At 40.4% G+C, this 288,358-nt stretch overlaps 1 protein-coding gene across 8 annotated transcripts; it reads right to left on the bottom strand.

Annotated features, from left to right (window-relative positions):
* Positions 1–61,191: 61,191 nt before the first annotated feature.
* LOC126277663 (serine/threonine-protein phosphatase 6 regulatory subunit 3) lies at positions 61,192–235,462 on the bottom strand. Of its 8 annotated transcripts, none has more exons than XM_049977377.1 (21): positions 235,005–235,328; positions 221,333–221,417; positions 218,022–218,101; positions 193,363–193,633; positions 175,932–176,102; positions 166,726–166,904; positions 164,265–164,378; positions 163,507–163,663; positions 159,486–159,638; positions 145,724–145,855; positions 145,554–145,618; positions 124,315–124,510; positions 119,609–119,698; positions 116,790–116,887; positions 108,658–108,804; positions 87,824–87,930; positions 85,665–85,982; positions 75,986–76,082; positions 75,809–75,889; positions 73,007–73,249; positions 61,192–63,670 (listed from the first exon to the last, which is right to left on the bottom strand). In XM_049977377.1, the coding sequence occupies exons 2-21, from the start codon at positions 221,390–221,392 to the stop codon at positions 63,607–63,609; spliced, it is 2,823 nt and encodes a 940-aa protein (XP_049833334.1). In that variant the 5' UTR covers positions 221,393–221,417; positions 235,005–235,328; the 3' UTR covers positions 61,192–63,606. The 8 variants fall into 8 exon arrangements, with proteins under 8 accessions (XP_049833334.1, XP_049833333.1, XP_049833335.1 ...); XM_049977376.1 differs by having other exon boundaries at positions 75,803–75,889; positions 235,005–235,301; XM_049977378.1 differs by having other exon boundaries at positions 75,803–75,889; positions 175,932–176,069; positions 235,005–235,284.
* Positions 235,463–288,358: the final 52,896 nt, after the last annotated feature.

Raw genomic sequence — 288,358 nt, 5'->3', positions numbered from 1 at the left:
CTTTCGTAAATTTGGCGCTGAAGGAAAAACATCGCATGACACAGCAAGCAACTGAAGGCACGTGACCGATTTCCGAACGTTAGTTGCACGCAGTAGTACTTCCTCATTTTAGTTGGTTGGTTGGTTTAAAGATTAAAGGGACGAAACTGCAAAGGTCATCGGTCCCCTCATTTTAGTCACTCCGGAGCCAACTATACAGGGTGTTACAAAAAGGTACGGCCAAACTTTCAGGAAACATTCCTCACACACAAAGAAAGAAAATATGTTATGTGGACATGTGTCCGGAAACGCTTACTTTCCATGCTAGAGCTCATTTTATTACTTCTCTTCAAATCACATTAATAATGGAATGGAAACACACAACAACAGAACGTACCAGCGTTACTTCAAACACTTTGTTACAGGAAATGTTCAAAATGTCCTCCGTTAGCGAGGATACATGCTTCCACCCTCCGTCGCATGGAATCCCTGGTGCGCTGATGCAGCCCTGGAGAATGGCGTATTTTATCACAGCCGTCCACAATACGAGCACGAAGAATCTCTACGTTTGGTACCGGGGTTGCGTAGACAAGAGCTTTCAAATGCCCCCATAAATGAAAGTCAAGAGGGTTGAGGTCAGGAGAGCGTGGAGGCCATGGAATTGGTCCGCCTCTACCAATCCATCGGTCACCGAATCTGTTGTTGAGAAGCGTACGAACACTTCGACTGAAATGTGCAGGAGCTCCATCGTGCATGAACCGCATGTTGTGTCGTACTTGCAAAGGCACAAGTTCTAGCAGCACAGGTAGAATATCCCGTATGAAATCATCATAACGTGCTCAATTGAGCGTAGGTGGAAGAAAATGGGGCCCAATCAAGACATCACCAACAATGCCTACCTAAACGTTCACAGAAAATCTGTGTTGATGACGTGATTGCACAATTGCGTGCGGATTCACGTCAGCCCACACATGTTAATTGTGAAAATTTACAATTTGATCACGTTGGAATGAAGCCTCATCCGTAAAGAGAACATTTGCACTGAAATGAGGATTGACACATTGTTGGATGAACCATTCGCAGAAGTGTTCCCGTGGAGGCCAATCAGCTGCTGATAGTGCCTGCACACGCTGTACATGGTACGGAAACAACTGGTTCTCTCGTAGCACTCTCCATACAGTGACGTGGTCAACGTTAGCTTGTACAGCAGCAACTTCTCTGACGCTGACATTAGGGTTATCGTCAACTGCACGAAGAATTGCCTCGTCCATTGCAGGTGTCCTCGTCGTTCTAGGTCTTTCCCAGTCACGAGTCATAGGCTCGAATGTTCCGTGCTCCCAAAGACGCCGATCAATTGATTCGAACGTCTTCCTGTCGGGACATCTTCGTTCTGGAAATCTGTCCCGATACAAACGTACCGCGCCACGGCTATTGCCCCATGCTAATGCATACATCAAATGGGCATCTGCCAACTCCGCATTTGTAAACATTGCACTGACTGCAAAACCACGTTCGTGATGAACACTAACCTGTTGATGCTACGTACTGATGTGCTTGATGCTAGTACTGTAGAGCAATGAGTCGCATGTCAACACAAGTACCGAAGTCAACATTACCTTCCTTCAATTGGGCCAACTGGCGGTGAATCGAGGAAGTACAGTACAAACTGATAAAACTAAAATGAGCTCTAAAATGGAAATTAAGCGTTTCCGGACACATGTCCACATAACATCTTTTCTTTATTTGTGTGTGAGGAATGTTTCCTGAAAGTTTGGCAGCACCTTTTTGTAACACCCTGTATATACGGGCCCTGTAACGAACTTGTGACGTCACACTAGTCGGCTTGTCCGCCACACTTCGCGAACATTCGGCCCACGTGCAGGGCCTACGAAAAATCAATATTGAACTAAAAAGCTTCCCACCGAAAGTCTTAATTTTGTCCTGTGCTACCGAGAACTTTCATGCATTTAAACACGCAGTCAAGAATTACTAAACTCATCTGAAGTAGTTACTAGCTCCCTGTCGGAGACGGCTGCTGGCACACGTGCTGTGACGTGACGTGACGTGACGTGACGTGAGCGCCACGGCCTTCCTGTCTCGCGGGCGTCGAGTCGGTCGTAAACAATGACTTCCGAAAGTGCAGCGGATAATAGTAGAGTGCGGCACAGCAGGGAGCGCTGAACGACGTGTCCCGGCGTCCCCGCATGGAGGTAAAAATAAGAAGAGTTGTTATGGCGTCACAAACTTGAAGCCCACTCAAGTGAAGGTCCGCCATGTTAGCTACCCCAAAACATTTGCTTCTGGTGGTTTGATTCCGTGTAGTCGTGCAGTGTTTTGATAAAAAATGCCGGCTTGCGTCGCTTACGGGTGAACTTATCGTTCTGATTGTAGTCTAAAGTTTAAACAAATCACATTTCATTCGTAAGTGGACTTATCTAAGCCCTATTTTCTTATATATACCCTAAATTCTGATGCACTGTGAAGTTTTACAGTATGGTTTTATTTCTGTGATTTGACTTTAGATTTCCTGTCAATCCAACGCAAAGAGCTCTCTGGAGTTGAGCAGTACACTTGGTTTTGATTGTTTGGTTATTCCCAAGTAACTGAAAAGTCCTGGCAAGAAATATCCTGGAAATGGAGACAAATGTTTTAAAACGCAATAATTTAATATAAGAGTAATGTAACTATACGTAGTTAATTAAATCTTCAGTAAAATGTGTGGAACACCTGTTGCAGTGGTTAAATTATAAGTACTTAAAGGATTACCTATTTATTAAAGCAAAGTTCCCTATCTAAGTCCAGGCTATTTAGATCATTACATTAATCACTGTGATGTCGTGTTACCCTGTAAATTGCTCTTATTTGCCACGTTGAATATCACTTGGTAAGTGCAATTTAAAAACAAAGCAGATGTGTAAACTACAATGGGGATGACAATCTTAAATTCAGTTCTTTTCCTTCGTAATTTAACGAATCTTTCACTTTGTTGAAATGACAGCTGGCTTGTTTATATCGTCCCTGCATATATCTAAGGGACACCAAAGGAAATAAGATAAATTTCTGGCAAACTTCAACATTTAAAATTTGCATTTAACTTGAAAATGCAACGAATACAAATGGGTGCCTCTAAACTACCAATCATTGCTTTTGGAGTTCTCGCTTTGTCAATTATCGTCACAAACACAATGAAAGTGAATAGAAATGGATTGCGAAAGCACGCTTTTTCATAGCACATACTTGTCTCCTCGCTTATTAGAAGTGTACAAACAAAAAGGAATTACAGTACTGTGGCCAGAAGCGTCACATTTTCGTGTCATATTACTGTATCGAATACGCATTTAAGACCAGAAAAAGTTTGAAGTTGCGTTCCTTATGCTGTGTTGTTCACTAAAACAGTGAAATACTTACTATATAAAACAAATATCGCGTGAACACGACAGAAATAACGAACCAGAAGCAATTGTAAACACTCGTCTGCTAATGTTTTGGGGGATCCAAGATGGCGGCAGACCCCGCCCATTAGCTTCAAAACAACGTGCAGCATAATTCTGTAGCGCCATCTCCCCTTATTCTACCTCCATGCGTCCCTGTGTATAATGTATATCTTCGGCGTGACCCCTACTGTGTATTCTAACATCCGTGAGGGTGACTAATGTCTTGTCCGGAGAGTTTAAGCTCCAACGTTTTCGGGTTCTGTGTTCTGTACCTGCAACACAGAACACTTGTCTGAAGGCCGCCGACGTTCCGCCAGGTTCGATATCGGCGGGATACAAAGGAACACAGCCTCCGCGGCGCGAACGCCGCCGGCCAGACAGGCCTTGGCCGGCTACCGTCGCGGCGGCACGTGCCGTGCAGCGGCGAGCGACGAGCGCACTGAATCGCCGTTGATTGCGACCGCCTCGCGCGTCTCCAGATGCCACGCCGTCCGCGCGCAGCGCCCATTATTCACCCCTACTGTGGCCTTCACTCGAAGGTTTGCCGTGCCGTGTGTTCGCCGCTTCCGCTCGTGGCTATTTTGCGGCGAGGTCAGCTTGTCACGTGTGGCAGAAAATGAAAGCAGTTGACATTCTTTTCTTGCGGTGTATAGGTGCGCCATAACTACACGTGCACTCAGGCGCGGATCTGAGGGGGGAAAAGGGGGGCGGGGCTTACAACCGCCCCCTAACAGCAGTACCCATTTCAGTAGAAGCCTTTATATTTCTGCGTACACTGCTATTTATACAAGCTGGTTTTTCCACCGTGTACAAACTCTAGGGACTGATCGATGAGAAGATACGGAACATAGAAGGTACAAGTCATGGGCGTACCCAGTGAGGGGCGGGAGGGAGGGGGGGGGGAGGGAACAGCTCCCCCCGAACTCGTTCGCGCAAATCCGAGAGTATTTTTTTCGTCTTCGGCACGTTACTGTCGGCAAATCCTAGAAGATTATTACTGAATTAAAAAGTTGTATTTTTAAACAAGTGCATTCTTATATTTAAAATGTTTATTGAAAGTAGTTTTTCACTAGTTTACTGTTTTATTTAATAAGAAGTCTTGTATGTTGTCTCGAGTCCTGTTTCCTGAGACTAGTATGACCTGACCCCCACCCCCTCCCCCCTAGTTCAGATCCTGGGTACGCCCTTGATATAAGTCATACTTCGTTACAGAGACTGTGGAATTATACATGCTGTACCAAGCAGCCACACGACATAAAAGTTTTCTGGGTATGGTACCGCGTCATAATGTAAAAAACTACTGCTGCTGGAGAAAAACCAACGTTTCGGCCACGGTTGCGGTGGCCTTCTTCTGGGTCACCAGTAGACCCAGAAGAAGGCCGCTGCAAAAGTGGTCGAAACGTTGGTTTTTCTCCAGCAGCAGTAGTTTTTTTACATTATGACGCGGTACCATACCCAGAAAACTTTATGTCGACTGGCTCTGGCCGCGGAAGCCTTCTGGGTCACCGGTAGACCCAGAAGAAGGCCGCTTCAACCGTGGCCGAAACGTTGGTTTTCCTCCAGCGGCAGTAGTTTTTTACATTATGACGCGGTACCATACCCAGAAAACTTTTACGTCGACTGGTTCTGGCCGCGGAAGCCTACGCAATTATACAAGCAGCCACAGTTACTGTGTGCTTGGTTTCCGCCGAGAGGATGGTACTTTTCTTCATACGACATGCCTTAGCGCTCTCTCTTTCCATAGTAATTGGTAATGTGTCCGATTCACTACCCTTGCTGACTCACCTTGTAGTGTATGTGATACACAATGTTTCCGTTTTCGAATCGAGACCTTGTCGACATGGTGTTTATTTAAGGAAAATGGCAAGGGGCTGCGGGCATCAAGATTGTATCAGGAAACCTATTCCCGCCGACAACAACCACAGCATTAAATGTTTGCAGTAGTGTTTCGCCGTTTGTATAAGACAGGGTCGTTTGAGGAAGCAGGACGCCATGAAGGACGTGCTTGAAATGCTCGTACACCAGACTTGGAGGAAAATGTGATTAACACTGTGGAAGGTGAGTGCCGTGTCAGTACCAGGCAGTTGGCACCGGTTTCGTCAACAGGTAGCCATGATTCCGGGATTTGTGTCCTCCTGTTCACAGATGTGGCCACCTTTAAGCCGAGTTATATCTTCAACTTCCATAACATTCATCTGTGGGATACTGTCCAGAACCCCTACGGTATGGTGACAGAGTATCATCAGCATCGGTGCAACCGAAATGTGTGGTGCCGAGATAATTGCCGACCGTATTTTGGGACCAGTCGTCCTTCCACGTCGACTATCAGGCCGGAACTATGGGCGTTTCTTGCGGATGACTTTGCCTCCCCTGCTGGAAGAAGTGCCATTGATGATTTGAAGGGTTATGTGGCTGCTACATGATGGTGACCCAGCAAACTTCGCCTTCAACGTTCGGACGCATCTCAGTTGTAACTTCCCTGGTCGTTGGACAGGACGAGAGTGTCCAGTTGCATGGCCTGCTAGTTCATCGGATCTCAACCCGTGCGATGTCTGTTTATAGAGCCATCTCAAAAGTACCGTGCATGCAGAGCCCGTTCCAGATGTGGAGATACTGAGCAGCGTATTCATGCTGCCTTTGACAGTGTTCGGATGCAGCTTGGCCGATGTGAAAGCGTGAGACATAATATGCTACCGTATGTACACGCATGCGTTGAGGCACGTGAAAACTATTTTCAACAGATACTGTAACTGTGGATGCATAGTACAGCGCGTATTAGACCGCAGTCTCTGTAACAATGTATGATTGAATAAATGATCTCTAGCATGGGAACCATGCATTTCCGGACGTAAGTTCATAAAACCTCTTTTGTTCCATATCCTCACGCAGAAGTAACGGTCTGATTCTCCAAAATCAGAGGATGTGTAGAACAGTGGAATCATAACTAGTCCAAGCATTATGGAGAAGTGATTAACCACAGGCAGTTTACGGTTTCCCTTGAGGTTAAACATTGATCTGTGTTCTTCCTCATTCAGAATTCATGGCCTTCTGAATTCTTCTTATTGTGATTTCAAATTGTGTACTCTTTCTTGCATGACGTTTTGTGACGTTTCGTATTTTGTGGCCAAATGCTCTATAGAACCCCTCTTTTTTCTCCTGTTTTTGTAGTCTTGCAATGTCAAAATCGAGGACATGTTGGGGCTGCAATTCACTCAACAGCCTAGATCACATAAAATATTTTTTTTATTTAAGACAACCGGTTTCAACAGAGTTTGCTATCATCTTGAGGGCTTAAACAACTTTTTGTTGTGAAACGCATAAATTTTACATTGAACCTCACGCCATGTTGTTATGTAGATAAAAATCAGTACATTGTAAAAGGTTTGTCACAAATAAAATATTTACAAACATAAAGCATCTTGTGCAAAATGTCATGCCCATATAATACAGGGTGTTTCAAAAATGACCGATATATTTGAAACGGCAATACAAACTAAACGAGCAGCGATAGAAATACACCGTTTGTTGCAATATGCTTGGGACAACAGTACATTTTCAGGCAGACAAACTTTCGAAATTACAGTAGTTATAATTGTCAACAACAGATGGCGCTGCGGTCTGGGAAACTCTATAGTACGACATTTTCCACATATCCACCATGCGTAGCAATAATATGGCGTAGTCTCTGAATGAAGTTACCCGAAACCTTTGACAACGTGTCTGGCGGAATGGCTTCACATACAGATGAGATGTACCGCTTCAGCTGTTCAATTGTTTCTGGATTCTGGCGGTACACCTGGTCTTTCAAGTGTCCCCACAGAAAGAAGTCACAGGGGTTCATGTCTGGCGAATAGGGAGGCCAATCCACGCCGCCTCCTGTATGTTTCGGATAGCCCAAAGCAATCACACGATCATCGAAATATTCATTCAGGAAATTAAAGACGTCGGCCGTGCGATGTGGCCGGGCACCATCTTGCATAAACCACGAGTTGTTCGCAGTGTCGTCTAAGGCAGTTTGTACCGCCACAAATTCACTAAGAATGTCCAGATAGCGTGATGCAGTAATCGTTTCGGATCTGAAAAATGGGCCAATGATTCCTTTGGAAGAAATGGCGGCCCAGACCAGTACTTTTTGAGGATGCAGGGACGATGGGACTGCAACATGGGGCTTTTCGGTTCCCCATATGAGCCAGTTCTGTTTATTGACGAAGCCGTCCAGGTAAGAATAAGCTTCGTCAGTAAACCAAATGCTGCCCACATGCATATCGCCGTCATCAATCCTGTGCACTATATCGTTAGCGAATGTCTCTCGTGCAGCAATGGTAGCGGCGCTGAGGGGTTGCCGCGTTTGAATTTTGTATGGATAGAGGTGTAAACTCTGGCGCATGAGACGATACGTGGACGTTGGCGTCGTTTGGACCGCAGCTGCAACACGGCGAACGGAAACCCGAGGCCGCTGTTGGATGACTTGCTGCACTAGCTGCGCTTTGCCCTCTGTGGTTGCCATACGCGGTCGCCCTACCTTTCCAGCACGTTCATCCGTCACGTTCCCAGTCCGTTGAAATTTTTCAAACAGATCCTTTATTGTATCGCTTTTCGGTCCTTTGGTTACATTAAACCTCCGTTGAAAACTTCGTCTTATTGCAACAACACTGTGTTCTAGGCGGTGGAATTCCAACACCAGAAAAATCCTCTGTTCTAAGGAATAAACCATGTTGTCCACAGCACACTTGCACGTTGTGAACAACACACGCTTACAGCAGAAAGACGAAGTACAGAATGGCGCACCCACAGACTGCATTGTCTTCTATATCTTTCACATCAATAGATAGTGGCACATCTGTTTACCTAATCTGGACATATCCACATGACAACTTGGCGTGATGTTCAACGTAAAATGAGCACGTTTCACAGCAAAGTTGACGATAAGACAAAGAATGCAAGTTACTTGTAATTCTGTGAGCTGTTGGTCAATAACACCGTGTTGTACTTACTTGTGTATGGGAGATAAAGGTTACACAATGGCAGAGTCCGGGACACAGGGTGTTTCTGAGTGAGAGGCAGTGCAGTTATTACTAGATAAGGTGGCGCAGCTGATATCTCATAAGACAAAGTTACTGTTGCAAAATTCCAATGCAGTTAGCATTAGCACATCAGTCAAAGCACCAGATATACCTAGATGCCGCCAATTCAATCTAGCCCTTTTCTGGTCGATCGACTGAGGATTTAGCATCTTACTTTGAGAACCCAAAATCGTTGACAGAGATGAGAGGTAGTTTGGATAATCAGTCGTTACAAATGATGAAGGTACGAATGGTAGGAGAGGCAAAAACTTTTCTTATGTGTATGGAGGAGTTGAGAACTGCACAGAAATTTGACCAAGTGAAGAAAGGCCACCTATGACAGTATAAGAAACCAGACAGGGCAAGGTACAACTTTTTTCTGCGGGCAGTCACAAAAAGGCATGGGAGACAGTGGAAAGTTTTCCATATGGGATACTTACAATTAACCTGCAATCGTATTAATATAATCTAGCCCTTTTCTGATAGATCAACTGAGGATGTAGTGACTTTCTTTGAGGACCTAAAATCGTCAGCAGAGATGGGAGGTTGGTCGGATGGTTATTTGTTGCAAGTAACGGAGTTATACGTTGCATAAATTTAATATGGAAATGTATGAGTTATAGGACAGTTATGAGGCGATTAATACTATACTTCAGGGAGCTGAGTATATGACACTAGATGGTTCGCTAAGAGGCTAGTCACTCGATATGTCAAGAAGGGTTCTGATAGGTATCCTAAAAGACATGTACTCTGCTGCCAGATTGGCAACAGAATTTGAAGAGATTGATATGGCAGTGGGAGTACAGAATAAGCACAGAGTGCTCTCCACTAATGCAAAATGCTATATGTGTGGATGAGCGGGGTATGTCCAAAGGCAGTCTCAGTGGGGTAGATAAGGAGGATACCAACATTGCGGTGGTGGAAGAGACAGGGACAGACAAGTTAGAAATCATTTCGGAGCTGCATGATCAGTTGCTTCCTTGGATTATTTCCCATACAAATAGCACCAAAAATACCTAATTCTGTATATTGAGCTGAGAATTTCTTTCTCTATTGTGGAATCGTTATTCTAAGACTAATTGAGTTGTCGCAACATGTAAGCCACAGGATGTTCTTCACCGTTCAACAAATGACTCAAAAAACTCCGAACTCTTGATTGATTTGTAAGGCTGACAAGGTGGGCATTGATTCTGAGTGACTTTTATTATTCAGTTGTGTATAAGCCAGGAAAGAAGCACAGAAACATGGATAGTTGATGCAGGAAGGTTGTAGTAGTACAGCAAATGTATGAGTCACGTCCTGGATAAGTGGCTGACAGTGCAAACAGTTAATGCCGACTGCAAGCTGTAGAAGATACAACCACTGTTCAGAACATGCAACAGCTTGTTATATTAATCAGGTTGGGGCTGTACATGGTAGTGTTGGCTGAGGTCAAGGGACACATACTGCAGGAAGCACATCGTCACTTGCTATGAAGGCAGGGTGGTTGGGGGATAACGAACGAGAGGGTAGCACAAAGGTGTGGTGGAAGGGGAGGACGGTAGATGTAGACCAATATGTGAAGAATTCTTTGCAGTGTGGGCAACAAGCAGACATGAACCATAGGTTAGTACCATTTCAAAAATTAGAAGAATTTTAAATGAGATGAATGGGTATTTTAGGTCCACTCAACCAGACTCCTGCGGGAAACGGTTTTGTTTTAACGATTATTGATCACTTCTCATGTTACGTGGAAATAGTCACCACCCCAAATCAGCAAGCCACTGTGATGGCACAAGTCAGGGCTGTCAACTGGTTCTCAAATTTGGTATAGCCGAAGAAATGATCACGGACCAAGGTACAAATTTCACGCTGGATGTGATGAAACAACTATGTCATTTGCTATAGGTTCGAAAGTTAATGGTTAGTCTACTGCACCCAAAGACTAATGGTACGACAGAATAGGTGCTCTGTACTACTGGTATCATGCTGAGTTACTGTGTGAACTCTCACAATAATGACTGGGATACATGTCATTTGTTGTAGCAGCTTAGAGCTTGCAGATTCACACTACTACTGGCCTATCCCCATATGAGGTGGTCTATGGAATGAAGATGCCGTCACGATTTAATATGCTTCGATAAAAAATCGGCAAGGACAGAGGACAAGTTCGCAATTTCGTCAAAACATTAAGAGAAATATGGAGGTGTGTGAAGAAAGCAAATATGAAGCCCTGGAACAGCAAGAGGCAATAGTAAAATGCATAGGGGAATTACCACATGGTAAGGTAGGGCAGTGGATAATGTTGTCAAGGCTTTATACCCCAAAGGGTAAGACAAAAAGATTTGTTACAATGTACCAGGGTCTGCACCAAGTGATACACATTATGTTACGCCAATATTAAGCTACAGCTGCTAACGAGAACGACGATGGTTCATTTAGATGCCTACGACTATTCCAGGGCACTACAGTTTTTCATTTGTGCAGAGAGAAGAAGTAAAAGAAGTAAGCAGAAGAGTGAGCGTGAGGACGTTGCACGGCCCATACAAGACATACCGTATGGATGGAGGTGTTTATTTTGTGTATGGTACTGTAACTGCGGAGTTAGTTAACTTTAGTATATTACATATAGTTATCAGAAGTAGTATTTTGTTGTGAGATTGTGCATGGAGTAAATTTTGTGTAACACAGACTTTTAATTTATATCTACATGGTTACTCTGCAAGTTACAATTAAGTGTCTGGCAGAGGGTTCATCGAACCATCTTTAAGCTGAGTCTCTACTGTTTCACTCTAGAATAGCACGTGGGAAAAACGAACACTTAAATCTTTCTGTGCGAGTTTTGATTTTCTTATTTTATATGATAATCATTTCTTCCTGTATAGGTGAGCGCCATCAAAATTTTTTCACATTCTGAAGAGAAAGATGGTGATTGAAATTTCTTGAGAGCATGCTGCCGTAGCGAGAAACACCTTTGTTTTAACGACTGCGACGTCAGTGTGTATATCCTGTTTGTGGCACTGTCTCCCTTATTTCGCCATAATACAAAAACGCTTCCCTTCTGCGAACTTTTTCGATGTCCTCCGTCAGTCCTATCTGGTGCGGATCTCGCAACTCACTGCCATACTTCAGAAGAGGGTAGACAAACGTAGAGTAGGCAGAATAAAATTTTCACTCTGCAGCAGAGTGTGCGCCAATATGAAACTTCCTGGTGGATTAAAACTGTGTTCCGTACGGAGATTCGAACTCGGGACCTTCGCCTTTCGCAGAAAAGTGTTCCACCGAATGAGCTGCCCAAGAATCACGACCCTTCCTCGGAGCTTTACTCCCGCCAGTGCCTCGTCTCCTACCTTCCAAACTTCAAAGAAGCTCTCCTGCGAAACTTGCAAAACTAGCACATCTGGAAGAAAGGGAATTTTGGAGACATGGCTTAGCCACAGCCTGAGGGATGTTTCCAGAATGAAATTTTCACACTGCCACGAAGTGTGCGCTTGAATGAAACTTCCTGGCAGAATAAAAGTGTGTGCCGAACTGAAACTCGAACTTGGGACCTTTGCCTTTCACGGTTTAGTGCTCTAATGGTAGAGCATTTTCCTGCAGAATGCAAAGGTCCAGAATTCGAATCTCGAACCGGAACACAGTTGTTTTAACCTGCTAGGAAGTTCCGTAGTGTAAGCAGTCTCTTTAGTAGACCAGTTACACCTTCTAAGTACTCTGCCAATAAATCGTAGTCTTTGGTTTGCTTTCTCCACAACATTATCTATGTGTGTTCCCTAAGCATTTAATTGAGTTAACAGCCTTTAGATTCGCGTGATTTACCACATAACCTATATTTAGTAGATTAGTTTTAGAACTCATGCGGGTGACTCCATACTTTTCATTATTTAGAGTAAAGTGCTACTTTTCGCACCATTCAGATATGGTGTGTACATCACTTTGCAATTGGTTTTAATCGTCGACACCGAGGGTCTCCGCTTCTAAGTTACTCATGTATGCAGTTGTTCTTGTTTCGAATACGGGAATATTTACTTCGCCTTCTTTTCTGAAGGAATTTCGGAAAACCGTGTTTAGTAACTTTGCTTTAGTGGCATTGTTGTCAATAAAATCACCATTGTTATGGCGCGATGAGGATATTAATCGCGTCTCGCCACTGGAGTATTTTGCATACAACCAGAATATCTTTGGGCTTGCTGCTAGATTTCGAGACAGTTTCGTTGTGCAATGTTAAATGCGCCTCGCATTGAAGTCCGTACTAAATTTCGACTTACAACGCCTCTTCCTCCTGATGATTTGGTTTGATTTGTACTTGGCCTCGGCTAAGACTCGGCGACAGTCGGTAGAGTGTTGAGATCGTTATCAATTTACGAAGACGACGCTGCACAAAATAACAGTGCTGAACCGAAAAGTCGACGTGCGTGAGATATTTACTTCACCAAGAATCGTAATTAATCGTTCGTATTCTATGTTTAACTGATTAATGATGAAATATTAATGATAAAACCAATACAGTCACATCCACAACAAATTCCCTACAAGCTGGTCGATGCACGACTTGGCACGAGAGGGTGTTTTACTGCACAATATCAGTCACTTCTTAAACGAGCCTTCAAAAGAAAACATTCCCAGGTGTGGGGGGGGGGGGGGGGATTTAAATTACATGCTTCGGACCTATCACTGAAGTCCTATAAACCACTGGCTATTATGAATGAAAATTGTCTATCAGTGTTCGTTGCCTAAATCACTGTCTAAGTAATGTTTAGTTCAATTTTCTAGTTAAATGTTCACTTAATTCTAGTAGGTAAAAGTCCTCTGTTCGAATTCTATTGCCGTGATATTTGAAGTCAGAAGATCGTATTACTGCGTCATAATAGATCGCAATTATTCAATCTCAAAAACAATCTAAGCGTGCCTACATGTACGAGCATTCAAATATATTACCTGCTTTGGCTAACTCTCGTAACGTAGTGACAATGCATTGAATTATACTTAGTCATTACTCACGATTCTCAAAGAGTACTCACACGGAGTATTCTTTGGGATCGTTGGTTCTACTTTGCGAATGTTAATTTATGCTAATTTTGCGATTTATTATGATTTTGATTTTAATTTTACTGAAATTTAATCTTTCTTTCGTAGATTGCCAAATTGTCAAGTCTTAGATTCCTGATTCAATTGCTTGTTATTGTCCTAATAATAGTGATAAATGGAACTTCATTCGCTTATTCACTTTTCTGGGAATTTGGGGCTTGGGGGAAATCTTTGGGGTATTGGGAGCTAATTTTTCATTTTCATTTCTCGTCCGAGGAAGTGGCATTACATCCGCTCCCCGGACGATTATCAGCGCATTCCCTTTTGCATGCACAAGAGGGTGCTCTGATTATCGGACAAGCAGTGGTACTAGTTGCCTCCTCATGGCCAAATACATTATATGACATAACAAAATAATATTTGTACAAAATTTTAAAATATCGGGCCTAACAATACACTCTGGCGGCGCAACCTGCTACAAGTGCACGATGTGCAGCGTTACGATTCCGGTTACTTTTGAGACCCCCTCGTATATTGCATTGTAAAGATAATATGGTTTATATTATGGCATGGCTAGAGAGGATGACTGTGTGTCCTATCGTGAGGGACGTATAGATTGAGCAGATTGATAACGACAAGAATATGAGATAGAGTTTTTAAGTGGAAAATTGTATGCACTATAGATATTGTCAGAGACAGCAAAGGACCTTGAAGAGCAGTTGAACGGAATGGACAATGTCTTGACAGGAGGATATAAAGATGAACATCAACAAAAGCAAAACGAGGATAATGGAATGTAGTCGAATTAAGTCGGTTGATGCTGCGGGAAATAGATCAGGAAATGAGACACTAAGTGGAAAAGGAGTTTTGCTATTTGGGGAGCAAAATAACTGATGGTAGTCGAAGTGGAGAGAATATAAAATGTAGACTTGCAATGGCGAGGAAAGCGTTCTGAAGAAGAGAAATTTGTTAACATCGCGTATAGATTTAAGCGTCAGGAAGTCGTTTCTGAAAGTATTTATATAATGAGGAGGTACTGAATAGAATTGGGGAGAAGAGGAGTTTGTGGCACAACTTGACTAGAAGAAGGGATCGGTTGGTAGGACATGTTCTGAGACATCAAGGGATCACCAATTTAGTATTGGAGGGCAGCGTGGAGGATAAAAATCGTGGTGGAGACACGGCATGCAAAATAAAGACCTGTGTCCAGACCTGTTGTCCCGTCATTTCGCCCCACCATCTTGCATGAAGTCATGCGCTGTGCACGTCAGTACACGTTAGTACAGGTCAGTGCACATTAGTGCAGGTTAGTACACGTTAGCCCGTCAACGTGGGTCAGTAAGGGGGCGTGATGCTGGGTTGAGGATCGTGGTGGAGACTTTAACTATTTGATTCCAAGTCTAGATGGGTGTGGAATTGGTGAAAATTGATTCCAAGTCCTTGGTTAAATGAAGACGATCATGTGACAAATGCAGCAGCGAATAGGAGTGCAGCATTCTAGTAGTGGGGGGTGCTATGTCATGAATGAACATCTTGCTGATCGTGGGAAAATGTGGAACTTTTCATTTGATAACTGAATACTGAAACTGAAAATTCACTTATTGAATATGATTAAAATTGAAATGGAATTAAGTACTTAGGTAATTGATAGGTTAGATTACGATGTGGGTGTTAGTTTAGTTAGCATATGTACAATGTGTGTATGGAGGTGGCGGCCAAGGGTGTTTGATGCAAGCGGTCGGACGCCCGCAGGCCGGTGGCGCAGTGTGAGAGAGAGCGGATGATCTTGTGTCATCAACCGACGTAACAGTAGCGTCCTCTTTTGGCCACGATATGTACTAAACTAGTTGGGCTCTGGAGCTCGCAGTGAACACACTGTACACGGCCATCTATAATATCGGAACTTGTGTCAACACCCGATGTCGCGGTGGCGTCCTCTGGTGGCACCGATATGAATTACGCCAGTTGGAGTCCAGACCCAGTGGAGAACACACCTGCTTGATATTGGTTAAATAATAAAGACAAGTCCCTTTCCCGACCATTATCGTACTGGAATTTGAACTTTGCGCCATTTTTCTTGGGGTGTGTGTTAGGTTAGTGGAGGTAGGCCAAGTGTCCTATCTTCCCGTGATTTTCTTTGCTTAGTAGAGATAACCGAGGTGTGACGCATTATCATGTCGGAATTTGAACTTCCCGCCATTTTTCTTGGGTTGGGGGCTAGGTCAGTGGAGGTAGCCCGATTGACCTTTTTCGCGCCAAAATTCAAACTTCCCGCCAAAATCCGCCATCTTGATTGACATCATCGCCGCCATCTTGGATGACGTTATTCCCGCCATCTTGGATGACGTCGTCGCCGCCATCTTGGATAATATTACTTTGGCCTGGTATGCACGTTGTTCCAATACTATCGGGAAAATTAGGAAGGCTCCACATCATACAGGTACTACATTCTGAAGGAGATCTGTGTCTCTCAGGGTGCATCTGTGTCTATCACCCAAACAATCGATCATCGTTATTTCATACCATCCAACAGAGAATCAAAAACTACAAACTATAAAAGCTCCGCTAACTTCGTCTGACAGAGAACTCGATAAGATTTTTACTCTCCTCCCATATAAGAAGGCAAATACCGTCTTCATACCAAAATCGATCGTATGTGGTGATTCTACAAAATATACAGGTATTGATCCATTGGAACAAGTGGCTAGTGATCAAAGTAGCTTGCATAGACCAGTGTAAAGTTTCATCACCTGTATTGTAGGAGAACCTTATCCCACAGACTATCATTCGGAAGAGATGATCCCTGTTTTGTTGTTTGATACATTGTTTCTCTCTGCTGTAACACAGTTTGTACACTACCATATATATTGTTTTTTCCGCCACAGTCTGAGGTCTTTGTAAGGTTCTAAACTGACATCAATACGTTTCGATCCACTGGCTTTCACAGAAAACTGGATATAGCACAGTGTAAATCATGCTGCTGCTACTCCAACAAATACACACTGGGTGATTGAAATACAAGCCAGTCGCAACATAAAGAAACTGGAAGAGTTTTGGGGCACCGTGGGGCAATTCCAAGGTGCTGTCCAAAGGTGATTGACGGCCTCTACATTGAAACTCATCTTTCACAGTGACGGGATACCTAATGGCTTGGTGTTCCGTTTCGATTGATTCATCATATTGCAGCCATGTACACGATCGCCGTTTCGGTAGTAGCTGCCCCCCAGAAGGTGCTTCCCCTGCACCAAGACTCTTTCTCCATCACAAACAAGCAATGTCATTCAATCAGCAGTGTACCAGTGGACGGATGGGATGCAAAGGACACAACCAATGTACTGTAATACACTTCTGGCCATTAAAATTGCTATACCACGAAGATGACGTGCTACAACGCGAAATTTAACCGACAGGAAGAAGATGCTGTGATATGCAAATGATTAGCTTTTCAGAGCATTCACACAAGGTTGGCGCCGGTGGCGACACCTACAACGTGCTGACATGAGAAAAGTTTCCAACCGATTTCTCATACACAAACAGCAGTTGACGGCGTTTCCTGGTGAAACGTTGTTGTGATGCCTCGTGTAAGGAGGAGAAATGCGTACCATCACGTTTCCGACTTTGATAAAGGTCGGATTGTAGCCTATAACGATTGCGGTTTATCGTATCAAGACACTGCTGCTCGCGTTGGTCGAGATTCAATGACTGTTAGCAGACTATGGAATCGGTGGGTTCAGGATGGTAATACGGAACGCCGTGCCGGATCCCAACGGCCTCGTATCACTAGCAGTCGAGATGACAGGCATCTTATCTGCATGACTGTAACGGATCGTGCAGCCACGTCTCGATCCCTGAGTCAACAGATGGGGACGTTTGCAAGACAACAACCATCTGCACGAACAGTTCAACGACGTTTGTAGCAGCATGGACTATTAGCTCGGAGACCATGGCTGCAGTTACCCTTGACGCTGCATCACAGACAGGAGCGCCTGCGATGGTGTACTCAACGATGAACCTGGGTGCACGAATGGCAAAACGTCATTTTTTCGGATGAATGTAGGTTCTGTTTACAGCATCATGATGGTCGCATCCGTTTTTGGCGACATCGCGGTGAACGCATATTGGAAGCGTGTATTCGTCATCGCCATACGGCATGTCACCCGGCGTGATGGTATGGGGTGCCACTGGTTACACGTCTCGGTCACCTCGTGTCCGCATTGACGACACTTTGAACAGTGGACGTTACATTTCAGACGTATTACGACCCGTGGCTCTACCCTTCATTCGATCCGAGCGAATTCCTACATTTCAGCAGAATAATGCACGACCGCATGTTGCAGGTCCTGTACGGGCCTATCTGGATACAGAAAATGTTCGACTGCTGCCCTGACCAGCACATTCTTCAGATCTCTCGCCAACTGTAAACGTCTGGTCAATGGTGGCCGAGCAACTGGCTCGTCACAATACGCCAGTCACTACTTCGATGAACTATGATATCATGTTGAGGCTGCATGGGAGCTGTACCTGTACACGCCATCCAAGCTCTGTTTGACTCAATGCCCAGGCGTATCAAGGCCGATATTACGGCCAGAGGTGGTTGTTCTGGGTGCTGATTTCTCAGGATCTGTGCATCCAAGTTGCGTGAAAATGTAATCACTTGTCAGTTCTTGTATAATTTATTTGTCCAATGAATACACATTTATTATCTGCATTTCTTCTTGGTGTAGAAATTTTAATGGCCAGTAGTGTAGTAAGCTTCACAGTTGATATTGCGACCAATTTTTTCCAGTTTTACCAGTTTTTTACAACACCGACTAGTGACATGGCAGCATGCTTCCCAGTTTCTGTATCATCACTAAACTGCACCTCCACTACTTTGCGAGTACCATTGCAAGTGTAGATAGGTGACTGTGTAGTGCGACCAGTCATTGTTAATTCTCGAACATATACATAAAAAGTATACTAGACAGTGATCTATACATTTCTAGCACTTTGATTATGGTGCATAATTTACGATCTTTCCCCTGTGCAAATGGAGTTCACAGAGCATTCTCGGATTCTTAGGACAAAGTTAGAGACTGAAAGATCTCCTCGCGTTGTCTTTAATCAACGCTCCCTGCAGCACTGTCACCGATTTAACCTGCAGCTCACCAGAAGTAGGCCGCTACATTCTGCATCTCACGAAGGAATAAAGCGAGCTGAGTCCATAACAGCTGTTCCACACACATCCAAGAGCATAAGATTTCTCCAGATGTAAGCCTGTTGAGGAGATTGGTTCAAAATGGTTCAAATGGCTCTGAGCACTATGGGACTTAACATCTGAGGTCATCAGTCCCGTATAACTTAGAACTACTTAAACCTAACTAATCTAAGGACATAACACACATCCATGCCCGAGGCAGGATTCTAACCTGCGACCGTAGAGGTCGCGCGGTTCCAGACTGAAGCGCCTAGAACCGCTCGGCCACATCGGCCGGCTGTCGAGGAGATTGGCACCCCTTATCTGTGTATAGTAGATATGAAATTGTTGTGATGATATAGCAGATGTATAAGAAGAAAAAACGGGTGGTTTTTATGCATGACGGAGCTCCAGATGGACGGAGATTGAAGCGTTTTATGTAAATCAACTGAGCTATCAATTCTAACGCATTGTTCTCCTGTCTGGGGTCAGTACCAAGGACGCATTGGTAAGAGAGAACATAAACACATACAATCCTAAGGCTACACGTTTCTGCACTTAAAACATGTTATAATGTTAGATTGTTGCAGTTTCCGACCTATCAGTCATGTGGACTCCAACGCTGCTCTATCCCAGTGTAAGAAATATATTTCCAGCGCATGACATACATTCTCCTTGTAGGTTTCTTTACGACGAAGAATGGTGACAAACAGTAAAACGAAAAATCAAATTCCTTAAAACATCGAATATCTGTAATTCATGCACAATATAACTTTCCAGAGGTGTATAGCGCCCACTTTTCACATCCGATAATGGTTTACACTGAAGCGCCAAGGAGATATGTAAACAGGCAGAATACGAGGCTGCGATCAGCAACGCCTATATAAGACAACAAGTTTCTGGCACAGTTGTTAGATCACATACTGCTGCTACAACGGCAGGTTATCAAGATTTAAGTGACTTTGAACATGGTGTTATAATTGTTACAGGATTGATGGGACGCAGCATCTCCAAAGTTGCGATGAAATAGGGATTTTCCCATATGACCATTTCACGAGTGTACCGTGAATATCAGGAATCCGGTAAAACATCAAATCTGCGACACCGCTGCGGCCAGAGGAAGATCATGCAAGAAAGGGACCAAAGGCGGTTGAAGAGAATCGTTCAACGTGACTGAGGTGCAACCCTTCTGGAAACTGCTGCAGATTTCAATGCTGGGCCATCAACAAGTGTCAGCGTGTGGGCTTTTGGAGCCGAAGGCCCACTCGTGTATCCTTGATGACTGCTTGACACAAAGCTTAACACCTTGCTTGGTCCCAACAATACCGACGTTAGACTGTTGATGACTGGAAACATGTTGCCAAGGTCAGACGAGTCTCGTTTCAAATTTTGTCCAGCGGGTGGACATGTACGGGTATGGAGACAACCTTATGAATTCATGGACCCTGCATGTCAGCAGGGGACTGTTCAAGCTGGTGAAAGCTCTGTAACGGTGAGGAGCGTGTACAGTTGGGGTGATATGGGACTCCTGATACATCTAGATACGACAGGTGACACGTACGTAATCATCCTGTCTGATCACCTGCATCCATTAACGTCCGTTGCGCATTCCGACAGACTTAGGAAATTCCAACAGGGCATCACACGCGTCCAGAATCGCTGCAGGGTGGCTCCCGGAACACTCTTTTGAGTTTGAACACTCCCGCTGGCCATCAGACTCCCCAGACATGAACATTGCAATGGTGCTGTTCAGAAGAGATTTCCACCTCGACATTTACATTTGCATCCATAATCCGCAACCCACCCGACGGTGTGTGGCGGAGGGTACCCTGAATACCTCTATCGGTTCTCCCTTCTATTCCAGTCTCGTATTGTTCGTGGAAAGAAAGATTGTCGATATGCCTCTGTGTGGGCTCTAATCTCTCTGATTTTATCCTCATGGTCTCTTCTCGAGATATACGTAGGAGGGTGCAATATACTGCTTGACTCCTCAGTGAAGGTATGTTCTCGAAACTTCAACAAAAGCCCGTACCGAGCTACTGAGCGTCTCTCCTGCAGAGTCTTCCACTGGAATTTATCTATCATCACCGTAACGCTTTCGCGATTCCTAATTGATCCTGTAACGAATCGCGCTGCTCTCCGGTGGATGTTCTCTATCTCTGCTATCAATCCATCTGGTACAGATCCCACACTGGTGAGCAATATTCAAGCAGTGGGTGAACAAGTGTACTGTAACCTACTTCCTTTGTTTTCGGATTGCATTTCCTTGGGATTCTTCCAATGAATCTCAGTCTGGCATCTGCTTTACCGACGATCAACTTTATATGATCATTCCATTTTAAATCACTCCTAATCCCTTCTCCCAGATACTTCATGGAATTAACTGCTTCCAGTTGGTGATCTGCTATATTGTAGCTAAATGATAAAGGATCTTTCTATCTATGTATTCGCAGCACATTATACTTGTCTACATTGAGATTCAATTGCCAATCCCTGCACCATGCGTCATTTCGTTGCAGATCCTCCTGCATTTCAGTACAATTTTCCATTGTTACCTCTCTTTATACTACAGCATCATCCGCAAAAAACCTCAGTGAACTTCCGATGTTATCCACAAGGTCATTTATGTATATTGTGAATAGCAACGGTCCTACGACACTCCCCTGCGGCACACCTGAAATCACTCTTACTTCGGAAGACTTCTCTCCATTGAGAATGACATGCTGCGTTCTGTTATCTAGGAACTCTTCAATCCAATCACACAATTGGTCTGATAATCCGTATGCTCTTACTTTGTTCATTAGACGACTGTGGGGAATTGTATCGAACGCCTTGCGGAAGTAAAGAAACACGGCATCTACCTGGGAACCCGTGTCTATGGCCCTCTGAGTCTCGTGGACGAACAGCGCGAGCTGAGTTTCACACGATCGTGCTCTTATGGATTTATGGACAGCCCTGCAGGATTCATGGTACCTGTCCCCTCCAGCACTACTTCAGACATTAAACGAGTCCATGCCATGTCGTGTTACAGCACTTCTGCGTGTTCGCGGGGCCCTACACTAGTTTCTTTGGCTCTTCATTGTATCTAAAATGATCGTTAGTAACGGAGAATGCCTCTTACAAAGAAAGAGACAAACGCATAACAGCGGTGTTTGACATGTGAAATTACATATCATGCCGCCACTAACTCTGTAAACAGGACATCTGTCAAGCAGATGTATACACGGGGGGTGCTGTACCTCACAAACACCTGTGGCTAACTTAGAATTATGCAGTTATGAAACTGAAGACTCGATTTTGTGCCCCAGGGAAGTGGAGCACATCGCATAAATCTTCGTTAATAAAAAGAATGTTTCAAAACTATATGGACATGTTTCATCACTCATGAGATGGAAGTCTTTTGATGGCACAAAACACGCAGTTGTATACGAGACGAACGCAGGTGATATCACACAGCTCATGCACCCAAACAGAAGAACGGAAAAAATGGTCAAATGATCTGCAACAAAATATTCCCCTCTCTCTCGAATGATTCCTCAGTCTACCATTAAATCCTTCCTCGTTACTACTCCATCTCAACCGATCACTCCGTGCTTTCTTCGTCATCCTTTAATGCAGATGCAAGTAAATTTAGAGGCAGATTGTTCTCTTTTTTCCAGGAAAGCATGAAAGACAGCAGTCAACCCTCGTGTATCACTATTATCTCAATAGACATACTGTAAAATGATGACTCGACGAAAAATAAAAAAAATTATTGTTTCCATTCAACGTTTCCTCGTGTTCCTCTTGCCGACGCATACCCGTTTCCACGTACGAGAATTGTTCTGCACCAAGCAGCGGACATGGAAGCACTCCCTCAATTCTCTCTCATTTCGGAGTATTTTCCCTCAATTTAGCTGGCCGCTGTGGCCGAGCGGTTCTAGGCACTACAGTACGGAACCACGCAGCTCCTACGGTCGCAGGTTCGAATCCTACCTCGGGCATGGATGTTTGTGATGGCCTCAGATGTTAAGTCCCATAGTGCTTAGAGCCATTTGAACCATTTGAACCCTCAATTTATACGTATTTTCCATCACTTTCCGTAGTTTTATCGATTTTATGTCACTTCTACCGACGCAATCATGACATAACTTCTCGTTCTGTATTCTAAAATTGCTTGTAAGTGTAGTACAGCTGCCAACACCTACCGCAAATGCACTATTTTTCTGGTCAGGCGGCATAGTATAGCTCTGTACTCGAACGCATCCAGTCATCACCAACCACATATTCTACAGTTGCAGTGCGTTTACTCTGTTTTGTGTATGTCTTTGTCTAAGCATGTGTTGCGGACGGCTCCCAGGACCCGATCCTTCCGCTGGTGGACCCAGCTTCGAACACAGAATACATCCCCAAACGTGACCCGTGGTTGGTCCACCTACGAGCCCTATCCCAGATGTGACGTGTTGTAGATCTGCCTCTGAAAATCACTCTAGACATAACGCACAGCAGATTCACCTTCAAACCCAATCCCAGATGTGGTATATTATGGATCTGCATCCCAACATCGCTCCGGATATATACGTGGTGGACCCACACTCGAAAGCTAACTGGGTCTTCTTTGGGCCATGGAAGCCTTCTGCGACACATGCACAGGCAAAGCCACAAGAAAAAAAACGCACTGCAAATGTAGAATTTGTGATTGAAGGTGACTAGATACATTCGAGTACAGTGCTATACTATGCCACCCGACCAGAAAAATAGTAGATTTGCGGTAGGTGTTGGGAACTCTACTACATTTACAAGCAATTTTAACATACAGAACGAGAAGTGATGTCATGATTGCGTCGGTAGAAGTGACATAAGATCGATAAAATTACGAAAAGTGATGAATAATACATATAAATTGAGGGAAAATACTCCGAAATGGGGGGAAATTGAGAGAGTGCTTCCATGTCTGCTGCTTGGTGCAGAACAATTCTTGTACAATGAAAGAGCATGCGACGGCAAGAGGAATACGAGGAAACGTTGACATGGAAGCACCGGGAACCAGGGAAACAGTCATTTTTTTCGTCGCGGCAACATTCTACTGCATGTCTATTGAGGCAATAGTCTTTGATGCTTTCCTGTAAGAAAGAGAACAATCTGCCTCTAAACTTACTTGTATCTGTGACTGATTGGTTGAGATGGAGTTGTAACGAGGTAGTATGTAATGGTAGACTGATGATGCACGAGAGAGTGAGAGGGAAATGTTCCTGCAGCTCATTTGACCATTTCTTCCATAGTTCTGTTGGGGTGCATCAGTTGTGTGACATCGCCTGCATTCGTCTCGTATACAACTGCATGTTCTGTGTGTGCTGTCTACTCGCGATCATTAACAAAAAATGGTTCAAATGGCTCTGAGCACTATGGGACTTAACATCTATGGTCATCAGTCCCCTAGAACTTAGAACTACTAGACTTAACTAACCTAAGGACAGCACACAACACCCAGTCATTACGCGATCATTAACAGCAAACCTCTAAGTCATCGGAGGACTTCCATCTCACGAGTGATGAAACATGTCCATCCTGTTTCGACTCATTCCTCTAGGCGGACGAAGAGTTATGCTATGTACACCTTTCCCCTGCTGCATCTTGGGCATAAAATCGAGTCTACGGTGATTCTAAGTTAGCGACAGGTGTTTGTGAGGTACTGTATTCCCCGTGCACACACCTGCTTGACAGATATCCTGTTTACGGATTTAGTGGCGGCATGACGCGTAATTTCACGTGTACAGGCATTCTATGTTACTAATGATCATTTTATATAGGATTGATGGGAGCATTATAAAATTTATGTGATCGAATGTGAACAGTGGGCGCTATACATCTCTGGAAAGCTATACTGTGCATGGCAGAATCCCAACTGATAGCGAACTCTGACATTTAGCCATGAACAGTGATGCATAGTTCCTTTCGACACATCGAAATTAAACACATAACCAGTTTGTAGTTGCCATACACTTCTTTATTACGAACATAGACACAGATCTTTCAAAACTTACTCAAGCAATATTCACTGTTGTTGTTGTTGTCTTCAGTCCTGAGACTGGCTTGATGCAGCTCTCCATGCTACTCTATCCTGTGCAAGCTGCTTCATCTCCCAGTACCTACTGCAACCTACAGCCTTCTGAATCTGCTTAATGTACTCATCTCTCGGTCTCCCTCTACGATTTTTACCCTCCACGCTGCCCTCCAATGCTAAATTTGTGATCCCTTGATGCCTCAAAACATGTCCTACCAACCGATCCCTTCTTCTAGTCAAGTTGTGCCACAAACTTCTCTTCTCCCCAATCCTATTCAATACCTCCTCATTAGTTACGTGATCTATCCACCTTATCTTCAGTATTCTTCTGTAGCACCACACTTCGAAAGCTTCTATTCTCTTCTTGTCCAAAATAGTTATCGTCCATGTTTCACTTCCATACATGGCTACACTCCAAACAAATACTTTCAGAAACGACTTCCTGATACATAAATCTATATTCGATGTTAACAAATTTCTCTTCTTCAGAAACGCTTTCCTTGCCATTGCCAGTCTACATTTTATATCCTCTCTACTTCGACCATCATCAGTTATTTTACTTCCTAAATAGCAAAACTCCTTTACTACTTTAAGTGTCTCACTTCCTAATCTAATTCCCTCAGCAACACCCGATTTAATTTGACTACATTCCATTACCCTCGTTTTGCTTTTGTTAATGTTCATCTTATATCCTCCTTTCAAGACACTGTCCATTCCGTTCAACTGCTCTTCCAAGTCCTTTGCCGTCTGTGACAGAATTACAATGTCATCGGCGAACCTCAAAGTTTTTACTTCGTCTCCATGAATTTTAATACCTACCCCAAATTTTTCTTTTGTTTCCTTTACTGCTTGCTCAATATACATATTGAATAACATCGGGGAGAGGCTACAACCCTGTCTCACTCCTTTCCCAACCACTGCTTCCCTTTCATGCCCCTCGACTCTTATTACTGCCATCTGGTTTCTGTACAAATTATAAATAGCCTTTCGCTCCCTGTATTTTACCCCTGCCACCTTTAGAATTTGAAAAAGAGTATTCCAGTCAACATTGTCAAAAGCTTTCTCTAAGTCTACAAATGCTAGAAACGTAGGTTTGCCTTTTCTTAATCTTTCTTCTAAGATAAGTCGTAAGGTCAGTATTGCCTCACGTGTTCCAACATTTCGACGGAATCCAAACTGATCCTCCCCGAGGTCTGCATCTACCAGTTTTTCCATTCGTCTGTAAAGAATTCGCGTTAGTATTTTGCAGCCGTGGCTTATTAAACTGATAGTTCGGTAATTTTCACATCTGTCAGCACCTGCTTTCTTTGGGATTGGAATTATTATATTCTTCTTGAAGTCTGAGGGTATTTCGCCTGTCTCATACATCTTGCTCACCAGCTGGTAGAGTTTTGTCGTGACTGGCTCTCCCAAGGCCGTCAGTAGTTCTAATGGAATGTTGTCTACTCCGGGGGCCTTGTTTCGACTCAGGTCTTTCAGTGCTCTGTCAAACTCTTCACGCAGTATCGTATCTCCCATTTCGTCTTCATCTACATCCTCTTCTATTTCCATAATATTGTCCTCAAGTAAATCGCCCTTGTATAAACCTTCTATATACTCCTTCCACCTTTCTGCCTTCCCTTCTTTAATCAAAACAATGTTCATAAAACCCCATTAATAAAATTTAACTGACATAACTGAAGACTTAATGACTTACATAGGAACTGGCTTCCATATCAAATTCTAAAACTGCTTCCAAGGACTGATTTTAATCAATTGTAACAAAGTATTATCAGATTAATGCACTCGACTAAGCTTCCCTTTAATAATACTCACAGGTACGAGGTTCACATACATAATACTAGCATATTAAATAGACTTAACATGGAGCAATTACATTTTTTTTTTTTACGTTGGAAATTAGTGATGGAAGCGAGCAGCCCGAAAGGTGCTACCAGATAGAGAAGATTCACGGACAAGAAGGTAAAATGGAGCTATACTCAACTTTGGGCTCCAATTAAGCTTCCAGAAAACCACAACGCTCCACCGGAAAGATGGAATTTCAGGACACTAACAACGTAACGACAGACACCGATCCAGGTCCTTAAATTTCGCCGGCCGCTCTGGCCGAGCTATTCTAGGCGCTTCAGTCTGGAACCCCGCGACCGCTACGGTCGCAGGTTCGAATCCTGCATCGGGCATGGATCTTTGTGATGTCCTTAGGTTAGTTAGGTTTAAGTCGTTCTAATTTCTAGGGGACTGATGACCTCAGATGTTAAGTCCCATAGTGGTCAGAGCCATTTTGAACCTTAAATTTCCCTGTTTCACCGTGATACCCCGATCCGAGTTTGCTCGAATCGACCACTGCCAGTTATCTGAAACATAAAGACGTTAGCGGCAGACAACATCCTGACGCATCAGATAGACAAACATATCTGACCAACTGGTTACAAATAAACCTTTAATTATACACAGCACCAATGAACCCAAGTCTGACTAACCTAGATGAGCACTTGCCCAGTAACGGATCTTAAAATTTGATTAGCCATTTATATAGAACAAAGAAATAAATTAATAACACAGGAACAGGAAATAGGTAAATTATTTCGGCCGGCTCTTGAACGCCAGGCACAGACTTATGTACTATTTAGCATGACCTCTAGCTACGCATTAAGCACGGCTTCATGTCTATTGGTTGTGCGTAGTCACTCCCTTAAATACCATCAACATATCAGGAGCCACGACCAAGTACAGTGACAAATAACTGAAACAACCAAGATAGTTTTCAGTGCACTCGGGTATTCAATTAACGTGAACAGAACCTCCCACAAAACAATTCGAGGACTCCAGTTCGTTCAATTAAAGTAACATGTAACAGGTGCGAAGGAGATCTGTTCTTCAAATCTCCAGGAAATCCCAGTCACCATCGGCAGTGGATCTGCATTCAAACGGCGAAACACGCCGCAACAGCTGCCGACGCTCCTTCGTCATACCGACTCGGTCACTTGCCAGCACCACACGTCACTGTAGCTCACAGAGCTGATACCCGAACGCAAGCCCCTGCGGGTCGCGCGTGCCGCAGTTAAATAGCCATCCGCCGAAGAAGACAAGCAGGCATCGAAAATCGACTCATAAGGATCGGGATGACGATCGATGGAGACTGGCGCCAGCAGCGCACCAGCTCAAACAGCTTATTGCTACCGACTGGATCGTGGTTTATGTATGTCATGTTTAGTGCTTCTCAATACATCGCAATACCCACCCTTTGTCTTGGAGTGGTATTTGATGTTGTCTCTATTCTATCATACAGTGGAACCTTCTTCTCTCCTTCCGAATGTAGCGGAGAGAACCAGTTTAGGAATCCTGAAGTACTGTTGAAAACCCCAATGCGTTTCCGATAGTTGTATTGCGCGCACGCATGTGTTCAGGTGTGGGTCTCTCCCCCGGCCGGTGCGGATGGGTGCTATCCCCGTAGACAGCGAATGACGCGCGCCTCGCGATCGCTAGTTTGTGTGACCGGTAGGATTTGTTTATCACCAGTTAAATTTTATTAATGGGGTTTTATGAACATTGTTTTGATTAGTTAATATTGTAGTGGAGGAGGGTGTTTGTGCTCTCAAATACTGGTTCGTACAAGACCTCGGATATATTTAGTGCTCGATGTATTTGTGGCGGAAATTTCATTAGTTGTATTGCATAATGTGATACTCAAACGTTGAAATTATGTTTTATTATGAAGAAGAATCATTGTAAGGTGGAGGTGAGTGTTTTACGCGACCTATTTAACTGCTACAAATTACTAAACAATTAAACTGAAAGGGTAATGCGAAAGGGTTATTTCACTCTGTCTTTGATATCGAAATTGTATCAGCTCTCTCTTTGTCTCCAGCATTAGCCAACAGCAACACTGTGTTCTGAGGAGAAATGCAAACCTCCGTCTGAATGTTTCGGGACGTTGGTTCACGCAGACAATCAGGGAGTGGCCTCTTGAGAAAGACATAGACAGGAAGTGAATATGGAATTCCCTGATCAACAGAATGTCGCCGCTTGATGCTTTGTTTGGAGGAGACGAGATCAAAGGAGGCCGATATGTAGTCCGTGGTCGGTGGTATTTAGTAAAGTGATCTGTAATTAGGACATTGAGCGGTTTTGACCTTCGTTGCGGTGCCCTGACTATAGGGAGATCCCAAACGACGGCTACTACACCGCACTCCATTCCATTCATAGTCTGTAAACCACATTTGCAGCGTTTAACTATCAGTGCAATATGGCTGTTGTATGTTTCTCGATATGTACAAAATAGTTTGCCGCTGAGATTCTAGTAATTTGTCCATCTGCAGAAAGTGATGGTGGGTTTCGAAATATGTCATGAACTTTTAGATACGTAATTGTTCTGATTTTCCCGTCTGCGCTTAGACACAAGCGTGAGTCGTAAAGTGAGGAAAATAAATAATAGAGCCTTAACATCCCTGACTCTGGCAGGAAATATAAACTATTCCAACTCAGTGTTTCCAAGCGCAATCAGATAAAAAGCGACGCAACTGTTCAAATATTCCATAATGGTATCGATTTCCTGACAAATTCTTTAAATAAACTGTACTCCATACACCATCTTGTATCCTGTAAGTTGCTTAAATAAACAGCATTCCAGTCAATTTCCCGACAAATTCTTTAACTAAGTAAATAAACTATATTCCAAACACCGCCTTCTATCGCACAAATCGTTTAAATAAACAATATTCCATACACTGCAGTCGATTTCCCGACAAATTCTTTAAAGAAATAAATGAACTATATTCCAAACACCGCTTTGTAGCGCGTAAATTGTTTCAGCAGTTGTATTATGTGAGGCGGAGGTCGGTTAAAGGGACCAATTATTAATTTATTCTGGTTGTCAAGTGTAATCTCTAGCCGTACTAACTCGCAGTAACTATCTACTTCAATTTCACAACAAAGTAAACTACTGCTGACAGCAATAAACACTCCACCGGCAACTGTATTTAGTCTATCTTTTCTGAACACGCTTAACGTATTTCCGGCTTTAGCCACCTTTCGTTACCTATAACGATTTCAAATACGGTGCTTTGTATTAGCGCTTGGAGCTCTGGTTCTTTACAACACAGCAATAGATAGATACAATAGATAGCTACAATATTTTAATATGTGGGAAATATAATCAGTGATATCGCACCTTTGCGAGCGTGGGACGAGAACCATTGTAGTTCCGGTTTTCAGGTTGCTGTACACCACTAACAAGGATGAAGAATGTACTGTCCCGCAGTGGGGATACTCGGACAAGAGGACGTTAATATCCAAAACAAAACACATTTTATTCGCAAGTTTCAGTAGGTAAAAGTTTGTCATTGCACGAAAAGCAAACACGTTCAAAATGGAGTTGACAAAAGCTCCTTTTCAGGAAAATTGTAACCGAACAAAGTAGTCTATTTCAATTATTGCAGTTAATTAATGCTTGGATCACTACTCTGAATACGAATCACTGACCGGTAGACAGTCTATTAGTGAAGACATCCATTAAAAAATTAAGTCTGTTCAACGAAATAGTGTTTTCCTCGGCGTATAAGTAAAAGACTGAGATACAGTACACAGACAAAAATTAAAGTAAGCATTTAAAATGCCTTTGTAAACTTAAAAGTCGCCAGACAATCTCAGACAAGTCTGCCGATCAGTTTGGACAAATCACGCAAAGGTGAGGTACTGTACTTCCAGCGGAACGGCGCTCTGGTAGAGCGGGCTGATGAAGAGCGGGCAGCGCTGTGTCTGGCAGTGATCGGCTGCATGGTCGGCGGGCATCAGGAAGCTGACTGCGACCAAGCTGACTCCAGAGCCACGGGCGAGGTCTTAAATATGCTGGCGGCCGATGCATACAGGATTCCTATTGGCAGCGCAATGTGTGTGCTGAAGTACAATGTAGTCCAGTATCGTCCACCAAGAAGTCAGCGGTGTGCGCATCCTCGCTGAGTGACCTCTGGCGCTGAAGGAGCCATCTGTCACGATCCATCGGACTTTGCCAAAAGCTCTCCTGCAGTCACTGACCTGCTGCAGGAGTCAAGTGGTAGGCCACCCGCTATGCTGTTTCGGCAGTGTGGCGTCGGGGCATAACTGCGGCACACCAGCGGGGATTCTAGTCGTGGCAGTGCTTCACCTCTGCCGAGGACAGAATAGGGGCACTGCAGGGTCAGCACCTGGAGAGCAGATAACTTTTTACAGACAAAAAGGCGTGGTGATCACCAGCCATCGATCGATACTGAAACTAGTTGTTAACATAGGGAAAATGAAGAATGAGGTGAGAAGACTGGAGGCAAAGATGGGAAGTAAAGAGCCAAGGTGACCTCAGAAAAGTTTTGGAGGAGAATGACAAATTGCATAAGTCCTACAAGCAACTACAGGAGCAAATGCAGCAAGCAATAGCTGTGATGCCATGTACTTTACAACGACACAAAAGTGATTGGTTAAATGCTGGGGGAAGGATCTTGAAAACTGTGTTCAGGGCTGCTGATGACGATGACACCAGGGAGATGATTGTGACCATAGAAAGAGTGAAGGAAATAGCGAAAGGTAGTAAGGCAGTGGTAGAGAAGCATACCACACAGTTGGGCTTGGAGCACGAGGTACTGAATAATATGCACATATTATGGAAATTGACAACTAAGATAATGGCATCAGTTGACACCAAGAATAGGGATCTAGGATTTATGCTGACTTGAGTGGACGAGAATTATCACTGGCCCTATTAGATCTACTCCTCCATGCAGTGGTTACCTGTCTTGACAATACTGCTCCACAAGATCTAAGGAGGAAAGTGGCTAAGATAAACTTGCTCAAGAAGACCCACATTTCACAATTCCCTTGTACAATGTCTCACAATATCCACCAACAACTCGTCTGCAATCTCATAAACCTCCTTAACTTGATCCAGAAATTAACTGTTCGTTTTATGTGACCTCCAAGTGGAGTCAATGCAGGAATGTACATCCACGCAGCAATGCTCACCTAGTTCAAGACCCAACAACGAAGGTTGAAGGATTCCAACTACTGCACCAAACCTGGTCGAGGCTGCACTGCACTAGGACAGGTCAAAGGAGGTGTGGTTACACCTTGAAGAAGTGAGGTTTCTATCCATCTGCTGATTGTGAAGTGAAGAAGCAAACAATGGAACATATTCGACAGTTGACAGTGATCTGAATAATCTACTTCAAGTGACTCCAAGTGCTCTGAACTGATTGTCACATTTGGACATTTTCATTTAGTTGTAGATACTTTTGTGTACTTGTGCCTGATGATAAATAAATAAAATAATTCTAACACAGTGGCATGCATGTAACACAGCATGCCTTCATATACCTAAGAAGGCTAATGAGAAATTGACTGAGACATTTTCAAACTCATTTAGTTGCTGACATTATGGCGTGCGTGGAAGTAATGAAAATAATTAACTGCTTTTAAGTTTTAGGCAAATAATTTAAAGCCAACCCATCGATAATAACATTTCTTTGTGAATTTACATTCGAATTCCATTTAATTTGTTTTATAACAAAGGAAACAATGTATGATATATCATACAATATGAAGTTTACTGTCTGCTATGGAGATGATATAAAAAAGTCTTTAATAGGGTTCTCCAACAGACAGAGAAGATGGTGACAAGGATGATTCCGAAAGTGATGAATATGAAGTAGCGGATTTCATTAAATTACATATGCGAGCATTATTTCAAAAAGCTGAATGATCAACGGAATATCCTGAATGTTTATGAAGAAAGTGCAGAAAATACTAACAAGAGAAACAATACTATACTTGCCACAATACCACGTTCTTCAAATCTAGTCAATCATAGAAATCTGAAAGATAAAACAGTTACAGATGAGAGACAAAGTTAATTCAGTGACCCTTTTGATTTTAAATATAGAACCAACATCAACTTTTGTCCAAAAATTACAGGAAAATAATGCTGCACCTATCGATTTATTCAAAATGGTTTTAGACCATGACATGACAATACATTTGTAAAGAAAGTGTTAAGTATTCAGCAACGAAAGGCTATACAGATTTTTAACTTTCAATAGATGAGTTATACACAGTGTCCACGAGGTTAGCCGAGAGCGCTAATGCGCTGTTTCCTGGACTCGGGTAGGCGCGCCTGCCCCGGATCGAATACGCCCAGCGGATTACCGACGTCGCCCGGTGCGCCGGCCAGCCTGGATGTGGTTTTATGGCAATTTTCCACATCCCACTAGGTGAGTTCCGGGCTGGTCCTCACGTTCTACCTCAGGTATGACTCACAGACATCTGAACACGTTCGCACTATTCCCTGGATTACAGAAGACGCAGACAGCTGGGGTACACTAATTTGGGATGGCGGCAGGAAGGGCATCAGGGCCACCCCTTAAAATTAACCTTGCCAAATCCGATCCTAACCCTGCGAAACCGTAGGACAAGTCACCAGCAAAAGAAGAAGACAAATTATACACAGTAAATCCTCGATAATTCGAGATAATTGGGACCAAGTAAAGCTCGAATTTGGGAAAACTCGAATTACAGGAAGAGTGACAATTCCAGAGACCTTTTATTTAAAACTAGATTCAGAGCTTAATGTTCACAGTATTACTATAGTAAACAAAGCTATTTCATTAGCTAACGTATTACAAAGTTTGTTTTAGGAATAATGCCTAGTAGAAACTCAGATATTTATTATAAATACAGAGTAAACAATAAATAAATACCCTTACTAGTCTTTTCATGATCAATAAATTTTGATGTTTTTTTTAAATTTTTTTAGAACAAAAGCACGACGCTTTAGTGGAGTATCAGTGCTCTACTTTGATTCTGTTTCGTCGACAGTCACTTACTGTTAAATTTGCCCATGTCCAACTGAGTGGTGGCTCATAAGAGGAGGCAAGAGAGGCTGGGCCTCCTCACTTCTCTGTGGCAGAAGTAGATGTAGAAGTAGCAGCAGCAGTATGTGTATAATTGTTCTTATAGTAAACTTTTGCCAGCGAGAGCGAAAGACGTTAGTTTATGCTATTTCTTCTAAACCGTCAGCATAAGAGAGCAAGCCAAAGTGCGAAAGCTTAACCCTAACCTACTGCAGCCAGAGGCGCGAATCACACAGTGAAGCCACTACACACATGCCAGGTCGCCTGCAAAACTTGGTTGCCGTGATAACCTGGCGTAACAACTATGAACAGAAGAGGGGGCGTGTGCTTTGGTGGCATGGGAGGCCAGAAGCTTGGTACCGCCTCTCTAGGTTTGTCTTACGTTAGTTGTTCTGTGTGCAGTGAACATGGATGAAGCCTAACCTTATACAAGGACTGATGTAGTGCTTTCTAGTGAGAACATTGTTACTTCCTTGGGTGAGCTTTCGTTTTCAATGGGATGAGAAAGTGAACGACATGAAATTTTGCAGAGAAGAGATGTAACATGGGCGCTACACCTTCTTCAGGAAGACAATTTCAAAACACGTGCATTCCGAAGTTCATGGTATGACTAGCACAAGTAACTAATGAAGGAGAATTTGGTCTGCTCGCCATGTTTGCTCTTAGGCACAATAAAAGCTGCACGATCTGCTGAGTGTTTCGACTATCTGAGGAATCTGTCTACAGGTTTACCACGGTATGCTTCTTCTACAGATCATCTAACCGGTATTATTTGATGTACAGAAGTATGTGAGCAAGCGTTTAGTATTTCAGAACTACTTAATGAAGACCACAAATTGATGAAAATCAGGCACATCAGTGCACTGAAAGCTAACAGTGACATCATGAAAATCCTAACTGATGTCGCACGCCTTTTGTATAAGCAGGAGCTAACTTTCACAGGTCACGACGAGACATAAGACTCCCTGAATCTGGAAATTTTAAAATCATTTTTTAACTTTCGGTTAACAGTGAAGATGATTTGAAAGCAAGCTGGAATAAAATGACCTATTTCCAAGGATTTTCAAGAACTGTACAAAACGAACTGATTGAATGTATAAATGAGGAGATAAGTTTGGTAGAACCTCATTTTAGGCCTGTATTGTGGACGAAGCAACATTCACAATGCTCGTATTGTAAGACTAACAGACTCCAACGCCGACATTCAACAAGATCTTGGTTTTCATGATGTTAGAGAAGCTAGAGACCTGCTGCGCTTTATTCACCGTGCTAAGTGGCGTGTTTCGGAATTGGAATATTAAGAATAAACTGGTGATCCAAACCTACGATGGTGCTTCCATTCTGGCGGGAGAATTAAATGGCCTGCAAACTAAGGTCCATAAAATTTTCCTGCAGGTCGCTTAAGTTTAGTTTTGCAGCAGGACTGTTCTTGTGTAATACCAGTATCTAAGTGTTTTTTTATCCACATTTCAAGGGTATTCCTGCTGTCTTCTACCAGTCTTCCAAACGCACAGCAATTGTCGACGATGTTGTTGGCAAACCCATTCCTTCGAGCAGAGAAACGAGATCGAATTGTAACGCCAGAATAATATCTGCAATTCACGAAAACAGCCCGGGGCTAACTGAGGTTTTAAATGAGGTAATTGACAGTCCAGACTCTAGTGCAACGACCACAGGAGAAGTCTGCGGGTTTCAGAAATAGCCTCCAACACTTGTTTTTCTTCTCTCTGTTTTTCAAAATATGTTTAAAAACTGAACTGCTTTTCATCATTCTCCAGAAAAACCAATGATGCACAGTTTTGTTACAAATCTTACATAGGAAACTCAAGAAATGAAGTTAAATTGATCGACTTTTTAAATTTCACGAAACGCTCGACTTGTTCACAACCCAAAGCTTCCATGAACACAGCTGAAATGATAGATGAATTGATGTCAAAATACAAAAAGGTTTACTTCGACTTATTCGATATTATATATAACACAGCTGAAAGCAAGACCTTCACATCGTGATAAACTGATCTTTCGTAAGTTAGACGATTCCGTCCAGTGTTTCCCTGTAGACGGTTTGGATTCTTAATGACGCATCCTTAAGTCGCTCTCTCTTACGTGTAGAACTGGGGACCGTATTTTGCTCCCAGTATAAAAAAACATTTCACGTTACCAGTTTGGAGGACATTATCAAAATAATGATTGAGAATGAAACGAACCACATTCTTGAATAAGCTTCCAAACTATTTCATCTAATAGCCACCATTCCTGCAACAAGTGTTTCAGATGAAAGGAGACTTTCTTGTCTTAAACGAGTAAAAACGTAATTGAGGAACAGCATGGCCATCGATCGTTTATCAGCTCTTGATTGTACTTCAGCTGAAAACCCAGTACTGCGAATACTTGAAAGCCGAGAGACATGGTACAGAGACGTTATCGAAAGATTCGACAAGAAGAAGGATCATTGAGGTAACTTGTTTTACAAGTAACAATGCTCCGATGCTCAATCTACAAGTTCGTTTGTACGAAGGCAACTGCAGTTTGACACAGGGGAAGACTATTGACTGAAAAGATTAAGGAAACCTACTGTCATATCCACATTTCGCAAAGAAAATGGCTCAATGACGGCTGGATCGACGGGGTCATCAGAATATCTGCCAACTGCTCTACTTCCAGATGATAACACTAACGCAGATACTGAGATACATGCACAACTTAAAAGTGAACAACAGGAAAGTATAAGATAATCAGATGTTGGTGATATCTTTCGCTCAAGACGTTGCGATCACAGTTTCCAAGTTCGAAACTGGAAAAGCACCTGTTCCTGATGGCGTTCACCCTGAGGGCGTGCAGATGGTAGGTCCACTGACAGTGCCACATTTGACATCATTAGTAACCGAGGCGTTGCGAACAGGAAGCAGTCCTGTGATACGGAAAACAGCTAGAGCAGTTGTGATTAAAAAGGGATAGGATAAAGATCCGGCGTCACCAAAAAGCTGTAGACCTACTTCCTTATGAAACGTCTTGGCCAAAGTTCGAAAGTGTCTGCTCTGTGACCAGCAGGCGCAAGGGGAGCTCTTGGGTCTCAACCAGTGTCAATATGGATTCAGAAAAGGGAAGTCTATAGACGATGCTGTTAACAGAGCTCTTCATATTGTAGAAATTTCGACAGCCAAGTACGAAACCGAGTTCATAATTGACATTGCAGATGCATTCGATGATCTTTGGTGGCCTACAATGTATGCACGCTAAGAGATCTCAGTGTCCGCAAATGTCTGTGTCGGAGCTTTGTAGATTATTGCAGGCAGATGTTAACGTCCAGTGGATTGCGGGGTAGAGCACTGTAATTAAAAGGGTTGCCAAGGGCTGTCCTCAAGGGTCTGTAAGTGGTCCATTGTTCTGGGATCTTATTATTGAACCCATATTTACACCTTTTGGAGGGGACAGATCCTATTGAAGGTGCTCTTGTGCAGAGTCCACGCAGCATACCGTGGCTGGTAGATGCGCAGTCATCAGAGTATGTGTCGGGAGAGCGGTAGTGGGGGTTACAGGCAGACACTGTGAGTGTAGGGGAAATGCCGAGCGCTGGAGGTGAAGCGCCATTGTAAACTGAATCCTATACTCACATTTTTTGCAAATATTAAATGGCGCCTCTCCACACCCACACTTGCATAATGACTGTTCACAAACTTCTACTGCCACCTATACATTGGTTTGTATCTAAAACGAATTACACTGAAAATGCAGTGATGTCTTTTGGCTTGGCTTGTTAACCGTTTGTAACTTTCAGAGAAGCATCACGAGTGACTAATTTTGAGTAAAATCTACACATTTCTCTTGTTACCATGTTAAAATTTACTTCTTTTACCAAACACAGCGGCGTTTACACGATCTCACCTCACTAAAATGTTGCGCAGAGGCAATTACGAGAGAATTCTGAACCGTGTTTTGTTAAATGAGGATCTGAGGAAAAGTAAGGCCAATAGATTATGAAAAAACACACAATCGGTAAAAAATAAACATGTAATGTCTTTACTCATGGTGTTCCAAAACCCATAGCAGTTCTTGTTTCACCGTCTGCCGATGGTCCCTAAAAATTACATTGTTTCATCGAAAATGTCTGTAGTTAGTGAAATAACAAGATAGATAATGAAGTTTTTCATAGTAACAAAATGGCAAAATACTCTTTATGTTCTTTCATTTGCCAAAATCTCATTTTGATATCTCAAAACATTCATGAAATATGAGGAATGTTTTGGATATTTCACTTGGGCTTTATCGCTGGCGTGGCACGATTGCAAATGAGGGTGCTACATCAGATCAGTTTACTCGAGATTGTTGACAAATAGAAACCTGTACACAAGTCCAACCAAAAATTTAGTATCTTAGCTAAATTTCATACGCAGCACCACATGCATCGAAAACAAAACCATAGGGAGCTCTATTTTTCATTTCAATTTTTTCTTATTTCACGATTGCTTACTTCCATGTAAGTATTAAAAATAACTATGGCTGTTAACAAAATGATGGGCACATCATCATAATCCTGACACATGAAGCTGTAAGAAATGCGAAAAAAATTGTTTTTACCGAATAGTTCTGTAAAATCGTCTGAGAATAGTAGCAGGGCGTGTGCCTTAATTCTGTCATCGCCAACCAGACGGAAGGTGGCAAACATGTAATGAACTCGCTCAGAGCTTTGGACGAAAACTGGTTACAGCACATTGGCCATGTTATCTTATTCGGCCTCTACACAGATTACATCCTAGAAGTTGTGTCTGTAGAATCACGAGCGAGACTTCAGGATAAGATTTTCATTATGTGATCAAAAGAATCCGGACACCTGGCTGAAAATGACTTATAAGTTCGGGGCGCTCTCCATCGGTAATGCCGGAACTCAGTATAGCGTTGGCTCACCATTAGCTCTGATGACAGCTTCCACTCTCGCAGGCATACGTTCAATCAGGCGAGACCTGGCATGAGGTCTGCCTTCTAAAACATCCCACAGGTGTTCTACAGGATTCACGTCAGGACTCTGTGCAGGTCAGTCCATTACAGGGATATTATTGTCGTGTAACCATTCCACCACAGGCCGTGCATTGCGAACAGGTGCTCGATCGTGTTGAAAGATGCAATCGCCATCTGTGAATTGCTCTTCCCAGTGGGAAGCAAGAAGGTGCTTAAAACATCAATGTAGGCCTGTGCTCTGGTAGTGCCACGCAAAACAACAAGGGTGCAAGCCCCCTCCATGAAAACACGACCACACCATAACACCACCACCTCCGAGTTTTACTGTTGGCACTACACACACTGGCAGATGACGTTCACTGGGCATTCGCCATATCAACACCATGCCATCGGATTGCCACATTGTGAACCGTGATTCGTCACTCCAAGCAACGTTTTTCCATTGTTCAATCGTCCAATGTTTATAGTCCTTACACCAAGCAAGGTGTCGTTTGGCATTTACTAGCGTGATGTGTGGCTTATGAACAGTCGCTCGACCATGAAATCCAAGTTTTCTCACATCCTGCGTAACTGTCATAGTACTTGCAGTGGATCCTGATGCAGTTTGGAATTCCTATGTGTTGGTCTGGATAGATGTCTGCCTATTACACATTACGATTCTCTTCAACTGTCAGCTGTCTCTGTCAGTCAACAGACGAGGTCGGCCTGTACGCTTTTGTGCTGTACGTGTCCCTTCATGTTTTCATTTCACTTGTTGTTGTTGTGGTGGTCTTCAGTTCTGAGACTGGTTTGATGCAGGTCTCCATACTACTCTATCCTGTGCAAGCCTCTTCATGTCCCAGTACCCACTGGAACCTACATCCTTCTGAATCTGCGTAGTGTAGTCATCTCTTGGTCTCCCTCTACGATTTTTACCCTCCACGCTGCCCTCCAATACTAAATTGGTGATCCCTTGATGCATCAGAACATGTCCTACCAACCGATCCCTTCTGCTGGTCAAGTTGTGCCACAAACTTCTCTTCTCCCCAATCCTATTCAGTACTTCCTCATTAGTTATGTGATCTACCCATCTAATCTTCAGCATTCTTCTGTAGCACCACATTTTGAAAGCTTCTATTCTCTTCTTGTCCAAACTGTTTATCGTCCATGTTTCACTTCCATACATGGCTACACTCCTTACAAATACATTTCACTATCAAATCGGAAACAGTGGGCCTAAGGATGTTTAGGTGTGTGGAAATCTCACGTACAGACATATGACACAAGTTACACCCAATCACTTGATCACGTTCGAAGTCCATGAGTTCCGCAGAGCGTCCTATTCTGCTCTCTCACGATGTCTAATGGCTACTGAGGTCGCTGATATGAAGTACTTGGCAGTAGGTGGCAGCATAATGCACCTAATATGAAAAACGTATGTTTTGGGGGGTGTTCGGATACTTTTGATCACATAGTGTATGGTGCGGTGCTTGCTCAGATGCAGCATTGGTGCAGGTGTAACGAACTGACTATAGCTGTTTATAAAACAACATACATACATCTGAAGGAAAGACTTTCTCTTGATAGAAATCCCTCTCTGAGGCTTGAAGGAATCCCTGTAAAATGCAACACTGTTTGTAGGTATTTAGACATTCTCCTAGACAAGAAAAGATACTTTCTAGAATACGTACAATCTGTTACTCAGAAAACAGCTAAAATTATGCATAAGATTGCCCATGCTGGCACTGATGACTAATAAATTACAGCTGCAAGTGGTTCGGCCATATCAAAGAGCTCTCTTCAACACCATTTCGGACTTCGCTGCAAATGTCTGGGCGCAGCGCCTTCTAATAGACATCTACAAAACAGTACTGCGATGAATTCATCTAAGTGTAACCTCCCCTCACTTATCGACCTTAATGACAGTGAAAAATTAAACCTCGTGTACCTAATGAAAATTTGGGAAAAGCAATCGCCACCAAAGTTAATCTGTCGGTAAAGAGGGAGGAAAGGGTTACATCTAAATGAAAGGAAAAATGCAGATGAAATTGGTGGAAATTAATTTTGAGAAAAGGATAAAATTAATAAAGAAAGTAAAGGTGCGGTCACCATGTTAACAATGAACTAGCAGTAATTCGATATTTGAGATTTGGGGAAGATTACGGTCGCCAGTCCTATGGACAATAACTGTAGTAACTGAAAGAGAAAGGTTATTGCACATATAATTAGCACTAAAAGCGTGGCAACTGAAGGTTGACACGTGCTGTGTGAAAACTGAATTTTTGCCAGAAGTAATAAATTTCGCTACACTCTGAATTAATTTAGCAAAAGAATTAATAAAACTGGAAAATTGAAAGTTAATTTAGTGACTGAAATTAATAGTGAACTTTGTTCCTGAAGTACATCGAAATTCAGTAAAATACGGTTAGTGTTGGGCTGCCTCAACAATCATTTCAAATGCTACTTGAATCTACTCAATTTAGAAATAAGAGATTTAACTTTGAACTTCAATTAAATGATTCTGAACAATTAACAATAGTAAAATTTAGTATGTACCAAGCTGAGCTGCAGTCACAGGTAAGCTAAAATATGGTAACAAAACTCGCACTCTTAATTTGTGCTTGTGTAATCTAAATACTGCAGCCGGCTATGAATACTTTAACTGAACTTTGAAATTAAAGCAGTGAAAAGGAATGATATTACTTTAATGCTGGCGTATGAATTTCAACGACACTCGGGTTCATTCCGGAAAAGGAAGGGACGCTGCTTGGTAATGGAATTGGGACAATGAGCAACAAAGGTTCATGCTACGTTGCTGTAATTTTGTGATTTGAACAGTTTGAAAAGCTGAGGTCTACCATACAGTTCTAAAACTTTACGTGCTTCCAGTCTTCCTTGTTGGTTGATTGGAGGTTTGAAGTCGTCGATCGAGGAGGTGGCGACACTCACTCATTGTCGGCCGTCGCTGTTGCAGAAGCTGGATGTTGGCGCGCCTTCTTCTCGACACGGTCACCAGGCGAAACGGGCTCTTGATGTGCACAGCTAATGCTTCCCGTCCGCGACACCGTGTCAGAAAGTATCGTAGCAAGTCGAGCGCAATTACAAGCTTCCCAACCCCGAACGCGCGGCAACTCGCGGGAGCGTCACACAACACACCTGCTTCACCGCCCTACTCCCACCAGACTCTCTCTGCTCTGCTCGCGCTCCACGCGGCAAAGTTAACACTCCCAAAGATCCTAAACACTTTGGTTCTCCACACGACCTATCGATGTATGAGGAGGGGGAGGAGTAACAACCTCGTTAAAAAGCCTGGATCCATCTGGCTCCGGATGGTAGTACCCTGCTAGGCCCCCTGCCTATGGTTACAAGTGAAACCCAACCAATGGGCTCGAAGGCGAAAGAGGAAGTGCCTAGTGGGGTGAACCATGAACAAAATATCGAATTTCAGACTAACAATCCGATCTCACCTTGGAATTACGTTCCTTACTTTGTGTGAAACGCAGTTTCAATTGCAGTATAGAAATTCCGCAAAATGAATGCACTATCCCATCCTCAAGTGGCTATTTCGCAAAAGAGCACAATGGAAAACGTGGATATGAAATTAGTAAGGAATGGTGAATCTGATTATGATCATTACCTGTATCAAATCAAACTACTACCTAATAACGAACAAAGAAAGTCACGAAGGTTAATAAAATATAATACAGACAGACTTACTATAAAAAAGAATCAATTAAAAACCATCAAGACGAAATTCAAGTGGCTAAACATGGCAACTGGTAAGAAATATCCAAAGCAATTAATAATGCCGTAAAGAAAACATTTGGGTCAATAAAAAATAAAAGGAAAATATAGTGTAATGAAATATGCAAAGAAACCTAGCACATGGGGCTAAAAATGCCCAAAGAAAATTGAAGATTACGACCAATTTAAACAACAAAGAAAGGAAACAGACAGGTTAATCAGAAATACCTATCAAAAGTTTGAAAAGCAGAACCTTTTGAAACTAGACAAAAACTTTGTAAAAGATTATACCTATGTTTTTTATCAGACTTTCAAGAACAAAGTAAAGGAGTACCAACCCCAAATGTCTGTTTCAAAAATGAAAAAGGCAAAATTGGGTTAAGCTATATTGTGAAATACTAGCAAGATATTTTCATCAGCTTCTGAACTGTCCTGAACCAAGTCATAAATTGGAATTCCCAGGTACTAATGAAAATCTGGAAGAAGATTTACCACCAACTACAGAAGAAACTGATGAAGTAATTAAAACCCTCAAAAACAGCAAAGCTATTGGAGAAGATTCTATTACAGCTGAACATCTGAAGTGGTCCTTGGCAAACACAGCAAAGCAGCTAAATTTACTCTCTGAAGAAATATGGAAATCAGAAAAAAATCCAGAGGACCTTTCCTTGATACACTCCACAAGAAAGATAATAAACAGGATGAAATCAATTATGAGGAATTTCTTTACTGGCAGTAGTGTATAAGGTATTTTCCAAGATTTTATTAAGCAGAACAGAAACAACACTAGACAGTCATTTAGGTGAATATAAGGTGGTTTTAGGAAAGGAGGGTCATGCTCAGAACAAATATTTAAACTGAAGTCAGTAATTCGCCGCCGATTACTTAATTCACAGGACACTGTAGTTAGGTTTGTGGATTTGAAAAAGGCTTTTCATTCTGTTGACAGATGACCTATAGATAAAATAATTCGAGAATTTGGCGTAAAGTCTAAACTCGGAAACATAATCTTTGAAACACTTGCAGATACTGTCCGTAAAGTAAAATTTATGGGAGAAATTTCACAGTCTTTCAGGTGAATGACAAGGAGCCGGCCTCTCTCCAATTCTATTTAATTGTGTGTTAGAGAAAACACTGAGAATTTGGAACGAGAGGCTTATTGAACTCAACAACTCATTTATAAGATTAGGAAGACAAAACAAAAAGATTGAAATCAACTGTCTTGCATTTGCAGATGATTTTGCTATACTTTCCGAAAATGTGGCATCTGCTATAATACAAATAAATTTCCTAGAAGAAATAGCCAGCTCTGCTTAAGAATTTCTACAGAAAAACAACATCTGCAACAAATGTTAAGAATGTTCCAAAATTCCTTAAAACATATAAAGAATATAAAAAAATGCAATATCTAAGGGAGATAATCCACGAAAATGTTTTGGAAAAATCTGCTATAAAGGAAACATTACATGAAATGGGGAGAGCATATGGTGTCACCAAAGACCTCTACAATAAAAGGTGCCTATCCATAAATGCAAAAATAAAGCATTACAGCACAGCAGTGAAGCCAAAATGCCTATATGGAAGTGAATGCCTGACATTAAACTATAATTTAAATAAATTAGAACTACTGGAAAGGCAAATTATAAGGAAAATATTAGGGCCACAAAACACAGAAGAAGGTTGGAAGCTACAAGATAATACTGAAATATGCCAAAACACAGAAAATATTTCAAACATAATGAGAAAAAGAAGACATGTTTTTCAGACATCTTTTTCGAATGCGAGACATTAGATTAAGTAATAAGATATTCAAATATTTGTGGGATAAGAAATCCACAACAAGAAGGATCAATGAAATAAAAAAGGATTTAGAAAGAAACAGTATAAAAGCAGAAGATATATACAGTAGAGAAGCCTTTTGGGGAAAAGTATTAAAAATAAAAGGATTACAGGGCACAGTAACTAAAAAGACTGGCTGAAAATTGTCTAATGACAGAAAGAAGAAATACAGTGAACAGATGAAAGCATACTGGAAGAAAAGAAAAGAACAAAGAATGGAGACCTCAAATTGGGATGTGGTCCTCAGATGGCTTGTTCACAATAAGATAATAATAATAATAATAATAATAATAATAATGACACTCATTTTTATTTACAAATAAGATCAATTCAATTTCAACCTGTTGTTGGGTTCAGGTCATATATATTCAATAATAATTGTGTTGTACAATGATTTATATTTCCTATATATTAATAAATTTTGTTAGCAGCAATTACTTGTAATACAAATGTAGAAATAAAACAGAAAATTGAAAATAAGATTCAATAAAAAAAACATAAAACGAATTAAGTCAAGTTACAAGTGAGAAACTTACAGCTTACATGACTAGTTATGTTACTGGCAGCTACGGAATAACTCCAGATTTCCCAATTAATTACATGCGTATCTACTCCTAAACCTATTATTGCTACACTATTCTTCATTGCCCACACTGTTATGTGCATGCCTTGGCAATCCTCAAGTCTACTCATACTTGTGTGGGTGGCCATATCATTCTTTCCTTTCTTTCTTTCCTTCCTTTTTTAAAAAAAATGTTTCTTATATATTAAGAGACCAAACAGAATACTAATAATTGTCTTGTTCCTACTACCATGGCAATGATTAGATTTGAAGTTACACGTAGATTTTTCACATCTCAATGATACTTCAGACACAGATTCATCTGATGAAGTGTATAAAGTGAGTCCACTGGTTGGCATTTAAATAAGAAGTTCAAAGAATTTTCTGACTATATGGGTTCCATTTTCTCTTTGGGTGAGGCTACAGGTGACATTTTAGGAAGCAGTTTATTAGAAGCAAACCTATCACATTTGGTTTCAGATAATGGCTGTACAAAGCCTAACAGCTACCTAGTAAAGTTCTCGCCCTAAATAGTAAAAGGTGATACTTCTGGATGCATGATTCGAGGCACTTCAGTCACTCGAAAAGTTTCACATAACTTTTGTACCAATAGAAAGCTGCATTTTTCTTGACAATCTGCTTCCATTTTTTATCTCTGTCAGATTCTGGGTTGGATCATAACTTATTTGTTACCGGTACAGTAAGGCAGAATTACAGAAAAAATCGTCCTAAAAAAATTGCCAAAACTCAACATGGTTCCCTTTGGGCAGTACAGACTTCAGATCAAAAAGATTATTCATCTGAGATGGAATGATAAGACATACATTACAATTGGTATAAAAATGCCAGAAGAAGATGTTACAAGTCTAACCCACATACAGTGCCAATGCTGGAGTAGAAAAGATAGAACCCAGATCAGAATTATGCAGCCAACTATCATTTACCATTGTAACTATGGTATGGTTATATCATGGTATTGTAGGGCGACGGGTAAAAGTTACTAATTTGTTTGTTCGCCGTTTTTCTCACGCAAGCCTGGCAACTAATTCTGTGGTTAGCCAGAAAGCGAAGGGAAACATAATGACCTTAGTTTCCAGTCTGCACGGCCACATTCTGGTCCAGCCCACTGAAAGAAAAGTTTCTATCCTCCTATTTTTTGCGGGATCAGGACTGTAATTTTAAATATAAGTATAAACTTACAATCCAAATTGTATTGCGTAAAGTTTCTCATATACAACACTTGGAAATTCACTACTTTCAATTGAAAGCAAGTCTTTCTATTCTAACAGCCCATTTAGCAGTTCAGAGGCGACCTCTACGGTACGTTCCTACCAGATTATCTTTCGCCCTGACACAAATTACTCAATGAAAGTTTGCAATAAATGTTCAAAATTAATGCTCGCCATAAAAATGGAAAAAAAGCCACCACTTGCCACGCGGAATTGTAATTCTCACGGACGGCACACTAACAGTTACTCTGGCGAATTCTAAGCGATCCAGGACGGTGTAAAGTCCTTGCGAGTTCACTATCCGTTTCTACCGCAAAATACGCGATTTGTCACCGTTCGGCTCTGACGTCATCCGAGGCAGAGCGCGATCCGATGTTTGACAGACGTGGACATTACAGTAGGTGAATGCGAAGTGCACCTTTCTACTGTCTCTCGGGCTGTATTTATTTATATAAGTGCCGGAGCAGATGGCGAGGGAACATCTGTTGTCTACGGCTATTGCTTACTGCAGCAGCCTCCGAACGACCGCTTTGTCGGGCATATAACCTTTAATAACATGGTTACAAATTAACTAAAGAACGGTAGATCGTTACCTCCGAACCATATCTTTACTAGAACTTATGTTAGCAGTTACTAACACTGCAACTCTCAAATCTGGTATAGCCCTATCACTTGGTATGTTTTATCATCCACTTTAACCAAAATTCATCATAAAATCACAGGTATTTAATCTACAACAATTGAGTACATTTTAGTTGCAAAATTAGTTTTTACTTAATTACTCAAAAACTATAAGAGGTAGCTTAACGTGGTCTTTCAGTTATTATTTTGGGGGTGAACTGAAGCATAAAACAAATTTTCATCTTTCTGAGTCTATTATTAAGCGCCTATGATTTTTCCTAAAAATGTGGATATCCGGCGTTAAGTTTTGTTAAATGGTTTTGAAAACCTGCACTACCTATTTATGAGCTCTGACTGCACCTTCTGGCCATATTCTGGCTTTCTACATTCATCAGCGCCTCTTATTTTTCTCTTAAACGGCATTTTTACGTAATCTTTTAAGTCTAGAACATAAAGACTTGGTATTTGGAACATTATAACATTAAACTATATTTTAACAAAGTTTTAAACATAAATTTTAATTTTTTATTTCATACTTAATTGTGATGCAATACGTGCGCGCTACGCGCAGACGCATTAAGGTGACGTCGCGCTACTAGCAGTGAACTAACTGGGGCTGTTAGTCCCGACACACCCGCTTCCCGCTGTTATCTCACACACGATATAGCGCTTGGCTTACTTTAGTATGGTATCTCTTTGATCAGCATCAAGGTCGCAACAGAATTCGATACTGATCAAGAGTGGTCGCCCTACTTCAGGTTCTCCCTAAAATGGTGCAAAGGCGCAACATGTAGTTATTGTACAGTAACTGTTCATCAGGAATTTCCTACTTTCATTTCGTTCGAAGATGGCATGTCTGACAGGTCTGAAGATAGCGACACCAAAGGCTGTAACCTGAGAGGACCTGATCGGGTACTTCAGTTACTCCATTATGATGGAGGGAAGCGCCCTGTTGCACAGAGTATGCTCAACACTGGCGAATTTGTTAAATTCCATTGAGTTAAGAACAAAGTAGGGTTACATCCTACCGAATGTTTTGCTACGTACCACACTTTAGATCTAATCTAAATTATAACACAGCGATATCATAAGAAAAATTTAGTTTTTAAGTTGCACACATTATACCAATTTCTACATTTAAATGTTCATATTGTATGAGAAATAGTTGTAAGTAAGCTATATATTGTTTCTTCCATGTTCACTACAACACTATACTTTATTGCCCACTGAACAATATATGAAATACAATCGTCAAGGGCCTAAATAGAATGTGATTTTCAAAATAAGAATCGATACCATCGTTGTCACTGAAAAAAGTTACAGAATAAAATATTACGAAAAATTAGGAAAACGTATATGTGGCTATTAGTGGGTTAACACAGCTGTCATAAATTTTTGTAATTTAGTCATAACCAGATAGAAGACCTGTTTTTCAACGTAAATAATTGAACTGCTCGGGGGAACACAATGGTAAGCGTCACCGATATGTATTTTGCGGTAGATGGCTAATGACACCACCTGTGGGATGCACAGTGCAGTTAACTTAATAGTAGATCCAAATTCACTCAACAGATGTCAGGGAGGAGCTTAATGGTAAGCGCCACTGTCCATTTGTTGCGGAAACGTAATGGTAAGTGACAGAGAGAATGGCGGCAAGTAAAAACATATCTGAGATTATGGCAACAGTGAATATGGCAGAAGACGAGGAACATACTTCCAATGGTACTAATATCTTCAAGAGGGATCCAGAATACATTCCTAACGATTCAGATGACTCAGAGGTATGTTATTATGTAAATATACTGTCTTTAGTACGTTTCACGAACATAATGCTAAGTGCATGTACATACCATTATGTTCCTGAAGTATAATTGAAAATTAAGTTCGCCGACAAGTACAAGATGTGTACAGTCCAGATCAATGGTGCGAGATCATCAAGAAGTTGGCTTGTGTATAATATGAAAAGAGAGAATTTCTATCAAATACGACATTCTAAAGACGCGTTTGTCTTCAGAAAGAAGACAGTTGATGATCGAGATGTCAACCTAAGAAAAATATGTATGTGGAAGGTGACCTCCGAATATCCATCATCTTTATTCGTCAGCGAGACATTCTGTCATGACATTTGGCAAGAAGTAAACTTCAGGAAACGTGGAAGGCAAGGACCAGTAAGGACCAGTTCCTACTCTTCGACTTAAATACAATGGGCCAAGGATTATTGAAAAGAAGAAAGTTGCTGACGTCCTGTCGCTCCTAAACTACATACCGCCTGTCCACGTTGGATTTTCCCTGTCACTAAAGCCAACAGGCAACAGTTTTAGATGAAAGAGGCATTAGTAATGGGAGTGATGAATGATTTTGCAGTTTCAGTAAAGTGTTGAAGATTTACTCTAAAATTTAATATGTAATGTTCTATCACTATGTGTTGTTAATGGTATATGGTAATGTAATAATTTTTGTGTATTTCATTTGTTTTAGTCAGTTCTGATTTTCATTTATGTCTGTATAGTAGAAGATAGATTTTAGAATCACTACAGGATAAAAGGTCTGTTCAAAAAAATTATTCAGATTTGCAGATCAATTGAAACTTTAGATGCACTGCATCTCGAAACTGTGATTTTGGCGCTTACCATTTTGTTCCCCCAAGCAGCTCAATTATCAAAATACTTGTGAACTGTGCAACATAATGGATTTACTTGACAGTGTGCACCACACTACATACCGTCTGTCCACCATTAGGATATTCACGTCCACATATTGTCATTATGACACAATTCAAGTGTGAGAGGATGATGCAGTGTCTTCCTGAAACTACAGAGTACCATAGACGGTCGAACTTACGTTCACTAAAAGTGGGTTCTTGTATCATTTGCAGCAGGCAGCTCTGGCTGGGGTCCCATTACATCATGTGTAATGATCTCCCACACAAGAATACAGCCATGATTGCCTCAACATGCCCTTGAAGCAAGAGAGATGCACCGCCTTATATGGCCTGAAATGTCTTCCACTAACATTTATCAATGTACACCATGGCTTGTCAGTTCGAACTACCTGCTTCATCCAAACTATAATTCCAGTATTACTGCACCCTTTTCTACTCTTTATGACATTGTGAGCATAAGTATACGTTTGGGGCAGTGGCCACTTTTAATGAAAAAAAAATATTTATTATGTAAAAATGAGAATGGATGACTAAATGGGGAAGAAATGGCTTTAAATATTTATGTTATTTACTCTTTCAGTACGAACTTTGTTGTAGAACCCCTTATTTACGTGTGGTAATAAACATTCATTTAGACAGAATTAAGCACATTTAAAATTACGTGAACCTTAGCAACCCTCTCATGCTGATAAATTCAAACTAACTGCTTAATAACATTTATTTGAAACTTATTTGAATTAATTTTTTTTACGTATTTCGGCCTTGACACACATTTTCTAGATGCAGTGGATTTTTAAATATTTACTGAATTCTTTCCCGGCGTCAGCTATGGAACACAAGACTGTCTCTGTTAGAATAAAATGGTTAAATATTGCCAAGCCGACCTGAACGTTTTATTATCATTGACAAAACACACTTCACTATACGTTTAAGTTATTTGCTTTAGAAATGGAAGGAACAAACAGATTAACAACTTCAACGTTAATTATCCGCCTATGAATGCACAAATGAAAAACCAGTAATAAATTCAGTCAGCCTCAGGATCGCTGTAAAATAAAAATATTTCATAATTCACTGCTAATTTTACCTGCTCCCGATTTACGGGTTTGGTTAATTTTATAGTGGAACAATTTTTTAAATGGGCCGCCGCTGCAAATCGTTCCGTCGCGGCACAGCCCAGCAACACCAACGATAATCGCTAAAAGTGCTGAAAATTCTTTAAAGAAATATTATAGATGACATGGGCAAGCTAATTTACATTAGTAATACACAATTTTGATACATTATCATGTATTTAGACCATAACAATAATTAAAATTACACATCTTTATAATTTCTCCTCTAATGGCGGCTGAAGATAGATACAGACAAACGAAGTCCTACTCATTCATATAAGGCTACATCACAGGTTCCTCTCTATCTCTCTCTCTCTCAGCTCTCGAGGAAGACGACAAAGAATGCACATTATGTAGCGCTATTTATATTATTGCTGATTGTGAATGTCTCTTTGTTATCTTGTTGTTGTTGTTGTTGTCTTCAGTCCTGAGACTGGTTTGATGCAGCTCTCCATGCTACTCTATCCTGTGCAAGCTGCTTCGTCTCCCAGTACCTACTGCAACCTACATCCTTCTGAATCTGCTTAGTGTACTCATCTCTCGGTCTCCCTCTACGATTTTTACCCTCCACGCTGCCCTCCAATGCTAAATTTGTGATCCCTTGATGCCTCAAAACATGTCCTACCAACCGATCCCTTCTTCTAGTCAAGTTGTGCCACAAACTTCTCTTCTCCCCAATCCTATTCAATACCTCCTCATTAGTTACGTGATCTATCCACCTTATCTTCAGTATTCTTCTGTAGCACCACATTTCGAAATCTTCTATTCTCTTCTTGTCCGAACTAGTTATCGTCCATGTTTCACTTCCATACATGGCTACACTCCAAACAAATACTTTCATAAACGACTTCCTGATACATAAATCTATATTCGATGTTAACAAATTTCTCTTCTTCAGAAACGCTTTCCTTGCCATTGCCAGTCTACATTTTATATCCTCTCTACTTCGACCATCATCAGTTATTTTACTTCCTAAATAGCAAAACTCCTTTACTACTTTAAGTGTCTCATTTCCTAATCTAATTCCCTCAGCATCACCCGATTTAATTTGACTACATTCCATTATCCTCATTTTGCTTTTGTTAATGTTCATCTTATATCCTCCTTTCAAGACATTTTCCATTCCGTTCAACTGCTCTTCCAAGTCCTTTGCCGTCTCTGACAGAATTACAATGTCATCGGCGAACCTCAAAGTTTTTACTTCGCCTCCATGGATTTTAATACCTACCCCAAATTTTTCTTTTGTTTCCTTTACTGCTTGCTCAATATACAGATTGAATAACATCGGGGAGAGGCTACAACCCTGTCTCACTCCTTTCCCAACCACTGCTTCCCTTTCATGCCCCTCGACTCTTATGACTGCCATCTGGTTTCTGTACAAATTATAAATAGCCTTTTGCTCCCTGTATTTTACCCCTGCCACCTTTGGAATTTGAAAAAAGAGTATTCCAGTCAACATTGTCAAAAGCTTTCTCTAAGTCTACAAATGCTAGAAACGTAGGTTTGCCTATTCTTAATCTTTCTTCTAAGATAAGTTGTAAGGTCAGTATTGCCTCATGTGTTCCAACATTTCGACGGAATCCAAACTGATCCTCCCCGACGTCTGCATCTACCAGTTTTTCCATTCGTCTGTAAAGAATTCGCGTTAGTATTTTGCAGCCGTGGCTTATTAAACTGATAGTTCGGTAATTTTCACATCTGTCAACACCTGCTTTCTTTGGGATTAGAATTATTATATTCTTCTTGAAGTCTGAGGGTATTTCGCCTGTCTCATACATCTTGCTCACCAGATGGTAGAGTTTTGTCAGGACTGGTTGTCCCAAGGCCGTCAGTAGTTCTAATGGAATGTTGTCTACTCTGGGGGCCTTGTTTCGGGTCAGGTCTTTCAGTGCTCTGTCAAACTCTTCACGCAGTATTGTATCTCCCATTTCGTCTTCATCTACATCCTCTTCCATTTCCATAATATTGTCCTCAAGTACATCACCCTTGTATAAACCTTCTATATACTCCTTCCACCTTTCTGCCTTCCCTTCTTTGCTTAGAACTGGGCTGCCATCTGAGCTCTTGATATTCATACACGTGGTTCTCTTCTCTCCAAAGGTCTCTTTAATTTTCCTGTAGGCAGTATCTATCTTACCCCTAGTGAGATAAGCTTCTACATCCTTACATTTGTCCTCTAGCCATCCCTGTTTAGCCATTTTGCACTTCCTGTCGATCTCATTTTTGAGACGTTTGTATTCCTTTTTGCCTGCTTCATTTACTGCATTTTTATATTTTCTCCTTTCATCAATTAAATTCAATATTTCTTCTGTTACCCAAGGATTTCCAGCAGCCCTCGTCTTTGTACCTACTTTATCCTCTGCTGCCTTCACTACTACATCCTTCAGAGCTACCCATTCTTCTTCTACTGTATTTCTTTCCCCTATTCCTGTCAATTGTTCCCTTATGCTCTCCCTGAAACTCTGTACAACCTCTGGTTCTTTCAGTTTATCCAGGTCCCATCTCCTTAATTTCTCACATTTTTGCAGTTTCTTCGGTTTTAATCTACAGGTCATAACCAATAGATTGTGGTCAGAGTCCACATCTGCCCCTGGAAATGTCTTACAATTTAAAACCTGGTTCCTAAATCTCTGTCTTACCATTATATAATCTATCTGATACCTTTTAGTATCTCCAGGGTTCTTCCACGTATACAACCTTCTTTCATGATTCTTAAACCAAGTGTTAGCTATGATTAAGTTGTGCTCTGTGCAAAATTCTACTAGGCAGCTTCCTCTTTCATTTCTTAGCCCCACTCCATATTCACCTACTATGTTTCCTTCTCTCCCTTTTCCTACACTCGAATTCCAGTCACCCATTACTATTAAATTTTCGTCTCCCTTCACTACCTGAATAATTTCTTTTATTTCATCATACATTTCTTCAATTTCTTCATCATCTGCAGAGCTAGTTGGCATATAAACTTGTACTACTGTAGTAGGTGTGGGCTTCGTATCTATCTTGGCCACAATAATGCGTTCACTATGCTGTTTGTAGTAGCTTACCCTCATTCCTATTTTCCTATTCATTATTAAACCTACTCCTGCATTACCCCTATTTGATTTTGTGTTTATAATCCTGTAGTCACCTGACCAGAAGTCTTGTTCCTCATGCCACTGAACTTCACTAATTCCCACTATATCTAACTTTAACCTATCCATTTCCCTTTTTAAATTTTCTAACCTACCTGCCCGATTAAGGGATCTGACATTCCACGCTCCGATCCGTAGAACGCCAGTTTTCTTTCTCCTGATAACGACATCCTCCTGAGTAGTCCCCGCCCGGAGATCCGAATGGGGGACTATTTTACCTCCGGAATATTTTACCCAAGAGGATGCCATCATCATTTAATCATACAGTAAAGCTGCATGTCCTCGGGAAAAATTACGGCTGTAGTTTCCCCTTGCTTTCAGCCGTTCGCAGTACCAGCACAGCAAGGCCGTTTTGGTTAATGTTGCAAGGCCAGATCAGTCAATCATCCAGACTGTTGCCCCTGCAACTACTGAAAAGGCTGCTGCCCCTCTTCAGGAACCACACGTTTGTCTGGCCTCTCAACAGATACCCCTCCATTGTGGTTGCACCTATGGTACGGCCATCTGTATCGCTGAGGCACGCAAGCCTCCCCACCAATGGCAAGGTCCATGGTTCATGGGGGGTTTTTGTTATCTTACAACATTATTTTCCTCTGTGGCTATATTTTACATTTTTTCATCGCAGATATTAACATATTTCGTAATTGCATTATGAGTATAGAAATATTACAATCATAAATACATCGAGAATGTTATTACAGAAAATATTACAATAATAACCAACGTCCTTGACACAAAATTAAATAACATTTTTTGTTAAACAATTACAGTACATACGAATTGCTTCATAGAGGCGTACATAGTACAATTAAATGTAATTTCATTTTATTAACAGTGTGTGTGCTGCCAGGGAACGTTACACACTGTATGGTCTGTATGTTGCCCCTGTGTTTTTGTCCAGTACTGAACTGGTTATAGATCTGTAGGATTCAAGTTCATCATTATGGGACTACAATCTGTGATTGTCAATGTATACCACTGTCAACAATACATTTTTGCCCATGTCTGCAATACTGCAAGCACGTGCGCACGCGCACACACACACACACACACACACACACACACACACACACACACACACACTAGTCCATAATAATTGAGTTCATTGATTTTGAAGAAAGTTGTCATACCATTAAGGACACAGTTTAGGGGCAAAAAAGGTCATGCTCACATATGCCACACCAAATAGCTCCTTAGCAGCACAAAACGTCTGTTTACTGCAAGAAAGGAAAAAAGGACATAAAATAACGTATGCCCACAACAAAATTATTAGACACACAACCCAGTCTTGAACAGGACAAGGATGGTGAAGTTCTTCCCAATGGAAAAATTCCAGAATTTTCTCTGAGTGATTTATTTGGTGCAACTATGGAAAACAGTCCTGGATAGCCAGATGAAAATTTGAACCCTTCTCCTTCTGATTTTTAGTCCACTGCCTTGACAGTTTCGCTCAGTCTTTCATTGCAGTAAGAATAGTCAGATATACAATGCAGACTACAAGGTTTTTTCATATACTGCTTGCTCTTTTGATGCCTGTAAATGAAAAGGAAAGGAAGGGACAAATAGTATTATTTCAAAAGAGAGAAAAGCCCACTTTGGAATGAATAGCATGACAGAAAATTATGTACAGGACAGCATGGAATCAGCACGGATCATAAGAAGTACCAATATCTAAGCAGTGAAGAGGAGAGAACAGAAACAACATGGATCATAAGAAGTACCAATGTACAAGCAGTGAAGAAGACAAGTCTTCAAATGACATTATCCCATTTCCACCAATTACCATATCAATGATTATTGCTGAGTATTAGTTGGGTTAAGGTGAGGCAGTGAACCTCACTGACGATGTTTTAATTGCCTGACTGTTGAAACACACACACACACACACACACACACACACACACACACACACACACACACACACACACACACACACAAAAAAAAAATAATGTAGATGGAGGTAACTCTCAGGGTCGAGGGTGGGAGTGAAACAGTTTCCAGATACGAGCTCATTTGAAAAGTCCGTGCAAAGTCCGAGAGATGGCACCACCGGCACTTATCAAGGCCATGTTTAGTTAGTAGTATCTTTGGAAAGAACGCACACCCAGTTTCAACCATATTGGTCTATTTCTTTGTGTTTGGCATTCGTGTGATTGTCAAAAAATGGACGAAAAATAATTTTGTGTGGTGATTAAACATTACTTTATGAAATGCGAAACGCCTCAGGAGACTAAAGAGAAGCTTGATAAATATTACAGTGACTCTGTACCTTCGATTAGAACAGTTTATACGTGGTTTCAAAATTTTCAGAGTGGCCATATGGGCACAAGTGATGCTGAACGTTCTGGGCGCCCTGTGGAGATTACGACTCCAGAAATCATTGATAAAATCCATGATATGGTGATGGATGACAGAAGAGTTAAGGTGTGCGAGATTGCTAGTGCTGTGGGCATCTTGAATGAATGGGTACATAATATTTTGCATAAGCATTTGGACATGAGAAAGCTATCCACAAGATGGGTTCCACAATTGCTCACGCTTGACCAATTACGGAATCGTGTGAAGAGTTGCAAAGATTGTTTGCAGCTGTTCAGGAAGAATCCACGTCGTTTCGTCACTGTGGATGAAACATGGATACATTACTATACTCCTGAGACCAAACAGCAATCTAAACAATGGGCTACCAAGGGAGAATCTGCACCAAAACAGACGATGACCAATACTTCGACCAGAAAGGTTATGGTGTCTGTCTTTTGGGATTCGCAAGGGATAATCCTCATCGACTATCTAGAAAAGGGTAAAACTATTACAGGTGCATATTATTCATCGTTACTGGACCATTTGAATCATCGTTATTGGACCGTTTGAAAACCGAGCTGCAAGAAAAGTGCCGGCGATTGGACCACTAAAAAGTCCTTTTCCATCATGGGAATGCACCAGCACACACCTCAGAAGTTGTGAGTGCAAAATTAATGGAAATAGGATTCTAACTAGTTTCACATCCCCCCTATTCTCCAGACTTGGCTCCCACAGACTACTATTTCTCCCCCAATTTGAAGAAGTGGCTGGCGGTACAAAGATTTTATTCAAACGAGGTGGTGATTGCAGCAACTAATAGCTGTTGAATGGACACAGGCAGACAGTGTTTGTTGGTAATGAGGATCACCCTGTGCCTTGGTGCACGGCCAGCACATCTTGGCACAGTATTACACCGTCCGGGTTATCTGGATACTTCCCACCAACACCAACCTATCCGAACTCCGGAGATGGGAACTTGCCCTTCAATATATCCTCTCTTCTCGTTATCCACCAGGCCTCAATTTCAGCTAATTTCAAGTTGCCGCCACTCATACCTCACGTGTCACTCAACATCATCTTTGCCTCTGCACTTCCACCTCGAATGCCATCTCTGCCCAAACTCTTTGCCTTTAAATATGTCTGCTTTTTTTGTGTGTGTGTGTGTGTGTGTGTGTGTGTGTGTGTGTGTGTGTGCGCGCGCACGCGCGCGCGACTGGTTGAGCGCGCGCGCAACTTTTGGTTGCGAAAGCTTGAATTTTGTGTGTATATTTGTGTTTGTGTGTGTATCGACCTGCCAGCACTTTTGTTTGGTAAGTCACATCATCTTTGTTGTTAGGTATGTAACTGAACATATAAATCTTTCTGCTTGTTTAGTTGCCCTTTACACTTTGGTAATCACTGTTGCTAAGCACTGCTATGGTCACTGATACCAGTTTTTATGTAGACATCCTCATAGAGGTAAGATTTATTTGTTGTCATTAAATTCAATATATTTCCATCATGAGTAGGGTTCCTAACTATCTGTTCAGGTAGTTTCAAGAAGGCATTTAGTAAGGTTTCACCGGATGTCTTATGCTCACCAATGTTCCCAATTAACTGTTGGATGATTAAATGTCCACCGATGAGTACTGTATGACTAAGGAGCTTATGTACAAACAAACTGAGGTAATATCTCAATTTTTAGGTTACATCAGGAGATGAGTCTGGTGAGGTGGTTATTTTATTTATAGTTATTTTTTGCCCGCTCCTGATACTGAGTCTTGCCCATCAATCTGTGTCTTTAAACTTCCTGGCAGATTAAATGGTGAGGCAGACCGAGACTTGAACTCGGGATCTTTGCCTTTCAAAGGCAAGTGCTCTACCGACCGGGCTATCCAACCATGACTGACGACCCATCCTCACAGCTTCAATTCCACCAGTACCTCGTCTCCTACCTTCCAAATTTCACAGAAGCTCTCCTGCGAACCTTACAGAAGTAGCACTCCTGGAAGGAGGATATTTTGGACACATGGCTTAGCCACAGCCTGGGGCATGTAGTTAAGCCATTTCTGCACAATATCCTTTCTTCCACGAGTGCTAGTTCTGCAAGTTTCATAGGAGAGCTTCTGTGAAGTTTGGAAGGTAGGAGACGAGGTACTGATGGAACTGAAGCTGTCAACGGGTCGTGATTGTGCTTGGGTAGTCTTGGTTCAGCAAGCAGTTTTAATTTGCCAGGAGGTTTCTTATCAGTGCACACTCTGCTGCATGTGAAAATTCAGTTCTAAATTCTCAGTCTTCCTTATTTTGCATTAAATTAGACGTTACAGATTTGGCTCATTCACAGAAGTAATGTATCCCATGTGCACTTTGTGACATGAAGTTATTGGATGGCCAATATTGTTACTTTGGTGTAGCTATTAAATAAGGTATGTTTTTCCTACAAATTTAAGGACTTGCTGTACACCAAGTTTAAGTGGCTGGGTCAGAAATTTACCCACACAAATGTTACACTCCACATAGTGCTAATGATTAAGTACTAAAATAAGTGAACCCCTTGTCTCTCTCAAAAAAATGAAGTTAGTACATTTGAGTGAAAGAAGTTTGGACAGTTCAGATGGGAATGAAGTTGGAGGAATCTGTGTGAAAATATGATAAAGCCATACTAAATGTGTTAAGTTTCCCAAATTGCTTCAAGAAATGGTTCAGAAGCTTTATTCCTGGGAAGAAATAATTGATAGCCAGGGAGGCGAGTAATTAGACTGGGACACAGAGTAAAACACGATTGGCACTGTACGAAAAAGAAGGCCTGGCAACTTTTCAGAAGTTACTTGTTGAGAACCGCAATTCACTCGGTGGTATATGGAAATCATTCATTAGTTTTCTAATTATCAACCTATTTTTGGAATTCTGCTTTCCCTGCTGTAAATGACTGTATTCAAATTTAAGTGTGCCATTAAGAATGGAGAGATAAGCAGTACACATCTGACGAACTAACGAGTCAAAGTATAAAAGAGAAAAACTTTTTTTTTTTCCTTGATAACTTTTTCTCCATAAAATAAATTGTACTATTTACGAATTAGTATTTAAACTTCTCACTTCAAACACAGATTATATACAATGTAGATTCAATACCACTCATTTAAATGGCCAGTGTTTCCCCACATACATATTCACTAACACACTTTTTACTTTTGCTCAGAGGAACATGAAGATACTGTAACACAGTCCTACACCATCCTTTCAGGTCACTCCAAATTTTTCTTTCCTCAATGACTTCTCTCTCATACTATGCCTTCCACCTGCACTTCCCTATCTTGATTTTGGGATAAAATAATTATGATCGAAATGTTACTGAAATCATTATTTCTTTATCATCATTCTTCACAATTCTAACACAAACAACACACAATCTTCTCCATGCTTTACCCTTCAAACAGACTTTCATATCTCAACTATCGAGCAATTATAATACTCATTATTGCCTGTATTTCTTTTTGGTATACTTTATTTCAGCTAAACAACTCTCTAGTATTATTATACTAACAAATTATTGGTGAGGTGCCCTGATGAAGCTTTGCACAAATGTTTCATAACAAAATATGTTAATGCCTACCATTTGATTACAGATTCATATGTGTAAAAGTGTGACAAAACTATTTTTCTGGACATATTTTCCTTACCTGAAAGAATTCGTAAGTACAGCTTGTGCAATGGTCATTAAAATCATTTGTTTAGTATCCGAAAGTGTGATTTCAAATTTTCTCGTCTTTTCCTACAGAACAGCATGGGCTTTGTTAGAGCTCATACCTCTTTTCACACTTAATGCACCATGTTATAATGTTTTTCAATCCATTTGTAATCAGTTATGTAGCAGAAGTATGAGTATCTGTTTCACAATATATAATTTAAATGTGAAACGAAGAAACAAATGTAGTTGAACATTTCTCCCATTACAGCATTCCAGTCCACTATACTGCCAACAAGCTACAGTGAAGCAATTCATCAACAAATTGTATGTTTTATCTATGTATGTTTTCTTGTTTTCATATTTCTCTGCATGTTTGGAGACTTAGTGCAGTCCTAAATAAAATATTCTGTCTTGCTGTCCATAATACATCCCCTCCCCTACCAAAATCCCATCCATTTATCCTCTGCACTTGCTTACTCTATTGTCAGCAGTCAGATTTAACTGTGCCCAAACCAATTTGTTTAAAAAGACTATCTATTGAAGGTTAATTAAATTGCCTCTTGTAAAGAAGCACCATCAACAGATACACAGGGTGTCCATAATTAGAGTTCCAGTTTCAAAACTCTGTAGAAAGAGAATCACTGCTCAGAATGATGTCAAATTTGAACAGCACATTATTAACACAGGATGAAACATCACGGTTAAAAGCTTAGCAATAGAAAGCACTGTAAAAATCTTAACATAATGAGATCAGCTACAAATGCCAGATGAATAGCAATACGATGGCTATAGTTTGAGTTGCACATTACACCATGTGTACTCTTCAATTTGCATGACTGAATAAGTTCATGCTGTCAACAGCCCATCCACCACACCAAGGTCTTACGACATTGTATGGGAAAAATCAGTTTTTAATTTTCCTGAGGCCAAAAACTGCATAAAAAGAAAAAAAATTACATTGGTTTTTAATTGCCCTGGGAGCAGAAACAGCATAAAAAGCACTGTTTCTAATTGTCATGAGACTGGAGCAAGAGATGTTCAATATATTGGCCTCTATTTTCTGCCGCAAGTTGAAATTGAGAAACAGCACTTTCCACAACAGACTGGAGTGTCTCAGACGTCATGTTCAGAATGCACTGCGCAATGCATGCCTTCATTTCAGCTAAATTTTCAACTTTAGCGCTGAACACATCTTTCAGATAACAGAATGAGATTTTCACTCTGCAGCGGAGTGTGCGCTGTTTGGAAGGTAGGAAATGAGGTGCAGAAGAAAAACTGTGAAGACGGGGCGTGAGTCGTGCTTGGGTAGCTCAGTTGGTAGAGCACTTGCCCGCGAAAGGCAAAGGTCCCGAGTTCGAGTCTCGGTCCAGCACACAGTTTTAATCTGCCAGGAAGTTTCATCTTTCAGATAACCCCATAACCAGAAGCCACACGGATTAAGATTAGTTGATGTGGATGATCAGGCAGTAGGGAAATTGTGGTTGATAATTCTAGCATTTCTGAAATGCCTCTGCAGCAGCCGCTTCAATGGCTGTTGCTCCCTATTGCTTCATATCTCTAAAGACAGATAATAATACTCGACAATGTATATGATTAACCATTCTGATCAGTAACAGCAACATGGGCTTCTACAGAAACCTATAATGTAGGTATCACAATGGATTTTTTAATACATTCTGCGTCAGTTCAACGTTTTCCAGCTTACATGCACAAGGATACCCAAATACTGTAAACTGTAGAGGCAACATATAATGTTATTTGTAACAAATGTTAGAAACATGAATCTGATATTGGCACAATAACAGAAACAATATATAATAAATGGTTTGTATTTCCTTTTGAACATTAAGCATTTTCAATTATATAAGGTTATAAAATTTGGACCTTACATTAACAAGAACTGTTTTTCACATTTCTAGTTGCAATATTTTCCATTTCAACATATACACCACTTGTTATACTATGTAAAATAACACTTGTACTGTTTGTGTGTTTAACATTTTATATAAGGCAGTTCTGCTAAAGAATGTTTACAACATGGAATATTCCAAAATTGCACCCTGGCACTTCTGAAATATCATGAAGTTTAATATTTTGAGCTTAACTGCATCTTTTTAAAAAATTAATATATCACAGGTTATGAATTCACAGGCAGAAATGGTGGTAACCTTTGGAAACTTCAATATTAAAATAACAAAATTACTTATGTGTCTGTATGTTCACAAAAGTCTCAAGTTTCTCTAAAAGTCTGTAATTCATACATGGAATCTGTGTGGTCTCTAATTATTTATCTTCTAACAACTACATCACATAAAAATAAAATTGATCAAAACAAGGATACAGCTGCACCACAGTCATATTAAGAAACTTTTAAAAACTGAAATCAATGTAAAGGTCTCAAAATAAAACAACACGAAGTAGACCACAGGTATCACAAAATGTTTATAAAAATCGCTTTGTATTTTAAAAGTGAAGATAATGACAGGAAATAATGGATCTAACTGATTATGAAATTATTTTTTTTCACTGTGGAAGTATTAATAATGAAGTGATACAGTATTTATACTAGTATTGCTTTTCAACTGCAACAATTATCGATATGCCAATATAATAACCATTCATTTGGTAACAAATATGCACGGGAGTTCTTCTTCCTTCTTTTTTTTTTTTACTTGAAGCTACTGTTTGCATTTATCTCTACATGTGACTCCATCATTTACAGACTGGTGAGGGCTGGGCCTGTATTCCATTGCTCTGAATATATTGTTCCATGGAGTGGTGTTTTTATATTGCAAATTCAACAAACTGTCCTTTGAAAATAAACAGCTCTATTGTCCAAAACTTATTGCACCTACAATCTAAGTCATTAAAAACAATAGAAGGAAATTATTTTATGATATGTAACACAAGCAACTAATGATCCATACTGACCATTTTAAGGAAACAAAGTAATGGGAACATATGAACACTTCCACAGACACATACAATACTGAATAGATTGCACAGCTCTTTGCCAATAAGAATGATTTAGACAGTACTTAAGTTTGTCTATTAAAAGATACATATAAAGGTGACTTTCAAACTGCTATATGCTGTACCTTTCCTGCTAAAGTAATACTGCTACATTTTACAATTTGATAAAATGAGATGATGGAAGAACTTCAAAAATGTGCAAAAATAAATAAGATTAGAGTATCAAAAACTGCAAATGCATTCCTGAAGCAATGCCACCATCTGTAGACACAATTTTGGTTTGCAGTACTCCCGTAAAGGTAACATTCATGTTAAGATGGCTCATATGAACATATATTACAAAACTAATCACAAAACAATTAGTTCACTCTGTCTCTCAATGGGAAGCATAGACAATATCATTTCTTACAATAATCTTTCCCTTACAAAGAGGCACCTGCATAAATCACAGAAATCGTAAGGAACAGGTTTACACTCCAATTACATGTACATCCACATATTCTAAAAAATTAAAATAAATACATGCTCTGATATTTTAATCTAACAACTCAATCTATTTACAGGAGTCTTTTCAACGATGATAAATTCCTGAGGATGAAGTACACAATCTTTACATGCAAGTGTGCCATTTCATGTCCACAAATATACAAGAGCACACTAAACACACACACCCACAATCATGTATAGACACTAACATATACACACAGATCATTATATGCACCCTTCACAGAATATTCTTTCAGCACAGAATGTTTTTTCAAGTCACTACTATTTTGAGATTTTAAATTACATATCCCATTCCATGCTAAATAACAATTTTCAACAATTTTTAAACAGAATTTCATGTTTAAAGATCACTTTCATCACTTTGAACACTTATTTTTGTAAGCATAGGCACCTTTTGCTGCTTTCTAAAAATTCCACTTCCTACACATTTTTCAGTAAATTTGCAACATAAAAAAGGAGCTTAAACTTCCCCCAGTCAAAACCTCACAGGAGTATAATACAATTAATACAAGTTATTGAGCACCTTTTAAGGAACACTATTTTACAGTTAGGTTCAGTCCTCTTGTTCCTCCTATAGAAACCATGTTTCAGCAATGGAATACAATCCCATAACCAATAGTACCTGCCCAATTCAAAATGTAAACAGTTTTTCCAGAACTCAGTTTTCAGGCAGGATGCCTATTCACCAAGAATACACAATAGGCCAATTCCACTGATATGACTGATGTTCAGAGACAGAAACTGAGTTTCAAACAGGCCCATTGGATGTCTTGGGATTTTCTGCAGGTGGTGATGTGTCACTCAATTTGGGCCTGAAACAATATGTGTTATGTACACTAAACTTCACAGAACAAACAAGGCATATCCTCTTCCCCCATCAAACTTATGATTTACTTAGTAATAACCATGATTAAAAATACAAACAAAATGGAGAGAAGTGTATGAAATAGCCAGTATGAATCCAAAGACCAAAGCAGAAATTTTATCTCCTCCTCCCCTACATTAAAAGGAAGTGACGTGCAGAGTACAAACCCTGTACTGCCAAACATAGCATATTCCATTTCAACAAAATACTTTAATTAAGTTATTTCAATAACTACCGTGTGTGTGTGTGTGTGTGTGTGTGTGTGAGAGAGAGAGAGAGAGAGAGAGAGAGAGAGAGAGAGAGAGATAGAGAGAGAGAGATATATATATATATATCATCGTTCCCAGTGTTACTAATATAACTAAAGATGGATAAGCCAAAAAACTGCTTAATAGCTGGTCCACCACTGGAATTTAATTACAGCAGCTATCTTCACTGCTTGGATTCTACAGCCCTTGATACGTTTCCACAGGTATGTGTCACCAGATGCCTATGAACAAGTCACACAGTTCCCATAAATTACAGGCCATCGGTTTAGGGGCATAAAATTAGTGCCTTATAGCGTCCCTTGTGTGCATCTTGTAATGTGGACAGCTATCCTGCTGGAAGATGCCATTGGCATTGAGGAAGATATCAAGGCACGCGAGTATCAAAATAAGTGATATGTAATATTGTATCTTTTGATTGAATTGGCTTAGGAGTTAAATTATTTTCACTGCCAAGGGATCATGGACCTTAGTATTTGACATAAATTTCAACTTGATACCTCCACTAGTTTCTGAGAAACACGAGTCTTAACAATAGGACACACAGATGGATGGATGGACAGAGTGGCCTATAAGGGTTTCATTTTTACTGCCTGAGGTACAGAACCATTAAAACAAATATATATATATATATATATATATATATATATATATATATATATATATATATATATATATATATATATATATTTGGATCTGACCAGTGGATACTCTTCCACTGATCCAAAGCCCCAATGGTCCACAGTCCAATCCCAATGAACCTGTGGCCACTGCCACCTTAACTGACAATTTTACTGTGTCGATATGGGAACATACAGGGGTTGTATGCTGCAAATTTGCTCCCAAAATTTGTGGCTCCGTGAGCATTGTGCTGCTCTGCCACAAATCACTGCCCAACCTGCCTTACAGAGTGGGCAAGTCTCCAGCCTTTATACTCTGTGATGAGGCTTGAATATCCAACACCTTGTCACCTGCTAGTGCTTTCACCATCCTTCAAGCACTTTCAACAGATCCTACTGGCAGCCGCACACAAATAACTTCTCCATTTACAAGATTTCTGTTCCCAGACACATTTCTATTATAACCATCTAACAAGATTACATGACAATACACTTTTTTTTTTTGCTATGTGTGAATTTTAGAACTGAAATTTCAATCACCAAAGACGTTTGCTGCAACTCTACAAAAAATTGACTTTGAAGCTTCCCAAACATGGTTTAACACATTAATGTAATGTCACTTTTCTGACAAGTACTCTGGCTCTGGAACTCACCTGCCATGCAGGGGAGCCTTTGTTCGATTCCAGGCAGATTCAAATTTTTAAACAAAGATGCACATTTTATAAGCATTCGAGTGAAGCATAAAATACATAAATATGGGGAAAAATTCATTTGTATATGTTTTTTTAATTTAAATGATCTTCATCAAAAATCTTAAAAAAATTGGTAGTTTGAAATTTATATTTGCAATGGGAGCTCGATTTTATTAGAAATAGAAACTATGAATTTTTCTTAAAAAAGTGGCACACACATATTAATTTACACTTATCTGATTAATTTTAAATATTTAAATGATGTAGATATTGGAACTGAACAGGGAGAGGTGAAAGGGCGGAGAAGGGGGGAGGAGGGGGGAGGGGATGATGATCAAAAGCAGACTTAACCAAGTGATTACTATTCTCTAACACTAATGACTTTTTCCATCTTTGTATACATTACTCTTCACAGAAATGCTTATAGAACAGTCGTTGGGACTCAAACCCAGGACCCATACATGTCAGGTGAGCACTCTCCAACATACTTACGTTACTTCTCGAAAAATTGACCTATTTTAACGTAATAAAGATGGACAGAAAACTTCAAAAGTCAGTTTTCTCAAGAATTTTTTAGAGTTGCATCAAACTGCTTTGTTACATCGATATTTTAGTTCTAAACTTCACATACTACAGATACGATAAATTACAAAAATTCGTCTGTCATGTGGTCTCGTTGTAAGTTTGAGAAAGTCGGTGGCAGTGGATTTCCCCATTTGTAGCTCAGATTGCCACTAGAATGATTCCCCATCTGTCTCTGATCCACTTATATACATTACTTACTTGCCCCAAGTCCACAACACCAACAGGTGGCATTTAATCTCATGGTGGGCTATGATCATAAGGTTTTGGCTTATCAGTGTATGACAAAAAGTTGTGAAAAGCATTACGTATAGTGCACACACACACACACACACACACACACACACACACACACACACACACACACACACAGCATACCATGTGCTTATATGTGTGGTTTGTTATCAGACTGTATTCCATTGTGAGGTCTAATATGGCATTTGTGATGGTAATGGTAGCAACAGCAAGAGTAACAGTACATTTAGTGCAAACTCTAATCTTACGATCAGCCATTTGGAAGTGAACTGCACCTACAGGAGTTTGTAACAGGCACTGTAGCTTTAAATTTCTTAAGTAAACTAATGGATGATCTCTTCGGAGTGCGTGTATGTACCAAATATTTATCAGCCACAATAGTTAGGCTGTTTATTCAAAATGCATGTCATAACAACGAAAAACCTCTGAACTTAAAGAGTCACCAGTACGAGTCTTTTGAATATGTAACTTATTTCGTAGTAAATCAGCATTTGTGGTTCACAGTTATTGTCAAAGAATACATCACCCCTGAATTTCATTGAATATCAATGCAAACAAAACATGCATTTTTGAGAATTTTCAGAAGCTACCATTGTCCTTCGCATAATCTACTTGATTTAGTTTTTGTAGCAGACATTCTAATGAACATATCATGAAATTACAATTAAAATGAGTACACCTAGCTGCATACAGGCATTGATGTAAGTCAACGGGGATAGTCTAAAATGTGAGCCCCGGCTGGGACTCGAACCTGGCATCTCCTGATTACATGGCAGATGCTCTATCCATAATGACTTAGTTTTGAATTTGCTAATGACTACAAATACCCTCAAAAAGTTTTAGGAAAATAGTAATTTTTACCACAAGTCTTTGTGTTGCCTTAATAGAAATCTCATTTTGTTTATTTGCTTCAATTCTTACACAGAATTAGCAACTTTTTAGCTCAACAGACAAAAAGCTAATCAGCAAGCTTAATTTAAAGTTATTTGTTCACTGCCCTGCAATACATTGCACCAGCCAGAATGCAGCCCCACTTGTGAATGGTTGACATTCTGAAGCAGCTGTAAATCATACTGCCTATTGTCAAACGATCAGCGGCTGCTACAAAACAGTGTGAAACAGTGTGTTGGGAGAGCTCCCGAGAGTCATGTACTCTGACACTGAACCAGAGGTATCTTAAGTACTATCTTCTCCTGAGGATCCTTGTCTTCTCTGCAGAAAGTACATGATCTGTCATCCACTAGAGTGTGAGTGACATGGCATTGGTAGATCTAGACATTCTGTGCAAAGTGGATGGGGACCAGGAAGGAGACCCCCCTAAACAACAAGTTTGAGCTGCTGTCTTTCACTGAAATTGATCAAGTGGAACTCAGTTCACCTGTTTAGCAGCAACCAGTTTTGTCAAAAGGAGGCAAATGCAAAAAGGTAGGGTCTACTGATTGTCCACAGTTCAAACATATGGTGAATGATGGTACCCCTTGGGGGAATTTTGGCAGCAAAGGACAGGAAAAGAAACCAGGAGCACTCAGTGTTTGCCTGGGGGCTTCATTCAACATGTTTAATAAGAGGCTATTCCAGTAGCCACTGAGAGAACAGGGTGCAGCCAACTGCAGATTGTGGCACAGATTGGAACAAGTGATGCCTGTTGTCTGGGTTCCTAGGTCATACTTGGGTCATTCCAGTGACTGACAGAGAAGGTTGAGAAGACTAACTTTGAGCTTGGATTTCCAAGGAACCTCACAATTTGCAGCATTGTCCCCAGAAACGATTGCGGCCCTTTGGTTCCAAGTTGAGTGGAAGGACTGAACACTCTGAAGGTTCTGTGACAAGCTAGGCTGCAACTTCCTGAACTTGCGCCATAGAGTTGGGAACTGTTGGGTCTCCCCTAAATAGGTCAAGTGTGCACAACTTGCCAGACACTACTACTCAGGTAGCTGACTCTGTGTGGGATGCATACAAGGGTTCTTTTACATTAGGTGACTCACCATCCAATCTGAATAGCAACAGCTGTAAGCAGCCCAGAAGTATCAGCGTACAATCTAAAGAAATGCCTCTCACAGATGAGAATATTTAAATCCTAATGGTTAACTGTCGAAGCATTTGCAGCTAAGTGACAGAGTTTGAAGTGCTCCTGAAAAACAGTGAAACTCAAATAATACTAGGTACAGGGAGTTGGTTGAAACCTGGAATTGATAGCAGCAAGACTCACGGGAAAATCTGCGTGTATTTCGAAAGGACAGGGAAATGGAGGTTGTGTATTTGTTGCAGTAGACAAGAAACTCAAATCCACCAAGACAAAAAATGAAGCTGCATGTGAGTGTGATTGGCCAAACCTCAGTATCAAGGGTGGGTATAAAATGGTAATTTATTTATATGAAAATGCAATGTCCCATACTGCAGCCAAGTATAATGGAATCAGTGCTGTTACAAACATCTTTTTTGGACCAAACATCTTAGTTGGACCACAAGGAATGTACTAACAGATACCTTCCCAGTTCATCAAGCATAATGGGTGTTCAATCTGTATCTATCATCCATTTTTTGTATTGAATTTTCTTTTCATTGTGCTGTTTCTCTAATCAGTTAGGGTGTTTATTCTAACAATTAATGCAATAGCATCGAAACCACATCTTAGGGAATTTTCACAAGCCAACATCTTAGTACAAACTGAAGCAGTGAAATACAACTTCTAGAATTAAAGGATGTCATGAACTGTATTATCTAATTTGTAAAGGATCTGCCAAGAACTTGTGCTGTCTCACTATCAAACAAAGCAATCCATTCACTGTGTTAAAATCTTCGGTACCTTTACAGTGTATCATCATACTGGTGATCGGCGATCACAGACCCTGAAGATCATGCACTGACCTTATAATGTTCCTATATATGGCGACGCTGTGCACTTTGGATCCAGTTCTTATGAACATCCAGCAGCTGAAGGTCCTTCTGTAGTTCATCTTATCATCACTTTAAAATCTTACAACTGCACAAGTTCTCCAGGTTTTCCTGTAAACACAGATTTGGCCTGGCATGTGTATGACCTCCTGGCAATGTGCCCTCCCAGGCTAATTCTCCATGCTTTCATTTCCGCATGATATTCAGCTGTTTCATCATGTTCTAGAGTTCGTGTTTTTTCTTGTCTCCAAGTGTTTTCTTTGTGGAATGGTCCAATCATCTTTCTCATAATTTTCCATTTTTTAATTATTTTTTTAAGGTTCTTGACCCATATAACAACACCAGTACTACCACTGCATTATACGCTTTTAAGTTTGATCTTAGCTGAGAAATTTTTTGATGACAGTATCTGCTTTTGACTGCGATAAGTTTTGCACCCATTGAGAATTTAATTTCGTGTTATAGGTTATTATGCCTATTGAACCAGGTACAAAGATATTTAAAATTTCCCACTCTCGCCATGTTCCATATTCCAACCTGTAATAGAGTTTGTTAGGGAATTCTCTGATACTTCAATCATTTCAGTCTTCTCCCTGTTAATCTTCAGTCCAATTTTACTTGCATTCTTTGCTAAGTCCTCTATGTTTTGTGCCACCTCTTCCTCTTACTTCGTTATGGCTGCAATGTCGTCTGCATATCCCAATAACTATATTTCTATTTAGCTTCACACTTTTGCCTTCTCTTTTCAATTTCTGAATTATTTTCTTTAGCATCATATTAAAAACCGCAGCTCTACACACTCTCATCAAGTTATCTGACCTGGCCCGGCATTAACAGATTACGGTTTTTATTTGAAGCACTTATTTCCACACACAATATATTTTAATGAAATACAATCAGACTAAATTTTTTGCATACCAGAAATTCTTTTTGTAGCAGACATTGTACTATAAAATATTTTGCGTGAGCTGTATGCCACAGCTTAAATGTATTTAAAAATATTGTCTTATTCTGTCACAAGCAAGTTTCAATAACATGATCATTTTCAGTCAATGATGTCTTACCTTGGCAATGAAGCTTAAGGGGAATTTCTTGGAGTAAATATAAAAGTCTTACTGTTCCACTGGTCACCTTGTCATGCCACTAGTACAAACTGTTCATGTCTTAACATTACTGTTTGCATTAGATATTATTGCTAACAAGTGATTATTGACATATGCCTTGTAAGCTTCACTGCTGAAGAAAAACTTCATCGACTGAAGATGATCATTGATTGAAGGCAACTTCTGTTGGAATACAATGACAGTTTTTAAATATTTTACTAAATTATTTGATATATTATTGCAAAAAATGCTTCAAACACATGTAGCCATAAATCATCTGCATTCTACACTTCCTCAGTAGTTTCATTTATGATTCTTGTTTAGGGATAGCCTTCCCACGTGCTGACTACAGCTACCATAATTGTTGAAAATGAAGAAACGATGGAAGTGGAGGAGGCAGAGTAAAGAACGTAAGAGAGGAAGAGTGATCAAGGGAAGTGGGAGAGGCTTGCAAAGAAGAGGACAGCTGTACGATGTGTGTTAAGAAAGGGCGACAGGGAACACATATACAAGGTGGATTAGAAAGGCTAGCGTGACACTCATGTACAAAGTGGACAAGAAAGGGTCATAGGACACACATGTAATGGGGAAGTTCCTGCCCAGGTCTACAGACAAGTTTAGATTCTCAGGTTTTTAACTCCAGTCACCTTGCCAGTCAAGAACCCTCGGACCAGGGAATTTTTGTGTGTCAATATATCATAAACTGAACCATGGATTGTTCAGAATTAGGGTGAAAACGTGTGTATGGTATGAATTCCAAATAATTTTTAAATCTATGTAAGTTTGTGAAAGATTGAACTTTCTCTTTATGACTGATAATTCTCCTATTAATGACTTCACTAAAGATATGAATTGAAGAGGCCAGTTAAAATTGCTTAGATCTTTGAATGACTAACAATACTGTCTGGTTTTCGAATGTGCATAAAATATTACCTAGGTTTTTGCACTGAATGTCTATTTTCAAAGGTAAAATCTCAAATCAATGTTATGCGCTGTAGAATGCAATTTTCAATCTGCAGCACAGTGTGTATGATATGAAACTTCCTGGCAGATTACAACTGTGTGCTGAAATGAGGCTAACTCGGACGTTGAAGACAGATCATGAGTCTTTCTTGGGTAACTCGGCCAGTAGAGCATTTGCCCTACAAATGCAAAGGTCCCAAGATCGAATCTTGGTCTGGCAGATAGTTTTTATCTGCCAGCAAGTCTCATATCAGCGCCACACTACACTGAAGAGTGAAAATTTGATCGTGGAAACATCCCCCTAGGCTGTGGGTAAGCCATGTCTCTGCAATATCCTTTCTCCCAGAAGTTTCAGAGGAGAGCTGCTCAGAAGTTAGGAAGGTAGGAGATGGGGTACTGGTGGAAATAGAGCTGTGAAGGCGGGTCCCGAGTTGGGTTTAGGTAACTCAGTAGATAGATAGAAAGACAAAGGTCCCAAGTTCGAGTCTTGGTCAAGCACACAGTTTTAATCTGCCACGAAGTTTAACATTATGAACTGTTTACTCTTCAGATCCTGACCTCTTGCCCAGAGCTATGTTGGACATTTTCGGAGCACCTCCAGAATGTCCAGCACAGCTCTGGACAAACACGAGCCAAAAAGTTACTTCGACCACAGTCATACAGCACAGAATACACATCTTCAACTATGACATCTGGTCATGAAAGTCTTCATAGTATGTTTACCTGTTTCTTGTATCTTTCCCCATTTTAAATACAATGTATACTAAATGTATGTTGCATTTTGGTTTCCTCATTAGCGGAGTTATATATCTTTAAGAAATGCATTCTGTATTTTAAAGTATTCTTCAGCCTTAGTTGTCCTCATTTTGAGTTGAGATTGTTGGAAGGTCAGGGGTGGGGGTGGTGGTGGTGGGGAGGGTGCCTTTGAGCATTATAGTTAAACAGCATACATTGCTGGAACTGTTCAGTTGTGAAGGAGTATTTTTGTTATAATGTATTTCACTGTCAGTTGGCAAACCTACTACATATATATTTTTTTAATTTCTTCCGAGAGATTCCCATCGAGAGAGATTTTTTGGTGGAGGGAAGACGTGACATGATGGACATAGGAAAATTCTGTTTGCGAACACATAACATTCGAATTTCCTGGCAGCCACGCAAAGTGACACCACTGAACAGGCTCTGCTTAAATGAAAGCAGCACAATACTTGCTGCTATGGAGTCTCTTGAGTTAAGACAAGACATCACAACATTGAACAGGTGACCGAGTCCTTGATTGCAGCTGAGTGAGAGCAATGACCTTGTCTGCTGATCAAGTTGAAAGTGTTGCTGAATGTGCTGGCGTCCTGGCACCAACTATGCCATTTGCAGTGCTGAAATAGGTACCAGCTATTTGTGAGGCGCTTTTGGTGGCAATTTTCTTATCCATAAGAGTTGCTGATGGCAACACAAACCAATGTATGTGACTCTTAATTTGAAGAAAATTGGTTTTAAAGATTTTTTTGTCAGTGACACTTTATTTTATTGTATTTTTCATTGGGTCACGGTGCCTGAGAATTCGTGTGCAATTTTTTTCTACTAAATACCGCAAACCAACCAATTCCTTCCACTTCCCTGCCACTTTGCAATAATTTATGCAGATTTATTTTAGTTAATTCAAACTCTTTCTTTTAACCTGTGGTTCAAAACATAAATCTTTCCTTGCAGCACAGTATGCTTACTTTTCTTATGACAGAGTTAAAAGTCAAGGGGGACAAAGTTATAAGTCAGAAGCTAGTAGATAGGATTCCAAGAACATTGCGTATCAGAAGAGAATGTGTTTCAGGTGACATGTTACTCTTATAAACTGTGTCCATCACCTATTCAATTTATGTTTGATTTAAAACAAATTAGAAGAGATTACTCACATGGGCAATGCAGCAGCTACCTCCACTTCCACAGGGATGTTTGGATCTATTGGTCCATTCTCTGCAACTAATAGTTCAGTATTTGGCAAGAGCACGTGTTGTTGTTGTTCTTCAGTTTGTTTACTGCTGCTCGCACTATTATTAACAATGGTAGATGTATTCTCACTGCCAGCTGAACTGCTGTTGCAGTCACTACTTTCACAGGCTGAGGGGACTGTCATTAGGCCCTGGGCTGATAAGAATCTGAAATTGTAAAAGCTTATTGTTCACAAACCATTATGAACTACTCATTAATTTTAACATGTTACAAATCAATAATACAGCTGAAACAATTAAGTCACTGTCACTACACATCCACAGCGAAAGTAGCAACTGCTGATGGACTTCTTGTAACTACAGATATTTCACAATGAGCCAAAAATTATGGACAATGGAGGAAAACTAGACAGTGGTAACAAGGAAAAACAATAACCTACAGTATTTATCTGGGTATTCAATAATACTGAATATATAAGACAATCCCTTAATTAAAGAGACTCTTTGACAAAATATTATTTTTAACTGCTCAAAATGACAAACTGTTTCACTGATTTCAATTATGTGGCTAAAAGAGTTAACACTATTTCTGAATAAACTTAAGCCATTTATTGATTGTCTGCATGTTGACAAAACAGGGAGAATTTTTTTAAAAAAAGGTGTGTATTAATTTTTATCTCCAATTCTTTCTTTGTTTACTATTTAAGGCAGTTGTCTGTGGTATTACTATTTATCATCATCATCATCAGTAGCATTATCTGGTATGATAGTCTCAATTAACCAACGAAAGGTGAGAAAAAGAGTCAATGTACTTCTATACACAAGCGTCAGTGAAATTTATAATCTCAGCTTTTACAAATATTTGGCAGTTTCTTCTGAATATGAGATATTTAGTGTGGAACCTCACACCACCACTGGAATTGCTGTGGATGAAAATCACCTATGAAATTTATGATCTTGGTTGTCACAAATATTTCGCTATTTCTTCCAAAAAGTTTTGCGATTTTTGAGGTTCTGCTCCCCTTCCCCGTCCTAGAACTGGATAAATATGGTATCCTGTATTTCAGAACAATGTGCACAACAAAATGTAACGGATCCATATAAAATTCCATGTCATGAGCTAAATCATGCTAAAATTATTCAATGAAATGGGTGTTACAAGTACTGATGGAATCACCAATTGTTCCAGACAACCCACAATATATGAAGTAGTTTTTTTGAAGATAGGAAGTTATAAGCAGTAACAAAACCTGCAAAAAGGAAGAAGAGTTTATAGAACACAGCAGTGAAAATACACAATTCTCAGAGAAGTTGTTCCTGTTGTGTATAACCTAAAAAAATGAAGAAAGCCACAACATATCTGACAAAAATGAAAGCAGCCAATGATAAGAAAAACTACATTTTGACATAGTCACAGGAGTGTACATTTAGGCGTGTGTGTGTGTGTGTGTGTGTGTGTGTGTGTGTGTGTGTGTGAGTGAGTGTGCGCGCGCGTACTTTGAGATGAAAACAAATCATCAACTGGCAAGAAGGATAAAATACTTGAAGTAACTACAGAAAGGAATGAAAAAGTAACTGAAACTGCACTAAGAGGAGACAGAAAAGGGATGATTACAAAACTGTAAGGAAGCTACAAAAGGTGTTGAATTTCAATTGAGAAATTATGAAAAAGGAAAAAGATGTAACACGAGGTTGGGCGGGGGTGGGGGGCGTGGGATAGGGGATTTGCAAGAGTGAAGGTATGTTAATCATTGAAGGGGTTTTAAAAATTCAAAGATTTCTTGAAGAGTTCATAAATGAGTATAATATTTCAGACATGAACAAATTAAATTTTAAACATGAATTTTCCACTTTACAGTGAATGTTATATTTAAACAGTTTTAACAATTATTTGGAACTGTTACATTTTCACTGATAGAAGAAATTTTATGGCTGCCTTAAGGAACATGGCATTCAAGTTTTCAAAACAATAGTAAGTTTGTGTAATAATAACGACCCCCCCCCCCCCCCCTCTCTCTCTCTAGCATTGCTGAATCCATTTCTCTTGTCTCCATAATAACAAATCACCACAGTGATGCATTATTGAACCGTAAGACTTTAGCACTACTTTATAATAAAAGAAGAGATGCATTTCAAAACATCATCCATGCATGAACTGTTCCCATCGATGGCATAAATGACTAAGCAAATGCTCAGCTGAACAAGGAGTGTGGCAAGAAATGTCATCAAGCTGGTTGAAGGATGCCTGGTTCCTTGCAGGGAAGGAAATTTGACTCAGGATGGTGAGACAGGGCTCTGCTGCTTCTAAATTAGGATAGTCCACATTCAACAACTATGCCATCTCACCCAAAGAAATTATGTGCAGATGAAATGGTAGATACTTTGTTAAACCAAATACATTTAATGTGAGAGACCAAAATTATATGCAGTGAAACTGTGATGTTCCCCCCACCTTATGTACTGACACACCAATTGTTTGTGCTCACTCTGATATTGAAAATGTGGTGGCTAAACCAGTCCTAAAAACAGTATTTGCTTATCCACCATTAATACTGACAATTGGTTTTTTGTCTCTTACTACAGTTAAAATTCAGTTTAAAAACTACATGGATTTTCTGCAGTTAATTCTTTTGAAACTAAATTTTTATTGTTGTTCTTTTCCTTTTCCAAGATTATCAGAAACAATATTTATACAATTCCCATAATATATAATAAAGTCACTAATGTTCTCCATTTTAAAAAATGTATTCAATAACGTACATGTACCTGTAGTTGTCCATTAACAGCTGAGCATCATTTTCTAAGGATGAGCTACAATTTGCATTATCATCTGATTTTGGAAGAGATCTGTAACAAAAGGAAAAGGTAGATAAAAAAATAACAAACGGATACAGTTCACATTATTTTATATTAATGGAATAATTTTTTTTATCATATTATTACCCAGTAGGTTCACAGGCATTTGTTTCCAATGCGTTCAAATGTTCATTCAATTTATTAATTCCCATAGCACCAAGCTTGTCTGCTAAGTCAGTCACAGCTGAAAGATAAAGAAGAAATGTAAAACTCTTCAAAATTAATTAACTCGAAGTACGTACACACACACACACACACACACACACACACACACACAAAATTATCAACAGCTTAAGAAAAAGGTGACTAGTATAAATGACTAATTTGACTAAAAGTAATAATTTTATGAGATACAATAGATAAATGTAATTCCACTCAGAAATACTGGAAAACCTATAGCATAGCAACTTTTCCAACACTAACAATAATTACAATTTACTAAAGTGTGTCTCTCTAGAAAATTAATAGAAGGGAGCAACCGATCAAGAATTCTACACATATGGGGGATAGTTGTAAAAATACAAAATTAAATAAAAAGAAAGGATGTTTTCTCCTCTTAAGCTGGGAGCCTCAATACATATTTGTGTGAAATTAGTGTCTGCACTACACACCTGCCAGCTGCAGTCTCACTAGTGAAACAACTTTTCTGCTGTCTGTTGAAGACTAGTACTAATACATCAGTTGTTTATGGATATCTGGGTTAAGATCTTTGTTTGGAAGTGAGTGAATTGGAAGCTATGATGAACTGGAGAAAAAAATGGTATGTGTATATATTTCACATGCTGCTCTATATTACTGTCTATAACAAATTTGTTCATTAAGGCAATGAAAAGGTAAAGGAAGAAACACACACAAATTTCATATGTAGTCTCTTAACAGAACTGCCAGAAACTCACAGGAAGAGAAGGCAGGGTAAGACTTGGTTTCAGAGATTGCTCTCAAGCAGGCATTGGTGACCTGTGAGCCTGATTTGCATTCTTACGTAAGCTCGCAGGCCAGCCACTTCGTCACATAAGTGACACGACAGCAATGCTCCTAGTGCATGGAGTCAAAACCATAGCATCCGTGACATTATTCTCTACTCGCACATGACCAAATAGGCTCTAACTTTGCACTCAGACTGTAAAAGTGAAAGGGGGGGTGGGGATGCGTCCCAGGTGGATTACAGTGCCCTCCCCCAACATTTATTTTGGTGGTTGGATCTGGCCCACAGGCCACTTGGTTGCCTACCCACGCTCTGGAGTATATCAAACCAAAAAATTTCTTTTATGTTCTAATGTATGAGGGTTAAAACTTTAATAGTAGCAAGTATTTATTTACAACTTATATAAAATAGAAACTTTGTATTAAAGTTTTACCATTCTTCAAAGCAACCACCAGCATTGCCAGCAATGTGGAAATCTTAGGATACCCTTAGCAGTGCCAGTTCTATTGATAGCTTCATGGAGCATTCTATTGCCCAACAACTCTCTATAGGAGTTCTGAAGCGAATGCCATGAAGTGCTATCTGTAATTTCGGAATCAAGTTGAAGTCCTGGTAGTGTGGTGGGTGGTACAGCACTTCCCAGCCCCACCAATCAAACAAATCAGTCACAACTTGCACCATATGCATCCCCAGCATTGTCCTGTAAAATGATTGGCAGGTCTTGCTGGAAGTGTCACGCTTCTTTCTCTACGGTGTTCATTTTTTGAACACAACTTATAGCCAGCTTGGAGAAAAGCCTATTTTACACAACGACATTGGGTTGTGCCCCTAGTTGCATGCAAATGGTTAGGGTCTATGACTGCAGACATGGCTACACCAATGTACATTACAGTTTCATCATTTTGTGGCTGCCTTGGTCACGTGTGAAATGAACGTTTTGGCAGCTGCAATAGCTGTGGTGGAGTTATACTTGTTTGCGTGGGATTGCTGCACAAGAAAAGAAATAAGAAACATGTTTGGGTCTGTGAAAGGATAAAGGAAAGACATCAGCTTGTTTGCTCAATGACCTTGCTGAATGTCACCAGAACAGTTCACGTTTCTTCTACACAGAGTTAATAATGCAATAAGGAATAAAGATGTCATGTACGATCCATTGTAGCCAGAACTGCTACAAGATGCTGTTTTTGTTGGTGATAACGCATTTCTGTTAGCACCAATAATTATTAACATCAAAAGCAATAATGATTATTAAAAAGGGAATTGTTTGCAATCATGGCAACATTTCATATTTGAACAAATGTGTTGCAGTTTATGATGTTTGAAATAAACGAATATTGAGTAAAGAATTCAGCTTTCCTGATTTGTGTAGACTTTCCTTCTGTCAACACTCTTTCTTAAGCAGAATAGTCCATCTCGAATCAATGGCTTTTAGTCTTCACAGCCAGATGTTTTGCTTGCCTGTATTTCTTAATTCATTTGTGTATGTGCTCCTGATGTAATGAATTTTGCCCTGCAGCTCAGGTACTGTCAACTGATCTATGTTCAGAACATGTATGACAGTCTCAAGTAAGCACAGCAACATGTTGCTGGTTGTTTTTGTAATCAACATCATTGAAATCCCACAAACACCTAAGCAAGGCATAGATAACCAAAAAGCGAACATTATCCTCCATTCTCCACTTTGTATTTCATTATGTTTACACACTGTTGACACACCTAACCTCAAGACTTGGGTGACTAGTGTCACATAAGCTGCAACAAGCTGAAAGGGTTTAGTTTCACTGAGTTGCACAAGCACAATGGTCAGTGGGCCAACTAGTGTCGCCGTGTTAACTAGGTTAAAGAAGTAGGGGCACTGGCTGCAAGACCCGTCGGATAAATTACTGCCATTAAGTTATGCAGCAGAAACTATTGGATTATACAACTTCCTTCATTATATATAGTGTGTGTGAAACCTAGATTTGTTTTATTGTAACTTCAAAATGGTTTTCTTTTGTGTCACTATTTGGAGACTTCAGACACACTAAAGAAAACAGCTCCATACAACAAAACTGCTTTGAGAATGATAGCACATGTAATTACATTAGGTGAACAAGCAGTCTGCACTGGTCACATACGTAAATGTTATACTTCTTGGTACACCTAGAGGGCAGCGTATCTTCAACTTACCACTACAGACAATCCTAAGATTCAGTAAGTTCTTTTAATCCTTCCTACACTATCTTTTAAATAGTATGCTTTCCATCTTAATTTCTCTATGGCATTCCTCCTCATTTTTGTATTCCTCATGGACCTACATAAGAGCTGCTACTTCTCAGTTACTGTACCTTTCCCTCTTACACAGAATGAATTACACAGACAGAAGAAATGGTCTTACAATATCAGGAAACAAATTGCATTGATACGCAAACAATGCACACCACCATCATCATCATCAATACATCAAACCATTAATGCGAAAGTTGTGGGATTATAGACAGGTAAAGATTGTAAGTAGATCCTGGAGAAGAGAGAGAAAAGCGAGTGTATGCAATATTCAGATCAAAATGGGAAGTAGTGTGTAACACTTATTACGCTACACAGTGCAACAGTTAAGTCACACTGACTATAGGCATCTGCCTCTACTTGCTCTAGCTGATTAAATACAACAGAAAAGTTCTACAAGTACACACTGGAGCAATGAAACAGATACCTAGTGATGCAGTTTTGATGGATGCATTAAAATTATCATTTTCATACTGCAAGTAAGTATTTGGTGGTAAATTAAGTAACAATTACCTCTCTGAAACACTACATAACTTGTCCATTCAATGCCTATCAACCTGCTACTGAGTACAGAAGATCAAGTTGACAGACTGGATATGAACTCGTGTATTAACGACAATGAGATCATTACGCAATGAGTTTGAAACTTGACCATATATGTAACAAACATACAATTTGCATTATACAAATTTCCCCTTACGACAATGACAGAAGAGAAGTATCAATCTTCAAGATACTCACATATGCAGAAATAGCATTAGAAAATACTATCATGATAATTTTTTTGAGCAAGATGGCATAGCTATTGGTACTGGCCTATTCTCAGATCGGCATTATCCCCATGGTTTCTTTTTTAAGATAAGAAAAGACTGAAGCTTTTGGGAGTTGTAAGGGAACAATAAATTACTGAAAACAGTTGGTACTCATAAGGTAGATGGCAAAAAGCAATATTCAAGATTAGGAAAAGACAAAGCAAATATGAAAAAAAGTCGTGTAGGAAAATCACAGGAAGCACAACACTCAAATGTCACATTTGAATATTCGAAGAAAACTGGCCAGATACACGGTGCAAACGCCGTGACAACAACAGTACTCAAACCACTAACTTAATCTTGGATCAACAATCAACATCTTTTACTGAAAAGGTATGTTGGATATGCCAATTTACTCTTGTGACAAAGAGGAAGACATAAACCATTTCTTGTTCACATCTAGAATATGTCACTGGCACTTTTGGGAAATAGATGTTCAGAGTTTTGTACACTTACTGAATATGATACAAAAACGTCAGCTATCAGGCAGCAGCATTAGGACAACCACCGAAGTTGGCAGACTATAAGTTTGCCCATACTGTGTTCAAATCCATTCACTTTTACTCCAAATTCTTCACCAAACAGTTATCACAGCCACTTATAGCCACATTTGGCTATAAGTGCCTTGTAATGCATACTTTTACTGCAAAGTCAAAAATTTTCAGAAGCTACTGGATGTGCTTATACATTTTTGCAGGGCCAAAGGGAAGTATCTCACTACTGCATCAGTTGGTAGTAGCATTTTTCACATCTAAGTCTGTACTGAAACTGTGCAAAAGATTAGGATAACTACTGGCTCATTAAGTGTTTTCATCTTTCGCCTTTCTGAAAATGTGAGTCATCACGTGGCAGTATGGTGACCAAAACTTTGTTTCAATTACATTCAGCCATTCTCTGAAAAATTTAATGGAGCAGAAAATGGTAACAGAACAAGCACTGAAATAGGTGCAATAAGGACGAAAGGTTTCAATAACACCGTCTCAGCTAAGCTTGACGGAGAAAAAATTTGCAATTCTGGAACCAAAATGTACTAGCAGAAGTATGCTTTATTAATTACAAGCTAACAAGTTAACAGGATAACTGAATGAGCATTGAATACCTGTTAGTTAAATCATCGGATGATTAAATGAGCACTGAATAACCATTAGATGGTAAAACATAACTTTCCATACTCTATGTAAAAAAATACAATGAAGAATTTGAATGTTGTAAAGACATCCACTGATCAAAATCCTGAATATTATCAATACACTAAAGATACACGGTGCAAATATAGTTTTACAAAGGAAAGAAGCTTTCATGTTGCAGTAAAATGTAGACTACAAAGAAATTTCCTGACAAAACAATGCAGAAGAATGGAACTAACTTTATAGACAATGAGAGAGATATATTTATAGATCAACGCTTTGAGATGGAGAGTCATTACTGAATTGTGCAGTTGGTAAGATTATTATCTGGGTAAAAGGGTTGGGATTTGAGTTACATTTCTGAATCACCTCTCTTTAAACTTTAAGTATGCTCTTATACATACAGAGGATTTACATACACAAATTTTTCCATCCTCCACAGTACAATATACTAGCATTTTTTTTTTTAATGCTATTTGGAGCCAACATAAAAATTAAAACTGGAGCAAATTTTGGTCGTAGGTATGACTAACCACCACCACCACGATAAGACCCTGAATGTCACACACGATAACCAAACGCTCCGATATCCTCTGCTGGTAGCATCATTGCACGCAGAAAGGAGCAGCATATAGTTAATTGAACCACTATTTCATTCTAGTAGTTCCACAACAGGGCTGAGAGAGAGAGAGAGAGAGAGAGAGAGAGAGAGAGAGAGAGAGAGAGAGAGAGACAGACTTCTGTTTTTACAGCGATATTAAGAAGAATAGAAAAACTATAGGCTTACAGTCATTGATTGATGTTCCGCACACTGGAGGCAAACTAACTATGAAGTACCTTTTACTGGAATGCAACAACTTGAATGGGTTGACAGACAACACTGAAATACGAAAATGTGGAAGGTGAAGATTGCCAACTAGCAAGAGTGAACCATTGCAACTGTTTCAGAAGACTTCTGGAAATTCTGCAATACAGTAAAATATCCTAATATATTTATGTCACCAACTGCAGAACAAATTCTTAATTTTAATGCAGCAACTACTGGGACAAAAAATAAGGATATGTTAAAATACCTATCCTCTATCTACAATAATGATCATTATTAAGTAAAATAACACATGTAATACTGCTCTATATAATGCAAAGTGCTAATAAAATAATTTTAGAAAACTACCAATTTATTTGTGAAGACTTGTTGTACAATGCACAGCTGGAAGTATAGCACAGAAAATTCCAAAAATGTTATGCCTTCAATTCAGTAGTTCCCATTATGTATGGAACCATAGGAGGTGACTGCTAGTTTTATGTCATCTCTCTTTTCTAGAAAAAAGGAAATCATCTAGTGTGTCTGCCCCATAGAACTTTAAGTGTGAGCAACTGTCTTAATTCTCAAACTGTCTTAATATTATGTTTAGGAATCACCATCATCATTATAAACTCTTTTATAGTTTCAAATTTTATTTATCTACCTTTTTGTTTTCCCTGATTATTATTATTGAAATTTGTTTTCTTATACAGGATACTTCAAAAAGAATATATGTATTTTGAATGCATATACTTATTAAACTGTGAGAAATACAACTATGAAAGTTGGGACACACATTCACAAATATCTCAATTTTAGATTACAAATGTTCAATAAGTCCTCTACCAGCGACACAAACAATGTTACATTGATACTCAAGTTCCTCCCATACTTGAGTAAGCATGTTCATCATCACTCATGTTATGGCAGTACAGATCATGTTAAGCATCTCTCCTTGGTTCTGAGGCAGTGTTGATGCACAGAGTCCTTAATGTAATGCCACAAAAAGGAGTCATTAGGTGTCATATCTGGAAACCATGGAGGCCATCTCAGAAGTGCTAATTTACCGGCTGTTTGATGACCAATCCAATGGCTCAGTAGTGTTTCATTCAGATATTCGCATACATGTCAACTGCAGTGAGGGGTTGCCCTGTCTTGTTGAAAAATGAAATTGTTCTTATCCAACCTCAGAAACAACCAGTTTGTATTGTTGTCCATACATAGCTGATTGTTAACCATGTTTCCATCAAAGAGGAAAGGCCTATAAACAGATCAGTGGGATATAGAAAAACACATTTTGGGTGAATCTTGTACGTGTTCAGTGTGTGCATGTGAGTTCTGCAATCCACAAATTGGAACACTGTGTTTGTTTACTATCCGACTCGGGTGGAAAGTTGCTTCATCACTGAATACTATGCATTGTGCAAAATTTTTATCTTTGTCATTAGCTTTCTGAAGCTCGCCAGAAAATGCTTCACATTTGCATTTGTCTTGGTGACGTAGAGCCTGTAATGGCTGAGCCTTTAATAGTTATAACTCGTATGGCTTCATAATCAATTGAGATCTCAAAACATGCCAAATTACTGCCGTAAGCACTTTTAACTCCCACCTACAAAGTGAGTTGATTTTGTAGGATTACACTAGAAAGAATTTTGAATGTGTGTGACATTTGTGTCAGAAACACAAGGGCAGTCAGGACTTTCCTCTTTACACACACATCCTGTGTCTACGAACTGTCGATACCCTCTGCGAATATTTCATGCATTTGGAAGATCAGTTTGGTACCTCAAACACGAAACATCTTTGCACTGTAATCATGGAATTACAATTCACAAACTTCAGAAAAAAAAAATTATCTCTGCTGTGGAGTAGCAATTTTGCAACCTGTGAAAGTAACCAAGCAAACAGAAGACAGCCGACATCTAGCATCAATGAATATAAACTAGATAATGCATTTGTTCCTCCAATAACCACGCTCTGGTGCAACAATTGATAGCTTTGAGAACATAATACTTTTTAATACATATAATATTTTTGAAACACCCTGAATATATTACTCCTTGCTTTGTGGTTGCACTTTTATCAGGGAAGGGGAACACTTTCCTTACACAATATACGATGTCTTTACACAATTACAAAGTTTTCCCAATCCTTTGTTTATTTTAGTCTTCTCTCACAACTGATTATCGCATTTCCTTAAGACAGCTCCATCTTTTATTTCCATTCATTGTGGGCCTTGAGAAAAGACCACTTGTTCCCATGAATAATTCTCCTAACTGATTGAAAATTATTTTTCACTAATCTCAGCTCAGCTAAAGCTCTGATTATTGTCGATCAATGAAGGGAAGGGAAAAAAAGAGAGACATGTAACAAAGATACATGAGGGATGTTCCTTATTGATTTACACTATTTTTTCCCCATCATTCATGGTGCACAATCTGACATATCACTACAGTTGCAAGGATGTAGTGCTAACCATCGGTGGCAGGACCACTGCTAGAAATGTAATGTAATCTCTGCATAGCATAGCCCCTTTTCCCATCTGCTGCCATTACACAAGCAAACAACATACAGAGTGAACATGAAGGACAGCACTGGACAACATGGTTTCTGTGGAAGGAGGGTGTAAACACTGTGGATATTCACAGGCACTTGGTGGCAATGTGTGAAGGAGTGCACAGTCACAAAAAAAACCATGTACAACTGGGCTGATAGCTAGAAAAGTAGACACACATCAATGGAAAAAGCAAATAGTTCTGGAATTAAATTGACTGAGTAACACGAGGCAACATGTCAGAAGTGAAAAAGCATATTCAAGAGAATACACACACCACATCACGAAACTGAAGAGAGCTACAGGATTTGCCAGAAGTACTCTGCACTGCACAGCACCTCAAGCTCGGGAAGGTCTTCGACAGGTGGGTTCCCAAATCAGCGAATGCAGCACAAGAATGTGCATGCAGTGATCTCCTTCAATGACATAGCCAGGATCCAGGTTCCATGTCCAAAATAGTGATAAACGACAGGACTTGACTGCACTACCATGAGTGGGAAACCAAAGCCCACGAAATGCAATGGAAGCATATATGAAGCAACCCCTTACCCCCTCTACCCACAGAAGTAGTTCCATACAGTGTCTTCAGTGGGAAGACACATGGCCTTAGTTTTCTGGGATAAGGACTGAGAATTCTTCATTGACTGGCTGGAACCACCATTAAAAGCACGTTAGCAGTATTTGGAGACTCTTTGGCAACTGTACCCTGCAGTTGAAAATAAATGGTCAGGAAAGTGAGTTAAAGAAATGCTCTTCCAACATAGCATCGGTTGCCCCCATACGAATCACACAACTACAGCTGCCCTCAATGATAAGGGATTATAGGTACTGTCACATCCACCATATTCACTGACTTGGGCCATTCTGATTACCACCTATTCACGGCTATGAAGAAACCTCTATATGGACATCATTTCATACACACTTAGGAATTGCAAGCAGCTGTCCTGCAGTGGATGCGACAGACTCCAAAAAAGTAATAAGAGGAAAGCCTACAGGAATTACCATATCAGTGGTTCAAGTGTGTGCATCTCAATGGAGACTATGCTGAGAAAATGCACGTATCTGCCAAGGCACAGAGGTTCTTTGTGTGTGTGTGTGTGTGTGTGTGTGTGTGTGTGTGTGTGTGAATATGAAATGCTCCTTGCAGCTTGATAGCCAGTCACATGATATTCCAGCAATCCAGCCATATAAGGAAAGAAACAAAAAACAGATATTTCTAATCATAAACAAGTATGTTCTATATGACCAACAGGATATAATCAAGTATTTAATTACACTCAGACTTGTGTGTGTTGCCTCCATCTTCATCTGTTTTCTGCATGCCCGATTCAAACTTATGACCTTCATTCACTTCTGATGTTCCAAAATTGGCTTCAAAATCTGCAAAGCCTGCCGAACCAAAATCTGCCCAGCCTTGATCGGCCACTGCCACACCACCAGAGTTACCACTGTTACCACTGTTGCTCCATGGATTTTCTGCATCTTCCACTGGGGCAATATCTTTGAAGAACACTGAATCTTCTGGTACTGCTGCAATGTCTTCAATGAAAGTAGTATCATCTGATGACCCCTTGATGTGTGCCACATCCCAAGCTGAAAATGCATTAAGACTAATTTTATTCACATCTAATATTTTCTTTTTTACAACTGCACCAATAACAAAGGACAAAGACTTGGGCAGGTTAATAATGATAAACATTTTGAAATTTCAATTACTGAACTAGTTAGCATGGTACCTACAGGATTACTGCACATTCTCTTACAAACTGATGTGGGATTCCTCACAACAAAACAAAAGTCTGCAAAAAACAAATGTCTGAAATCCTTTTCTTTTTCTTTATTCAGGAATTACTGTAAACAACATGCTGAAATTTGACTAACAGATAAAAAAAAAATCGATTATCAAAACTACTGGGCAAACAGCTGTACTCTTAGAAATATGTCAACAGTTCGCTACAAGCAATGTCTTGTAGTTTCATATTATTCTAAAAGAAGACGTTAGGGAATTCAAACAAAAATACAACTAGAACGAACATCAAAGTAAAGTTAACATAAAGACACGATTACTTAAATACTACAATGTATTTATTAGACAAACACATAAAAGATGGAACACTACTTGGTAGTACTCATTGATACAAGGACAATAAGTAAACATGGGTCCAGAAATTAATAATTTTTGTAATAAACTTGGGTTTACAGGAGGTGTACATTCACGACAACGCACCCCTTTATTATCCGGTTTAAGGAATGACACACGCTCGGAATATACCCCGTTGTTGTGCCTGCTTGCACTCACTCACTGATGACGTGACCCTGTAGTGTCTGCATATTGTTGATTGGGGTAGTGGGAACCAATTCCTTCAAGTGTCCCCATAACCAGAAGTCTAGGGGATTGAAGTCTAGGCAACAAGCAGGTCGAGGTGTGGGGATCCCGACCAATCCAGCAGCCCTGAAATATCTCCATCAGATGTCCGTGCACATTGTGATGAAAGTGTGCTGGTGCGCCATCATGCTTGAATCATATTTGTATTTTTTTGCTGCAATGGCACAGCCTCCAGCAAGGTACGCAATACATTAACGAGAAAGTCCAGATACTGTGCCCCTATTAACCTTTATTGTAGCACATATGGTCCTATTAACCTATCACCAAGTACACCTGCCCTTACGTTGATTGAGAATCGGTGCTGATGCCCTCTTTCCCGAATTGCTTGGGGATTTACATCTATCCATACATGCTGGTGCAAGGGTGCTTGTGTCCCTCAGACACTGGAAAACTCAATTCGGCATTTTTCAGTGTAGAGGGCATGGGCTTGCAAGATACGTAGATTTGCTAAACCACAGCAGAATATCACACCAACCACTTCAGTTGTTGAGTAGTAAGCTTCCATTACTACCAAGAGGTGGAAGAGAGAAAATGTAAATGTACTGCACCATTTGTATATACATACAGCACACCAACAGTAAACACGTAAGTGAATCCTCATTTGGGAAAGGACCTAGGGTTGACAGTACTGTACAATGAAGCACAAAAACATGAAGAAAACTAACTTGGCCAACAATACAACTCTAACCACACAACTGACTGAAGACCACCTAACGGTAGGTAGAGTACTGCGAGTAAGACATCATAACATCCTGCCGACACATTTGACAAAGCACTAATGCAACAACTGTACTTATATCCACAACCAAGCATCATGCAGCCCTTCCTATAAACACATTTATCTTGCAAAGTATGCCTTTACGGACCCATGTTTATTGGACTTATTTTACTTGTTTTCATGAGCACTAACACATCTCAAAGTATTCAACACTTTTTTCTTTGAACATCCAGTATAATTTATGTGCAATAATATATTTGATTTGTAACAGAAAATGGAAAAACACTCCATCTTAAGCACCAAATACAAAAACCAAAATAAAAAACTCACGATCAGTTGAGTCTATCTCCATGTGGAGTATCTCTGTACCATCAATTGTTCCCCTTTCTTCTTCATCTGAGCTGTTCCCTGTACCTTCATCTTCATTTTGCCATGTGCTGCAGGATAATTTTTTTTAAAAATCACAAACAGTCCAAAAAAACAGTAATCTTTCAAGTGAACACATCTACACATAAATTAATTTACTCCTTTACTGATCAAGACAGAAATGATCTATTCATACCAAATGCAATCATAAGTAAGTTTTATGTATCCAATACAATCATAAGTTTTATAAACCTGGAGTTTTTTTTGTCAGTTAGACAATGTTTGCAAATGTTTATGTACCTTGAGAAAATTCACTGTTTACAAATCATGCATACCTCAAAAATAATTCTTACATTGTACAGAATAGGTATCTTACCTGCTATGCTTAGATATTATGAATATTATTAATGGATTCTGTATGTGAATGACTGTCACCTTCTACAAACTGTTTTGTGAGCCTTTCATTGGTGACACTAACTTTGCTGAAACTAGTCTTAGTCTTAACCCAAATCATCATGTACTTCTATACAAAAGAGAGATATGTACAAAAATCCTCACACTTCTCACATGTTTCTACTATGTATTACGCTTCCTCCAAGGCCACTATTAAGTGCTGTCATCTTATGACTGAAGGTTATTGAAGGGTATCTACAATAAGTGTACTTTTAAAATCTTGAAACTGTACCATTTTTACTTTTTTCTCGGGAATAATATTGATGACACATGTTGAATCTTGATGAAAATATACCTTGGAAATATTCTGTTAATCAGTACAACGAAAAATCAGTCCAAAGTTGCAAGCATGCTGGATGTTCGCAGATATTCTGTTAAAGAGTTTAAAGTGAAATTGATCACAAGAAGCCCAAAAGAAGCAAGGACTTAAACTGTTCGATCTCAGAATGCATGGTAATATGTGGTAGAAGCCAGGGTATTGTGTGTTACCTCAACCAGATGTGTCTGAAGAACCCAATTAACAAAATTAATTAAATATTTCTAGAAAATAAAATGCATACTTAACTGATGGAAGTTTGCTGTAGTATGAGAATGGACCTACCGGAACAAATGAATCTGAGCCAACAAATACTGAGACAGTGATGAGACAACATATGTTAGGATTAGAATTCTTCACATAAATGTTGTAGAGCAAATGACAGTGATGAAGGCAGATTGGGCACGTATAATAATTTTTGACCTGTATGATCCAATCTTCATTGTTTTTGATATTGTGAGAAATTCCTTGGTAAACTCTTTCCTGTACTATACTACTGTACTATATTACTTACAGAGATATCAGTACTGACTTTGCATTTGAAACATAACCAGAAATTTCCACTGCTGGTATTGCAGTTCAATGGCTTTTAAATTTTCCAAATATGATTACTAGTTTCAGAGTAATTACAATATTTAAAACAAAGGATTTATCTGCTTTGAACTTTAAACCAATTGCTATCTTATCTGGAACTCTGTGATTTTATACTCACATATGGAAATACATCACGATAGACATCAGTATGAAGGGGACACAGACAAAATGCAGCTTTGTTCTGTCTGTGTCCTTTATCTATGTCAAGTGCTGCTTAGTTTGGAAAAGTAAACTACTTTTACAAAGCAAGATAAACTAGATATGCAACTTATTTACAGAGAATGCAGAGGAAACACAAAGAGAACAGTAGTGTTGTACATTTAAAGGTACTGTGTCCAACATGAATGACAATTAAGCAAGTGTGCAAAAAATTGTTATTGGACGGACACTCAAATACTACGCATAAGATAAGGAGCAAACCTGCAATAAGGAGAGTGAATGAAACAACTGTTGCTCATAAGCAATGTGTTAGTTATGCTCATAATCAATGTGTTAGTTACAGAGAAATTCTGAATACGTCTGGAGTAAGTCAGCCCAATGTTGCTCATATTTGTGCACCAACAGCTTTTATTCATATCATATCATGCTTCACGTGACTCTAAAATTAACCAGTGGGACTACAGAAGCCATATGGAATTCTGTCATGAAACTGTGATGCGAGACCCTTATGGGAGGTTCTTTTTTCGAAGAAGGCTCTTAACCTTGTTGCTGTTGCTGTTGTTGTCTTCAGTCCTGAGACTGGTTTGATGAAGCTCTCCATGCTACTCTATCCTGTGCAAGCTGCTTCATCTCCCAGTACCTACTGCAGCCTACATCCTTCTGAATCTGCTTAGTGTATTCATCTCTTGGTCTCTCTCTACAATTTTTACCCTCCACGCTGCCCTCCAATACTAAATTGGTGATTCCTCGATGTCTGCAAACATGTCCTACCAACCGATCCCTTCTTCTAGTCAAGTTGTGCCACAAACTCCTCTTCTCCCCAATTCCATTCAATACCTCCTCATTAGTTATGTGATCTACCCATCTAATCTTCAGCATTCTTCTGAAGCACCACATCTATTCTCTTCTTGTCTAAACTATTTATTGTCCATGTTTCACTTCCGTACATGGCTACACTCCATACAAATACTTTCAGTAAGTCAGATGCAAGATGCACCAAGGCGTGGATTGTGAACTGGAGGTCCCTTCCCTGTAGGTTTGAACAAAATTTAAGTGTTGCGGATGACGTTACCTTTATAAATCGTGGAAAGCCGACAAGTTATGTTGCACCAACACCCTTCCCAGAGGGCTTCATAATTTATGGGCAGACTGTCCAGCTTGCCACCTGCACTGCACAATTCAGAAGTTTGGGCCAGCAAAGTGCTGACATGACATGATGCAAGCCACCAGCCCAGTGCAGTTGAGTGCTGGATTACATCATGGTAAGCTGCCTTCGCCTCTCTAAGAGGTCAGAAATGGTGAGTCTTACAGAACCTGCTCATGCTAACAAATACTAACAGTACCTGTTACCAACTATTGCCTACACCAAGAACAACTACACACTACCTGCTGACATAATGTCGATCATCCAGTCTCGTCTCCAATTGGCTGCTGCCTCCAATAGAGACTTGTCTATGGAACACATGCAGATTTGATGTTGCTGGGGCCTGGAACTAGTGCCATTTGTCTGAGGCCTTCCACAGGCTCACATCAACCAACTCCTGGGCACCGCCTGCGTCTACATAAGACACTCCACAAGCTAAAGTATGGCAATGTGGTGGAGGGTACCCTGTGCCACTACTAATCATCATTCCCTTTCCCATTCTACTCTCATCGTTTATCTTCGTGGTCCTTATGTGCAATGCATGTTGGCAGCTGTAGAATCGTTCAGCAGTCAGCTTCAAATGACAATTCCCTAGATGCTCTCAATAATGTTCCTCAAAAAGAACATTGCCTTCTCTTCAGGGATCCCCATTTCAGTTCCCAAAGCATCTCCGCAACACTTACACTTTGTTCAAACCTACCGGGAAGGGACCTCCAGTTCACAATCGACGCCTTGGTGCATCTTGTATCTGTCTTATTGCTGGCTTGTCAGTACTGCCTTCGAACCTAAGAGCATGGCTGGCCATAATATTATCCTGCTGTCATTGTAAGCCTGACATTAGTGAAAGCATTCTGTGACCATCGTGTCCTGTGCCTGTTGCTAGTCAGGCATTTTACTGTGACAGACACATTGCTGCCCAGGGTCCATGCACACCATCAAGATACCATCTACAGCAGTTGTATCAATTCCCCTGAATAAAATATGTGGTTCATATTAGTGAGTTTATGGTTCCACGACAGCTGGAGAACTGGCTCCTTGCACCTCCCATAAAAGCTGTCATTCTGAGACTTCATCTTGGGATTCAATATTGTTAACAACTCACAGATCATCCTGGCTCCATAACAGAAATAAGCATTATTGAGCTGCTGAAAACTTGCACTGGCAGCGATGAATCTGCGCTGGCAGCAATAAACTGTGACCAACTCCCCAGAGTCGGAGCCTGGGTCTGCCCCTGAAGCTCGAAAGGCATATCAAGAGAGTTCAATGACTGAACCCACACAAAAGAATAAGAAAAATTATTCAGTGTTTTTGTCGGTCGAATAATCAATTGTCTGACATGGTGTGTGGAAAGCTAGCTTTGTCACTATGTAGAACAATGTAACTTTTTTCTGATTTCATCAATGACTTGTGATAAACAAATTATTTTAACAATATTAAATTTTAAAATGCTAGTAATGTTATAATTTGATAGTACCCACTAGTGATCATTTGTAAAAACTTAAATGGTGACACCGAAACAAATCATTCTGGAGTGAGAATTGTGTGTTACCATTCTTTCTATTTCCATTGGTGAAGTTATTAAAGTGATGCTCAAGAAGGTAGGTGTGTGTGTGTGTGTGTGTGTGTGTGTGTGTGTGTGTGTGTGTGTGTGTGTGTGTGTTAGGGGGGAGGGGGTGGTGGTGGCGGCTGGCTGACATTAACAAAGCCATCAAATTGGAAATGACCTTAAAATGCAGTGAAAGGTGGACAATAAAAACTTTTTGGGTTAATTTAAATGATGGTCCATAGATGCTAGAAACTTTTTACACAATCTAACCATCAACAACAAATTTTATTCCATTCTATGCCGATTTTGGTCTTAAGTAAGTAAATTTATAGTGTTGTGCATCACTGACAAAAAATCTTTACTGTAACACAGTCTATTAAAGCCTGTTCAATCAAACTGTCATAGAGAGTAAATTTTCTTAATGATGGCAAGCTGCAGGGACTGATACCTGAGAGGAGAAAGAGCAAAATAGGTCATACAGACATTTGGTCAGAAAGGCATTCCAGGGGAGATATACCTGATTGAAGGTGAAGTTTAGGTGCAGGTTTCAGTGGTTGAAAGCACACATCAGAACACACCAGGCTACTGGGAATTCAGCTTGTACTAGTGTTTTAATGCCACACACTGTCCATGAGAACGGAGCACTCACACATCGATACTAGTGTGTTCTTATGACCTTTTTTGCTTTTTACCCTCTCATAGATTGTTGTCTCATTTTTTTCTCCATTTCATGGAAGAACCCTCCACAGGTGAGCATGACTGGCATAAGGTGGGAAAATGTACTATTGTACTGAAAATAAACCAAGAAATTGATACTTGCAGAAAGTCACAGAGCAGTTTCAGGAAGTTTTGAGGAGTTAAATTAAATCAGATGAGGAGTAACCAGAAAAATTGATTGTTGCCACCTCTGTCATGACCAGATCGAGTGGTTGGTGGAAGTGACTTAGTAGCATTTAGAAGCCAGTAGTTCAGCATCCTTGACAGGTGAGCAGAGGGGGCAGGGAATGTTTGTCTGGCTTCTGGCTGATGTGTAGTCAAGAAAACATCATTGATTAAACACACATCTCATTAGTGAAAACACTACACAATTAAAGCAATGCTCTGGGTCGGAAATGTCCTTCTGGGCATTTTCTAACGGCAGTAGTTGAAGAAGTGCCGAAGTAAGCAGGTGGCTGCAGCTTTCAGCAGTCTATGGTGACACCAGCTACTAAACAGGAATGCTGATACGAGGTCGTGTGTTTGGCAACTGGACTCAGCTTCTCAACTGAAGACAGTTCACACTAGAAGGCATGAAATCCTGCCGTAGAGGAAAACTGCTCTCAGCAGTATTGTTTGACCTTGCAGGCAGAGGCAGACAGCGACAGCATGCCCACAGATAAAGGTGACTGTCTGGCCACCGGTCCCAATCTCGAACAGTAGTTCTACAGGGCAGGAGATTGACAGTAACTGGCAGTATACCCCAAGATGGCCCACTGGCTGGAAGACAGTAAGTCCACAACATTGGACTTGGAGCTAGCAGTGGGCCTGCAGTCAGTGGAAGCCAAGTGGTGGCAGCTTGTAGATTCATGTCAACCTGTAGAATGTCGTGGACTTCTAGACACTTGTGGTTGCCACACTGCATGCCTCTATCTAAAAATGAGGGGTACTGATATAAGTTTGGCACCTACTTCATCTTTTTTACCAAGGCATCAATTCCTGTCATATAACCCAAACAGAGCCTATAGCTTGGGCATGACGTAATTATTAGGCCACTATGCTGTAGTGACAGCTATCTTTTTGCTGTGTCATCATTATGACACTGGTCCATAGGCTGACCTGGCAATGTGGTAATCGCCTGAAATCATGGTGACAGTTTTTATCGCATTAGTGGGCAATTCCTGATCTAACTGTGTTTGGTTGGCTCCAGTCTGACTCACTTCCATGGTCGTGTTGTCATTTTATCAGTCACTCCAAAAAATAGAGCTGGCACTGCTCTTCGACAGATCCAGTCACGGCACCTCAGCTCATGGTAATTTTGCAAAAACTCTACATACATCCTATAAATCACTTATTGTGTACAGCACATTCATCTTTTCCCTCACAATAATAATGAGGTTATTACAAGGTTCATTTGCTGCGTACTTAACCAAAAACGCATTCCCATGTTCAACTCATTGGATTTTCTCCTTTCCACACATGACCATTATTTCATCAAATTACTACTTAAAAAGTAGCAAAGCAATATTACCAGTCTTTACTCTCGACTCTACCCCTTAAAACTACTTATCAATAAATAGATTTACTCACTAAGCTTCTTATGCTGATCAGGCAGCGCCTGTACCCAATTTCACTTGACTATTCCTTATGGGCTGTGGGTAATCAAGTCCAATGCCTGTAGCTATAAGTTTGCTTACTTTCCTCATTTTGCTTCCATAAACATTCTCAGTCGGTCCTTCACTAGCAAATTAAAAAATAGTGCTGGGAAACTATTTCCCTCTTAACAAATTTCCTTAACATATTGCCTTTCCACAGTAAATCGGTCTATTAAGTTCATCTCTTATATTCATCATTTCCTCCTGTCCATCTGGTGGCTTCTTTACTTGTTGCTTTCATACATCTCAGAACTGTCTATGCAACTATACCTATCCTTACATTTTGTCAGAAACAACTGTGCTCACCACAGAAGGTACTACCACATACAATATATTGACAGACAATTGCACTTATTTCCCCTCACTGTAATACTGATTATCATTGGTGACAGCTTCCCCTAGCTGGAACAGTGTTACCCCAAGTTTTGCCATGCTTTACCTCCAGTGTGTACTATTTTCTAAGTGTCATCACCTAAGCCTGGATTTGTATGCAAAATCAAATGGCAAAATATGCTTGCAAATATGCACTAAAAATTCATGAAATATGCAAAAAGAACATTAATAATAAAAATGGTTTGATTAAAAAATATAATCATCAGTTCATCACAAATTAATTATTTGTACTTAATTACTGTAGAAAAGTATTGCACAGCTTTAATCTAAATCTTAAAGGGTTAAAGTCTTTGGTTCCCTTTTACCCAGCATTACGACGGGTTCACACAGGCAACAAAAGTATCACCACTGCTAATGGCGAACTGCAGTTGCTGTGTAGTTGCATGTGTGAACTCCTAGTTTTTGGTGGCGCCATTTATGAAGCGCAACTTTTGTCACACCACAAAAAGTTGAACTTGGTTCTACTTTGTTGCGCCATTTTCCCTTCTCCACAATTCAATACCGTCATTCGATTGCTACCTCGCGGCTGGATTCAAACCTTCCTAGTGCGTATTCATTCGCAGATAGTGCTTTCCTTTGTGCGTTTGCTATTAATATGTCGAAAAAGTGGTCAACAGCAACAATTATGAGATTCTTGGAGGTGTGTCAAGAACGAGAATGCCTTTGGAACCACAAAAGCGAATCATACAAAGACAGAAATTTGAGAGATGCTGCATTAATTGAAATAGTAAACAGTATGCATGAATATGTACCTGGAATTGATGTAGCTACAACAAAATTAAAAATTCGAAGCATTCGAAATGCTTACATGAATGAACATAAAAAAAGTACTGAAATCTCGTAAGAGTGGTGCATCTACAGACGGTATTTATAAACCCAGCCTTGCTTGGTTTGAAGCTGCAGACCGGTTGTAGTAGAGACAAGAGAGACGAGAAACACTTTGCTAAGTAATATTTTACATTTATTATGTTTCCAAAACATCTTATTTAGTAATATGTACAGCCGTTTAATCAGCTGAGACAGGTGACACCATTTTGCAAACTGCGCAATTACAAAGAATTTGTGGCGTCCTGTGTGAACAGTAGCTCACAGCGCCACTCCAGAATGACTTGATTTGTGGCGATACTTTTGTTGCGTGTGTGAACCCTGCTTTAGGCCAGTGTGGTACATTCCCCGGCCTTTCCATTATTCTTCTTCTATGACTGTTTTGTTCTAGTCCAGATTCCTCCTCCTTAAACTGGTCTTTATTGAGCCACTCCAGCTTGCTCTACGTCTCCCTCTTGTCCTCCATCATTTTTGGTACTCTTCCTTTCCAATTCTCCATACATGTCTAAACCATTGCAACTTTTGTTCTCCTCTCTTCTGTTCATTGTCCAGGTATCCTATGGATACGTCAGCATGGGTGTGAAGTACGTCTTGCATGAGCATTTCCTTACACTTTGTTGACACCTCTCTTCTCCAAACCAAGCCCCTCACACACCGCTGAAATGCATTCCTCAGTCGTACTCTTGCTAACTTCTGCCTCCATGCTTGCATTCTCCATTATCATACTTCCTAGACATTAAAAGTAATCCAATTTCAATATCCTGTCCCTTGCCCTGTATCCTCTGATTATCAGCCATCTTGCTTTCCTCCACACTGTGTTTCATATATAGCGCTGATAGATAGGCACAATAAAAAACACACAAACACAAAATTTCGAGCTTTCGCAACTCACAGTTGCTTCGTCAGGAAAGAGGGAAGGAGGCCTATCTACCAGCGCTTTCCCGCTTGATAATTCATGGAATCTTTGTTTTTAATATATTTTTCCCATATTATATATATATATATACACACACACAAAGATGATGTGACTATCAAACAAAAGCGCTGGCAGGTCAACAGACACACAAACAAACACAACCATACACTCAAAATTCATGCTTTCACAACCAACGGTTGCTTCTTCGGGAAAGAGGGAAGGAGAGGGAAAGACGAAAGGATGTGGGTTTTCAGGGAGAGGATAAGGAGTCATTCCAATCCCGGGAGCGGAAAGACTTCCCTTAGGGGGAAAAAAGGACAAGTGTACACTCGCCCATACTCTTTGCCTTTAAATATGTCTGCTTGTGTGTGTGTGCGCGTGAGTATATACCTATCCTTTTTCCCCCTAAGGTAAGTCTTTCCGCTCCCGGGATTGGAATGACTCCTTACCCTCTCCCTTAAAACCCACATCCTTTCATCTTTCCTGATGGAGCAGCCGCCGGTTGCGAAAGCTCAAATTCTGTGTGTGTGTTTGAGTGTTTTATTCATTGTGCCTGTCTACGGCGCTTTCCCGCTTGGTAAGTCTTGGAATCTTTGTTTTTAACACACACACACACACACACACACACACACACACACACACACACACACACACACACACACACACTTTTACAGCTTTACTGTTTGTTCCTCACACCACAATGTCAATGACCACTACTTCTCCCTTCCTCTATGAGCTTCTTTTGTCTCTTTCACTTTTCCATCCATCACCATTATAAAATGTAATGGTGACACCACACTTCCTTGTCTCAACCCTGTAACATCCTAAATGAATCAGTTCTTCCAACTTGGGGCTGGGCACATGCTTACGACACTGCTTGAATAATTTCGGTTGTTTACTTTTCAAACTCCCTTTCTCTTCGGAGTTTCCCATATCTTTCCTCTAGGGACTGACCTTCACCCGGTCAAGAAACGTCATCACCACATACATCTTTTCCACACTCCCAACATCACTTCATGAACTGTTAATCTACCACGTTGTACGCCATACAACTACTCTTCTAACAGATTGTCCACTCCCCACCCCACCACAAATCATATTTCCATCAATTATTTTTGCTACTTGTGATACCATTGTGATCCTCAAGTAGTTATAACACACTTTTAGGTCTCCTTTCTTGAACACCCAAATCATTATTCCCTTTCCCCATTCTTTCAGCATACATTTCTGAGTCCAAGTGAATCTTGGCAACCTTTACATCCTAGAAGGTCCAGCTACCTTTATCATCTACACATTTGTTTCGCAAATCCCAGGTGCCCTCCCCCTTTTCATTGTTTGAAGCACTAGTTCTACTTAACATTGTTATATTTTTCTCCTCTTTCACACCCAGACCCCCCTGCCAGACATCTGCTCCATTCTCAGAGCTGTTTATCACATATGGTAGTTTGTAAAAGTACTCTTTCCATATTATTTACTCTGGCTGCATTATTAGCTCCCCAATGTCACCTTTCCTTCCTCTTACTCCTTGTAATTCCTTACAGCATCCTTTTGCCGAATTCCTCCCAGCTTTTCCTCCTCTCTTCTTCTTCTTCTTCTTCTTCTTCTTCTTCTCCTCCTCCTCTCTCTCTCTCTCTCTCTCTCTCTCTCTCTCTCTCTCTCTCTCTCTCTCTCTCTCTGTGTGTGTGTGTGTGTGTGTGTGTGAGAGAGAGAGAGAGAGAGAGAGAGAGAGATTGGCGTCCAACAGCGAGGTCATCAGTGCCATTACACTTATGAAAACAAACGAATGTGGAGATGAACTAAAAGTGTTGGACATGCATGCACTCAAAATGACAACACAATAATTCTGTATCACTTGCAATCTTACATGCACTAATACCAATTAGGAGGGAAGAGAGCTAATCAAGAAATTAAAACACAGAGAAAACAAAACACAGAAGAACTAAAAGCAAATCACAGGGAAATGTGACTTGCTGACCACTTACAAAAGAACTAAGGTGAGTCAGCCACCCTTTGACACATTAAGAACATCTCTTTAAAATCTTGTTAAAAAACACTGGATAATTCACAAAACTTTAAAAGCCTAGAAACATTCGTTTGATCATTACATAAAATAGATGGCAGATCTGCCAGCAAGTCTGCTGCAGCCTGCTGGTCAGCAAATAAAATGCACTCCAATAAAACGTGGTGCACCGTGATTGTGCTTGCCACAAGCACCACACATCTTAGGTCCTCTCGCCGGAGTAAGAATCCATGTGTCATAGCGCTGTGGCCTATGAGAAAATGAGTAAGAAGGACCTCATACCACCAATGTGGCTGGATGGAAGAACTCCACAGTCCAGTTGTGGGCTTGATGATATGGAGCTTGTTATCAGTCACTGCCAGCCACTTGTCTTCCCACCGACAAGCGACTTTGTACCTCAACAGCAAGGTGATAACATGCAAGGGAATAACACACCAAAATACCAGAGGATCACAATAGATCTCCGTGGCTGCTCGATCTGCCCTTTCATTCCCCGCAATTCCAATATGCCCAGGTACACCACCTTCCCCATTCATCGTAGTTGTAGAAGGGCAATTCTGGTTATTCTGGGTTACTGTACCTTCTGGGTACAAAAAGTTGGAGAGAGTAAAGGGTGCTAAGATAGTCTGAGCAGACGAGAAATCTAACACCTGGAGAACATCTCATCTGCTCCAGTGTTCGCAATATCGCATGTAATTCTGCATTGAAGACGGTAAATTCTGGAGGCAGTCTACCCTTGAGGACATGAACTGGGAAAATGACAGAGCAACCAACTGAGTCCCCCTCCTTAGAACCATTCATAAAAACAACTACATAGTCAAGGTACTCACATAAAATATCAAAGAATATTGCCTTGAAAATGGAAGCAAGAGTGCTATCTCTCCTATACCGCATCAAATCTAAAATCATTCTGGGTCTCTCCAGTAACCAGGGCGGCAGACGGTTAAAACCCTGGATTTGGGGTTGCACTGGCTCCACACTGAGTGACTCCAGCACATGCTCCGCGCGGATCCCAAATGGCATCGTGGCTCATGGACGGTTGGAAAGAAGGCGTTCCAGAGGTGGGTGAGCAATAGTATGGAGTGCTGGTGAAGTTGGAGCTGCAAGGAACTTACATGCCTGACACACCATGAGGAGCTGGCACCAGATGGTAAATGGTGGTTCCTTGCCTCAGCACAGATGCTGGGTATGGGACTGGTCCAATAAGCACCTGTGGCCAGCCGAATCCCCTCCTGATGGACAGTGTCAATGATCCACAAGTAAGAGGGCCTCACTGACCCATACACTGTGCAACCACAGTCTGGCCACGAACACACAGAAGACCGATAAAACTGAAGGAGACGTGCCCTGTCTGCTGCTCAAGACCTGTGGCTGAGTCACTTTATGTTCAGTGCCTTTAGGGTTCTGGCTTTCAGGTCTCGCAGGTGTGGTATCCATGACAATTTGGAGTAAAAAATGAGGCCCAGAAACCACACTGTCTCTCTGAATTGTAGTGTGGTGTCCCTCATATTCAAGGCAGGCAAATTAAAAAGACAACGAGAACGATTAAAATGAACACACACTTATCTTCAGAAAACTGGAAATCAATCTTTACAGCCCACTTCTCTAACCTCCGAACTGTAAGTTGCAACTGACAGCTCACCGTTGCAACACCAGAGGAGGAACAGAAAACAGCAAAATCATCTACAAATAAGGACCACTGTACAGGACTCCTTATCGTAGACGTGGTACTGTTGATGGCTATGGCAAAGAGGGTAACGCCTAAAACACTGCCCTGAGAACACCATTCTTCTGCTTAAATTCACCAACTTGGGTCCTGAAAAAACACTGAGTCATGAATGACCCTATGAAGATGAGGTGGTGGCCACGAAAACCCCATTGATGCAGTTGTGTGAGAATACAGTGTCTCCAAGGACTGTCGTATGCCTTACTTATATTGAAGAATATGCTAATACAGTGATGCCTACAGAGGAAAGCCTGCTGAATAGCCGCCTCTAGGATGGTCAGATTGTCGAAAGCGGACCAAAATCTTCAGAATCCACACAGAGTGGCTAAGGAGTTGCCTTGTCTCTAACAACCAAACCACACAATGGTTAACCATTTGCTCCAGGGTCTTTCCTACACAGCTGGTTAAGGTGATACTCTGATAACTACTGGGATATGTGCAGTCCTCTCCTGGTTTGAGGAGAGAGATCAGAATTGCCTCCCTCCATGAGTTGGGGGAGCTGCATGTCTGGATATTGATTAAAACATTCGAGGAGGATTTCCTCTGATGACACTGGCAAATGTCGAAGCATGCAGTACTGGATTTGGTCGTGACCAGGTGCAGTGTCATGGCTCTCTTTTCTTCTGCTATCACTTTCTTACATTTCTTTTTACTTTCCTGCCATTTCCTTTTGCCGCCTCCTTGATTATTCCTGTTCCATTCTTTTACAGTTTCCTTCACCTGTTCCTACTCCTTCACCCTTCCATGCATTCTGTCACATGTTCTTTGCAGAGCTTACAAATGTCTCTTTTGTATGTAATAGAGTATAGTATACTGTAAACACACCCTGCTGTCCAATGCAGCTGTTGCAATAGATGAGAAATGTCTTCCTGAGGTTTTCCACAGGGAAACACTGGTACGCGCGCCGCGCAATTTGAATCCCCGCAGACGTAATGGACGTCGAAGACCACCAGAGGTCTCTGCACCATCGCACCATAAGCTGTGGCGGAGCACGCGTCCTGGCACGCATTTTGTGTGATGGCGCCACAGTGGAACACGTGGTTAAAGCAGCCAACAGCGGCACCCTCAATAGAGTATTTAAGAGCCGGTTTCTCACTCTGCTGGCGAGTCTAATCGTTGCATGAGTCTCGACACATCGCCTCGACAAGACAGCGTGTTTATCATACTTCGATCGCGTTAACGGTGGACGTCTTGGATTCATTTGGTTGTCTCTGTCACTCCGTAGCTTCTTGCATGTTATCATAAGGTCTCTCTCCATCGTCTGTCGTTTCGTGTCCATCCTTTCGATTTGTTTGTTTGTTCACGGGCCGCTCTCCGTTTGGTCCCGCCGTGCTTTCTCAGCCTCTCCGCGACCGGAACGGTCGCAGTCTCAACACGTTACAACAGAAACTACTACTACTGTCACTAAAGGAGGTTTTGAAGCATGAAAAAGAGCTCTGTAGATAAGAGGTCACGGGTACATGAAACTCAAAATCTCTCCTTTAGCGAGTTTTTCTTGCATTTAGCACGTTTCCTCGGCTGGGTGTTTTGCAATTTCACGAACTGTTTTACAGCTTGCATTTTAAACAAGAACTGCATTAAACTCATCAAAAGCTAATTCGGCAACTCTGTGTGTTTCAAAGATCAAAGCCAGCCATACGTTATTCACCAAGGACAATGACTACTGCAATGACTTGTTCTTAACCTACAGTTCCTTTATGATTTATGATAGCACAATGAAAAGTCACTACATGTCTACAGAAAATAATTTTCTATGTTTCTTGAGTTTGAAGACTCCTGACCTCTGCACAGAAGCTGCATCTTCCAGATCTAAAGTGTCCAAATTCTTTTTTTCAGCTCTCTGAAATGCTTAGCATCCTGACCTAAGGCATCCAACAACAAACCCCACCATGCTAGAACAGGCTGTGGATGTAATGATAATTTTGGAGCCAATTATGTGTAAACTGAAACTAGCAATTTCTTTAAGGAAAATTTTCCTGACATTGGAACAGGACTGTCAATTTCCAGATATTGTGATGTCGCCATTTCTGGAACGTGGCATAGCCCTTAGGCTAAACAGGTCAAATGTATTAGTTTCTGGGTAAAGAACTTTATAGTGCATTTGCTCCTTTTACATTGTATGGAGCAGCATCTATAAGAAATAACAGCATATTGTCGTATTTTATACCATTTGGCCACAAGAAAGCTATGGATCATTTAAAAAATTTGCAATTGTAGAATGGTTTACTTTTTTAAATATTTGAATGTTTAAGAGCTCAGTTTCAATTCCAGATTTCACATCACTGACAACTGCACTACGTACATAATGGCCTGCAGCAACTTTGATCTCGTCTATTGAAAGCCAAATGTTTTCACATTTTAACGCAGCCCGAATATCATGGCACACACATTTTACTGAGGACAGTTTCATCAAGCACTTGTTAGTGAAATTTTTAACTAAGTTTTACCACAAATAAATTTATTTTCCACAGAGCAATGTTTGCATTTATGATTACTGAACGTAATTTTTTGGAAAATGAGTCACATGAACCTTCCAGATCATCGACCTGTCTCCTAAATAGCATACTTGCAAATTTTTGAGGTAAAGCAGATTTTCAGGTTGCATTTTGTTTGTAGTTCACAGCATTCAGATGTGTACTACTTGGAACTTTTTGTCAGAAACCATACTTCACTCACATAATAAACTAAATCTAAATAATATTTGTCCCTCATCACTAAAATTATAGCTCCCAAACTCTGAAACACATTCACTTAACAAAACAAAGTATTACTCCACATTCTTGCTTTTGAACAACTGTGATTGCAACTGCAAGTAAATGCATGTAACACATATAGCAGATTTGATCTTATATTATACCTGAGATGATTGATCATCACACTACAAGGTACACATACAGACAAAGGGGTGGGGGGTGGGGGGGGGGGGTGGGGGGGGGGGGGAAGGCTCCAGATTTCCCAGTTAAAAAGAAGCTATAGCTCGGGCAAAAGTAGAGTTTTTCACATTAAGTGACAATATACTTCCCCTTGGAGCTGTAAATCTTGTTAATCCATTGAATGGTAAAGATTTTATATTGACATAGAACTTCCTGGCACTTTAGGAAATGAAACCCAGCAAATGACAATGCATTTTGGAATGATCTGCAGAATGATGTACACTCCATACTTATGAAAGTATAAAAATTCCCCCAAATTCAACAAGGCAGCTTGCAAAGCACTGAAATCGAGATTTCGCCTGTGCGATGCACTTTTATCAGCCAATCATAGTTTGTATCAAGTAATTTTTGACAGGAAGTGACAGAACATATTCAAAGCATAGGATGCGTGATGTAGTCGGCCAACAGCAACATAAAAAAATAAAAAATAATAATAATAAATACTGAAGGTGCCATTGACAGGATCCTAACAGCACAGCTTAAACTGCAGCAGCTGAATATTTCTGACAAGCATGATTACAAATTTCACTGCTGTGCAATTAACATTTTGTGGGTTACCTGGCTGAATACACTGACTTTTCCACAGGAAAGACAATAACGTGTGAAATCGTTCAAGAACTCACCTTGCACTTTGTTTTGAAGAGTAATTACACTTTTGCTATTGTTGTTGCTTAATTTGTAATCTATTAAAGAACTAGAATAAATATGGAAACCAGAGTTGAAGCTTTGTCTTCTTTAGCATGTGTTACCCTTTAAGATATAGTAATCTACCACAAACAAGCCAGTAAAATTTTAAATAATGACATAAATAGCAGGTCTTCTGGGTCCAAAATTTTTCTAAGCAGCTGGTCCTCAGAGTGTTAAGTTTTGAATGAGAATCATACACTCAGTGATTTAAGAAATTCATCACGCATCCTCACATATAATTCATCTTGCACAGAAGTAAATTTACTTACAATATTTTCACACAACCTGTTAAAAACATAAATAGTTGTGACGTCATGCTCATCAAAACCAGTCTGTTGTTACAAAGTATTGCATAGTCTTTGTCCTAAACCCTTTGACTCATTTTGCTGTCCGCAGATGTTTATGAGTGCACTGCGATTTGTTGTTGTATGGCATATTTTCTTTACACTGAAAGTTGCATTTTGGTGTTACTCCACTGTTTATGTCTTACTGCTGCAGTATTATTCTGCAGTAGCTGACTGTAGTAACAATCTTTGTCAGACTAAGTTCTTACCAGTCAGAAGTACAAAAATTTAACTGAAAAGCTAGACAATGAAAATGTCCCAGAATTCCAAAAAATTTCCGGAATTCACAGGGCACATACACCCTGCACTATGAATGAGGGAAATCTCAGCATCTTTTGTAACATGGCTAAACAATTCTCTCATATGATGAAATCTTGTAACTACAGCCACAAGTCGTCATTTCAAGAAAATAAAGTGAAGTATTACACATGTCAACCAAGTAGAATTTTAAATACTTTACTTTAAGATTTTGTGATAAAATATTAATTGATTATGAATGAGAACTTTGATTTTGGCTAGAAAAAGAGAAATATGCCATTACTTGTAACACCCAGGTGAACCTCTCGATTCTCAGGCACAGTCTCCAAAAAGGATTTAACCTTGTCGACTTAAGACCAGTAGTTGCACTACAACATACACTTTACTTTTTTCCTCATTTTTAACCAATCATTTGTCAAATTCTTTCTGCCTCTTCTCCACTTGCTCTGGGCACTTCCCTGTACAAAGCCACATTTTTCTCTGCAACATTTACTTTCACAACTATATCTGCTTGGTCTGCTTTCAGAGCCACTATTTCCTTTTGCAAAATTTTCCCCAGGTTAGCCCCCTATGTTACTGCCAACGACGTGATTCATCCTCTCTCATTCACACAAAACAAAATCAATGTGGACACTTAAAAGTACTACTATCATGACTTTTCTTACTGTAACTTAAAACTTTCTGCCTGAGTGGCTATTCATAATTACTACTTCCCCTTATTCGTAACCAGACACACTGCCCTATTAACTGGCACAGTCTCACAAGGATCTACTAACCTTCCATTTGGAAACAGCCTGTGTGTGCGAATATATTCAACAAATACAACAAACACAACAAACAACTACAGGAAAAACAAATCAAAATGATGAGGATGTATGAAATGCAACACATGGTCAACACCTTTAAAACTTCTGTACAGTGAGCAGCAACTGAAAAGATGCATTGCCCATACTAACCAGGTGAAAACTAACACTAATATTTAAACATTCTCAGAAAGCAGTCCAAATTTACTTCAATGCATTCTGATAGTGGAAATTGCAACTGGAGATGTGGTCCTGGATCCAGCTGCAAATGTCAATCCCATCTCTGAAACTACTTGTAATGGCCAGTATTGGATGGCCACTATAATAGGTGGTGGAACTGACTAGAGAGCATCAGGAACTGATAGTTCAGCACCCTGGGTGGGGAAGCAAGTGGTACTGTGAGCAGCTGCCTGCTTGCAGGATAAAGTGTTATGAAAAAAATCATTGATTACACATGCATTTTATTAGTGAGCACACACCACAAGTAACAACTATCTATGGCAATGCCCTCCCAAGCATTTGCACAAGATGGCAAGTGTTGAACCACGAGTAATAGGCAACCTGCAATAATACCAACTCTGGGAACAAGTGCTTGTGGCTGTGTGCGCACTGACTGGACTCAGGTTGGCCGCTCAGGACAGAGCACGTCCAAAGGCACAGAATCCCGCTGTGGACACCATAGAGGAAGACAGCTCTCTGCAGCAGTGCCTACCCTTGCAGATGGATGCATACAGCATTTGTGTGCCCATACAGGTGAAGGTGATTAAGCAGCTGTTCATCTCTGGCTTCGAACAGTAGTTCTCCAGGGAGGCTAGCAGCAACTGTGAGTAGTCCCCCGAGGTGGCCCATTAGCTGGAAGGTGCTAAATCCACAACATAGCCAGCATTATGCCTGCAGTTAGTGGTCACATCTTGTGGAGGCAACTTTTAGATCCATGATGACTAGCAGAATGATGTGGACCTCTTCTTAAAGCTTGCAGCTACCAGACCGAATGAATCTATCTAAAAATGGGGGATATTTATATGGGTTTGGTGCATCTTTTTTTTTCCCTCTCAAGACATTGATTCTGATCATATTGCAAGAACAGAGCATATTGCTCGAGCTTGTAGTAATCATGTCATTGCACCATAATATTTCTGTCTCTCAGGTGTGTTTCACAGTCATTTCAATGCAGGTCCCTTGGCTGGTCTGGCTATGTAATAATCTCTTTACGATGTGGTAGCCATTTCTGTCACATCAGCAGATAATCCCTGACCTACCCGTGTTTGGTCGGCTCTGGTTGGACCCCCTTACACAATCTCTTGCCTTAGCCGAGGACGTGTTGTAGTTTTATTCACTAGTGCCAAAAAATGATAGTTGTGCTACAGCTCTAATTGGAGGCAAGAGAGCACAGGACAGAATTCCGGCTACAGCTCGAATCAGAGGTAAGAGAGCACAGGAAAGAATTCAGACAGAGGATAAACAAGGAGAGCAAGCGTGAAATATTATTGAAAGTAAATGTATGAAAGTCAGTTAAAATAGGAGTAACAAATCAAGCTCAAAGGGCAAAGCAAGAATTTCAAACAATCCTAGAGTGGTCTACGCGTATGCGTGCGAGTTCAAAATGAAGAAGCATAAACCTTTTTTCCTAATGGACTGCACTCTGAATCATTACTACTAAAAGGTACAGTAGTCAATGAAATAAAATGTATGATTAAATGGGGAATAAGAGAGAGATCACAAACATCTTACAAAAAACATACCATAGTAGTGACAAAGGGTAATGTGTACATCATAAATGTTTTTTGTGTGTTACCGCTAAATCAAGCTACTGAGACAGAAAAGGATGATTTTTGGTTTAAACATTTCTGCAACAGTATTCACTGGTACTTTGTAATCATATTTGGGGAAACTGTTGGGAAAGCGACTATGCGTGTCAGTGATATACTATTTATCTTCTCACTAGGAGATGGAGGACTCTGCAACCTAACACTTTCAACGACCTTTGAAGAAGTAGTACAGGACCACTCAAATAAACTGGATCAAAGGTTATGATGCATGATAGGTTTCCATTCCATGGATGAAGATATTATAAGGACTGAATTCGAGATTCATTTTTTAGAGAATTTAAAGTTGAAGAAATGACAGAAAAAAAAGGAAAGACACAGTGAACAGGGAAAGAAGGAGGGGGCAAAGTATAAGTGGATAATAGGCCAGAGAATAATGTACTGAAAGTCAGGGGGCAGCAATCACAAGTGGAGGAAGTTCATGTTCTCTGAGAAGGTCTACGGTCTAACTTGGTATATTCCTATATGGTATGGTTTTTTTTAGTTAAGGTGTGACGGTACTCTTACAAGCAAGTAGAGAGCAGGTAGTATATTTATAATATTGGTCAAAATACATGTTGTTATATACTTACCAACACTCTGATACAAGTACAGTGCAATATGACCACATCTGACATTTCAAAAGCCAGGCAAGCTCTTAAATGGTAATAGCATTAAATTTTTGAAGGAGGAGTTCCAAAACGTCGTTTGTGGATGAAGAGGGAAAGTACATTCTGTTTTTAAAACATGGTCAGAAAGGATGCTACACTTTTTACCATTTGAAACACATGAAACAGAAACAAATTTTAGCTGATTTTGAAGAAGTTTTATGTGAAATGTGTAATGCAAATACTAGTTTAGGCACACAAGTTATGATGTGGGTGTCACAGAGGAAACTCTGTCATCTAAATTCAGGTAGCAGGCAAATGATTGTTTATACAGGGGGCAGGCAATATGAAACTTGCATGTAAAATATTTATAAAGCTGACATGGAATTCAGCCCAGTTAATTAACAGGTAAACTGTCCATCACAGAAAATGCTGGACACTGATTACAACACACCAATCAGTTGGTATCACATGCTAGAGTATGCACGTCTCTCACATGATCCTGCCCTCAGTACTTCACTGTGCCATTACATTTGAATCTTGAGAGAGAGAGAAGCACGTAAGTATAGTGACCAGTTGAATGAGACAAAAAAGTGCTCACGATAAAACAGCATGTGTTGATTGTTGAGTGCTATGCAAAGCACACTTAATGGAAAATATGTGCAGAACTGTTTGCACAAGAAATGGAAGTGTTTTGGTAACAATCTCTAGCAAACTCTGCAATGCAGAAATCAATGGCAACATAGCACAAAACAAAACCTGTAGTGAATAAAAACCTTAACTATCCTAAAGGATTTTCTGGACAAGTTTACTTTACTGTGTGTGTGTGTGTGTGTGTGTGTGTGTGTGTGTGTGTTTTTTTTTGTGAGTGAGAATGTGCACTGGGAGGGGGCGGGGGAGCGCAAAATTTAATTTACCTTGCTTTTGAATCTATGACTGACTGGAAGTTTAATTCTTGTTCTTGATCATCCCAAACTTCATCATCCGTTTTTTCCAATGTTTGTGTTTTTTCAGCACATAATTTGCCGAAAATATCTTCCTGTTGATCGATGTCATCCTTCAACCTGGAACCAAAGTAAAATAAGACATACCAGGTTCCTTCAGTACAATTAATACTACTACTATTTCCTTTCTATGTACCTAATGCATGTAGCAGAATTGAGATCACAAAGTAAAACTTTCAAATTAACTAAATTAAAACTAATTTTTAAATTAACATTTTTTGATCACCGTTAAAATTTTGTTTCTGACTGAAGGCTCAAGGTCATGTTTAGTACTTCATCGCTAGCACTCATAATCAAGCAAATATCTTCAAATTCTGTATAACAGCGTCATTAAATTGATGTTTAGCTACACACACACACACACACACACACACACACACACACACACACACACACACACACACACGAAACCTGCCCTCTTCACTCGTCTTGCATTTTGTAACTCCCATCACTTTGTAGTTTCAGTACCCAATTGCAACTTTTTGCTTGTTATTTCAGAATTATACATCAATTTATAAAATTACACTATAAGGTATTTTTACAGTTGATGAGACAGTGTGCTGGTGTTCCATAGGCAACACTGGACTAACAGCTGGGAAATGGGAAAGGCAGAAGCATATCAGTAACATTCAGCTTCAAAATACACACATTTGCTGATAAACCATACATAATTTAGTCGGTATAAATCATTAAAAGTAAATAGACCGCAACGAATTCCTTCCACCAGGCTGCTCTAATGCTGCCCTGTGAGACTATGGGGCCCCTCGTCTCACCTGCAGGCAGACACAAGTAATGTAGGCCACCTGCCAAGCAGCTCTATTGTACACATTTTGCACGTGTGGTAAGACAACTGCCACCCATGCCAGCAACACTCTGACAGGGCAGTGCAATCATGTAGGCTTCAGCCCAGCTACATGAATGACTATGTATCAACAGTCTGTCAATACCTGTCCACCTGTACCCACAGGCAGCCAGCTGCTTGAGGTGACCAGTTGAGCCCAAACAGTATACCACAGCTGAGTTACATATCCAAAGATTCTACAGTAAATAACAATCCTGCTGTAAATAGCAACCTTGTTGCGCCATACAGACCCCTGAAGTATACTAGGTATGCTAAATGCTCTCAGAATGTTTTCCCTCCCTTCCTGCTACATCTATTCATCAACTCTAAGAAGCAGTTCAACTAAATTGCAGGAGCTACTTCTGAAAGTTCGCAAAACTTGCAGAATCTGACTTTCAAGGGGTGCTTCCACATCAAATATGTGCTAAGTGCGCGCAACCTTGAGCAGGACTTAGAAAATTTCTGGTCGCACCGCCGCGGGTCTCTGGTTTTACATAGACCCGCAGTGCACTATAATTCACTTCCGATGCGCAATATGACCTTGAACACTGCGCGATGGAACTTTTTCATTAGTTATTCTTGGCGATTCGTGTTAGAATCTGTACTTAATGTTATCTTAGAGCCTCAATATGTTAAAAGCCTCAAAGTCCTTCTCAGACACACAGGCGAAGGCAACAGGTTCTGCAAGCTGTTTGCGGAAGTTTACTTGCCAGTGGACAAAGTCTTAATTTCCTGCGGACTTGTATTGAAGAAAGTAGTCATTTGTTGATACATTTACCATTAAAGTATTTCTACCAGGCTCTGAGTGTAAGATTTAATGCACAGTACTGCTACACATGTGGAGAGCAAATTAGACCCTGATTTTCAGAGGCACTGCATCCTCTTCACAAGTTCCTGTAAAGGCAAGGAATTTCATTGGCGATGATGAAAGTGTTCTGAATGCTGTTTAAATCCAGCTAAATGATATCTCTATACCATAACATTATTGGGCAGTGCAACACTGGTAGCAAACAGTAGCAGTAATGTGGCCCAACTGGAATCCAAATAATGCTTTTCAATGAGGCACAGTGTGTACCACATACACAATAATTGGAGAGCGATCTGACAATTTTCTCTTTGAATGCGTTCTATGTGTGACCTGGTGAGGATCTGACAGAAAGAATCACATTACACATGTAAGGCTGCAGTTAATGGCACAGATGTGTGCAACAGGAAACACTGACACAGCACACACGAAGACACACAGCTCACACGGTAAAGATAAAGCACTACTACTCCAACCATAGTGTTCCCTAACAGACTAAGTACGCAATATTGGGGCAATTTCTGGACTGAGCTTGTATCTTACAGGATGCAGTGCAACATGACAGAAGTCTCATTTGACACAAGATTGTTTCAAGGAATGCTGTGCTCATATCCATTGCACAGTATAGTCTTTGTATTCAGATGACTTCAATCTAATAAGCTTTAGTTTAAAGTTTTGTAGCTAGGCATTAGTGATGATTTCCTTTGCTCTGTATACGTCATCCAAGTCATGGGTTAAGAAGAACATCACCATTAACTTGTTGACACTTCATGCTTGGCTCATAACTGTTTGTCTAGCTGTATTTTTCTCTTATTTCAGTTTCTTATTTTCCTATTCCTGAAGACATTTTCACCAGAGCTACCTGAAACCTTTTGCAGATCTAAAGAAACCTTCCTCCATTCTAGTTTAATTCTCCCAGACAACAGTCTCCAATAGTTCTGTCTATTTTCTCTCTTACAGAAGACAGCACACTGTCTACAAACACTGCAATGTTACCACTGTATCTGAATCATTTATGAAATTTGATTCCCATGAAGGTGAGCAGTATGCAAAAGAGTACATTATTCTTATAATGCAACATTTTTAAGGTGAGTTATGGAGTAGGAGAGTGACAATAGGAAACTGAAGTTGTGAGATAAGACCATGAGTAGCATCCAGATAACTCAGCTGGTAACAGCACTGCCTGCAAATGGCATGATTCTGGGTTCAAATCCCAGCCTGACATACAGTTTCAATCTCTCAGGAAGTTACATATTTACAAAAAGTTCCTGAAACACACAGAATGACAGAGAATCTGACTGGAAGTGCAGTGTTCAATCCAATAAGGCATGAGAGGATGAAGTACAACTGGTGGGCCATTTTTGATTATGAGCAAACATTTTAACCTACTTAATCAAGAAGAAAACCGTCTTTTTTTCCCTTCTTCTTCTTCTTCTTTCAGAACTCCCTACTGGTTAAGTAAGAGAGATGTGAAAGAGATCTAGTGTGAGGCATTGGCGTCATTCTCTCTGGCAAGAACACTTGACTTTAACCCCATAATGCCGAGTGGCATGAATTCATCTCATACTAATGCAGTATTAATAACTGGAAGGCTAACTGCTTTTGAGTGCCAGCACCATTAGCTGCTGGTTCTGCATGAAGCTACAACACTTCTTACAAGCGCTGCATCAATCTGAATGTTACCAATACTTCCAAATCGCCACAATCTTTTATTAATATCTTACATCTAGATATTTATTCGGGCATCAGGGGGTTAATATTGACCAGACATATACTGTAAATAATACACTTAAATTCACACAACTCACGAACTTATCATTTAGTCACAAAAACAAAGATACACCCAAATAAGAACTAGTTTCAGAGGCGAAAAAATAATCATAATTTTCTCCATAATAGTTGGTTAACATCACACATATATTACTCAGGTGCATAAAAAAGCAAATATCAGGCCTTTTATTTGTTTTGCAAGTTAAACAACTAAATGTGGACTTCATAAAGATTTTATCAGTTTTCAACCATCCCTTAGTTGCTTCAAAATTCATGGAGATGTATTCCATCTTTGCAACTAAATGAAAGGAAGTTTGTTTTTTAAACATACATGTTTTGCTTCTTTCGTTTCTGAATCATCTTCTGTGGCCAGCAATACATGTTCATTTTATTTATAGAATAAATGCATTATAAAGTTGTTACAAATGTCACTTCAAACTGGGACAGCTTCACCAAGCAGGGCAACTTTGCCACTTTTTGAATAAGATAATCTTTGGTGTTCTACCAAGTTCCTGGATCAATGCTTTCACTGCGCAAGGCAACAATGAATGACAGATATGGTGTACATTTTACATTTATTCGTTGCTTTCTGGTCTCTATCAGTGCTTTTCTTTCAGCTTGTGAACACACAGTTACTGGTAGTCTACAAAAGTATCTTGCCCTGCCTACTCATTCTAACGTAGGTGAAGACTCTTTCCTTTGTTCAATGCAATATACAATTACATTTCAGGATCACTTTTAGAAATAAAATTGTGTGGTGTATTTAGTATATTAATGTAACTTGCCATGTTGCAGCAGGAAGCTCGGTATCAATGGGACAGCTTTGTCAGCCTAGAATTTTGCCTTTTCTTACCTCTTTCATATTTCATTTTAATCGAGCATTTCTGGGTCTATGTACATATCGTTGAAATGCCATGACTCAGTAGAACCAAACAGGGAGCACACAGGTATCATAATTATGACAGCACTACGCTATGGCTAGCTGTCTCTACAGTGATTTATAAGTAAATGAGCAATAGAAAAACAGCAAGAGACTTCAGTATTTCTCAAAGCACAATTGAAAAGTAAAGCAAAAAGCATCCATTTAAAGAAACCAGGGTGCAGACTGCACTAAGTAGTGGAAGATCCTCATGTGGAGATTGGGGAATCCCTCTAAATACCCTTGATCTATGGCCCATTGTGAAAAATTTCTAGTGGTCAATGGAGAAGCAGGTTTCACAATTCAAAAATTGATTACCTGGTGATGACTGGTACCATTCTTTTGTGAAATGGCATAAAAAGATTTTCCTCGCATAAGTACCAAATTTTTCCCTTGCTACAGCTAGAGTTGAAACAGATCACCTTTAAGCATGCTAACTCATGCATGCTAACTCATTAGAAAGAACTATGACAAGACAAATTTGACTCGTGACCCTCTACATCTGCAACTACACACGTCTGTGTCTCCATACGAGCCTTAATTTCTCGAATCTTATCTTCGTGGTCCCTATGCAAAATGTATGTTGGTAGCAGTACGATCAATCTGCAGTCAGCTTCAAATGCCGGTTCTCTATCTCAGTAGTGTTCTACGAAATGGAGGTGGTCTTCTCTCCTGGTATTCTCACCTATGCTCCTGCATATACCTATCACTTGCAAGCTGATCAAACCTACCACAACAAATCTAGCAGCTCACCTCTAAATCTGACCTGGTGAGGATCCCAAACATTTGAGCAGTGCTCAAGAATAGGTCGCACTAGTGTCCTATATGTGGTCTCCTTTACTACAGATGAACCACACTTTCCTAACATTCTCCCAATAAACCAAAGTTGACTATTTGGCTTCCCTAACACAATCCTCACATACTTGTTCCATTTCATATTGCTTCACAACATTATGCCCAGATATTTAAATGATGTGACTGTCAAGCAGGACACTACGGATGCTCTATCCAAACATTATGGGTTTGCTTTTCCTACTCATCTGCATTAACTTACATTTTCCTACATTAAGAGTCAGCTACCATTCATTACACCTACTAGAAATTTTGTCTATGTGATCTTGTATCAACCTACATTCACGTATCTCTGACATCTTCCTGTACACCACAGCATCATCACAGAAAAACCGCAGATCTTTTATGTCCATAGAAAATAGCAACGGTCCTATCACACTTCCTGGGACACTCCCGATACCCCTGTCTCCAATGAACATACTGAGTCTTCGAGCCAGTCACATATCTGGGAGCCTATTCCATATGCATGTATCTTTGTAAACAGTCTGCAATGGCATATCGTGTTGAATGCTTTTCAGAAATCTAGAAATGCGGACTCAGTCTGTTTCCCTTCATCCATAGTTCGCACTGTATAATGTGAGAAAAGATCCAGCTGGGTTTCACACGAGTGATGCTTTTTAAAGTCACACTGATTCGTGGACATGAGCTTTTGGTCCCTAGGAAATTTATTATTCTCAAACTCAGAAAATGCTCTAGAATTCTGCAGCAAACCAATGTTAAGGATACTGATCTGTAATTTTGCAAGTGTGTTCTTTTACTTTCCTTACATAGAGGAGTCACCCACACTTTTGTCCAGCCACTTGGCACTTTGTGCTGGTCGAGAAATTTGCAATAAGTGCCAAACCAAGTAAGGGACCAATGAGGTAGAGCACACTTGTAAAAAAAAAAAAAAAAAAAAAAAAAAAAAAAAAAAAAAAAAAAAAAAGGAAAGAAGGAAAGAAAGAAAGAATCATTATTTCATAGGGGATGCAAGAATCCAGAAAGAGTTATAAATTCTTGCAAAGCAAGTGCTTCTTTAATGTTTGCAGCTTTGGCATCAGGAGAGCTGCTTCATCCTTTCATGATTTATTGTCAAAGTTATGGGGCACGTGGATTTTAGGAGGAGCGAAAGCTACAAAATCTGGCAATACGGCAAGTGGATGGTTTGTGCTCTGCATTTCGAAAAGTGGTTTTTCCATGCTGTCGTTCAGCTGAGGTGGCTCTTATCTTGGCGGTATGGAATTCCACTGGTATCACTAACTACTTAGGTTGCCAGTATCACTTCAATCGTGTGTTATGAGCTAAGATCTTTGGTTGAGGTGTGGGTGTTGGTGGTTTGGCGGAGTCTGGAGAGTCAATCAGTTGGAAGGTGCATGGCTGGCAAGTTGTGGCTTTTGGAGGACTCCGGCTGTCCAGTGCAAGTCTTGAGAAGCCACAAAAGGTTAACTTTGTCGGGGGCAAGACTGGACAGCTCACTTAAACGGTGGAACCAGTAGTTGGCTCTATTTGGTGAATTTAAAGAGCTCAGGAGGTTAATGCATTTTTAACAAGCCCGAGGTTCTTCCTCATTATACCTCCGTAGCTATTCATTTAAAACTTGCACTTTTATTTCTACTTCTCAGTGGGTTAGTTTTTCTTTTATGATGCAAATGCTGAACTTAGAAGATTCGAATTTTGTGTGTACCTTTCTGTAACAGTTTCATTGTAAGTCTCTTTGCATTAAAGCATGTAATACTAATGTGTAAATTGTTTCCAAGGTCGCGAACTACTTTTTTGGTAATTCTTTTAGTCATTTCCACTGATATTAATGCAGTTGGCACAGTTGCCCAGTTTGCCAGGTAGCTCTGACAAAAGTGTTTTTATTTCTTTTTTTAAATATATAAATACATAAGTAAGTTGTCATATCCACATATTATGAAACTAGAGATCAAGATTCACATTTTAGAATGATTGTCCCAGCTTATGGTACTACATTAAGTTTTCTCTTGTACGCTTTATCAGGTTAGAAACAACTGTTGCAGCATAATTTTCATGTGATTAAATTATCATTTGTTGTTGCTTGTGACCTTTTATGTTGTTAATCCATGTGTATCGTGCTGGAGAGGCGACAATTTTTCAACCACATTTATTTCAACACTTCATTTTTCCCTTTTCATTGTGTATCAAATGTGTGTATGTGCAGTGTGTAGGGATGCCATCTGTTGCGTGTATTTTGCAGATACTGCAAGAAGTGATGCTATGCCGGGGTAACACATGCCCGCATTCAAAAAACACTATACAGGAGATCTTTAGCCCTCTGATTTTAACCTTTTCTGCTCTCTATCAAATAATCGACAAAGAACTTCCTTGTGAATGTACTTTGAACATGGCTCAATGAGTTCCTCACCTCAAAACCATGTGATTTCCACAGTTGCGGAACTGAAAAGTTACCCTACATCAGCAGAAGGTTGTAAATAGTGAAGGAGAAGATACATTATTGATGACTCAATCTATGTTATGTGTATCTATTGCGTTCATTAAACTTACAGAAATATGTTACAAATTTATGCACTAAGCCAATATAATGAAACACCATCTTAACCAGTGAACAGCTGCTCAGTACAAGTCTTTAAAAAAAAAAAAAAAAAAAAAAAAAAAAAAAAAAAAAAAAAAAAAAAGTGAGTTTTCACACTTCAGTAGTTAAGGTCTCAGATCAGATACTATCTAGCACAAACTCATCAAGGTACAAGACCTTTCAAATGCTGTATAATTTAATCATCTCTGAGATCCTGTACACACACACACACACACACACACACACACACACACACACACACACACACACACACAGAGAGAGAGAGAGAGAGAGAGAGAGAGAGAGAGAGAGAGAGAGAACTTACTGGTTTCCATCCTCAATTGCAGCAAATTCATCATCCTGGAAACTGTAGTTATCAATGAATTGTGAAGCCACCTGTGGTATCTCATAATCAGGAAAAGTCTGAAAAAGAAGTACTTGCTTAATTCAATGTAATTACAAGGAATACAATGAAAATCAAAGAAAAGACTGAAGTACTATCTCTCAGTTACTTACAAATTCAAGTCCCACTATGTACCAAAATACCATGAAGCAGAGTTACAATGGAATGAAGTATTTTCCAATTCATTATAAGGCTTAACTGTGGAACACAAGCTACTATAAATCATGTGACTGGTAATTTACTATCCTACTCCGTGTGAGTAGCTGAAGTACATTGTCACTCTGCACAGTGACCGGTGAATAAATGGCAGTTCCAATCAGATCTGTCTTATATCAAAAGAGAAGGAACCATAAAACAAGTAAATAGTCTAACACCGTAATCAATGGGATGGTCTGAAGGCTTCAAATAACTGCCAACAGACAATGTGACACTGTGTGCACATATTTAAGCACGAATTCTACCAGATCGTAAGTCTATTTTCCTCTCTGCTTGTGCCATCTGGGAAGCTGTGAATAACTGTGTCTACTACCAGCTGCAGTATTTCAGACACTGTATCAATACTGCAAGTTGATAGAGATCCCGAATCACTGTCAAATAAAAGAATTACTTTATTCCTTTTTACAATAACATGATCTGTTGACAGTTATTCCTATGGAGTGTGGCTTGAAGGCTGAGTGAGTGTCCTATTACAGGTCAAACGTTTGAGGCACAATCCTCAGTCAGTTAGTCCTAGTAATTTCTTACACCTCTGGCAATTTTTTTAGTATGTGAAAAATGACTACTGTACCATAGGTTGGAGTCCGTGAAATTGTAAGATACCCTGTAACTTGTTGGATAGACCAGTTCACAGGTGAGAGGAAATCAACAGCATAGAACGACAAACAAGTCCAAGCATAGTACAGCACTGCTATGTAGAACCTACCTTCAGGTTGAGGAGAGCTTTAGGTTGGGCAATTTGTGCAAGGGGACCAAACAGCAACGTCATGGGCCCCATTGGATTAGGGAAGGGATTCGGCCATGTGCTTTCAAAGGAACCAATCTGACATTTTCCTGAAGCAATTTAGGGAAATCATGGAAAACTTACATCAGGATGGCCAGATGCGGATTTGTATAGTCGTCCTAGCGAATGTGAGTACAGTGTGCTGTCCACTGTGCCACCTTGCTTGTTGAGGATACCTTTACTTCAGGCTTCACAGTATCACATTTACCAATTTACTCTGGGTATCAGGGCTGTCTGCAATTTTTTTTGGTCACCTATCACTACCACTTTACTATAACAAACTCTAAGAAGATTAGGTGGACATTGGTGGAAGTAGGCACAGACAAAACTAGTGACTGTAGGGCATAAACTCAACTTAGTTATGTTCCCTCCATAAAACAGTTTCCCAAGTTTAAAAGCATCACATCCTGACAAAAGACCTGTTTGTAAAATCCACCTTGCGTCATTTTAGATTATTTAGCAGCAGGAAGAAAACCACTCTAGTTAATTAGTTGGTCAGGTATTAGTACTAACTGATATGCAATTTTGTTATGAGGATTCTTTCACACCAAAAGAGAAGCTAGGAAAGAATAGCAGTTTAAGTATCAGATGCTTGAACAAGTCAACAAGATCAGTACATCAGAATTTTTTGTGTGTTACCTCCTAATTTTAAATTAATCATATTTGCATCATGTGGCCCAATATGCTCACAAGCACATTGTTTGTCATTCTGCCACCAGGGTGTGCTTTGCATTTCCAGCAACATGCCACGAGTCACTCAATCACAAGCAACTTGTGGTATGACAAATTTTGATATTCATGTCTAATGAGCACAGGTCATTTGTTAGACTCCCCCTACCAAACCATTATGGGGTAAACCCAATGTGGCTCCTTAGTCTGTATCATTGTTACATCTAAAATGAAAATGCTCAGTCTTCCATTGTGCTTCAATGTGCGGATCCATGTTAATACTGCTTGTTCTTAAATATCAAAGCATAATTTACTCACTTTCACAGTGACAGCCTTGTTTAGCTCTGTATACAACTTATGTTCCATGTGTTCTGCCCATAAGTTATGTTCACTACTTTCTATTTTGTCAAATGATAATAAACAAAGTGAAAAAACTGTTGCCCCAAACCTGATTTAAACACAAATTATGTACAATAATATGGGGGATACCTCCATTGAAAGCTCGGTAAAGAGTTGTATTGAAAAAATAAATCTTTATGTTGGTGAAAATATAAAATGACTCTGTTCTGCTTTCAGTGTATTCTTTTCAATGGGAATTATACTGGACGAAACTTTTACAGAGACAATGCAGATATGAACAGAAATGAAAGCTCATGGAAAATCTGAAGATCACACAAGCAATGTAATTGATTTTCAAACATTACATGAAGTAAATACTGAGGCATAGTTGATTCCTAATTTGTCAGTTCTAGTCACGTGGCACTGTCATATCTATAACAAAACTTGACACCACGTGACACAGCTGTCTTTTACTGATATATACAGGTTTGGCACTGTATCGACTGTAGGACTATTACATCCCTTCAATTGAATTGGTGCCACCATGCGCACAAACTGCTTACCAGCAATGGGAACAACATAATTTTACTATTACAGCAGCCTAAATACATATTACGCAGCCTTATTTTCCTCTTTTCATATTAGCAGTACAGTTCTAAGCAGACAAAAGCATTGCTACTAGGGCAAATGAGTATTTCATCAAAAAAGTGTGAAGTACTGAATACAAGCTTACCTGCCGAAATCCCATACCCTGGGCAAATGGAATGTCTGGATATTCTGAGTTACTGTCTTCTGAACTTGACTGACCTGGATGACTGCCACCCTTTAAAGGAATAGGAACAGGTAGTGACTAAAACTATCATAGAAATCATGAAGACTCGAGTCAACATCACACAGCAACAACGTAACTACGCAAATAAGTATAACAACAATAAAAATTAACCAAACAATACAAAAATCTAATACCTCAAACATTTTCAATGTCTAGATACTTACTCAGATAATGACACATCTGTTGTACTTGAAATTAACACCTCATTACTACCACCACCACCACCACCACCACCACAATACAACTAACCTTTTATTACAGTGTTCAGTCTAGGTCATAATTATTTTTCTTTTAAACTTTATCAATAGCTAACTTTGCCCATCGGCCATCATATAAAATATATATTGTATGTACCAGCTCAAGGTCAAGATGTTCACCTGTATCTTACCACAAATTTTCACTTTTTCACTCCAACAAATTGGATGATGTCCAATGAACAGTGCTAACCATTTGTTAAATCTAGAAAACAAAACTTACTTGCAATCTAGGCTGAAAATTCCAAAAATAAGGAAGAAAAGTACAGCTCTCTCTAATGAATTTTAAATTGTGTTTTCATAACTGATCTTTCCATGAAGTATGAGCGATTTTCATATTTCACCTAGTATATCACTACTGCATATCAGTGGATGAATGCTGGATTTTATCATACATCATCATATATGAATCTAGTTATGTGCCAAACTAAATACGTTACCTACCTTACAGATGCGGCAGTGTGGGATGAATAAATAACTTGCAATGCTTATACTTTTCTACTTACTAATTGCTATGTAGAAAATTACTTGAGTCAAAGATACATCTAAATTTATATTCCAAATGTCACTGTACTCTACATAGTAGAAAACATCTAGAGCAATGCTCAATAACTACCTTCTTAGTTACGTTCAGAGTTGCCCTTGTGTTCACTTACATGCTTCAATTTTTGTAACTTTATACATGTGATCCTTATGTGATAGAATGCATGAAATTCAGAATAGTCTGAATCTCATTTCAGACAAATTCTAAGAGCATTTTAACAATATTTTTCCCCAAAGACAACTGAATTATATATTTTGTTTTCATATTAAATATGGATACTCTGGAATGCTCAGTATAGCATACACTACGTAATCAAAAGTATCCGGACACCCCCACAAACAGAAACTCATCATATTAGGTGCATTGTGCTGCCACCTACTGCCAGGTACTCCATATCAGCAACCTCAGTAGTCATTAGACATCGTGAGAGAGGAAAATGGGGCACTACGTGGAACTCACGGACTTCGAACGTGGTCAGGTGATTGGGTGTCACTAGTGACATACGCCTCTATGCGAGATTTCCACACTGATAAACATCCCTATGTCTACTGTTTCTGATGTGATAGTGAAGTGGAAATGTGAAAGGACACATACAGCACAAAAGCATGCAAGCCAACCTCATCTGCTGACTGACAAGAGACTGCCGACAGTTGAAGAGGGTTGTAATGTGTAATAGGCAGGCATCTATCCAGACCCAAGTACTATGACAGTTAGGCAGGAGGTGAGAAAACTTTGATTTCATAGTCGAGTGGCATTTCATAAGCCACAAATGCTGAACGATTGCTCGCATGGTATAAGTAGTGTAAACATTGGACGACTGAACAGTCAAAAAACATTGTCTGGAGTGACAAATCACGGTACACAATGTGGTGATCTGACGGGATGGTGTGGGTGTGGCGAATGCCCAGTGAATGTCATCTTCCAGTGTGTGTAGAGCCAACCGTAAAACTCAGAGGCAGTGGTGTTATGGTGTGGTTGTGTTTTCATGGAGGGGGCTTGCATCCCTTGTTTTGCGTGGCACTATCACAGCACAGGACTACATTGATGTTTTAAGCACCTTCTTGCTTCCCACTGGTGAAGAGCAATTCAGGGATGACGAATGCATCTTTCAACACCATCGAGTACCTCTTCATAATACATGGCCTGTAGCGGAGTGGTCCCCAAGAAACATATGTCTGCGAGAGTGGAAGCTATCATCAAGGCTAAGGCTGGGCCAACACCATATTCCAGCATTACCGATGGAGGGTGCCACAAACTTTTAGGTCATTTTCAGGCAGGTGTCCGGATACTTGTTATCACATAGTGTATCTCTGGGATTGGAGTTCACGATTTGTGCTTAACATATTGCTTTCGAGATATCTCCACAGGAAGCCATTGGACACACTAAATTTGGGGGACCTTGTAGCCTTTCAAATGTCACAGTTATGTGAAATGATTCGCCATCTAAATAAATGGCTAATAGCTTCCAATGATCATTAAAAAAGTATGTGCTGAAACCATGTTTTCCACGTTTAACATGATGCAGTTCTGGCATACAGAATGTCTTAAGTCTATCAACATACAGATCTGATGTTACTGTCGTTACAATGCCATCCTCACATTCAAGAAAGTTAGGATGAATCTCACCATGACACAACACAGCACATGAAACTAATGTTGGCACTATGTATTGGACACATCAGAAACTGTCAAGGATTTTCCTGTGGCAGTAACAGAAATTCTATCTGTTAACATATCAATTAAGGTGGAAGTGGGCTTCAGTCTGACATCCTCATGTTGTTAAGGAAATTGGTAGCCTTGACCTATTCGAAAAACCCCATTTGGGACACAGGGTCTCCGATTTAATTTTTGCATAACTTGTAACCAACACATAAGGAACTTTGATTGCTTGTACACTTGGTCACCCAATCTCTAGTTTAGATGCATGTTGTTGAATGGAGAGGTGTGAGCTCCTCTTGATGGAAACACTTAAAGCTACAATGTTCTCTGGGGTACGTACCGTCGAACGCCACCTGGAGACTTCTTTTTCAAGGCCGTACCAGTTTCTTCAACATTATGCGCCTATGCTGTGATAGCATGAGCAGATAGAATGTGTCCATGGCGTTCTAGCTGCTAATGTAAATGAAATACACTTTGTGCAGTAGTCACACAATCACCCTGCTTGTAAAAGGCACTCACAGCAATAGCACATCCTGCACTACTTAAATGCTGCATGATTACTAAATGGCAACATGTTTACAACAACTATGTAAAAATCCTAAACAACCACCAGACTACAGTGCTGAAAACACTAACGTTCAAAATTTCCAGTTTACCTGCCTCACATCGTACATACACTGAATCTCATTACAATTATTATATTGCTGTAGGGTGCAATCACATATTCAAATATATAATGGCTAAAAGTTTTGTGAAACAGAATATTTAAAAAAAATTGTGTGTGGTGACAACAGAACATACTTCACATTACCCCACAAGAAGAATGATATAGTATCATTAATCATATGAATGTTATCGTGTAACCAGTTCTGCCCTAAAAACTTCCTGGTCTCAATTCATAATGTTCACATGTGGTGAAAGGAGTGAGGAACAGATGTAATCTTTTCAACATAGTACACAAAAAATGATTCAACATATCTACAAAATGTCAGAAATGTTTTTCAGAGAAACGAAGTAGTATACTATCCTCTAAAAAATATACCCAAAGAAGAACACAGAACTAGAGAGAAGTGAAAGATGATATAAATTCATTATATCCATCATAAAAGATTGAGAGTTGTGTGTAATCCAAAAGCTAAAAAAAGATTTAGGAAATTACATATTTGTGTAATTGTGGGCTTCTTAGTTTTTAATGTAACACAGCATTTATAAGATGAGGGCATGCTGAAAAGTAATCCCCTGAAGTTTTACGGAAAACTCATGAAGCTTTTTAAATAAAACAAACTTTTTTAACATTCTACATCTTTGTTCTGCATGTATACATATTTATTTCTCAACAATCATCCTTGTGATGAACATATATATCCCAACATGAGACCAGTCTGTTGATACTGTCACTGTGCAATGTTTGACTTCGGGTGTCCGATTGCTACTGATATCACAGCGCTAATGTGTGATATGGTATTTCATGCTGAAGGAGACAATGCTTCATGTGTCGACAAACCCTTCTGCAGCTAGAAACTCCATTACAACATGCTGTTTCTCACCCAATGACATAGCTGCACACTGCCGTGTTACATGATACAATTTGGAGCTCTCCAGTGACAAAGGGTTGCAATGCATCAGCGAAGCAGGAAAGTCAACCAGCTAATATGCATGAAATGTAATACCTCAAATAATACTGAGACCAGAATTTTAAAAAATCACAGGCATTACTTTTCATCGCGCCCTTATACATGCTGTTCATTAGGCAATAATTTGTTCAGATTTTTTGATTGTACAAATTTGTCAAAAATAATTTAATTGAGTTTATCAGAAAGTGCGATTTAGTGAGTGAGTGCAACCCCCACCCCTTTGCAGTGAGCACACCATCCTGACTCCCCCCCTCCCCTCCACGCGCGCACGTACTTTGTCCAAAACAAATCATTTTCAACATGAAGAGTATAAAATTATGAAGACTGTATCATTCTCAGTAACTATTAATCTGTGGAGGCATGCAATGTGTGACATTTTTCTCTTAGGAAGGAAATAAATGCATTTTATAATTACTGATAGAAGTAGCACCTTTTGAATAGAAAAGAATACTCATTCATATACATCTATACTTATTAATTTGAAGGTGATAGTTATTTAACCAAAGAGTATCTCACCATGCAAGTACGATGTGTTTGGTTGATATCTGCTAAAGCACCTGCTACAAATTTTTCCCATGCTGCAATTATGTCTGGAGAAACATATTGCTTAAGTAGTGATGCAAATGGTTCCTTCTCACCATGTTGTGCAATGTGATTTGCTATTTTAATTAGGTGTCCCATATAGCCACATCTCACACCACCTGGTTTTGATCTGCAACCAAGTAAACACCATCACATTACACTTAATCTAACTTCTTTTACAGGCATATTAAAACATAGAGATAAAAACAGTCACTATGAAAAAAAATCTACTATGTCACTTCCACCCTAAACAGTATTTTCTTCTTTGTTCATATACATATTATAAAACTGAGGTTGTTTCAGTTGTGTTTGCTTTCATTTGTTACTTCCTACAACTTATTTGTTTCGAGAAGAAATCTACAGATACCAGTCACCAAGTACTGGCCCCTACCTTGACTGGAGCAGAGGTAGGACTCTTCCTACATGCCAGTAATGAGGTCTGAAGATGTCGTAATGTAGCGCTGCAAATGTTTGATCAAATAAAATAACATCTGGAAATACAGATGGCTGAAGGTGTTTTGATTTGACATTTTATATTGAACAGCCGAAGTCCCATAACCATCTGCACAAAGACAAGCTTACAGAAGTTTTCAGTTATGGTGAATTAGTCTTTGTCATGGTTCATATCTCATTTGGTAACCAGACAACCTCGAAATCTACTAGACTCCAACACAGGACGCATTTCAACTAAGAATGGACACATTATTCTACACATATATCTCACTATCATTATAAAATACACGAATAGGATTAAAGCAGTTGCAGGTAACAGAAAAATCACTGGTTTTGTCAACAGCACCTACCGTCCACCCCTTCATACATGTACTGAAAGACTATCATCCTGCACTGTATGTCACTGAAAATCAGGAACTATGATTTGGTATGGTCTGTATCACAGAAACAAATATACCGGCAATAATCAGTTCAAACCAACCAATATTATGTAAGTCCCAAGTCACACCTGTTCACTTCTGTACAGTTCACTAATCAACTACACCAGTATACAACTTCGCATTCCTCCCATCGTGGTCTGAGCCCTTCCTATCACAACAAACATCAGTCGTGCTCTTAGGATCTGGCAACATTAATGATACAAACTATTGTCATTTCTTCACACTGAGTAAACATTTACCCTGTAAATTACATACCATGCTTGTTTATGTAGTAATTTTGTTTACCAACAACAGAAACCATGACAGCAACAAGTTTATGCAAACTAATTCACTAGTAACTCACTGCCAAGTTCAAAATTAATTTGCTCAGAGAGCAACAAAATACTCACTGACATTCAGAGTGTCAATCACATCAGACACATTGCACAAAAACTTATTTGCCTTAACTCACGACAACTACTACTGCTACCACAAATACTTGACTGATCTCCTTGTATGCTCTTACTGTTTCTTGTCTTCTATGAGAGGACTTAAAAAAAAGTTACAAATTATTACAGTAGGCCAGGTAACTTTAATTGAATGTTGTGCTACACTTCAAAGTGAAGCAGACACACACAATTATTTTTCAACAGTCTCCGCATCACTACAAACAACAGTCTAAACGTTCTACTAATCGTTCAATTTTTCGGCAACAGAAATTCACTCCTTGGTTATGTAACCATGTAAGAACTGCTGTATTCCTCGTTGGGAAACCTGCAACTGTTGCAAATCAGTCCCTCAACTTCCTGGACTTTGCCATCTGTAGTCAACATTGATTAGCTTTTCCCACCAGCGTCACCCATGTCTTTGCAGCATTATCCGAATTGTTGGAAACATTTCACTAGGGCTGGAGGCCACACTCCGTTTGGTTAACATATTGCCAGAAATTTACAGTGAATCAGCATGCAATTTAGACATTTTGCCCATAAGAATTGTCCCATCGCACTTACTTCAACTTTGGGCACATTTCCATCAGCCCCGTCATTTCATTCTCACACTGTGATGGACCCGTTAACTGTACCACAGCAGAACACACTCTCCAAAAAACCCAGAACATGTACACTCTGACAATGAGCCACTCTTGTTGGTAATGGTCTTACCATAGGACAGCAAGAAGTCCCACTACAGCACTTTCTAGTGGTGAGCCAGCATAACTGTGCAGGTACCAACGCTTATCCCACACAAGGTAGAACTAGTGAGTATGACAATATAATATTTAGCACTGGCAGGTTTGCATATTTGTGCTTTACATAATTTTCATGAATAAACAGAACTTTCTTAAAGTCCTTACCCTGTATTCCATTTAAATGCTGGAATTGTGAAAACATTAACGATTTTTGCTCATATGTGCAGATATGTACAAAAAAAATTGAGTTACATGTCAAATAAAATAACTTTCTGGCACAAAGATAAATACTGGCGCCAAAACCTTTGCGTCAGTGTGTGTGTGTGTGTGTGTGTGTATATATATAAATAAAAAAATAGGACAAGCTTTTTTCTCCGCCCCAAGTTTTTCGACCACTGCATTTTTATACATTATCCAACGGAAGAAATATAAATTTCGTATTGTTCATCTTCGAATGTAGCAGCATTTCAAAGTACTACGAAAATCCGGCTGGCAAGACTGTTTGGGATGTTTGTCAATATGGCCAACTCTACATTTTGAATTCTTTCCTACGTGTGAGAAGAGATGGTTGCTAACAGGAACTTTTATGAATTGTTAATCACATGCAGTATTCTCTTCATCATAAGAATAATATGAATATAAACATTTTACCATGTATTCGTTCGTGTTTGCTGCTATCTCATTTAAATCCTGTGACAACTAGAGTGAGACAACAGCAAATGCGAAAGAATATACATATCATGTTGTTGTTGTTGTTGTTGTCGTCGTCGTCTTCAGTCCTGAGACTGGTTTGATGCAGATCTCCATGCTGCTCTATCCTGGTGCAAGCTGCTTCATCTCCCAGTACCTACTGCAACCTACATCCTTCTGAATCTGCTTGGTGTATTCATCTCTTGGTCTCCCTCTACGATTTTTACCCTCCACGATGCCCTCCAATACTAAATTGGTGATCCCTTGATGCCTCAGAACATGTCCTACCAACCGATCCCTTCTTCTAGTCAAGTTGTGCCACAAACTTCTCTTCTCCCCAATCCTATTTAACACCTCCTCATTAGTTATGTGATTTACCCATTTAATCTTCAGCATTCTTCTGTAGCACCACATTTCGAAAGCTTCTATTCTCTTCTTGTCTAAACAATTTATCGTCCATGTTTCACTTCCATACATGGCTACGCTCCATACAAATACTTTCAGAGACGGCTTCCTGACACTTAAATCTATACTCAATGTTAACAAATTTCTCTTCTTCAGAAATGCTTTCCTTCCCATTGCCTTATGTTTATATTCGTATTATTCTTAGGCCTAATAGTGATACATTCAGAAATGAAGCACAGCAATTGACTAGATTTTTAAATCTAAGATGACTAATTTCAGGGCAGAATGTAATGTACTAATAAGAGGCGCTTGCAAAGATTTTCAAATGGAGAAAAATTTTCGCTAAACTCTCGTTCAGAAAAATCTTCTAAAACAATTCAAACCAGACAAAGCATATGAAAAAGGAAGGGTACCCATATAAATACGGACGCAGCGCCTGACGCATACCCGAAGGCTACCTGGTAAAGCTTAACTGCTAAGCTTATGACTCGAACCAAACTACTGTAGCTGTATCGTCATTCATTCAACCTAAATTATGTCTCATATTATAATGTTCCAACTTTGTTTCGATTTGGAGGTGCGGCCTAAAACTTTTCTCTCACCTTGAATTAATAGTCTCAAATTTCAGGTGCGGCTTAGATTCGGGAAAATATTTTTTCCTTGATTTAGTGTGTCATTTTTCAGGTGCGGCTTAGATTCGAATTCGTCTTAGATTCGAGTAAATACGGTAAATGACTAAGCACTCGATATACACGTATTTCCAGGGACACTGTCAGTTACAAAACTTTCAAAGAAACGATGGCCATGTGTAACAGATGTAAAATAACGCACAGGTTTATAGAGAAGAGACAGATGAAACACTTAAAAGGGCAACGTGTGAAACCTTCGATGACTGTCACAACCAAATCTTACAAAAAAGATTGGAAACTGCAAAGTTTACGTGGTGTGTGTCACAAGAAAAGGAAATAAATGTTGTCAACCCTTATTCTTCGGTTAACAGCAAGGAGTCAAGAATAAGAATTTAAGGCTCATGTACTTTATTTGTGATTTCTTGGTGTAAATTGTTGTACCTCATTGCAGCAGAAGGAAGGAAGAAAGAAAGGAAGCGAGAAAGATGCTGTGAGCTGCTGGCGATGAGCATATCCAGATATGCTGAAACTCCGTGACGGCAAAGAGATTATAACAAGCCAGGAACCAACCACTGAAAGATATGCCAACAGTCATCAGGCATAATGCATTAATTGTTAAGAAGTACCAGTAGTGCTGCTCTTTAGTCAAATTTTAATGATTCCTCTACTTTAATGTAAGTCTTATGCAAGTATGTTTTCAATCAGGGCATTGTACAGTTACCTGTACATAGGCGTACGGTTTTGATCTGGGCATAGTCGTGTTGCCACACCAAGTCGGTTAAGTCAGCTTGGCATCAGATTATGATTGAATGGTTGTCACAGGGTGATTTAGAAAAAAGTTTCTAAAGCAAATTATCTTACAGCTAATGGTGGGTATTCTTTACTCACCATTAAGTATCGAATGGAATTTAAGTTATTGGTCAGTTTAAGGGTACTGTATTAGCAGTTTATTGGGATGGTAAAATCCCAAATGATCATAACTCAGATGCAACTGTATGGGTGTATGGAGTAATATTTGGATTGATATAAGTTCCTATTAGTTCCAGCTTATAATACTGAATCTATGCAGAAGCATTTGGAGTTAGAATAGTTTCCGTTTTCAAGGTGTATGAAGCATGTACTGAGTTCCTTTGAGTGCATGTGTTATACTCAAGAACAGATCAGTCTTGCTCTTATCCTGTACATTAACTACCCTGACTCGCGGTTCTGGGTGACTTTCCCTAAATCTACCCCTTTCCCTAGACCTCTCCAGTTCTTTTCCTTCTCCCTTCTTTCTTCCCCTGCAAGCCTTCTGCCTGAAGGACGAGCCACTGGCTCTGAAAGCTTGCAAAGCACAACAGTCTTATGTGTGTATTCTGCCACCACTTGTTGAGTAGACTTTTTATCGAACCAATTAAATAATTTTATCAAAGACAGATTTGTTGTAGCAGCAGACACTATCTTATCATTAATGGCAGTTCTTCAGCCTTATTTGCCCTGAGCTTAAGAAGTTTATTTTATCAAATTACCATTTTCATTATATTATCAAGGAACCATTGAATGGGACAACATTCAGTATACTGATCACTTTATGGGAAGCTGGTTCGGTTATCCTTCTGTAACAACAATTGGGATAAATATGTAAAATAAAGGGAATGCTATCAGTCAACTATAGTGCAGCAAAGAAACACCTAACTTTTGCTAGAAAAAGAGCAAGAGCTTGGAAGCTACTATGAATGCTGTTTACAGTTGTGTGTTTCTGTGCTCCCCATATTGGTCTGCTACAGGTGAGCAGTTGCCTTTCCCTTATTTTATGTAGTACTCCTTCCATGAATTTCCACCACCACCACCACCATTATTATTATTTCTTTCGTATCTCAGACGTTATGTCTGGTCAGAAGAAGAAAGTGATGCGGACCTTGACCAAGCGTGATTTCCTTTTAACTGTACGGTATATGTTATATTGTATTTAGGAACTTCCGGGTAATTGAACATGTATCAATAATTAAGGATTTCTGTAATTGTATATATAAGTTTGGATGTAGCTGTGTTGCATTGATGTACTGGTGGATATTGTGTGGTATGACTCCTGTAGTTGATAGTATAATTGGTATAATGTCAACTTTATCCTGATGCCACATATCCTTGACTTCCTCAGCCACTTGGATGAAATTTTCAATTTTTTCTCCTGTTTTCTTTTGTATATTTTTTGTATTGGATGTGGATATTTCGATTAGTTGTGTTAATTTCTTCTTTTTATTGGTGAGTATGATGTCAGGTTTGTTACGTGGTGGTGTTTTATCTGTTATAATGGTTCTGTTCCAGTGTAATTTGTATTCATCATTCTCCAGTACATTTTGTGGTGCATACTTGTATGTGGGAATGTATTGTTTTATTAGTTTATGCTGTATGGCAACTTGTTGATGTATTATTTTTGCTACATTGTCATGTCTTCTGGTGTATTCTGTATTTGCTAGTATTGTACATCCGCTTGTGATGTGATCTACTGTTTCTATTTGTTGTTTGCAAAGTCTGCATTTATCTGTTGTGGTATTGGGATCTTTAATAACATGCTTGCTGTAATATCTGGTGTTTATTGTTTGATCCCATATTGCAATCATGAATCCTTCCGTCTCACTGTATATCTTGCCTTTTCTTAGCCATGTGTTGGATGCGTCCTGATCGATGTGTGGCTGTGTTAGATGATACGGGTGCTTGCCATTTTCCAATTTACTTTCTTCGTATCTGTTGATGTTATGTGATCTAAAGGGTTGTAGACGTGGTTATGAAATTGCAATGGTGTAGCCGATGTATTTATACGAGTGATTGCTTTGTGTATTTTGCTAGTTTCTGTTCGTTCTATAAAGAATTTTCTTAAATTGTCTGCCTGTCCATAATGTAGGTCTTTTATGTCGATAAATCCCCTTCCTCTTTCCTTTCTGCTTAATGTGAATCTTTCTGTTGCTGAATGAATGTGATGTATTCTATATTTGTGACATTGTGATCGTGTAAATGTATTGAGTGCTTCTAGGTCTGTGTTACTCCATTTCACGACTCCAAATGGAGAGGTCAATATCGGTGTAGCATAAGTATTTATAGCTTTTGTCTTGTTTCTTGCTGTCAATTCTGTTTTCAGTATTTTTGTTAGTCTTTGTCTATATTTTTCCTTTTAGTTCTTCTTTAATATTTGTATTATCTATTCCTATTTTTTATCTGTGTCCTAGATATTTATAGGCATCTGATTTTTCCATCGCTTCTATGTAGTCGCTGTGGTTATCCAATATGTAATCTTCTTGTTTAGTGTGTTTTCCCTTGGCTATGCTATTTTTCTTACATTTGCCTGTTCCAAAAGGCATATTTATATCATTGCTGAATACCTTTGTTATCTTTAATAATTGGTGGAGTTGCTGATTTGTTGCTGCCAGTAGTTTTAGATCATCCATGTATAGCAAATGTGTGATTTTGTATTGGTATGTTCCAGTAATATTATATCCATAATTTGTATTATTTAGCATGTTGGACAGTGGGTTCAGAGCAAGGCAGAACCAGAAAGGTCTCCTTAATATATTCCACACTTAATCTGTATTGGCTGTGATGTGATATTATTTGAATTTGTTTGGATATTGAGTGTGGTTTTCCTATTTTTCATTACTAAGTTTAGGAACTATCAATTTAGGATCTAATTTGTATATTTCCAATATTTGTAGTAACCATGAGTCTCATTACACTATCAAAAGCATTTTGGTAATCAATGTATGCCTAGTGTAGTGACCTTTGTTTAGTTTTAGCTTGATGTCACCTCTGCATCTATTATCAGTTGCTCTTTACATCCCCATGCTCCTTTGCAGCAGCCTTTTTGTTCTTCATTTATAATTTTGTTCTGTGTTGTATTTGTCTTTAATTTCTGTGTAATGACTGAAGTTAATATTTTGTATATTGTTGGTAGGCATGTTATGGGGCGATATTTTGGCGGATTTGCTGTGTCTGCTTGATCTTTAGGTTCCAGTTTATTATTATTACTAAAAATTGGGATACAGTGTGCATTAGCCATCAACATATGAAATGGTACAGATCTGCATGAATATTTAATTGTTAGGGGTCAAGTGGAAGTGCCACCAATTTCATTTTTGTGGAAGAGGCCCAAAAAATGTCTCATTACACTGGCTCTCAGTTTCAGTGAAGTGTACCTGACGTTTTATGAGAAATCAAGCCAATATAGAAGTGTTCAAAAAAGAACAAATTATGATAATCTTATTCAGTAGATAGCTGATGTATTAGTAAAACCTTATGGTTTCTAAGACAAACAAATAATAAAAAATATTAACTGAATTAATAAAATATTTTTCCAAAATCAAAACTCATGAAGAGCATAGGAAAAGGTAAAATATTTCTCGTATTCAGATTGTCATTATTCCACCCAGTATTTTCATATGTTACATTCAGATTATGTTTTAATTCCACTGGAATTAATCAGTCAGATACTGCATAAACTTCAGTCTTTAAAGACAAAGAGATGTGTGTAAAGAGGAAACTAAAGAGTGTTACAAACAGAAAATAAAGAATATAGTTTTACAATATTTGAACAATATATCCATATCTAAAATTGACTGTACTCAGGTGAACAGTATCTCTGCCCCATGATTATACAGATATTTGCTATTCGAACATCCTGCAAGCGGATCCTAAGCTTACTTGTGTTTCGCAAGCCATCTGTTATGGATGGATCTCAAGATAACTCTTATTTCCTGAAACAGTCTGTAGACGCCATCTGCTGTTATATATTTTAACTATTTCATCTATCTAGGCGTTCACACCAGTAGTCAATAAATCAAACTTGATTGCCTTAATGTACTTTTCGCTTATTTAGCATTCCAAATGTATTTTGGTATTTCGAATAGTTATTATTTTCGTCTTTTTAATCCCTCCTGCTTATACAGATGGCCTTATTCAGAAAACTGAAAGAAATGAATGAATCTCAAAAACTTTTGGAGGTTTTTGTTATAATTATTCAGATGTTTCTGATAGTATAAGGTAATCTGAGCGACAATGGCATCATTAAGACCCGTAAATAAACGTAAGATGGCAGTGTTTTCAAGAGATTCTGACAGTAACGAAAGTTATTCTGTTCTTGTGAATGGTTAGTTTTGTCATAACGTTAACTCATTCAACTCAATGCCTGAACCTTCAGTTGAGCACTGGCTATGCCAGTGCATGGATGACGCTCTGTCACTTTCTCAAGTTTGTTAATTTGTACATAACAAAAGTGGATTGAATGATATTTTGAAACTTTAAGAGACAAGTTATTACTTAACTGAAGTTTGGCACGGTATTTTAGTGTGGAGAAAAGGGTAAGCTGGAGAAAATTGCAATTTTAGATATTTTTATATAGACATGAGCAGAGATATTAGTTTTTTAGGTTGCATGTAGCTTTCAATGTACATTTTTGGTGTGTCAACCATTATGTTCATTTTGCTTTATTCGAAATACCAAAAGAGAATTTAGTTCAGTTTCAATTCTTAATCATACAGTCATTCTACACTAGCGACATGTTATAGTTACCAAGTATTAAGCTGTTTTTTTGATTGATTACATTGTAAGTACAGAGTACTTGTGTGCCGTTTCATGGGTTGCATTACAAGTTGTGCCAGAGCACATTGATGACACAGTACATAAACCTATGAGAAAACCCAAAGAAATTCTGGTCATATGTAAAGGCTGTCCTTGATGCCAACGTTAATATCTACACACAAGAACAACACAGGAAATGAAATTAATGATAGCACACAAAAGCAGAAATTCTGAACACCTTCTTCAAACTTTACTTTACAAAGGAGATGCCAGAATATCTACTACAGTTTCACTCTCACATCACTGCAAAGATGAGTGATAAAGCAGTGTTGAGAAACAGCTGAAATCATACCCCAAGCTTTCAGAGCCCTTATCATACTCTACACTGAATTTGCAGCTTAGTTAGTCTTTTTCTAAAAGTCTCAAGCAAAAACCTACACAAAGTAGTCGGAAGAAAGCAGAGATCACACCTACCTACAAGAAGAACAGGAGAAGTGACCGACAAAAATTCCAATTCTACAGACATCTGCCAGTTTTAGATTCCTAGAACATATTCTGATATCAAACACACAAGGTGTCATCAACAGAATGACCTCCTCCATGCCAACCTGCATAACTTCCAGAAACACTTACAATGCAAAACCCAATTCTATCTGTTTTCAAATGAGACACTCAAACACATGTATTAAAGGTCAAAGTAAATGCAATATTTCTCGACATCCAAAATGCCCTGAATTCAGCACCTCATTGATGCTTATTAACAAGAATACGATCATAGGTGGTGTGCAGCATGTTATCTTGTACGGAGAATCACCAACTGATTTAGAAGTAACTTCAAACATGCCCTAGCAAAGCATGTTGGGACTTTTGCCGTTCATGTTGTATATTAAATGACCTGCCAGACAACATCTACAGTAGTTCCATATTTTTGATGATGAGGCACCTATAAAGAAGAACACTCTTTGGGACACACACACACACACACACACACACACACACACACACACACACACACACACACATTCAGAGCAGGTTTTGGTAAGATTTAATTCAGATGCAAAGATTGCTAAGTTGTTCTGAATGGTCAAAATTGCAAAACTGTTTAACTAAATAAATAAATAAATAAAAAAGTTCATATAACTTATGCGAATGAAATGAATTTCTTACATCGATTAGAGGAAATGCATTTGAATGACTAATATTTTAATTGAAAAGGGCAGACTTCTACTCACCATATGGTTGAGACCTTTCCGCCAAAAGACTTTATTCTGAAAGAAATACCACACAGAGTCAAACAAGTGTAATATATACAGACATGACCACTGTTACTGACCTCTGGGTGATGAGTAGCAATCTATTCTTTTCATAATATTGTCATCATTCCAACCTGTCCTATTGTCATTGTTGACTGAGGTTAGATTTTGTGTTGAATTTGCAAACCTACTTTGGGTTGGTTGGTTGGTTTGTGGGGGTTAAAGGGACCAGACTGCTACAGTCATCGGTCCCTTTTTCCAAATACTAAAACCACCCACAGAGAATAAAAACGATCAACAGACGATAAGACAGATGACACAGAACAAGAGAAACATAGACGAAGACCAGACAAGACGAACTAAGTTCACACAGAGTGTGACGGTGGTTGGCCGACCATACAAACAAAAACGGAAAAGCCAACCACCGAGAAACACATGAAAAAAAACCAGACAAATCGTAGGCCATAGGCCAGAATCAACACAAAAACACACACACTTACATTAAGCGATAAAATCCCCCTGTCCAAATAAAACGCAAAACTAAGTCCGCTATGGAAGAGTCGTCAGTTAAAAGCGCAGAGAGCGTATCAGGCAGCGCAAAAGTCTGCCTGAGCACAGTTAAAAGGGAGCACTCCAACAAAATATGGACCGCCGTCAAGGACGTCCCACAACAACAAAGAGGGGGATCCTCACGACACAGTAAATAACTGTGTGTCAGTCGGGTGTGGCCAATGTGGAGCCGACAAAGGACGACTGAGTCCCTGCGGTTGGCTCGCATGGATGACCGCCACACAGTCATCGTCTCCTTGATACGACGGAGTTAGTTTGGCACGGGCAGGTTGCACCAATCAGTGTCCCATAAATCGAAAACTTTGCAGCGTAATAGTGCCCGCAAATCAGTCACCGGGAGGCCAACCTAGAGAGATGGTGCACTGGTGGCCTCTTTCGCCAGGCGGTCAACAGTTTCATTTCCGGCTATCCCAACATGGCCTGGGGTCCAAACAAAGACCAGAGATCTGCCGCAACGGGCAAGAGTACGCAGGGACACCTGGATAGCCATCACCAGACGAGAATGAGGGAAACACTGGTCGAGAGCTCGTAAACCGCTCAGGGAATCGCTACAGATAACGAAGGGCTCAACTGAGCAGAAGCGGATATACTCTAGGGCTCGAAAGATGGCGACCAGCTCAGCAGTGTAAACACTGCAGCCAGCCGGCAATGAACGTTGTTCACTATGTTCCCCTAGAGTTAGCGCATAACCGACACGACCAGCAACCATCGAACCGTCAGTGTAGACAACACCAGAGCCCTGATACGTGGCTAAGATGGAATAAAAGCGGCGGCGGAAGGCCTCCGGAGGAACTGAGTCCGTTAGGCCCTGTGCCAATTTGAGCCGAAGGCAAGGTCGAGGCACACACCACGGGGGTGTATGCAGAGGGGCCCGGAAAGGAGGTGGAACAAGGAAAAACACAAGCCCGGAGAGAAGCTCTTTGACACGTACGGCGATCGGACGACCCGACCGTTGCCGACGTTCTGGCAGATGGACAACTGATTGCGGGAACAGAACACGATAATTTGGATGCCCGGGCAAGCTAAAAACATGGGCAGCATAAGCAGCCAGTAATTGTTGGCGTCTTAACTGCAGTGGAGATATGCCTGCCTCCACTAGTACCCTGTCCACAGGGCTGGTCTGGAAGGCACCAGTGGCAAGTCGTATCCCGCTGTGTACTATTGGGTCCAGCACCCGCAATGCAGATGGGGATGCTGAGAAATAATCCAGACTCCCATAGTCCAGACAGGACTGGATTAACACCTGGTAAACCCGTAGGAGAGTAGATCGGTCGGCGTCCCACCTGGTGTGGCTCAGGCATCGCAGAGCATTTAGATGCCGCCAACACGCCTGTTTAAGCTGCTGAATATGAGGCAGCCAAGTCTACCAGGCATCAAAAACCACCCCCAAAAACCTATGTGACTCCACCACTGTAAAAAGCTCGCCGTCAAGATAAAGCCGCGGCTCCGGGTGAACAGCGCGTCGCCGGCAGAAATGCATAACGCAGGTCTTGGCTGCCGAAAACTGAAAACCATGCGCTACAGCCCAAGACTGCGCCTTGCGGATTGCGCCCTGTAGCTGACGTTCAGCAGCTGCAATGCCAATAGAGCTGTAGTAAAGGCAGAAGTCGTCAGCATACAGGGAAGCGAAGACAGAATTTCCCAAGGCCACAGCGAGCCCGTTAATGGCTATTAAAAACAGGCAGACACTTAAAACAGAACCCTGTGGCACACCGTTCTCCTGGACTTGGGAGGAACTACATGAGGCCGTGACGTGCACGCGGAATGTACGATACGACAGAAAATTGCGGATAAAGGTCGGCAGAGGGCCCCAAAGACCCCATCCGTGAAGCGTAGAAAGGATGTGATGACGCCATGTCATATCATACACCTTCCGCATGTCGAAAAAGACAGCGAACAGATGCTGACGGCGGGCAAAGGCAGTTCGGATGGCCGACTCCAGGCTCATCAGATTGTCGGCGGCGGAGTGGCCTTTACGGAACCCACCCTGAGACGGAGCCAGAAGGCCCCGAGACTCCAGTATCCAATTCAAGCGCCGGCTCACCAACCGTTCAAGCAACTTGCAAAGAACATTGGTGAGGCTAATGGGACGGTGGCTGTCCACCTCCAAAGCGTTCTTCCCTGGTTTCAGAATGGGGACAACAATACTTTCCCGCCATTGCGACGGAAACTCACCCTCGACCCAAATACGGTTGTAAAGGTCGAGGAGCCATCGCTGGCAGTCCACTGAAAGGTGTTTCAGCATCTGACAGTGGATGCTATCTGGCCCAGGAGCGGTATCAGAGCAAGCGGCTAGGGCACTGCGAAATTCCCACTCACTGAATGGAATATTGTACGATTCTGGATGGTGGGTGTGAAACGAATGGCTCCGATGTTCCGTCCGCTCTTTAATGGAGCAGAAGGCCAGGGGGTAATTTGCAGAAGCGGAACTCATTGCAAAATGCTCTGCCAAGCGGTTTGCAATGACATCGGAGTCAGTACAAACTGCTCCATTCAAAGAGAGCGCGGGGATGCTGATAGGGGTCGAATAGCCGCAGACGCGTCGAATCTTGGCCCAGACCTGAGGTGGAGTGACATGGAGGCCAATGGTGGACACATACCGCTCCCACCACTCCCGCTTGCTTTGGCGGATAAGGAGGCGGGCTCGCACACGGAGCCATTTGAAGGCGATAAGGTGGTCTAGGAGGGATGGCACTTGTGACGCTGGAGCGCCCACTGGCGATCTTTAATCGCTTCAGCGATCTCAGGTGACCACCAAGGCACAGTCCGCCGCCGAGGGGACCCAGAAGAACGGGGAATGGCAAATTCGAAGGCAGTAATGATGCCGGTGCTGACCGATTGAACCACTGCATCAATGTCATCGCTAGAGAGAGGCTCAATATTGGCAGTGGAGAACAAGTCCCAGTCAGCCTTATTCAGAGCCCATCTGCTACGGCGCCCAGAAGACTGACGCTGTGGCAGTGACAGAAAGATCGGATAGTGGTCACTACCACACAGGTCGTCATGCACTCTCCATTGGCCATTGGACAGACGATAAGAGGCTAGAGCTACAGATCGAAAGGTCAATGGCGGAGTATGTGCCATGCGCCGCACTGAAGTGTGTGAAGGCACCATCATTTAATATCTAGAGATCGAGCTGCGCCAACAAATGCTCAACGATGGCGCCTTGACCTGTTGCCACTGACCCATCCCACAGAGGGTTATGGGCGTTAAAGTCACCCAGTAACAAGAAAGGTGGCGGCAATTGGGCTAGCAGAGGAGCCAGGACATGCCGCGCGACATCACCATCCAGTGAAAGGTAAAGACTGCAGACGGTAATAGCCTGTGGTGTCCACACCCAAAAAGCGACAGCCTCTGAAGTTGTTTGTAGAGGGACAGACTCGCTGTGGAGAGAGTTCAGTACATATATGCAGATGCCACCAGACACCCTTTCATAAGCTGCCCGGTTCTTAAAATAACCCCGATAGCCACGGAGGGCGGGGGTTCGCATTGCCAGAAACCAAGTTTCCTGCAGAGCAATGCAGAGGAAAGGGTGAAGGCTGATAAGTTGGCAGAGCTCAGCTAGATGGTGGAAGAAACCGCTGCAGTTCCACTGGAGGATGGTGTTGTCCATGGCTGAGAAAGGCTTGACGGGACTGGGAAGGCAGATTACGCCGCTGGGTCACCTGCTGCCTCCGATTGAGCACCTGGGATAGTGCTTTCCATGGTGTCTGAGGGACCAGCGAGATCGAGGTCCTCAGCTGATGCCAGAATCTCCACCTCGTCATCAGACGCAGAGCTTGTAGCAAGCAGTGGGATGGGTGCCGCCACTATGTCGTTAGCCTTGGGGACTTTCTTCTTCCTCTTCCTCTTCTTCTTCTTCTTCTTCTTCCTCTTCCTTCTTCTTCTTCCTCTTCTTCGTCTTCTGTTTCTCTCGCTGTGCCTTCGTGGTTCAGGATGGGAGGGCTTCTCAGGGACAGACGACAATCTTGAGGCCCCACAATCAGGGACCGGTGGTTGTTTGAGCCACTTGCGCCTGTCTGCTTTTGTACCGGTCGGAACATGCGAAGGTAGGTCCCCAAGGGACCCCTTCCTGGCAAGACTTACGCTTCTCCGGCTGGGAAGGGGGAACTGATGTCCCCGATGGTTGGTGGGGTGTCGCTCCTGAAGTAGATGGAGCAAGAGCAACAGGAAGTTTAGTGCCCCCCCACCATCAAGGGGGCAGGTGTGGGCCTACGACTCAGAGCTGACTGAATCTGATGGAACTGTAGCAGGAGTGACAGTTGCGGCATAAGAAGATATCATACACACTGGATGAAGCCGATCATATTTCCGCTTCGCCTCATTGTACGTCAGTTGGTCGAGGGTCTTGATTTCCACGATTTTCTGCTCCTTCTGGAGAATTGGACAGTCCAGCGAGCAAGGCGTACGGTGCTCTCCACAGTTCACACAGATGGGAGGCGGGGCACAGGGATTCTCAGGATGGGATAGTCGACCACAATCGCGACGTACGAGGCTGGAAGCACAGCGTGAAGACATATGGCCGAACTTCCAACACTTGAAGCACCGCATCGGGGGAGGGATATATGGCTTGACATCACAACGATACACCATCACCTTGACTTTCTCAGGTAATGTGTCACCCTCAAAGGCCAAGATGAAGGCACCGGTGGCAACTTGATGATCCCTTGGATCCCGGTGGACGCGCCGGACGAAATGGATACCTCGTCGCTCCAAGTTGGCGCGCAGTTCGTCATCGGACTGTAAAAGGAGATCCCTGTGGAAGATAATGCCCTGGACCATATTCAAACTTTTATGGGGTGTGATAGTAACGGAGACATCCCCCAGCTCATTACAAGCGAGCAAGGCTCGTGACTGGGCGGAGGATGTCGTTTTTATCAACACCGATCCGGACCGCATTTTGGACAAGCCCTCCACGTCCCCAAACTTATCCTCTAAATGCTCTACAAAGAACTGAGGTTTCACAGATATAAAGGATTCCCCATGAGCTCTGGTACAGACAAGATACCTGGGCGAATACGTCTCACTTTCAGTCAATGCTTTTCGTTCCTCCCATGGTGTGGCGAGGGAGGGGAACGATTTGAGGTCATAAACATTACCTTTAAAATGGGCCCTCGAACGCTTAGAGACTGCTGGTGGCTGGCCTCCAGCAAGAGAAGATGTGCCACACTTCATTGCGTATCATCCACCCTGATGCCACCTACTCCGACCAAGGGCCCTCCCCACGGGCGCCACCCAGCCACAGCAAAGGCCACCTGGCAGGATGGCCATTGCCGGGAGTCCCCATGCCCCAGGGAGATGGGCACCTACTCCTTGGCATACGTGGGGAGTTAACGGTGAAGGCATCAGTAGAGCGATCCCTGTGTTGTCAGGGGGCTACAACCAACAGGTTACATGGCGGCCCCACCACAACGGAATGGCTACCATGCTGGATCTTAGGTGCAAAAAAGTATAAGGTCGTCGTCGCAGCTAAAAGCAACACTGCACAGTGCAGCGTGGTAATCGCACCCAGGGACGTATCCTCGCCCAAGAGATGAGAAATGAGCGGGACACCATTGCAACGACGAGAAACCCGGCTAAAGGTCTCAATGCACGACAGATACAGTGTACCATGTAAGGCGTCCTTCCCCAATCGGCACGCTCTGCGGAAAAATTTTGAAATATGGAGATCAACCCCAAGAGGGGACCATCATATAAGGCCGAAAAGTCTGAGACTCCTGTTAGTCGCCTCTTACTACAGGCAGGAATACCGCGGGCCTATTCTTACCCCCGAACCCGCAGGGGGACAAACCTACTTTGACATGTGTAGACTTCCACTTACTTTTCAATCTACGGCCAGTACCATTAGTGGAGAAATGGAATTGTCATGGGAAGCCTGTTGTCACCTGTTATACATAGACAATATTTATGTTGTTTAGCCTCATGGCAGTGAGAATTTGAACAACTTTTTAAAATACCTGAATATTTGTTTCAAGATGGAGGTGGGAAGGACAGCTGCCTTCCCTTCCTTGATATACTGGCCAGGAGGAAAGCTGACAACAGGTTGTAGAGACATGCCACTTACAGGAAGCCCACTCACACTGATTTGTGTCTACGGACTGACAGTCGTCAGTGTGAAGGAGTACTTGTACCTTGTTTCACAGAGGCCATATCATCTCAGACCCTGGGAGTTTGTCATCTGAGTTAGCACACCTTGAGATTTCCCCCCCATCCCCCCCCCCCCCCCCCCCCCCCCAGAATGGTTACAGCGAAAGACAGATTAGACTTGCATTGTGCTACCGACCAACTGAGTATCAGGTAAGTGGTGATAATACCAAAGTAGCACCGAAGTGTAAGGCCTTTTTGCCTTACACAGGAAACATTTCCAACACAATTGGTCACATTTTGTGGAAATATGATGTTAAACGTGTTTTTTCGACCAGCATCTGAAGTTAGAGTCCTTTTAGATTCTGTGAAGGATGATTGTGGAATAAGGGTTTCACCTACCGCATTCCTTGCAATTGTAGCACATCATATGACAGTCACACTATTAGGACTGTGGACGACCAGTGTACTGAACTTAAGCGTCACACACACTTATGACACCCGAGCGAATCTGCTATTGCACAACAATGCCTTGGCGTCAGTCTATGGAATATAACAACGAAGGTTCTAGAAAACACTTCCAGCTATTGGCATGATGCTATTAAGGAAGCAGTTGAATTTAAATTACCAAGCAAAACTTATTACCAGAAAGGGAAGTTCACAACCAATAAATTCTGACAATGGCCATCTGGGATTGTGTGATGGCATTAATATTTACAGTCTCTCTCTCTCTCTCTCTCTCTCTCTCTCTCTCTCTCTCTCTCTCTCTGGAGGGGGCATAGTTTCTCTGCAAACAGAGGTTTTAAATGCCCTTTCCCAGCATTTACTTGTTGCACTTTTGACTTGAAAGTGACAGGCGAAGTACCCCTGTCAAAGTATGGGCAATTGTCTATGTCACCTAGCTGCATTTGTTTAAGTGAATTGAATATAAACTATCCTCTGAAACTTATGAAGTTGCAAGAACCAATATTAAGCGATAAAACCAGTAATTGTTGAATAAGGTGGGGGGGCATCTACTGCATTCCTTGCAATTGTAGCACGTCATACAACACTATTGAGACTGTGGAGGACCAGTGTACCTCATATGTAGTACTCTAACAAGGAGTGAGATGATAAGATTAAACTCATCACAGTGCACACGAGAATGGAAGAGGAAGAAATCTAAAGATGTAGCGCAATGGGAAGAACTCCCTACCTTGCATGCAACAGTAGTTCTGGCAGAGTTTGGATGTAGATTTAGATTTGCCTATAGTATTTTCCAGTTATTCATCTACATTTTTGTGCAAATTCAATCATGGAGGACAGGCTTTCATACTCATTCATGCTATACTCAAGAAAATGCAGTCCTGTGGGCCATCAGCATTAACTCTGAGTGAAAGTGTCATCTACGACTTGTGAAATGTTCCTCCATGATGTTTTATTTTCTGAGGAAAAGATTATACTTATAACCAAACAGGCTTCAGCTTTGCAGTTTCAATAAAATCCTTCTGGGGGTACTACTACATCATAATACAACAGTGTTATGGTTTTCAGTCCAGAGACTGGTTTGATACAGCTCTCCATGCTACTCTATCCTGTGCAAGCGTCTTCATCTCCAAGTAACTACTAAAACCTCGTGAATCTGCTTGGTGTATTCATCTCATGGTCTCCCTCTACGATTTTTATCCATCATGCTTGCCTCCAATACTAAATTTGTGATCCCATGATGCCTCGGAACGTGTCCTCCCAACCAATCCTTTCTTCTAGCCAAGCTGTGCCACAAATTCCTGTTCTCCCGAATTCTATTCAGTACCACCTCATTAGTTACATGATCTACCCATCTAACCTTCAGCATTCTTCTGTAGCACCACGTTTATATCCTTACCATATTAAATTAGCTAGGACTTAGTCCAGTCTGCAGAACATTTTTCAGAGCATTGAATAAACACCCTGAGGAGAACTACTGCAATAAAGTCTAGGACTTAGTCCAGTCTGCAGAACATTTTTCAGAGCATTGAATAAACACCCTGAGGAGAACTACTGCAATGAAGTCTAATGTCAATAAGGGACCATACATCCAGAAGGATATTGAAGGTAGCTGAGTGCTAAAGATATTCAATTTTTTTTCGCCCTCATACACCACATATTCCCATTGATTTGCTTATTTCTCCTTGAAAATTTGTTTCTTCAATAGCACATAAAATCATCTATGACGCTCCATTATTTATTGAGGTGGTAGCAATTTTAGGGGCACTACCGTAGAAGTAATATATCCATATGTCCATTTCTAGAGGATTCTCTGCCACAGTTGCCTAATCTGTGTTTAAATGATTTTTAAAACAATATTGGCATCCAACAAAGAAACAAATAATAATTTACTGTATGACAAAAAAATGAAGCACTCAAAAGAGGAGGAAATAAAATTAAACTTCACGGGCTGAGTGGCTATGTGAAGTTATTTCCGTGATTGCAATATACAATGAACTTGGCAGTATAAGCCCACTTGTTAGTGTGATGTTGCAACCCCCTCTTGCCGGTGAATGCACTGATTCAGTTAAGAAGCATGTCATTAAGACTTTGAATCCTCTCCCGAGGCAAATTGGCCCACAACTGTTGCAACTGGTCCTTGATATTCTGGATACTGGCACTGGGGATTTAGCATCCGAGCTGGAGCCACCCATGTTCTATCGAGTTACATATTTTGAAATATTGCTGGCCACAGTTTTATCTCAACATCACATGGACAGTTAAGATAGATTATTTCATGAGTGGATGAGCACTGTCCTGTTGAAATATGACACCATGATATTGTTACGAGAGGGTAACAACTGAGCACGTAGGACGACCATTAAGTACTGTAGTGGCATTGGAGTTTCTTGGTCACTACTATCTATGACCTGATGGAATTCCCGATGGCTGCCAACACCATGACTCCATGAGTAACTCTTTCTGCGCCCATCCAAAAAATTAGAAGAACATGACCTCTCCCCATGCTACTGTCACACTTGCATACAATGATCATCCTGAGTATTGTAGAATCAAGATTAGTCAGTGAACACAATGCAACACATTTCATCAGCAATCCCTGCTTCTAGGTGATGGCTTTACTCCAAACACAACCGTTCGTGTTGTGGTCTTAATAGCAGCTTACACATGGGACAGCAATTCCCTAGTTTGGCTGCTGCTATTCTCCGGCCAAAAGTGATGAGGAGTTACAATGCATTTAGTGCACAATACGGCAATCCTGTCTAGTGGCCACACGTTGTTGACAAAGCCTGATGACAAGTATGCCTGCCCTCATGTTCCCATGAAGGTCTAATATCAGACTACTGTCACAACTGAATGCCCCACAAATCTTGGTATTACACAATGCGACCAATTGGCCTAATGGAGACCCACTATGAGGCCCCTTTCATATACTGGCAGATGCTTATAACATTGTCACATATGATTGTGTGGCATGTCTGTGTACTTCAAAGTGAACACTCAGCATCTGATGCTGTCCATACCCCTTATATACCTTAACAGACTTGATAATAAAACTATATGTGAACGACAAAGGTGCACTCTGATGCACGTTTTACCTGTCACACAGAATTGCAACTCTAACCAGTTACGCACCAGCCAATGGTGTGTATGCATACAAAGTTACTCAGACATCCTATCACATTTTCTGTGTGCTTCCTTTTTTTTGGTCAATCAGCATACATAATATTCAACTGCTTAATGCAATAAAGTGCAATACAATAAATTTGTATGACAAAAAAAGGAGGCAATGAAAAAATAAGAGGAAGGAGAAAGAAGCAAAGAAAAAATCTTTATATTTGACAAGTACATTTCAAAACACAATCAATAAAATGTTTGGTAGCAGGTACCAATAATAGACTGGAAGGAATGTAATCAAAACACCACCATACAGAAGTGTGCCAACCATTTCTGAGGAAATTGCTTTACTTACTGTTTCGTATCATTGTCTTCCCACGCATCAAGGATTCGCTGAAGGAGTTTGCACTGTATGAAAACCTGTAGTAAATGTTGTAAATTACTTTTGGTTGCAATTAAAATAAAGCTAGTATGTGATGCACTGACCATTTACTATTAATATGAAAGAGTATCAAAATGACTTACATGTGATAGAAGAACATACGTCTGGGAGTCATCACTATTTGTACACGTTAGTTCTGAATTCAGAGCAAATGCAATACACTTTTCCACTTGTGTGTGTAAGAAGTTGTTCCACGTGTACTTGAAAAATAGATCCTAAAACAAGTGATGGCATTAAAATTACAATTGTAAGAGGACATTATACACAAAAAACCTGTAAAAAGGCTGTCTGCACCTACCAGTAACATCATTCATACATCGCCCTAGCCAAGTAATGCATGATGACATATCATATACTTCAAATATAAACACAGTTAAGTATGCAACATTTTCAAAATTCCTATGACAATAGTAATGGGTGAGAAAAGAAATGACATAACAATGGGGTGAACATGCGCTTTTGACAGCATTCAGAGGAAAAACAGCAAAGAGGAAATTGACACTTCTCTCACATATACAGGTGTCCCTCCTAAGAGTCGTCAGAGGCATTCTCTCTGATGTTTCAGCAGATATTTGCAATTTTGTTTTTGCAGTGATAGCTGTAGTCAGCTCAAACAAATACTGGTCATGTCTTTCTTGCAACACCCAGTGTCAACAGAAATTAGAAGTTTATTTCGCATTAAAAACAAAATGATTTTTAAAGTGGAATTTTTCACTACCATTCAATACAGCAGTCCCAAATTAATACAGTGTCATATTTGTTTTACGGATATATATTAACAGTGACATTGAAAGATTATGAATACGCAGTACTCCAGCAGCGACTGAGGAGTGTTGCTACATGGCAACAGCTGACAGTGTGGGCTAGACCGGTGCTGCTATTGCTGGAGTACTGGTTATTTTTCATGTTTTAATACCTCTGTTAGAACATATGAAAACAACAAATATTGCACAAGATAATTTGGGACCACTCTACTGAACGATCATATAAAATTTGCTTTAAAAATATTTTTTGGCCTGACATGAAGCAATTCTCATTTTTGGTCTGAAAACTGCACATAATTTAAATAAAACACAAAAGGTTGAAGAACAAATGCCTTTTTACAGGGTTTGTATTAAAAGTATCAGGAAAAGTCTTGGAAAAATAAATCTGAGATACTGTCACAATGCCTCAAAATTCTTCCAACACAGTGAGGGTACTAGTACAAGCTTCTTTGACAGTACTTAGTATCCGATAGTGGTGTCCTCTTCACTTTTGGAAATAGGACATAGTCTTGTGCTAGGTTGGGACTGTGTGGGGGTTAGGGAATTTTTTTTTTAAGCAATGTTCACAGCTGCTGACTATTTTCTGTTTTAAGTGGTTTATGAAAATGTCTGTTATTGCGCCAAACTATTAAGAAAGGTCTTGTTGACATCTTATTTTTGCTCAAAGGTGACAACAATAAAATCATAAATTTGTTTAATAATGCACATAAGAAAATAAATTTCACACTGGATACCAAAAAATTAATAGCACAAATTTTATAGATTTATGCACAAAAAACCAAAACAACATGCAGTAGTTCAGTATCTACAGAAGACAGGCAACTTCCAGCAACACAATCCCTGCTACATTATCACCCAGATGAACAGCATACAAAAAAGCTGCTTACAAAATGATGGTACTTGAGCAAAAAAACCCTCACTGAACAAAGAGGACAGGGAGAAAGAACTGGACATTAAGTAAACTGCAGTGGTTAATGACAACCCCAGCTCAATGATAACATAAAATGGAAAAACAGATAACAACAAAGAAATTTCTGGCTCTTTAACACTTCTGACTGTGTACAACCTCCTTATTAAACAATATATCTCTGTAGCATGCTTTGATTACAGAAACAGTGTAAGTGGTAATTTGCTTCTGTGTACTATTCTGTGCAATGGATGGACACAATACTTTTTTAAGTAGACAGGCAAAAATACCACCTCTAACACTATATATAAACATTCCAAGATTCGAAACTTTCTAGCAGATTAAAACTGTGTGCCAGACAGACTTGAACTCGGGACCTTTGCCTTTTGCGGGCAAGAGCTCTATCAACTGAGCTACCCAAGCATGACTCATGACCCGAGCTCACAGCTTTACTTCCACCAGTACCTCGTCTCCTGCCTTACCAACTTAACCGAAGCTCTCCTACGAAACTTGCTCAGTTGGTAGAGCACTTTTTCCCCCGTTTCATATCCGCACACACTTTGCTGTGGAGTAAAAATTTCATTTTGATTCCATGATTCATTTTGTTGGATTGCAGTGTAACCTCAAAAAGACAACTACAATGCAAAAGAGACAGAAAATCACACATGCAAATGTTGCAAAAAATACTGATGTAAACAAATGCACATGGAAATGAGAAGAAATTCTCAAAACTTGTTGTGCCAAGTGTGGAAAGTAAATAACTGGTGCAATTTTTCATTATTTAGATCATGAATAACACAGATTCAGGCTTTCCAAAAACATCGAGTATGATGAGAAAAATTACATTATTCTGTTACAACTCTTTTTTTTAATATTTACATTTCTCCCTCCACACTACTTTTCTTCCTGTATCATTAATGTCAACTTAGTTTTTTTTACATGGAAGTGTCTTAAATAAAGTCCTGTCCTGTCCTCTGTGGCATGATGATGTTTATGTGAATCAATGCTGGAAAATAAGATAGTTCCTGACCCCTGCACACCAAGGATTTGATGTACTAGTAGGTAAAACAGTTTTAAAGGAACTCTGAAATCATTTTTGTTTGTGAATCGTTATGCTACACAGATTAATTTCTGTAGATACTCAGATACTAAATTCATATTTAGACTAATAATAATTTAAAAAAATGAAAAATCCAGGATGGGATGTAACAATATTATTAAAAGGAGAGTTGCCACTCACCCTATAACGGAGATTCTGAGTCGCAGATAGGCACAAAAAAAAAAGAGTCACAAATAAAGCTTTTGACCATTAAGGACTTCATCAACAATAGACGTGTACACAGACACATGCACGCACGCACACGATAGCGGGCAGTATTTTGACTACCTTTTGTCATGCCCTGAAATGTGAAATGACATGCCCAATATCCTTCCCATCCCTCCCACAGTGGTATTCTGCCATCCACCAAATCTACACAATATACTCGCCCATCCTTACACAACCGCTGCTCACAACCCTTTACCTCATGGCTCATACCCCTGTAATAGACCTGGATGCAAGACCTGTTCCATACATCCTCCCACCACCACCTACTCCAGTCAGGTCACTAACATCGCCTATCCCATCAAAGGAAGGGCTACCTGTGAATCCAGTCACGGGATCTACAAACTAAGCTGCAACCACTGTGCTCCCTTCTATGTGGGCATGACAAGCAAGCAGCTGTCTGTCTGCAAGAATGGCCACCACCAAACAGTGGCCAAAAAACAAGTAGACCACACTGTTGCTGAACACACTGCCCAACATAACATCCTTTATTTCAATGACTGCTTCACAGCCTGTGCCATATGGATCCTTCCCACCAAAACTAGTTTTTCTGAATTGCGCAGGTGGGAACTTTCCCACAACCCTCCTGGCCTCAACCTTCATTAGACACTGTCCTCACCCATCCAGCCACTTCCATGTTACCATTCCAGCACTGCACAGCTGTCATTCCACCATCACACTCAAGTCTTTATTTCTCTTCTTTTCCGCTACTCCCCCTCCCCACTTCTCCCATGCCCTCCATCTAACCTGCAGCACTTCACTGCCCGCCACCTCCACCATACTACCCCTCCCCTTCCCCGCTTGTCAAGCTGTGTGTGTGTGTGTGTGTGTGTGTGTGTGTGTGTGTGTGTGTGTGTGTGTGTGTGTGTGTGTGTATTTTATTTTTTTTAATGCAGACCTTACTGGCCGAAAGCTTTATTTGTGACAGTCTCTTTGTGGTGCCTATCTGCGACTCATGATCTACACTATATGTCGAATGGCAACTTTCCTTTTCACAATAAATTAGAAAAATCAATTATTTAAATGGTCAGCTCATAGTAATGCTTTATCAGGTAAAAACATGGCTTTTGTGACAAACTGCCACACTCCACACAATATCAAGTATCTCAAATACATAGATCACGTAAATGACTCAACTTAAGAACATTTTACAGCCAGGAGAAATCGTCCCTATCTGAATATCAACATATGTGAAGAGAGACGAATGGAACGAGGCTGGTACAAATTAAGTCCCATCTCATCCTACCTTTCCCCGAATATATGGTGTGTAAACACCCCCCCCCCCCCCCCACACACACAGAGTTGTGTATGCAATTTTTGTTTAAAATTTTGTATACATATGAAGAAACAATACATCTACCAAAAAAGAATTTGCCTAATGATTTAGATGCCCTGCCATCAGAGATAAAGAAACCAAAACTGCAGATTTTCACAGCACAGCATTTTCTTTCTTTCACTTGGTTTTAACAGAAAAACTGTAAATTGTTGTTTAATAATATACATAGGCTATGTCCATCGAAAGGCGTATTACAGAATCATATAAAAACTTGAAATAAATCAGTTAAGAACTTGCGATTTTTGGAAACAACATTTCCACTTCGTACATTAGCAAAGATAATGAGTGAATGCTGAAAACTAAGGCAAACATGTAGAACAGTTCAGACTGATCGACTGCTTTATCTTCTCATTTTAAACAATTTTACATCTGCTGTGTACCTTTAAACACACAACGAACATGTTAAAGAACGGCCCATGTATTATTAAGAATTAAAATTAGTTGTCCCCATGTTAAACATTCACACATTTCTTTATATGAATTGTTTGTTAACACATAACTGCAAGGAGGATTAGCAGACCTTGTTAATTGTCACTATAAGTACTTCCCAGTTTGACTAAATGCGGAAACACTTTTTGCAGTTTATGATTACAAGGACCTTCGAAACAAGCGAACTTCATATTATAATGATTAACAGAGACTGGAAAAATTCACATTTGCGATAAATGCTAATTTAGGTGCGAATTATGCCTCAAAATGTGAAATTGTCCAAAAATGCTATTTTTATGAGAAATGTATGGAGATAAAACTATTCTATCTGCAGCATTTGTAGATAACTTCATTTTCTGCAAATACATATACACAAAGCGATCAACAATTTACAATATCGGGCAATGCAAGAATGTGCTGCCTCATATGATGAAGATGAACATGGTGTCATAAAACAAAGACGTAAGCGAATGAGACTGTCGGTGAGGTAGTTGATGGGAATAACTGAATAGAGAGAGTTGATTTGGTATTGCTATGCTGTCGCTACCAATTTTAGCTAGCTGAAGACATAACGTTCATTGTTCCTCACACGTTAATAGGTAGGATGATTTCAATCTCAATTCCACTAAACATTTCGGCAGTCATTTACTCTGTTTTACTTATGGTTTTATAGATGTAGTTGCCCCAAACAAATGTTATCTACTACTGTTGGTAGTGACCAGATACATATAAATGCTGGTCAATGTAAACCAATAATCAATTCCACTCGCACCAGTCAGCATACCGAATCCAAAGGTCTTTATCGAGAGCACATGGTGAAGTTCGGATCGTTTTGTTTTTACTGTTTCTATTTGTTTGTGAATTATGGGTCGCTTGTCTGTGAAAGCACATGACAACACAAAACAATATGCGAGCCACAGTTTATACGCCCAAATTACCAAACAGTATTCTGCAAATTTTGCAACTGTCACATTGGATGATGTGAGAAGAAGGATAATACAGAAAAACATTAAATCAGAGATACACTCTGCCCACCACAAGAAAATGCTGCTGCTGCTGCTGCTGCTTCTCAAGAGGCAATCACTGGTCGTTGACTGCTCAAGTGGAGCCAAAAGAAGAAAGCAAGATAAAGACATTTACGGGAAAAGCAATTTGTTTTTGTGACTCTAGATGGTTGTGTATGATAGAAATAAGGTAAATAAGTGAGAGAGAGAGAGAGAGAGAGAGAGAGAGAGAGAGAGAGAGAGACTGTTATATGTAATAAAACCATGTCAAGTTCCACCAATCATTTCATACTCAATAAAACAAACTTGTGTGAAAAAGCAGCTCTACTAATCTAACTTAAATGCCCAAATTAACTTCTATCGTAAGTCAGATTATGGTGTTTATTTTGTGACTTGCTTTTTATGATAGTTTTTTCTATTATTTCTAGAAATTGCCTCTGATGACAAAAAATGCACCAGTGAAGCTGTAAGTGGGAGAAAAATAAACATCTTGTGTGATGAAACAACAGACAGGATGGGACAGTGTATTTTTGTTGTCCTGTTTCCTTCGAAGACAGCAAACTATTCCCTGCTGCAGTGAAATTCCTAGATACAGCTAATGCAACAAACTGCTCTTGAATAATATTAGAGACGGTAAGTTATCACAAAGTTCCGTATGAAGTTGTACAGGCATCAGTGAGTGACAGTGCTCCACACGAGTGTGTGTTACAAAACATTCAAGGTCATAACTGATGGTCAGTTAATGAATATACAATGTTGGGTGCATAAGCTCAGTCTGAATGGCAAGTGTTGGACAACAGCTAGGTCAGACTTAAATCCAGTAGTGCCAAAGGTAAAATTGGCTTTCTTGAACACACTGAAGGGCAAATATAAATAAGTCCAGTTTTTAAAGTCCAACAGTGCAAATGTAAAAGAAGCAAAACTATTTCCAATACCAGTTGTGACTCACTGGAACAGCTTGTTCGACACTGTGTTTTATTTGGAAAATTACTTTCATGAGATTGTCAGTTTTTTTTCCAGTTGCCAGATATCAAAGGCACTTGCAATAGTGGCGAGAATTTTATAAAAAAAATTGACAAGGAGAGGTGTGAAAAAAATTCACACACACATAATGTTTGTCAAGGATCATGCCAAGCTGCTTGTGGATCTGCTAACATTGCTCAAAGTGTCAAAATATCCCACATGTTGTACCCTAAATTAAACAATCTGGAATTAAAGTTTGCAGATATATGTGAAGGACAATATTCAGACTCGACAAAAAGTGTGCTCCGAACTGTAACTGCTTTGGAGCAAATTGCTTGTAAAGATACCGTTTTTAAGTCAGTTAATGCTGCCAAAAGCAAGCTTGCACCACTCAGAGGCAGGGGCCCTAATCATAAGGAATTTGAGCCTTTCACATGAGCATTTTATGCAAGAAATGTCATTCTGAATAATGCTAAGGATTGTCAAATTGACACACTCCTGAGATCCCCAACAGTAGCAACACACACACGGTGTCTAGTAGGTATGCTTGTTTCAAAAAACTTGTCGAGAAGGAGCTGAAGGAACACAACAGAGTTAATGTGATCTATGTTTTTAGGGCCACACAGGCAGAAATGTTTGGCAAACATTGTTTAGATTTATTTTGATAGTGAGAGAATTCTGTCTCACTATAACACAGTTGTAACTAAGAGGAGATGTAAACTAAAAGAAAGTAGTGCAGAAATTTGTACTCACATTTCTTTCTAGGAACAGAATTTGGTGTAAACGTAATGGAATTACTGCTGAAATTTGTACTCTTTTAGCAATAAAAATACATATTTTAAATATTCTGTAAAATACCAATTTTCTTTCATTCCTCAAACAAATTGACTGTACAGTAGCACTAAATGAAACAGTTGCCAAGAATAGGATGTAACAGCCAGAAAACAGATTATTTTATTGGTCTAATTGATGCCAAAAAATAGATGCTAATTTGTCCAAAACAGACGATAATCTTGCTAAAAATAAAAGCTAATTTCATCAAAAATATACGTTACAAATTCCGGACCCTATTGATTTATTACAGTTTTACAGACATGAGCATGTTGGTGAAACATACGAACAATTGCAACCTATACTTGATAGCATAATGGTTTACAAGTGTTGCAAAAGGCATATCATGTCTACGTCTTATATCCTGTACCAAGGAAGAGAAAGGCAATGAGTTTCTTGAATGCTCTTACATTAAATCTAAATTTCACATTCTGAAATGGGTATTAGCCTCACCTAATTAAAGACTATGGAAATAAATTTACCAAGGATTCAATTAAAATGCAGATGGCTGACCATATCTGAACGCTCCCCAATATTATTTGATCCAATAGCAGAAATTTTGGGACAAGAGCAAGAGCTGGAAAATTTACAAGCAGACATTCTAAAGACGACTGAAACAAGACTCAGTGATGCGAACAATCCATCACATTGCAAAAACTGTTACATTTTAAACAATCGTAAGAAAATATTATCCTCCTGAAAACTAAGAATTATAATACATTGAAAACTAAACTGCCTTATCGTAGGCACCTTCAGTGCTGTGCGGGAGAGTTTGCATGCCTCGAAGTTGAGAGCTATGCCGACGGTAGCGTAGCTACTGACAGAGTCACCCAAGCTGGACTGGTCTCAACTGAGGAGCCAGACAAAGAGTGTCCTGCAACATAAGGCAGTGCGGGTTCTGTAGGCATAGGGAAGCCAACCTCCCTACAGGAGGAAACCCTAAAGAAATCCAGGTCCACCACGATGGTGGTTGGGCATGGGGCTGATAAACCCACACTGAAAAATGACATTAACGGACCCTCAACAAGAGCCTCAGATGATGGACGAGACACAAAAAATAAGACCTCGGCAAAACATTTGTAATAGTAACATGGAATGTACGAACAACGTTGAAACCTGGCAAAATGAAAGAGATAGCTGATAAGATCATGAAGTTCAAGTACAACATTGTGGTGCTACAAGAAATAATAAGGCAAGGACAAGGACAGAAAGATATGCCCCATTATCTCTGCTGTATAGTGGACCAGACAGACAAACAGTACAAGCCGGAATGGGATTCATAGTAACAAATGAGGTAGATAAAAGCGTTTTGGAATTTGAACCCATAAATGGAAGACTTAGTAGACAGAATGAAAGGGAAATACAGAAATATAACTATGATAACAGCATTCACACCAACAGCGGGCATGCAGTGAAGTACAATAGTATGATCTGTTCATAGTTATGAGAGATTTTAACGCACAGGTTGGGTGAAGCGAATATGGAAGAGTACCTGGGAGATACACATTACATGAAGAAAGTAACAAGAATGGAGAAATGATATGTAAGTTTGCTCTATACTCCACAAGCCACCTTACCGTGTGTGGTGTAGGGTATATTTGCATTACACAGTCTATGGAAAAAAACTGATTCCAAATAGCAACAATTGACTGATTTATCATTATATTTATGAACTATATACAACAAAAAATTCAAGAATCTCTGAGTAATCAACTGTTTGTAAGATCACGTAAGTCGATAGTTGTATTTTTGCACATATCTCTCTGGCTTTCTTAATATAATTTTAAAGCAATTTCTGGATTTAACAATTTAATACTGTAGCAAGAGACACTTGCACTTTGGAAGTTAGCTCTGACTGTACCCTCCCATTCTCTATTACATTGCAATATTTGGACAATACCCCTAAATCAACAAAACAATTTTTAAAAAATGACATATTTACTGAGCACAATATTTTTTCAGATGAAAAAGTTAAATCAAATTGCTGAATCTCACTGAATAGCTATTCTTCAGATTACCTTTATGAAAGAGTATGCAACGAATTAGTACTTTTTATTAAAAATGAAACTCCTCCAGCAGTACTTAAGATTTTATATTTATTTGGCTATTAATTTCGATGTTGCGTCAACGCCTCAAGATGGCGGAGTTTCATTTTTAATAAAAATTATACCAGCTGTGTCCCACCTTCGTCAATTTAAATGTGGATGTATGAAGGCAAGGTCCATGAACCATGGACCTTGCCGTTGGTGGGGAGGCTTGCGTGCCTCAGCGATACAGATAGCCGTACCGTAGGTGCAACCACAATGGAGGGGTATCTGTTGAGAGGCCAGACAAACGTGTGGTTCCTGAAGAGGGGCAGCAGCCTTTTCAGTAGTTGCAGGGACAACAGTCTGGATGATTGACTGATCTGGCCTTGTAACAATAACCAAAACGGCCTTGCTGTGCTAGTACTGCGAACGGCTAAAAGCAAGGGGAAACTACGACCGTAATTTTTTCCGAGGGCATACAGCTTTGCTGTATGATTAAATGATGATGGCGTCCTCTTGGGTAAAATATCCCGGAGGTAAAATAGTCCCCCATTCGGATCTCCGGGCGGGGACTACTCAAGAGGATGTCGTCGTCAGGAGAAAGAAAACTGGCGTTCTACGGATCGGAGCGTGGAATGTCAGATCCCTGAACCGGGCAGGTAGGTTAGAAAATTAAAAAAGGGAAATGGATAGGTTAAAGTTAGATATAGTGGGAATTAGTGAAGTTCAGTGGCATGAGGAACAAGACTTCTGGTCAGGTGACTACAGGATTATAAACACAAAATCAAATAGGGGTAATGCAGGAGTAGGTTTAATAATGAATAGGAAAATAGGAATGAGGGTAAGCTACTACAAACAGCATAGTGAACGCATTATTGTGGCCAAGATAGATGCGAGGCCCACACCTACTACAGTAGTACAAGTTTATATGCCAACTAGCTCTGCAGATGACGAAGTAATTGAGGACATGTATGATGAAATAAAAAGAAATTATTCAGATAGTGAAGGGTAACGAAACTTTAATAGTCATGGGTGACGAATTCGGTAGTAGGAAAAGGAAGAGAAGGAAACGTAGAAGGTGAATATGGACTGAGGCTAAGAAATGAAAGAGGAAGCCGCCTGGTAGAATTTTGCACAGAGCACAACATAATCATAGCTAACACTTGGTTCAAGAACCATAAAAGAAGGCTGTATACATGGAAGAAGCCTGGAGATAGTGACAGGTTTCAGATAGATTATATAACGATAAGACAGAGATTTAGGAACCAGGTTTTAAATTGTAAGACATTTCCAGGGACAGATGTGGACTTTGACCACAATCAGTTGGGTATGACCTGTAGATAAAAACTGAAGAAACTGCAAAAAGGTGGGAATTTAAGGAGATGGGACCTGGATAAACTAAAAGAACCAGAGGTTGTACAGAGTTTCAGGGAGAGTATAAGGGAACAATTGACAGGAATGGGGGAAAGAAATACAGTGGAAGAAGAATGTGTAGCTTTGAGGGATGAAGTAGTGAAGGCAGCAGAGGATCAAGTAGGTAAAGAGACAAGGGCTAGAAGAAATCCTTGGGTAACAGAAGAAATATTGAATTTAATTGATGAAAGGAGAAAATATAAAAATGCAGTAAATGAAGCAGGCAAAAAGGAATACAAACGTCTCAAAAATGAGATCGACAGGAAGTGCAAAATGGCTAAGCAGGGATGGCTAGAGGACAAATGTAGGGATGTAGAGGCTTATCTCACTAGGGGTAAGATAGATACTGCCTACAGAAAAATTAAAGAGACCTTTGGAGAGAAGAGAACCACGTGTATGAATATCAAGAGCTCAGATGGAAACCCAGTTCTAAGCAAAGAATGGAAAGCAGAAAGGTGGAAGGAGTATATAGAAGGTTTATACAAGGACGATGTACTTGAGGACAATATTATGGAAATGGAAGAGGATGTAGATGAAGATGAAATGGGAGATACGATACTGCGTGAAGAGTTAGACAGAGCACTGAAAGACCTGAGTCGAAACAAGGCCCCAGGAGTAGACAACATTCCATTAGAACTACTGACGGCCTTGGGAGAGCCAGTCTTGACAAAACTCTTCCATCTGGTGAGCAAGATGTACGAGACAGGTGAAATACTCTCAAACTTCAAGAAGAATATAATAATTCACGTCCCAAAGAAAGCAGGTGTTGACAGATGTGAAAATTACCAAACTATCAGTTTAATAAGTCACAGCTGCAAAATACTAACGCAAATTATTTACAGACAAATGGAAAAACTAGTAGAAGCTGACCACGGGGAAGATCCGTTTGGATTGGAACACGTGATGCAATACTGACCCTACGACGTATCTTAGAAGCTAGATTAAGGAACGGCAAACCTACGTTTGTAGCATTTGTAGACTTAGAGAAAGCTGTTGACAATATTGACTGGAATACTCTCTTTCAAATACTGAAGGTGTCAGAGGTAAAATACAGGGAACGAAAGGCTATTTACAATTTGTACAGAAACCAGATGGCAGTTATTAGAGTCGAGGGACATGAAAGGGAAGCAGCGGTTGGGAAGGGAGTGAGACAGGGTTGTAGTCTCTCCCCAATGTTATTCAATCTGTATATTGATCAAGCAGTGAAGGAAACAATAGAAAAATTCGGAGTAGGTATTAAAATCCATTGACAAGAACCAAAAACATTGAGGTTCGCCAATGACATTGTAATTCTGTCAGAAACAGCAAAGGACTTGGAAGAGCAGTTGAACGGAATGGATAGTGTCTTGAAAGGAGGGTATAAGATGAACATCAACAAAAGCAAAACGAGGATAATGGAATGTAGTTGAATTAAGTTGGGTGATGCTGAGGGAATTAAATTAGGAAATGAGACACTTAAAGTAGTAAAGGAGTTTTGCTATTTAGGAAGTAAAATAACTGATGATGGTCGAAGTAGAGAGGATATAAAATGTAGACTGGCAATGGAATAGAAAGCGTTTCTGAAGAAGAGAAATTTGTTAACATCGAGTATAGATTTAATTGTCTGGAAGTCATTTCTGAAAGTATTTGTATGGAGTGTAGCCATGTATGGAAGTGAAACATGGATGATAAATAGTTTGGACAAGAAGAGAATAGAAACTTTCGAAATGTGGTGCTACAGAAGAATGCTGAAGATTAGATGGGTAGATCACATAACTAATAAGGAAGTATTGAATTGGATTGGGGAGAAGAGAAGTTTGTGGCACAACTTGACCAGAAGAAGGGATCGGTTAGCAGGACATGTTCTGAGGCATCAAGGGATCAGAAATTCAGCATTGGAGGGCAGCATAGAGGGTAAAAATCGTGTAGGGAGACCAAGAGATGAATACACTAAGCAGATTCAGAAGGATGTAGGTTGCAGTAGGTACTGGGAGATGGAGCTTGCACAGGATAGAGCAGCATGGAGAGCTGCATCAAACCAATGTCAGGACTGAAGACGACGACAACAACAACAACAAAACATGAAGAGCAATGAATTAACGCCAGTAATATGAATTAGCAGTCTTATCTACTACATGCACAATATAACTTGGCCCTTCCTAACTTATTAGCTCTTGCAGTGGAGGAGTGGTTTAAGGGAAACGCGCCCTACCTCTTTCTTGCACAACAAGCAGCACATTCAAATCAACACTGCAGTCACAGTCTCTACTACAAAGTTTTGGCACACCTTGTTTAGTAGGTGAGGTTAACAATGGGGAAAAACATTCTGTATTAGCCCGAAGTCATCCGAGTCCACCGATTCCTTGCTCTCAGAAAAAGGCTAAGCTAAACTGTTTGTATACAATATCACAATAATCATACCAAAAATGTTATTTAAAACCAATGATTCCAAGACTTACCAAGCGGAAAAGCGCCGGCAGACAGGCACATGAACAAAACACACAAACACACACACAGAATTACTAGCTTTCGCAACCGATGGTTGCTTCTTCAGGAAGGAGAGGGAAAGACGAAAGGATGTGGGTTTTAAGGGACAGGGTAAGGAGTCATTCCAATCCCGGGAGTGGAAAGACTTCCCTTAGGGGAAAAAAAGGACAGGTGTACACACACACACACACACACACACACACACACACACACACACACACACACAAGCAGACATATTTAAAGGCAAAAGCCTTTGTTCATGTGTCTGTCTGCCGGCGCTTTCCCGCTTGGTAAGTCTTGGAATCTTTGTTTTTAATACCTTTTTCCCATGTGGAAGTTTCTTTCTATTTTATTTACAAAAATGTTATTTTATATACTTACTAACAGAACTTCTACAGTTCCTAATTCAGTTATTTCTTTGTTAACTGCCACATTATTTGTACCAACCATTGCAGCAAGTAGCTTTGCAACTTGCAATCTTGTTATACCAACTGGTGGATCCAATACACCTGCAGTAGTTTTGATACTGGGTTTCTGTAAAGCACAAGACGAAACTATTACAACTAATTTCAAATGGCTTCCACACTACACATATGTACAATCTTTAATTATAACACCACACAACACTTTTCATGTACAAAATAGAACAAGGAAATGTCATGGAATGATAAAGTCAAGGAAAATTTAAGACAACACAGTAGCTTTCTGTAACAAGATATTATGGCACATAACGAGACTTGCTGATATGTAGGTTAGTATCAGGATTCAGGCATTCTGTTTTGAAAGGAGTCCAAACAACAGAAGAGACCCACAAAATGATTAAGAATGCGCAGAAATGTAAAGTTAGCTTATTTCATCAAAATATTAGAGGATTGATTAATAAGATAGAAAAGCTTCTTATCTGTCTGGAAAATTTTAGGAGCTCTGAAAAGATAGACATTCCGTGTCTGAGCACTACGTAAACACAGGGTTAGATAAGTTATATTAAAAGATTACACAGTACTACCTTACTCATGCGGAACTAATGTGGGAAAAGAAGGAGCTGTTACATACAAGGGTATTCCCAAAAGTGCTCTGAAATGAGAAATGACATGCCCAATATCCTTCCCAACCCTCCCACAGTGGTATTCCACTGTCCACCGAACCTACACAATATACTCATCTGTCCCTACACAACCCCTGCTCCCACCCTGTTACCTAATGGCTCATATCCCTGTAATAGACCTAGATGCAAGACACGTCCCGTACATCCTACTACTACCACCACCACCACCACCACCACCACCACCACCACCACCACCAGTCAGGTCACAAATATCACCTATCCCATCCAAGGAAGGGCTACGTGTGAAACCAATCATGGGGTCTACAAGCTAAGCTGCAACCACTGTGCTGCATTCTATGTGGGCATGACAACCAACAAGCTGTCTGTTCATATGAATGGCCACTGGTAAACTGTGGCCACAAAACAAGTGGACCACACTGTTGCTGATCACTCTGCCCAACACAACATCCTTCATTTCAATGACTGCTACACAATCTGTGCCATATGGATCCTTCTCACCGCATTCCCGTAACCCTTCTCACCACATTTGTTAGTCATTTTTCCAGCCCGTTTCTTGTTCCCATTCCAGCATTACACAGCCCTCATTCCACCAAAGTGCCTAGTCTTCTCATTTCTCTCCTTTCCTGCAACTCCCCCTCCCCCCTCCCCCCCTCTAACCTCCCGATTGCACCTAGCTGCCCTACCCTCTCTTCACCTCGTCCTTGTGTGCTCCCCCACACCTACCCTGATGTCTCTTCCCCTCCCCACCCCAGTCTCCTCCTTATCCCCACCCAGTTGCCACTCCAATCATACACTACTGCTGTTTTTCACAGTGTGACTTCAGCTGCCAGAGGCCACCTCTGTGGAAAAGATGAATAAAAGCCACGTCTTTAAAGTAAGTTCATTGTTCTGCAAAAGCAATTAATGCTCAACTGCCAATAATTTGGAAATAAATTAAAAATGGACTAATAAGATTAGTAGTATTCTGTAATTATGTGAATGAATTTTAATTCATTTGATAGGTACCAGCCAAAAAAATCTGTTTGTTTTCATTTTATGTGAGAGCTGTAAATCAAGAGAGAAAGCAAAATCATGAAACGTAAATGCGGGCCACATAGGGACTACTCCCCACTACAACTCTGATTACTCCGCTCAAGTGCGAACCTGGCAGTTTGGGCGTGCCAGAAATATTTTTCCCCGTAGCATCATCTGACTGCTCACTGCTACTGCTCATACAGCTAACAGCCATACTTCATGTAATGAGAATCGGGAAAGGCACTGCTCATATGTGACTTCAGCTCTGCACATGCATGAGCCCACTGGCAACTGCTCAAACAAACCTAATTTAAACAGTTGTGGCACCACACTCATTGAAAACAATTTGTTTTTATGAAGTACTGCACTGTCTTTGCTCTAAAAACTTTGAAACATGTTGCTGTTGGCAGACACTTCTGTGTGCACTGTGTTGTAAACTGAACATTTTCTTCACAGCTTAAGTTTTATATTGGCGTTTTTCTCTTGTCTATGTTTTACTGTTGCAGTATTAGTTTCCTAAAGTAAAATTCTTTGTTACAGTATCTGTTCTTAACAGCCAAAGTTAAGAAATTTCAACATAAAACTAAAATAATTAAAAATTCCCAGAACTCTAAAAAACCCCAGGGTTTTCTGATTGTCCCAGGGCATGTACACCCTGATACAGCAAAAGAAGAAACAGTAAACAATGTTTCTGAAAGTATCACAGACTGCTTTTCTGTGAATGATCTCATCCTCAGTTTTAAAAAGACACAGCATATTCAGTGTTGTACATCCAAGGATGCTATTCCAATGTTAAGTGCAACACATGGCGAGGAATTAATAAATAGGATGGAGACTTCAAAATACTTCTGTGTTTATACTGATGAGAATTTAAACTGGAAAGAGCACGTTTTGGAATTTCTAAAACAATTTATCTCAGCCACATTTGCACTTGAAATATCAGAGAGACAAATCAGTAAGCTGACACATTCTGCACATTTTCATTCAGTGATGTCATATGGAATAATGTTTTGGGTAACTCATCTTTAAGACAGAAAGTCATTGCTCAGAAATGTTCTGTAACAGTGACATGTGGTGCACAACCATGATCATCTTGTGATGCCTGTTTAAAAGAGCTGGGCATTCTGACTACTGCTTCACAGCATATTTATTCCTTCATGAAGTTTAAACCAATGCAGTTCAAGAGGAACAATGATGTAAATAATTACAATATCAGATGGAAAAATGACATTCATTACTCCACAGTAACGTTGTCTTAGAACAAAAAGGGATGCACAATGTTGCAACAAATTTTTTTTCATGACTGACACAGGGATGTAAAATGTCTTGCAGATAGAAAAGTAAAATTTGAAAACAAACTAAAAAATTTCTCCTTGACAAGAAGAATTCCGTAGAAGGATTTCTATTACTGCCATGTGTAAAAGGTGGTGTGTACAAATCACTAACTCATGTCTGCAGATATTTTGTAAAAAGATACACATAAATGTTCAACATGTAGCCATATTTAAGATTTGAGTTGTGATATGTAGGTAAAAGTGACTCATTCCACATTATAACAATTTATCATACAAATGATCCATGGAACATTAAATTAATTCAACTGTATGTGTAAACGAAGAACAGCGAGACAACAGTTATAGAAAAGATGAATTTTGAAGTAACAAACATACAGGGCATAGAGCAATTAACAAAAAATATCAGTAAAGATACGCACATTACTCAGCATAACAGAAGACAAATGTGTTACGTGCATATTCTATCCAAAACTATTAAGCCCTTTAAGTTGAATTGTGGACTTGCCCCAATCAATCAGTTTTATTCTAGCAAAGCCTGTAAATAATGGTTAGAAACCACTTCACCAGTGAAATCCAAATTTTCAAACAGTGAATCACCTCTATTATAACCAAATATGTCGCAAAATTTAACTACATATTATTGCGAACATAAACAAATCCACACATTCAATCACTAAACTGACAACAGTGCATATAATTTGTTCTGGGTTTCATATATTCTTTCATCCTATTCATCCACTGACCCTACAAGAATTTCATGATATATGCCTTGATCAATAGAAAATTATGACTACAGTAGCAATGTTCTGAGAACGTTTACTACAGACATACAGTGAAATATTTCAGTCTAATATTGTTGGCATACAAGCTGTAAATTTCCTGCATCACACTACAAACTGTGGCTAATGAATTAAATACAGTCACCTACATATTCGTACTAGTAGCATTATCATTTCGCTAACTACCGAAACTACCGTATTATCTACATTAAAAGACTGTAATAAACATGTATACATCTGGTACTCACATGGGGTGGATCCAACAACAGGTTATGGAAATCTTTCAGGCGTGGTATAATTGTATTTGTTGTACTCAATATGACCTTAGAAGTCCTTTCACTATCACTGGAAAGTGCGTCATCACCTGATGTACTCATAACAGCGAATGTAGCATTGACATTTGGGCTGAAAAGTATTTTGTTACAAATGGTTAAAAATAATTAATAGTAATCCGACAAAAAATCTGCAGTCATTACACAAAATAACATACAGCATCTGTTCAGCAAAGGATCAGATACAAAACACTAGTAACATATCTTAGTACACTAAGAATTAAAGGCCACAATAAACACACTTTTAGGAGAGAACATTTTTAAAATGTTCTTTCAGGAACCCATCCCAACTCTTATTTTCTATATTTCTGAAGTACGAAAACTTTAGTATCTGATCTTTATGCTAATACTGACACCTGGAGCTGATGAAACTTTTCTTGAATTTTTAAGACTTATGGGGGACATGTTCTCATATTAACAAAAATTATCTAAAATTTCCAACTTTTTCATAAAATTAAGAGAAGTGTGGGAAAGAGATGATGGTCCCAGTTTTTAATAAGCACAGTCCTTGCCACTTTTTTCTTAATTCAGGTTTTCTCTCTTCCACAACACAGTAACACAACATTTCTGTGCAAAGCATGTTACTGGAGCAAATACTTGGAAATATGCCACTAATTAAATGATGAGAATGGTTGAGACAAATATTTGCAGTAATCACTAATACTATTGACTACCTTTCTTTTCCTTGATCCAGAAGTGCAAGTAGAACTGAGATACCTCCTACTATTGCAGTTTCACATTTCTCTGGGCCCAGCATATGATCCAGTAATTGTGTTACAGTATCTGGACTGGGAAAACAGAAAATAAATTAAATATCATCTAATTCAAATCTGAAGTAATAAAAGTACATTAAAAATATTTGGAAGAGTAATCAAGCACCCAAGTAGGAGCTGGAGCAGCTCTGACGGACAAACAATTTGTGAGCTTATCAGCCTCACAGCAGTTAAATATACTCGTAACAGGAAGGCTTGAAATATTATTAGTAAAGAGAGCATTACACTTACCCAGTGTTTACTCTGAAATATCTTTTTAAAAAATTTGTTCCGATTAGTGTGTGTATGCTTCCATCACTATCAAATCAGTGACAGGCAGACAAACTAGAAGTATATGACTCAAGTCTACAATAAAATTACAATCAAATTAATACTATTAGCTGCTGACAGGTGTTGATGTACATCGACGGGGACAGCTGAAAATGTGTGCCCTGACCAGGACTCGAACCCGGGATCTCCTGCTTACATAGCAGAAGCTCTATCCATCTGAGCCACCGAGGGTACAGAGGATAGTGCAACTGCAGGGATTTATCACCAGCACGTTCCCTGTGAGACCCACATTCTCAACTTTTAGTTCACACATTACATTCATAGTGCCCCTGCCATTATACCCATTACTTGCAGCAGATAATCCATTGAGTTCCATACTAGTTCAGGCAAATCGTGTGCATACGCACTGAAGGAGGTCATCAGCCTGTTAGCCTTAAACGATATGAAGATGGCATCTGTTCTTTGACCTGTTCTTAAGCGGTTTTTTTTCCACTGGTTGAAGTAATTTAAAAAAAAAATAGTTTTCTTGAAAATTTAATTCCATGTAACTTGACCTTGATTAGTCCAATTTCGTGATGGCCACTATAGTGAGAGTGAACTTTAAAGACACCAAATGTCATGATTTATCTGCTTATATCTCATTTATTTACCAGAAGCACGTAGCTGTTGATAATATGGCATATTCACATGAAGTAAAAGTACTTCCTGTGGAATAACCAGCAAAACAGCGGTGGTTGAAACAGTATGCGCGCGTGCATGCTGCAACTGCAATACACAGAATGTAAGCCAATGTTTATACTTGATTTAGGTTCTTTCCATATCAATGTATTATAAAGTACATCACAACACAGGTATTCATTGTGGCTTTTTTCCCTCCATCCCTGTTTTGAAGTTCCACCTCAAATGAGTCATGGAACATCTTGTGTACTCGTGGAAGTGTTTGTTCAGAAATGGCCAGCATATAAGAATTGCTGGACATAAACTAAACCTAATGTTACTGCAATACCAGCCACAAGAGGCAGTGATAGGACTGTAAATAATAATTATTATGTTTGGAATAACAGCCAAGCATGAATCAGGAACCAACATGAGACACACTCAGATGTTACAATATACAGCGAGACCAATGAGGCTATACAGCACTGCCAAGAATGAGCCATGGATATTTAGGCAACACAAGATACAGCCTAGCCACACAAAACATAAGGCCCCACACTCTGCATAAACTTCGTTACCACAACCTCGGCTCATGTCGCATCATGTCTCTGCAACTTCTCTCTCAATAGTAAATGTTACATGGAAAAATCGCAAAAATTTCCACAGCACAAACACATCTCAAAGACCTTACATTTAACATCTTTCATTATACACAGAAGAACCGAAACCTGACATGCACTTATTCCCTATATACCTCCAAAGTAAAAAATCTGGACTTTTTCACAGTATGGAAAATTGAGGATGTAATAACAATACGAAATATGACAGACTGCTACTCACTATATACAGCAAGCACTGAGCAGCAGACAAGCACATTTAAAGAATACAAAGATTGTTAGATACTGTATTACAGATTATCATTGTCCTTGAGATGGAAAAAAACACATATTCACAGATGCACAACACAAAAGGCAACTGCCATCTCTGGTTGCTAAGGCCTGGCTACTTCTCTCCCCCCCCCCCCCCCCCCCTTACGAAGAATGCTGACTGATAGTTTATAATATCTAACAATGTTCTTTCAACGTGTGTCTGCTGTTTAGCGTCACCTCTCATTCGTGAGTAGTAATCTATCCTATTTCATATTAAGTCATCACACTATTGCACAGCTTCACTGCCACTGTGCACCTTTAAAAAATTTAAAAATTTTATACAAACGCTTGTTCATGGCACTTGTTTACGAAAGCTATAGCGACCCTTGCTGAGTAACAGTTTTATAAACTCACCAGCTACTGAGTTGACTCATTGTGTGTTTCTTTTTCTCAATGTTTTCAGTGTGTTTCCCTGTTCAAGGTTACTGCATTTGATCCATAGAGACATTCTGCTTTTATTAGTATATGTCTTAGTTTTGTGTGTAAAGCAGTGGGTTTCTACTTACGATTCTATGGCATCCAAAATAGGATCAAAAGATGCACGATCTGTAGTACTCATCTGGTTCTCTCGTAGCATTTTTATCACATCACACAAAAGCTGGGAAGCATTACCATGACGGTCTGAATCTACTGAAGGATCCAGAAGTGCTACCAGATTTTGCACTAAGTTCTGATCATTAAGCCACTGCAAAAGAGAATATCATCTAAGTAATTTTGCCCCACAAGATTGAGGCAAAAACCATGACAATATGCAAAGTAAGATTACATATGATCATCTGGCCTATTTTTGGTCAATTAAGAATTGTAAGACATGTCAGAACACTTTATAAAATGGAAAAGCAAAGAGAATAGGAAATCTCACATGATTTAAAAATGGAATGCACTGTGGATATTTTACAGCTATATATTTGCTATATGTTGAGTGTGATACTAATACTGTTAAGTTTTGTTATTTGTGGGCAAAAAAGTGTGTAGAGGTAGCTTTTGTAACCTGTACCCAGAAATATGAATGTGATGTGGCACAGAATAACTGTCACACAGTGATAGGTATGACTGTCACATCCACAATAATGAAAGTAATTACAGTTACAAATAGAGGTAGAAGAAAGATAGGGACTGAGAAACTATGTAGCTGATATTTTCAGTTTTCTTTTCCTTTGACCATCTTAAATTTCAATCAGTTTGTCAATAATGAATAGATCATTCCACTAGAACTCATCAGGTGGTGGTTGCATCATGGTTACAGGTTTTAATGAAATTTGTTACAGTTAACACTGCACTAAAGTAAGTTCATATTCAAACGTGAAACCTCTGTTTCCCTCCCCCCCCCCCCCCCCCTTCATAAAATGTGTCTCCATATGTGACCACCTAGCTCCTGTACTAAATTAGACAAAGCCAAAAGGTTGGTCTCATTTGAAAGGTAACACCTCTCCCTTGTAGGAGAAAACAAGGATGTGTTGCAATGATTCATGGTTTGGAAGTAATACATAGACAAACAGCTACACAAGTTATCACAGTTTTACAAGTTTCCAATATTTTTTTTATCTCGTGTGTGAATGATAGTACTGAAACATAGTGAGCTGATAAGGCTGAATTCATAAAACAAATTTGGTCATGTTACTTGCTTGTGCACTTGACTGACTGGATTTTGAAAATGCCACAATTGTCTAAAATCACTATTTCGGACCTATCCAAATGCAATGTGTGCAAGGTCACTGCATGCTGCAAATTGTTTCATTATGTAGCTTGTATCTAAGTCTAATATCTATGTTACTCCATTTATCGTAAGCCATTTAACCATGTTCTAATACTGATACACCACATATACCAGGCATTCTATGAGTGAATGAGCCTTTGTGTGACAGTTAAAAATGTAAAAGTCATGACTGCGAACAGTTTCAATGAAATCCTAAGGCGGTAAATTTACATGTAGAGAATATAAAGATTCTGCAACTTTTCCCCCCTTTCGTTTATCACCATCGTATTGGACAAATTACACTTGTGGGTGCTAGTGGTAAACAGTAAGTTGTCAAGTTGGCAATCATTTCACACCATTATTGATAAACAGTTTATTGTTGCAATAACAGCCCATCATTACTGACAAGTAGTTCATTATTAAGCTTGTTTTCAGTAGCATAACCAGAAGATCTGGAAACTAGAAGGCATCGCCAAGTTCTTTTGCATTAATTTCTTTTTTACAATGAAAGCTCTCCCACTAAAATCATGCATAGCTTTTTGATAGTAAAGGAAGACTCATTTCACTGAGTCCTGCTCAAGACCTACGGAATTCTGTAAGTTATAACGCCGCGACGGATAAACGCTGTGTGAATGGCACAATTTATACAAGATAATGAACTTAAAATCTATCCCCTAAAGCACCAAACCATGCCACTGCTATCTTTAAGGGATTTTTTCTGAAGTGTCCAAAGTGCATTAAGTTATATTCAACATTAAATTTTTAATTTTTCACTGTTTTATTTTTATGGTGTTAATTCAGGACAATTAGTCAAAACTGCAGACAAAAATAATGGTGAATGACTGAAATTGCTCATTAATCTTCTCCATCAAATAATACATGCTCTAATTCAAAGTAAAGAAATCAAAGACTAAAATTAAACATTTTATTTTGATTTCCCTAACTCCAAATGTCCCATCCATCACTTGTAGGAAGCCTAATATATGTAATAATAATTTATTTTTTTATGTACAGACAGCAACCTAAACACCACCTGTAATACAGTTCCGCCATCCCAGGTATCCTGGCTGGTCCACCACAACCATCCAATCACAGCTGTGCTGTTATTGTGCACAGTACTGAATTATCTCATGAGGAGTGAGCATGACACTACAGTTCAGTACGGAAGTGAGCCGTGAAGTGCATGGTCATGTGTGAATGACATGGAGAAATGTTTTCTTGGTACACAGCATTGGGGCAGGAATGTCAAACTACCTTACTGTAGACAATTAGGAGTCAAACATGTGTGGCTATAGTGATGAGACAAAGCACCTATTGGCTGTTCGTACAGGATTACAAATTGAAGATGAGGAAACTTTGTGTGACCACCATGAGAAAGTATACCTGGACAATTTTACACACTTTTTGGTCATGTTTGTTGTGACTCATTCTCTTGTCACAAGATTGTGTGTAAAAAAAAAGGAGGGGGGTGTCAGAGTTACGAGGGTAATCCCAATAGTAAAGTCTCCTATTTTTTATAAGTACATGGACCTGTTTATTTCTACAATGGTTTACATCAGTTTACAGCTTGAACTTCTAGCTATTTTTCAACATAATCACAATTCCTGTCGATGCATTTTTGGAGAACCTGTGGCAGTTTTTTTTATATCCATGTCATACCAGCTCACCACCTTGCTGTTCAGAAATCTAAGAACCTCTTCTTTCACCTCGTCGTCAGAGCTGCATTGCTGTGACCACAATTAACGCTGACAGGTTCTGTGAGACTCTGAAAAAACTCAAACTGGCAATTCAGAACTGGAGAAGAGGAATGCTGAGCAAGGGCGTACACATTCTCCATGACAACGCTCGCCCACACATCGCTCGGCAAACCGTTGCTCTCCTGCAACAGTTTCATTTCTACATTTATACTCCGCAAGCCACCCAACGATGTGTGGCGGAGGGCACTTTACGTGCCACTGTCATTACCTCCCTTTCCTGTTCCAGTCGCGTATGGTTCGCAGGAAGAACGACTGTCTGAAAGCCTCCGTGCGCGCTCTAATCTCTCTAATTTTACATTGTTCAGTGGAACATAATCACCCACCCACCCTATTATCCTGAATTGGTGCCCAGTGACTATCACCCATTAAAAGAACATTTGGCCAGAAAGTGATTCATCTTGCCTGATGTGACGCATCGTTGACGCAAGTCTTTATGTGATAAAGTACATCAGGCTGTTTGTACATTTTATGAAGATGATGAGTACAGTTGTTTGTGTCCAGGGATGAAAGACTTTGCATCTGACTGATCGGAATGTGGTGTTAAATAACACCAATAGAAATGCCTTGTTTTAGTGAATTTGAAGAAGCTGTATGCAGCCTTCAAAGAGAATTTCCCACTTACAAAACCGGTTTCTTGAAATTTGCACAGTTGCTTCCCAAATGGTGTGTACCCGCAGGTGTTCATGGAACCCATGCTCTGTGTGTGTGTATTCAGCAACAGAACATGAAGCTGATGTTAGATGTCGCCAAACTTAAGATGACAACTAGACTTACTTGAGAAGATTGTATGCTCTACCAAAAACAAGAACTATATGTTATATAAATGTGGTAAGTACCCTGGAGTGCAATGTATTTCAGCTCCTCTTGCAGTATTAGAAGCACTGTGTTTGGCTGAAGATGTCCAGTATATGCAGTGGATCACGGCAGATTGGTGTATATTGATATAAGTGGTGGAAATAGTTGATGATTTCATAAACTATTTTTGGACACTGGAATTGCTGAAAAGACATCATTTTATAACAAAACAGTAATCACGTTATCTAGCTTCACTGAAAGAAACACTCAGCCCAACAGTGTATTGTGATTGGCGATTTTTCTGAGAATTACTTATCTATTGCACAAGATGCAATGCAAGGATTTCACTGCCAGCAATCCCATGCCACAGTGAACCCTTTTGTAGTTTATCTACTGAAATCAGGGTCAGCACCATCAACTGTAAAGACAATGCGCATAGTAAGTGACTATCTCATTCACTCAACAGCTGCAGTACATTATTCCCATATAAAAGATGCAATGCCACACTTAGGAAAAATCCACTACTTTTCAAATGGAGCACCATCTCAATACAAAAAACAGAAAAATTTAAAAATCTGACACTGCATTCTGAGGACTTCGGATTAATACTGAGTGGCATTTCTTTGCCATTAGCCACAGGAAGAGTGCCTGTGACAGAGTTGGGAAGACAGTCAAAAGAAGACTGGGTGCCAGGAAAAGTCTACAAGAACATCAACCAATCCTCACTGCACAAGCACTTTTTGAATTTGCATCACACAAGATAAAGGGTATTCAGTTCTTCTATGTCTTCTGAGGAGGCATTGAAAATAACAGTGCAATGCTACTGAATGAAAGATTTGATCAGTGCACGACAATTCCAAACACGAGACAATACCACCACTTTATACCAGCTGGAAAGGATGATAAGATGTATCGAACTTCATGCACCATGAGATATGATATGGGTTCTCTCTCTCACAATGTAGAGGCACAACACTCTCCAGTAAAATAGCAATCAGTATCATTGCAGAATATCAGGCCATCTTCTTACATTATTTGAGTCTACGATTCTAAGTGGCAACTTGCTTTTGTTGTGGACTGTTCTGAAACAAACCAAGATGTTTTGGTAAAGTATGTGGATCCACCTGGTCCAGCTAAAGTTTACTTTTTAACCAACGAAGTCAGCTGGGTGAAACTCTGAGACATTCTAAAACCAAATATTGTGCCAAACACTATAACAGGCGGACAGTATGCACTGGACAGAGCAACTGAAATTTAGATACTCCAGTTGTTTAACAACTTTCAGCAGTAAAAGTGAGGAAAGGCACTGATCTTCAACACATGTGCTTCCTATGTAACATTTTATTTAGATAATGATTAATGTGTTCAGAGTGTGAAACACACTATTTCTACTAATTCATGTTGAATATGTTGCAGAGTAATGGTCTCTTGTGTCAAATTCTGTGGCACTTACAAAATTGTCCTCAACACGTACAAGCTGTTAAAGAGCACAATAAAAAAGTTATGCACTGGAGTAAGACAGATATTTTGGGGGTAATTAGACTTAGACACAAGCTACGTAATGAAACAATTTGCAGCAAGCTGTGACCTTGCACACAGTGGATTTGGGGAGGTCCCAAATAGTGATTTTCAACAATTTTGGAATTTTCAAAATCCAAAAAGTCAATGTGTACATGCAAGTACCAAATTTTTTGTATGAATTCAGCCTTAACACCTCTTTTAACACACCAAATATTGTTTCAGTACTATCATTCACATGTAAGATAAAAAAAAACACTGGAAACTTGCAAAAATGAGATAATTTGTGTAGCTGTTTGTCTATTTATTACTTCTGAACTGTGAATCATTGCCACACATTATTGCTTTCTCCTACAAGGGAGAGGTGTTACCTTTCAAATGAGACCAACCTTTTGGCTGTATCTGATTTAGTACGGGAGCTAGGATGTCACACTTTTTCTTTTTTTTTGGGGGGGGGGGGGGTGGGGGATGTAACTCTGGGAGGGCCTAGCTCAGCCCCCAGGGGTTTCACATTTCAATACTTGAGACATGAACTTAATTTAGTGAAGGTATTAACTGTATCAAATTTCATTGAAATCTGTAACCATGATGCAACCCACTTTGGCTAAAATCTGATAATTTGCAAAGGAATGACCCAAATACAGAAAATTACATCTAAGTAATGAAATGGTTCCACAATTACTGTGAATATCAGCAAATGCAAAGACAGTGATTATAAGTGAATCAAAGGTGTGCAATAATTTCTGTGTCAATTTTTTGAAATGTGCAAAAACAAAACACCATTCTATATGCACAAAATTGAATAAATACTGGAGAAAAACCCAAAGTCTTCGTGTGCACGTCACTGATATCCCAAAATCATTGCTGGTGTTCTTTGCTACAACAGAGAATAACACGAAATGCTAACTAAATCACATTTACTGATGCCTTTTTTCCCTTTTAAATGACTGAAAATGGTAATTTGATTCAAACAAAGAATTCTGAGAGTCTTACAGAGGCTCATGGGATTTATCCCCTGGTTGCAACAGCCAAGAACCTCTTCACTGACACTTATTGTGGTAGTAGGTGTGTAGATGTTGGCTGGATACAGAAACTAATAACAAGTGTGATCGTTTCGTCCATCATTAATTTTCACATTTGTACTCTTACTTTAAATTTACAAGTTCTTTTGTGACTTTCCTCAATTCTCTCTCCAAGACTCTGTGTTCTAAGCTGGCCCATGTACTCACAAAAGTATTCATATTATAAATTAACATTAATAAATTAACATTAATAATAAGCCCATCAGGAACACATGAAAAACTTAGTGGTGGTGGTGGTGGTGATTTGCCTTCCTTTGTGCCCCCATTTCTTTCATTCTCTTTCTGTGGTCGTCTGTTCTCTTTTCAGCCATATTGGCCCCGTCAACTTTGGTTTTCCCTGTAAGTCACCCTGCTGTTTGTGAATTTTGGACCTCAAGCTTTCACAGTTTTGGACATAATACGGTGTAATTCCTGCTAATTTCAGACCAGCTATGATCTTGAAAATCTATTTCATCATGTCCATTTTGGCTTTATCCCTATGTTAACAGTCAATTCTGTTTTGTAAGCCTGTCTGTGATCACTCGTTTAATGTGTGTATAGAATGTTAACCTGCATTTTCTAATGTCACCATGGATATTTGTGTATTGTTGGACTTCCTGTTTGCCTCTTGGTTGGTATTCCACATCTACTATAAGTTTTGGACCCATATTTTTCTTGCAATTTTGGATTCCTTCTTTTCAATGTTTTCAATGTCTGTTTTCCTATTTAAAGTTACTTTATCTGATCCAAAGTGGCATTCTCGTTAACTACTGTACTGTATGTCTTGGTTTAGTGTGCTTGGAGGTACATTTCTTGCTGCATATCTCTCTAGTAAGTCTGCAGTTTCTTTCAAGAGTTCAATCTGATTTTGGGCAGATGAAATGTAGCAAGTTAAGGCTGCTAAACTGTCTGCAAATGCTAGGCAATATGTAGATTACTTGCCTCTGCATAGAACGATTGGTTGATCAATTTGAGGTTTGAGTTCTGTTTGCACCATTTTTGCAGCACTTTTCTCAGGATGCATATGAAAAACAATAGACAGTCCATCTCCTTGTCTTACTCCAGTTTTGATTTTGGAAGAATCTGAAATTTCCCCATATATTTCTTATCTTTTATCACCACCACCACTTTATCTTTAGTTGACAGCACAATAGATCTGTGACTTGATGGTGCACTGTTCATTAAAATTAGATAACAATGCTGAATGAAGTCTTATGTTTGGAGAAGATAGCACAACATTACAAGCATTAGTGTATCATAGCGATAATAAACTCCAACTCAAACAATGCTAAGGTGCCCAAAATCAGTCACTGCCTGTACGTCTGGTATACGAGATGATTGAGAAGGGTACCTGTATTAGTTTGAGGTAAGGGACCCTGATCCAGAAACAAGAGATTTGAAAGTTATAAGCTAAAATTGTTCTGATACCTCTGGCAGTGGAATACATGTACCAGTACTGTTGTTAATAAGACTGAAGTGTAGGTGACTTTCAGAGGTGATAGTATAGCCCAATACAAGAGAAAAATTCCCCCTTGTGACAGATGAGCAGACGTTCAATATAAGAGATGTGTTTCACAGCAATGAAGATGAACAAGTGCTCATATCTCTTAAGGTATGCACTTCATATGCATTTTTTATCGGACTTTTTCCCTTCCCTTTGTTCATACTGCCACCCCTGAAAGTTGTCTACCCTACACTCTTGGCAACAACAGTACTAGTACATGTATTAGACTGTCAGAGGTACCAGAACGATTTCCACTTATAACTTTTGACACTGTTCTTTCCAGACCAGGATCCCTTACCTCAAATTGATAGTTACCATTCTCCATCTCTGTAAGTTTGGTTAATCCAGAATCATCTTATATAATGCTGATCATACATATTTCAAGTGTTTATTTTTCTAGAACGCGTAAGTAATATAGGTATGAATAGGTACCAACCTGTCATCGAGGAATGGAACAAGTTCACAATGACCTTGTGACCTTGTTTCTGTGGCAAAGAAATCCCAGACTTTATTCCATATTGATTCTAATTTCTGTAGTAACCTACTACATTCATTTTTATTTTGTTTGGGTGACAATACTTAAACATGTTAAATACAAAAATTCACGGCAGGTGACACTGCTGGAGGCTAAACTCCAGTTACCTCTCTTCTAATAATTATTTAAATTTCATTTGAAATTGTATAGAAATTTCGTACTGTAATTTGTCATCTTCATCCTACAACTTCTCAAAATTAATGAAGACAAAAAAAAGAATAGAACTGCTTTTCTTATGATACTGTTACATTCTGATACAACTAATAACAATAAATAAAATAAAAAAGATCATCATACACTGAACCTAATATCCAATTTTATCATAGTTCTATGTATGATCTGCTATCAGTCCAATGGTTTGGCAGTAAAGTGCCAGACCACAAATGTAAAGGTCTGGAGTTTGATATGTGATCATTCCTAAGATTTTCATCTGTCACTTATCACTTCTTTCATTTCTGGTAGTGTTTGTTGATGTGAAAAATGTGAAGCTGCATCTTGGTTCGAAATACATGTTAAACTCTAGGTTCCCCTACAACTAGCTGGGTAAATCAGTTCAAATGTCACAGGAAGACAATCCACCTCCAACAGGATCATACAAAGTGAAGCATTATGGTGTTCAAAACACTCTTCGGAATGTTGACATCTTTTTTTTTTACTTACTGTAACTTGTGTCTCACAAAACAACAGTAAAAAAATTAATATCGATTAAGACACTTAAGAGCAGCACAGATAAATACAATGACTGTTCTGGAAAGTTGGCATAGCACCACTCCAATTAGTTTAAACATTAACAGTTAGTCATCTGAAACTGATATTTAACAATAAATAAATCGCAAATATACTTACTGTGAGAATGTTCTGTTTCATTTGTACTCCTTCAATCTGTGTGATTAGTTTTAATACAAGATCCATGATGGCTGAAGTTCCCAAATGCTTGAGCAGTAAATCCACACAGTTTTCTTTTGACTTTAAGAACTCAAGTACCTGCAAGCAAGTGAACTGATAGGAATACCAGTTCTGGGAAGAGGAGGAGACAAAAAGAAGTATATTAAACAACAAAGCTTCAGTAACTATTATCAACATGGTGATTATTATGAACATTACAGGAAGATCCAAGTGAAAAAAATCCTAACATTAGGATTCAATATAAAAAATTACACAAATAACTGTTCTGTCGAGACAAATGGTGAACAGAAAACATGAACACTATAAAAACAATCTTAATGAAATGGGGTGAGGGTCATTCCAAGTCATTGTCACCAAGAAAGAAATAATGATGTACTATATTAATCAGTATTTAAAACCTAGCGCACTTCTTGAAAAGCAGGCTACTTAACACTCAGAGATCAGCACAGAAAGATCAATAAATCTAATTTCAAAATATCATGTAAAAGAAGGGAGATAAATCAGTAAAAAACAAGGTAACAGAGAAAATCAGAAAGAGAAACAAATGAAAGCACATAATCAGCAAAGTGAAAATAAATCATATAAAAACAGCATTATGAGGAAAAAGAAGTTTAGGTGTAGAGCATGCTCCAAATATACGCTAAGATACAGTTCCTCCTGGATCTGGAAGCAATTTTCCTAAGATAGAGGTCTGAAATACAGTAATGAATGTAGCCAGTTCCACAATATCTGATTTCAATTAGCAATACCTTAATTAATGCTGGCAGTTTAAGTATGTCATTTGACTGTAGCCAATGTCAACTTTCAAGTTAACTGTTCGACCACTTTACGCTTCCTTTGGTTTTTGTAAAGACTGGAACGATGGAATAGCTACACTGGAGGAGGAGCAGGTGGCAGTAAAAGGGGGCGAGTCAATATATTGGACATGCTTTAAAATGTGTGTTTACTGTTATGATAAAATGTCATTTCTGTTTATTCACCTCCAGCTTCTCTCACCCAAGAAAAAGAGTTTGAGATGACTTTATTCACATCTTTCACTTCCCTATATTGTTTCTTATTACCTACCTATGTTAACTAATCAATTAAGTAAAGTTTTGAAGACTCAAACTTAGATTTTCAGTCTTTTTTCTGTTCAAAAGTACATTTGATCCTAACTTACTATGACAGCAGACTATTAAGAGAATTTGGGATGGTAAGAATCAAAGGGGACTAAAAACAAATTTCACTCTAGTTTACCAACAATTAGGAAACTAAAAGGATCTGATGATTCTAAATCATTTTCGAATTTCAAGTGATTACATACTCATAACCCACTGTGTAAAATAGAGATTCTGATGACCTAGAAATGAAGCCCTTTTCAATCACGTACATACATCATAATAATAGTAAAAATATATACAAAGGTATACCCATCATGCAGAAGGTCCGAAAATGAGTTTATGAGAATTTATTTAGGAACAAGGATGTATAGCAAATTAAACTAACCACCATGTTCACCACCTTATCAAATGACAGCTGTACAGACACACAACTAAAAAGGGCAAGTATTTAACAAAGGTACTCATGTACACAGTAAAAACTGTTACAGGCATGATTAAAGCAAAATGTAAGGAAATTTCTAATGGAAAATGTAGCTATTAAGGAGAACATGAAGTGTACTGAGCAAACAATGATTGGAACTTGATATTACCAGAGTGAGTAGCCATAGTGGCAGAAGTTTTTGTATCACCCTGATATGTGACACAGGTGTGTTCCAATAATTGTTCCTGCACTGATCAGAAGGTCACCCCTGACCTTGTTTGTCCACATACACACAATTACCAAGAGTGCTACTTATGGGCAGAACACCATTCTCAATTGACTGCAGCATTTCAGTAGGAAGTAAAGCATCAGTAAGGACGCATCTGAGACATCTGTGGAACAATAGGGAGAACATCCCTCAAGCCACAATGGACAATTGTTACCAATGACTGGGTCCACATCATAATGTTATGGGCAGAAAGCGTGTTAAACTGAGAAGTGCACCATAGTCAAAATGATGCTGTGTGGATGGAATAGTTTCAAACTAACTGGAGCATTGAGGACTTCTACTACAAAACGTCTCCCTGTTTGACAGTCATACAGGATGATCAGTAACTATGACTTTTTAATCAAAGGAACCGTAGACTGCGTGCTCCAGAACAGAATTTGTCATTTGAAGAGGCCATGGCATTATATATAGCATCATAGCATCAAACTGTTAGGAGCCTGTTGTACAATGCAAATCTCCATTCCCAGCAACTACAGTGAGTACAGCATCATACACCACAACACCATGGACACCATTACAGCTGTTAGGAGACAACTCAGTAATATTGAATGCTTCCAACACTGTGTCCCACATGAGCAACAAAATAGTGGTTGAGTGGTGGTCTGGGGTGCATTATATGGGGCCACTGTACATTTCTCGTTGCTGTTGAGGGCAATCTCACTGTTATACAGAACAGGGATGAAATTCTGCAATGAACAGGAGGACAATGTCGCCAACATCTTAACGAAATTTCATCTTGACGTATGATAACTTGTGTGGTCATCATGATGTTCTCTTGAATACGTTCCTTCAGCATGTTAGGATCACCAGAATGGAATGGCCTGACTGCTTTCTGGTCTTTTGTTGACCAGAAATTAAAAAATGACACTCAATGGCACAAAAAATTCCAGTCTTTCATTCCGGAAGAAAGCAATGACCTGGATACTACATCAACAATAGGAGTGGTGCAGAATCTCGTATTAAATTATTTAGAAGTAATAGCACAATGGAAACCCATGGATGTCCTGTGTGGAAGAAGAAGAAGGAGGAGAGGAATAAAAAGGAACACGCAAGCGCAGTTTCTAGCATGTCATATGAAGCAAATTCAATGCGTAGAATGCTCAGGCAAGATCTATCATAGGAAAGTGTTCTAGGAGTAGCATCTTTGCCTAGCAATTAAAACATCCCAGTCACTGCTCAAATTTTGAATAAAAATCATCAGATTGGCAGCCAGAGACTCATGGTATAAGAAGCGCCCTCACTCTGCTGAAGCCCTTGTCAAAGAGGTCAGAAGAACAGATGATGTTGTTGTGGTCTTCAGTCCTGGGACTGGTTTGATGCAGCTCTCCATGCTGCTCTATCCTGTGCAAGCTTCTTCATCTCCCAGTACCTACTGCAACCTACATCCTTCTGAATCTGCTTAGTGTATTCATCTCTTGGTCTCCCTCTACATTTTTTACACTCCACGCTGCCCTCCAATACTAAATTGACGGATCCCCTGATACCTCAAAACATGTTCTACCAACAGATCCCTTCTTCTAGTCAAGTTGTGCCACAAACTCCTCTTCTGCCCAATTCTATTCAATACCTCCTCATTAGTTATGTGATGTACCCATCTAATCTTCAGCATTCTTCTGTAGCACTACATTTCGAAAGCTTCTACTCTCTTCTTGTCCAAACTATTTATTGTCCACGTTTCACTTCCAAACATGGCTACACTCCATACAAATACTTTCAGAAATGACTTCCTGGCACTTAAATCTATACTCGATGTTAACAAATTTCTCTTCTTCAAAAACACTTTTCTTGCCATTGCCAGTCCTCTCTACTTTGATCATCATCAGTTAGCATTTCATAACACCATCTTGCCCTTCGGGTGGAAAACAAACCCTAAAAGGTGAAAGAGTCAGCAGTCATCAAGGACAACATGATGCAAAAGGCAATGGAAACAGGATGCAAAAGGCAATGAAAACAACTGCATTCGAGACACACAATGTTTATCAACAAGAACTAAGGCCTTCAACTGAAAAAATGTCATAATGATCTCTCCACTGGCAAAAGATTTGGATTAGCCCCCTTCGGATCTCCAGGAAGGAGCTGCCAAGTGGGAGATAACTTTGAGATGAAGACTAAATAAGCAACAAAATGGTAACATACTGTGAGTTAGAGCATGGACTGAAAGAAGTTTTAACATAGTAGGGGAGATAGAAAATCTGGAACGGGGAATGCAAAGACTCAGTCCAGAGACAATGGGCGTTAGTGAAGAAAAACTGAAAGATACGGATTTCTAGTTACACGAATATAAGATAATAGCTACACGAAATGCTTTTGGCTGTTAAAAGGAAAATGTGAGGAACTTTCTGTGACTACTGTAGCAGAGTCTTATCCAAAGACCTCTCATAAAACACAAAGAATTTCTGGTGGTGTGTGAAGGCTGTCACTGGCACCAAAGGTAAGTATTTACACACTCATGGATAACATAGTAAATGAAATTTAGGGCAGCAAACTTAAAGCAGAAATGCTGACCTCCAATTTCAATTATCCATTACAAAGAAAACCCAGGGATACTGCTCCAGTTGGATGCAAAACACTGAAAACTTAGAGCCCATACAAATGTTTATTATTTGTAAAAGGAAGATCCTCTACTGTACAATATAAGGTGGCTGGCGGAACAGATCCAGATGTATAAATGGGATTCCTATAGAAACCTTCCATCTTTTATTCATGGTAAATCACAATGCTGCCGACTCCACAGCAATGGGAGAGATACAAGACTGACCCATAAACTGTTCCTCCAGTGACCCCTCTGCAGACACTCTTTGATTATGTAGTTAGTTAATGTTATATATAAGTTTTGTTGTTACTCACTGTCAACCTTCTCATGACCTAAAATGAACTTTTCCTGTTATCTCAATTCTGTGATAAAGCCAGGAAATGCATATTCAACAGTGCTAATGCAGCAGTCTATTTTTCAGTTTCTTTCACATATCCAAGGATTCCAGCCTAAGAACCAGGATCAAAATGTTGTCAACTTGACTATCAGACTACACTCTGCTCAAAATAAAAGCATAAATACGAGGGTCACTCTAAAAGAAATGCACACTATTTTGGTAAAAATACAGTCTTCATTCTGCATGTGTGAAAGTTTTACAGTGTCTAGATACACCCTTCCTGCTTGTTTTCAGACTTAGTTCAACCTGTTCCCGTGAGCAGTGCCGTCACAGCACGTCTTCAAGATGGCTGCTACACATGATGTTTGTCAGAAGCAATATGCTGTCACACAATTCCTGTGCTGTGAAAACGAGACAGTGGGAAACATCCACAAGAGGTTGAAAAAGTTGTATGGAGATGCTGCTGTCGATCGCAGTACAGTCAGTCAGTGGGCAAACAGGTTATACGATGAAAGCAGGCACGGCAATATTGAGGATTGTCCTCGCAGTGGCACGCCTGTTACTGCACACACTCCAGACCATATGCAGAGAGTTAACGAATTGGTGACTGCTGACAGACGCATCACAGTGAACGAATTGTCAAGCTACATTGGGATAGGGGAAGGAAGTGTTTTCAGAATACTGAAAGTGTGGGCGTTAAAAAGGTTTGTGCCAGGTGGGTTCCCAGGATGTTGACGGTGGCTCACAAAGAAACAAGAGAAACGATATGCGGTGAACCTTTGAAACAGTACGAGAGTGGTGGAGATGAATTTCTTAGAAGAATTGCGACAGGTGAAAAATTCAAAACAACACCTTCTACTGGAAAAGTTATGGATAAGGTGTTTTTCGATTCCGAAGGACTCTTGTTGTGGACATATTGCCAAGTGGAACCACCATAAATTCTGATGCATATGTGGCGACACTGAAGGAACTTCAAGCTCAACTGAATTGTGTTTGACCACATCAGCAAAAGCAGGATGTTTTGCTGTTGCACGACAATGCACAGCCAGACGGCCAGATGTCAATCAAAAAACAATGGAAGCAATCACAAAACTCCGATGGACAACACTGAAACACCCGCCTTACAGTCCTGACCTGGCCCCATGCGACTATCATCTCTTTGGGAAACTGAAAGTCACTCTTTGTGGAACAACGTTTGAAGATGATGACTCCCTTGTGCACACTGCCAAACAGTGGCTCGAACAGGTTGGTCCAGAATTTTACCGTGCGGCAGGTATACAGACGCTGGTTCCAAGATGGCGTAAGGCAGTTGAGAGGGATGGAAATTGTGTGGAAAAATGAAAATATTGTTCCTGAAGGATGTAACTACACACTGTAAAACTTTCAAACTTGTAGAATAAAAGATGGATTTTTTTAAAAAAATAGTGTGCATTTCTTTTGGAGTGACCCTAGTATAACTGACTCAATTAGCCTAATGAACTGCTCCTAATTTGAAATAAGAAGGTATTAGTTTTAATTCAATTCTAGTTACTGCAACTATGTTTTCTCTCTTCTGGGCATTACTGTATATACTCTTCAAGCACAATTAAATACTTACAATACTGAATGATCTCATCATACCATCTGCTATCAACTACTGAAACCTGAAAATTGCGACATAAAATGTATGCCAGCAAGCTGGGTGAAATTTTGGTTGGTTTGTTGATTGGGGGAAGGGATCAAACAGCGAGGTCATTGGTCCCATCGGATTAGGGAAGGATATTGGCTGCGCCCTTTCAGAGGAACCATCCCAGCATTTGCCTGAAGTGATTCAGGGCAATCACAGAAAAACCTAAATCAGGATGGCTGGATGCGGGTTTGAACTATCATCTGCCTGAATGCGAGTCCAGTATGCTAACCACCATGCCACCTTGCTTGGTGCAAAAAGTTGAGATCATATTTGTTGGTGCAGCATGTGCTGAACTGCAGTGGACAGGCATGGTAAGGACTGCCTACGGCCAGAGAAGCTGCCTCTGAGAGCTAGCTCAGGAGCAGAAGCTGGGTTTCATCAGGGTCTAAAAGGGAGAGGTGAAGGCAGTTGGCTAGAGAACCTGCATATTGAGGAACATAAAGACATACATGGTGGCCTTCGCAAAATGGCAAATTATGACTACTGAGTGAAGCTTCAAAAATTAATGTTTAATTCACAGATACATTATATCGCAAAACCAATCAAACCAGTGTGGTTGCAGCACTGACGTGCATAAAATAAGACCTTCACATATATACAGAGTTCACCAGAAGAATAAACCTGATGTAAAAATTACAGCATGTCTGCTATGCTATAGATTCTGCTATACAATCAATGTGTATTTGTATCTGAACTATATCAAATATAGTCCCTCGTAAAACTTCAAAGCTGATTTTTTTCTGTAAATTAGTGAAGAACATTAAGAACAACCTGTTTCTCGGCACTTTTTAACTGTTTTTCACACGCATGTTTCATTATGGAGCAGGAAGCACCCTAAAATTACATAGCTGCAGCACGATTTAAGAAAACTTTGATGACTGTTAATACATTTGAATATCTTAAAGTTTCATTTAATGTAACTTAGTAATAAGATATGTAATACACAAGTATGACCACCTTACAAGAGCGTAGCACTATCAGTGTGTGTGCGCTACACCTTCTGACCAATCATGGCATCTGTGTTTGTTTACATCAGCTTTAGTCTTATGATGACAGAAACCACAGAAGTTATGCCAGCACTATAAATGAATAATATAGCACAAACCATTATGAATTATTACATGTTGACCACTTCATATAAAACGAACAATATGTTTGATGACAGTGGAGGAAACTAACTACATCACTGAAGTGTGTATTTTGTTTATTAAATTATACAATGGTTTACTTCTTTTTAACTATGTAAATGTTTAGAGCATCACAGTCTGACACTTACACAGAAAGTAAAGGCAGCATGGCATTCCTTGTCCCCTTCTCTATTTAACCATGTATCATATGCACCACTCATTATGCAATTTTTGTTTAATTATTTGAATGTTGATTCGGTCCATAACAAAGACTTTAAAGTGGTGCTTTCAATGTAATATCTGACACTTCCATCGAACAGAACAAAAAGAGTGTCTTTTACTGGGCAAGCGGTACGTATTGTTTATCATGTATGAACATGAACTCCTTTGTCAGTTATGCTGAGCCTCTGTGTAAATTTTATGTTTTAATTACTGGAGCAAAAACAATTACTAGGACACTTTGTATGGTCTGAGGGCGACACTTGTTTTAAAATGCATGTTGTACAGGGTAATACATGTAAACTGGACTGGGCAGCAGGGGAAGCTATTCTGATAACAATTTTTTCACGTTAAGTCATGAACATCTAGTATGTATTACAAACTGTGAAAAATCCAGGAGGGAATGCCTACAATTTTATGAAAAAGATAGAATCCTACTTACCACATAGAGGAGATGTTGAGTCATGGACAGGCACAACAAAAAGACTGCTATACATTTCAGCTTATAGCCTCAGTTAATTGAACTACGGGGGGGGAGATACTTTGGCATTAGGCTTTCTTGCTGGCTGAAAGCTCAAATGTACTGCAGTCTTTTTGTTGTGCCTGTCTGCAAATCAGTACCTCCTCCACTTGGTGAGTAGCAATCTATCCCCATCATAATATAGTCAATATATACTACAGTATTTTGTATTGTAATTACACTTTATTCCTCGTATACCTAACCAACTAAATCCTAACCCATAACTACTTCACCTTTAAGGGAAGGTATACAAACAAGGGAGTCAAACCTAGTGATACATGGCTGGCGACCACGGGGCCCCGAGCTGAGTCCTGGTATTGCTTTCACTTACTTATGCCAGGCTCCTCACTTTTATCTTTCCGATCTGGCTCCCCTTGGCCAGCTCTTGTTCTTTTCCGACCCTGACACTATTAGGTTTGAGGGCTAGGGGTCTTTCATTTTCCAACCTATACTTCTCATGCAGCGTCTGACCCAGAGTGGGCAGCTGCAAAAGGCGTCTGTATCCCATGTTAGGGGCGGCCCCCAGAACTCCAGAAGGCAACGGAATACCACCACAGATTATAGAGTCCGGAGGTAAAATAGTCCCCCATTCGGATCTCCCGGGGAAAGGGGGGGGGGGGGGGGGGCGGCAACTTTAAAGAAGGCAAAAAAATCGAAATGAGAATTGGTACCTGGAATGATAGAACTCTGCTACAAGCTGGAAAACTAGAAAACCTTAAAAGAGAGATGGAAAAGAATCATATGGACCTTGTAGGAGTTGCTGAGGTAAGATGGAATGGACATGGAGAGTTGCAGTCAGATGAATATGTATTGTACTACTCGGGAGGAGAAGTAAAAAGAATGAATTGAGTACAAATGATTATGACAAAGGAATTGGCTTAACATGTGGAATATGTAGACTATGCAAATGACAGGGTTATTGGTGTAAGGCTGAAAGGAGCACAAAAAGATTTACTGATTGTCCAGGTGTATATGCCAACTTCAGAACATGATGACCAAATTGTAGAGGAAATGTACAGTGTAATAGAGAGAACAATGGACGAAAATAAAAAATTCTGCAAAATAGTAAAGGGAGACTGGAACGCCATTGTGGGAGAAGGGAAAGAGGGAAACATAGTAGGCAGTCATGGTTTTGGAAAGAGAAATGACAGAGGTGAATGGTTAATTGACTTCTGCAGGGAAAGGCAGCTGGTAGCAGCAAACACATGGTTCAAGAACCACAAGAGGAGGCTCTACACTTGGAAATCACCAGGGGATAAATACAGAAACCAAATCAATTTTATACTGGTAGAAGAAAGATACAGGAACGGAATCAAGAAGGTGCACACATTGCCAGGTGCAGATATTAACTGTGATCACAACTTACTTATGGCAGAAATATAAATAAGAATGAAAAAAACTGAAGAAGGCGACCATGGTGAAGAAATGATTTCCGAGATGAAGGAGAGAAGAAAATTGAAAAACAAGAACACTGAAGATGCAAGAAAGAAATACCGAAGGTTAAATAATGAACTGAGAAGAGAAACAGAGCAGGCTAGGAAAAAATGGCTAAAAGAGAAATGTGATGAAATTGAAGAACTGGACAGGAAGGGAAGATACGACTTACCATACAACAGAGTAAAGACTATGGCATGGGAACAAAACAGAGCAGGAAGTGCTACTGTGGAAATTTTGAGTAAAGATAAAGAGGTAGTGTACAAAGATCGTGACGTCCTCCAGAGATGGGAAGAATATCTAAAAGAGCTATACGACACAAATAGCAAACCAGAAACTCTGGAACTTGAATCACACAACAGTTTAAGTGATGATGAAAAGGAGCAACCTTCATAATGGAAGAAGTAAAGTCTGCCATAGCTGCAATGAAAAATGGCAAAGTGGTAGGTACAGATACAATACCGCGAGAAATACTAAAATGCTTGAACCATGATGGAATAAGAGAAATATTGAGGTTATGTAATAAAATATAAGACAGTGGTGAATGGCCTGAGGACGTTCTGACAACAGTAATGATCCCATTACAGAAAGAAACAAGGAACGAAGAAATGCAGCGAGCACAGGACAATCATCCTCATTTCACATGAAGCCAAAGTGATGTTAAAAATAATTAATAAAAGACTTGAAAAAGTAATGGAGGAGAATCTTGGCGAGGAGCCGTTTCGCTTTACACGGAATACGGGCACCAGAGATGCAATAGGGCTTCTAAGAATCTTGAGAGGAAGGTTTATTGAAAAAGGAAGAGACCTATATATGTGCTTCATCAATCTAGAAAAGGCATTTGACAATGTGGTTTGGGACAAGCTGGCCGCTATAATGAGGGAAAAGAGAGTGGTCTGGAAAACCAGAAGACTTATAAACTCATTATATCTTAATCAAAAAGTTTCAGTTAAAGTGAGAGGAGAAAGTACAAACTGGATCAAACTAAGAAAAGGAGTAAGACAGGGGTGCTGTCTATCACCTACTCTTTTCAACCTCTACTTGGAAAACATGACTGACCAAAGCTCAATACATGACAAAGGAGTAGAAATTGGAGGATGAAGAGTAGGTTGTTTGAGATTTGCTGATGACATGGTCATTTTAGCCACAGGGAAAAAAGAATTACAGGATTTGATGGACACCATTGCAACTAATGGAAAAAAATATGGAATGAAAATTAACACAAATAAAGAACAGTATTGGCACTAGGAGGAAATAAGAAAATAAAAATTATGCTGCATGGAGAAATACTAGAACAGGTGCAAAATTTTAAGTATCTTGGAAGCAGGATAGACACCGACTGGAAGTGCACCACAGAAATTAAAACAAGGATAGCAATGGCAAAAGAGGCGTTTTATAAGAAAAGGAGAACTTTCTGCAGTGATCTGGACAGAGAACTCAAAGAGACTCATAAAATGTCTTGTATGGATTGTTGTTCTATATGTCACTGAAACAAGGACTACAAGGAAAAAAGACAGAGAAAGGCTGGAGGCTTTTGAGATCTGGACATGGCAGAGAGCGGAAAGAATAAGTTGGATGGACAGAGTAAAAAATGAAGAGGTGCTGAGAAGTGTGGGAGAGAAAATACAGTTACTAGATGTAATAAAGAGATGAAAAAGAAATTGGATTGGGCATATATTAAGAAAGAATGACAGACTGATAAAAACAGTTTTAGAACGTTATGAAGAAGGGAAAAGGAAGTGAGAGATTCCAGATACTGGATGTCATGATGGACGGCACAACATACAGCAGCCTTAAGAAGGAAGCAATGGATCGCAGAAAATGGCAAGGCAAAGGACCTGCTAATTTAGCAGATAAATGATGATGATGATGATGATGATGATGATGATACAAACAAATTTGTGGCACAGTGATGGGCACCCGCATGGCACCCTCCTATGCTAACCTCTTCATAGGCTACCAAGAGGAAACATTCCTAGCTTCCCAAACCCCAATCCCCTGGTCTGGTTCAGGTTTATTGATGACGTCTTTATAATCTGGACCCAAGGCCAGGGCACCTTATCCTCATTTCTCCACAATCTCAACACCTTCTCTCCAATGCACTTCACCTGATCTTCCTCCACCCATCATGCCACCTTCCTAGATGTTGATCTCATCCTCAGAGAGCTAAATCTATATATCAGTCCACATCAAACCCATTATTCACCAACAGTACCTGCAATTTGACAGCTGCCACCCCTTCCACACCAAAAAATCCCTCCCATACAGCTTGGCCACCTTTGACACATGCATCTGCAGTTATGATAACTCCCCTGCCCAGTATGGTGAAGGCCTCACAAAGGCAGACAGGCAATACCCCCCAGACCTAATACACAGACAGATCTGTGACATACCCCCCTCACACCTGATCCTCACTTTCACACCAAGAAGCAACCACAAAGAAACACCCTCCTTGGCACTCAATACCACAAGAGACTTCAACGACTGAACCATCTCCTCCGTCAGGGCTTTGATTATCTATCGTTATGCCCTGAAATGAGAGACATACTATCAAAGATACTTCCATCCACTCCCAAAGTGGTGTTCCACCGTTCACCCAACCTCCGCAACATACTAGTCCAACCGTATTCCACTCCCATACCCAATCCACCAAGATGCAAGACCTGCCCTATTCACCCACTCACCACAACCTACTCCAGTCCTATCACAGGCTTCTCCTACCCCGTCAGAGGCTGGGCCACCTGTGAAAGTAGCCATGTAGCTCTGCTGCAACCACTGCACATATTTTACATTGGTAAGACAACCAACAAGCTTTCAACCAGAATGAATGGCCAGCATCAAACTGTTGGCGAAAACAAAGTGGACCTCCCAGGGGCACAACGTGCAGCACAGCACAACATGCGAGATTTCAATGGAGGCTTCCAACTCATGCCTCCCCACCACCACCACCACCACCACCACCACCACCACCACCAGCTTTTCTGAGATGCACAGATGGGAGCTATTTTCACAGCACATTCTTCGCTCCTGTAACCTCCCTGGCCTAAACCAAAGGTAAATCGCTGCGCCCCCCCCCCCCCCAACAGAGGGTGTGTGTGTGTGTGTGTGTGTGTGTGTGTGTGTGTGTGTGTGTGTGTGTGTGCGCGTGCGTGCGTGCTATCACCCCATGCCCTAGCCTGTAAAATCTCTTGATCAGCCATCTGCCACCTGCACCCCTACCTAGCCCACGGACAGCTCCCCATTCTCCCAAGAGCCACTAGATGCTATCCCTAAACCACCTCTCTGCCTCCTGCCTCTTTCCATCCCTCACCTCACCCCACCATCCACCCCCACCTCACCGCAGCTCACTCACTGTGGGACAGGACACCACACTGAGTGAGCTGCGGTGAGGTGGGGGTGGATGGTGGGGTGAGGTGAGGGATGGAAAGAGGCAGGATATATGTGTGTGTGTGTGGATATGTGTGTGTGTGTGTGTGAGAGAGAGAGAGAGAGAGAGAGAGAGAGAGAGAGAGAGAGAGAGAGAGAGAGCTCGAGAAAGGAATTTCATTCCAAACGCTAGCAAAGCAAATCTCTGTACCTTTTGTTTGTTATCTGTCAACAACACAGTACTTCTGCCTTTTTGGGAGTCGTCTCTCTATTCCTAAATAATTTGTGTTTAACAGTTCACAGGCCACTCCAGGTCATTCTGCACTGTACAATCAGCGACTTGACTTTTATGTTGGTGACCTGTTAGCGACGAGAAAGATCTCTATTATTGTTTTTCTCTATTCTTTTCTTTTTCTCTCTTTTCCCTTCAAGAGCGCACTGGGCAGCTTTGAACTCTGATTTTTTTTTTTCTGCATTTTGGAATTATTACTGGTTAGCATGTTGGAATCTACTAATGATTACCAGTATTTTGATGTCTTTTGCGAACCAGTGATATTTAATTATTTGGGGAATCTGCCGCCAAAGAACACTGACGACCGTGCCAGAGTAAAGCTCGGGCCACATTGCTGTGTTCAAACAAGTGCACCGAAGTATAGCTCAGGCTGTAATTTTCTCTATGCGCAAGCCACACACCGCTAAAAAACTGGACTCATTAAGTATGAGAACAACGTATGGACATCTCGCTACCTGCTCCTTGACAGGTGTTGTCTTCAGTTGACAATTTCTAAAATAACTTTGAAACAAACAGCAGTGAACGTAAGAGATGTTGTCGTGATTGATTCAGCCAATGTGTGTGCATGTAGCAAGTTTTGTACTTCAACTAATTAGATTTTGCAGTGTGCTGTAATTCTGATAAAATATGTCACATTCTTTGGGTGAGCAAGGAATGTTTGGAAGCTTGGGAGGAAGAATTCAGTGATTTTGAACTGTAGGGAGAAATATCTCAATGGGGACAGGCTGAAGAAAATTCATATTAAGGTAAGCTGCAGTCTGCTTCAATTATTCATCACTGCTGTTGTTGCTACAAAAAGTGCTGCTGTAATTATAATTTAGTTCTGTTTCATTTGTCTTAATCTCTTTTGTTTTACAGACGAAGTTTGTGATGAAACAGCATACAATATTTGTTTCCGAGATTTGTTTGGAGAAGACGAGACAATTCGCTGGCTAAACAAGTAGTAAAGGACTAGTATTGTCTGAATGCAACTGTGTCTGCCTGCCACAATACTTCAGTCTTTTCCATACAAAAGACAATTACATGTGAAATTGCTCAAGAGCTCACATTCCACTTTTGTTTTTTAAGGATAATTTTACTTTTCACAATCTTTACTGAATTAGCCTTTAACATACATCAAATACAAATGTGCCATAGCATTTTAAATGACGGCATAATTGTCTCGTTTCCTGGGCCACAATTTTTTCTGACTGCCTGGACCCCAAAGTGTTAAACACGCAATCCTTACTGCACCTTATTATTATTGTTATTATTTTATTTCATGTTTAAATGCCTATTTATAGGACAATAATTTCAATTATTTGTATGTTTTATTTTACTGACTGAATACCGTATTTATTCGAATATTAGCCGCACTAGAATCTAAGCCGCACCTGAAAAATGAGACTCGAAATAAAGGGAAAAAAAATTTCCCGACTAAGCCACTCCTGAAATTTGAGACTAAATTCCAGAGGACAAAAAAGTTTTAAGCCCCAGCTCCAAATCAAAACAAAGTTGGTCCATTGTAATATGAGACACAATTAGGCCGAATGAGTGACGATACAGTTACAGTAGTTTGGTTCGAATCGTAAGCTTAGTAGTTATCTTTACCAGGTAGCCATTGCTATGCATCAGGCACTCCCCATCTGTATTTATACGGGTACCCTTCCTTTTTCACATGTTTTGTCTGGTTTGAATTGATTGCTTATTTTTCTTTGATAAGTGCCGTTCTCTTTATTATAGGTGTTTACATCACTCTAAGCTGAAAATGCAGTACTGTACTGTGTCATGCATTGTTTGTCGCATTCTGATGATGACTGTTTACGGTCTGTCGCCGCTTGCGGCATGGCTTACTTTTGTGCATGCTACCACCGCTTTAAAAAAAAGAAGAAGAAGAGAGGAATCGTCTCATTAGCGAAACAATGGCAGGAGACTGCTATTTGTTGTTACTTACACTGCTGCTTTCTTTGATAATGATCAACAAGAACCAATTAATAGACTGCGTATGATAGAAGATGTTCTGAAAGAGAGTTCAGCAAAAATTTTTCTCCGCTTGAAAATCTTTGCGGACACCTCTTTAGTACATTACATTCTGCAGCGAAACTAGAGTCATCTTAGATTTAAAAATCTAGTCAATTGCCGTGCTTCATTTCTGACTGTATCACTATTAGGCATAAGAATAATACGAATATAAACATGACATGACATATGTATATTCTTCCGCGTTTGCTGTTGTCTCACTCTAGTTTCGTAGTTTATTACACAGGCAGGAATTAAATGAGATAGCAGCAAACACCAAAGAATACATGGTAAAATGATTATATTCATATTATTCTTATGATGAAGAGAATACTGCATGTGATTCACAATTCATAAAAGATCCTATTAGCAACCATCTCTTCTCACAGGTAGGAAAGAATTCAAAATGTAGTTGGCCATATTGACAAACATCCCAAACAGTCTTGCCAGCCAGATTTTCGTAGTACATTGAAATGCTGCTACATTCGAAGATGAACAATACAAAATTTGTGTTTCTTTCGTTGGATAATGTATGCAAATGCAGTGGTCGAAACTCGGGGTGGAGAAAAAAAGCTCGTCTTCCACTATATATACTGACGCAGAGGTTTTGGTGCCAGTATTTATCTTTGTGCCTGCAAAGCATGCCTGTGTATCGCTACATATATTCGACGGCAGAAGTTAGTTGTGGCGGCACCTACCAACATTTTTCAGAACTTCCGCTTACTTTGCACTCAATTCTAAGCTGCAGGCAGTTTTTTTGGATCACAAAAACTGGAAAAAAAGTGTGGCTTAGATTTGAGTAAGTCATTTCGTGTCACCTACCATAAATCATACATATATAAAAAAAAGGGGGCAATACTCTATCATTTTGTTGATGTTACATTTCTTTCAACCTTTATCTTATTTATTTTCAAGTAACTCGTCAAAACTTAGATAATTTAGACAGTGGGATCACGAGTTGAAGTAATTTGGTAGCAAATTTAGCTGCTGGACATGAAAGCACACGTTGCTTGAGGCGACTGTATGATAATATGGGGCTAATATTCCAAACAGTCTCTCTCTTCCCCCCCCCCCCCCAATCCGCGCGCGCGCGTGTGTGTGTGTGTGTGTGTGTGTGTGTGTGTGTGTGTGTGTGTAGTGTTCTTCACACTTGTATGAAGCAATTGGTTTTCCTAATCTAGATAATCATCTGGCAATGCAAGATACTAGCACACAAGAGTAACATCACAGAATCACTATTACATATAACTTCCTGATTGCGTCCAAATGTAATGCCAAACAGAACAATTGTTTCCAGATAAGAATTAACTTTCAGTAAGTGAAAGCAACAATGACAAAAGATCAAACAATTTACAGCAACCTGCTGAGTTAAACAAGTCAGAAAAGAAAGCATACTTAAACCACATTAATGATGTCACCATTCTAGTTCTAAACTTCATGACAAGACAGAGCAAGTCAATTTAAGCTCTTTTGGTTCCTTTTCAGATGACTATTTCCGATTGGTTCTAGTCTAACTGTCCTTTACGGAAATCAATGGCTCAATATTAACTGTAATATGATTCAAATTCTTTTCATTTAATAATTAAGGAGTACAAAGACAAATCCAATTTTGATACCTGCCTGGTACACAGTTAATAAAATCAAGATAATTAGAATGAAATTCATGAAGAAAATACGTTGGAATGAAAGTAACAAAATTGTGCAAAAACTTCAAAAATAGAACAAGAATTTTATAGTCAATCCCTTGGAAGCGATGATTGAGCAGAACATTCAACTTCACTTGCAATTAATGTCTACCTAAAACTTCCAGAGACAGGCTAATAACTCTCCAAGGCTCATACAGTGCTACTACACGAAGGGCAAAACACAGCAGCAGTGACAGTACGAAGCACGAAGGTTAATCAAGAGCACTCAGTATTTTAAGGCTGACAGACCTCCGCATACTTATTCAAAGCTGAGTCAGGTTCTGAAGATACACTATCTGTAAAATTAATTACATCAGACTATATTATATGCATTTCAGTATATCAAAAAGAGAATTATACAACGTAGTGAAAGGGACTCACCTGCTCAGCTTTTCTTGTAATAAGCACACTTAGTAATTTACTGAAGAACGAGGCCAACAATGGATTTAGTGGTGCATCTCTCTCAAGGAAGCTGTACAACTTTTCAAGTAACGTTTCATTGCCAGCAATTCTTTCATTAATTGCTGGCACATCACAAGTCAACAGTTCACATGCTATATTCGGGTATTTATATCGAGATCTTTCCTCTACATTATCAGGAGGATCTAAAGTTAGTGATATCAATTCTTCCATTACACTTGGTCTTGATAAGCTGAAACAAAAAAAGAACATATCATAATATAATAATACAATATTTTCAGCTAAAATGGTGAGCAAATCTGACAGAAAATAAGCTGGAGCCGTTTCATGTGTATATGAAACACACTGTACTAAAATGTGGTGCACTGTGAACTGTGTGTTACAAGCAACATACAGTGGATTTTCCTTCCACCGTAGCAACAATCTGTGACTCAAAGGGCTGCGTCCTACGTGAAGACGTGTGAAAGGACCTCATCCTGCCTGCATGGTTGGAACGAGGTACATCATGACTGCTTTACTAGACGTAGCTTATGGTCTGTCACTTCCAGTCACTCGTCTTCCAATCAGTGCATGAATGTACCTCAACAGCAAGGTGATGGCATGAGGGGGGATGGCACACCGAACTGTCTGATGATCAGGACCTGACTCCTTGGCTGCTACATCTGCCATTTCATTTCCCATGTGCCCTGGTACCCAGCAGAAAGACATCTCCTTGTCTAGCCTCTGTAACTGGAGCAGGGTGTCCTGTATATTTCAGACACGTGTATCTTCTGGTTATAAGTGTTATACACATATAAGAGCACTGAGGGAATCTGGACATACGAGGAGTTTAGCATCTCGCCTGCTCCAGTACCCTCAAGATCACATATATAATTCGGAAACTTGTAGGAGGCTGCCATTATGAAGGAGCTAGTAGCAGTGACTGACTGGAATGTTAAGGTAAGATCTCTCTGCCTTGTCATAGCACTGACCATGCGGGTGGAGAGGCTCACGTGTTTGTGTGAAGATGAGAGCTAGACCAACTATAGTGGAGCTATTGGCAGGATCTCCCACACTGAACAGGTTTCAGCTGATGAACCAGACAAAGTGTCTCGCGTACTGCCCCATCTCTCCCATATGCAGTCCTACAAACCTTTGCCAATCCTCCAGGGACCCCATCCAAGGTGTTATGCCATCCATCCCAAGGGGTGTATGGTACATAGGAAAATGTGTCATAAACAGAGTCTCAGGAATACTGGGAAACATATTTGAGTAATGAGCTTTGCACAGTGTTGAGCTCCTTGGTGTCGATCTGGTGTATCCTCTAATTCTCATGAGACCAAAATGGAGAACACAGAAAACAGAAAAAAAATCAAGTGATTTGATGAGACCTGAAACATCCGAGCATCATGGTTGGAACCTATGCAAACTGTTTTTTGCAACTGGATTGGGTGAAAGACCAATGAGGAAGTGGAAATTGTCACTGAAGTTTGACCAGGTCAACATCAAATCCTTGCCTGGGACTGAAGAGGAGGAAACATCTCAGATAAAACAAAGAAAAGGAAGATGAACAACGGCTTCCTAACCATAAATGGAGGCCAGCAAAAGGTCTTGGATGAAGAACTCCAAATAAACACTGTCTCAAGAGTGAAAGCGGTATACAGACCCCTTGCAATTCCAAGACAGGGAACAAGAGAAGAAGGGAGTCCAATACTCCCACTTCTCAGAATCAAGAAAAAGCAGAGGAAAGAAACAGGGAAACAGTTCTACATCTGCGTCTACATACATACGCTGCAAACCACTGCACGATATGTGGCAGAAGGTACCTTGTTGCCCTACTAGTCTCTTTGTACCACTACTAGTCATCTCCTTTCCTGTTCAACTCACAAATAGCAAGTGGGAAAAATGAGATCTTATATGCCTCCGTAGATGACTTAATTTCTCGTCTTCCTGGTCCTTACACAACATGTATGTTGGCAGCAATAGAATTTTTCTGCAGTCAAGTTTAAATGCAAGTTCTCTTAATTTTCTCAACAGTGTTCCTTGAAAATAATGTCACATTCCCTTTCCCCCCATGGGTGGGGATGCAAGTCCATGTTACAACTTCAGGAGGGTCTATCTGGATAGAGGTGCTCTAATAATGTTTGTGAAGAGATGGCAATAGTGGGCTGGCTTAAGGAGGTGGCTTCCTAAGATAACTTTTTAAAAATGCTCCTCCAAAGAAGCTGTTCGAGAAAGCCACAGATGCAGAACCAGGTATCAGCAGAGAACTGGAAAGTAATCAACTGTAAGATTGTATCTGTTGGCCAGACACCTTATGGTGAAAGTCAGTGACAAACCCCTGAGGACAATGCAAGAACAGGATTGAGATTACTGTCAGGATAATTAAATACATCACAAGCAACCATAGCAGCAAGTTGGCAGCTGCAAGTGTTGCAGATAAATCATCCCAGAAACCTATTAAAATAAAGGGGTATATCAGGTTTCAAATGAAGTCAAGGTATGTTGGTTTATCCTAGAGATCTATCTAACTCCACAACAAGCATTTACGTCAAGAATGAGATTACATTCATGCCGAAGGCAGACTTTTGTTCCAAGGACTTAGAGACTACCTTGATGAGAAAGTGTAAGGAAAAATTCACGAAAGAAACCCTATTGGCCTCAGTTTACCTACTTTACAAGGCTAGTGCTTCTCCTTCCCAGGAAGTGAGGAGACTGGAAGATAGCTGCTCACAGTTGAGTGACAATGGTTGGTTGGTTGGTTGGTTCTGTTGGGATTCCAAGGCCCACAAACTGTTGGGAAGCAGTGACACCAACAGCTAAGATGAGTATCTACTCTAACACCTGCTTGAAAGCAACTCTGAGATCTTTAACAGGGTGAAAGGACACATCTTTAGCAATAGAAGAAAAGAAGTAATTGACATTACTTCTGGGTCCATCTTAATAGGTAACTATGTGATCCTTCTCTACACTTACATTATGTTTCGAATTTGAAATGGGTATTAGACCATGGCCTATAGCAATCCTTGGATAATAGACTGGGACTCATGGGGGAAGACCTAAGCTCAAGATTATCTGAAGGCAGAACTCAGATAAAAATATCAGTAGATCTTGTGGAAATCGCAGGCAGAGCAATGTGTGCAATTTGACAACCAACAAGTGTACAAGCATGATGTACCTAGGCTGCACAATAGCCTGGAACTGCAAAGGAAAAATGGAAGCAAACTGTTCAACATTGCAAGAAGGGAAGGGAAGGAAAATGCGAAAAATGTTGGAAGACCCTCATCAAACACAAACTTGCAATTACGCAAGCAAAGTTATCATCTTGGAAGGTATTCTGTGAGGCAGTAGGTACAGTTACTTCTACCTCTAGTTCTACATCTTTTAATGCTACTGGTCATTTTCTTTCCTGTTCCACTCGCAAATAACATCAGGGAGAAATGACTGTTGATATGCCTCCATGCTAGTCCTAATTTAATCATACCTTATCTTCAATGTCTTCACACAAAATGCATTTTGGTGGCTGTAGAATCATTCCGCAATCGGCCTCAAAGATCAGTTCTCCAAATTTCCACAACAGTGCTGTGTCAAAAGAGTGTGTTCCCTCCAGTGATTCCCATTTTAGATCATAAACCATCTCTGTAATACTTGCATGCTGAATAAAACTTCTAGTAACAAACCTAGCAGCACACCTCTGAATTGCTTCAAACATGACTTGGTGGGGATCCTAGACACTCAAACAATACTCAAGAATGGATCACACTAGTGTTTTATATGTTCTCTCTTTTATGGATGAGCTACACTTCCCCAAAATTCTCCCAATAAAATGAGTCTAGCATTCGCCTTCCCTACTAACAACCTGATGTGCCCATTCCATTTTGCTTTGCTTTGCTCTGCAACATTACACCTTGATTTGACTCTGTCAAGCAGAACCTTACTAATGCTTTATTTGAAAGTTACAGGATTGTTTTTCCTACTCATCTGCATTCTCTTACACTTTTCTACTTGAAGAGTAAGCTGCCATTCAGCACGTAAAACTATAAATTTTATCCAAGTTATCTTGTGTACTTTTACAGTCACACAATAGCGACAACTGCCATACACCACAGCACATCAGCAAATAGACTTAAATTGCTGCTGATCCTGAACCCCATATCATTTATGTATATAGAGAGCAAGGGTGGTCCTCACACTTACCTGTGACACTCCCGACAATAACTTTGTCTTTCATGGACACTTGACTTCAAGGACAACATACTGAGCTCTTTTACTTAAAAGGTCAAGAACCTAAACTGTATGCTTAGACCTCTGTCAGCAGTCTGCAATATGACATCCATGTCAAACACTTTTCGTCATTTGTAGGATATCAAGTGAGAAAACAGTAGCTTCACATGAGTGATACTTTATAAATTCATGCCAATTTGGGGACAGAAGATTTACTGTCTTGAGGAAATTTAATATATCTGAACTCAGAATGTGTTGAATTCTGTAGCAATTGATGTTAAGGATACTAGACTGTAATTATGCGGGTCCATTCCTTTACCTTTCTTATACACAGGAGTTACCAGCACTTCTTTCCAGCCACTTGGGAGTTTTTGCTGGGCAAAAGATTTGCAATAAATGCAAGACAAGTGAGGGGCCAATGTCCCAGAGTACACTCTGTAAAACTGAACTGCGATTCTATCTGGAGTTGATGACACATGTTTTCAACCGCATGAGAAAACACGGTGAGCGTATTCCATGGGGGAGAGGCAGAGGACTGCACATTAGAACTGGTAATCCCACCCACAGGTGATATCAGGAGGTCAACATTCATCAGATGCAAAGATAATGGGCTGCATATGACGATTAGGGAATTGACAAACAGCAACTGCATAGGAGATCACGGGTTGGTACCATTGGAACTGAAGAAGTAAGATACACCCCCCCCCCCCTTTCAGCAAGGAGACTATCTTTGGGACTAGTTCAGAAGGCACCAGTGGTCAGACAAACTCCATGATAATGGAGTGGGTCTAACAATATCTTAGCCAAAGGCACTGCCAAGCCATAAACTGCCCCAAGACACATGAGCAAGGAAGCAGATAGTGGTAAGCTTCCGTGTGTGACTAGCCTTTAGTTGATGAATATAGGGCAGCCAAGCCAGTATTTTTTTTTAACAACAAGTTTGCCCAAAAAACTGAACTGTGCAATAACTTCCAAGCACTGGGCAGCTAAGTACAGTCTGGCACAGACTGGACCATGGTACAATAAAAGAAATGCATAACTGCCATTTATGCAAGACACAAATGGAAACCATAGGAAAGGATCCATGCAGAAGCCTATTAGATGGTGCCCTGGAGCTGGCATTCAACCAAGGCTACAGTGTGGTATCTGTACCAAATGTAAAAGTCTTTGACAAACAGCACAATAGTGACCGGCAGCCTGACAGACACCACTACGCCCACTGACTCTGATGAAATGTGTAACACTCAGGACAGAGCACTGTGGGATGCTGTTCTTTTGGACCCATGACGTGCTGAGGGAAATACTAACTCTGACCTAAACAATTGGTGGGATAAAAAATGACAAACTGTTAAGAAGCAGCAAAAGCCCCAGCCATGGAGAATAAGTAAAATGTGATGGTGCCAAGCGGTGTCATATGCCTTATGTAGGGGGGGGGGGGGGGAAAAAAAGAACTGCAAGGTGATGGTGTTAAGAAAATGCATGTCAGTTTAATGTTTCCAGTGAACCAGATGGTTGTGGATAGTGCCTCCTGGAAACCATACTGATAAGGGGACAAAAGAGCCAGAGACTCAAGAACCCAGCATAATCCAAGGGCGAACAATCTTTCAAGCAGCTTTCAGACCATGTGAGGCTGATCAATGTGGAACTGTCAAGAGACATCTACATCTACATGGATACTCTGCAAAACGCATTTAAGTGACAGCAGAGAGTTCATCGAACCACCTTCACAATAATTCTCCATTATTCCAATCCTGTACAGTGTGCAGAAAAAATGAACACCTATATCTTTCCATGCGAGCTCTGATTTCTCTTATTTTATTACGATGATTATTTCTGCTTATGTAGGTAGGTCACAACAAATTATTTTCACATTTGGAGAAGAAAGTTGGTAATTGAAATTTCGTGAGATGATTCCGTAGCAACGAGAAACACCTTCGTTTTAATGATATCCACCCCAAATTCTGTATCGCTTCAGTGGCATTCTCTTCACTATTTTGCGATAATACAAAATGAGCTGCCCTTCGTTGAGCATTCGCAATGTACTCTGTCAATCCTAACTGGTAAGGAGCCCACAACACACAGCACTAGTGTAAGAGGGGATGGTCAAGCGTAGTGTAGGCAATCTCTTTAGTAGACCTGTTACATTTTCTAAGTGTCCTTCCAATAAAACGTGGTCTTTGGTCAGCCTTCCCTCCAACATTTTCTGTGTGTTCATACCACAAAGTTGTTGGTAATTCTAGTTCCTAGGTATTAAGATGAATTTATGGCTTTTAGATTTGACCGATTTATCATGTAATCAAAGTTATCGGATTCCTTTTAGCACTCGTATGGATGACCTCTCACTTTTAGTTATTTAGGGTCAATTGCCATTTTTTTGCATCATACAGATATCTTTTCTAAATCTTTTTTGCAATTTGTTTTGATCTCCTGGTGGCTTGACTAGTCGATAAAAGACAGCGTCATCTGCAAACAACAGCTGTTCATATTGTCTCCTAAATCTGTTTCTATAGATAAGGAACAGCAATGGGCCTATAACACTACCTTTGGGAATGCCAGAATTCACTTCTGTTTTACTCAACAACTTTCTGTCAATTACTATGAACTGTGGCATCTGTCACAAATCACAAATATAGTCACGTAACTGAGATGATAATCCATAAGCATGCAATTTCACTACAAGCTGCCTGTGTAGTACAGTGTCAAAAGCCTTCTGTACGTCTAGAAATACGGAATCAATTTTAAATCCCTCCTCAATAGCACTGAACACTTCGTGTGGGTAAAGAGCTAGTTGTGTTTTCACATGAATGATGTTTTCTAAATCTGTGTTGACAGCGTGTTAATAGACCATTCTCTTCAAAGTAATGTATAATGTTTGAACACGATATATGGTAAAAATCCTGCTGCATATCGACGTTAATTATATGAGCCTGTAATTTAGTGGATTACTCTTACTACATTTCTTGAATATTGGTGTGTGACCTGTGCAGCTTTCCAGTCTTTGTGTATGGATCTTTTGTCGAGCGAATGGGGGTATATGATATGATTGTTAAGTATGGACCTATTGTATCAGCATACTCTGAAAGAAACCTAACTGGTATACAGTCTGGACCAGAAGACCTGCTTTTGTTGAGTGATTTAAGTTGCTTCACTACTCCGAGGATATCTACATCTATGTTACTCACATTGGCAGCTGTTCTCGATTTGAATTCTGGAATATTTATTTCATCATCTTTTCTGAAATATTTACTTCGAGTCTTTGGTGAAAGAATTTTGGAAGGCAGCACTCTTGTTGATAGTATTTCCATTGCTATTGCATAGAGAAGACACTGTTTGTGTCTTGCCACTAGCATACTTCACACACGACCAGAATCTCTTTGGATTTTCTACCAGGTTTTGAGACAAAGTTTTGTTGTGGAAACTATTATAAGTATTTCACACTGAAGCCTGCACACAACTTAGAGCTGTCACAGAAGATCGCCACTCTCGGAGATTTTGTGTCCGTTTAAATTTGACTTTTTTTTTTCATTGTTTCTGTAACAATGTTCTGACTCATTTTGTGTACCAAGGAAAATCAGCATACATTGTTAATTTGGAAGAAGTGGAGACTGTCTCTCAGGTAGGCATCAAGGTGAGTTTTTATCTGCTTTTTTGAACTGGTGTATTTTTCATTTATTTTTGGGAGGATTGGAGGTTACAATATTCAATCTCGTATGACAACCCTGCATTCACTAATCCCTGTATCTGTTTTGATGCTTGTTATTAGCTCAGGCTTATTTATTGCTAAGAGGTCAAGTGTGTTTAAAGAACTGTTTACTATCCACATGGACTCATGAACTAACTGCTCGAAATTTCAGAGAATGCATTCAGCACAATTTCGGATGATGTTTTATGCATACCTCCAGAATTATACATGTATTTTTTGCCAGCACATCGAAGGTAAATTAAAGTCACCACAACTATAATAGTACGAGTCAGGTACACGATAGAAATCAAACTCAAGTTTTCTTTGAACCTGTCTGCAATTGTAGCATCTGTGTTGGGAGGATGGTAAAAGGATCCAATTATTATTTTACTCTGGTTGCCAAGAATGACCACTGTCAATACTAACTCACTGGAATTATCTACTTTGATTCTGCAACATGATGAACTACTACTACCTACAACAAACACACGAATGCCAACTGTGTTTAGCCTATCCTGTGCATACAGTGCTCTTCATGGCATCCAGAAGGACCTGTTTCACATCTGGACTGACTCCACACGGAGTGCACATTGGTTTTCTTCCCCTTCTTGGCAGCCATGTCCCTAAGGGGCCCCATAATGCGCCTAACATTGGAGCTCCTAACTACCAATAATCCCACCCTCTGCGGTTGTCTGGATCTTGCATGCTGAGAAGTATCATCTGAAACAGGGCAGGCAACTGAAACAGGACAGGCGACTGCACCTGGCTTAATGAGAGTGTCAGCCACAGACAGTACCTGGATCCTGTTTGTCAGAATAACCGCAGAGGCATAATGTGCAGCCCCCTGGGAAGTCTTTTGCCGCCTGCTACACCACAAGCTGATCTCCCACTGGATCACGTGTCAACCTCAGTGTGAGGAGTAGCTGAGCTTGCCACCAGTGAGTATCAATTGGAGAACTCAGATGTGCTGGACATCAGTTAGATCTCCAAACCGGACAACAGTGATGTCCATTCACTGCAGATTCAAGCTGTGTGTCCAAAGCCATCACAGCCTGGAACTGAGAGTGGAGTGTCAACAACTCTGCTCACATGCACACGCAACAGTCACAGTCCCTATCCATACTAAATACCATGGAGAACTACACTACTCAGACAAATGGACTATTGACATGTGCTGTGGAACTCTACTGACGAAAACCCAAGAACTGAGTCTAAGAAATTAGATTAATACACAGAGATTCAAAAACCCAGCCGCAACAACGGCCACCTGGAACGATGGCCATTACCAGGTGCCATGATGCCCCAGGAAGATTGGCATCCCTCCTTGGCATCGACTGGGAACTAGTAGCTCAGGCATCAGTTGTTTGATCCCTGCATTGTCAGTGGGCTCAATCAAAATCACACACAATGAGCCTTCACATCTGATTTGCTACCATATTGGCTCTGAAGTGTAAATAAGACCCTATAAAGATTTAACACTGCATGCAGTAGGTCCTAATTAACATGCTCTTCCCTAGACAGTCCCTGATACACGAAAATTTTAAAAATGGAGGTCAAATGCTGAAGGAGATCACAAATTACTTCAGCCAAAAGTTGGTGTATGCAAGAAAATTCCAAGAAAGGAAGGCAAAACCTCTAGGGAATAGCTGGAGCGACATCAAAGGTTGCCACCACAAGAGAGCATGAACAGGAAGGATAGTCACAGATGAGAGATTATAGTACCAGAGAGGAAGTAGGTGTTGCAATAACCTGGGGCCTCATGTTCACCACACATGTACTCCTGAAAGGGTCCCGAGCCCCCTGAGGGGAACAAACTAATGATGCCAAAGCCACGTTTCAAGAGAAGTTCTGCAATCTTGAACTCATTACACTCATGGTAGGACTAATGACTGGCCATGGAAACTTTAAGAATACTGACATAACGAGCATAAAGGAAGATGCCCCTAAGCGTAGACTATGTGGTGAGAGGGATGAAATCTTACCATATTTAATCTTCCAATGTGAAATGTCAGAGGTCATAATTGGGTCATTAACTCTTTAAGAAATGGTATGTAATAAGGAATTAATAAAGCATCTCCTACTATTGTTTAACGATACAGTCTGGCTTTACTAGAATCACATGGAGAGAAAGAGCACAATAAATTCAGTTCCGATGCAGGCAATAGGAGGCTAAGGCCACTGTTTTGACAAATCAAGAAAAGAATCTTGATTCAATGCAGACTAGTTGTACAACTATCATTTTCCTGGTACCCTGTGTACCATAGTAATGTGCAACTGTTATTGTCAACATTGTGTAAAGGCATAACATTGCTTTTTACCAGTGTTCCACACATAGACTAACATAACGAGTTAAGGAGTGTAGAGATCATCAAAATTGTTGTCAGAGTCTTGTCTTGCAAACAGCTTGTATGGTATTGAAAAATGATAAATGACAGGCTGTCAAACCACACCTAAGCAAACGATGCAAGATATTTGAGCTACCTGCATAAATACTGTGGACCAATACAGTACTCACTACCTAATGCTAAAGTTTGTCTGGTCACAGATGAAAGGTTACACTGTGAACCGTATGAAAGAAGTCTCTTTTGGATTAGAAGCAATTGTTAAGATTGAGACACTTGTGTGACAATTTGGAAGGCAGACTTGAAGGGAAGGAACATGGACCAGTTTGAGAACAATGTAAGAAAAATGTTCACCAGAGCAATTTAAGATCACTAAAAACAAAGATGATCTTCAACGTGCTGCATTCCACCTCCAGAAAATACCAGCAAAATGTAATTAACTCGAAGAAAAAAATATTTAAAGTAAAGGACCCCATAAGATTCAAGCTTCTAAGAATGGGTTACAGTGCAGTGCAATAAAAAACACAAGAAATTAGCAGTTTCAGAGGAAGATCCAGAGTATTACCCCAGTTAAATTCTCAAACCACAACAAATGAGTGAGTGGTAACAGCATCAATGGTGTTGGAAAACAGCTGATTAGTGATCCACCAAACAACTGCCCACTGCCATTGAAATCCATTTGTTGTAGAATCATAACATTTACTGAGTTCAAAGGTAACGAGATATCTGAAGGGGGCGGGGGGAGAAGCATTTTTTATTTTCCAAAAAGCATTCCCAATTTCTTTCAGTTTCACATAAGTCATACTTCCCATTATCTAAAGGCACAGTATGGTAATCAATTATTTAATTAACGTGGGCAGCTTGACATACAGCTTCAATAATAGACAATATTCTTGCAAAAGAGGGGCTTGGGTAAGAAAAGACAAGAGTTAACAAAACGCTTGGATGTACGATCAGATCACTTTTTAGTAACAACTGACTTAACTTTTTTTAAAAAGACGGGGGAAATCACACGTAGTCCTCAGTTGGATGTAAGAACTTACAAGGTGCACCTACTCTAAGAATATACAGTACAACCACACTAATCTGGCCTCAGATGGTCCAACTCCCCACTTGGTCTGGCCATCCCATTTCCAGTGTTTGGCTTCACTGGCCTTTGCTACCGTCAGGTCTGAACTTGTCAATGACTCACCACCTGTGATTTAAAGGCAGTCGATCATTGCTAGATATGTTAGTATGATCACTTTTAGTATGAATTAACTTGTTTCTAACCTGATCAGTAAGTGTTAATGAGCAAACATTTGTTTTATAAATTAGTGACAGGGTTGTTCTTACATACTAAAGTGTGTAAAACTAAATGACAGTACCAACTAAACATAAACATGTATTGTTGTCTTTACAACCAGATGTTGAGCCCAATGACAAGAATGAATAGAACAGTATAGCTGACATTCACTGCACAATTGAAGCAGAATTAAATGACAACCAAATCATCAATGCTGTAGCTCTTAACAACCAAAGAGAACAAGAAAGACAATAACAACAACAGATACCATGACCTATGGCATGAATATCATCTACAGATGCTAAAAGTGCATTTGATAAAGCCACCAGTACATCAGACATCTATGTTCTAAAAATCAAGGTTGTCATTTGAAAGAACATTAGACTCTCTTCATCCTGCTTAAGAATGTAAGATTTCTTAATTTGCAATTTCTCGTGATTTAAACAGTTAATTGCAATTCAGTTGTATGTGTCAATGCAGTACTGTACCAGGTGAACAAGTATGAAATGCAGACTTCAGACAACAGATGTCGCACCAATGCAGTTTGTGCTATAAAGACTAAACACTGTGCCGTATTGTTGTGTCATCAATACGTGTTGATGTGTTCAGTAAACTGAAATTTATACTGAACAACAAGCATTCACAGACAGCATTAAATTTTGTTTTCACTTGAAGAAAATTGACGGTGAATCATATCGATTTCCTCGAGAAGCTTATGGTGAACATGCTCCATCGCAAGATGCTTGTAGACAATGATTTCAGTGTTTCAGAAATGGTGACTTTGATGTTGCAGACAAAGAACACAGAAAATTGAAGGAAAAAACTAAATAAATAAATAAATAAAAATTAAAAAATTAAAAATATGAAGATGAGGAATTGGAAGCATTGTTGAACAAAAATGATTTGCAAACACAAAAGCAATTCACCAGACAGTAGGGTGTAGGTCAACAAGCTGTTTTCAATCGACTGTGAGAGATGGCAAACACTCAGAATATCGGTAGGTGAGTACCACATGAGTTGAACAACAGGAGATTTTGCTCACTTGGTACAAAAGGAAGAAATTTTTGCATTGTACGGTTACAGACGATAAAAGTGGATTTATTTGATAATCCCAAGCAAAAAAAACTCATGGGTAGACCCACACAAACCATCCACAGAGACCACAAGACTGAATCGCTTTGGCAGAAAGACGATGCTCTGTGTTTGATGGAACCAGAGGGGCATGGTCTACTTTGAGCAGTTAAAGCTTGAGGAAACTCGACACCAAAAGTTAGCGACAACTACTCACCAATCTGAACTGTTCGCTGCTTTAAAAAGGGCCACATTACTGAAAGGGACAACACAGTCATTTTTCTCCATGAAAATGTTCCTTCACATACAGCAAAACTGGTTCACAACATGTCAGAAACATTCAGCTGGGAAGTTCTATCCCATGCGGCTTGCTCACCAGACTTGGTTCCTTCAGAGTATCACATGTCTGCACTGATGAGTCTCGCACTCGCTGAGGAGAGTTTTGGTTCATACTAAAATGTGAAAAAATGGCTCAATGAAAAGTTTGTAGCAAAAGGGGAAAATTTTTAGTGGCGTAGTATTCAAAAATTGGACGAAAGATGGGGAAAATGTATAACAAATGACGAAGCATACTTTGAATTAAGCACTATTTATCATTCTTCTGACTAACATTTTATTTTAGGCAAAAAATATCCACATTTCATACTTGTACACCTAATAATAGGAAATGTATAGAGGTTAAACTTTTACTCACAGTATGATCAGACTATTTTACAGTACAGGCACTACTGTACATTAGACTTTCATATCATACTTTTTGTGTCAATCTTTTCTTTTTGTTTTGTTGGTGTTTTAACATGGTACATTATTTCCAGTTGAAAGTTGATGTTTTACTGTTCTGTATTGTGACATTATGGGTCAATAACACTGTTCTTCCGATTATATGACTTTTTTTGCATTCCAACCATGCTCCAGGTCCTGTAGAGAATGGATCTGCAAGGTTCTACTGTAGCATCAAACTATTATAGTAAAAGAGACTACATGAGGAATGCCAAATGAAACCAGTTAGCAACAACATAAATGCAGAATGGAATAATTTCAGAATGGAGTACTATTTAAGAAATTATAATGCACACAGCCACTGAAGACCTAGCAATGTGAAAAATGAAATAGTCTAAAAGGAGGTTACAAATTTGGAATGACCTTATTAGCAAGTTATTAAGAGAAAAAAGGAGGCATATCTAAAAACCCTGTCATTACCCGAAAGACTGAACTGCAGAGAGAATTCTAAACGAATCTGCTTTAGTACAAAAATTAAATGGGGGAGTGGAGACCAATATGTGAGTGAAACAGAACATAATATTCATGGGAGACAAAACATAGCATACAATATTATGAAACACTTGAATAAACAAGAACGATATACTCAACAATTAAATGTAATCTTCAAAAAGGAATGGTTAAAATACTTCTAGTATCTATGGACTGATAATGAAGAACCAGAAATAAACACTAAAACTGGCAATGCTGTAGATCTGGTAACAATGGAAGGGCAACAAAATATGATCAAAGCAACAAAGAACAAAAAGTTGCCTGTCACTGATAACATAAACAAGGAGTTGATTAAACATTCATCTGATAAACTTAACTGTAAGACTCTTAAATTTTATGAATGTTTGCTTGTTGAGCAGACATGTTCCTGGCAAATGGAATGAAGCTTTGGTATGCCCTATCTACAAGTAAGGTGATAAATCATAATGTGCAAATTACTGAGGAATAAATCTAACTACACTCCTGCTACAAACTGTACGCTAAAATTATATACGAGATATTAGTACTAATAGTACGAGCACATACACTGAGGAAATAAAAGTAATGTGACAGGAATATGCACATATATAGAAAGCCGTAGTATCATGTACACAAGGTATAAAAGGTCAGTGCATTGGAAGAACTGTTATTAGCACTCAGGTAATTCAGGTGAAAAGGTTTCCGACATGATTATAGCTACATGATGGGAATTAACAGACTTTGAACGCAGAATGGTAGTTGGAACTAGATGCAAGGGACATGCAATTTTGGAAATCATTAAGTAATTCAATATGCCAAGATCCACAGTGTCAACACTGCATTGAGAATATAAAATTTCAGGCATTACCTCTCACCATGGACAACACAGCAGCTGACGACCTTCACTTAATGACAGAGCAGCAGTGTTTGCACAGAGTTGTCAGTGCTCACACACTCCATGAAATAATGGCAGAAATCAATTTGGTGCATACGACGAATGTATCCATTAGGACAGTGCAGCAAAATTTGGTGTCTACGGGCTATGGCAGCAGATTGTAGGCACACGTGCTTTTACTAACAGCATGACATTCCCTGTAATGCCTCTGCAGGGCTGGCAACCATGCTGGTTGGACCCTACATTAATATGGTGTCCTGGTCAGAGGAGCCCAGATTTCAGTTGGTATGGGCTGATGGTAGGGTTCAAGAGTGATGCAGACCCCACAAAGCCATGGACCCAAGTTATCAACAAGGCACTGTGCAAGCTGGTGGTGGCTCCATAATGGTGTGGGCTGTGTTTACATGGAATGGACTAGGTACTCCTGTTTGGCAGAACCAATCTTTGACTGGAAACTGTTATGTTCAGCCACTTGGAGATCATTCGCAGCCATTCATTCATGGACTTCTTATTCCTAAGCAGTGATGAAATTTTTGTTGATGACAATGCACCACGTCACTGGGTCACAACTGTTTGCGATTGGTTTGGAGAACATTCTGGAAAATTCAAATGAATGATCAGGCCACCCACATCGCCCAACATGAATCCCATTAGTATTTGCTAAAGTTATTGAAAATGCTGTGTATGCAAGGATAAGTGATCATTTTATACAACACGATTTGCACAGTTCAACTTTAGAAGTCATTTAACAACTGAAAATGCTGTACTCTTTTTCCTCTGTGAGGTACTGGCTGGGTTAAACAAAAGGTTTCTAGCGCTGGACATATTTTTTGATTTAACTAAGGCATTTGATTGTGTTGATCACAAAATATTGCTTGAGAAGTTGGACCTTTACAGAATACGGGGAGCAGCTCACAATTGGTTAGCCTCTTACTTTAGCAACAGACTGAGGTACAGTCAAGTGGGGAAAGGGGGGGGGGCATCAGTGTTTGGGGCCGCTCCTGTTCCTTATTTATATAAATGATATGCCCTCTAGTATTACAGGTAACCTTATAATATTTCTGTTTGCTGACTACACTAGCTTGGTTGGTAGTAAAGGATGGTGTGTGCAACATTGGCTCGGTTTCAAATAGTGCACTTCGTGACCTAAGTTATGGCTTGTAGAAAATAAACTAATGCTAAATCACAGTAAGACTAGTTTTTACAGTTTTTAACACACAGTTCAACAAAACCCAACATTTTAATTTCACAGAATTGGCATATGATTAGTGAAACTGAACAATTGAAATTCCTAAGTGTTCAGGTAGATAGTAAACTGTCATGGAAAGCCCACGTTCAGGATCTTGTTCAAAGACTTAATGGTGGCATTTTTACTATTTGAATGGTATCTGAAATGAGTGATCGCTGGACATGAAAATTAGTGTACTTTGCTTATTTTCATTCGCGTATGTCCTATGGTATGATATTTTGGGGTAACTCTTCCAATTCCAAAAGGATATTTTTGGCTCAGAAATGGGCGGTTCGGCCAATAAGTTGTGCAAGTTCATGAACCACTTGTTGACCCGTATTCAAGAGTCTGGGTATTTTGACATTGGCCTCTTACTATAATTTCTTTCTAACAATATTAGCTTATTCCCAAGAAAAAGCAGCTTTCACTCAGTTAATACTCAGCAGATATCAGAACTGCATTTGGATCGGACTTCCTTAACTCTTGTGCAGAAAGGTGTGCAGTACATTGCTGCATCCATTTTCAATAAGCTATCGCACAAATTAAAAAATCTTAGGAGTAATCCATACGTTTTTAAATCGAAACTGAAGAGTTTCCCCACGAGTCAATCCTTATATGCTGTTGAGGAGTCCCTTGAAAAATTAAGCTGATTCTTGTTGTATTGATGATTGTGTTTAAACTTATGGCCTGACTTTTTTCGGGTTTATAAACATTACATTTTTATCTGTTATTACTTTTATGTTGTAATTTCATGTACTGCACGTTCTATGACCTTGGAGAATTGCTCCTCAATTTGGTCCTATGGAACTTGGCGTGTAAATAAATAAATAAATGGATGGGACATAATAGAGAGGTTGGTTTGTGCACAAAATCTTGCACTGGTAACACTTTCGCAATTATGGACAGCTACAGAGGTAGTGCGTCTCAGTATTTCTACAGGGGACTTCCCAACTACTTGTTGAATCCATGCCACGTTGAGTTGTTGCACTATACCAGGCAAAAGGAGGTCCAACAAGATATTAGGAGGTATCTCATGACTTTTGTCATCTCTGTGTATTTTTGGATCATTTTAAATTTGGCACAAGTAACTGAGAAAAGAAGGGAATTTAGATTGCCAACTTACGGTCTCTTTGTCGACTATGAAAAGCCATTTGAGAAGGTCCAGAGGAAAATGCTATGGGAATCAATAAGGAATTGAGAGTTCCAGTGCATCTGATTATAGCTACTGAGTCATTATACAAAAATAATACAGTATCCGCACTGTGAGGAATGGGACAGAATCTGCTGACAGCAATCGATGGTCCAGCTGTTCCCCACTCTTTTTAACGTTTACATTGGAAATATTATTTGTAAATTGTTGATTTTATTAAATGATACATTATGAAGTGATAACTTTTAATTTTATGACTATGCTATCTGCCAATGATCATATTATAATAGGAGAATCTGGAGAAAAGGTTCAAATTTCAGTACACAAATTGTGAAACTGCTGCTATATACAGAATGAGAATATCGACAGATAAAACAAAATTGATTGCATTTCAAAGATTGAAACCCATAAGAGCCAAAAATGGTACAGAAGGAGATACAATTAAACAAGTAAAAGAGTTTGAATATGTAAATTGCAATTTTAAATATCCAAAGAAAGATGATGTAGAATTCGCCAGAGTCTGACATTTCTGTGGAACAATACAATGTACATTAAAACATACAACAGAGAGAAACAGTAATTAAACTCTGAAATGTCATGGTGTTTCCTCTGCTGCTGTGTGGTAGCAAATGTTGGACCCTAACATCTGATCAATCACGACGAATCAAATTGTCAGATATGAAGTTCGTTGCTGTGTAGCAGGATATTCACTGTCGGACCATAAAATAAATACTGATATTAGACAAGAACTTAATGTTGAACCTAATACAAATATAATTAAATACCAACTGACCTGGAAAGACCATGTCCAATGTATGTCTAATGAGAGAATGTCTAAAGCAGCAATACAACACAACCCAATAGTGAGATAAATGTTTCAAGTCCCTGAAAGACATGGGATAAACAACTGTGAGGCAGAACAAGCCAAAAGGCTTAATCCTTGAAGATGACGACGATGATTATTTCAGTCCAAACGTCAAGATGAAATTCCATTGCACTGATATTGGAAAAAGATTTGAATGATTTGCAAATCAATTTCCACCCTAAGTACCATGCAACCTGAACACACATTTTGAAAGTACAGTCACCGAATTACAAAGTACAAGCCGTAAAGTGTTGTTTTCGTTATTGTCAAGTTTGTCACTTCTGTGGAGTTATTGCCTGCAATGAAACGTTCTGACGTGGCGAAGAAGTATGATTTGGAGCAGTCCCATTGAGCAGCATACTTAAAAAAGGAAGCATTGTTAAATGCTGAAGCTAGAGGTTCACCTGGATGCAAAAGGAAGACTATCCACATGACAGCATTCCATGATGTGGAAAATATTACTTTCAAATTATTTTGAGGAATGGTAAGTGGCAGCATTCAGTTAATTGGAAACATAGTGCAGGAGAAGGCTCGTGAAATCTCCCTGAATATTGGTATTTAAAATATCAGTGTGTTGAATGGTTGGCAAGACAAATTTTGAAAAATGTCCTAATTTTTCATTTCAGCATGTAAGTGGACGGTGTGAGGCTATGGATTCAGAAAATGTAAACCACTGGAAGAACATGTCGATGCCACAATTAATAAAGGGTTATAATCCCAAAGGGATTTTCAATGCACATGAGGCCGACATCTTTTACAACTTACTTCCTGTGCTGTTGTGAGTAAATAGCGATGTTAGTGAGAAGTTACCTCCACTGATAATAGGAAAATTTAACATCGCAAATCTTCACACAATTTCTCACGTGTTTAGATGCCAAGATGGATGCTGCAGGTAGGAACATAATATTTATTGACCGATCCCAAGTGCATCCCAAAGAGGGGGAGAGAGAGGGGGGGGGGGGGGTGAGGAGGACACAAGAAGCAGACTAGCTCAGTCAATCAGGGCCGGCTTCATTAAGAAATTTCTACTAGTACTAGACCCTAATCTGAAGAAAAAATTTCTAAGGATGTATATCTGATGCCAAGCACAGGGTGGAAATGAATCATGCACTGTGGAAGACCTGGAAAAGAAGAGAATCAATGTTTTTGCTACGTGCTGTTAGTGAAGGATGTTGAAAATTGGATGGACTGATATAATATTGAAAGAGGCAACTCACCACAGAAATGGTGAGCAATTTAATAGGTCTATGTGGATAACACTGACTACAATAGACAGGAGGACAGGACGTATTCAGATATATGGGAATAACTGTCATGATACTGAAGGGCAACAAACGAAGACAGAAACTGGAGCAAATAATTCAGGAGACTGGGTGTTAGTGGTACATTGAGTTAAAGAGGAAGTCAAAACAGGCTGCATCAAGTCAATCAGAAGACTGATGACAAAAAAATCTGGTTCCAATGAATCATGGGAGAATCCAGGTCAGCAACTTTTTCCCTTAACATTCTTGGAAACTTTCACACACCCCACAAATCTAGATCTGTAATGCCAGATTGGGATCTGAATCCACCTCTACCCTTATGAAATTCCAATGTCGGCATTACACCACTTCAGTCACTACCAAGGAGAACATATATGGCAAATAATGGATTACTCGTGGTCATTAGTTTGATTGCCTGAGCAGTAACATACTGATTACACGATGACAATGATTACATTCTTCTAAATATTACGTGTATGATCTATGCAAACATAAGAAATTATTTTTGTTGTTACTCTCTCACTGTGCCTTTCAAGAGAAACACAGCAGTTTCAGTTCTTCACTTTCTGTTCTTTTTTTCCCTTCTAATATTCCTTATTCACATTGTATATGCGGACAAGAAAAAAAAAAATCCCAGATTTTTCCCGGTTAAAAGTACACTTTCTCCCAAGTGAAAATACACTTTTTCCGTGTTAAGTGACAGTACACTTTTCCTCGGACAGTAAAACTTGTCAATCCTTTGAATGGTTATGGTTTTATACACTGGTGTAGAATTTCCCGGCCCTTTAGAAAAAGAAAAAAAACCCTCATTTTGGAAAGATCTAAAATATGCAGCAATGTCACGTGATCCCATCAGCCGATGACAGTGGATATTCAGAGCATATGACACGTGATGTAGGCAGCCAATAGAAACGTCACTGTTAAGTAGCGCAAATACACAAATTGGAAAAGTTAATGGGTTAAATTAATATACATAGTGTTGCTAAAAGAAAAGCAAAGCTTTCACATATAATATTGATTTCAAAGATTAATAAGCTGCTTTCAAGTATAATATTTATTTTTTTGCACGTTACACTTTAAGATACATTACACAAATGTGATAGTAAACATTTTAATACCGACATAAATGGGCTCGAAATTTTTCTTAATGATTATCCTCAAAGAGTTGATTTTTAAATGAGAGGTAAATGCTCTGTGATTTAAGAAATTCATTGTACATTCTTGTACGTAGTTCAGCTTGCATAAAAGGAAATTTACTTTGTAATTAACGTTTTTCAAACAAACATTCACAATATTTTCCTGCAACCTGTTAGAAACAGGTTCGTTTTAGCAGCTGCCAGAGAGTGCCAGGTAACAGGCGTCACTGCGCTTGCGCGGCTAGGATGGCACAGGAAGCCCGTATGCTCATACGTGTAAAACATTAAAAGATCTTACATTATGTCATAAAAGAAACGAGACATCAGAGGATACTCCAAGAGCATCTGAGTTTCGTGAACCATACTAAAATTCATAATTCGGCTCACAGTGCACATTCGTATGTCCAGATTTGGATGTAAATTTTCTTGGAGAACCAGTAATGTATTACCTCAAGTTTGGTTCTTTATTATGGCATAATGCCATACATGCTAGAAGATGAAAAGATGCACTTTGGAAATGCAGCAAACAGTTGAAACTAACCAATAGTGTGGAATTAAACATTTCGTTTCAAATAAATTGACTGCCTCAGCGGGAAAGATTAATACAAGCCAAATTTCTTTAGCAAACCGAAAAAATAACTTCATTGTTCCGCAAGGCACTTAATGCTTGACTGTCAGAAATGTGGAAATAAAATCTGAAACTAGTAATATATTTTAGCCTTCCGTAATTATTTGATTTTATTTTTAATTCACTTGACAGCTCCCAGCCACAGAAATCCGTTATGTTTTCATTTGACATGAGTGCAATAAACGAAGAGTAAACAGCAAAATCACTAAATGTAAACACGTGTCACCTAGAGACTATCCACCTTCCCACTGCAACTCAGACTGCTCTGTACATCATCATAGGATCGAACTAGATAGTGGCTGTCCCGCCCCCCCCCCCCCCTTTTTCCTTCCTTCCTCTCTCGAGCATTTGAGGTAGGGCGTCAAAAATTTCGGGGAGGGGGAGGGGGGGGGGAATAGACTATTCAAAAATATCTTGATTTTGTAGTACACATCTTTCTGAAGAGTCTGATACATAAAACATGTGTCCGAGGAAATGTAAGACATGTTATTTGGTCTTAAGTGCGCCTAAGTATGGTGCCACGTCTCTTCAAACAGCATTCTTCTAGCGCACGTCATTGTATTGTACTCTGTGGAATTCAAATGCATAATATTTTGTAATGGATGCCATCAAACTATATTCAGGACAGTGGAAATTAAAATGTCCTGTGGTGTCTCTCCTGCTCCCAGTTGCCCAGTTTCACATCCAGCCCCCCCCCCTTTTTTTTAAAAAAAAAAAACACCACTTCGCAATTAATATTGGATGGGATTATTTGTAACACGAAGAACAAGAACTCTTCAGAAAATTTGCACTCTTTATTGCCTGTCAGCTAATAACTTGCTTTTGTGTTTAACATAAAATTAGATATAGAATTCATGAAATCAATAAAGAAAAGTGACAAGCAAACAGTACACATTTCTTCAATCCTTAAGTCCTAGCATTTTTTTCCTTCTAAGCTTGCTACAGCTTTACCTGGTGTCCTTTTCTTTTTGCAAAAGGATCTATTACCTCAAAATTCATCAAAAGTTTTGCCACATGAAAAAACGAAATGTCGTTTTCTAATACTGAAAAGCTTTTAATACAAACAGTACCCCATACTGGTGTTGTTTCTCAATCTGATTATGTGTATTTTGTCATTGTCTGTTAGATAAAATGAAATACGCCTGTCTAATAGTGCAGCAATTGTAACACACACCAAAGAAACAGACTGTTTTAGCACAAATGGTCACTATTTTTTTAACATGACAGAATAGAATTCAGGAAGTACCAATATCAAATGCCTGTTAGGCCTACTACAAGCAATAAGCTTTATATTTGGAAACAGCTTCACATTTCATTCATACGCTCCAGCTTCTCAAGCACGAGATCGAAAAGTAGTAATACAAAATTTTTATGTAAATTTGGAATCATCATATTCTTCTATAATTTGTGTGATGTCCCTGTTTCTTCTCCTTCCTCGTTCTAACAAACAATCTTGTCATCACTAACTCTGTAACTATTCCTGCCAGTGTCAAAACTACTACTCTGTATAATTTCACGAACCCTACCACAATCAACTGTTTAGTTATCCCACGTTTATTCTAGGGTTAGATGTTATTACGTGTTCATACAACGCTTTTTCCGCGCTACTCCCAGAATAGAACTTAAGGTGGCTGTTCCGGGATCTGTACAACTGCCTGTTACTAGGGTAGCAGTCTTGCCAAATATTTTCTATCAAAATTTCATTTTCTTGGATACACTGAGAAGGTAATACATAGTCTTTCTTACATGCTATTCCTGTTAGTAGTTTATTTCCATGCTGGTAGTCTGAATCTATGGATTTAGCTGGTAATTATAACAATGCTGATCATTCACAAACCCAGTCAATCACATAAACAAACAGCAATTGACATTTACCCTATCAGCTTTATTCCGCTCAGCTTGTATAGCCCCCTTCTGTCTGCAGGAAAGTTTATTTCTAGCAACGGGGATTTCCTTAGCATAGACATGACATACACTATACACGCATTCAAAAATCAACTTATGATCTATTCAGAAATAAACTTAGAATATGTTCACAAATCAACAGGGGTGTGTTTCAACATCATATGAATAATCGATAGACCAATGTGTGCTGGATACTAGCTACTTTGTGGAACAAGGCTTTTTCCTCAAGAATATGAATTCTTGCTGGCCGGGGCAGATATCCTGGTTTGCCCCCATTGAATTTGGCAGCTTGCACGTGCCAGTAAAATTTTTCCGGGTAGCACCTTGCTGCTTGCTGCTACTGCTTACACAGCTAACAGCCACACTTCTGTAGCCAGAAATGGGTGAAGGTACTTCACACACGTGACTCAACTGCGCCTGCGCCCGCTCGCAACTGCTCAAACGCACCTAATGTAAACAGTTGTGACATCATGCTCATCGGAGGCAATTTGTTGTTATGAAGCACTGCACAGTCTTCCTAATGCCTTTGACACATTTTGCTGTTGGCAGAGGCTTGTGCGAGTTCTGTGTTTTGTTTTTGTATAGCGTGCATTTCCTTTGCAACTTCAGTTTTTTTTTCTTCTCTCGCTCATGTTTCATTGCTGCAATATTATTCTGCAGTAGCAGGATACAGTAATATCCTTTGTTAGAGTACTGTTTTTTACCAGTCAAAATTACAAAAATTTAACTGAAAACTAAGACAAAAAATTTTGCGGAATCCTAAAAAATTCCAGGGTTTTTTTTCCGGTTTTCTCCCAGATGAAAAAATTCCCGGGTTTTTCACAGATCTCCCGGTTGTCCCGAGTTGTATACACCCTGTTATTGTTTCCTCTTTCCTCTCAAGTCACTTCATATCTGCTGATTTCCTGTCTGGAATACTTTTATTCAAAAATGGTCCAAATAGCTCTGAGCACTATGGGACTTAACATCTCTGGTCATCAGTCCCCTAGAACTTAAAACTACTTAAACCTAACCAAGCTAAGGGCACCACACACATCCATACCCGAAGCAGGATTCGAACCTGCGACCATAGCAGTCCCGCGCTTACGGACTGCAGCCACTAATCCAAAGTATATCACATCATCTCTTTCATGTGCACTCTTTTATATTTTCTATTTTCTGAAATGTTTTAACATGACAGTACTTATCAGTTTCCAACTGCATTAAGTTTAGTTGATACAATCTCTCCTTATAATTCTTCTTTCCCACATTTCTAGTTTATTGACAATCTGATTAACCTTACTGCATTCTAAACCCTGACAAAGTTTTTGACAATGATTTTTTGTTGTAAATATTCCTCTTGGTAGAACAGATTTCCCCTATTGCATATCTTTTCTTCCACAACAGATTTTTAAAGCAATTTTTTACATTATCTCTCACTTTTTTTTCAATTTGCCAATATTTATTTTTAGAAAATTTTGGAGAGCATCTGTTCAGAGCAATTTGATGTTTTATACAGAGATTCGTAAAGCTGAGTTTTTGGCTACTTCTTTCAGGAAATTAACTTGCATCACATTCAGCTGTTAAGATTTTCAGGAAGTATAGTGAAATTAGCAACAAATGCTGATGGAGCAGGAGCAGTAGTCGTAGTAGTAGTAGTAGTAGTAGTAGTAGTGGCAGCACCACCAGCAGCAGCAGCATTTCAGCATCTCAACAACAAGCACTATATGTGAAAATATATCTTTTGCAGAATACTTACAATTCTATCAGCTTTTTGTTTTGAATTTTGCATTCTTGAATTACATCCTCTTCATCCAATAATTCATATACTGAGACATCCTGAGAAAAAAAAGAACAGTCCACAAGTTTTACAAACACGCAGAGACAAAAAAAACAAACACATTAATTACTGCATCCTTAAGTTAATTTACATCCTGCATTTACTGTCATAAGATTTATGATCACTTTCTATTTTTTCCTCACAGTTTATCAAGATAGATCCAATGTTGTTCCTGTACCATATTATGCTGCCATATTGTAAAATTTGAATAATATGGTAACTATGTTTCCTTCCTACACATAATATTTTTATGCACAGTGCTGTTTAAGACTCTGTGAATCTAGTCACAATATATGCAAAGTAAGAAAACTTGATATCCACATCAGAATCATTTTACTATGGTATTAAAACTATTAAACTTTGTTAATTTTTAAAGCCTGTATCAACTGAAACAGTCTGTAACATTTGTCTCTGACATACTCCCTGTTGGCTTCATCTCAAAATCATTGGTTGAGGTTAAATAAATAAATAAATAAATAAATAAATAAATAAAAGGTCCCCCGAAGATCCGAGACTGCAGCCAACACACAATACATCAACCAAGTGCCCACGAAAAACTCAGAAATTTTATGTCTCTGATCCTTAAGAAGTTGCTTATCTGTAACAAAGAGCTAACATACCGTACCTTTGATTTCTGTACATGTAACTTTTGTGTCATGTGTAACTAATAAAGGACTATCATTTGCGTTGCCTTCCAAATATTAAGTCTGTATGAGCACAAGAATCTCAGAGGGATACCAATAATATGCTTTCCATATCCTACATGCGTAATCAAATGTTTACAATCTGTCATTTTCAGAACTGAAGAACTGTCATCCAAGTACGCAATTTTTTTGTTACACATATTCCACTAGACTTGTGTAAGAGTGTTCTTAAAATTAACACCCACCAGCACTGACAACAATACTACAGGAATTGCTTAGGAACAGCAATAATTTGGATGTATGTATGCACCAAAGATTTGTGCTATTGTCGCATCAAAACACTGCACACGTATAAAAATATTTTTCAACTGGTATTAGTACTTGTTTCTACATTTGAATGTATGTGTGAATTCCTAAGGGACCAAACTGCTGCGGTCTCTGGCCCCTAGACTTGACACACTACTTAAACTAACCGCACGGCCACTCTGGCACATTTTGAATATTGAAATGCCTCCGCGTTAAGAATCTTTTACTAACCATCCTACACTAAAATTAAAAAATGGCTCTGAGCACTATGCGACTTAACTTCTGAGGTCATCAGTTGCCTAGAACTTAGAACTAATTAAACCTAACTAACCTAAGGACATCACACACATACATGCCCGAGGCAGGATTCGAACCTGCGACCGCAGTGGTCGCTAGGTTCCAGACTGTAGCACCTAGAACTGCACGACCAATCCGGCCAGCACTAAAATTCAGCAATAGAATAAGCAAAAAATGTTAGCTACATTATGCTCTTTAACACCACTACTAGATGAATCTACATTATTTCCACTGTAAATGCCTTGCAGTAAATACAGATGACACAGTTGAATCCACAGTTTTGTATTATAAATATTAAATTTGTATCTGTTGCTTTGTTTTGGTCATTAGTTTACTGACTAGTTTGACATGGCCTACCACAAAGACCTCTCCTGCGCCAACCTCTTCATTTCACAATAGCAATTGCACCCTATGTCCTCTATTCTTTGTTGGGCGTATTCCAATCTTGCCTTTCTCTACTGTTTTTACCCCCTACAGCTCCCACTAATACTATGGAAGTTATTCCCGATGCCGTAACAGATGTCCTGTAATTTTATACCTCCTTGTCCATGTTTTCCATATGCTCCTTTCCTAATCGGTTCTGCATAGAACCTTCTCATTCCTTGCCTTATCGGTCTACCTAATTTTCAACTTTCTTCTGTAGCACCACATCTCAAAAGCGTCAATTCTTTTCTGTTCCAGTTATCCTACAGTCCATGTCTCACTACAGTATGATGTGTTCCAAATTAACACTCTCAGAAATTTCTTCCTCAAGTCAAGACCTATGTTGATACTAGCAAACTTCTCTTGGCCAGAAATGCCTTTTTCACTAGTGCGAGTCTGCTCTTTACATTCTCCTTGTTTTGTTCATCATGGACTATTTTGCCACCTAGGTAGTGGAATTCTTCAACTTCGTCATCCCCACTGTAATGCTAAGTTACTGTTGCCAATTCTGCTACTTATCATCACTTCTGTCTTTATTTGATAAACTCTCAGTCCATATTCTGTACTCATTACACTGTCGATTCCATTCAACACACCCTGCAATCCTCCTCCATTTTCGCCGAAGATAGCAATGACATCAGCGAATCATATTGATATCTTTTCACCCTGAATTTCAATCCCATTCTTGAAACTTTCTTTCATTTCCCCTCAATCTCCTTCCATGTACTGACTGAACAGCGGGGTGAAAGACTACATGCCACTCTTACACCCTGTTCAATCCGAGCACTTCATTCTTGATCTTCCAGTCTTATTGTTCCCTTTTGGTTCTTGTACATATAGTCCATTACCCTCCTTTCTCTGTAGCTTATCCTATTTTTATCACATTTCCAACATCTTGCACCAGTTTAAATTGACAACTGTTTTCCAAAGTCAACAAATCCTATGAATGTGACTATTTTTCTTCACTCCTGATTCCATTATGAACCACGACATCAGAACAGCCTCTCTGCTTCTTTCCTAAAGCCAAATTGATCGTTATCTAACAGATCCTCAATTTTCTTTTACATTTTTCTTTCTTTTCCATTATTCTTGTCAGCAACTTGGACGCATGAGCCGTTAAGCTGACCCCGTGATAATTCTTGCACTTGTTAGCTCTTGTTATCTTTGGAGTTGTGTGGATGATGTTTTCCCAAAAGTGTGAAGGTGTATCACCGGTCTCTGTTGTCTTTTCAAATGTACCATAGAGGTAACAAGGAGATCCATAAGCACTGCTAGAATATGCTGTCTCCTATTTGAATTACTTTTCTTAATGTACTTACATTCTTGTCTTTGAATTAAACCAAACACATAACACATAGTAATGCAAAATGCACTCTTGCAGGTTACCACTTTCTTCCACAGACCACTTCACTTCAAATATCAAAGTGACTACATAATCCTACGATGAATGACATTTTCCCCATTCAGTAACATTTTAATGTAAGCACTATAGAACAGGTAACAGCACGTATATATATACATATTTAAAGAAAGAGGAAGAAGTTGTCACTATATGCTTACCTTATTATTCAATAAAACATCAATATGAGGAGATGTCGACTGATTGAACTTCCAGTACATTCTTGAATTTGTGTTTCGTAAGTATCTGAAAATGAGAACTTCCATCATTTTCAATTGTGTAAATGTATTATGAAAATAAAGTATTTCTGTAAATCATTTCTGCCATGCATCTTCAAAGAAGAAATGATTTACACTAATAAAATCCTGTGAAGAAAAAATATGGCCTCTCATTTACACTTTCTGATGGGCTAAGAGTATACAAAATTAAACACGAGAAATGTAATACATGACAACTAAACAAATCCCATACACCTCGCACAGCAAAAAAAAAAGAAAAAAAAATTTACCTGTCATCTACTTAACAGAAATTTAGTGTGATTTAAAAGAAACTTGGGGGATGCACATGCAAAAAAAAATTTATGTTCTCCAAAAATTTAAAACTCTGTAAAACTTATGACCTCATTCTAACAACCAGCAGTTTAAAAGCTAAAACATATTTATGTCATGCCATGAGAATTAATTGCTCTCGTATCTCAAAAACAGTCATAGGAGAAAGAAATTGCAATGAACCTATGAAAGTTGCAATGCCACATTCTGAATACTACAAAAAGATATCTTTAGAGAAATGGATTTGTTTTCAACATTGAAGATAATGTTCTGATAACTTTTCTTTTGACGTTTGTAGCTTTGGAACTAATGCCATAGTTAAAAATCAGTTTTTCATTCCAATATTCTCTTAGCAAGATTCCTTCTCTTAAATATTAAGAGATAACCAAGATGTTACTTGTTTCATATCCTGTTTGCGCAACAAACATAAGACATAATTTCCCCTGGATTATCATTTCATTAGCAAGTTTTTCAGACTGCTTTAGAGTAAAACTTCACTGGACTACAATACATGCTGTGACAATGAAAATTAGATTTGCACATCACTTTACAGTCTTACAAATGAGTTTACTGACTGCTTTTCTGGGCACTACCAGGTTTATACAGTAGTCAACATACCATCTAACAGGCCAATAAAAACGAAGATTTCAAACTTAACTGCAAACGAAATATAACCTATAATTAACTCTGTGAGTCCATTCTAATTTAATGAATGCAGACACACTAAATATAATGCTGCCCGATTGCTAAAGCTGACAGGGCCAGAAAGTTATCATTTTCTGTCTCTCTACTTCTTTCCAACCTTCAACTCCTATCAATCACCTCGCCAGTGCCTTCCTTCAGTGCATGTACAGTATAGATTCTCATTTACATACAGCTGCCACATGCTACATGCAAGAACATGAAAATTCTAGCAATGTAATAGGCTACACACTGAGTTCAATCTGGATTTTGCGAATATGAAAACCAGTCTCTCAATTTCAGAGCAATAGAAAGGTATACACTAAGAACTTCACCTAACTACCGTGGGTCCAACTACCCGAAGCAAGAATGTTTACACATCAAGCCTAACCCTAAACACATTCAGTTAAAAGTGTCAAGTCCAGTTGCTGAATTCATAAGCAGCCATTAGTTATGGCTGAGAGTAACAAATAAACACAGAAGTTTAATGTCACGTCAATGAAATAGTCAGAAATATGGCACTATGTCTCAAGAATTAACAGTGATTTTGTTCATCAAAAATAATAAAAAATACATCAGAGAAGAGGTATAATGGAAGGGAAACAGCTGCACTTGATCCAAGCAACAGACACAAACACACACACAAAATTCAAGCTTTCACAACCAACGGTTGCTTTTTCAGGAAAGAAGGAAGGAGAGGGAAAGACGAAAGGATGTGGGTTTTAAGGGAGAGGGTAAGGAGTCATTCCAATCCCGGGAGCAGAAAGACTTACCTTAAGGGGAAAAAAGGACAGGGACACACACACACACACACACACACACACACACACACACACACACACACACACACACACACAAGCAGACATTTGTGTATACATATACAATACTATCACAACCTCTATCTTTCCTTCTCAAGTCAATTCCCTGCCAAATGAAAGTTGTTGGGGAAATTACTTTCAAAGGCATAACAAACTAATTTTCTAGTTCACTAATACACTTACAACACACAAATGATTCTAATATCTTACGACTATCAACAAAAATTGTCTCACACCTAATTAAATTCATTTAGCACATTGCCCGAATACAGGTAGATCCTGTTATACACTGACCGATTATCTGCATGTTTGCATATATACAATTTTAGTTTTAGGTCCAGTGCTGCCATCTGTTAACAGTACAGAAGCACTAATACATCTCAATGAGCATCTTCTGTTGTGTTTTTTGAGACACGAACCGTCAGTTCAATTCCGTTCAGCAGTGAAGTTGCACATATCAGGTAAGAGAGTATGCTGTCACAGGAAAGCAGCACACATAATGACTGTAAGCATTACGAAGTTACAAGTTTTGGATTGTTATGAGAAAGATGAGCTTACTGTTGATATTCAGCCTGCTTTGGGACTTAGTGATTCCACTGTTAAGCACTATTCATGACAGTGCAAAATCAATTCGAAAAACTGCTCAATCTTCGACTAACTTATAGTGCGTTTAAAGTTAGTTGTGACTTTTGACATTTGGCTGACCAGAGGGGGATGAGACGCCGTTGCCCGGGTAACACCAATAGCAAGCTGTCTTTCCCTACCAAGCGGCCAGCGTTTCACCAGATAAAGCGCATCTGTTGCCACATCATCAATAAACAGTACCATGTGGTGACACACATTAGATGCATCAACGTTTGTCAGCTCTTATTGTGAAATCATATTTTCTCGCATTGAAAAGTTCTGTAGTTGTCAGGTATTGTAAACAAGTGTTTTGTGTTGGCATTGCATTAATATCAACAGTGCAGTACATATGACCAAGAGATTTGCAATGAAAATGTCGTCCAAGAACACGTTCAACGGCTGAGAAGAAACAATCTGCTGCAAAACATTCCTCAGAATTCGACAGATGTAATGGACAAAACACCATACCATGCAGTTGTGATGCGTGAAGCTCCAACAGTGCACTGGAGGAAAGCTGGTGTTTGTTCTGGGTACAAGGAATGTTCCACAAGATAAAAGTTTAACGTAGTGTATATATGGCGAAGTTAATGGAATATGTAGTGTTGTAGAAGTCAAAACTCCACACTACCAGGTCGACAAACTGGCTAATGGTAAAGAGCATAGTTCAATCAGGCTTCCTCTGTACCATGCTCATACAAATCCAACACAGTATATGGGTCTAGGTGAAATGTAATGCAGCAAAAAACAGCAGCAAGAAGTTTACCCTCACTAAGATCAAAATGCTGACAAAAGAAGTCACTGTAAATGTTGCACAACAGGACTGGTCTTGAGTTGTCAACCATACCAGGAAGGTAGTGATGAGCCATTCATGAAGGACTGTGAAGAGTTCTGAGAAATACGTAACTTCTCTTGTTGCTATGATAAAATCTTCTTGTTTCTCATTTCACCAGCTACTGGTTAGTTGGTTTAAAAGAGGGGGAAAGGGATCAAACTACGAGGCCATCGGTTCCTTGTTCCTATAAAACAATGCCACAAGTGAGAGAATAAAACAGGTGAGACATATAACACAAAACAGAAAGGAAGGAAAGACCACAAGAATGAAGGTAAGGCAACAAACACTAAAAGCAACAAAAGGACAAAAAAAAAAAAAAGACGGGCAAGAAACAGAAGAGAGTAAAATGAGGAAGCAGATAACAGTGGCTGGTCGACCACGAAAATAAAAAGGAAAAGCCAGCCACGCCGCAACACATTAAAACCTCCATCCTAAAAGCACTAGGGTGGAGGACACAGAGGGACAAAGGACATGTGCTAAAACTCTGACCAAATGATAAAACCCACCCTCACACATGAAACGTAAAACCAAATCAGCCGATGAAGCGTTGTCTGCTAAAATCAATGATAACGAGTCAGGCAGCCAAATAAGAACAGGGCAGAAGAATATTTGCCACTGCAACCAGGCGCCTCACCGACACTCAGGCAGGTCTTCACAGCGCAGAAGGTGGCCGTGGGTCGCCCAGGCATGGCCAATTCAGAGCCAACAGAGAACCACGAAATCCCTACGAGAGGAGCTCATTGAGGACTTCTACACATTCATGGTCCCCTTAATGGCTCGCAGTTTGTTGTGCGTACTGAGATTTTGCCATTCTGTCTCCCAAAGCTGACAAAACCTTGAGGCGTAATAATGAACACAGGTCAGTTATGGGGATGTCCATCTCCATAAGTGGTTTCAGTGCAGTCTGTTTGGCCAGCCTGTCAGCAAGTTCACTTCCTGGGATGCCAACATGACCAGGGGTCCAGACGAACACCACTGAACAACTGGACCTGGACTGTTCCAGGGCATAGATGGACTCCTGGATGGACACTACCAAGTGATGATGAGGGTAGCACTGGTCGATAGTGTCAGTATATAAAAGACTCCTCGTTGCATGAACGGAGATACTGAAGTGCACAAGAAATGGCCACCAGCTCTGCAGTAAATACACTACATCCAACGGGTAAGGTATGCTGTTCAGTATGGCCACCGTGAACGTAGGCAAAGCCAACGCAACCATCAGCCACCAAGCCGTTGAGTAAAACCACCTCACAGCCCTGGAACACGTCAAGAATCTAGAGGAAGCAATAGCGGGCAGCTGCAGGGTTAATGGAGTCCTTAGAGTCACGTCAAAGGTCTAGATGAAGCTGCGGCCGAGGCGTACACCATGGAGGCATACATGAACAGACCACAAGTAGAGGTGACAAAGGAAAGGACACATGAACCGCAATCATTAGCCCCGACCTGGGCCGCCGATGCAGGAGATGGACTGCCACAGGCGGGAAAAGGAGATGGTAATTCGGATGCTCAGGAGAACAACAAATGTGTGCAACGTAACTGGCGAGCAGTTGTGCACGTCTGATTTGCAATGGAGAGACCCCAGCCTCCACCAGTAAGATGGTCACTGGACTCTTCCTAAATGCTCCTGTCGTTAGTCGAACACCGCAGTAGTGCGCAGGGTTGAGTAAATGCAACGCAGAGGGCGCTGCCAAACCATAAAACACACTCCCATAATCAATTCAGGATTGAAAAAAGGCCTTTTTAGAGCTGCAGCAGCATAGAGCAATCTGCGCCCCAATTGGTGTTGCTCAGGCAACTGAGGGCACTGAGTTGCTGCCAGCAGTTAAGATGAAAAAGCCAAGTCAATAGAGCGCTGAAAACCAGTCCTAGGAATCAACATGTCTCCACTACAGTGAGTGGATTGTCATGAAGGTAAAGTTCTGGGTCCGGATGAATGGTGCAACGCCGACAGAAGTGCATCACACACGACTTTGCGGCTGAAAACTGGAAGATGCGAGCTAGAGCCCACGACTGCACCTTGTGCATGGCTCCCTGTAGGCGACGCTCAGCAACACCAGTACTGGAGCAGCAGTACGAAACGCAGAAGTCGTCTGCATACAGAGAAGGCGAGACAGAGGGCATGACAACTGCTGCTAGACCATTAATGGCCACACAAATACAGAGCCCTGTGAGACTCCATTCTCTTGGATATGGATGGAACTGTGGGAGGCACCAACTTGGAGATGGAAAGTACTGATCAACAGGAAGTTTTGGGTAAGAATCGGGAGCGCGCCCCAGAGACCCCACTCATACAATGTGGCAAGGATATGATGTTGCCAGGTCCTGTCATATGCTTTACCTAAGACAAAAAAGACAGCAACCAGGTTTTGGCATCTGGAAAAGGCTGTTCGGATGATAGACTTGAGGGACACAAGATTATCAGTGGTAGAGATATCCTGGCGGAAGCTGCCCTGACATGGAGCCAGTAGGCCACGTGACTCCGGAACCCAACCCAACCGCTGAAATATCATATGTTCCAGCAGCTCACAAAGAACTTGGTGAGGCTGATAGCTATCAACATCAAGTGGGTTGTTACCAAGTTTGAGCACCAGAATGACGGTGCTCTCCCGCCATTGCGATGAAAATACGCCATCGCACCAGATCCGGTTGAAGATGACGAGGGCTGTGTCGGGGCAATGTACAAGGGCACTTAGGTGCTCCCACTCTGTGAATGGGGCGTTATAGGATTCACTGTGGCATGTTGTGAAAGAGGACATTCCCTTCTAGCTACCGTTTGATAGTGCGTAAGGCTGGGGTGGTAATTCTCAGATGCAGAGGCTCGAGCAAAGTGCTTGGCAATTGCGTTTGCATTGGTAGATAACATGCCATGTGTGGTAACGCCGGGAACACATGTTGGGGTCCGGTGTCAGAAAAGTCGTTCGATCTATGCCCAGACATGGGAAGGTGACGTATGGCACCCAATGGTTGAGACATATCTCTCCTAACACCCCTGCTTCCGTTGTTTGATACGTTGGCAAACGCGAGCACGGAGCCGTTTAAAGGTTATGAAGTGGTCCAGGAAAGGATGCCACTTGTGCCACTGTAGAGCTCACTGATGCTCCTGATCGCCTTGCGCCGGAGGCGCCACAGAGAGCGAGGGATCGCGTTTTCTGCCGCAGAAATAATTGTTACCTGCTCAACCATCACAGAGGTGTTACCATATTGGAGAGATTCAACAGTGACAGCAGAGGTGAAAGTTTCCCAGTCCGCCTTGTTTAAAGCCCATGCGTCCGTGGGCCTGAAGCTGAGGCAGTGACAGGAGGGGGGGGGGGGGGGGAGGGGGGGGGGGAGTGGTTACTACCATACTACCACACAGGTCGTCATGTGCTCTCCAGTGGATAGACGGGAGATGTCCTAGGATGCAAATTGATAAATCAAACGCCGAGTAATTACCGTGAGCAGCACTGAAATGTGTGGTGACCACAGTGTTTAAGAGGCACAGGTCAAACTGAGACAGTAAAGTTTTGACATCTCTGCCTCGGCCAGTAAGAACAGTGCCACCCCACAAGGGGTTATGGGTGTCAAAATCTCCCAAAAGTAGGAAAGGTTTAAGGGAGTCAATAAGTGCAGCTAATACATTCAGGGGTACTGCACCATCTGGAGGAAGGTATACATTGCAGACAGTTATTTCCTGCTTCGTCCTTATTCTGACAGCTTCAAGAGGGGTTTGAAGAGGCACAGTTGCACTACAGACTGAATTTATGACCTAAACTCTACCTGACACTCAATTATAGTCACTATAGTTCCTGTAATATCCCTCATAACCATAGAGGGCAGAGGTAAGCATTGCTGGGAACCAGGTTCCCTGGAGGGCAATACAGAAAGCAGGCGTAAAGCCTAACAGGTGCCGTAGCTCAGCCAGGCGATGGAAAAAACCACCACAATTCCACTGGAGGATGACGTCATTGTGAGACTGGGAAGGCATGGAACATTCAATGAGGCAGTTTATGCCTCAGGGTCACCTGCTGCCACAGACTTATTGCCTGAGCTGTCTATATACATTGTGTCTGAGGGTCTGGCGAGATCTAGGTCCTCAGTGGACCCCAGAATCTCCACCTCATCAACACAGAGCTAGTAGGTAGCGCTGGTGTGGGTGACACCATAATTTCCTTGGTCTTAGGGGTTTTCTTTTTGGCTTTCTCTCACTGCTCCTTGGGTTTCCCTGGTTGGGAGGACTTCACTGGCTCAGTCTTTGGGACTGTGGATGAGTGTGAAGACCTACGACCAGCTGCTTTTGGGCTCTTCAACCACTGGCAGGTGTCATTTTTCATTTTTCCCACTAGCAGAAACCTGGGAAAGGAGTGACCCAAGAGACTCCTTCCTAGTGAAAGAAGCCGAAGAAGACTTATGCTTCTCCGGCTTAGAAGTGGGGACAGATGTCTCTGATGGTTGGGAGAACATTGCTCCTGAAGCAGGTGGTGCAGGAGCAACAGGAAGGGAAACGCCACCCCACCATCAAGGGGGCAGGTGTAGTCTTCCGGCTCCGAGAGGAAATTGGGGTTGGCGGAGCTGATGGTGCCAGAACTGCTGTAGCGGCGGCATAAGACGATGTCATACATACAGGATGCAGGCATTCAAATTTTTCTCTTAGGCTCATTGTAGGTCAAATGGTCCAGGGTCTTGTACTCCATGATTTTCCTTTGTTTCTGGAGAATCGTGCAGTCTGGAGAGCAAGGCGAATGGTGCTCTCCGCAGTTGACACAGACGGGAGGTAGGGTACATTAAGTATTGGGATGTGATGGGCATCCGCAATCTCAACATGTGACGCTGGAAGTACAGTGGGAAGACATATGGCCGAACTTTCAGCACTTAAAGCACGGTAGTAGGCCATCACCTTGACCTTCTCGGGCAACACATCACCTTCGAAGGGCAAGATGAAGGCACCGATGGTAACCTGATTATCCCTTGGACCCCAGTGGACACACCAGACGAAATGTACACCTAGCCGTTCTAAATTGGGGCGCAACTCCTCGTCAGACTGCAAAAGAAGTTTCCTTTGAAATATGACTCCCTGAACCATATTTCAGCTCTTATGGGGTATGATGGTTGCAAAAACATGCCCCAGTTTATCACAGGCTGGGCAGAGGATGCTGTTTTGATCAAGACTGACCCAGATCTCATTTTGGACAAGTCCTCCACCTCCCCAAACTTGTCCTCTAAATGCTCAACAAAAAACTGAGGCTTCATCGTCATGAAAGATTCCCTACCAGCTCTCATACAAGGTACCGAGTCGAATAAGATTCGCTGCCATCATTAGCCTGACATTCCTCTCATAGTGTGGCCAGGGAGGGGAACGATTTAGGGGCATACTTCTGTGTGTTGAATTGAGCTCGTGAATGCTTAGAGACTGCTGGTGTTTCACCACCAGCAAGAGATGATGGACTAAGCTTCATCGCATGTCATCCACCCTGATGCCACCCACTCCGACCAAGGGCCCTCCCCACAGGTGCCACTCAGCAGCAGCAAAGGCCACTTGGCAGGATGGCCATTGCTGGGAGTCCCAATGCCCCAAGGGGATGGGCATCTACCCCTTGGCATATGTGAGGAGTTAACGGCGCAGGCATCAGCAGAGTGATCCCTGTGTGGTCTGGGGGCTACGGCCAACAGGGTACATGGGGGCCCTACCACACCGGACTGGCTACCGTGCTGAATATCAGATGCAAAGAAGTCCATGTTCATTGTCAACACAGAAAGCGACACTGCATAGTGCATGGTGGAAAATGCACCCGGGAAGGTGTCCTCGCCCAAGAGATGGAGAATGGGCGGGACTGCAATGCAACAACAAGAAAGGGGGCTAAAGATCTCAATGCACGATGGACACAATGCACCATGTAAGGTGCCCTTCCCCAATTGGCTCAGTCTTCAGAAAAATTTTGAAAAATGGAGGTCAAACCCTACAGGGGACCATCACATAAAGGCCAAAACGTGGAAACTCCTTTTAGTCACCTCTTACGACAGGCAGGAATATCTCAGGCCTATTCTAATCTCCGGACCCACAGGGGGGACCAGCTGTTGATGGCCCTCAATAATTACATTATTTGCTCGAAAAAATCTGTATTCTCTTGAATGTTGCGGTAGATATGATAGTTTCGCATATTAATCGTATTGTAAAACACTCTTGTCTTTGTGCACGATCATTTGCCAAAATCTTGTTCCAATATCTTAAAACATACGAAAAATTTATAATATTTCAGTCCAGCTTTTTCACTGAGGCACGAGTTTGTGACGGAGCGATTTATGTACATTGCCTTTTTTTTCGAGAGTGGAGAATAATTGTATATACTACCTACATTTAATCCACAGCAACATCTAACACCCACCAAACACAAATTCATAGTGACACCTGTTTTTCGCTGCAAACCAAGAATTTCTTGCATTAGTTTACCTATTATCGAAACACTGCGATGACTACGGCCACTAACAGAATGATAGGCAGTTCATCATGAAGCTGACGATTTTAACTGTAAAATGTGTGAGAATGAGTGTTTACTACCGAACAGTTTCTATAAATTTGTTTCACAAAGATCACAGATCGGCCAGTTTGCTGTTCACGCAGTCCCACGATCCTGCCAGATTCCGCGCCAAATATGACTGGCATTATACTGTGGTCACCTGCTGACACGTGCAGCACACACTTCCCTCCACTTGCTCCATACCATACTGTCAAACACAACCAGTAGGACATCCATCTCTCTGGAGCTGCTATTTGAATAACAAGTGCTTGTATGCATATTTAATGAAAGAAGAGGATGACCCAGCATCTTTCTAGGCCAGCTCAGGTTGGTTTGATCATTTCAAGCATCATTTTGGCTTTCACGACATTAAAATAATAGGAGAGGCAGATGAAATTGACGCCAAGGAATTTATAGAAAGGTTTAAAGAAAGTGTGACAGCAAGAGGCTTCACTGGGAATCATCCTTGATAAAACAGGCTTATTTTGGAAACCAATGTGTAGCTGCAAGCAGAGTGACACTTCAAATGAATGTCAAATGCCCAGCAACAAACGCCTTGCATGTAAGGAAACCAATCATGAAAACAAAACTGAGTATAGGACCATCAGAGTCTTCCACTGTAGATAATCCAAAAGCAATTTAGGATGTAGATGCAAAAAATTGGTGTCTTATTGTGTGTTTCAGTGTCAAATTTTTATGTGTATAAATTTTACATTAAAATGCGTTTCCTAAATGGGACAATGGTTATATTTGCTAAAAACACTAAGAAACTCTGCTATTTTAAACCTAATACGCGAGTAAATGAGAACTGTATTTTACGTATAAAATTATTCTCGATTGATATAAATTCGCTCTGTGTGGCAATTCCACAGAAATTCCCAGTAACTGTAGCCACTGACAGCACTAAACATGTATGTTGAATGTCACTTATCTCTTCTCACATTGCTAATATTTTCATGACAGTGCCTGGAAGAAATTGTTTAAATGTTTCTGTAAATATCAAATATCTAAATTTATCACAGTGATCCTTGCAAAAATGCATATGACAAGCACAGATAACCAACAAAACCCATACCATTGCACAGTCGGAAATAAAACTTGTCGTGATTCAGATCTGTTAATATATTTCTTTTTCCCTTACTGTTTCCTTAAGTGGTTTACTGTTACTGGATTAGTCACGGTAGCTGCTTGTAAAGTGAACGGCAACTGTCACTTGCCTTACCAGCACCCACACAGTCACTTCATCATATACTACACATAGTGGTACCAGTGATGGTGGTGTTGATGACAGCAATAATATGTTAGTAATGTAAAACTCAAATAACTGTGGAAAGTTTGTTTTGATACCCATTTGTCTCATGAATCATATTTGTGACACCACATCATACTGCCAAATGTATGATTTGTTTTTAAACATATTTCTTTTGTAAATGCAAGGCTACTTGCTGAGTGTTTACATGACTGGCTTTTACACTAACCCATACCTACTTCTAAATCTATTAGGTATACCTAATCATGCATTCGTTTATAGAAGAACTGTTGCGAAGAACAAATTATTTCAATTTGCTTTTCAATTAAAAAACACGATTTCTACTTACAGCTGCAATATGTAATGTGACTGCAAATCAGGAATATTTCACATCTTTACACAAAATCTCAAATGCAAATATGCACACAGGCATAAATACCGCCATTATTCCAAACACACATGACCACTGAGCATGTCATGTAATACACAAATAAAACTCCATGATAGTAACATGTCTTCTTGTGTCTGCAGGGTACTGTTTGACAGATAAATATGGAGATGAGTTTTCTATCTCTATCAGGTGCTTTAATTCACATGAGAAGGGGTCCAATATATTAAGCTTATGTCATGGAGACAAGTTATGTTCTTAATGTTATAATTTATAAATACTAGTATTTTCAAATAGTGGTCAGTTTGTGAGACAAAATTTCATGTAGATACAGTAACATATCGTGGTTATTAGTGCATCATTTGCCAATAGCTTGTCCGTGATAAGTTCACCATTTTACTGGCACTGCCAGAAGTGTAGAAAATCAGCATTGGTTAAACTTTCATTCGCCTCAAAGCACTGACAACATTAGGCTGCTCTTAGACATGCAATGTCAGTGTACACATTGTGAAAAGCAAGGGTGTGATCACTGCAGAAAGCAGCTAATGCTACCTTCTTCTCATCACTCCCCTCCTTTTGGAAGTCCTAATAAATGGGCAAGGTGAGCATCCTGCTGTTACCAACAGCCACTGCATGAATCAACTTACTATAGACAAGCTGTACATTATCCTTACAGCACATTTCTGCGTAATGAACAGCTTAATTGCACATCTGTCAGGTCAACTTACAATTTAAATCAAAGTTATGAACACCAAGTCCACCTACAGGATTGTATACCTGATTTGTTTCCTTACGTGGTTACTTGCTGGACATTTTATTTCTCAAACTGGCATAAATTTGACAAAAATGAACATATTAGTTTGACTACACTTACTAGAAATGATTGTTTTTTTAAAAAAAGATAAATATATCATCTATATTACAGAGACAAAGGAACCTTGCAGCTATGTTATTAAAATTCTCTTCATTATATTAGATACAACATTGTTACCACACACACAATTTTGTCGGCAGCATCAGCAAATCATACGCAAAAAGGGCTCCATAACTAATGTTTTATTCTTATTGTGAAACCATTCAACATCCAGAACGTAGGCCCCTATTAAACAGTAGTGCATGCAAGTACCTAAACAAAAGCCCAGGGAAACAAAAACCAACCCACATTAGAGTTAACACTGTGACAGACATGAAAAAGAGTAACAGACAGATCTCAGGAATCAACAGAATATTTTAGAAAATAACCTATAATTTCAAAATGAATATTTCTTTGCAAATTGTGGTATACTGAGATAAGCTTTAGTCATAAGAATGTGAGAAGTGTTCTTGCCAACAACTTTAAACATATTGAGAAAAGCAACATATAAGGCCTAATCTAAAAAAAAAAAAAAAAACACGTTTCAATTCTTGTATCAGTCCTGTTCTAACGGAGTACTCTCCTTCTGACAGGTCATTTACTTTTTTAATTATTACTGCTTACTTTATCTGGGGGGCGACGAAACAGGTGTATCAATGAATTTTTGTGGTTTAACAAAGGTTTTTTTTTTTTCAGTACAAAACGGAGATGTATCATTACCTCAACATCTCCGACGCAAATAACGTCCTTCTAAGTAAGTTTTGTATGGAGTACAAACAAAATGGAAAATATTTCTCAAAAATTGCTGCTCCCATGGTTTATTTTTCTCCGCTCCGTCTATTTTCTGAAAATTGTCTACTTTTGTGCGTTTTTTCTGACTACACACTATTAAATTCAGTTACTTCACGTTACCAGCACATGTGTACAACTCACTCATATTTTGTATTAGCAACGAAGTTCGAATCCCAGAAACCAGTAAAATGTAAGCAAGATGAAAGGCAAACGTATCTGTAAATACTCCAATTAACACAAATGCAATCCAAACAACTTACACAAAATTCCCGACATAATCGAAAACAGGTATGAAATAGGACAATAACATCAGGTATTAATCTCTCTATTGAAAGAAATTAACCGAAATAGCAACTGCAAACAGCAAATACCTACGAAAGAATTCCTCACTCATATTCCATCCCCATCGGTAACTAAATTCAAACTTCCTTTTATTTTCCAACGGATATGTTATAGTCTGTTCTCAGATTTCTGCAACTTAACTCATTTTTAACATATTAAAAATTACATAGCGTAGCACTCAGGTCTAAAACAAGGTAAAATTATTTGTTACGTACCTTTGGTGTTCAAAACGCCAGAAGCTTTCTTCTGTATCGTTCTAATAAGCGTTCCTCTTATTTGACGAAGATCTTTGATCCAATCAACAGGAATACATCTGTCAGAATATCACAGCAAATGGTGCTCACGTATAAAACGCAAGATAGGAATACTCTATTGAAGTACTTTATATCACGCGTTGTTACAACGTAAAAACTTAAAAAAGCAAAACAAACAAACAGATTATCTGATTCTATTATACATTACGATGGCGTTACATTCTCGTTTCCCACAATGCACTTTCCCAAAGATAATATGAAGAAAATATCAAATATACTGCAGTTCGGAGGTCATTCGCATACGTAATTTTTTATAACGAGATGCAGTCCAAATTTTTTTAGAACGCGTACAATCTATGCAAAGTTTTGTTTTCGAGGGTTCAGGAACTGGCTGAGAAATGTTTAATGAGAAGATATTGTTATTAAGAACCTTCCTCCACTAGCATACATAAGGTGAGCTTCCACATGCAATAAAAGTGACGCCACTTGGCCGCCGCACGATCGACGCAACCGAAGTTTCGTGTGGGAACACCAAATTTCCTGTAGCACCACTCGAGGGGCGTCACTTTTAGCCGTGTGAGATAAGTTAAAGTCGCTTTAAATTTTTGATGCCATTTTCCTTCCTCTACGACCGATTACCGTCTTTCAATTGCCATCTAACGGCTGGATTTCTAAGCGCCATCGCAGTGTTTTGATTTTCACATCAACAGTTTTATTGTTTATTGAGCAGTACGAGGTGCGACCTTGTTTATGAAACACGAAAACGGTACTACAAAGGCAAATATCAAGAATTACTTGAAATTATGGATAGCAGTAGGAAAACAACCCTTGGTTGTGATTTGTGTGTTGCAAAAACAAAAAACGAGAAACATTCACACTCCTACATCAACAAACGCATAAAATTGTTAAAACCCTAAAGAGCGCAGAATATGCAGATTCTCGCCCAAAAAGTTTAATTTCTGAAAATTATGTAGCGTCTGTGAAGTTGTCAATAAAATAAAATATAGCCTACTTTAAAAAAACTTATTACTTTCTTTTGTGTGTATTAAGAAAAATTTTCTTGCACTTTCTTTAAAATACAAGTGAGATAGTTGTGACACTCTGATACATATATTGTTTTTTCTGTACTAAAGAATACATAAAAATTGATCATTTTATGCTGTGTGGTAAGTGCACAGCTGTAACGACAGCAAAATTTTGTGGAGTGTGATTTTACCGTTTACAGGGGATACCATGCAACTCGTGTTAACATGATGTGTCTGTTATTCTAAACTGAATGAGCCCTAAACCATGACAACATGGAATTTTAAGAGAAACATAATATTAACTTTCCTCATTCAGCGTTGCCAGTAGTTAAAATATTTGACGTTGCACTTACAAGCACATAATAGTTAACTTGTGTAAAACAGCGTTGCCAGTAGTTAAAATATTTGACGTTGCACTTACAAGCACATAATAGTTAACTTGTGTAGCACATAATAGTTAACTTGTGTAGCGAGAGTGAACGATGTTTGGCATTGCAGTTATGAGTGTGTGAGAATTCCAGTGGCGGTGAATGCAAATGATATTCACGTACTGAAGCCATGAATAACGTATTAGACACCTTAATACTTTATTAACTTTTTTACTCACAATGTAATCAGAGTACGCTTTACACTACAAGATGAGACATGAGAACAATATTAGACAGGACAACAAAGACAATTATTTCCAAAGAGGCACACTTGTTCATCCTTTTTTGTGTTGATACTGATGGTCGCCATTGGTACTGGCAGTCGGCACTGCCATACGGTCCCTCTCCTCCAGGGCAGAACATCGTGGAGTGTGCCAGGGGGTAGATCCTATTCTGGCACACAGTCCTGTAGAAATGATGGTGGGTGGATAGATCTGCTGAAGTGAGAGCAGGGGTGGTCATAGGTGGGGATGCCTGTGGCTGGCTGGCAGACCTCAAACCACACTGGTGAAGCGGTGGTATCAAAGTGAACCGCCACAGCAGTGGAGTTGGAATCAGAATCAGGTTCCATAGAGCAGAACCTCAGATAATTGTTGGCCCTGATGTCAAGCACTTAAGCAAGTTACTTTCGATGGTTTGCTTTTCACTAGGATTGAAAATATCTGTTTCCCACATTGGAGGACTTTATAGAATCTGCAATATGGACGCTGTTACACTACAAAAATTGTGTCATCATGTAGCATGACATGAGCACAATCATGTAACTCTGTGTGCAACAACAGGCCTTACACCATGTGGAAGCAGGAAGGGGGGGGGGGGGGGGGTTGTGTGCAGATTGTAACAATGAATCATTTAACTTTGCACACCAAGGACAGTAAGTCTGATGTGGGCACTGGTAGTAATCGTAAGAGGAAGTCTGCTAGACATTTGAAGCATTCACTCTATAATAACTTTGTGAGGAGGTCTTGGTGTCATCTATGTAAGCAGTGTGGATACTCAGCAATAGCTATGGCAATACATCAGTTCATTGTGCATCATGGCACATCAAAGTGGCATTGAAGGTCTTTCCAATAACCAACTGCTTTGCAGGTTGTATGAAAACACTGCATACAACACACAATCTGCCCAGCTCTCCAAAAAGGAATGACTTGAATTGTCGTCCTTGGTCAGTCATAATAGACAATCGACACCCAAAGCGAAATATACATAAGTCTATGAACACCTGCACAATAGATTCTGTCATTATATTCTGTAGTGGAGCAGTCACTACCCAACGAGTTATAGGTTCAATAGCTGATACAATGTATTTATAGCCATTTGACTCTGGCAAAGATCGAACTAAATTCAAGTGAATATACTGGAAACACACTTCTGGCACTTTAAAGATGTCATATGGTGGGAATGTGTGGTGTGTGACTTTGTTGCACTGGCATGGAATATAGTCATGCAACCACTTCCTGCTGTTTGCCTTAACTCACAGTCAGACGAAGCATTCCTGTAATAAGTCTCGTGTTAGGGTGAGCCACTGGATGGGACAGATTATGTAAGCTGTCGACGATCATTTTCCTCGATGTCTTCCCTGAAGTGCTTTACCAATGCTAATAACTTGTGGTCATATGCAACCATAACTGTTGGAATCCTCTTAACTTGCCAGAGAAAACACATAGTGATTGCTGGATACCATTCAATATTTGTCATAAAACTGCACTGATGGTGGTGTCACTAATGTTGGCAGTGATAGACAGGTGAGCAGTAGTGAGGGATGAGCCACTGCCACTGCTTTCATTAATGATTACTTCATAGTGCCAAATGCTCATAAGAAATCCTCCAGCCATGGAATAGTTTGGTTTTCCTCAATGTTCATAGCAGAAATGGTGTTGGTGAGAGGTGCTTGGATAACTGCTGCCTGTGGAATATAATGCCAATGGAAATTGATCATATACAAAAATCTGCAAAGTTTCTTGTATATTGAGGGATTAGGCATTAGCTGAACTGATACACTCCTTTTGTGTGTTCGTCTCATCCCCTCTGATGAAACAGAATGACCTAGAAATGTTACTTCCTGTTGTCATAAGTGGCATTTTTCAGTGATAACTGTTATGCCTAATCACCCCAGGGTGTTAAAAAACTATTTAAGGTGTTCTTTGCGCTCGTGTGGTGAAGAAGGAAAAAAGTGTACATTGTCCAAAAATGGAGGTTGCACAGTGCCGATTCGATTAATCTCTGCCACGTTTGTGGCATATTTTTCAGTCTGAACAGCGTGTATAAAAATTCAAATAACCCAAAGGAAGTAATAATAGGAGTTTTAGGAATGTGTGCTGTTGCCATTGGTATTTGCAAGTACACCTTCTTTACAGTCTGTGACACTGAAAATGGAGACAAGTATAATGAATGGGAAAGTCTTGGATGTTGGGTACGAGATATCGATCATGGCCTTATAGCCACCGCAAATATAAAATGTGCCAATATTTTTGTGACCAAATGGATCAGTGAGGGTCACATAAGGTCGTTACATAGAAATTCATCTATGGCTGCTTTAGCGATAAATAACTTATCTCAGGGAAAGTACCATGCCTTGTGGGAAACATATGCCTCTGTTGTTTCGATTAAGTGGACAATGCTACCCTAATGTCATGATGGTTTAGGGGCTGGGACACACTAAACGCACACATCAGGGTGTCACTGTTACTGGTTGCACTGTGGCATAACCCGACGTGGATCACAACACATTCAATTAGAGGCTCTTGCTCCATCGGAGGTGATACAGGATTTAAATCATACATTTCCTGGTACACTAGTGGCTGCTTATAGGAGTGAAATGACATTGTGGTCAAGCTTAGATTTTTCACATCTCTGTGGCTGGAGACTGCACAGATATACTTGGATATTAGGTTAAGGAGGTAGGTACAGTAATGATAAAGAAATGCTTTTTATTGTCTCTTCATGTGTTTGCAATGAACATGCAGCAGAGCACAGACACTGGTTTATAATTTCAGCAAGTGTGAAACACAGCTCAGGCTTGCTAGATTCTCCAGTCAACTACCAGAACAAATGGACACCCCAGCCTATAACTTTGTTAAGATTCGGATACACACGATAATGTCTGGTATTGAAGACCAAGGACCATGGAAATTCCAGATTCTATCGCTCCAATCGAACCCTTAGGTTCAAGTATTTATTACAATGAAAGTGAAATACAGAATAGGTACAGGTAGACAAACGTGCGATGGAAACCAATAACCCTAGACCAGAGATAAGTACAGACAAGCATTGGTAAGTACTTATTAATGAAAAAATTTAATTGTAGATAATTCTCACTCACATAGGATCCACTGTAGGTGGTCGGTCATCTGAGGCTGGAACACCTCTGATCGCTGGACTCTTGAATTCTCGAACTCTTCTTTGCTTGACATTTGAGGCCTCTCTTTACGACATTTGGAACTGTTTGTTTACACAGATGGAACGCACTGTGTCGCTTTTTATCTTCAGTTCGCAATGAGTGAGCGTGAAATCAACGGTTTCTCAATGCATATGACCTGTTAATGGACAGACGAAAGCGAATTGCACTGTATGTCCCTACCTAAGTTAGATGGCTTACAGTTAATGTTCATATTTTCTCTTTTTTATGGCAGCCCTTCATGATTCGGTCATTGCACCTTTCTTCTTGGATAAGATTTGCCCTCGAATCTTAGGCATTAATTTTACCTTCTTTCTTCCATGAGTCATATTGGAGTGTACAGATACATAATACATACATATATATATATATATATATATATATATATATATGTGTGTGTGTGTGTGTGTGTGTGTGTTTCTTTTTTCTTTTAAGGTATAAACACATAGATTTTCCATTGACACACTTAACATATTCCTGTAACACAAATATGTACAATGAGTAATCACATCTTTTCCATCTTTGAGGAATAATTTAACTTAGGTGGTGCACTTCTTGCGAGATTTTTCCATGAGCTGGATCACAATTCACACGCACACAGTCGTAACACTTCTCTTCTTTCCACTTCTTGCTCTGAGTGGTTTGGTTGAGATATCTATGAAACACTCCTATGGTTATGATGTAGGTGGTGATTACTAACGCGTAGATGGAAATGCAGGTTTTCCAACTGTATCTCCTAGTCTTGCCACTCTTTTGTATATCTTAACTTATTTTCCAACTCATGCATACGTTGTCCTATCCCACCTGCTTGTTGCTGCTGCCAGGGTTAGGCTAACAGAGGCAAAGTGACTAGGGACTGACCTGTCTCCAAAGACCAATAGCAATGTCCATCTCACCTAAACCTTTAGAATTCCTACATGTAAACAGAATTAGGCTATTCTTTCTCCTTCATATTTCATAACAAGTGAAATCGATTTTACCAAAATCTCATACGCTTAAAATTAAATTAACTCCTTGAATCTGTTCATTTATATTGTTATGAACTTCTTATTCTTTAATTGGAGGACTAAATTTGGTCCACGAGCCCTTACAACATGCAAAGCATCTCTCCATAGCCTTGTTAACGTCTTTGACCACCCTCTTCTCACAACTTCGTTGCGTAAAAATACCTTCCTTATCTCCTGCCTTGAATTTCTAGGAGTTTTGAGTGTGATCCTTATTCCTTACTCTTCTCTGTTCGTTATTAAAACTTCTTGCCATCTCATACATTTGACGCTCCCCTTCATTTAGGTCTGTTACATGCTCATCGTAACTGCATTGTACTTTGGGCTGATCCTGCTGTAGACTCCCAGGAATGTTGCACATTCTTCCGAAAAATAGCTCAAATGGAGGGAATCCAGAATGAGATTTTTTGTTTGGAAGGTAGGAGACGGATACTGGCAGAAGTAAAGCTGTGAGTACCGGTCGTGAGTCGTGCTTCGGTAGCTCAGTTGGTAGAGCACTTGCCCGCGAAAGGCAAAGGTCCCGAGTTCGAGTCTCGGTCGGGCACACAGTTTTAATCTGCCAGGAAGTTTCAAATCGGAGGGAATCCAGTTGATGAGTGTGGTGTAGTGCTATATACAAAAGTGGCAAAATGAATCCATCCATCCCAGTTTTCCTACTTCGCTCCTACATGTTGGTGTAGATATTCTGTTACCGTTCAGTGCATTCTTTCAAGTGTTCCTTTTGTCTACAGATGGTATGCACAAGAATGAATCTTCTCAATCTTCAGTAAATGAAAAAACTTCTTTCGAATGTCACTTAGGTGATCCATTCCTTGGTCACTCAGTAATAGTGGACCAATGCAGCAACGGTGGCACAACTAACACCATCAAGGCAGAGAGCCATGGAGAAGCTGACAGGTAAATTCAGACGACTTTCACTGCAACAACATGGGGCAGAAACGATAAACTGCGAAACGTGTTAAGTGGTTTTGAACAAGCAATTCGTAAGTTTCCCAGTGAAACTACAGATGAAATTGGTAGAAAAACGCGAAGCATTCTTTTAAAAACCAAGCTGCCAGCAGCAAATATGACTAGAGCTGAACGTGATAGTCACCCTGCTCTCTGCAACGATTCTCTCGCTGTCGTCCTGTCAGTTGATAAGGGCAACGCTGCCGTTCTATGGAACGAACGGAGAATGAGTCGAAAATCCGGCGGATGATAGAGGAAGATATGTACCAAAAACTGCCTCAGGACCCAACACCTAGAAACTTCTCAAATGGTCATCGCTGAAAGAGAGTGTTATTGAAAACCTCCTCCCTCAGACACCCATACCACCCACATTCTATTATCTGCCTAAGGTGTATAAGAAGGATACAGCTTTAAGGTCTGAACTGAGCATTATGCGATCGGCGACCTACAAACTTGCAAAGAATTTGGCCAGCGTCCCCTCGACGCAGTCGAACATTGTGCGCACTATATAAAGAATACCGTGGACTTCATCGATCGAATTAAATGTCCACGCCTTGTTGAAGTGGATATTATTATGATGCGGCTTCCTTATTCACGTGTGTGCCCTCACGAACTCTATAGACTTGCTGTCTCAGCTCTTTGACGACATCAGCGTGGATCTATTTAAACATACCCTGGCGTCATCGTATTTTTTACATGCTGGGGATAATTGGACGGCGTCGTGATGGGGAGCCCTTTAGCTCCAGTTGCAGCCAACTTCTTCATGGAGCATTTTGTGGACGTCACCGTGGATACAGTTCTTGCAAAGCCTACTTCTTTTTATCGCTACGTCGACGACTCCTTCATTAGGTGGCCTCATAGACGCGAAACCTGGAAGAGTTCCCGAAACACTTCAAATGGCTCTGAGCACTATGGGACTTAACATCTGGGGTCATCAGTCTCCTAGAACTTAGAACATACTTAAGCCTAACTAACCTAAGGACATCACACACATCCATACCAGAGGCAGGATTCGAACCTGCGACTGTAGCGGTAGCACGGTTACAGACTGAAGCGTCTAGAACCGCTCGGCCACAGCGGCCGGCCCTGAAACACTTTCGCAACATCCATGATCACATAAAGTTCACGATGGAAGTAGAGGATGACGGTTCTTTGTCATTCCTGGACGTTCCTGTCTGCAGTAAACCCAATGGATGTCTCGGTCACAGCGTTTACCGCAAGCTAACCACACGGATTAGTATCTGCACGTCGCCAGCTATTACCGCCCAGCACAGGACTAGTCTGTCCTGAGAACCTTTGTGCATCGAGCTGAATCTGTCTCAGACGCCGAAAATGCGCAGAGGGCACTGAGCCACTTACGTAAAGTTTTCGTAGAAAACAGTTAAAACAACAGTCAAATTTCGCAAGCAGTTTCATCCAAGCCATGAAAGCAGAAGGCCTCTGAAGAAGACACACAGAAGATTGCGCTTTTTCCTTTCTGTGGCTCAATAACAGGGAAAATTAGCAGGTGCCTGAAGAAACATAAAATCGACAAAGTCTTCAGCCCCCCAGCGAAGATCTGGCAACTAACGAAGCCTGTGAAAGACGATGAAACACCTGGAATATACAAAATACCACGTGGGTGCGGGCAATTTTGTATCAGTCAGACTGTCCACACTACTGAACAGCGCCGCATAGAACATGAAAGATGTTCTGCCTACACTGTCATGAAAAATCAGCTGTAGCAAAGCATGCACTGGGAACGGGCACCGAATTGCATTCGACGATACTTATTAAACGGACGGACAGTTTCTGAGATAGTGTAGTAAATGAAGCGACAGAGACCAAGTATCAGACTACACCCCCAGTAAAGACGGTGAATTGAAGCTAAGTATAGCCTTGGATACTATGACTGGGGAGTTGAAAGGGGCGTGAATGTCACGCCACCGAAACATTGCAATGTCTGGTGCGGGATTGGACACCAGTGATGTCACTGGCGGCGGCGCGGCTATATAAGCACTGCAGTGGCATTGACATGACAGTCAACCACGTGACAAAGGCAGACGAGATCTCTGCCAAAAGCTCGTGGGCAGTTAACCACGTGACACGGCTTGAACCCGATAATATTTTATTAATAGATATCACCAACAGAGTATGCACTCATACAAGTCCATTACCTCCACTTTTTTTGCCTATAATGCTTCTGACCTCCCCCCATGAACCATGGATCTTGCCGTTGGTGGGGAGGCTTGCGTGCCTCAGTGATACAGATAGCTGTACCGTAGGTACAACCACAACGGAAGGGTATCTGTTGAGAGGCCAGGTTCCTGAAGAGGGGCAGCAGCCTTTTCAGTAGTTGCAAGGGCAACAGTCTGGATGATTGACTGATCTGGCCTTGTAACAATAACCAGAACGGCCTTGCTGTGCTGGTACTGCGAACGGCTGAAAGCAAGGGGAAACTACAGCCGTAATTTTTCCCGAGGGCATGCAACTTTACTGTATGATTAAATGATGATGGCGTCCTCTTGGATAAAATATTCCGGAGGTAAAATAGTCCCCCATTCGGATTTCCGGGCGGGGACTAATCAAGAGGATGTCGTTATCAGGAGAAAGAAAACTGGCGTTCTACGGATTGGAACGTAGAATGTCAGATCCCTTAATCGGGCAAGTAGGTTAGAAAATTTAAAAAGGGAAATGGATAGGTTAAAGTTAGATATAGTGGGAATTAGTGAAGTCCGGTGGCAGGAGGAACAAGACTTCTGGTCAGGTGACTACAGGGTTATAAACACACAATCAAATAGGGGTAATGCAGGAGTAGGTTTAATAATGAATAGGAAAATAGGAATGAGGGTAAGCTACTACAAACAGCATAGTGAACGCATTATTGTGGCCAAGATAGATACGAAGCCCACACCTACTACAGTAGTACAAGTTTATATGCCAACTAGCTCTGCAGATGATGAATAAATTGAAGACATGTATGATGAAATAAAAGAAATTATTCAGATAGTGAAGGGAGACGAAAGCTTAATAGTCATGGGTGACTGGAAATCGAATGTAGGAAAAGGGAGAGAAGGAAACATAGTAGGTGAATATGGATTGGGGCTAAGAAATGAAAGAGGAAGCCGTCTGGTAGAATACTGCACAGAGCATAGGTTAATCATAGCTAACATTTGGTTTAAGAATCATGAAAGAAGGTTGTATACATGGAAGAATCCTGGAGATACTAAAAGGTATCAGATAGATTATATAATGGTAAGACAGAGATTTAGGAACCAGGTTTTAAATTTAAGACATTTCCAGGTGCAGATGTGGACTTTGACCACAATCTATTGGTTATGACCTGTAGACTAAAACTGAAGAAACTGCAAAAAGGTGGGAATTTAAGGAGATGGGACCTGGATAAACTGAAAGAACCAGAGGTTGTACAGAGTTTCATGGAGAGCATAAGGGAACAATTGTTAGGAATGGGGGAAAGAAATACAGTAGAAGAAGAATGTGTAGCTTTGAGGGATGAAGTAGTGAAGGCAGCAGAGGATCAAGTAGGTAAAAAGACGAGGGCTAGTAGAAATCCTTGGGTAACAGAAGAAATATTGAATTTAATTGCTGAAAGGAGAAAATACAAAAATGCAGTAAATGAAGCAGGCAAAAAGGAATACAAACGTCTCAAAAATGAGATCGACAGGAAGTGCAAAATGGCTAAGCAGGGATGGCTAGAGGACAAATGTAAGGATGTAGAGGCTCACTAGGGGTAAAATAGATACTGCCTACAGGAAAATTAAAGAGACCTTTGGAGATAAGAGAACCACTTGTATGAATATCAAGAGCTCAGATGGAAACCCAGTTCTAAGCAAAGAAGGGAAAGCAGAAAGGTGGAAGGAGTATATAGAGGGTCTGTACAAGGGCGATGTACTTGAGGACAATATTATGGAAATGAAAGAGGATGTAGATGAAGATGAATTGGGAGATATGATATTGCGTGAAGAGTTTGACGCAGAACTGAAAGACCTGGGTCGAAACAATGCCCCCGGAGTAGACAACATTCAGTTATAACTACTGACGGCCTTGGGGGAGCCAGTCCTGACAAAACTCTACCATCTGGTGAGCAAGATGTATGAAACAGGCGAAATACCCTCAGACTTCAAAAAAGAATATAATAATTCCAATCCCAAAGAAAGCAGGTGTTGACAGATGTGAAAATTGCTGAACAATCAGTTTAATAAGCCACAGCTGCAAACTACTAACACGACTTCTTTACAGACGAATAGAAAAACTAGTAGAAGCCGACCTCGGAGAAGATCCGTTTGGATTCCGTAGAAACACTGGAACACGTGAGGCAATACTGACCTTACGACTTATATTAGAAGAAAGATTAAGGAAAGGCAAACCTACGTTTCTAGCATTTGTAGACTTAGAGAAAGCTTTTGACAATGTTGACTGGAATACTCTCTTTCAAATTCTAAAGGTGGCAGGGGTAAAATACAGGGAGCGAAAGGCTATTTACAATTTGTACAGAAACCAGATGGCAGTTATAAGAGTCGAGGGACATGAAAGGGAAACAGTGGTTGGGAAGGGAGTAAGACAGGGTTGTAGCCTCTCCCCGATGTTATTCAATCTGTATATTGAGCAGGCAGTAAAGGAAACAAAAGAAATATTCGGAGTAGGTATTAAAATCCATGGAGAAGAAATAAAAACTTTGAGGTTCGCCGATGACATTGTAATTCTGTCAGAGACAGTAAAGGACTTGGAAGAGCAGTTGAATGGAATGGACAGTGTCTTGAAAGGAGGATATAAGATGAACATCAACAAAAGCAAAACGAGGATAAGTCGGGTGGTGCTGAGGGAATTATATTAGGAAATGAGACACTTAAAGGAGTAAAGGAGTTTTGCTATTTGGGAAGCAAAATAACTGATGATGGTCAAAGTAGAGAGGATATAAAATGTAGACTGGCAATGGCAAGGAAAGCGTTTCTGAAGAAGAGAAATTTGTTAACATCGAATATTGATTTAAGTGTCAGGAAGTCATTTCTGAAAGTATTTGTATGGAGTGTAGCCATGTATGGAAGTGAAACATGGACGATAAATAGTTTGGACAAGAAGAGAATAGAAGCTTTCAAGGTGTGGTGCTACAGAAGAATGTTGAAGATTAGATGGGTAGATCACGTAACTAATGAGGAAGTATTGAATAGGATTGGGGAGAAGAGAAGTTTGTGGCACAACTTGACCAGAAGAAGGGATCGGTTGGTAGGACATGTTCTGAGGCATCAAGGGATCACCAATTTAGCATTGGAGGGCAGCGTGGAGGGTAAAAATCGTAGAGGGAGACCAAGAGATGAATACACTAAGCAGATTCAGAAGGATGTAGGTTGCAGTAGGTACTGGGAAATGAAGAAGCTTGCACAGGATAGAGTAGCATGGAGAGCTGCATCAAACCAGTCTCAGGACTGAAGACCACAACAACAACAATGCTTCTGAAATTAATGATCCAAACAAACAGAAAGAAAGGTTCATCTCTAGCAAGAAGCTATATGCTTGAATATTTCTGGTATCTCAACTGCAGATTTTTCAGCGCTCATTTACCTTTAGGACTCTGTATCTCAAAATGAACAAAAATGGACTTGTACCACTATTGAAATAAGCCCTTCATATGAAATTTGTTTTCCACATACACACATCGTCATCTTTCCTCAGCGTCAACATCACCATTCTGTGTATCTTTGTTACTTCTCTAGTGATCCCTTTAAGTTTTATTCTAACCATCGTATTGTTCAATGCTGATTCTCTTATTATGCTAACTTGAGAGGCAGTATATGATATACGAATCTTGTGGTTTCTGTGCTTCCATGTGCACTTCTCATATTTACGAAATCATTCCTGCCCTTGCGGTTTACTGAGTACAACTTGGCGGCAAGGGATATTGCGGTATGAAATGACTGCATACTAATGCTGTTCTTTCGTTTCCCAGTTTCTGAGTCTTCCTGTTTGCTAGCCTATCGTTGGCGTGACAATGTCGGGCTAAGTGTCCTGGTTGTTTCCAAATGGAACCTTATCATAATTCTCGCCTTTCCACACGATCTTGGATGCCCTGAAAGATCGCATCGATGACAAAATATTGATCACATGCTTCCAGTTTCCCTGTGATGACCAGTGCATAATGTTTCCTCTATCCCTCTGGACGGCGGTGGAGAATGGGATGTCCGTTTCTCTGCTCTCCACAACAACTGGACTGTATGGCATCTCTTTCCCTGACGTGTTTCTCCATGGTGAAATTCCTTGTATGATGGCGTCCTGTCTTACATCTAAAAAAGTAGTCTCTCAGGTGACAGGATTCAACGAACTTCTCTTTACAAAGCGTGATGGACGCTTCTTCTCTTAAAGCAGAATCCACTGCTTTGATTACCGTTAAGCCCTCCCACCTTGCTCTCACGACGGTTTTAATTCTCTCATCTTCGACTCCCTGTATGAACACTGGTCGCACGGGCTTCCCTCTTAGAGCATGGCTTCCCAGAACGTTTGATTCTCCCATCACTCCCTGGACGGCTTCTCGAAACTGGTGCTGCAATGTATAAATGCAACTCGCCCATTCGACAGTACTTGAGGCCTGTTTTGCCTAATGAGAATAAAAAACGCCTACGTTTCTCCATTAAAATTCCCTTCACCTCTACCCAAGTTGCTGTCAAATCGTGTACAATTAGTTTATTTCGAGCTGCACTCAAAATCCAAGTTTTAACGTATTGTAATTGCACTTTATGACTATGGCCTGGTGGTAGTTCTAATGCTACATGACAATTGTCTACAAAATCTCAAAGCTCATCCTCTTTCAATCAAAGGCTCTCGGAATTAAATGCGCCAGAAAAGACTATATGCTGAGCAGGGACCTGTTTTCTCGTCCTTGCTCAAACCCCTAGACCTTGTTCCATGCTACATTGTGATTCACTCACCGCCAAGGGTGCCGCAGGTTTTCCTTTCAGCAGGGGCATACACATTCCCTCACATATGTGAGTTAGAATTTTTAAGGTTATTGGTTCAAAAATGGCTCTGAGCACAATGGGACTCAACTGCTGTGGTCATCAGTCCCCTAGAACTTAGAACTACTTAAACCTAACTAACCTAAGGACATCACACACATCCATGCCTGAGGCAGGATTCGAACCTGCGACCGTAGCAGTCGCACGGTTCCGGACTGCGCCCCTAGAACCGCGAGACCACCGCGGCCGGCTTTTAAGGTTATTGGTTATTGATATCTGCTCACCCTTATCACCAGAACTCCAGCTACAAACCTTCGGAGGTTGTTCAGAGATACATTCTGAGTATTTTACTACAATGGGCCAGGGTCCCAGGCGACTCGTTACAGAATAATATTATAATTACGATTTATTCAGTTAGTTACCCTCGTTACCTTTGTTTCTAAGAAAATATCTATACATCAGTGAGAAAGCCTAAAGTATATAATCGTCCAAACGTATGACACAGTACTTGGTTTCCTGTCGGCGACAATGCACAGCTGAAGTGGTTCATGTCGTTTCGGGGATAGCTGAACTGTGCGTCGTCATGCCGTTGGTCTTCCGCTGCGTTCAGTGGACCAACTCTTCATCGACAAACCAATCCTTAGTACTGCTGTGTGTCACGGTTAACGCACAACTAACACTTCCGGAAAACAAAACGCTAGGCAGAACCAAACAGCAGTGAATGCAAAATTGAGGGCAACGACTGAAAGAAGGTTGTCAACAGCAGGTACCGTGAGCGAGCGAAAACAAGACACGCAGTGCACACAGATGACACATGTTCTGTTGTGCACTCTTTTCATTCCAGCAGAGATAAAAAGCTAATAAGGGCAAGAAACCAAACGAAATGAGATAACTCTGTAACGAGCCGCTGGAGATCATGTTGCTTACATCAAAATAGTCAAGAGGTGTCTCTTGGCAACCTCTAAAAGTTTGTCTGTAGAGTTCTGGTTCACCCAGTATACATAGCCTGTTTTTATATTTCCAGATTTCATATTTTTCCGCCACTTACGTTATTTTCTGTTAATCCCATCGTAAGCCCTATTCTCTGCACAAATTGTTTTCTTGGCATAAAAAACTGTTTGAGTATATGAAAAACTTTTACTGTTTATTCTGCGTATTATTCACTGCTCTTGCAGTGAATGCAACTAGATTTAAATAAACCGTTTTTTTAAAGCAGAGACTTATGTCATGAATAAAATACTCTCTTTCACTATTTTCAACATTGTGCCAACGCTGTGGTTAAGTTTCCGATTCTGTGACTGTAGAAATTACGTGGTGTTTAGGCGAAGAACTCGTCGAGCCATGTTCGGAGAGCATTTTCGTCCGGAAAGGAAGTTTCTTCTAGGTTGTTCGATAGAGAGCGGAAAGGTGCAGTGGATGACAGCTACCTTCGGATTGTGGCTCGGAGGAACCCTGACGGCAATGTCACCATGATGAATAAAGCAGTCAGTCCTCATTTGCCTGGGAGGACTCGAACCTCCGGCGGGACCAACCGCACAGTCCATGACTGCAGTGTCTGGGATTACAACTTGATAATAAATTCAATTGGGAAGGGCATACCACAGAGTTGCTTAAGCACCTACACAAGTCTATTTGCCGTGAGAATGATGTCAGATGTAGGAGATATAAATACAAAAAAACTTGCTTACTTTCATTCAATTATGTCATATGGGATCATATTCTGGGGCAACTCATGAAACCGAGCAAAAGTTTTTAGGGTGAAAAATCATGTGATAAGAATTATTTGTGGTGTAAATTCAAGAACGTCTTGTAGAAACCTGTTCAAGGAACTTTGTATTATAACCACTGCTTCTCAGTATTTTTATTTCTTAATGAAATTTGTTGCAAGTAATACATCTCTGTTTCCAATAGCTCAATACATAGTATCAATACTAGGAATAAGAACAACCTATATAAAGACTGAAATTCACTTACCTAGGTCCAAAAAGGGGTCCAATATTCAGGAATACATATTTTTAATAAATTGCCAGCAACCATTAAAAACTTGGTTCAGATAAAGCACGGTTTAAACAGAGTTTGAAAGACTTTTTGATAGGCAGCTCCTTCTACTTCATAGATGAATATCTTAACAGAGACTGTTAAGTCAGCGTAAGTAAAAATACCTGTTAGGTTTCAGTTTTGACAACACTTTGTCACAACAGTCAAGATTAGGTAATTTGCGAATGATAAATTTATTAATAGTGCATAACAGTGTGTTAATTTTGTAAGTATTAGCTGTCCCAGTTTACTGCATTGTGTTAACTCATTTTCGACTATCTCCTGACAAATGATCGGGGTAGTAAGTATTATATTCATATGTTTTATATTTTTATGTTATGCTTTCTGATATGTTCCACACCCACGAGACCACGAGAATCTCATTTTTTTGGGTCTGTGGAACGAAAACTGAATCTAATCTTTCGTGCATCCACAGGACCTCGTGTTACGACTCAAACTGTGCGCAATAGGCTGCATGATGCGCAACTCCACTCACGACGTCCACGGCGATATCCATCTTTGCAACCACGACACGATGCAGCGCATTACAGATGGGCCCAACAACATGCCGAATGGACCGCTCAGGATCGTTCTCTTCACCGATGAGTGTCGCATATGCCTTCAACCAGACAATCGTCGGAGACGTGTTTGGAGGCAACTCGGTCATACTTAACGCCTTAGACACATTGTTCAGCGAGTACAGCAAGTTGGAGGTTCCCTGCTGTTTTGGGGTGGCATTATGTGGGGCCAATGTACGCCGCTGGTGGTCATGAAAGACGCTGTAACAGCTGTGCGATACGTGAATGCCATCCTCCGACCGATAGTGCAGCCATATCAGCAGCATTTTGGCGAGGCATTCGTCTTCACGGACAACGATTCTCGCCCCCATCGTGCACATCTTGTGAATGATTTCCTTCGGGATAACGATATCGGACGGCTAGAGTGGCCAGCATGTTCTCCAGACATGAACCCTATCAAACACCCCCAGGATGGATTAAAAAGGGCTGTTTATGGACGATGTGACCCATCAACCACTCTGAGGGATCTACGCCGAATCTCCGTTGAGGAGTGTGACAGTTTGGACCAACAGTGCCTTGATGAACTTGTGGATAGTATGCTACGACGAATACATTCATGTATCTATGCAAGAGGACGTGCTACTGGGAATTAGAGGTACTAGTGCGTACAGCAATCTGGACCACCCCTCTGCAGGTCTCGCTGTATGGTGGTACAACAGGCAAGGTGTGGTTTTCATGAGCAATAAAAAGGGCGGAAATGATGTTTATGTTGACCTCTATTCCAATTTTCTGTACAGATTCCGGAACTCTCGAAACCGAGGTGACGCAAAACTTTTTATTAATGTGTGGTATATTGTATTCGAACATTATGCATTACCTCGAAGAGAGTGATCTATTGACAGACAGTCAACACGGATTTAGAAAACATCGTTCTTGTGAAACACAACTAGCTCTTTACTCACAAGGAGCGATGAGTGCTATTGCCAAGGGATTTTAAATTGATTCCGTATTTCTAGATTTCTAGAAGGCTTTTGACACTGCAGGGCACAAGTGGACTGTAGTGAAATTGCGCGCTTATGGAATATCGTCTCAGTTATGTGACTCTATTTGTGATTTCCTGTCAGAGAGGTCACAGATCGTAGTAACTGACAGAAATTAACTGAGTAAAACAGAAGTGATTTCTGGCGTTCCCCAATTCCGTAACTATATAAATGATTTAGGAGATAATCTGAGCAGCCATCTTAGGCTGCTTGCAGACGATGCTGCCGTTTATCGACCAGTAAAGTCGTCAGCAGATCAAAACAAATTGCAAAACTATTTAAGTAAGATATCTGTATGCTGAAAAAATTGGCAGTTGACCCTAAATAGCGAAAAGTGAGAGCTCATCCTCATGATTGCTTTAAGGAATCCGTTAAACTTCGCTTACATGACAAATCAGTCAAATCTACAAGCCATAAATTCAACTAAATACCTAGGAATTAAAATTACGAACAACTTAAAGTGGAAGGAAGACATAGAAAATGTTGTGGGGAAGGCTAACCAAAGACTGCGTTTTATTGGGATGACATTCAGAAAATGTAACAGATCTGCTAAAGATACTGCCTACACTACGCTTGTCCGTCATGTTTTAGAATACTGCCGCGCAGTGTTGGATTCTTACCAGAAATGACTGACGGAATAAATCAAGAAAATTCAAAGAAGGGCAGCACATTTTGTACTATCTCGAAGTAGGAGAGAGAACGTCACTAAAATGATACAGGATTTCGGGTGTACATCACTGAAACAAAGGCTTTTTTCGTTGCGGCAGAATCTTCTCACGAAACTTCAGTCATCAATTTTCTCCCCAGAAAGGAAGAAATGATTATCATAATAAAGTAAGGGAAATCAGAGCTCGCACGGAAAGATGTGGGTGTTGGTTTTTATCTTGCACTGTACGGAACTGGAATAATAGAGAATTAATGAGAAGGAGGCTAGATGAACCCTATGCCAGACACTTAAATGTGATCTGCAGAGTATCCATGTAGCTGTAGACGTAGATGTTTCCTGTCGCGCTTCTCGAAAACAGCACACCAGGAAACTCGGGGCCTATGACGGGAACAAAGTCTGGAAACACAGAGTCCCCTCATAGCTGCTAAGGAATTCAGTTCACTCGTTTCCAAGTACTTATCATTTCAAACTATCATATTCAGGCCATCATAATATCGCTAACATGAGTCACTAACTAGTTACCATAATGCCATATTGATCAATGCCTGCACTGTTAACGTGATACCCTAGCGTTAAATACTAAATTAAACGAGAATTGCCAATAGCCGTTTGAGGTTCATGAAGATGTGTGCACCCGTGTCGCGGGAACTGGAAGCATGACTTCTTCGTCCTCTAGGAAGGCAATATTTCCGAGACGAAACTCTCACTATTGCTATCCTTCTTAACGGGACAGTATGTATAAATGTAGTAGATTCGTCTCTTAGTCGGCCGACTGCTTCATTTCATTTTATTATAGCTTACCAGCAATGACTGGAGTTTGCCTTCTTTCCCTTATGAGATACGGATTGATCACAGTATCAAACTCCAAATATTCTGGCTGTAGAAATATAAACTTAATTTTGCATTGTATAGGTACTGTGCTGCGTTTCCTTTTTCAGGGACGATGTCTTTTTTTTAGATTTTACTTCGTTCTTTTTTGTTTAACGTCCACTTATGACGGAATAATTCGTTCTTTTGATGTCGGAAAGGACGAATATGCTCACGTCTTTAGGAAAAATGTTAAAATTTTTCTCAAGAATGTATTCGTACTTGTTGAAAATAAATCAATGGTTAATTCTCTGTTATCATTGTTGCGTCACTTATTATTGTTATCTTATATCATGGAACAGATGTAGTTGTATAATAGGTGGTGAATGGACGGGACTGGTTCCAAAAGGATTCCTGTCGTTAACATTTCTAACCAGGTACGGGTACAAATATTGATATTTTTTCGAAAGTAGTGTCTATTTGTGAAATATCGATGTTTATATGCCGATACTTCACATTCGTTTTTGAAACTAAAGGAAAATATCAAATTATATGCTCCATTCGTTTCAACGAAAGTTGAGGCATTTTGTGAGTACAATAATGTGTTGTCCAGCAACATTTCACTCAATTTCGAGAATCTGTGCATGGTAACTGTCACACACTGCAATAATAGCTCTACAGTTCTTACATAGTTTTCATACATATTGAAAGTATCAGATTTCTTAAAGAAAAGCGTATCGATTTTATATCATTTATCTTCTCCGTAATTTTTGTTCCAACCTCTTACAAAGAAATTCTAGTTCATTTTGTAGCTCACTTCGGAAACATTTTTTTTATCGAATTGATGTCATTTTACTGATATATTATGGCCATTCTAGTGATAGTTTTACAGATATCTTAGGTCATAAAAATCCAGACCTAAGGTTTACAGGTCCTTTTGATATTCGTAAACTAAATGATGTATCACCATATAGCAATCCACTGTGGGCGCCTTTGTTCACCATGTTCGTTGGTCAAGTGGTGGCACTCTGCTGGTGTCTCCTGCAATGGCATAGGTCGCTCAGGATATGGTGGCCGATGCGCAATGGCCAAGTTTCTTCCGAAGCGCTGGACGAGTTCATTCGTTTGTACAGAAAGGGATGCCGACAAGCGTTTATCGCCTTCTGGCAAAATCGAGGCCCATGCCCTGCCCCTGCAATGTTTCTCAGACAAATTCATTTTTCCTTTACTTGCAGCTTTATATGTTAGGTTTGTTATGATACGCCCATCATTTCGTTAATGGTCGCCCTTATTGTGACATTTACGTGGAAGTAAGGCACTGCGCGAAATTCGAAATGTTTGTAGTGAAAAATAGGGTTCGCTATGAATTTGCATTTGATGGATATTACGTAATATGTTGCTGTGTATGAATTTTAGCTAACATATTGAATTTTTCTTTAGGCTCGGGTGGAGGTCTCCATCCGTCACCAATCTCGAGAAAATTGATCTGACGTAGCGCACTCATTTGCGATCGCACCGCGCCAGCGATAAAGCCAGAGTGAAATGTCCACAACATTCCTCATACTTCATAAACGGTTCTAGATATTGAAATGAGATTGTTATTCCACTAACTACAGACTTTTTCAATGAAAGAATGTAATCTTTAAGGGCCATCAATAGCTGGTGAAATGAGAAACGCTATAGGTTTTGGAACAACGTAAGTGATGACATTACAAGCTTTGTGTACTGATTAAGTGCTTTTTCATAAGCTACTGACCTAACTTTTCCTCACTTAACAAATTTAACGACACGGTTTCAGAATATTTTCGCAATTGTGTCTGCACAACATGTTAGTGAGGCGAGACTGTATAAGCTCCACCGTGTTTTGGCAAAAGAAGGAAGTTTTTATATGGCAACAAGAGAAATGTGTAAGTTTTACTCAAAATTCGCCACTCGGGACACTTCTCTGAAAGTTGCAAATGGTTAACAAATGAGGCGAAAATATATCACTGCATTTTTAGCGGAATTCTTTTTAGATACTAACCAAAGAAGAGGTGACAGATCTTTTTGAATGGTCGCCATGCAAGTGTGGGCGTACAAGGGGCCCCGCTTACTATTTACAAAAAATGTGAGTGTAGGCTTCAGCTTAGAATGGCATCCCCCCCCCCCCCCTCCCCCCAGCATCAACTCGCTGCCACCACCACTACCGCTGTCCACACACGTGCCGTGCCGTCTTAAGCATGTATTGGCTACGGTATTCTGCGAGCACTTTGATGTTGGAATTCAGTGCGCCCTTTCTTGTTTATTATTGTGGGCTGCTCGCTGAGGGCTTGTAATTCTGTAACACAGTGTTGTGGCTTCTTCTTTCTTCCTTCTTCCCTGCTGTACACTAAAAGGGACTGCTCTGGCTGTTCACTGTACCTGAGCTACCTCGAAAGTTCAAACCAATTAGTTCTAAGACGGGGCTTGCGATTTCTCCTAAATCATATCTTCCATACTTTAGGCACCTTACTTCTTAGTAAAGTTACTCAGCCGAGAACTGAAATTGGATCCCACTTCCGACACTAGTTTTTATGTTGCAACCTGATGTGGGCCGCAACTTACTTAATTAGAAGCTCACGCTTAGATCAGAGGTGACGCAGGGTTTAAGTCATCCATCATTTATTGGAACACAAGTGGTTGTGCACAGAAGTGAAATGGCGATTGGATCAAGCTGATTTTTTCAGGTCTCTGTGGTTGGTGACAGTATAGAAAGACTCGGATGTTGAGCTGAGTCTGTGGTTGGAGATAGTACAGAAAAATTCGGATGTTAAAGCGGATATGGTGGTGGTGGAAAATGAGAGTCTTGGTTGACTTACTGGTCTGTTTTTTGTTGATTCCTCATGTGTTTGCAATGAACATACAGAAGAGCACAGACACCAGTTTATAATTTCAGTAAGCGTGAAACGTAGATAACCTTTATTAGACTCTGCAGTCAACTACCAAAACAAATCCCATACTATATCTTTGTTAAGATTTAGGGATATGCAGTAATGTCTGGTACTACAGATCAAGAACCATGGAAGTACAAAAGTATGTTCTCTAATCGAATCCTTAGGTTCAAGTACGCATCACAATGAGAGTGACATACAGACATAGGTACATGTAAACAAACGTATAATGGAAAACAATAACCCTAATCCAGAGGTAAGTCCATTCACATAGGAACCACTGTAGGTTGTTGGCCATCCAAAGCTGGATCTCTTCTAATCGATGGTCTCTTGAACTTACGAACTCTGCCTTGCTTGACGTCTGAGGGCCTTCACATAGAGCAATTGGGGCTGTTTGGTTACGGGTGGGACGTGACTCATAGCTTTTTACCTACCTCCAATTCACAATCAGTGAGGATGAAATCAGCATTTTCTTTATGCGTACGACCTTTCAATGGACTGGCGAAAGCACCTTGCACTGTACGTCTCTACCAAAGTTACAAGGCTTACAGCTAATGTTCATACTTCGATGGTTTTTCTCTTTTTATAGATACTGCCTACAGGAAAATTAAAGAGACCTTTGGAGAGAAGAGAACCACGTGTATGAATATCAAGAGCTCAGATGGCAACCCAGTTGCAAGCAAAGAAGGGAAGGCAGAAAGGTGGAAGGAGTATATAGAAGGTTTATACAAGGGCGATGTACTTGAGGACAATATTGTGGAAATGGAAGAGGATGTAGATGAAGACGAAATGGGAGGTAAGATACTGCGTGAAGAGTTTGACAGAGCACTGAAAGACCTGAGTCGAAACAAGGCCCCCGGAGTAGACAACATTCCATTAGAACTACTGACGGCCTTGGGAGAGCCAGTCATGACAAAACTCTACCAGCTGGTGAGCAAGATGTATGAGACAGGTGAAATACCCTCAGACTTCAAGAAGAATATAATAATTCCAATCCCAAAGAAAGCAGGTGCTGACAGATGTGAAAATTACCGAACTATCAGTTTAATAAGTCACAGCTGCAAAATACTAACGCGAATTCTTTACAGACGAATGGAAAAACTGGTAGATGCGGACCTCGGGGAGGATCAGTTTGGATTCCGTAGGAATGTTGGAACACGTGAGGCGATACTGACCTTACGACTTATCTTAGAAGAAAGATTAAGAAAAGGCAAACCTACGTTTCTAGCATTTGTGGACTTAGAGAAAGCTTTTGACAATGTTGACTGGAATACTCTCCTTCAAATTCTGAAGGTGGCAGGGGTAAAATACAGGGAGCGAAAGGCTATTTACAATTTGTACAGAAACCAGATGGCAGTCATAAGAGTCGAGGGGCATGAAAGGGAAGCAGTGGTTGGGAAGGAGTGAGACAGGGTTGTAGCCTCTCCCCGATGTTATTCAATCTGTATATTGAGCAAGCAGTAAAGGAAACAAAAGAAAAATTTGGAGTAGGTATTAAAATTCATGGAGAAGAAATAAAAACTTTGAGGTTCGCCGATGACATTGTAATTCTGTCAGAGACGGCAAAGGACTTGGAAGAGCAGTTGAATGGAATGGACAGTGTCTTGAAAGGAGGATATAATATGAACATCAACAAAAGCAAAACGAGGATAATGGAACGTAGTCAAATTAAATCGGGTGATGCTGAGGGAATTAGATTAGGAAATGAGACACTTCAAGTAGTAAAGGAGTTTTGCTATTTAGGAAGTAAAATAACTGATGATGGTCGAAGTAGAGAGGATATAAAATGTAGACTGGCAATGGCAAGGAAAGCGTTTCTCAAGAAGAGAAATTTGTTAACATCGAATATAGATTTAAGTGTCAGGAAGTCGTTTATGAAAGTATTTGTTTGGAGTGTAGCCATGTATGGAAGTGAAACATGGACGATAACTAGTTTGGACAAGAAGAGAATAGAAGCTTTCGAAATGTGGTGCTACAGAAGAATTCTGAAGATTAGATGGATAGATCACATAACTAATGAGGAGGTATTGAATAGGATTGGGGAGAAGAGAAGTTTGTGGCACAACTTGACTAGAAGAAGGGATCGGTTGGTAGGACATGTTTTGAGGCATCAAGAGATCACCAATTTAATATTGGAGGGCAAAAATCGTAGAGGGAGACCAAGAGATGAATACACTAAGCAGATTCAGAAGGATGTAGGTTGCAGTAGGTACTGGGAGATGAAGCAGCTTGCACAGGATAGAGTAGCATGGAGAGCTGCATCAAACCAGTCTCAGGACTGAAGACAACAACAACAACAACAACAACATGGTAACTTTTCATGATTCGGTTGTTACAACTGTTACATATTGCACTGTTACTAACCTGTATGCGATTTGTAGCTGCAGAAAGGAGGTAGCTTTACTCTAACAGCTTTATGCAATGTTGAACGGTGTTCACAGCGTCTCTACAGAAGCAGCATGTCTTTGTGTTTTACAATTGCCTATCAAGTTCAAATTCAGAAAAGCCTGGATCAGTAGCTTGTCGAGGTCGACGTACAGATTATCCCTAGGGTTGTGGGTGATGTTCTGAGTAATGATGGTGTGTACACTCTACCTGAATGAGGGGCATTCTTCTCTTAAGTAAACAAACTGCTGATTGCGCTGGCCTGATGTATTTACTGCTGACTTGGGCACATGTTTCTTTTTTATTTAGGCCATAATTAATGGGTAGAAACTGTTATGATAATTACCATAATTTATGGGAAAGATGGTGACATAGTCAAGTCACGCTTTCTGAGATGTTCAATTCCTTTAGCTTAACGTGATAACTGTCATTTTTAATCCTGTTCATTTAGAGCCCAATAAAAGATATCTACCCATCCCACTGCCTCCACTGTGCTGCTACTGGTCCCATTTCCCACCACTAACTCCACCCCTACCAGCATCCTGAAACTGTCATTCTGTTAACGTGGATCTCACTGGAGCAGCAGCAGCAGCAGCATCAGCATCAATAAATTCTGGTAATATTGCAAATTTCCAGCATAGCATAGCAACCAGCAGTACTGGCATAGTTTTCACAAATGTTCAGCACCCACGCTATTTTGTGCAGCATACGACATTATTTACAGTTTCATTGCTAATTTTTAAGAAGATACCTGTAAATATGAGTTTCGCTGCTATTTTCCCCCACTTTTTAGGACGATACACGTAAATAGTGGTTTCATTACTAATTTCAACGATTTTTTAAGAAGACACCAGTAAATACTGCTGTCATGGATATTTTTTAAACTGATTTTTTTTTTATGAAAACACGCGTTAATATGGGTTTGTAAATACCTCCACACATTGCTAGCAGTCATCTCACTGTAAGAAGTTATTTCCAGTTTTGGGATAATTTTGTCGATTTTTCGATAAGAGGCATGTAAATACCAAGAACGCATAAAAAATATATGTAATGTATTTTCTGCAAGCACACCGCTGCTATGGTTTTCTTCAAAGATTTTCTCTTCTAGTATTCTGTGCTTCAGCAAAACACACGTAACAGCTTCCATCAAACACTCGCGGCATCGCTGTAATATAATACTACATGGATATTCAGCATTAAACAGTTTCTATTGAACAACAAAATATGCACCAGGCCTGCATTTCGTTTAAAACGGACTTACTACCTGCACTTTTAGTGTATGACATAACTCTCATACTGTATGATTAACTCACACACTGTGTGATTATACTGGACTTGCAAAAAATTAATGGCGAAAAGTCTTTGACAGAGAAGGGTGTATGCATTCACGAAGTCCACATTAGGCTGGGAGGAAGCATGCCTATGCCTGTTCGCAAGTGCCTAGCAGATAGCCACCTCCAGCTAACACCCTTGCTCTGCAGTTTAGGGATACAAGCTGCCAGGATAGTATGAACATAATTGGTAGTCTATGTTTACACAAACACCACACAGGGTAGCGTCTCTCAGGCCCACTGAAAGCGTACTACCATGATATGCTCCTTATAGCTCAGTGCCTCAGGCCTCTGTACTCTCTAAACAGACCCTCCCCCCCGCCCCCCCTCTGACTCACTCACACCACCCAACGCCCACAGACCGCACACGGGTTCCTACAGGCTGGTTGCACAGTCCAGCGTGAATATTTCTTTAAACGAACTGAAGAAAGATTTACCAAACTATATCCGATCGGCAATATCTTGACACTTACTAGCGTACATTAATACAATATCCGTCTAGTGGTAAAATCATACTCTGTACTACAAAAAGAGAAAGAAAATTCGTGGAAGACAAGTTTGAGACATGTGTGCGGGATTTGCGATGTGCTGTAAATTCTTCGGTTTTTCTTTCCAAGCAATTGAAGCACAATCAATACCACCTGTAACAGAAACATTTCGATACTGCTTAACACACGTTTTATATTCTAAATACACAGCAACGGAGATGCAACAATATGATTACAGTATGTGCAACGACAGGGTGAAGACTGTTTTATTTCCACAATACTTGGTAGATACAGTAAACCTATACAAAAAAAGATTGCAATGGACCACACTTCTTCACCTCTTCTGTCAACAATTTCTGCGCAGTACAGAATCATAGGACTGATGAATAACATCCAAAAAATGTTTTTCAAAGAAGGGTGAATCATTTTTGTATTTTCGCAAAATGGTTGAGAGTCCCAGAGATGACGATCTCTCCCTACGTAGAACTGCACACTATTGAGTGAACGATTTGCTTGATTGCACTGATTTATTTAAGCAAGTAAAAATATAAGCTTCGGATCATATTTGTAAATGGATATAGCAGCAGCCTCCGAGTAGATGGAACTCCAATATGCCGGTGAAATCAACGCACTCACCCATAACACTTACGAACTCTGTCTTGCTTGTCGTCTGAGGGCCTTCATGTACAGCATTTGAGGCTGTTTGTTTACAGATGGAATGTGACTGCATAGCTTTTTACCTACCTCCAATTCGCAGTCAGTGAGGATGAAATCAGCATTTTCTTGATGCGTATGACCTTTCAATGGACTGACGAAAGCACCTTGCACTGTACGTCTCTACCGAAGTTACAAGGCTTACAGCTATCATAAGTATCCAAACAGCTATTAGTGGGTGTTAATATGGGTTACAAAATACATTTTCCAACTCACATCATCCTGATTTTGAAGTTTATGTCATGAAAGCTGTAGTTTTTAACGAATCATTGGTTAACGGTGGGAAAGTACGGAGGGGTGGGTTAGCAGCTCCCCTAGAGCAATAACCAAATGAGCTTCGCTGCTACATCAATATCGTAACAGAACAGTAGTGGATTTCCCTGTCTTTATAGGCAGTAAGTTACGATACATTCAGAGTCAACTACCTGTCACTGCACTTTTGTTTTACAGATATTAATGCTTCTGGTGATGATGTAGAGGATATGTGGATTTATAGGCACACAGAACTCATGGAAGAATGTGGTCCCTTATTTATCTTGAAAGCAACAGACAGAATTTCTGCTGCTGACTGTCTCGGTAAAAACCTTCGTATTAGCCGCTAATTTTCTCACTGCGGTCACTGTGTCAGAGGTATGTGGGAGCGAATAATATGTTTGGTCACAACAGTTGCAAGAAGAGGTATTACGATCACCTCTCAGCTCCCCTCCCCTTTTGTCACTGACGAATCTTCCAGTCTGCGATATCGTAATCCCGTCTCGTTGCGACGGCACTGTTCCATTAATTAGAAGGCTGTCTAGTCCTCCACTCATCACTGACTAGGCAGAGAGCTATTATGGAAAGAAAAAAGCACACTGACGTACAGGAAGAAATTCACTATCGTGTGATTGCTTATCTCCAGTTATTTTACGAGTGGTGCTGCTTCTGGTGAGTTGTGGTCAACGGAGTAATGGAATTGTAGAAGGTCTGTTTGACCATTGAGATTCAATAGTTACGTGTATTTACTTACATTCAGCTCCAACTCCCACCAATCGTGAATTCTGTGCAAATTTCTGTAATCTGCCAGTGCCATAGTCCTCCAGTAGATAAGGGACCGTATCTAAAGAAATAATCTGCAGCAGTATTATCGATTTTTCCGTTCCTATCCCACACTAACATATTTATCGAGAGGAAACATAACTTATGCTGCTGAATGTCTGCTGGTGGATGCTTTCGTATTAGCCCCTAATTGCCTAGCCCCTACCTGTCAGTGGCTATGTAGAGAGTTATCACGAGGGAAAATAGCACACTAACATACAGGGTGAAATTCACTACCATTCAGATGCTTACATCAGAAATATTACGATTGGTACTGTTTCCAGGGATTTGTGGTCGATGACGTAATATAACAGTAGCAGGTCTCTTCGGCTATTTTAGATTCAATAGTTATATTTATCTACTTTCAGCTCCAGCGCCCAAAATCCTCAATACTCTGCAAATCGCTATAGACTACCAGTGTCACAGCCATCCAATAGATAAGACCCTACATCTAAGACAACACACACGCACATGCCCGAGGGAGGACTCGAACCTCCGACGGGGGCAGCCGCACGCACCGTGGCAAGCGCCGCCTCAAACCGCGCAGCTAATCCGCGCGGCCTTTGTAGTGTTCGCATGATCACTATGCAAGATGACATAATGGTGTCAGAGTCTTCGCTGAATGCATAATATTTTTTGAGAAATACATCGATTTTTTTCAAATGGTATATACCAACATAATGCGATTCTAACAGTGTCACAACGTTTCGAACATACACGCACACTCTCCACTGAACCATTTACGCTGGTGCAGCTGCTTCGCACAAACATGCACAATTCAGAGCTTCTATAAGATTAGGGTTAGATCTATGGTTTAATCACATCAGTGTTCATTATTTGTCCCCCCCCCCCCCATGTGATATTCGAGAGTCAACTGACCATGATATCATATTCCAGCTAGAGTAGTGGGTAGTGCACATATGTGTAGATGGACTCATTTTATTTATTTATTTATTAGAAACAAACCCATCTGTACTCACACGGAGGTCCAAGTTGTAATGTTATTTAGGCGTCATGCATACAGGATTTGCAGATGTTCCCCTGCCACACATAACTTGACCTCTCAGTGCTTAATGTGTGGGCTACTTCCCTTAAGATTCCAGCAAACGAAAATGAACCTGAGATATCCATTCCGCTGCGGCTCGCTCCTGTTACTCACTGTTCGGCATTTTCTGCAGTTAATTCTTCAGATGATGGTGTACGGGATTTTTAGGCCTATTAATGTCCCCAATGGATTTAGTTACATTCAGGTCAACCACCAGTCCGACCACATGTCTTTCCACCTGCTTGTAGACAACTCCATCACCTGCGAGCATTCTACATTTAAAACAAATACCACGCAAACCGCTGACAGTGCATGGTGAAGTGTATATCGTACCAATATTATCCTTCCATCCTACCGTCATGCACTGATTGTCTGTATATCTCCATACATACCCTAATCCACCCTCATGCTTCTGGGAAGGGGGAGGGGGTGAGGGAATACCTCTTCTTTCACAGAGGTATTTTTCCAATACATAGTCAAATGGAGGACGCCAACCCAGATGAACCCAGCAGTATTCACATGCTGCAAGAACAGATGTAGAATCACATGACGGGTAGACAACGACTATGTAGTATTGAGCTGTCAAATCGATGTTACCGTTCACCAGCACGTACTATTTAACCCCAAACAGGTCTGTCCATGTTAATATCGAAATATCAGCTGACAATGACCTCAGAGTTATAGTGGAAACTGAGAAAGTTTGGTGAGATACTGAAGGTGGGAGACTCGCTCAAATAAAGGGAGGGAAGCTATGTGGCAAACTGACATACACTGAGCGGCAGTTGACAGCTAAATACGGCACATTCTGTCTCGCATTCCTGTCTTCAACAGAAGCAGTGTTAGTGCATCAATACTCATTGTGTTTGCTGTTGATACGTTAAAAATAACAATTCGAGAGGCATCACAGAGCGTATTTCTAGAGCGTCAAAGTATTGTGCACATACAAAGTCTGCAGGAAGTGGTATGTGTGCTTGCAGTGGAGTGAGAGTAGATTTATGGTATTTGTCTTGCTTAAGGTAGTGGGAGCACTGAGATGGAGACGTGCTCTGTTCATGATTTCGGTCACTCAGTCTTTCTAAGATCAACGAAAGTTCTGTGCAAGATGATACACCAATTCCAAAAGGTACTGGATGCAATAAATGTCGAATTCAAAGCATACAAAAAAACACTGATTTGTGAAATACTGTTGCATAGTTTCCAAATGTCTGTCGGTTCTATTTAAGTACAGTAATGACGTGCATGTGTGTGTGTGTGGGGGGGGGGGGGGGGGGTCAGGGAAATCCCTCACACCATTAACCAATGCTACATTAAAATTACAGTCTTCCACACCATATACATCTCATACTGATTTATGAAATTTCATTTGCTTATCACAAATGGACAGTTATCCACTCATTCCAACAGTTTTCTATGGCATATAGCATTCCATCTGACTTCCAAACGTAATTTGCTTATGAAGACAATACCCATTCTTCCTGTGGAAAAAGGGAATCAGATGTGTTTGAAACATAGTTTCCGAATGTCTAGCAGGACTATTTAAATACAGTGATGCTGTGTGTGTGGTACTTCCTCCCACCATTAACAAATGTTCCATTAAAACTATAGTCTTCCATGCCAGGTATGTGCATATAGATTTCCTCCTGATTTCGAAATGTTAATCTGTCTACGAAGAAAATACCCAGCCATTCAGTGGTACAAAGCATCTAAATATCTGTCAGGAGAGAAAGTACAGTGATGCCGTGTAGGATACTCCCTGTCACAAATATTCCTCTACAACTATAGTCTTCCACACCACATACACCTCATGTCGATTTTTGAAGTGTATGACGATATGGCGAGGATCTAGACAGGATCAAACTCAAACAGTCCATTTCCATAATTATAACCAGACCTAAAATTCCAGGTATTTTTTAGCGGAGGAAGATGTAAACGTATCTGCAGTAGGTAGTCACACATTTCCATTCTGTTTAAAAAGTCTCGCGTTTTATCCGGATCCATAAGCTAGTAGTCATCTATAGAAGGCCATTGCAATATCAGCGTGTCATGGTCCGTTTCAAAGTCAAACAGTTCTGGTTTAGATAGATTTCTTATTATGGCGCTGCATCCATACCAATTTCTGCTGATATGCCGCCTGCTCCTGCCTGCGGGAAATGGTACAATGTCTCTAGAATGCGTATACTTCCCCTATTAAAGTACTGATAAATGACATCGTCTTCTGTCCAACATAGAGTATGTACATTAAAAAACTAAGCACCTTCTATCACCAGTTCCGATTACATCTGTTCTGTAATACGTTTTGCGAGAGTAAACAAGGTCATCCGGGGGAAGTGGGTAATTAGTCACGAAACCGGTACTGATGTTTATCTTCCTACAAAGTGAGGGGTAATAGCAGCGAAACACGTATTTAAGTTTATCTTCTTAAAAAAAGGGGGAACTCAGTAAAATAGCAACGAAAAATGTATGTTCTTAAAAATTAGCAATGAAACCATAAATAGTGTTATATGTTGCAGAAAACAGCGTTGGTGCTGAATATTTGTTAAAACTGGGCCAATACCGCTTAGTGCTATGTTATGCTGGAAATTTGCAGTATCACCTGAATTTACCAATGCTGCTGTTGCTGCCACTCCAGTGATACCCGCATTAAGAATGATAGTCCCAAGATGCTGGGAGGAGTGGGGGTGGTGGTGAAGGCGTGGTCAGTATCACTCTAAGCTAATACCACTGAACACCAAAGTAAGCATGAACCCATTAGGCCGACTTCTTGCCCTTAAATTATGATAATTATCACGATAATTATTGCCCATTAATTATGCCCTAAATAAACAAAAAAGTGCACCCAAGTGAACAGTTTGTTTTCATAAGGCTCATTGAATTAGGCTACTGCAACAGAGCATTTTTTTGTACGTAAGAGAACAATACCCCCCATTGAGGTACAACATAAAAATCCCTGTTACTGTTCTGTACTCAGACGTGAACGTTCCCCACTTTACGTTGAATATCCATGAGGTTGAAGCCCTGTGAAGCTAGGCTCTCCACGCTGGTGGCAGGTGGAGGTAACAATGGTAGGAGTTGACATTTGGCGTCTACTAGTTGAGTGCATTGTTTGGGTGGTGACGCCCGTAATGATGAATTGTCTTCTTGTAACTTGAGATGTTCTTCTCTGGTGGCACAGTACAATTTATTGGTTGTTTCTAGTTGCTCTTTGAGTGACAAATGTAACTGCTAAAGTATCTGCACTTGTAAGAAATTTTCACTCTGCATCAGAGTATGCGCTGATATGAAACATCCTGGCACATAAAAATTGTGTGCCATCCCAAAACTCGAAAATGGGGCCTTTGCCTTTCACGGGCAAGTACTCTACTGACGGAGCTACCCAAGCGCGACTCACGACTCGTCCTCATAGCTTTACTTCCGCGATTACCTCATCTCCTACCTTCCGAAATTCACAAAAGCTCTCCTGTGAAACGTGCAAGACTATAACTCCTGGAAGAAAGGATATGGCGGAAGCATGACTTACCCACAGCCTGGGAGATGTTTTCTGAATGAAATTTGCACTCTGCAGCGGAGTGGAAACATCTCCCAGGCTGTGGATAAGCCGTGTCTCCACAGTATCCTTTCTTCCAAGAAGTGCTAATCTATGGAAGTTTCACAAGAGAGGAACTGTGAAGTTTGAAAGGTAGGAGACGAGGTATCTGCGGAAGTAAAGCTGTGACGATGGGTCGTAAGTCGTGCTTCGGTAGCTCATTAGGCAGGCGCAAAAGGTGAAGAGCTCAAATCTCTATCCGGTACACAGTTTTAATCTACCAGGAAGTTTCACATGCACTGTGTTTGTAGGGCGTCAGTGAGCTGTTGGGCAGACTTAGTCAGAGGTCTCCCGAAAGTGCCCTGGAAGCAAACATTAGACCTTTGACAAAAGAGTGCTGTGTTTCGCATATCTGGACACAAATGAAAGTCACAAAGAAAATCCGCTGCCAACAGCCGTTAGTTTACGTCCGACGGTATGAAGGCGCACTTGAGAGCCTGTCCATTTCCAAAACCAATGTTACTTAAGGTGGTATAGTATGACGTAACAGTCAATCCGTTCACCACCTTGAGGTGAGGTGAAATATCTGTCATTGGTTGAATAGCAGAAGGGACCAGAACAACTGCTGAGTTTGGATCCAGAACTTACCATGAAATGCTTGTTGGTATTCTGGTCATGCAAATAGAGTCTGCTGATGGCAGACAGAGGGGCCAAACTCGTTTGGTTCAACCGGATGTTCTCAGCGTGCTTTAGTAGCGTCGTACGTCTTACGTGTAGTAATGATTGCAAGCGGCTCTTGTGTGTTTCACAGGAGAAACCTATTTGTGCACAGCGTGCTGAAGAGTGCATGAAACCAAAACACCTGCGTGCGGTCTATTGGCCACTGACCATACTTCGAGGGTTGGGAGGTGTCTGGCAGTTTGTTGTCAGTTGGGTGCATTGTATCCCAGCTGCCAGAGGACAATGACCTATATTGGTAGTGTCATGCATTTCTGGAGGTGCCTGGTACTGTTCAGGTAGTGCCTGCTGCAGGGAAGGAAAAGATGGCTGCTACTGCTCTGTGAATTGCTTGTTGTCAAGCATCAGAAGTAATCGTGAGTGCTAGTTAGTCATCAGCCGCACAAATACACAAAATGGTTGCCAAGTGTAAGTGCTGTTGGTGGACGGTGGGCATTGAGTGTGGCCATCTTGCAACACGAAAACACAATCTACTAAATTTCACTGAATTTCTTGTGGCAGTCCTTCGTTGCGTATCAAAAATGTTTGAATTTCACGAGGAAATTTGTTTGCACATATTGCGCACAGTGTAAGTTTAGGCATTAATGTAGAGTCCGCTAACGTTTGTAAGTGGCGCTAAAACCGTGACGGCATCCAAGCGTTCAACTGCTCAGAGTAGATAGCCTGTTGGATTTGCTGTTCGGGTAACCTACCAAGCCTTTGAAACAATGCGTCAATCCTGTCGAAAGGTGGTGGTGAGAGAATTAAATCACTCATGGTAGCTGTATGTTCATCTTTGTGGTACAGTAAAAAGGTTTACTTGGCAGCATCATTGAAAATTTTGTTAATAGTGAGCACTGATGTGACGATCACAATCCGAACATGTGGTTGATCTGATGAGAACTATGGAAGCTTTAGAGGTGTGCGTTGTATAGTATAACTACTGAGGAAGTGTCTGTAAGACACCAACGTTGTTGACCCGGGGATACCGGCTGTGACGTGGTAGCAATCCCAGAAATCTTCCCATGTGGATCAGCTGGCCGACCTCCACTGATGGTTAAAGATGTATCCGTCACCTGAATGCCCAGCACGATAGCACATGTCACGAAGTAAGGCATTACTCTCGTACACTAGTATCTAGTGTAGATTCTTCAGCACCAGTAGGTATAAATATCTGACGTTCTTCCATAGAAGAACAATGAATCAAGTCAGTGGAATGTTGCACTGGATGTTGCCACTAGGTATCAGCCCATACAACCATACACATGGGAAGTAGATGATAGTTACTTACACCCAAATTTTCGGACTTAAGTGGTTCTATACAGTTCAGTGTACCATTCAATCCTCGGAACATGCAGCCCAAGCGAAAGGCTGCTAATACCTTGTATCCATTGTGTTGGCAATAATCTGCATGGCGTGTACACTGAGTTCTCAAAAAACAAACTGTTGTCATGGGGCACCAACGTAGAAATTCGGGTGGTGGTGAGCACAAATGACATTAAAGTACTGAAACCTCGGATTATACACTTTAACATTTAATTAACTCTTGTACACGCGCTGTAATCATAGTACCCTTTACACCGTAGTATGAATCATGAGAACAACAGGCACCAGGACAAGAAGGACAAAACCATTCCAAAGGGAAACACTTGTTCATTGTCTTTTTGTATCGATACTGGCGGTCGCTGGCGCTATCGGCAACAGATACCACCTCATGCCCATACGATTAATTTATGTAGTATGTATGTCAACTGCTCGTAGAACAATTTCGAAATACATTGTGGAATAACTTCAGTATTTCGTCTTATTTAAATTGCATGAGGAGAAGGAGTTAAAATATTAGCTCTTAGATGAGTCTTTAGTGCATCGTAGATAGCATCCAACAAACCAGACAAGAACTCTGAAATTGTACTTTTGAGAAGGTGTAGAAACATTGGAAAGATGACATAATCGCCAAATGTTGAATACAGAAGCGTCGTTTTTAGCTTCACTCAGCGCAGGACCTTATGTGCAATGTGACTATCGGATGTTTGATTACAGTTCAAGTCACAGATCTAGAAGTACTCGAAATTGGCTATTGTTACTCGAAAGTGATTCACTGTTTGTCCACGAATGCTATGTCCATTTCGTATAATTTTGTTTGATGCCACCGTGTTATTTATGCATAACACACAATTCCAAATGCAACATTTATGCTATCTCTTCTTCTTACTGGATTCTTGTCTCAGTTCTAATGCCATATCCTGAATGACAACACCAATGTCCGTACAAGTACTCACAGTTGACGCCATATTGAATACTTGTGGTAGTAAATTTTGTCATTAGCACTTTCAAAGTGAAATTTGTTCCTTTGATGACTGATTAGACACAGTGACATTGGCTAAAAGAAAATCATTTCAAGTGAATGTGATGCAACACACAGATTTTTTGTCGACTGAAACCCTCGAAAATTGTGTAACAAAGCAAAAAAGCACTGTTGATGTACAGATGTACACTGCTTCGAAAGTAAGTAGTTATGATATAAGAGAGGGGCGCCATTTACCATTAAACTGAAAGAGACACATAGCTCTGACATTGAATTCTTCGCAGTAAATTCAGAGAAAGAACAGGGTCGTCAACTGAGTTCTCCTGCCCTTACTGATCAGCAGAAACCTTGTATCAACAGAAGGCAAGTATCATTTCAGAAAAAGATTGATATATTGTCTTTGTTCGCTTCCATTTATCCAAGTCAACATGTTTGCATTAAAATCTTCTCTGTGATTGTGAATACGAGTAAGGAAAAACAAGCATGTGGACGCTGAGAGTGCAGAGGAAGAAACAGACCAGTATTGTGACGAACCAATTTACGATAGGTAACTAGTTATGCTAGCTGTAGTTTAGTTGCTTTATTTCAGCTTGCTGTCCAAGGCTTTCATCTTCAGAGGAGGAACATTGTAAATCCAGTTTGTTTAATGTGTTTCAGTATACAAAATAATGTGTGCCTACAAGCACAATAATTTCGCTACCAACAGGTGTGTTTGTTCATTATGTATCTGACAATTTCAGTAAAATATCTCTTCACCTTACAAATAGATTTGATTTCACAGAAGTTTCGTATTTTCAGTATCATGTTTTTCGACTAACACCACTTCAATTCTGCACACCACATATGATGCCTTGCAGCGGAGTCACTGACTTCCAAAGGTTTCGCACCATCACTGTTCCATGGTAGATTGCAAGTATGCAACAACAGATTTAGACATTTGCACCTGTATACCATCCATGAAACCTTATATGGTACTGAAAACAGCTTTTTGAGTGGATGGGAACATGCTTGCTGGCCGGTGTGGCCGAGCGATTCTAGGCGCTTCAGTCTGGAACCGCGCGGTCGCTACGATCTCAGGTTCGAATCCTCTCTCGGGCATGGATATGTGTGATACCCTTAGGTTAGTTAGGTTTAAGTAGTTGTTTAGTTGGTTGGTTGGTTGGGGAAGGAGACCAGACAGCTTGGTCATCGGCCTCATCGGATTAGGGAAGGATGGGGTAGGAAGTCGGCCCTGCCCTTTCAGAGGAACCATCCCGGCATTTGCCTGGAGTGATTTAGGGAAATCACGGAAAATCTAAATCAGGATGGCCGGACGCGGGATTGAACCGTCTTCCTCCCGAATGCGAGTCCAGTGTTTAAGTAGTTATAAGTTCTAGGGGACTGATGACCTCCGATGTTAAGTCCCATAGTGCTCAGAGCCATTTGAACCTTTTTTTTTTAATATGCGCACTGTCAAAATACAGATGGATGTTATATTAATACTTCAAACAGAGAGGCAGCGCATATTGTGATGGAAAGATACAGCGCAGTGATCAGTGAAACTTCCTCCGGAGACGTCTATGTTGATAACGGTGCTAAATGAAATATAGAGGGACTAAAACGCTGGTGGCTAAGATGAAGTCACATTTACTGTTCTGTGAGGCTCGTGGTCGACTTTGCTGCTTATATAGAAATTGCAGTCAGATACACCAACTACTGGTTGCGGTGACAGAAAACAGAACTGATAGCAGAATACAGGTAGGCTCCAAGATGCGGGAGGTAAATAAGAGCCTTATATAATAACTAAATACACCCAACAAACCAACATAGAGGAAAACATTACACAAATAATGTGCACATCCCTGGATGACTGTATTGCTCATTTGGGATGTATTACAGAAAATTAATCGTCAATCGTTAAGCATTAACTTTAACCATGGAAGTTTCAGACTGCACATCTACTGTTAAGAACGGATTGACTCACACTTATGTAACTGTTGTGTGGAGGAGAACACCGCCACATAATTTTCGACAGCCCTCATGTGTCAACTAATTTACAGCGTGCTATGTAGACAACTGCCTGCCAGGTAGAAGACGCTACTTGCAGCAAATAATGTGTCTGTGTACAAACACACATTCAGTTTCATAATGAGTTCGAAGAAATTGCGATGTAGTTAACGTGAAACGTTTATATTAAAATTTAAGAATTCGATCATCCATTAATATTTGCCAATAATTCATAAGATTCATTTCTTAAAACATCTATTAAATCCGTTGATAGATTATAGAAATCACCAGCAATAACTCTGCCAATCTCTGCCGATACACTATATAAATTGCCACTACTGCATTGCTCCATATTAGAACTCATACTATACTAGAATTCTACCAACCTCTGATCTACCGCTGTCTGCATTTTCTTTACTCTTAGATTTCCCCGACACTTTAAATTCTGCTCTACCACCTAATATATTACTTTCAGATTCATTTTTCCACATTCGCTCATAATTAATGCTTTCATTAAGAGCCATCGGTTCACTTCCAGCAGTAGAAATAAATGCATTAATTCCTTCCTGTGAGATACCTAAATCATACCTTCAGTCATCGCAACTCCAGCACCTAAACATCACTTTTACCTCCCTGTAACAATGAAATGAGATGTCGCGTGGCGAGGGCCTCCGGTCGGATAGAATGTTCGCATCATTAGCTGACTCCACTTCGGTGACTTGTGTGAGATGATGATGAAGACAACACAGCACCCAGAGAAAATCTCCGACCCAGCCGCTAATCGAAACCTGGTCTCTCTGCATGGCATTCTGCCCCGCTGGTCGCTCGAGGCCTTTAACAATAAATCATCATCAACTTCCGCCGATACATAATAAAATTCCTCCCAGCTGACAGATTATCAATACGCCACTTCCGCAAATATCTTCACATACTTCCGCCAATTCACCAACAAATTCATCTGCAGCTGAAGATACTACAGCTATGCCGCCTTTACACATAGCTGGCACAAAACCATCTATAGCACTTTCCACTACATTACTTTAATTTTTGCTACTGATAAGTACCTCATCAGAATTCAACATACGTTCTACCTCCACCGAATTCAGATCCACCTGAGCCTCTATTCTAACCACAGCATTTTCCCTCAAACATTCATTCATTTACTTTTCACAAAATAAGTTTTTCAGAGCCATATCATCCTTATCAAATTTTTCTATATGTTCTAAAATATTTCTTGCGCCCTCTTTATGATTGTACCTCTTGAAATTATTCCCCATTTGATTCTTACTTCTTACTACCTCCATTTCCGACAGTTGCGGGTTCCTTTCCTAAATTTCGACACCCACAGAGTTTTTTAAAATAACATGTCCTTTTCAATGCCAGTTTATTTGGAACCTGGGGTATGGAGATCTCTGATTCCCGACCTCACATTCCAGCACTGGATTTCGTGAAGTCTCCATTCCCAACTTTCATTTCCGTTATGAAAGTTCCAGCTTCCATTTCCCCTTATTACAGAGATAAATATTTCCATTATGATCATTATAATTATTTTGGATATTGTATTGCTCCCACTCCACTACCCATTTTCTTGTCTACTGCTTGCATTATATGGCTTGAATCTCATCTTCTCTTCAAGTTTCTCAATAAGTCCTAAAATTCGTCAATGGAATTTGTTGGACTGTGGACAAGATCCAGTTGTAAAAAATCCCGTAGTCGTCTTTTACGAGTCATTATTTCAGTCAAAACTACCCCCGTCAGAGGTTCGAGTCCTCCCTCGGGCAAAGGTGTAAGTGTAGTCTTTAACGTACAGTAGTTTAAGTTAGATTAAGTAGTGTGTAAGCTTAGGAACCAATGAGCTTAGCACTTTGGTCCCATAAGACCTTAACACAAATTTCGAGTTTCTCAGCGGACAATTTATATGCAACAACTTAGACAGTTCAACTACACAAAGATCCTACATCGACCTACTTCCGTGCTTCAAACTTCGTCCGTTCAGGAAAGCATTCTGCAGTCACGTTTGCTTCGCTTCACTCCGGAATTGGTTAAGGAAAAAATTCTCAAACATTTCATAGGTGGTGAATGAAGCACTCATTAACTTTGCCCATGAATGTACATTCTCCTCAAGATGTCTGTTCTCAAATTCTTCGCACAAAACTATCTCTACATGCAGCAATAAAATCAGCTGGATAATATTTTCCGTCATTAACAAAAAAACTTTGTCGTACCCGAAATAACCCGTGGAACTCCTCTCACGTCTGTAGCCTGATTCGCTGCTAAAGAATTTTATTCTGCCGTACATTTTTAATCTGCTGTTCACGCTGCACAGTTCCATTGTTAATCCCCACTTCCAATTGCCGTCTATTTTTCACCATTTCTTTTTCACACTCGACCACTCTACACAACAAATTGTTAAAAGATATAGTGGTCATTTCCTCAAACGCGTTTTGACTCAGCACACAATTCTTAACATTGCTATGCTGCTCGTCCTATATCTTTTCCTACTTGTCCCCGAAATCTTATTCTAAGGCTTTAACTTTGTTGTTGACCAGGCCAACCTCCTCAGAAATTCTGCTCTTATAACTTCTAATTTTGTACCAATCACACCTTCAGTATCTGATTTAATTTTTTCCATCTCAGACTTTACACTTTCAATATTTGAACTGAGACCACAATTTCCCTTTTCCATTCTTTTCCTGAATGCCTCTTTAATAGATTGCACTGCCCCCATTTTAGAGATCAAGTTTGACACAACTTCCTTTAACAATGCTACTGAGTTAACCCAAATTACATCTCCTTGGTCTGATTTCGTACTATTTGCCCCGCTAATATTGTCCCTATGAACAATATGACATTCTGATTTAGGACTAACTGACTCACTAGCATTCTCTGATCCACACAAACAAGGTGATGGCTTAATCATTGGAAGGTCCATCACCGATGATGACCCTGTGGATTCACACATATTAACATTATTGATACATGTACTTAAGTTATTTGCCTATTCTGGCTGCCATTGCTGTGGATCTGATGCCAAAAGTGTAGATGCTGCCAATGCTGATGCTGTTGCCAATGCTGATGAACTCGAAGTCACTGCTGTGACCACCGTTGCTACTCATGTTGCCTTCCAATTCTCTACTGCAGTTGCTCCAATCTGGAACTCTGCACTCCTCGTCGTAATTCTTCTTTCTTGAAGTTCTACACCTGACATCCCCACACCTAATTATTGCTAACGCTTATCAAGGATGCAACTGCTGCAAGATCTTATGCTCTGAGCACTCACACAAACTGCCTATCATGCAATAGATTTGGGATGTGGATCACAGAGTATTGTAAAACGTTAGAGTTACAATTCCAATTCTGAAGGGACTAGATTCATATCCTCGACGAGAAAAGACCAATTGCATCTTTACTTATTCATATTCTGATGCTAAGTAGTTTCTCTCTAACCAGCATACCATACAAACAAGTGAATGGAGACTTTACGTATGGTTACAAGTAGTTTAGTTAATTGGGCTATGTATGGCTCTGCTTAAAAGGAATACCTCGATAATGTCAGAGGGTCAAGTTGCTCACATCTGGTTTCATACCCTGCAGCTATCTCGTTGCAAATAATAACCTGTAGCTGTAATCCCACAGTCGGACAGTCTATATATTGGCTGGAATTGCGAATTAATAAAATAAACAGACCTATAAAATAATAGATGATTAAGTAATTAATAAAAAGGGTTTTATTATAAAGTCAATATTGATGTAGATGACAGAGAATTATGTTGAATAATGTGCATTCAAGAAAGTAAAACTTAAATAAACAGACAGTGATCGCACGATAACTATGCATTACACAAACAGAAATAATCTTATTAAATGCAGTAAAGTTGAACGAAGAGCGTTAGAAGAATGATAGCACAATCTCCAAGCTAAACAGTCATACAAGAAGTGTAATAAGCTAAGTCCACTTTGTAATCACAATACATGAACTATTTGCCAGCTCAGATTATTCAGAGTTTAGCATTACAATTTACAAAACACATGAAATACCAACACACACTTGCAGATAGACGACGCGCTAAACGAAACGGGCTGCTCACTAAATTCCAAAATCCGATATTCGCCGAGGATGTAGAGCATACGAGGGGGGACCCAAAAATAACCAGAATTTCTTTCTGAAAGCTTATACTTTATTGTTTTCAAATACAACCTTACTCTCCTTAGAAGTACTCTTCCTTAGCATTAATACACTTGTCCAAACGTTCATTCCAGTGTTCGAAGCATCTTTTAAATTCGTCCACTTTCATACCTGCTAGCACTTTCATGACATTACGTTTTACATCTTCCACATCTGCAAAACGCTTCCCTCTCAAGTTTCTTTTCATCCTCGGGAATAGGAAGAAGTCCAAGGGTGCTAATCCGGTAAATAGGGCGTGTGGGTCAAGGTCCTCATTGAGGCCAAAAACTGTCAAATGCTGAGAGCCGTGTGCACAGGAGCATTGTCATGATGCAGGAACCAGAAACCAGAATCCCACAAAGCCGGATGTTTTCACAACAAACTTCTGCGAAGTCGTTTCATAACCTCCAAATAGAATTGTTGGTTTACCATCTGGTTTTCAGGGACAAATTCGGAGTGTACGATTCCTTTGATGTCGAAAAAACAGATCAACATCGTTTTCACATTCAATTTCACTTGTGGAGCTTTTATTGGTCGAGGTGAGACAGGTGACTTCCATTGTGATGACTGTTGTTTACTTTCTGGATCGTACCCATAGCACCATGACTCATCACCTGTAATGATTTTGTTGAAAAAATATGGATCATCTTTGAAAGCGTCCTTCATTTCGAGACAGGCTTGAACATGATTATCCCTTTGATCTGCGGTAAGAAGCTTCGGCACCAATTGCCAAATCGATGGTCAAGATGCGCTGAATTGAGCTCCAGGACAACCCAAGCAAGCTCTCGAATCGGTCGATTGTCCTGTGTCGATCTTCACTGATAAGATCAAGGATTTTGTCGATGTTGTCTTCGCTTCGAGCAGTTGAAGGTCGACCGGAACGGGGTTGATCTTCAACCACCATTTCTGCCTTTTTAAACCGAGAAAACCATTCGTACCCTTACGTTTTACTAAGAGCATGGTCTTTGTAGGCTGTCTGAATCATCGCAACAGTTTCTGCTACGTTCTTGCCAAGCAAGAAACAAAACTTCACTGCTGCACGCTGTTCGTAAGAACTAGACATTTGCTCGTGTCACGTCTGCACTGTACGCACACTCAAAGAACTGCCAAAGAAACCACACTTCTCACTGTTGGGTGACGCTGCGTGGCAGAATGACTCAGCAGAGCTCCTACTACAGCCCTCTGGCGGCGCAACCTGCTACTACAAGTTCACGATGTGCAGCATTACGATTCCGGTTACTTTTGGGTCCCCCCTCGTATATTATTACCACCAACTTTCATATCGCGCAATGATCGTCATTCAAAGATAAGGGAAATTAGAGCTAGTACTGAGGCGTTCAGACAATCGTTTTTCCCTCGCGCGAACCGCGGGTGGAACAGAACGGGAGAAATATGACTTCGGCGCGAATAGTACCCTCAGCCACACACCGCTTGGTGGCTAGCGGAGTATATATCTAGATGTAGATGTAGAAGAGTAGTAACTCATATTCTGTCTATTTTCAGTTCTGTAATTCCGAAATGCAAGCTGAAAAGTTAGAGTTTTACAGTGGAGGACATTCAGATCTCTCGAAGTGTATAGTCCCTTCAAAAGTTAGAATACTGTAGCGGCCTTTCACGATCCAGAATCAATCACGCACATGAGCGAATAAGACGTGTTTCCACAGGCAGATCTGCCATATTCCAGAATTCGAGATCAAGTGGCCTCAAATGTTAAAGTCTCGTACTGGCCACTTACCATGCAAAATCTATCGTCCACATGACAAAAGAAATACACTACATCACAGGCAGTGTGCCTTCTTCAAGAACGAACGGGAAAGTGTCTAGAATCGCTCCATTGAATGCACCGCTCAAAACTTGCCTGTGTCCGTTGTTTCTCCATTGGCTGAAAGCCTGTTGCCGCTGAAAATACGAGTGCATTGTTCTTATGTTCTACAGACATGATTTTGACTCAACTTTCCCTTTCCTTACTAAACTAATATATTGCAACGATGTTTAAATAAAAGAAATGTCATGAACATTCGCTCACTCCCAGGCCATTCACAATAAATATAAATAAAGGTTTGTTCATAAGTTAGATAACATTCTTGAGCCAGTGTACTCACATTAAAAGACAGCAAAATGTCGTTCGGTACTGTTTAAACAATTATTTACGTCTCCCTGATAGAAGCGCCTTTTGACACTCTTTTACAAAGGAGGTATCAGTTAACACATGCGCTTGACCACTTCTTAAATTACTGTGATTTTTTATTAGCACTTATAGTCAACAGTTAATATATCCAGCAAAAATAGTTCTACATTCATTAAGCAAATACAGAAGTATGACAATAAATGAGAATTCATGTTGCATTCATTTGCTGTGGATAATCATTAAATGATAATGTCTTTAAGAAATCATTTATTCACATTCTCCTCCTGCTACTTCAATAGGAGTCAAGGCAACATCTGGAAATGTCACCAGTCAATAGCCGCCTGCATCCAACGACCCACACGAGTCTCTCTGTACAACGTAATAAGTTGTCATCATCTAATACATGAACTAAGGTGCATACCCCTTCTTGAAACAGTACAGTCGTCTTCCTAGACATCAGTGCTGTCTCACGTGTGGTCGCAGCCACTGCTTCGGGCAGGCAGCAGCAGCGAGCAGCGGACAGAACTGCAATGGTCGCCTATGGTGTTATCGCTGTGTTGGAGATATCTCTACTGGGTCCGGAGCAAGGCTGTCTTAATCGCAACTGCGTGGGTAGAGGTGTGCAAACAGCAGCTCAACAGCTGGCCGTTGCTTGCTGTTGGTTGCTGACACTATTTCTACCGTTAGGCCTTCGAACTTTGGAGCTATTATATTCACTGCTGGATGCGCGGCGGCCCACGTACGTCCTCAAATATGATATCCGCACACACATGAGCTGAAATATAGTAACACCGGCGCTGTGCCACAAAATGGGGTGAGAAATATAATTCTTTTGATCGTAGTATGGCTGGAGAATAAACTATTCTTATCATGACAGGCTGCTGTTGCGTGGTAGCGGACAGGTCCTGACTCGCTTGCGCCTATGGACACAGGAGTCACCTCGACTGTCCAGTGATAAGCGTCCCTGAAATAGGCGGCGCGAGCCTATACGAGGATCACTCCAAAAGAAATGCACACTATTTTTTTAAAAATCCATCTTTTATTCTACATGTTTCAAAGTTTTATAGTGTCTAGATATACCCTTTACGAACAATATTTTCAATTCTCCACATAATTTCCATCCCTCTCAACTGCCTTACGCCATCTTGTAATCAGCGCCTGTATACCGGCATGATAAAATTCTGGACCAACCTGTTGGAGCCACTGTTTGGCAGCGTGCACAAGGAAGTCATCATCTTCAAACCTTGTTCCACGAAGAGAGTCTGTCAGTTTTCCAAAGAGATAGTCACATGGAGACAGGTCAGGACTGTAAGGCGGGTGTTTCAGTGTTGTCCATCCGACGTTTTTTGATCGCTTCCATGGTTTTTTGGGTGACATGTGGCCGTGCATTGTCGTGCAGCCTAAAAAATCCTGCTTTTGCCGATGTGGTCGAACACGACTCAGTCGAGCTTGAAGTTTCTTCAATGTCATCACATATGCATCAGAATTTATAGTGGTTCCACTTGGCATGATGTCCACAAGCAAGAGTCCTTCGGAATCGAAAAACACCATAGACATAACTTTTCCAGCAGAAGGTGTGGTTTTGAATTTTTTTTTTTCCTTGGGTGAATTTGCATGATGCCACTCCATGAATTGCCTTTTCGTTTCTGGTGAAAAATGATGGAGCTATGTTTCATCAGAGCTGTCACAATTCTTCCAAGAAATTCATCTCCAGCATTCTCATACTATTCCAAAAGTTGGCTGCATACCGTTGTTCTTGTTTCTTTGTGAGCCACTGTCAACATCCCGGGAACCCACCTGGCACAAACCTTTTTAACGCCAACACTTTCAGTATTCTGCAAACACTTCTTTCACCTATCCCAACCTAGCGTGACAATTCGTTCACTGTGAAGCGTCTGTCAGCAGTCACCAATTCGTCAACTCTCTGCACATTGTCTGGAGTGTGTGCAGTACGAGGCGTGCCGCTGCGAGGACAATCCTCAATATTGCCGTGCCCTCTTTCATCACCTAACCTGCTTGCCCACCGACTAACTGTACTGCGATCGACAGCAGCATCCCCATACACCTTTTTCAACCTCTCGTGGATGTTTCCCACTGTCTCGTTTTCACAGCACAGGAATTCTATGACAGCACGTTGCTTCTGACGAACGTCAATTGTAGCAGCCATCTAGAAGACATGCTGTGATGGTGCCACTCACGGGAACAGGTTGAAATAAGTTTGAAAACAAGCAGTAAGGATGTATTTATACACAGTAAAACTTTCATACATGCATAACGAAAACTGTATTTTTACAAAAATAGTGTGCATTTCTTTTGGAGTGATCCTCGTATAGAGAGGCGCTTAAGCGCAGCGGGTCATTGCGTCTGGTCCCTGACAGGTGCCGTATTCTTGAGCTAGTGTGTAGATTGATCAAAGCTCTTATTTGGTGCTTCCCACTAGCTATTCCAGCATTCCTCTCATTACCTGTTGAGTAATCTGCTTAGCGCTTCTTAATAGAAACTGTCCTTTCATTCATTCCCTCTACTGTTACCCATGTTCCTTTCCTACCCTAGACCTTGTCAGCGCTATGAAGCAACATACTGGCGCTGCTGACCACGATGGTGTCGCTAATATGCCTCCCAGATTGACCTCTGACAATACAGACACACATAAATGATTTCTCTTGTTTTTCTGTGAGCATCGTGACCATCGTGTCATCTCTGTTGAGCGCCAGCGCACTTCAGGATCTTGTGAGGCAGCTTGGCGCTCCAAAGGATGGCTTCTGGGTAAATCCTGATTCATGTTTTTGTATCCCACCTGGAAGGCGGCGCGTGGGTCTGCTCCTATAAACTGAAGAGTAGGCCGAATGTAGGAAGCGAGTAGGAGCAGGAAAAGGTGAGAATCTCTCGGTACTGCTCTTAGATACGATTTTCCTATATCACAACAATATTAATGTAAATACATAATGTGAATACCTAACTTTGCACTGAGGAGCACGTAGGTGCGAAGCCGGATGTATCAAAGCTCATAAAAGTTACACAGGCAAAATCTGTAGTGGCTCGCCCATTATGAAATAGAAACAATGTTGCTTGGTCGTCGACTGGGAATCAAATGGGCTGAATCTGGAGCTGCACAGCGCCGGCTGTAGGGCGCTGTCGTCCGTGTCGGTGCCAACTAACGAACTTGCATCTACGCCGCAGCATCGTAGCAATCGATACCACACATGTTAAAGTAAGTAACAGTTTCTCTCTCTCTCTCTCTCTCTCTCTCTCTCTCTGCCTACCCATATGTGTTGTTCAGTTATCTAACGTTGCGTTTCTTGTTTCTTTCTGTAGGAGAGCTCTTCAATGAGATTGAGACAGTGGGGATGGATCTGGTGCCACAGGCGAGTCACAGTAACAATTGACCCAACGCCGGCGCAGTCTAACATCGCCATTAGTGATGATGATGAAGACGATTTGCACGAGATTCTCACTGGGTTAGCCCCATCCTCTACCGCGAGCTCACTGGAGGGTGACAGCATTCATCGAGGAGTGCATATGTGAGGAATAATTCTATCTTTTATTGTAACACCCAACACAAACTCAGTCGTATGGTTACATTACTAACGTTATGTGTTCTTGTCTAGCTGTAGGCTCACTCTATAATGAATCACAGGTGAATGTATTGACCCCTTTGAGGGGCAGGATGCCAGTTCTTGAGAATATGTCTGTAGCATCTCTGGATGGATGGTGACCATCCGGTCTGCTGAGCACTGTTGGCAAGCGGGGTGCACTCAGCCCTTGTGAGGCAAACTGAGGAGCAACTTGAGTGAGAAGTAGCGGCTCCAGTCTCGGAAACTGACGTAAGGCCTGGACAGCGGTGTGCTGACCACATGCCCCTTCTTATCCGCATCCAGTGACGCCTATGGACTGAGGATGACACGGCAGCCAGTCGGCACTATTGGGCCTTCATGGCCTGTTCGGGAGGAGTTTAGTTTAGTTTTTAAAGTGTGTAGCATCTAACAATGCTAACATTCACAAATGCTTGCATGGATTACTAACATGATTTGTTCTCAATTGTTTCTAGATGTACTCGAGGGACAGGTTGAGCCCAGCTGACTATTGCTGGAAATAGTCGCCAGTAAAATTTCATTGACTCATTCAGGGGCTGTTAACTCTGAACGTTAATAGAAACGCTATCAATGCCTACATAAATCTTTATTGTTAAAATTAAGCATGATACTTAATATTTTTCCTTCTCCTGTCTTTGCAGATGATATGGAGGAGACGCTGGATTGCGGAACTGCACCTGTAGCAGCAGGCCTGTCGGCAATGGTGCAGCCGCAGCCGGCCGTGCAGCAGTCTTGGGCGCCATCTTTGTTCCAGCAGTCCTCTCAGCCATCCATGATGATGATCATGCAGGCTAGCCTGTTGACTGATTCAGACGCTGCTAATTTTGAACTTAAGTAGAAACACTATGCATACCTACACATATCTTCAGTTTTAAAATTATGCATGATATTTAATCTTGATATAATGCTCTCTGGCTTCCAGCCACGTCAAGTGGTTTAAAATCCACGAGATTTCAGCTGAGTTCTCATTGGCCATTGTCAAGTGGTGACTTTTTATGTTGCTGCTTTCGTCTTTACAAAGCCGCACTACCTTCTGTGACGTTAATCAAAAATGGTTCAAATGACTCTGAGCACTATGGGACTTAACTGCTGTGGTCATCAGTCCCCTACAACTTAGAACTACTTAAACCTAACTAATCTAAGGACATCACACACATCCGTGCTCGAGGCAGGATTCGAACCTGCTACCGTAGCAGTCGCGCGGTTCCGGACTGAAGCGCCTAGAACCGCTCGGTCACCGCGGCCGGCTGTGACGTTACTGATGCTCGCTCCAGCGCCATATACCTTAATGTTTTCGTTGTGCGCCCACCGCGCTCACTTCAACCTTCTGATGGTTGAGTCCCAAGCCCTGCAGGCCACAGTCTTTCTTGAGCGTGCTGTCACAAATTTTTATCTCGAACGCTCCTTTTATTACGCTGTCTAAGAACCTATTAGTTATGAAGGCAAAACGTGGAATCCTCTTGTCTTCACGACAGCGTAGTTGTTATCAACATGGCACTGAGAAATAACGCCATAGGTGATATGTTGACTCTTAAGAAGGGATGTAGTTTTGCACCATCCCCTCGGGATATCTCTTCCGCTTACATAATAATTGGTGTGGAACAAACAATTTAAAAGAGGCGCAGTGAAACTGCAGAAGAAGTTCGTCGAGAAACGAGCCGCATTCTTTCAAAATGCAAGCTGCCAATCTCGAACATGACAAGAGCTGAACGTAACGGTCTTAACGAATTTCTCAACGATCCTCTCCTCGTAACCCTGTCACCTGATAAGGGCACTACAGCCATCATTATGAAACGAGCCGATTATGACACAAAGATTCGGTTGACACTAGAGGAGCAGACATATCAAAAATTATCAAGGGACCCAACATTCAGAATAATGAGGAAGATGTCGCAGCTTCTCAAGGGGTCTTCACTGAAAGAGAATCTCATTAAAAATCTCCCACACTCAGCCACCTCGACCACCTACATTGTGTGGCATTCCAAAAGTTCATAAGAAGAAAACACCTCTATGTTTCATCATCAGCACCATTGGATCGCCAACTTACAGACTGGTGAAACATCTGGCCAGCGTCCTTATTTCTCACGTTGGTCACTGTGTGCAGCACATCAAGAATACGACTGACTTCATCAGTCGAATTAAAACCTGAATCTTGGAGAATCAGATACTGTGGTGAGCTTTGATGTGGTGTCATTATTCATGCGAGTTCCCATCGAAAATTCTACGGATCTGCTCTCCCAGTTATTTTACGACACTGCTATGGATTTATTGAAACCCACTCTGTCGTCATTGTGTTGTTTGTATGATGGAGAATATTTTAATAAGACGGACGGCGTCGCGATGGGGAGCCATTAGCTCCAGTTATAGCCACTCTGTTTATGGAGCACTTTGAAGGCATAGTCCTGAACAAAGCTCCTGTAAAGCATGTTCGTTGTCTCGTTTCATGGACGTGGAAAGCTGGGAGAATTTTTGGACCACATCGTTAACGTCTATGACAACATCACATTCAAGATGGAGATAGAGACGGATGGTACCTTGCTGTTTCTTCAAGTTCTCGTCTGCCACAAACTAAATGCTTACTGAAAACTCACCCACATGGACTGATATCTGCACGCTAATAGCTATACCATCCATCATAGAAACATTCTGTTCTGAGAACCTTGGTGCAATGAACTGAACTCATCTCAGACGCTGAAAACCTGCTGAAGCAACTGAGGCACTTATGAAAAGTATTCCAGGAAAATAGGTACAACAACCGCCAGATTTCTTTCCGAAAACATGTAAACAGATGGACCTCGAGGACTCAAATAAACTCGCATTTTTGCCGTTCTGTGATTCAGTAACAGGAAGGATTAAACGGCTCCTAAAGATGCATAAAATCGTCTTCAGGGCTCCAGCAACTTATGAGGAGACCTGTGAAAGACGAAGTGTACCTCAGAACACCAAGATTATATAAAATATCGTGTGGGGGAGGAAAGTTTTATGTCAGACAGACTGTGCTTATTGTTGAACAACACTGTGTAGAATACGAAGGATGTTTTCGCCTGAGAAATCAGCGGTAGCAGAGCATGCTCTAGAAAACCGACATCCTATTGAATTCGACAACACATCTACATTATTACAAGGACTAATAGTTACTGGGACAGCGTAATAAAAGAAGTGATCGAGATAAAAATTTATCCTCAATAAAGACGTAAAAATTTAATCAAGACGGCGGCCTGCAGCTAAGCATAGTTTGGGAATCGGTAATCAGAAGCTTGCAGTGTGCGCAGTGGGAATGCTACGAAAACATTACCTTATATACCACTGGAGCTAGCGCCAGTAGTGTCAGAGAAGGCCGTGTGGCTATATAAGGACATAGCAGCAACGAAAATACAGTCACCACTTGACAACGGCCGAGGAGTATTTGGTCGAAAGCTCATGGATTTTAAATCACTTCACTTGGCTGGAAGCTCAAGAGAATTGCACATGTCGCTACGAAACCATGTATTCGTATAATACATAATATTGTTTCTCTTGTTGTTTGTACATGTGATATGGAGGAGATCTTGGGGGTGGACTCTCACCTCCAGTAGCAGCAGCGTCCAAGATTATGCAGCCTGATCCGCTCATAAGGATGCAGCTCACTCCACAGCCGCCCTTGATGCTGATGACGATGATGCAAACATTTCTGTGGATGTACCCACAGCCATGCAGCATCAGCAGCCCAAGTTGATGTACCCATAGCTGACTATGCAGCAGCAGCTTGGCAAGTGGATGTACGCGCAGCCAGCCATGCAGCAGGAGTAACACCTTGGTTAATGGTTGCACCACCAGCCGACCGTGATGTACCCACTGCTGACCATGACATACCAGCTGCTGGCCATGCAGCAGCAGAAGCAGCAGCCCAGTCCACAGCCGCTCATGATGTACACATCATTGGCCATGCAGCAACAGCAGTAGCAGGCGGACCCGTCAACATCTGTAGCGATGCCTAGTGGCTGACTGCGAAGCAGCAGCAGCCAGCTCTGTCGACATCTGCAGTGCAGCCCAGTCGTCGACGTCCCAGGCAAGTCTGTAGCGTGGCATCGCGACTGCAGACCGTTGACTGCAGTCTGGCAGCACTCTTCATGCCTGAGCCCGTCTTGCAAACATTACAACCACCAGAAATCATGGCGACACTGTGATGGATCTAGCAGCAGCATCAGCACTCCCACCCACACTGATACAAGTCACCAAGGAAGTCCTATAGCCCCATTCGACTACTTAGTGATCGCTGGCACATTTGGGGACAGGATCTCACTTGCTGCATCTGTGGTGCAGGCTCAGCCATCGTTGTCCCAGGCCAGTCCATAGCAAAGCATCAGACTCCAGCCCATTGGCTGTTGACTGGCAGCACTCCTCATGCCTAGATCGCTTGCTCACATCGGTAACACAGGCTACCAAGGTCCTAATACTTTGCTTAATGCTTGTCACACAGTTTTGGAAAGGGAGCTCTCCAGATATGTCAACTATCTGTGGTATCCTGTCATTACATTACCGCTGGTTATATTTCGTAAACCACATCAAATACTGACGAATTGATTCCACAGACCGAACGTGAGGAGAGGGGCTAGTGTAATTGGTTAATACAAACCATAAAAAATGCACGGAAGTGTGCTTTTTAACATAAACCTACGTTTTTTAAAATGGAACCCCGTTAGTTTTACAGCACATCTGAACATATAAACAAATACGTAATCAGTGCCGTTTGTTGCATTGTAAAATGTTAATTACATCCGGAGATATTGTAACCTAAATTTGACGCTTGAGTACCACTCCTCCACTGTTCGATCGTGTGTATCGGAGAGCACCGAATTACGTAAGGATCCAAAGGGAACGGTGATGGACCTTAGTTACAGAAGAGACTGGAACAGCACATTACGTACATATGCTAACACCTTTTCATTGGTCTTTTTCACTGACGCACATGTACATTACCATGAGGGGTGAGGTACACGTACACACGTGGTTTCCGTTTTCAATTACGGAGTGAAATAGAGTGTGTCCCGACATGTCAGGCCAATAGATGTTCAATGTGGTGGCCATCATTTGCTACACACAATTGCAATTTCTGGCGTAATTAATGTCGTACACGCCGCAGTACATCAGGTGTAATGTCACCGCAGGCTGCCACAATACGTTGTTTCATATCCTCCGGGGTTGTAGGCACATCACGGTACACATTCTCCTTTAACGTACCTCACAGAAAGAAGTCCAGAGATGTAAGATCAGGAGAACGGGCTGGCCAATTTATGCGTCCTCCACGTCCTATGAAACGCCCGTCGAACATCCTGTCAAGGGTCAGCCTAGTGTTAATTGCGGAATGTGCAGGTGCACCATCATACTGATACCACATACGTCAACGCGTTTCCAGTGGGACATTTCCGAGCAACGTTGGCAGATCATTCTGTAGAAACGCGATGTATGTTGCAGCTGTTTGGGCCCCTGCAATGAAGTGAGGACCAATGAGGTGGTCGCCAATGATTTCGCACCATACATTTACAGTACACGGTCGCTGTCGCTCTACCTGTCTGAGCCAGCGAGGATTGTCCACGGACCAGTAATGCATGTTCCGTAGGTTCACTGCCCCGTGGTTTGTGAAGCCCGCTTCATCGGTAAACAGGTAGAACTGAAGCGCATTCTCTGTTAATGCCCATTGACAGAATTGCACTCGATGATTAAAGTCATCACCATGTAATTGCTGATGTAGAGACACATGAAACGGGTGAAAGCGGTGACGATGCAGTATGCGCATGACACTACTTTGACTCAGTCCACCGGCTCTCGCAATGTCCCGTGTACTCACGTGTGTGTTCATGGCAGCAGCAGCTAACACACCAACTGCACCCGCTTCTCCTGTGACGGGCCTGTTACGGACCCGTTTGCATGCTACGACCAAACTTGTTGCATACAGTTGGCGGTAGATGTTTTGCAATGTGCGGCACGTTGGATGCTCTCTGTCCGGGTACCGTTCTGCATACACCCTGCAGGCTTCAGCTGCATTTCGTCGATACTCGCCATAGATGAGTATCATCTCCGCCTTTTCAGAGTTCGAATACACCATGGTCACAGTTCCTACAACACTACACCACAGACGTCTGGTGACATGGTGT

This window comes from Schistocerca gregaria, chromosome 1, assembly GCF_023897955.1.
Source record: "Schistocerca gregaria isolate iqSchGreg1 chromosome 1, iqSchGreg1.2, whole genome shotgun sequence".
Taxonomy (NCBI): Eukaryota; Metazoa; Arthropoda; class Insecta; order Orthoptera; family Acrididae; genus Schistocerca; species Schistocerca gregaria.
Note: the sequence above shows the minus strand (reverse complement) of the source record. Positions and strands in the feature narration are given on the sequence as shown.

Excerpts from the sequence above, each read along its gene's own strand:
- LOC126277663 (XM_049977376.1), bottom strand. The coding sequence starts at position 221,392 with ATGTACTGGAAGTTCAATCAGTCGACATCTCCTCATATTGATGTTTTA. Across the intron at positions 176,103-193,362 it reads TTACAAGAAAAGCTGAGCAG|AACTGGTATTCCTATCAGTT; the intron begins GTGAGTCCCTTT and ends TCCTCTTCCCAG. Across the intron at positions 145,619-145,723 it reads CGTATGTTCTTCTATCACAT|GTTTTCATACAGTGCAAACT; the intron begins GTAAGTCATTTT and ends CATTTACTACAG.